The following is a 279,353-nucleotide window of genomic DNA, read 5'->3' on the forward strand; positions in this document are numbered from 1 at the left end:
AGAATTATTCCTCTACCCTCTAAGTCCTTCTGTCTGGTCTAAGAATTAAATTGACATGAGACAGAATAACAGGAGAAAATCAAACAAAGTTTAATAACATATATACATGGGAGAAACCCAGGAAATCTGAGTAACACACCAAAAGTGGCCAAAGCCACCACTTTAAAGATTTTATTTTTCCTGTTTCTCCCCAAAGCCCCCGGTACATAGTTGCATATTTTAGTTGTGGGTCCTTCTAGTTGTGGCATGTGGGATGCCCCCTCATCATGGCTTGATGAGTGGTGCCATGTCAGCGCCCAGGATCTGAACCAGTGAAATCCGGGGCCACTGAAGCAGAGTGCGCAAACTTAACCACTCGGCCCCGGGGCTGGCCCCAAGCCACCACTTTAAATACCATCTTCAGCTAAAGACAAAGGAGGATGTTGGGGGTAGGGGTTTTGGACTTCAAAGGGGAGCAAGGCAATTTACATGGAGATGGAAAAGCAAATGTTTGATGAACAAATGGACTCTGACACTTGGGTCACCATGGTAATGGGTGGGGTGCTCAAGTTTTCAGAAACTGAGAGTCAACCCCTTGTCCAGTTCAGGCCAGTTTCGAACACCAACTCATCAACTTGGCCTGTGGGGATGATCAATAAATGACCCTTTGACGTCAAGGAGCTAGAAACTTTGCCCTCAGAACATGGGAACACTCCATTTTGTGAACATGCGTCCTCTGAAGATCAATGGAGCTGGACTACGCTTGTGCAGATCGTCAATTACGTCACTTCTCCTCACCTGCAATCATCTATCCCCACACTTCAGACCACCCTACCCCCTACCCCATAAATATCCCGGAGTCCCCATTTTTAGGGAGGCAGATCTGAGATGGGTTCTCCCATCTCCTCGCTTGACTGCCTTGTGATTGAAACCCTTTCTCTGCTGCACCCTTGTCATTTCAGTGATTGGCTTTTGGTGTGATGGGCAAAAATGAACCTGGTTTGCTAAGAGTATTAACTCCTTCCTGGAACAGGCTTTCTATCTTAAATTCTTTTAGGCAGTTAAGGGGAACATCAAAGTTTCTTTCAGAGTCTTTTCTTTTTTTAAAAATAATCAAGCCAAGGAGACACATTTTAGGGTGGCAAATTCTGATCTCCCGCAGAACTGTGGAGCCTGCATGTGGCTAAGAGCTTGGGCTCTGATCTCAGAGTCCGAACCCCTATTTTTGTGTAAGATGAGTGTGATGTTGTGATTTATAATAATAACTATATATTTGATGGTCCTGTTTCTGGTACTGAGCTCCTAAAACCCTTGGAACTTCCTAAGAGCAACGGAGCATCTTTTGTTATAGTATTAGGTCTGTTGTCCTCAGTTCCTGAAATAGCTCCAGAACCTTCAAGGTTAAAGGAGTTATTATTCATAACAAGCCCCTTTCAACCACACCTGAGTTTATGTTAATTGAGGTGACTTTTGGAAAGCCCCTAAGGATGGGGGCTGGTTGCCAGGGGAACCAACCATGTGATTAGAAGGTTGGAACTTTCAACCACCCGCCCCCTCCCCGTTCTAGGGAGGAAGGAAGGACTAGAAGTTGAATCAATCACCAAAGGCCGATGATTTAATCAATCATGCCTATGTAAAGAAGCCTCCATAAAAACTTAAAAACACAGGGTTTGGAGAGCTTCAGGGTTAGTTAACACGCGGCGATCTGGGAGGCTGGTGCACCCAGAAAGAGCATGGAAGTTCTGTGCTCCTTCCCCAAAACTTGCCTACTGCATTTCTTCCATCTATCTGTTCCTGAGTTATTTTCTTTTATAATAACCTGGTAATCTAGTAAGTAAGATGTTTTCCTGAGTTCTGTGAGCTGCTCTAGCAATAAATTGAGCCCCAGGAGGGGCTCATGGAAACCTCTAATTTGTAGCCTGTAGCTCAGAAGCCCAGGTAACAACCTGGACTTGTGATTGACATCCGAGTGTGGAGGGGGAGGACTTAAGTGTGAACCCTTAATCTGTGGGATCTGAAGCTATCTCCAGGTAGATAGTGTCCGAAATAGTTAAATTGAAGGACACCCAGCTGGTGTCACTGAATGGCTTGATGTGTGGAAAATTCAGAAGTGAAGTCGTGGCCTATTGAGAGTAGAGAAGAAACACGGAAGTGAGTTTTCCTTAGACTGAGTCACGTCACTCCTTGGTAATTCAATTTCTTCACTTGTAAAATGAGGATAGCAATACAGTACTTTATCAAAAACCCATGGGGACAGATATGTCTCAGAATTCAAAAATTTCAGGATTTTAGGGGCCGGCCCTGTGGCCAAGTGGTTGGGTTCGCATGCTCCACTTTGTCGGCCCAGGGTTTCACCGGTTCAGATCCTGCGCGCGGACTTGGCACTGTTCGTCTAGCCATCCTGAGGTGGTGTCCCACATGCCACAACTAGAGGGACCCACAACTAAAAATATACAACTACGTCCCAGGGGGCTTTGGGGAGAAAAAGGAAAAATAAAATCTTTAAAAAAAATAATTTCAGGATTTTAGAAAGCTCTCATGGTGTATATGGCAGATATCATGAGACATCCCCATGGGGCTCTAGGACATAATCAAAGAGTAATATTTCTACATTGAAAGGTATTATGGTGGACACACTCTTAAGATGGCCCCACCATCCCCACCTCCTGGTATTCACTCCCTTATGTGATCCTGTCCCTCCAAGCATGGGCAGGACCTGCAACTTGCTTCTAACTGGACAAATACAGCAAAGATAGTAGGATGTAAGTGATTGTATGTACGTGATTCTGTGCTTCTCTTATATAAGATTTAGTATCCACCTTGCTGGGGTCTCAATCTCTTCCCCCTCCCCCTCTGCCCCTTGCTGGCTTTGAGGAAGCAAATGGCCATGGTAGCGGACCCCACATGGCAAGGAATGTGGGCAGCCTCTAAGAGTTGAGGGCAGCTTTGGGCTGAGAGGAGGCAAAAAATACAAAAGAACAAACAAAAAACCAACCCCCCCAAAATAAACTGAAGCCCTCAGTCCTACCCCCTCCAGAAACTGAATTCTGCCAATTACATGAGTGAGCTTGGAAGTGGATCCTTCCTTATTTGAACCCAGATGAGACCACAGCCCTAGCTGACACCTTGATTGAAGCCCTGTGAGACCCAATGTGGAGGACCCAGCTTGTACTCCTGACCAACATATATGTGAAGATATTAAATGTGTGTTGATTTAAGTCACTAAGTTTGTAGTAATGTTACATGCAGTAGAAAACTAATAAAGGCATGAATATTCACGCCTTTTTATTCCCGATTTTTAAAATTTATAAGTAAAAAATTATAAATAACTTAGCCTCACATCTGTTCAGGACAAATTTTGCCACCAAAAGAGTTTAGGCAGGAAATATAGGGAAAGTCTATTGGTTTCCAGAGTTTTTTGGGCTCTCAAATTACAGATGAGGGATTGGGGGTTTGTAGCATATAACTATAGGGTTGCCAGGGGATGGAAAAAGATACTACGTGTAAAGAGCTTGGAAGAGCATGTAGCACATAGCAACTACTCCATAAATACTGGCCATTATTCTGATTAGAGTCAGAGCTCCCCAGGCAAGTCAGCCTGTCTGCTCTGTTATTCCTTGCAAGTCACTTGTGTTTTCAGTTTCTCCATCTCTTAATAGGAGGGCCTCTCAGAGGAGCCCAGAAAGGGGGTTGGGTGAATAACTCCTATTTATAGAGCCCTTGTTCTAGAGAGGCTTGGGCTAGGTGTTCAGTGGGCTGCAATGTGAATTGCTCCTGAGCAAAAAGGCATATGGTCTGCTTGTGGCCTTACCGCTGAAGTGGTACAAAACCCTGAGGAAATGGTTTCTTCTTGATAAGCCTCAATTTCTCCACCTGTCAAATGGGGCTAGCTGGTCCCTCCCACCTAAATATGTGAGAGGAGAGGTATGACAAGGTATACTCACTCTGGACTGAGGGATTATTTTTGTTTTTAATATCATTCGAGGGGAAGAACATATGCATGGGTTTGCCTGGCCTCTCATATACCCAAAGGAAATGCTCCCAAGCCTAATACTAACCCCACCTCTACTCCTGCCCAGAGCACAGAGGAGTGGCTCCTTGTTTCTCGCCTCATCTTCTGAGCAATTGGAGTGGGGACAGCAGGTGTCCACCTGCCCAGACCACCATGCCGTATGGCCGCAAGCCCAGCTGGGCTAGGGCAGTGTGGTGTCGTGCCAAGAGCCCGAAGAAACCACCCAGAGACTGAGAACGAGATACATGGGTTTATTGGGACTGACTTACAGGGAGAGTGTCCAGTGGCAGCCGGCTGTACAGAAGTGTGCGCATGCCCACAACCGCCCCCTAGGAGAAGCTTGCTTAAGTAGGCAGAGGAACAAAGGCTGCATGCTTGCCAAAGGGCTGTCCTTGGTACGACCAGCGTTCCCAGGAACAGTAGCTGACTTGGAGGGGTCTGTGTCCCTGTAAGACGTGATGTTCTTCACATGGGATAAGGGAGGATGTGGGCTGGCCAGGCCCAGATTGTTACAAATCCCAGTAGCTGGGCGGCCTGCCCAGAAGGACACATGGTTGCAATGGGCCTGGGGGTTTCTGCTGAGCAAGCAAGGCCCAGGCCCTACACATACCCACCTCTGCGTCCCCCATTTCTTGCACAGTAATGGTCTGTGGGCGTCAGGTGACCTCCCTAGAGATGCCAATGTTTTCCTTGAGTCTTGTCAAGAAGTAGTTGTTGGTCTTTGGCAATCTGGGGACCAGCATTCCAGGTATAAAGAGGAGCAAACACACTGCTTATGGGTATGGGGTTTCTTTTCAGGCTGATGAAAATGTTCTAAAATTGATTGTGGGGGTGGTTGCACAACTCTGTGAATATACTAAAATCTATTAAATTATATACTTTAAACAGGTGAACTGTATGGCGTATGAAGGATACCTCAATGCTGTTATTTAAGAAAAGAGCAGTAAATGCAAACGCCTTGAGACTAGACGAACTCAGTACAAATCATCGGAATTGCTTTATTCACTGGGTCAGATCCAGTGGCGAATTCTCAGCAGATCTTAGCCACAGTTCATCTATTAACAACGGGGATGGGACTCAATTTCAGAATGTCCACTAAAAGATGGAGAAATACCCTATATTTTCAGATGCGATGTTCCCTGTTGGTGTTTCTTTCTCAGGAATCCCCAGTTTTCATAGGTTTCTAGCTACTCAGGACGTATGGCCTCCATCAGACCTGCAGCCAGTGGTAGGTAGGCCCTTGTCTCATGTGAACGGTTTCTTCTATGGTTTACATAATTCTCCTTACACATGACATCTGGTCTATTACTTAAACTGATATTTTTCCATTGGATACAAGCTTTAACAATAGATATTACCCAAGTTAGTTTCTGTCTTCTTCTTTTGTGGTTGAGATTATTTTGGCTGTTTCGGGTTTTTTTCTCATCTTACATAACTGCAAGAAAGCATTTTATGAGAGCTAGCCTTAAGAACTCTGCAGCTGGGCCTTCCTGACTTCCTGCAGGAGTGCTGGGGTGCAAGTGAGCATTTGCTAAGAGCTGGCACTTGTCCAAAGCTGTGCAAGAGAGGGAAGCTCAGTCTATCTCACACACATAATTGAAGAACAAAAAGAAGGCCAATGTTGCTGCAGCTTAGGGAGGAAGGAGATAAGGCCAAAGAGGTAGGCTATGGGGCCTTGAGCATCATGAAAGTTTAGATTTTACAGCTAAGTGCAAGAGGGAGCCACTAGAAGCCTTTAAACAAAGACATGACAAGATCTGACAGGCATTTTTAACAGATCAATTTGGAGCCATAAATTTGGGGGAAATGCTTGCAATACAAATAACTGAAAAAGACTAGCGTCTAGACTATAAAAAGTACTCTTACAAATCAATATGATAAGACAAAAAACACAGTCAAAAAATTAGCCAAATATTTGAGTAGGCAGTTCCCCAAAAGAAGAAATCCAGATGGTCAATAAACATATCCAAAATGTTCAGTCTCAGGGCTGGCCTCATGGTGTAGTGATCAAGTTCAGCACACTCCACTTCGGCTGCCCGGGTTTGCGGGTTTGGATCCAGGGCATGGACCTATAGCACTCATCAGCCATGCTGAGGCAGTGACCCACATATAAAGTGGAGGAAGATTGGCACAGATGTTAGCTCAGGGTTAATCTTCCTCAGCAAAAAAGAAAAAGTTCAGTCTCATTAGTCAACCAGGGAAATACATGTTAAAACCACAATAAAATACATGTGTAAGCCACCAGATTGGGAAAAGTGGGAAAAAAAATCTGACATTACCAATGAACTTTGACAATACCAATGCAAACTCATCCTCTGGTGGTCAGAGTGTTAAGTTGATATAACCGTTTTGAAAAATTGAGGATGCACACTTTCACGTTTGTTGAACAGTCCAATATCTATATTCTCCTAGATATAAATCTTAGAGAAATTCTTGTGTGTAGGTACCAAGAGGTGTGTATCAGAATGTTCATTCTACCACTAGTAATAAACTGAAAACATCCCAAAGTCCATAAATAGCATTATCTATGGTATTAATTATGGCATGTTATATTATGAAATTTTATACAGAACTACAGCTATATCCATCAGGATGGATGAAGCTCATGGACATAATATTGAACCAAAAGAAGCAAGTCATAAAAGAATATATACAGTGGGATTCCATTTATATACTTTCAAGATTGATAAAACTAAACTATACTGTTTAGGCCTGCATAGAGGTGGTAAAACTGAAGTTAAGCAAGAGAATGATTGAAAAAAAAAAAAGATTGTGGTTATCTCAACAGGAAGGGAGAAGATGTGAGCAGGAAGCAGCCCTCTGAGGTACAGGAAGTGTTCCATTTCTGTGAAACACAAAAGTTTTAGATTTTTATGAAGTTCAATTTATCCATTTTTTTTCTTTGGTTGCTCGTGCATTTGGTGTCATATTTAAGAAATGCTTGCTAGAAGACAGCCCTGTGGCATAGGGATTAACTCTACTTCAGTGGCCTGCATTCTCAGATTCAGATCCCAGGTGCGGACGTACACCACTTGTCAGCCATGCTGTGGTAGCGACCTACATACGAAAAAGAGGAAGATGGGCACAGATGTTAGCTCAGAGCTAATCTTTCTCAAGCAAAAAAAGAGGAAGACTGGCAACAGATGTTAGCTTGGGGGTGAATCTTCCTCAAGCAAAAACAGAGGAAGACTGGCAACAGATGTTAGCTCAGGGAGAATCTTCCTCAAGCCAAATAAATAAATAAATACTTGCTAAATCCATGGACACAAAGATTTATCCCTATATTTTCTTTAAATAAAATTAGTTTTAGCTCTTACATTCAGATCTTTGGTCCATTTTGAGTTAATTTTTGTATATAATGTGAGGTAGAGGGTCCAACACCATTCTTTTGCATATAGCATTCCACTTCTAAATTTGTATGTAGATACACGGATATTTACTTTATAATATATCGTCTATACTCTTCTGTATGTGAAATGTATTTCATAGATTTAGAAGTACAAATAGGAAATGATCACTTTGAACACTGTGTGGAGTACCCCGTCTGTGGAGAATGAGTTGTAGTGAAACAAGAGACAAACCAGGAGCACCAGCTGGAATGTCTCCTGGGTTTTTGGCTGAAGCATCAGGGTGAACGGTGGTGCCATTTACTGAGACGGCAGTAAATGCAGAAGGAGCAAGGTTTTGTGGGGGAGAAACGAAATTATCTTCAGGATATGTTAAATTTGAGTAGCTTTTTCAACATCCAAGTGGAGAAGTCACAAAGGCAATGGATTTATGAATCTGGAGTTTATGGAGGGAAGCAGACTAAAGGTATACATTTGGGAAGCTGTAGCATATAGTTGTTATGAAGCCATGGGACTGGTTGAGATAACAGAGAGAAAGAGTGTAGACAAAGAAGAGAAGAGTATCAAGGACCCGCTCTAGAGTATGCTAATATTTATAAGACAGGCAAAGCTGTAGGTTCTAGAAGAGAGACTGAGAAGGAGCAGCCAGTGATGAAGAAGGGAAATACGAGCGTGGTTTCAGGATAGCTTAGGGAAAAAAACGTTTCAAAGAGAAAGGAATAATCAAACACTGCTAAAAGATCAACTATGATTTGGACAGAGAACAAATTATGCGATTCGGCAAGATGAAGATGTTGGCAAATTTGTTAAGAGATGTTTTGTAGGTGAAGCAGGTAAAAGCTTTACATGACACACTGGGGAGTTGAACATTCAATGGCCACCACTTGGTTTATTCACATTTTTTTTTACAGTTGCCTTCAAATAAGATCAGGGCATATTAGTGAACACTCATTCTTCTTATAAAACAATGCATCTATTGGCTTTAAAGTACACCCTTCATTGTTACATGTATTTACTTGGTGTACCATCAGAACTGAATCCACATACCTTTTTTGTAGGGTTTCTTTTGCCCAGCAATAACCTATGTACCCTATAGCAACCAAGTGTCTCCCTGGCCTCCCTCAAGGTGTGATGCCAACCATCTGTTATTTCAATGACCCAGGGCTTGGCCAACCTGCATCTGCTTATCTCAAAGAACATCACATCCTGAAGGAACACACAGCCCTTCCACGTGAGCTACTGGTCCTGGGAATGTTGATCATGCAAGGACAGTCCCTCTTGGCAAGCACATAGCCTTTGTTCCCCTGCCTACTTAAGCAACCCTCTCTGTTCATGGTAGCGGTGCACGACTCTGTCCAGCTGGTCGCTCCTGGATTCCCTGTGTGTAAGTTCCCAATAAACGCTTGTGTCTCGTACGTCGCCTCTGGGTCTTGTCTTCCATCTCACCAGCGACTTCCCATCACAACTTGCACTGCTAGGCTTGCGGTCAGACACCTTTCCAGCCTATGTTATGACTCACAAAATAGTGATTATCTAAATAAAAAATTTCTATTTTCCAGAAGTATTGGATTTTACCAATGAGCAGAACAAAAAGTCCTGTGGTACTTCTCGTTCATATACCACATATGTCAAGACCTGATCCATTTTCTGCACATTAGTAACTAGCGGCTTCATCCACCTCTAAACAGAATAATTGCTAGCATACACACAGGACAGTAATTCCTCTTTCACATTGAATGCTGTTGACATTACATAACACCAAACAAGTTGACGATAGAATTTTGCCAGTAGCTTATCTTGCTTTCTCTCTGAGCATATTTCAATGATTTTGCAGCTGATTTTTACAAACCTCTTGACAACAATGACAACTACCTGTTTTAGCACCGAAGCAGTGCAACTTTGAATGAAGTATCCGTATTTTGGACCTGTTTCTGACTGTAGCAGAAACAATTCTTTAATTTTGTACCATTCTGTTTATTTTAGTAATGAAAAATTTAATTGGGTTACCAGAGGTCACAGGTCTTTGTTAGAAATTGAAATGAAAGTATCATTAACTTCATGCCAAAACTTGACAAAGTTTCTTAAAAGATAACACAGGGAGAAAAAACTGGCTGGATGGCTAATTTTCAGATATCCACTCTCACACTTCTATTAATATTTTTCTTTTTCATTTGTTTCTGTGAAATTATCACATATGCCTCTTCACTTATCTAAAAATGGCAATCTTGTTCACTTTTTACATTTACAACATTCTGAATGTTAATATTTACATTACTATTTTCATCAAAATGCTTTTGCTCTAGAAAAATACTTTCAAAGTCCTTGATAACTTTTTTTTTTAAACATTGGAGATATAAGACCACACAATAGAAACCACAATAAAAATTAAAGTGTTGTGAAAATATTTTAAACCAAGATGAGCTGCACCTGGTAATAGAATGTTAGTGGAGACACACTGCCAAACAGTTTTTAAAGTGCATGTGGTATCTTCAAAAACAAAATTATCACAAAGAATGCAGTGAGACTTAAGATTTGAAGAGGGTAATATAAGATTAGCATTTTTTCTTTTTTGGGGTAATCACCCAAAAATAACAAGGAGAATGAGAAGAAGAAACTATGAGAGAAATCCCTAAATTACAAAATATGTGGAAGGGTTGAGTATGGGAGGATGTTAAGAGTCCAGATTTTAGAAACATCTCATTTGATTTAGAATTTGGGGTGGATTTGGGTCAAGGTTAGGGTTAAGTAGCAAAATATACTACTTGAAGTTTAAAGACATAACTTAAATGTCTTGTGTAGAGCCTAAATCTTTTGTTTCAAAGGCAGGAATGAGATTCACAGGCTGGCTGCCAGAGCTTCCCTGGACCCCATATGGTTCCAAGAAGCAGAGAAAGTGCAGCAACATGGGTATCACATGGACAAGCTCTATTTGCAGGAAACAGTCTGTATCTGTTACAGTGTGGAAGAAGAGAGACTTGGCATTGTGAATATCCTTGTAACGGCCAATCTCCTTTGGGTGGGGAGAAGTCAAGGTCAAACTAACTCACAAACAAAATACTGGGTCATAAGCCAAATTCCTGCTGGCTCAGAAAACAGTGGAGAGCCAGAGTAACAGGAAGCTGCTTGGATGGGCAGGAAGCCAGAAAGTAGAGTGTTGGCCTGAGGAAGTATTCCTATAGCAACCCAATTGTTGTGGGTACCAAACCTTGGAAGAGCAGCCATGTGAACAAGCTGAAACTGAGACACTAAACCAAAAACCCAAGGAGGACTGAAGTGGTCTTGGTTACTGACAGAAATAGACACAAACTTGGGCAAAGAGTTCTCCAAGCTTGGTTCAGAGGACTCCCACAAATTATGATCAAGCAAGGAACTGACAAAAAAGATGATCAAACACACAAGAAGGCAATAACCATGAGTGAGAGTCAGCAGAAACAAGAAACAACAGGTTTAGATTACCCAAAGATTTCAAGTATTGGAATTATAATGACATACATACAACATAAAACAGCTATGTGTGAAGTGTTTAAATAAAGCATGCAATTAAAAAGTGAACATTCAACTAGAAACACTCAAGAATGAACAGAAACATTTTGGTTCCTTCCAAAAGAAATCAGAAATAAAAAATATAATTGTTGGCAGCAGGAAAAAATCTCGAGTGATGAACCAGATTAGACAATTCAAGTGAAAATTTGTAAACCAGTAGATATATCTGAAGAACTGATCAGACCAGAAAAGAAAAGACCAGACCAGAAAAGAAAAGAAGGAAATGCAAAAGGGTTAAAAAATATGGATATAATGAGAAGATCTAACAATTTGATAGAGTTCCAAGTAGAAAGAATAATGAGAAAGAAGGAAAGGCAATATATAAAGAGATAATGGCTGTGCGTTTGCCAGAACTAATGAAAAACATAAATCCAGATATTGAAAGCAAAGAAGAAAAAAATAATGGAACAGGAAAAAGATTAAAATATGATTCAAGAAAAAGTTGCAGAAATAAAAGGAGACTTGAGTCTGAAAATGTAAAAGGATATTATATATATTTTTTTAAATGGTCCCACATGGTCAACATCAATATGTCCTCACAAAATTATTAGATTTCAAAAATAAAGCATCCTTGGAAAGTCAAAGAAAAATTACTTTGTGAGTCTGAATAAAGGGAACCTTGGTTAAAATGGAGTCAGGAGGCCAGAAGGGGGAGCTCTCATGCACTATCAGTCACTATCAATCAATGTCAATTACAGGAAGAATTGTCAATTACAGACCCCAACAGGAAGAGATGTACATTGCATCCCCAATGAGAAATCAACTACTCCAGCAACTCAGCCAATGAGAAGCTATCACCATCCTGAACTCTCACTTTCTATCAGTGTTCAGAACAACCCCTCCCAACTTCCTCCTTTTTCTCTATAAAATAACATTCCTCTCCCTTGCTTACTGGACTTGCCTATGGATTTTGTTATTGTTTGCTTGTCCTGAATTGCAATTCCTCTCCTATTCCCAAATAAACCCATTTTGCTGGTAAAATAACTGGCTGCTTCATTTCTTTTTTTAGAATGACAATTTATAGTGAGGAAAACTGAGGCTGACTTCAGATTTCTCCACAACGTTCATTCCTAGAAGACACTGTAGACAGAGCAATACAGACAAAATCCTCAAAGAAAGAGGTGTGACCAAGGATTTTATACCCAAACTGTTGCTTAAGTATAAAGGCAAAGAGTTTCGAAAACACAAGATCTTAGACACAGTGTTTCCACTAACTCATTTGAAACATCTGCCAGTGGACAACTTTTATCAAACGAGAGAGAAAGCATAAGTTAGATAGCAGCAATAAGGCCTTAAGGATAAGTCTCAAAGAACGTGAGGATTATTGTTATTAAACAGAAAAATAAACATGAAGAAAGACAATATAATTAATTAACATTGGGAAGTTGTGGAGAGAGGGGAGGTAGAAGGACGAGGAAAGCTACTAATTTAATTATTGTTCAGAATAGGGCATTTATAATACTGTCTAAAGAAAGAGAAGATTAGACATTAAACAAAAATACAGACATTTGTAATCATCAGAAGAAATGCACATGTAACCCAGCAAAATCACACATAGGAAAGTATTTTTTAACCTTGAAAACATGAAGTACACAAAGTAACACAAAGTAACATGACATAATCATGACTAAACATATCTCTCATATCAATAACTGTAAACCATTGTAGTAATTGTAAATGAGTTAAACTCATCCAGTAAAAGGGGAAAAGTCATATTGGACACAAAACAAAAATAGTTCTACACCATAAAAAAAGAAAAATCTAAAACTAAGAGATTCAGAAGATAGAAAATGAAAAGAAAAAAATGATAAGTGAACGGGTAAACCAGACTAGGCTAATCCAAACAAGAGTAGTCACGATCTTAATTTCAAATATGACTGAATTCAGGACAAAAAGCATTAAATAAGACAAAGAAGGGCACTTGATATACTAAAGTGTGCAATTCAGAAATAACAGCTATGAATATCTATGTACAAATAACATAGCATCCATAGAAGCAGAGCCCTTAAGGCAAAAGTTAAGGTACACAGAAGTAGACAGAAGGACATTAGGGCAGAATATTTTAATTCACCCCCACAGTCCATAACAAAGTGTGTGTGCGCGCGCGCACACACACACACACACACACACACACACAGAGGATATAGTGGGCTTAAATAACTTAATTAATAAGGTAGAGCTAATTGATATATGTCAAATTCTGTGATTCTGAAAACAGAGAATATACCTCCAATTTATTTTCCCAATTAAAAAGGAAACCTTAATAATTTCCAAAAAGATAAAACATTGCAAGTTTCTCTAGTAGCAATGCAATAAAACAGGAAGGCAATAGCATAACAAGGAAGTAAAAGCCCCTACCCACTTGGCAATAAAATACCTTGGATTAAACAGCTCTTGGGCCTAAGAGAAAAACCCAGGGGGAATTGCAGACTATTTAGAAAATAACAATAACAAAACCATTATATATCAGAACCTATGTGATACTGCTAAAGCAGTGTCCAGAGGAGACAGGATGTTTTAAATACTTTATAACATGCCACGATAGCAGATATATTGACCTGGATTTATTCAGAATAGACAGGGATTGTACTAGGAGATTCCAAAAACCTACTACATATACAAATATACTGTTTAATAAGCAAAAATCACTTGCAGCAAAATCATAATCCAAAAATCAATGGAGTTCTATGAATCAAAGTGTCTTTCAAACTCATCTGGTATCAAAGCAAAAATGCAAGTCTGCACATTAGCAAGGCGTGACTTTATCACGGGCGACTATTGAAATAGAGAGACACTCAAAACCTAAGCCAGAAACTTCTCTGAGAAGGAGTGGGCAAGCAAAGCTTTTATACACAGACTCTAGGACAGGTGGCTGTGGAAAGAGGAAGGAGTGTACTAAAATTGCTAGGGGGGTCTTGAACTTAATGAACTGTGTCGAGGATTGCAAAAACAGGAAGATCAAGGCAGGAAATTTTAGTCAGTGGTTACGCACATGCGGTGGAGTCTGGTTCTGGATGGAGCAAACAAGTTATGTGCAAAAAGTTTGCATAAAGTTAAGGGCCTAGTCGTCCTTTAGCAGACTAAATTCATGTCAAGCACTAAGTTTGACCGGCCTCGTCAATGGCTATCAGTGCCTGCTGAAATGATTTTGATTTTTAAGCAGGTATAAATTGCATATATTCCAGATCATGCTGATACAAACGTATCCTAAAATCTACCGCTACAAATATTCCAAACTCAGTCTTAACCACAGGTGCGTAAATCACAAAGCAGCTATAAAATTTCACTGTATTAACTAGTAAGAAAGAATGAAAACAAATAAGCATCTAAATGAAGTTAAACAAAATCAGCAAAATAAATCTAAGAAAGCAGAGAAAAGAGATTAAAAAGATAAAAGTAGGGACCAGCACCGTGGCCGAGTGGTTAAGTTTACACGCTCCGCTTTGGTGGCCCAGGGTTTCACTGGTTCAGATCCTGGGCACGGACATGGCACTGCTCGTCAGGCCACGTTGAGGTGGCGTCCCACATGCCACAACTAGAAGGACCCACAACTAAGAATATACAACTATGTGCTGGAGGACTTGGGGGGAAAAAAGCAGAAAAAGAAATAAAAAGTAGAAAATACTTAGAGCTGGCCCCTGGGCCGAGTGGCTAAGTTTGCGCACTCCACTCAGTGGCCCAGGGTTTTGCCTGTTCAGATCCTGGGTGCAGACATGGCATTGCTCATCAAGCCGTAAAGAGGCTGCATCACACATAGCACAACCAGAAGGACCTACAACTAGAAGATACAGCTATGTACTGGGGGACTTTGGGGAGAAGAAGAAGAAGAAAAAGAAGAAGATTGGCAACAGGTGCCAATCTTTAAAAAAAAAAAAAGAAAGAAACTACTTAGAGAACAAAAAAATGATAGCATTAGATACCCCAAGAGCTGGTTGCTTGAAAAAAATAAGCTTTTAACTAAGTTAACTAAGAAAAAAAGCAAAAATAGACGATGCAATAATTTGGAAATTCTAGATGAAATGGATTCTTTTTCAAGAAACTGTAATTTACCAGAACTGATCTCAAAAGAAACAGAAAGTCTAAAGAAATCAATTACCATAAAAGAATGTACAAACAGCCATCTCCCAAAAAAGCACCAGGGGTTTCTCATAAGTGGTTATGCTGCACCTTTAAGGAACAGATAGTTTCAAAATTATTTAAGCTCTTCTGGCACATAGAGAAAGAAAGAAACCTTCCAAATTCTTTATATGAAGCAAGAATAATTTTGATACTAAATTTGACAAAGACTATGGGGAAAAACACTGCCCATTAATCTCACTTATAAATATTGAGGAAATGATACTAAATAAAATATTAGGAAAAGGAATCCTGCAATATCCTTTTTTCTTTTAAAGATTTTATTTTTCATTTTTCTCCCCAAAACCCCCTGGTACATAGTTGTATATATTTAGTTGTGGGTTCTTCTCGTTGTGGCATGTGGGATGCCACCTCAGCATGGCCCAATGAGCGGTGCCATGTCCGTGCCCAGGATCTGAACTGGTGAAACCCTGGGCCGCCAAAGCAGAGCACTCGAACTCAACCACTCAGCCACAGGGCCGGCCCCAGAATCCTGCAATATCTTAAAGGAATAACCTGACAAAATGGGGTTTATTGCTGGAATACAAGGATGATTAAATATTAGGACATATACTTTATGAATAGATCTAAGGAGATCAATTCTATAGACTTTGAAACAGAATTTGATAAAAACTTTTAACATTTACTTTTGATTCAAAAATGTTCATAATAGAATAAGACTAGAAAACACTTCCTTAACATGAATCTATTTTAATTCCCAAACCAGCTTATGTTCAATAGGAAAATATTAGAAGCACTCTCGTTAATAAAAGATTAAAAAATAATGACTACTATTTCCACTAACATTTTCCTAGATGATGTAACTATCTTTATAATTTGGGGGAAAAGTATAATTTAAAAAATTCTAAAACAAGGATGCCTGCTCTCGTCACTTCTATTGAAGCTTGTAGTAGAGGTTCCAGCCAGGACAATTAGGCAAGAAAATGAAATAAAAGGGATTTATATTGAAAAAGAAGAAGTAGAACTATCTCTATTTGCAGATGACATAATCTTATATATAGAAAATCCTGAAGAATCCACAAATTCATTAGGATTAATAAAAGAGTTCAGCAATGTTGCAGAGATATAAGATCAATATATAAAAATAGTTGTATTTCTATACACTAGTAATAACAATTCAAAAATGAAATTAAGAAAAGAATTTCCATTTACAATATTATCAAAATGAATAAAATACTTAAAATAAATTTAATAAGAGAAGTGGATGACATACTGAAAAAACAAACACCACTGAAAGAAATTAAAGAAGATTTGAAATTAAAAAGATATTTGTACTCATGGATTGGCATACCTAATGCTGTTAAGATGAAAATACTGCCCCAAATTAATCTACTGATGCAATACAATTCCTGTCAAAATTCCAATAGTCTTTTTTGCAGAAATGGAAAAGCTGGTCCTCAAATTCATTTAGAATTGCAAGGGACCCTGAATAGCCAAAAGAATCTTGAAAAAGAAGTTCAAAGTTGGAGGACTCACACTTCCCCATTTCAAAACACACCTCAAGCCTACAGTAATCAACACTGTGTGGTACTGGCATAAGGATAAACATATAGGTGAACAGAATGAATTGAGAGTCCAGAAATAACCCATACACTTGTGGTTAATCGATTTTCAACAAGAGTGTCAAGAAAATTCAATGGGGCAAAGAATAATCTTTAACAAACTGGTCTGGGACAATTGAATATCTACATACAAAAGAATGAATTTGGAACTCAACTACCACGTAACTCAAAATGGATCAAGACCTAAACATAAGAGCTAAAATTATAAAACTCTTGTAAGAAAACATAGAAATAAATCCCTGTGACCTTGCAGTAGGCAATGGTTTCTTAGATATGACACCAAAAGTACCAGCAACAAAGTAAAAAAATAGATAAATCGGACTTAAATAAAACTAAAAATTTTTGTGCTTCAAAGAATCCTACCCAGAAAGTGAAAAGATAACCTACAGAACAGGATAAAGTATTTGCAAGTCATATATCTATGTGATAAGGGATCCATATCTAAAAAATGTATAGAACTCTAACAGCTTAACAATGAAAGACAATCAAACTAAAAAAAATGTACAAAGGAATTGAATAGGCATTTCTCCAAAGAAGATATACAAATGGCCAATAAGCATATGAAAAGATGCTCAACACCACTAATCATTAGGGAAATGCAAATCAAAACTAAAATGAGATACCACATCACACCCACTATGATGGCTATATTAATGTTTTAAAAGGACAATAACATGTCGGCAAGAATGTGGAGAAATAGGAACCCTCATACATTGCTTGTGGCAATAAAAAATAGTTCAGAGGCTTTGGAAAACTGTTTGGCAGTTCCTTAAAAAGTTAAACCTAGAGTTATTGCAATGACTGAGCAATTCTCCTCCCAGGTGTACACCTCAGAGAAATGAAAACATATATCCACACAAAATCTTGTACACAAATATTCATAGCAGCATTATCCGTAATATCCAAAAATGGAAACAACCCAAATGTCCATCAACTGGTGAATGGATAAAAAGTGTGGTATATCCATAAAATGGAGGATTATTTAGCTCTAAAAAGGAATGAAGTTCTAGTACATGCTACAACATGGATGAACCTTGAAAACATTACGCTAAGTGAAAAAAACTATACACAAAAGGCCACATAGTGTTTATGAAATGTCCAGAATAGGGAAATTCATAGAGATAGTAGATTAGTGGTTACCAGAGGTTAGAGGGAGGGAAGAATGGGAAATAACTATTGATGGCTATGGGGTTTATATGGGGTGACAAAAATGTTAGGAATTAGATAGTGGTGATGGTTGTACAACCTTGTGAGTATACTAAAAATCACTAACTTACACATTTTAAAATGGTGAATTTTATCATATTTTAATTGTATCTCAAGACTATTGCCAAGTTTTGAGTTTATTATATAAAAGTAAACTTTTCAAAAAAGGAAAAAGAATAATTTTGAGGGAAAGGAAGTGGTAAATTTATAAATCATTTGCAGTTGATATGATTATATACTTGGAAAATCTGAGAGAAAACACAGAATTTTACAGATTATAAAAGAATTTATTTAGATGGATTGGTATGAAACTAATATTCAGAAATCACTCATTTTCATACACACAAACAACAAGCAGTTCAAAAAGATCTAGTTACAATAGCAAGAAGAAAGAATGAATTCCTGGGATCAATCTAACAAGAAATGTGCAAAATCTAAGCAAAGAAAACTTTTAACTCATTGCTAAGAGAAACAAAATAAGGTTTGAACAAATGGAAAGGCATAACTTAACATGGAATAGGATGGCTCAACATCATAAAACTGAAAGTTCTTTCTAAATTAATCAACACTCCCATTCTAAGAATTTTTATAAGACACTGATCCTAAAGTTTACAGAGAAAATTTTAAAAATCAGAACATGTTTGATCAAGAAGAGAAATGACAGGTAGGGGCCGACCCGGTGGTGCAGCAGTTAAGTGTGCACGTTCCACTTTGGCAGCCCGGGGTTCGCTGGTTCAGATCCTGGGTGTGGACATGGCACTGCTTGGCAAGCCATGCTGTGGTAGGCGTCCCACATGTAAAAGTAGGGGAAGATGGGCATGGAGGTTAGCTCAGGGCCAGTCTTCCTCAGCAAAAAGAGGAGGATTGGTGGCAGATGTTAGCTCAGGGCTAGTCTTCCCCCCCCCCCAAAAAAAAGAAAGAAAAAAGAAGAGAAGTGACGGAGAACTAGTCAAACCAGAGAGTAAAGCCTATTTTAAAGCTGTAATTATAACTGTGTGGAGATAGTGCCTAAAGAGACAGACATGTCAATAGGGTAATAGAGCAGGGTGAGTCTGGAAATAGACCCAACTATGTGAATGAATTAGTATACAATAAAGTGATATTTTAAAGCACTAGGGTAAAAATGAACTGTTCAATGAAAGTCTGAGGACAGCTGGGTAGCCATCTGAAGAAAAGAAAAAAAAAAAAGACAACGTTGGATCCATATCTCAACCCTAACCAAGATGGATCTCAAGTAATCAAAGATTAAAACAGAAAAAAAAAGCAATTATCAAAATAATAGAATAAATCACTAGAGAAATTTAAAAATAATTTCCTAGAAGCTCAAAAGCAGCTTAAAAAAAAGCCTGAGAAATGCAATCCCATATTTTAAAAAGTCCTGCAAGGAAAAACTACCATAAACTGAGTCAAAAGGTCGTGGCAACTTGAGGAAAATCATTTGATACTAGTATCACAAAGGACTAATTTTCCTAATATAAAGAGCACCTAAAATAACTAAAGAAAAAAACAACCCAATAGAAAAGTGGGCAAATCAGATGACCAGACAATTCATAGAAAAGCTAATGCCAGTTCCTCGAACATGTGGGAAAAATGCTAACTTCACTCACGATAGCATACAAGTTAATGGCCCACTGAGAGATCATTTTTGAACTGATTAGCAAAGAAAATATATTTAACAATGTAATGTGTGGCTGAGCCTATGGGGAATGAGGCACTCTAATTTCCATGAATGGCAATTTTGGCAGTAACTTTAAAAGTTACAAATTCACATGCGTTTTGACCCAGCAATTCTGTTTCTAGGAATTTGTCCTACACAAAGATTCAAATGTGTATGAACTAACTTTTGTACAAAGTGATTTATTAAGACCTTGTTTGTAATTTGAAAACTATCTTTGTGTCCGTTCAAGAATTCTCTGCAGCTGTAAAAAAGAATGAGGCTGCTCTTTGTGTCCTGATATGGAAAGTTGTCCTAGACATATTGTTGCATGTAACAAGTAAGGTGCAGAAGAGTGTATAGCCTAAACTTTCTACTTGTGTAAAAAGAGCGTAAGCATGTGTGTGTGTGTGTATGTGTGTGTGTATTTTCTTGTCTCTTGTAAAATATCTCTGGAAGGATGCATAACAAACTGATCAGTATCGGCTAGGGGAGATGGTTAGAGGGAGAGCCTTTACTGTTTGACCTTTTTCAATTTTGAATCCTGTGAAAAATCGTATCTATTTTTAAAATAACAAACGAAGAATATACGAGGGTTTCTGTAAAAGTAGTGATCTTCATTTCACTTTTATAAACTGTGAGTGAGCAAGTGACTTCTTTGCTTTTTCCTCTAAAATGGCCAAAATCTTTGGATTACCTGATAGACAGCCAATTGACGAGTTTTTGAGCAATATTGTCCTAGAACTTTAAACAATCAGATCCCAAAATGCCTACCACGGTTGGACCTAGTATCTGTATCTGTATTCCTTTATGAGGAAGTATTAAATTCTTATACCAGAGATTAAATGGGATCTTATTAGAGAAATTTAGATCTTATTCCATAAATATTTGTTGAAACCCTATTATGTGACATAACCTGTAATGCAGAGATAAATGCATCATGGCCCCTATATTCTCAAGAAGCTCCCAACCATGCTAAAATACTAAACTATATCCAACTATACAAAATGTGTTCCAAAGACTCCAGCAACACTATGGCGATTGGTTAAAAGAGGCTTATTGTAACACCTGTGTGGCTAAGCTTACATCTGAAAAGATACACCCAAAACTGTTATTAGTAATTACCTCTGTTGGGTGGGATTCGTAGGAAGGAGAGCCAGGAAGACTTTTACTTCTTTAAATATTTCAAAAGTGAAGATGGAGTGACCATGAGTGATTTTATTTATTTTTAGGGTTTTTGTTTTTCAAATAAAAACCTAGGAACAAATCAAGAGTTTTAAACAAACGCATAGTAATTTCTTTACGTAATTAAAACAAATTCTCATATACTGCTTTCCCACCTCCCTTGACCTGATAGTTCGTATCAAAATCTGGTACTTTGTGTTTTCCTTGATCCTCGTTAAGAAGAACAAATCTCTTTTTTCTTAAGAAGAATGTACAATATAACAAAGGATGAGGACCATGACCCCAAATCTGAAACCTACAAACTGAATTTACTACTTACTTAAGTAAGGGAAACCTATGCTGGTCAGACAAAATCTCGTTGCGCGAAGCAAATATAGGATTTATGGGAAGGGTTTGTCTTTGGAAATATTGGTTACTGAGGCAGGAGGGGTTGAAAATCGGCCTTAGAAGCATGGGTTACAGAAGCTCGTTTCCTGCTACTGAGACATGTTTACTGAAGCAAGTTGTCACTGATCAATTAAACAGGTTTAAAATGAGCAGGGGTGTTTATTTGTTACCATGGCTATAAAGATGTCAGTGTTTTTGCTAGGTTTGTGGGGACTTTTTTTTTGAGGAAGATTAGCCCTGAGCTAACTACTGCCAATCCTCCTCTTTTTTTTGAGGAAGCCTGGCCCTGAGCTCACATCCATGCCCATCTTCCTCTACTTTATATGTAGGATGCCTACCACAGCATGGCTTTTGCCAAGCAGTGCCAAGTCCGCACCTGGGATCCAAACTGGTGAACCTTGGGCTGCCAAGAATCAGAACGTGCGCACTTAACTGCTGTGCCCCCGGCCAGCCCCTGTGGGGACTTTTTTATTCTTAAAAAGTAAGGTATGTCTCTTTTCGCCTGTCCTTGATTTAAAAACTAGAGGTGACTTGCACTGAGAAGAAGCAATTTCCTTGGACTTAGAATCTTTTATTAAAATGCCTTAATATAATGTATTAGTTTTCTATTGCTGCTGTGACAGATTACAAGTTTAGTGGCTTAAACAACAAATTATTATCTCATGGTTCGTAGGCTAGAAGTCTGACACAGGGCTTACTAGACTAAAATCAGGGGGTTGGAAGGGCTGTGTTCCTCCTAGAGGCTCTGGGGAAGAATCTGTTCCTTTCTTTTTCCAGCTATTAGAGGTTGCCCACATCCCTTGGCTCATGGCCCCCTTCATCCTTCTTCAAAGCCAACAACACAGCATTCCTCTGACCCTGCTTCTGTTGTCACATCTCTTTCTCCAGTCCTCCCTTCTGCCTCCCTCTTTTACTTATAAGGACCTTCGTGATTATACTGGGTCTACCTAGATAATCCAGGATGCTCTCCCCACCTGGAGGTCCTTGACTTAATCCTGTCTGCAAAGTCCCTTTTGCCGTGTGAGGTAAGGTATTCGCAGGGTCCAGGGATTAAGACACGGGCATCTTCAGGGGGCTGTTATTCTGCCTACCACACATGGAAATGGAATTGATAAATATATTAGTTAGGATTACACTTGACTGCTTGAAGAAGTAAAAGATCTCTCTGTCTCGTGTGCCAGAAAGTCTGGGAAGTGATGGGAAACCAAACACTGGTATGGTAGCTCAACAAAGCCATCAAGGAAACTGACTCCTTCTGTCTTGCTCTCTGCCATACTCAGCAATGACTGCTAAGCCTCAGGCATCGCACATGTCTGAGCCAGAAGAATGATGCGGAAGAGGCAGAGGCAGTACCAGAAAATTCCAGTTTACATTTCATTAACCAGAATTGAGTCATGGGGCCACCCCTAACTGCAAAGAAATCTGAGAGGGTAACTTTTGGTTTTCCTGCTTCTCTAAAAAAGGAAGGAAAATTGAAATAAGCGTTGGAATGAGTGATAGATGCACTAACCTACAGATGACTGCAACAAGTAGGTGAACTTAACAAAGAACTTTAATTATCCGGTTATTGAAGAGCAGGTACCAAGTGCGGGAATTTTAGTGGACTACTTGCTGTGTGTGTTACTCACTATCTGTTGGCCGTAGGTTCAGTATTGATAAAAAGATTCATAAGTCACAGTGTGTTTCCCCACACCAGTTTACTTAGCTTTAAAAGATACACAGTCCACAATGCACACGGCCCAATAGTAAAGACCTGGCAACAGGTTAGGTGCAGCTTCCACTGTCCTCCACTCCTCAAAGCTCAGTTGCAAGGGATGAGGTTGAACCTGGTGCAGACTACTTCACCTTAAGGCAGGTGCCCTTTCTATTCCTTATCTGTGTGTTTCCTAGGCTTGTCTCACAGTCTCTCTAGGAGTAAGGGCCAAGTCGCATGCCTCCCAGCACAGCTGCAACCCATCAGTCAGAGATTTCACAATGAATGCTTCTGTAAACCAGGTGCAATCTGACCTAACTAACATTCCACACTTATCTTACTTTGCTATATTCTGGAGAGCAGAGTGGCAAGAAAGCAAATGTAAGGTCATATCCCCAGGGTCCCTGGGGTAAAAGTTCAGATCAGCTGAAAACCCTTTTCTTTCAGGTACCAGGTACCTAATAAATGTTGTCCCTCTGTCCCTCTTAATTCAGAGTCACTTGAGAGATACAGAAGTCAGACAAATGAAGGTCAAAATATCCCCTTAATAAAGCTGACTGGAAGACGTGGCCAAGTGGGCATGCTCACGCCTTCCCCAGACTTATCCACTAGTCACTGGCACAGTTGAACAGCACAGACTTCCCAGGAGAACACCCGCCCGTGGAGGAGAGCAGACTCCCTCGCTGCAAGACACCAGTCTAGAAAGGTCAGGGGAAGGGCTAAGCTGTTTATTCTCCCCAATTCACGTGTCCAACCAGTCACTCCTATTCCCCTGGGGAGGAGTCAGTGAGGGGTGGGGAGAGGCTCAGTGATTCTCAGCCCTCCTGGCAGTTGGAGGTCGCCCAGGGAACAAATGTGTAGCCAGGGTAGAGAACCAGGGGTCCAGCTGAAGTTACTGTGTGTGGAAACACAGGGATGGAGACAACTGTTCTTCCCTAGAACTAGAAAAGTTCATAGCATGTGTGCACGCGTGTGTGTGTGTTGTTTTCTTTCTTAATTAAACTTGTTATTTTGAGATAATTATAGATTCACATGGAGTTGTAAGAAATAATACAGAGATATCTCCTGTAGCCTTTATTTAGTTTTCCCCAGTGCTAACATGTTGCAAAACTCTAGTACAATATCCCAGCTAGGATATTGACATTGATACAGTCAAGATACAGAATATTTCCATCCCCACAAAGATCCTTCATGTTGCCCTTTGATAGCCACTCTCATTTGTCTCCCGCCCCTACCCTTTCTAGGAAAGTTCATTTTAACTTTGCTCTGCTCTTTTCATAAATGGCATATTTCCTCTGATATATTTTCCTTCCTTTTAATGGAAAGCAAATAAAGATGCTCGTTTTCAATTTCTTTTACCGGTAAGACTATCTTTAGGCACCTAAAACCTGTTGCCTCTAGGCTTGTGTTAACACTCTTGTTGTTTGAGATAACTATCTAGAGTCATTAAACAGTTCTTTGGGGAAGAGGATGAATGGAAAAATAAGTTCGTTCATAAAATATTCTTCAGATATTCTTCACTTAGTTTGTAAATACCATGATCAATATAGTTTCATTTTTTCTTTGCCCTGGAGCAGCTTTTTTTTAAAGATGGCTGTGGCAATTAACTGTCTCCTTCCTGATTGTTTTCAACAAACCAAATAATTAGTGTGTTTCTGACTGTATCAGAAACTAAAACACAGTTGGAACTTTTTGTCTTTGATGATCCTTCATGACATACTTCAGTGTCTCAGGACCTGTCTCTCACTTGGTTTACATCATAGCATTTCTGGCATCATGTCAGAAGAGTCTCAGAAATGTCCTCATCTCGCGTCTTACCACCTTGTCCCTCCAGTTCTGGTTTTCACGTTCCTTCTGGCCTCACTTTCTTCCCTACCTGGTAGGCTCCATCATCTACCATTATTGCCAGAATTCTCAGCTCTCTCACGTTCTTACTCTTCTGTTTCACATGTGCTACAACCCCCCAAACAACAATCTACCTTCTCCATTCCTCAAGAAGGCAACTTGGTAAAGAACATACCTCATTAGGTTTTACATCTGATAAATATAGATTCAGATCTTGATTCTGCTGTTTTGCCTGCTGTGGACATTTACTAGTTTGTGCTCACCATCATCCAACCGCTTTTCTGTTGCAATAGCATCCCAATTCTCCTTCGGTGAATCAGCTCTGCAACACTGTACTCAAGTCTTGTAGGCAGCTCCCCTAACTAAGCATATAACTCTTACTAGGGAAAAGAGTTTCCTCTCTCTGGATTTGACTTTGGAGTGGAATGATCCAAAGACATTAAGTGAGTTACACAGGCAGCTATGTCCTAAAGAATCAGTCTGTTGGTTTCTACTAGTGAGACCTGTGAAAATGCTTTGGTTTCGTCCTCTACAAATTGGTTCATTAGCCTCCCCTTTGTTTTGTCAACTTTTACATATCCTTTCAATGAAATTCCTTTTGTCTTATATTAGCCAGAGTAATTTTCTGTTGTTTGCAACCACAAAAACCTAAATAACTAACTGTGGGAGCTTATATTAGTGACAAATTGTGTATAATCAAGAAAACTATATTTACATATGTGGATATCATAAGGATTAAATGTGGAAACAAAGTTAAGGGGGCTGGCATGCAATAGCCACAGTAAATCTGTGACTCTAAACTCAGGTGAACCTCCAGCAGAAGTTAGCAATATTTTTATTTGTTCTTGGCCATCTGTTTCTCCAAAATTCCCTCAGCAGATTTTACAAACATTTACAATTTTCTTTAGGCTGCTCATTCAACCTCCCCCTCAATGTCAACAGCCTGTCTCAAGCGTAACAGGAGAATGTCAAGGAGACTGAGGTACCAAGTTTGCAGAATCTAGGAAGGTTTTATTGATCTTGTGATTCATGCCTGCACTATGGTGTCTCAAACTCAGCTTGTAAGGATAAACTTATGAAAAAACAAATATAATCAAAGCCATCCCAAATTTGCAACTTTGATCAGAGTCTCCTTACCATTATCTACATCCTATAAGAAGTGTTTGTAATACTTAGAGTGATTCAGTGGTCCCTTTGCACATGTGTACCACTCTGTGATATGCCTGTTAGACTGAGTAGATTGATGGAGTGAGGTTGTAATCTGCTCTGCTGCTAAAATTCTTCCTCCTAATTTGATGATGTTGAGCTTAAAGTTCTTATCTTTAAGTAGCTTATCTTCTCACTGTGGGCTTCTGGAATGCTGTGAAAATCAGTAGTATTCCATCTTTGAGCAACTGTCAGGATCAGAATGATCTTAGTGTGTTCTGGTCCCAGAGACACTATTTGAAATTTTTTTGTGCCTTCTTCCAAGTTGATCATCAGAACGTCAAGATTATATATGGCTACAAAAAATTTACGTAGTAAAGGATGCAAATTATGTCTTAATTACCAAAGAGTCTATAAAGCATTCTCAACATAACAAAAATACAAACATATTGGTATAAAACACCACCAGCCATAAATTTATGCAATCCCAATAATAAATAAAAAGCAGCAGTATGAGATGAAGGAACACTGAATAACTTGAAAAGGTAGTGTCAGAGTATCTAGAACAAAGCCTTGTACCTTTCTCATTGATTTCTGGATAAAGAGGCTCCCCTCGTATATTTTTTTTATCTCTCTCCCTCCCTCCCTCTCTCTCTTCCTTCCTTCCTTCCTTCCTTCTCCCCCTTTTTAAAGCTCCATAAACAACCTAGGACTAGAATTAAGTTTGTCAAACATGGCATTTTCTCAGTACACGCATTTGAAATTTTCTTTCTACTTAAAATTTCATTATATTTTGTAATTTCCCCCTGCACTACTGAAGTTTTTCAATGTTTAGATATTTTTCCTTGGATGGTACATGAATTTCTTCTTGTGGTTCCTGACCAGCTTGAGACCTTAGAAGAGCCGTAGCACTGCTGCCTGGTTCTCGGCAGTCTGTTGACCGGACGGACTTGAAGTACAGCGATGGTTTCATCAGTCTGAGAATGGAGGCTCTGGAGGGTCAAATGTGGAGAAGTTCTGAGTGCTCAGACTCAATGCCAGAGATTTCACTGGCAAAAATAAGGGTCATGGCTCAAATAAGAAGAAACACTTGTCCACCTGACATCTAGTTTTGCTCTTGAGAAAGCGCACATACTAAGATGGCAATGTTAAAATTAAAATGATCTTCTATGTATATGAACAGCAGGCTGCTGCCCGGTAGCCTGTGATTGGGCATTATGATGTTATTGAGCGTGATGACCTCTTGGTCACAGCGCATTCATGTGGTAGAAATGTGGGGACAGCAGGAGTAGCTGTAGTAGGAACAGCTGCAGAATGTGGACCCCGTGTCTCTGCTAACAACACATGTCAGACGTGACTCTTAGCACTTGGTCTCATGACAGTGGCTTAGGAGAGGTTTAGGTCTGAAACTCTGAGCATTCCAGAGAGTGAAGTTGGTCTCAGTTGAGCAATTTTGTCGAGGAGGACAGAATGTGGCTGTCTGGGAGTTCTGGAAGTCTTAGGAGAACCACCACGAAGTATCTGACGGAGGTGCTGGCAAATAGAAGTTGATTATATGGCTGGGCGCAGCTCTTACTTTTACCATTCCCTGCATAAACTGATTACTAGGGTGAGCCTTCTGCTCTTCTTTATGTTGAATTAACTATAAAAGCTTGGTGGGCATACTGGTGTCTTCTACAAAGAGAGGGAAACCCTTTGCTGGGCCGACATTCCATCGTGCCTTTGCCCCAGGGGTTGGACCAAACAGATGAAACTCTTTTTGGATGTAAGGTTCCCTTTAGAATACTTTTTTTAAAAAAAATTTCCCTTCCCCATCATAAGTTCTCAGAAGTAATTGAGCTCCTCAAATTGAGCCAACACATCTATCAGTTGAGAAACCTGTGGGGCTTTCACACTCTTAAGCAAGGAGTTGGTTATCATGGTGTGGAACTCAAGAAAGAGAACTAATCTGGGGATTTAGATTTGGCAGTTAGCAACATACAGATGGTAGCTAAAGCCACTGCTATAGAAGAAGTTATAAAGGGAGAGTGTTTAGGATAACAGGAAGAAAGAGGAGAGGGTTGAATTGTGGAGGATACCAATATTTATAGAGAGGTAAGGAAGAGGATCAGCAGTGGAGGCTGAGAAATGGTCATGAAAGGATTAGGACAAAGCCAGAGAAGAATGGTGTCACAGCAGCCAAGGGAAAAGAGATTCATGGAAAACAAATGCTACAGAGATTAAGTAAGGACTGAAAAGTGTATTGGAATTTTCAACCAAGAAGTCCTTGCCATGTCCCAGTGTCCGGGAGATCGCAGTTCCTTTAGAGAGGCTGGAGTACAGGTCACATTGCTGTAGACCAAAGAAATGGGAAATTAGGAAGTGGAGGTGTGTATGGACTTCTCTTTCAGGAGCTCAGCCTTGGAGATACAGTGGTAACCAGAGCAGAATCTATAGTCTAGGAAGGGTGTCTTTTTTCTGTTTTCCCCAAGAAGGTAGGAGAAGATAATGAAGGATACAAGAGAAGTATAGTAGCCAGACTCTAAGATGGCCCCCAATGATCCCTGCTTTCTGTTGTGTCATCCTCTCCCATTTGTACCAGGGATGGTCTGCGTGACTGATGAATATGGCAGAAGTAATGCTGGGTCACTTCTGAAATAAGGTTGTAAAAGACACTGTAGCTTCCATCTTGGTGGCGCTCTCTCTCTCACTCACCATTCACTCTGGGAGAAGCCAGCTGCCATTCCATAAGCAGCCCTCTAGAGAGGGACACATGGTGAGGAACTGAGGCTTCTGGCCAACAACCATGTGAATGAACTTGCAATGGATCCTCCAGCTCAGTTCTGTCTGCAGGTGACTGCAGCCCTGGCTGACATTCTCACTATAACCACATGAGATACCGTGAGCCAGCACCCCTCAGCTGAGCTGCTCCCAGATTCCTCACCATCTGAAAGGGTGTGAGATAATAAATGTTTATTGTTTTAAGCTGCTAAGTCTCAAGGAATTTGTTATGCGGTGTAAGGGAGGAAAAGTTTTCCTTGACCCTCTTAAGGTCCCTGGCTGGGTCTGAAAATTAAACGGACAGAGACAAATTAACAGGAGAAAAGCATACAAATTGATGCAATATGTTTTATGTGATACAGGAAACTTCATAAGGAAATGAAGACCCGGAGCAACATTTAAACCTGAGTATTTTTCTGCTAGATTTGATGAAGAGTGGACAGTTGTGGAGGAAAGTGATAGGTCAAGAAGTGCGCGGTAATTGCAGTAAACTGGGGGACACTTAGCAAGGCCTGTTTGTTAGGATTCCTCTTGGTGTTTCCTTGTCTTTGGAGATAAGGATGTTCATTTTCTCCGGGTAAAGGGAGGGCACGGGAGGGTTTTACGATCTGTTTCAAGGGAGAGCAGGGGGAAGGTCAGAGTGACCTTGTTGCTTCTGCTGTCTTCTCAGGCTCCTCCGGTATAAAATATTCAATATGCCACGGTGCCATATTTTTGCAGAGTGAGTCCTGAACCCCATCAGCAGTAATAGATAAATAATACAGGAGGGACTGCTTTGGGGCAGGAGGAGGGACTCTGCTTCCTCTGAGAAGCTATCAAATCTGGTCATTTTTACAAATTCTTGTTCTTTAAGCTTACCCTTTATTGCTTAGGCTTTGTATCTTACAATATTTCAAATTCTAACTTAAAAGAGACTTAAAACTATTTTCACTGCTTATCAAAAAATATTTAAAACATGAGAATCTCCTACTTTTTGTAACATCCCACTCAAAGTTGGCTATAATACCTCTTTTCTTAGCTGATATTCATTTTAATGATTTGCTTGATACGTATTTATTGTGTGGAATTTTATAGCCTTTAGAGAAAGCAATGTTGCTTTTAAAGTGACTAGTAGAGTGATAGGTGAGCTATTTGCTAGTAGATCCAAATTATTCGGCAATAAGGCTTTACTGAAGAAAGCATTATGGGTATTCGCCTAAAATCATAAACTAATATCCAAATAGTATCCTCGAGAAGTTAATAATCCAGGCAGAAAAAAAGATGCCTACGAAAAACCCATGCATGCCTGAAGAACAATCTGAAAATTTATCAAATCAAAATTGTGTTCAAAGCCAAAATCATGTTTGCATGACGAGCAGTTGAGTATCGGTTAAGACAAATGACTACCCTTGATCACAGAATAATGAGAAATTCTTCCAGCCAGTGGGCGTAACTGCCAAATGGGATCATATAAAAGACGTATGAAGGGAAAACTAATTTTGATGCTATAACCACGTGGAACCGAAGCTGATTCTTGAAGTTCTGCTTCAGGTTACCCAAGAGAATCATGCTCCCCTTTTAACCATTTGTGATAAATATAAGATTCACGCGTAAAAAATCATTCTGCTGGTGGATGTGACATCGCAGTAATAAACTTGTAACTTTTTCAACCATTTCCATTATTTATCTGACTGTCACTCTTGTACTCTTTTTAGGAAGGACTGATGTGCAAAGTTGGAAATGCCAAATGTGTTTTAAAGAAATTAAAGAAAGTGGGTTTTTTCCTTCATGCAAGAGTTTTTAACCACTTTCTATTCTGCCTTGTATTTTGGGTTTCGCTGCACTGGAGCAGGCTGGACCACAGGGAGAGTCTGGAGCTTGACCACATCACGGGGCTAATCAAAGGTGGCCAGATTAACAGACCCCGCTGTCAGTACGGAGAAAGGTCTAACCCCATGGGCAAGGCGTGATTTTCATGGTCTCCCATCCAGAATCTGTAGGAAAAGTGACAGTACCTGGAGAAGGAAGACCTTGATTTGAATTCTGGTTTTACTATTTAGTAGCTGTGTGATACTGAGCAAGAAATATTACCTCTCTGATTCTCAATGTCTCCTCCACAAAACAGAGTAAAAAAACCCTGCTGTTTTTACCTTCTGGTTTTTTCTTAAAGGTCAAATGGGCCTTGCATCAAATATTTGTGAAGCTATTTTTTTAAGTTTAAAGTATTATAAACATATCACTATTTTTATTGTTGATACTATCATTATTCCTTCTTATCTTGAATCTTTATGTTCTTGGCAAAAGCTGAAATAGGCTTTAAGTCTTGAACAAAACTTGAGAAAGGCTAATAGCTAACGCTGAAAAAAAAACCTGTCTTTTTTTAAAAACATCATGAACACATTTGAAATTAATTTTTGAATCAGAAAATAATGCCTAAAACAAATCTACATGGCCGGAAAACATTAATATTTATCTCCTTGAGATTGCAAGGACTTTGTATCTAGCACCCTAGAAAAGGACCTATTTTCCCAGCACCAAAAAAACGGCCAACCTATTAGCATTTGCTATTGCAAATGGTTGTCACAAAAACAAACTAATAGAGATATAATCTATGGATGATGTAAAAGGCAAGTCTCAGGATATTTGAAAATATCTTTTCTGATTATAAACATAACACATTCATTGTAGAAATTTTGGAAACTCCATATAAGTATAAAGAAGAGAATTATTATAACTCTTAATCACATTACTCATAGATAGTCACTATTAACATTTTTGCATAGTTTTTCCAATTTCCTTCTCCCTCTAGTCTGCTTTTTTGGTACATATTTTTAATTATAAGCAGTATCATACTGTTACATAATCTTTCAAAACATGATTTTTACTCACTTATTCTAAAATTGTTTTTTGCGTGTAAAATCTAACTTTTTTTTTTTTAATCTAAAAATCCTTTTAAAAAATCTGAATTTGTTTCAAAGGTAAATATTTTCCTCCAAGTATTTTCCTAAGGACCCAAGTTCAAAACCTTGTATCACTCTGGACTCTTCTCTTTTTTTCCTATGGAAAATTGTCGGAGTTGACTTGATTGTGAATCAAATCTGAGTTCTATCACTGAGTCCTATTAATTCTTTCCTTTCTATTCCTATCACCATGGCCCTGGGCCAAGACCCTTTTCCCTCAACTCTAGATTATTGAAGTAGTTTCTGACTGGTCTCCTTCTCTCTAGTCTCTTTTCCCATAATCTATTTTAGAAACTTTAATGCATCATTACCCTGCTCAAAAATATTGTCTGACTCTAATTCAATAGCAGAGGCCTATATCTGCAAATTTGTTTTATTACTACTCCACAGAGTTCTGAACATTGTTTTTTAATTAGTTGGAATCCTTTAGATGGGCCATATGCTTCACTGATTTGTGTTGTCTGCCTGGCCTCTAGGTTTCCAAGCATGGCTGAGCAGATTTCTCATTGTATAACTCCAGGGGGCACTGTGTTCATAGCACCCCCTGGAGTTGTACAGTGCACAACCTGTGCAATCAGCACAACTCTACCTGGTGGCCCTGCTGAAGCCTATGGATGTGTGAGGTTCTACAGTCTTGTCTACACAATATGAGAAAGAAAACTGATGTCTTGTCTAACCCTGTCCACCATAACAACTAATGAAGCTCATGCTGAACTGTAGCCTGGAAAAGGCTGACACTCATAAAAGCCTTGCACTCTAAGATAAACCTTAGAAAACAGGAATATTCTAAAAGCCTTGAATTCCACGATAAGCCATAAAGTTGTTTTTTATTCAAAAGACAGAAATATCTTGTTTTTCTTTTTATCAAAATGGACCCAAAAGTTACCCAGTCAGAACTGCTGACTACCGTATAGCACTCTGAGTTATCTCCTGACCTTGTGGTTTTTTACTCAAAGCTTCTTATTTTCTTGATTAGGTGAGCCAGTTCCATACTAACTGGTCTCCTTTGCAAATGCAAGTTAAAATGCTAGTCCGTTCTTGAATTTGTCTCTGAGTTTTGCTGAATGAAGTATAAAATTCCTTAAGTCCTAATTCCAGGCTCTTTGCAATGTGGATCCTATGTCCCCAGTGCTTTCTCCTTTGCATAAATATTACACGTGAGACAAACTGACTTATTTATTTCCCTCTTAACATAAATTTCACGATTCTTTGTTGCACTTCTCCCTCCTTTTCCTCTCCTCTCAACCTGCATTACTTCCATTCTTCAAGGCCCTTTTCAATCCCATCTCTTTCACGAAGCATTCTGTAGCCTCCTTAGTTTTCATCCTTTTTTCTCTGAATTCTTTCTGCCCTTGTTGTCTACCTTATCATTTATTTGACACGATGTAAATCCTGCGTATATATCTGTTTTTCTTATTTTTATCTTTTTTTCTTGTTATAAAAGTAAAACTTGTTCAGTTTAAAACACAGAAAATACAGAGGAGCAAAATGAAATGTTGAAACACTTGTAATAAAGCAATAAATACAAAAGGAAAAAAACCTAGTTGAATATTTGTATAATCGCGGGGTGGGGAAGGACCATCTATCTAGTCTGATGCCAGAAATATAAACCTTAAATTTAGAAACAATAATTTGACTTTGTAAAAGTGTTACAATTCTGTATGATATTTGTTCCATGGAGTAAAACTTGGAGGGTCTTTTTAGCTAGGTGAGTTTTTAACTTTTAAAGATGTGCCCTGAAGTCCTCTTGGTTTCATGACGCTGATTTCCTTGAACGCAGGAAAAAAAGGCCAGCCTTTCCAGACCCTGATTAATGGCAGCACATATTTCCACGAAGCTTTTTGCTGTTGTAAAGATAGTGTTAAAACGTGTAGAACATTGACACTTACAATAGAAACTGTCGGTATTACCAGAGCCTTTGGTTCTAGACAGAATCTGAACAGTTCCAGCAAGAAAATAATGGAAAACTTATGAATGCTAGGAATGAGACTACTAAACAGTAGCTGGGAGTTCATCACTATTCTTTTGGTCTTAGGGCTAAAGAAAAGCTGTTGGACTGGTCATTAATATTTTTGACGTCTGAAGAAATCTACCTTATTTTCAAGAAGCCGAAAAAGGAAGATTTTTGTTTCCGGGGAAGATATAATAAAATCTCTGAATAATGCGCAATAAACAAAGCACCTTCAAACTACCATGAGTCGCCACTCTGTGTTCCAATCTGCTGAGTGGGTGAGGTCCCAGTATGGCTCCGTAATCTCTCTGTACACGCGCTGTCCCTCATCCTAGAGGCCTTTTGGAGTTTTCATCCTTTATTATAAACAACTGATAGTTTCTCAAACTTATATAAAGTGAAAAGCAAAGCTCCTTTAGTAAATTCTGTTGTATTTATTGATCTATAGTATGTAATCTAAGGAGAATGCAAATACAAGAAAGCCTTGAGAAAGGCCCTTCGCTTTCCCTTACAGATCCAGGATGTTGGCGCTTAGGGATGGCATCTTGGTTGGGGTGAGAGAGGTGGCGAATGGTACAGCATGATAGGGATTTGTGTTGGGCTAGCTCTTTGAGAAAAAGTCATCTGCCCACATCAAAGGATGTATGTGGGAGAGTTTTAAAATTATGAAGGTCCTAATGCCAATCCAACCCCCCCTTGTGACTGTCCCCTTTCCAAACAAATTTAACCCCGAGCCCAATTACATAGAAATTCTGGAGATGGCACTGCCCTAAACCTTTCTGGCAAATAGTGTCTTCACCCTCATTTCCATTTCACCCTCCTTTAGAAGACAGAGGCAAGTGAAGAAAGAACATAATGATAACAGCATTTATTAAGCACTCAATATGTGGCAGAGACTATTAAATCTGCTTTATATTTAAGAACACATTTACTCTTCTCAACAACTTAGGAGGTATGTACTATAATTGGTCTTATTTTACAGATGAGGAAACTGAGGCACAGACAGGCTAATTATCCTGCTCAAGGTCACAAAGCTAATAAATGGTAGAGTCAGGATTCTGACCCAGGAAGCTAGGCTTCAGAATCCACACCCTTAGCTACCATGCTAGCAGCATGGAGGAGGGGTGAGTGGGTGGGGAGAGAGACTCAAAGAAATAATAATTGCTACCATTTATTGAGCACTTATATACTGAGTGCCACTTTCAGGATCTTTAGAACCGCCTTATAAACCATTATCCTCCTCATTTTACAGATGAGGAAATTGAGGCTTGGAGAGGTTATTTAATGCAAGAGACCCTGAAGTTCTAGAATTTTCCGTGTGGCCCTGGTGTGTCTACTTTGCCTGAAGTTGTTCCTCCTGTTCCTTCTTCTGTAAGATCTTCGCCCCTCACTGCTCCTCCCATCCATGTTGATAAATCCAAATAGCCCAAACAATGGCAGCTGATCTGCAACGATTCCTTCCTCTTCCAAGAAGATTTTCTGACCAACTATTCCCAAAACTAGCTGAATTTCGGCTGACAAGCCCCTCTGCTCCCCCAGCTAAAATTCTATAAAATCCTCGTCCTTTCCTTCTCCAAGATAGACAGTTCCTTACCTCCTTCAGGAGCCTTCTCAGGCTGGACATTTTTTAAATAAAGTCTTATGCGAATGGTGCTCTGATTGATTTTTTCCACATTAATTTTCCCAAAGTCACACAACTAGAACGTAGTACAGCTGGGGCGCAGACCCTGATCGCTTAACTCCTATCCCAGACTGGTAATTTTCAATTTTAAAAGTTACTGGTTGAGTTGTTTGTTTGCAAATTGAAATGCCCTTTCTCCTAGAAGTGATTTCATGGTCTGAAGACCGCCCTTTAGGCTGTTATAACCTCCCTGAGCTGCCATAAGTGGAGGAAGCCAACCAATACTGAAATAAAAGATTGGAATTGACTGAATGAAAGAAGTAGGTTTTGGTAGAGTGACCCTAAAATTTAAGGTCCAACTAGGAGATTTTGGAGAGTGGAAGAGGTGCTATTAATAATTACCCCAGGACAATAGGCATAAACTGGGACTATCCTGGACACTCCAGGAGGTATCTTCACTCTAGGTTTAGAGCACAACTGAATGACTTTGAGCCAGTCACTTGAACCTGAGTGAGCCTCAGTTTCTTCATTGTAAAATGGAGGTGTTGACACCTAGCTCATGGGGCGGTTGTGAGAATGAAATAAAAGTCTATAGTGCACTTGAATTTGTAAAATATCATAGAAAGGTAACTTTTTAATCATAATTATTACTGATATACTGACCTCAGGTCTTTGGTACATCAGAACACCGTCACACTGTACATATATATGTATATATATTTTAACTGAAGCAAATTGACATATAACATTGTATTAGTTTTAGGGCCAGCCCCATGGCTGAGTGGTTAGAGTTCTGCATGCTTTGCTCTGGCGGCCCAGAGTTCGTGGGTTCGGATCCCGGATGAGGACATACTCTACTCATCAGCCATGCTGTGGAGGCATCCCGCATACAAAGGAGAGGAAGATTGGCACAGACGTTTACTCAAGGCTAATCTTCCCCAAACCAAAAAAAAAAAAAAAAAAAGAGGAAGATTGACAATGGATCTTAGCTCAGGGCGAATCTTTCTCACCTAAAAAACCCACAAAAACCAAAACCATTATATTAGTTTCAGATAAACAACATAATGATTCGATATTTGTATATATTGCAAAATGATCACCACAATAAGCCTAGTTAACATCCTCACACTGTATATTAATCCATGATTTGTGTTGCTCTCTGCTTTGACATGCACCCTGTCTAGATAGTTATCTTCTTAACTGCAGGAAGAGGCAGAGAAAGCAAATAAGAGGCCATAGGCATTCCGTTCCCTCGCCAGGGCACACCAACTACCTAGAGAGTAAATTCTCTTTCCCTCTAGAAAAAAAAATACTTGGTTTTTATTGAAGGATAAAGTGAATCAGTGTTGGTGAATGAAACACCAAATTTATAAACACCAACCCTAATCATCAAGCCTGTTGGAGAAAGGTTCGTGGATATTCAGTCCCCACAAAGTCCCTGAGCCCCAGTCTCAGTTTACTTTTTCTTTACAATCTGAAATCTGTGCTCAGGTTATCTTCTCCTTTGTCTGCTGCTCAGATATCTCCCCCAGATCTTCCTCCAGGCTGGCACTAATTAGACCAACGTGCTTGTCAGCTCTTGTTGACTATTTACCTCATTTCTCATTGTGATATGATCTTGAGGGGGAGCCCATTTCTACAATAGCCAGTACATGCCTGGGGAGTCCCATTCTGTGGAGCCCTTTACTCACTCTCTTAGCCAGCTTCCAATGAGTTCTTGGCCTCCTTGGTAAGTAAGATCTGGAAGTCTCAAGCCTGAAACGTACTTTGGCTTCATTCTCTTATCTCATGTCTGAGAGCCAGCTGTTCAGCTTCCTTCTTCTTTATTGCTGACCAGGTAGTTTGCCTGGAGAACTCAAAATCCTCCAAATACCCACATCTACATGACCTTGTTCTCTATTTTGTCCAAGGCTTTTAACCAAATACAACTATTATTTACAATTCTATGTAAATTCTAAGGTGTTTTCTACAAAGCATTATGATTCATTTATTTATACATTTGACAAATGGTATTTTTTTTTTTTTAAGGTTGGCACCTGGGCTAACAACTGTTGCCAATCTTTTTTTTTTTTTTCTGCTTTATCTCCCCAAACCCCCCCTGTACATAGTTGTATATCTTAGTTGCAAGTGCTTCTAGTTGTGAGATGTGGCCTGACGAGTGGTGCCATGTCCGCGTCCAGGATCCGAACCCTGGGCTGCCGCAGCGGAGCACGTGAACTTAACCACTTGGTCACAGAGCCGGCCCCTTGACAAATGTTTATTGAGCATCTAGTATACGGTAGGCATTGGTCTAGGTCTAGGGATAAAATAGTGAACAAAACTAAGTTTTTGCTCTCAGGGAGTTTATATTTAATTAGAGAACACGAAAAACTACAAGTAAATAGATAATATTTCAAATGGTAATCAGTGCTATGAAGAAAAAATAAGATAGAGCAAGGGGGCATCTGCAGTCCTAGAGGCAGGGGCGAAAATACAAATAGTATATAGGGTGGTCAGGGAAAGCTTCACCGTGAAGGTGACATCTGAATCGAGATCTGAAGGAAATGAGGAAGGAAGCCATATGGTTATATGATGAAAAAGTGTTCCAAATAGAAGGAAGAGTAAGTGCAAAGGTTCTGAGGTGGAAGCCTGCTTGCATTCTGGAAACAGAGAGGAAGCCAGTGTGGCTGGAGCTGAGGGACCAAGGGGAAGAGTATAAGGAGATGTGGTCAGAGAGGTGGGCTGAGTGTCAGTTATCAAATCATGAGTGAGGTAGAATGTCACTGGAGGTTTTGAGCCAAAGTGTGACATGATCTGGTCTGCATTTTAGCAGCATAAAGAATAGATACAGAGAACTATAGAGATTAATTAGGAAGTTACTGCAATAATCTGGGCAAGAAATGAGGATGGTTTGGAACAGAGAGGTAGCAGTGAAGTGGTCAAAGGTGGTCAGATTACAGATATGTTATACTTTGAATTTAAAGCCAATAGCATTTGTTAAAGGATTCATGTAGAGTTTGAGAGAAAGAGATGTCAAAGATTACGCCAAGCTTTTTACCCTAAACATGTAAGAGAAAAGTTTTTCTTCAGTGAGATGGGTAATGCTGGGAAAGAGTAGATTTGAAAGGGAATCAGGAGGTTGTTTTTTGGTAAGTTGAGTTTTTGATGCCTATCTGACATCAAAGGGGAGATACTGAATAGGCGGGAGTTCAGAGGAGAGGCCCAAGCTGGTTACATCAATTGGGGAGTTATCAGCTTGTAGATAATCTTTAAAGCCATACAACTAGTTAAGTCCACCTAAGGAGCAAGAGTAGACAGAAAAAGGAAGAGGTGCAAGAGCGAGTTCTGTGGCACCCCAGAATTTAGAGTTTGGGGAGACAGAGAGGAATTAGCAAAGGATACCGAGAAGGAACAGCCAGGGACATGGGAGGAGAATCAAGAGAGATGTCGTATAAGCCAAGTGAAGAAAATGATCACAATCATCTCTAAAATAACATACTTTTCAATCTTTCTCTGATGAGATCAATTTGCTTGTTTATCTCCTACAGCAGACAGTTGAGTTTTTGAGGCCGGGGCGTCTATCTCATCCATGAGTCTATCTCTAGGGCTACAGTTAGCTCAGTGCCTGCCACATATTAGACTTCCTCTTGATGGGAATATCTTTCCTTTTTTTATTTTGAGAAAAACATTTTAGTCAGAGAAAAATTGCCAGAATCGTACCGTGAACTCTGTAACCCCTTCACCCACATCACTGATGTACAGCCAACATTTCGCCACATTTGCTTTTTTCTCTCTCTCCCTTTGAAACTAACTTACAGAGATCAGGACCTGTCACACCAAAATAAGTTAGCATCTATCTTCTAAGAAAAAGATTTTCTCTTACAAAACCACGGTCTAATCACCAAATTCGGGAAGTTTAACAAGGGATACCCTGTTATCAATAGATAGTCCATATGCAAATTTTGCCAGTTGTTCCCCTAACGCACTCTGTAACAATCCTTCCCCCTTCACACACTTCATTCAGTTCCTCTTGTAGACTTCTTTAATCTGGAACAGTTCCTCAGACTTTGTCTTCTATGACACTGACATTTGTGATGCACACAGACCAATAGGTTTTTCAATTGTTTGTCGATTTGGATTTTCTCAATGTTTCCTCCTGTTTCAATTTCCTTCATTTTAGGCAGGAAAACACATAAGTGATATTGTATACATATTAGAAACCTAATGTTGGTTGAATCATTATTAAAGAGAGTAATTCGCTAATTTCTTAAAGGAAGATTATGCCAAGTCAGAAACTGTGCTGGGTCTGAGATGTTACCTACTTGCATAGTGATAGATAAGTAGGTAGGTAGCTGGATTCATAGATAGATAGATAGATACTAGCAAAAACACAAGGTCTCTGGATGAGAGATCAGAGCTTTATTTACTCACAGCAGGACCACCAGGCGGAGTAACATTGCTGCGGTGTTCCTCAGGCCTGGCACCCCACACAGTGAGAGCTGGGTGGTAAACCTCCGTGTCTGGAGGGATCACACTGTAGGAAAGGGACTCTGAAATATGGATCTGGATGTTTATATAGGGAGGGATAACCATTCCTCTTTCCCCTCCTCGGAGGGAGAAAAGTCTTTGCTCCTAATGTAAACTAATCTTCCTTAGGAAAAGAAGGGGAAGAACCTTGGATTCTCATCCTTTAGAAGCTAAATTATCTTTGGAATCTAAATTGCCTCTAGGGGAAGATAACGCCAGTTTGTTTGAAATTACCAACAGGGCTTGCTCTTCTTTTGACGAGTAAACACACAGGGTGATAGTTCTCTCAATCCTTCCCGAGGTCTCTCTAGGGAGGAGGAAAAGCAATTCCCTATCCTGGCATGTTAGGCTTTGACTCCAGGTAAGATAAGAGAAGTTTTATTGCCCTTTCAATGGCAGCAAATGGCTTTGCAATCAAGGCTGTAAAGAGCAAATGTTTCTGGGGGCCATATAAGCAAACGTTCCCGTCTTTCAGAGTAGATCGATATCCACGGCGCCAGACGCTGGGATTTATAGGAAAACTGAATTACAGGGAAAATCTATTTTCCTGCAAACTACAGTGCAGAATTTCAGCATGGGTACAATTTGTCTTTGGTAACGCGTGGACATCTTTTCTGCACTCCCTCCCTCCCATTTACTGCAGCTTATCTTTGACCTTGGTGCTCCTGTGGGACTCTACCCTGTCCCTTCAACCGGGGGTGTGGGCCCCTCCCCGAAACACTCTATGCTATAGGATTCCTTCTGTCCCACGTCCCCAAATTAAAAAGTCCCCTACTTTTAGGGTAGCAGATCTTGGCTAGTTGTTAGAAGGAAAGCAAACTAACTCAAAATTAGCCATCAATGAATTATGTGCTCTTAATGTTGTAGGAGATTATTTTCTCAAGAGTACCGATGCCTATCACAAGAGGTGGAAGGATTGAAAGAGTGAAGTGAGGTAAATTTTGTGAAAGCCCACTTGTAATTTGTAAAATACCATTTAAATGAATGTCAATTTGTATAATTATTACTAATACTACTACACTGAGGCTTCAGCACGAGAGGGCACTGTATTTTAATTCTTGGCTTGTGTTGACTTCCCCGATTTTAGTGCACAGGTCTTCATTTCCAACTTTCTGTTTCATGCTCACAAGATAGCTGCTGCATCTCATCTACAGTCTCACCTTTACATACATTCCTGGTAGTAAGAAGGATGTGAAGTAAAGGGTGAAAGAGCAAAATAAGTTTTGTCTTTTTATTCAGAAAGTGACCCTATCGGAAAGTTACCAGCATATGGGTTCTTATGGTCCCCAGGATAGAAATCAAGAGAGACAATAAAGGGGAGTAGAAAAGTAAAAGTTTATTAGCTTGTGCACAGGAGAGGCACAAGGAAGGTGGTGAGGGAAGGAAAGGGGCAGGTGGCTGGCTCGTTAGGGAGCTAGATTGTGGGGCTTTCCTCAGGCAAAGGCTGGGGAGGAGGGCCTTGTCATGGCATGTAGAGGTGGGGTTGTGCTTGCGCCTGCGCTGTCACGTAGCGTGCTACTATATGCCATGCATGGATTATTAGCATGCTAGCTCTCCACCCCTGGCTGTGATTTTTACTATGATAATAGGGCTAGGGTCACCTTCAGACAACTCCTCTGTGCTAGGGCGCCCGGGTAAACCCAGGAACGTCCCACAGCTGCGGAATGTGGATCTTGGCAGTCTCTATCTGATTCTCCTAGCTTGCTGATTGGTTAGGGGCATTATCTTGTTAGGCCAGGGGCCTTGCTGACGGTCCTGTCTTAGGCTGGTTCCTGTCCCACCCAGAAACTTACCTTCATCTTATTGTGCAAAACTGTGTCACGTGACCAGCCCAGACGCCAAGGAGGATGGGGAAGTGTTTTTTAATTGGGCACACAGGTACCTCAAATAAAATCAGGGCTCTATTAGGAAGAAGGATTGGGCATGGGTGGGGGTGGATATTGTTTGAGTGGGCAACCAGCAATGTTAGCCCCCTTCAGCAATTTTACTTCTGGGAATATATCCTACAGTTATACTCACTGTCACAGAATCTGTTGGTGCTCCACCCAGATCCCTGGGGATCCCTGCTACCATTTTGGTGTGCCCATCCCCCCAGCAGCTGCAGATGCTGCTGGGAATGGCTCCCGCCTACAACCCAAGAGGATTGCTTGGATGATTACAGCCACCTGGACCTTAAGTGCCTGGAGTTGTGTGCTGATCCCCTACCCTGGAGTGGCCCATGGCCAATGACTATCTTTGTGAAGGTACAGATGTTCTGGTCCCTAGCCTAAGGGCAGACAGATTCTACTTGCAGTCTGTGCTTCAGGGCTCGCTGTAAGAACAGGCTGCATCCAGACTTCTGAAACCACATTCTTGCTTTCCTTCTTCCCCTTCCCTGTCCTGTTTCCCTCACTCGCTTAGGTTTCTCCTGAGAGTTCTAATAAATCACCTGCACAAGAACCTTCACCAGAACCTCTGCTTCTAGAAGACAGACCTAAGGCACTCACACCTATATGAAATGACACATACAAGATCATCCAACGCTTCATTATTTGTAATAGAAAAAGACTGTTAACAAGCTAAATGTCCATTAGTAGCATACTGGTTAAATAAAGTAGGGTAATACATATAATTGAATGCTTGCCATGTAGCTCTTAAGAGGATTGAGGTAGCTAAATTCATAACATTGGTTCCCCTGGGACAGAGACTGGGGGTGGAAGGGTAGGGTGGGAAGTAAACGTTTCACGTACCTTTTGTTTCTTTTGAATTTGGAACCATCTGGATGTATTGCATATTTTAAAAAATTAAATTAACATTAAAAGTTAATGTGATTAATCAAGTAAATTTGATACTTAAGTGAAAATTTCCAAATACCTATAAAATTTATTAAATAACTATAAAATAGTCATAACAAAAACTATAATTCTTTGAGAGATTACTCTGTGGCCTGTCTCCTTTTATATCTACATTTCTCAAAGTCATCTGTACTCCCTGTCATCCTGTACTTATGCCTCTGCCACTGCAATCTGGCTTTGTCTCTCCCCGAAAATGACTCTTACCAAGGTTATCAATGACCTCCTTGGTTTTAAATCTGGTTTTAAATCCTAGTTTTCCTTGTCTGTTAGCAGCATTTTGTGACATTATGCTCTCCCGGTTTTCTTTAAAAAAAATCTGTTTTTCAGGTGTACATCATTATATTTTGGCTTCTGTATAGACTGCATCATGTTTACCACCGATAGCCTAGTTTTTATCCGTCACCATCCGTCACCATACATATGTGCCCCTTTACCCCTTTCATACCCCCATCCCCTCTGGTAACCACCAATCTGTTCTCCTTATCTATGTTTATCTTCCAGATATGAGTGAAATACAGTATTTGTCTTTCTCTGTCTGATTTATTTTGCTTAGCATAACACCCTCAAGGTCCATCCATGTTATCCCAAATGGCACAATTTTGTCCTTTTTTATGGCTGAGTAGTATTCCAGTGTGTGTTTTTGTGTGTGTGTGTGTGTGTGTGTATACCACATCTCTTTATCCATTCATCTGTTGATGGGCACCTGGGTTGCTTCCAAGTCTTGGCTATTGTGAATAATGCTGCAATGAACGTAGGGGTGCATATATCTTTTTGAATTAGTGTTTTCATCTTCTTCAGATAAATGCACAGAATTGGAATAGCTGGATCATATGGTAGTTCTATTTTTAATTTTTTGAGAAATCTTCATACTGTTTTCCACAGTGGCTGCACCAGTTTACATTCCCACTAGCAGTGTATGAAGGTTGCCTTTTCTCTACATCCTCTCCAACACTGGTTATTTCTTGTCTTGTTAATAATAGCTATTCTTATGGGCGTGAGGTGGTATCTTGTAGTTTTGATTTGCATTTCCCTAATAATTAGTGATGTTGAACATCTTTTCATGTGCCTGTTGGCCATCTGCGTATCTTCTTTGGTAAAATAGTTCAGATTCTCTACTCATTTTTTGATCAGGTTATTCATTTTGTTGTTGTTGAGCTATATGACTTCTTTATATATTTTGGATATTAACCTCTTTTTGGATAAATGATTTGCAAATATTTTCATCCAGTTGGTGGATTGTCTTTTCATTTTGTTGATGGTTTCCTTTGCTGTACAGAAGCTTTTTAGTTTGATGTAGTCCCATTTGTTTATTTTTTTCTTTTGTTTCCCTTCCTCGAGGAGACACAGTGTTCAAAAACATACTGCTAAGACTGACGTCAAAGAGTGTACTGTTAATGTTTTCTTCTAGGAGTTTTATGGTTTCAGGTCTTACATTCAAGTCTCCTGGTTTTCTGCCTGTATCTATACTCATTTCTTCTTAGTCTCCTCGATCAGTGTATGTCCTTCTGCCAGTCTTTAAATGTCTGAGTTTCTCAAGACTCAGACTTAGGCTGGCTTCCCTTCTTGCTTCAAGCTTTCTTCCTGGCCGTTATTACCCACATCCACAGCTTCAGTGACCATCTATGGACAAATACATCCCCAGTTTTATGAAATCTCCTCTGAGCTTCTATTTTCAACTGCATATTTATATTTCCACTTGGATATCCCAGTGAGTGGCACCACCATTTGCTCAATTTCTCCTTTTAGGATCCTGGGGATGGTCTTATTCCTTTAATGCTCATATCTAATCAATCACCAACTCCAATCAATTTTGACTTTTAAATGTCTCTCCAATCTGTTCATTCCCTTCTGTCTATACTATTGCCACCCTCTTTTAGCTGCTTCACAGTCTCTCACCTGAATTAATGCAAAAGACTTTCAAATGTCTTTCTGCTTTCAGTCTTGTTTTCCTCTACTGCATTCATCACACTGTGCCCAGAATAACCTTTTCAACACATAAATGTAGTGTCACTGCCTGCAATAAAACTTCATAATGGATTTTCAATGCATTTCAAATAGAATCTAAATTTCCCATCGAGGACTTCAAGGCTACGTGATTGGGCCTTTGCCTCCATCTCCAATCTTGCTTCAAAGGATTCTCCCTCTGGTTCCCTCTAGGTTCCTTCCTCAATGCTGGCTCTGTATTGTCTCAGGGTATCTACTTTTATTATTTCACGGTTTGTAACATTCCTCTTCCTGCTTTCATGTGTTTAGACTTTTCTCAGTGTTCAAGTCCCAGATCAAATGTCACTTCTTCAAAAAGCCTTCTCTGACCACGCCATCTAAAATGCCCTCATGCTGCTTTATATCACAGAAGAAAATATTTATTTTCTTCTCAGCACTTAGCACAATATGTAAGCATACTCATTTACACATGCATATATATACATACAATTACCTGTCAAATATGTAACTATTTTTCTATGAGTTTGCTTATCATCCATCTCCAACACCCACCTCCACCCCAAAGGTCAGCCCCATCAGGACAGCAGCCTTGTTAGTCTTATTTATCAGTGTATTCCTTTTAGCTAGAACAGTGCCTAGCACATAGTAAGGAATCAATAAATATCTGTTAAAAGACTTTCACGTCACTTTTTATGTTTTTCCCTTCAGTCGCATTGACTTTATTTGAGCTCTTAAAAAGTGCTCTTCAAATTTCTCCCTTGGTGCCTTACCATATCCTATTTGCCCTGCTTGGAAAGCTCCTTGCCACCATATATTTAGTTAACAGCTACCTATTTTTCAGGTCTTAGTGCAAATATTACTTCTTCAGCTTTATTATCCCTGATAGTCTAGACAAGACGAGGTCACTGTTACCTAATCTCCTAATACCTAGGTTTTCCTTCATGGCACTTATGAAAACTTGTGGTTATATTTATTTGTTGGTCCATTTCCTCTAGACTAGGGCTCAGCAAATTATGGCCCCTGGGCCAAGTCTATCCCACAATCAATTCTGTAAATAAAGTTCTATTAGAATGCAGCAACACTCACTCATTTATGCATTTCTTCTATGGCTCCTAAAATATTTACCTTCTGGCCCTTTACAGAACAGTTTGCTGACATCTGCTCTCGACTAGACCATAATCTCTATTAGGACAAGGATACTATCTGTTTTGCTTATGTCTTCCTAGCACACTACTAAAAATTAAAGGATGCCAGTAAAAACTAGTTAATTAAATGAATGATAATAACTCTGCTAAAGTACTTTACTTATATTATCTTATTTTAATATTCACAACAACTTTATGAGATAAGGTAGTGTTATCTACAGTTCACAAATAGGGCAACTGAGCCTCAGAATCATCCGTGAGTTGCCCTAAGGTCACAAAGCTGATAAGTAGCAAACCGATATCTGAACCTAAGTTGTAAAAATTTTTTCTTCTAGAGGAAACTACCTCAACATAATAAAGGCCATATATGACAAACCCATAGCCAACATCATACTCAATGGGCAAAAACTGAACCCCATCCCCCTGAAAACAGGAACGAGACAAGGATGCCCTCTATCACCACTCTTATTTAACATAGTACTGGAGGTCCTGGCCAGAGCAATCAGGCAAGAAAAAGGAATAAAAGGAATCCAAATAGGGAAGGAAGAAGTGAAACTCTCGCTGTTTGCAGACGACATGATCTTATATACAGAAAGCCCCAAAGAATCCATTGGAAAACTGTTAGAAGTAATCAACAACTACAGCAAAGTTGCAGGGTATAAAATCAATTTGCATTCAAATTGCAATCAGTAGCATTTCTATACTCCAGTAATGAACCAACAGAAAAAGAACTCAAGAATACAATACCATTCACAATCGCAACAAAAAGAATAAAATACCTTGGGGTAAATTTAACTAAGGAAGTGAAGGACCTATATAATGAAAATTACAAGGCCTTTCTGAGAGAATTGGATGATGACATAAGGAGATGGAAAGACATTCCATGTACATGGTTTGGAAGAATAAACATAGTTAAAATGTCCGTTCTACCTAAAGCAATCTACAGATTCAACGCCATCCCAATCAGAATCCCAATGACATTCTTTACAGAATTAGAACAAAGAATCCTAAAATTCATATGGGGCAACAAAAGACCCCGAATTTCTAAAGCAATCCTGAGAAAAAAGAACAAAACGGGAGGCATCACAATCCCTGACTTCAAAACATACTACAAAGCTACAGTAATCAAAACAGCATGGTACTGGTACAAAAACAGGTGCACAGATCAATGGAACAGAATTGAAAGCCCAGAAATAAAACCACACATCTATGGACAGCTTATCTTTGACAAAGGAGCTGAGGGCATACAATGGAGAAAAGAAAGTCTTTTCAACAAATGGTGCTGGGAAAACTGGAAAGCCACATGTAAAAGAATGAAAATTGACCATTCTTTTTCACCATTCACCAAAATAAACTCAAAGTGGATTAAAGACCTAAAGGTGAGACCTGAAACCATAAGGCTTCTAGAAGAAAACGTAGGCAGTACACTCTTTGACATCAGTATTAAAAGGATCTTTTCGGACACCATGCCTTCTCAGAGAAGGGAAACAATAGAAAGAATAAACAAATGGGACTTCATCAGATTAAAGAGCTTCTTCAAGGCAAATGAAAACAGGATTGAAACAAAAAAACAACCCACTAACTGGGAAAAAATATTTGCAAGTCATATATCTGACAAAGGCTTAATATCGATAATATGTAAAGAACTCTCGCAACTCAACCACAAAACATCAAACAACCCAATCAAAAAATGGGCTGGAGACATGAACAGACATTTCTCCAAAGAAGATATACTGATGGCCAATAGGCACATGAAAAGATGCTCATCATCGCTGATCATTAGGGAAACGCAAATCAAAACTACACTAAGATATCACCTTACACCCTTTAGAATGACAAAAATATCTAAAACTAATAGCAGCAAATGTTGGAGAGGTTGTGGAGAAAAAGGAACCCTCATACACTGCTGGTGGGAATGCAAACTGGTGCAGCCACTATGGAAAACAGTATGGAGATTCCTCCAAAAACTAAAAATAGAACTACCATACGATCCAGCCATCCCACTACTGGGTATTTATCCAAAGAGCTTGAAGTCAGCAATCCCAAAAGTCCTGTGCACCCCAATGTTTATTGCAGCACTGTTTATAATACCCAAGACGTGGAAGCAACCTAAGTGTCCAGCAACAGACGAATGGATAAGGAAGATGTGGTACATATATACAATGGAATACTACTCAGCTGCAAAACAGAACAAAATCATTCCATTTGCAATAACATGGATGGACCTTGAGAGAATTATGTTAAGTGAAATAAGCCAGCAAGAGAAAGATAATCTGTGTATGACTCCACTCATATGAGGAATTTAAAATTATGGACCAAGAACAGTTTAGTGGATACCAGGGGAAAGGTGGGGTGGGGGGTGGGCACAAAGGGTGAAGTGGTGCACCTACAACATGACTGACAAACATTAATGTACAATTGAAACTTCACAAGATTGTAACCTATCAATAACTCAATAAAAAAAAATTTTTTTTCTTCTAGGGGCCAGCCTGGTAGGGTAGTGGTTAAGTTCATGCATTCCACTTCGGCAGCCTGGGGTTCACGGGTTCAGATCCTGGGTGCAGACCTACACAGCGCTCATCAAGCCATGCTGTGGCGGCATCCTACACACAAAAAAGTAGAGGAGGATTGACACAGGTGTTAGCTCAGTGACAATCTTCCTCAAGCAAAAAGAGGAAGATTGGCAACAGATGTTAGCTCAGGGCCAATCTTCCTCCCCTAAAAAATAAGTAAATAAAATAGAAATAAAAACTTCTTCTATAAGAAGATGAGCCTGTGAACTGAGAAGCATAAGTGGACAGCCAGCACAAGTGCCAGGTGTGTGAATGAATGAGACAATCTTGGTAATATTGCTTTTACCCTGTGTGTGATTCTAGCCAAGCCTAGCAGAGGAACCACCCAGCTGATTCCGGACCAAATTGTGATCCACAGACTTATGAAAAAGAAACGGATGCTGTTTGAGGCTACTAATTTTGGGAGTGGTTCATTATGCAACAAAAGCTAACTGAAACAGGCATATCTGAGATCAATTGGCTGCTTGGGCAAAGGCTCGAAAAATGAAATCATTAACTAGAGTCATCAATGTACACAGTCTGGTCCTCAGCCTACAGAGGTAGAAATTTAAAATTGTTAACAAATCCAGAATTGATCAGACTCCATAAATATCATGATAACCAAACTCACAAGAAACTATTTATAAACCAGGACATCTATCAGAAAAATTTATAGTGAGAATTATGTATTTTTTCATGACCCCTGTTTAGGTAACTGGGAAGCATTTATACAATTGGAAGTTTACTTAGGGGAGAATGGAATTAGAGCAATGGAAATACACAGTTTATTCAAACTAAGAAATACTTGATCTAATCTATAACGAGGTAAAGTAAACCATCCTTAACCTACAATAGTATATAAGTGTGGCACAACCAGAATAGCTGTGTCTGCCATAGTTAGTTTCTCTGGCTAGGTAATCAGTGCCAAAAATCCTGCTCTCTTGTTGTCCTTTACTTATCTCCTCTGACCTTTGTTTTTATTGAAAAATTTCTTTGGATGGTGTAAAATTGATATTTTAGCAATATTTGACAGCATTATATTATAGTCTTTTCTCTCTGATATTACACCCCAATGTCCTTAACAGATCTTGGGTGTTCCCAAATATTCTTATTTCATAGGTGTTTCCATTTGTCTTTTGACTTTATTAATAAGTTCTTGACTTATGCAATGCATAATTTTTTTTTTTGAGGAAGATTAGCCCTGAGCTAACATCTGCTGCCAATCCTCCTCTTTTTTGCTGAGGAAGCCTGGCCCTGAGCTGACATCCGTGCCCATCTTCCTCTACTTTATATGTGGAATGCCTACCACAGCCTGGCTTGCCAAGCAGTGCCATGTCCGCTCCCGGGATCCGAACCAGAGAACCCTGGGCTGCCAAGGCGGAATGTGTGCACTTAACTGCTGTGCCACCGGGCCAGCCCCCGTGATGCATAATTTTTTTAGTTGTCAAATTCATCATTTAAAAAGATCTCTTCTGGGCTTTGTATCGTACTTAGAAGGCCAATGACCTCAGAGATATACCTCTGGCTATTAGAAATAGAATTTCAAAGAGAAACTTTCATCCTGGGATCAACACTGCAGGAGTAGGCTAGTTGTACTGGTAACAAAACACACAACCTCAACATAAATAGGAAGAACCCCTGTCAATTATGTCTCAGTAAAGCTGGAAAAGAAACAAATAAATAGGAAGAACTCCTGGAGACAATAAGAGGCAAGAACTTGGAATTAAAAGAAAGCAATCTTCCTCATTCCTGATCTGTGAAATAATTTCCTGGCTCTTAACAGAGGACTGTCTCACCAGTTTTTGTTTTGTTTTACTTGGCAGAATCAGGGAGTCATTACTCTGTTTTGTGTAATAAGTTTCCAGGTACACCCCCAGTATATTTATAAGAGAAATTATTGTCTTCAGAAAGGTTTATTTTTATACATAAATCAAAAGAAAACAACATAGGAATCTTCTCAGTTTACTTATCTGCCACTTATTTTAATTTATAAGTGTTTATTTGTGTTTAGCCATGAACAAAGGCCTTTTGTGAATAGCAAATTATTTATATTTTGGACAGGATTGAGATTAACGCTATGCATTCTGGTGAACAACCTCAAATTTTCACCCTGTTGTTATAAATATACATAAATCAACCTAAGTTTATATTCCCTGGCTATGACACAAATCTTTGGCCTCGTGATCGATTATCTCTTGTCACATCAAGGTAAAATGTGTCTGACCTTAGAGAAAAGCATATACAATGTGTATAAAAGAATAAAGCAGGTTTTATCGTATATTTGTGCATATTGCTGTATATTTGTATAGAGTGACAATCTGGTGATATTTCCTTTATTATCATACTTATAAATATGTTATCATACAGTGTGGACAAGAAATGCCATATGCTCCTTGTTTTACTGTTATTACAAGATCTTATTCACTCTTTATTGCCAGTTTATGCCAGTAAAGTTGGTCTCCACAGGTCTGCTTTTTGCTTATCACGCTAACTAGTGAAAATCCAGAGCTTGGCTTTATCAATGCACGCCTTTCTAATTAACAAAAGAAGTCTCAGAAAGAGAAAGGATGTGCCCTTCTCCTCTATAGCACGGAGGAAGACATATCTTTGTGTGACACAAAATTGGTCCAAAATATCTCATTCTGTAAAACGTTAAATGGTGGCTATTCACAAATATATTGATTTTTTTCTTAGGCAATATGGAGATGGTGTGAGTATTCACAATTATTTACAGCATGTTCTGTTTCTTGTTATTATGTCTGTCCTTGGAAGTATAATTTTAAAAAAGAATTTTATAAAATTACTAAGCCTTAGAAATTTAGTTGCTATATCCTTGAAAATAACTTGGGGACATGCTTGTGCTTCGTGGTCCCAAGAATACGCTAGTTTGGAAATTTGTTAGAAGGACTCATTTGACTAATAACAGGTTATAATCATGGCTAAAGTTTATTATAGCAAAGGATTCAGTATCAGATAAGCAGAAAAAAGGCCTCGGTGAAGTCCAGAAAGATTAGGCACAGACTTCTAGACCCTCCCTCGGTGCGGGTCACATTGAAGCACCTTCAGTCTAATAGTGAATTACAGGAATGTCTATGAGATGTCTCTTCTGCCCAAGTAAGCCTGCTTAGGTCTCAGGGCCTGGAGTTCTCACTGGAATCTGGTCATGGAGGCACATTCCTTCTTTGTGACCACTCATAATGCAGACCTCAAACCAGGAGGCAGATACACATGATAAATCTTGATGTTTGATTAAACAAGACTGACAATCTGATATACCATGTCTCAACGCCTCAGAAGCACAAGACAACCTCATTAACCAGTGACTATGTTAATTCCCAGGGTTTAGCTCCTAGAGTTTAGCTAAGGGTTGGTACCACGACTCCAGATACATCCGGAAATAGGCAGATGTGCTTTGCGAACTACTATCTTGAAGCTGTGAAACTGAATAAAGGAAATTCATTTTAAAAGGAGTAGGGAGGCCAAAAAGAGGACCTCTCATGTGCTACCACTCTGCATCAATGACAGGAAGAATCTTCAATTACAGGCCCCAACAGAAAGAACCATCAACGAGAAGAATCCTCAATTATAGACCCCAACAGGAAAAGATGTACATTGCATTTAAAATGTGAAATCGACTACCCTAGCAACTCAGCCAATGAGAAATCATCACCACCCTGAGCTCTCATTTTCCACCAATGGACTTTGTACAAAACAACCCCTCCCAACTTCCTCCTTTTTCTCTATGAAATAATGTTCCTCTTCTTTGCTTGCTGGACTTGCCTATGGCTTTTGCTATAGTTTTCTTGTCCTGAATTGGAATTCCTCTGCTATTCCCAAATAAACCCATTTGCCTGGTAAAATAACTGGCCATTTTTTTTTAGGACAACAAAGCTTATAATTCTGATTGGTTGCCCTACCCAATAATGTGTTGTGATGTTAGTCATGTAGTAATTGACATCTCTGCATGTGTAAATAATATAAATTCTTCTAAGATTGCCCTGCAAACCAGAAGAAAATAATTTGTTCCTCTTCTTTTTCATGCATGATGGGGGGAAAAAAAGCCTGTGACTTTGCTAAATTTCTTATTTTAACAAAAAATCTGTGAGTCTTATTTAGTTAAGATTAACAAGTAGCAAAGGATTCTAGCAGCATATAATTTTAAAATATTTTATTATGAGAGTAATTTATGCTTTTAAGCTATTCATAATATATAGTCCAATATAATAATAACATGCTTTTTGCTAGTCTAGGAGTAATGAATTGAAGGTTCCAGTGATTGCCTTTTTAAAAATAACATCTTTATTGAGTTGTAATTCACATGCCATAGAACTCACACATTTAAAGTGTGAAATTCAGTGGTTTTTAGTATATATTCCAAAATTGTGTCAATATCGCTACAGTCAAGTTTAGAACATTTTCTTCACTCCAAAGAGATCTATTATACCCATTAGCAGTCACTCCCATTTCCCTCTAAACCCTAAGCCTTAAGCAACCACTAATCTGCTTTCTGTTTCTACGGGTTTACCTATTCTGGATGTTTCATATAAATGGAATCACATAATATATAATCTTTTGTGACTGGCCTTTTTTACTTAGCATGTTTTCAAGGTTCATCATGTCATAACATGTATCAGTATTTCACTTCTTTTTATTGCCTCATAATATTTCATTGTATAGCTATATCACATTTTATTTATCTATTCATGAATTGATGGATATTTGGGTTGTTTCTGCTTTTTAGCTATGATGACTAGTGCTGCTATGAACATTCTTGTAGTTTTTTGTTTGGACATATGTTTTCCTTTCTCTTGGGTATATACCTAGGAGTGGAATTGCAGAGTCATATGATAACTCCATGTTTAACATTTTGAGGAACACCAAACTGTTTTCCACAATGACTACACCATTTTACAGTCTTACCAGCACTGTATGAGGGCTCCTGTTTGTCCACATGCTCCTCAACACTTGTTAGTATTTGTCTTTTCATGATTGCCGTTTGAGATGGATTTTTTCTTTCATACTTCCAGATGTAGTTTGTTGAAAAATCATAATTACTGGGACTGGCCTGGTGACATAGTGGTTAAGTTTGTGCATTCCACTTCGGTGGGCTGGAGTTCATTGGTTTGGATCTGAGGTGCAGGCCTACACACTGCTCATCAACCCACGCTGTGGCGGTGTCCTATGTACAAAAGAGAGGAAGACTGGCACAGATGTTAGCTCATGGACAATCTTCCTCACAAAAAAAAAAATCTTAATTACCAACTTGAGGCTGTTCCAAATTCTAGAAAAGGATAACGCTCTGAGAGAATGTTTTCTTGCTTATCACTGAACTTCTCTGTTCAGTTGTTAGTTGGGAATATTGCGTTGTATAGTTGTTTAAGTCAAATGATTTTTAAATTCATGTGCCACCAAGAAGTCGTGATTCACCATTACCTGGATATATTTAAATAAAGATAGAATGGCTAGCTAGCAGAGACACTGCAAAGGCAATATGTATGTGGGTTGGAATAGAGGGTGTTTGGGATATCCCAAGACAACTCCAAGTTTAGTGATTTGCCAGAAGACTCACAAGACTCAATAGCAACTTAAACTCACAGCTAAAGTTTACTCCAGCATAGGCTACAGAGCAAAAGCAACAAGGAAAAGACATCCATCAGATGGTGTCTAGAGAGGTCCAGCATGTATTCTGAGTCCCACCTCATCTGAAGTCACATGGGATATGCTTTCTCTCTAGAAGAAAACTACAGGGTCATAAGTGGAATGTGATGAGGATTATTTTAGGCTGGTTACTTTTAAAAACTGCAGATGAGAAGGAGGCTCTGAGGAGTGGAATTTGCTTGCCCTTTGATGAGAGACATTTGCATTTGTGAAGGAAGTCTCCATCTGTGGGGGGTGTCTCCCTGTCTGCACCAGGAGGAAGCAGGGATGACCTTATCTCTAGAAACTCTTAATGGGGATGGCAAGGACTTAAGTCTTGTTTATTGTGCTTGTCTGGTAACCTCATGTAGCTGACTTCCCCCACAACCAACATCCTCCTTTGTCTTTAGCTGAAGATAATATTTAAGGTGGTGTCTACTGGCATTTACTTAATCAGGTTTGATTCTTATCTAAAAGTTATAAGACCACCCAATAACCAGACCCCACGGGCACTGATACCATTTTAACAACTCTTTTTACATATTCTTTTCTTTGCCTTGTAAAGAGATAATTCACATACCTATGCCTTAAATCTAGCGCTACCCTCAACCCATGTTTGCAGCAGCAGCTCTGACTGCCCGTGGGTCCTGTCCCCATGCTATTCCACACTATTCTCTAAATAAAAGAGCACTACTGCCAGACCTTGAGAGTCCAAGAAATCTTTCTTTCAACTCCTCGGCTCACCGACCCCGCATCAGAATGCCTCTGCTCAGAGAAGCCCATTCAGGATTCAGAATATAAGGCTTTTCTGGGGCACTGGTCACATACGCGTATCCTGCTATGCTACCAGTGATAGCAAGCAAAAGTCAGGACCTCAACAATGAAACCAGGTGTACATCATCAATCTGGATTTTGTGCAAAGTAAATTGACAAGCTGATATAGCACTGTACATTTCTCCGGGTGTACACAATGAAATCAATCAGTTAGTTCCATAAAGGCTATTCTGAGGACCACATTTTACAGACTGGCCAAGGGTCAGTCATAGTTCCAGGCTGCCTTGGAGATGTGAGGACTGAGCAACTAGACCTGCTGTATTGACTTACCTTACAGATGGCCTCTGAAAGAGAGTTTTCATCATTCTAGAATCTTATTTGTCAACAAGATTTATAAACTAAAATCCAAAATTCCCAAAGAATTGGGAACAAAGTTATTGAGGAGACAACTCAGATTGCAAAGAAAATAATAAGGAAGTGAATGGAATCAGTCATGGAAAGGACCACATAAATGTTAGAGGTTACAGAGCAGTTTTAACCTATTTGCTTTGGAAAAAGAGTGGTCTGCAGAACTTAGATATTAATACTGTGGCATTTATTTTTAATTTGGGATAACATAGCAAGTCTATTCTAGCTTTTAGAGCAGGAAGTCTGACTACTATCTTGGGATGCCCTGAGAGATGACCTAATAGGAGGCCAGCAGGAATAGGAAACATGAGCATATGATCAGTGTCAAAAGGGGAAACGAAGACTGTAGATATCAGAAAGTTAAGTTTGGACCAGAAGTTAAACAGCTGAGAGTGGAACTACAATCCAGATGGGGAAGTAAAAATGCTTAGTAGAGGAAAAGAGGAGAAGCAGAAAGGGAAATGGAGCCCACAAGGATTGCTTTTTATGTTTCTTCCTCTTTCTTCTTTCCTCTTCTCCCTCAACAAATACAGAATACTTACGTAATAAGACTAAGAGCATTTAACAGATGTCATGAATGAGTGATTTCCAAGTAAGCCTGAGTCACATGTGTCTAGATGTTGTCCTAATGTGTGTAAAACCCCTCAGCTGGTTGAATTTGCACCAAGGGCTCTTAAAGGCAAGGTCATTTATTGGGAATCTGTGGATGGACAATAGGTTGATTTATAGCTTTGGGGAGACCCGGAGGTTTGGGTTTTGACTCTTGGCCAACATAAGGTCAGTGGAATTTATGATGTACTGTTTAAAGTCTGAATTTCCCCTGGCAAACCCCAAGGTCATTTTTTTTACTCTTGGTTTTCAACTAGCCTAACCAGTTGGAACACCTGACTTGATTACGTGACTAGAGGGACAAAAACTCTGCTGGAAACATCTGCTTTAGCCTCTCCTGAAGCCTAGATTCCCTGCACGTATCTCGATGGTTCAATCTGGTCATGAAGCCCCATCCCACCATAAGTGAATAAGGACCCTGGGGAGTTTGTGTTTATTGTTGTTTTAAGCTACAAAGTTTTGGGGTAATTTTCTATGCAGTAATAGATAGTTAATTAGTCAAGGCATGAGTTGCTCATTTGGGTATCTTGTGAGAGAGAAAACTCCAGTAAAAACATGGAGAGAGACTTGGGGGCCTGCAACAAGGGGACTAGCAATTTCTCCCCTAATTGAACCTTTTGCTTAGAGATGTCAGTGCAAGAATGAGGGACTGCCTTGGAGTGTCACAACCTGCTGTTTGGCATGGCAGAGATACGCATGTTTTCCTGGGCCATAGCTGGCCCCAAAACACTGTTGGTCAGGTGAAAGGACCCCAGCAATAAAAACCTGGAGGACAGGCAGAGTGGGAATTGGTTGGAGTGGAAGAGGTAAATGAAAGCCCGATCTCATCTCAGTGTGGTAGAGGAAAGAATGAAGCTGACTATAGGCCCGCCTCCCCCACTGCCGACAATTTTGGTTCCTCGAGCCATAAGTCTAGCAAGAAATGAAGGATAGGGAAGTTTTGAATTAGATGTATGATTACAGCTTCAATTGGACTGGACCATTTTCATAACTGAAAGTGCGGAATCCAAATGGAAAAGCATGGAATTTGTCCATGATGTTGTCTAAGGACAGGAAAAGGAGATTCAACAGAGCATGACTGAAAGCACTGATTTAAAGAAAAAAAGTGTTTTTCATATATGCATCCCACTGAGTTGAGAACTCATATAGGCCGGTTACTGGCTGAGGACTCTAAAGTGTACATTTCTAGCTCCAGATCCATGTCTCAATGTCCTGGGCATCTCCACTGGGATGCCATGCCTGATGCTATACAAAGACCCTATGTATAGTCGTTGTGAATAGGGGCCCAGGAGCCAGACAGACTGGGTGCATTCCTGCCTCTACACTTAGCCAGCTCCATAACCTTTGGTAAGTTGTTTACCCTCTCTCTGCCTCAGTATCTTCATTTGTGAAGTGTGGATCATAATATATTCCTCATAGGGTAGTTGTAAGGACTAAATTATTTATATTGGCTGGCACTTGATAAAACATAGCAAGTGGTATAGCAAGGATTTGAACCCAGTTTTATTAGATTCTAGAGTCCATGCCGTCAGTCACTGAGTTACACTCATTTTTTTTAACTGATCGTATGTTGAAATGACAATATTTTGGACATATATAATAGTAAAATATATTATTAAAACTAATTTCAATTACTGTCATCGCTTTCTTTTTACTTTTTTTAAACGTGGCCACCAGAAGATTGAAAATTGCATATGGGCTCACATTCTATTTCTGCTGCACTGTGGTGCTCTGGGGCCCGTCATCGCCTGAAATTTCCTCACCTCCAAAATCTCAAATATCTCAGTCCCCAAACACAATTTCTTTCCTTGCATTTTGCCTAAAAAGGTCTCAATTAGCTCCTCAACTCAGGCACAAATACACATAGTCCGTCATTTAGCTTACTAAACTCCTATTGATCCTTTAGGGGCAAATCATTTGTCACTTCCTCAGAGAAGCCTTCCTTGACTTCTTTGATTGAGTTAGATGATCTGTTAGAGCATCCCTTAAATGTCGTATTCTCCATCCTTTCTGTCTTATTCCTTATTACAGTTGCAATTTTCTGTTTATTTCTGTGACTATTTGATTACTCTCTGGCTTCTCCACTAGAATATAAATTCCATAAGGGGGCGAACTGTGTCTGTTTTGACTCAACACCGATTCCCCAGTGTCTACCACAGCACCTAGCCCTTAGTAAGCACTCAAAAAGATAAATATTCAGTACATAAATGTTCTCACTCAATCTTTTTCTAACTCCCTGGCATCTAGACTCTACTGACACCCATACTCTACCTTTTGCCCCTGTTCATCAGTCCTCTTCTAACGATACTGACCCCCATCCGGATTAGGTTCCATGATTAGTCACTCCTAGGGTTTCTTGCAAGTATCAAACTCCTCATGCTTCTGTCCTCTTATTTCATCTTGCTGGTCCAACTCTAGAGGAACCCATTGCTCTTCTTTCTCTTTTCTTATACCTGGGTGGTCCTTTTATCCAAGCCCTGGTGGAGAAAATAAAACCAGCCGTGTTGGTACCACTCTAAAGTCGTAAACTCTAAACCTGACTGTTTGTTAGACTCTAAGGATCTTCATACTTCCTGGTGATTCTACTTTATTTTGGTGCAGAACTTCCGTCCCACTGTTGTTTGTTTTAATTTTTTTCTTGTGAAATAGTCATACAAAACAGTGAGAATAACATATGCATGCAGTTTACTAGCAATAAGCACTCACATATTCAGAATTCTGCTTAAGAAATAGAACATTACCGGTCCCTTTAAGGATGACCGAATACTTTTTTTCTCTAAACTGGGACACTTTTGAGAGTGAAAGGGTGTGCTAAATGGACAGGATACAATGACAAGAAGTGTAAGCCAGGACTTCCCCAGGCAAATCAGGACACATGGCCACCCTTTTTAAGGCCCTCTGTGTGTCTCACTCAGACTGTATACTCTTCTACCCTGAATTTTGTGTTTCTTTTTTTTTGTTTCTTTATAGTATGTATGTATTCCTAAATAATATGTTGTTTCATTTTGCCTGTTTTTAACCATAATATAAATCATATATATGATCACATTATATAAATCATATACAATCATATACCAGGCATAATATAAATCATTGAATCATACCACATATATTATTCTGAGATGTTTCTTTCGTGCAACAATGTTTTTGAGATTTATCCATTTACCCACGATATGAATACCTGTAGTTCATTCACAAATTTTTCTGCTTTATTCCTTTGATGAATACACCACAATTTAACAATTCTACTGTTGACTGACATAAGGCAATTTTTAGTTGGGGGCTATCACAAACAATGTTGCTAAGAATATTCTTATATTGTCTCCTGACGCTCATGTTCAGAATTTTTGGGTTATGATCTAGGTGTGGAATTACTGGGCTTTAGGTTATGCAGATGTTCAACTTTATTGTAACGTAAAACTATTTTACAAAGTGGTTGTACCGGTTTTCCGCAGCGTGGTATGAAAGTTCTCATTATTCCACATCCTCACCGACGCTTGGTATCATCAGATTAAAAAAATTTTGCAAATCCAGTGCCTAAGAAAGGCTATCTCATTGCGTTTTTAATTCACCTTTCTTTATTTCTAATGAGGTTGAACATTTTTTCGTATGTTCATGGTTTCTATTCTATGAAAGCCTTTCGCCCATTTTCCTGTGTATTTACTTTCTTTTTATGTGTAGAAATTCTTTATATATTCCAGATATTCGTCCTTTCAGTTCTATGATTTGCAGATGTTTTCTTTCTGTTTATGGATTCTTTCACTTACTTTATAGTGTCTTGCCATAAATAGATGTTCTTAATTTTAATGTGGTTCAATTTGTTAGTCTTTTCCTTTGTCAAGCGTTTTTTTATGCATGGTTTAAGGAACACTTGCCTACTTTAAAGACAAAATATTTTCATATTTTGTCTTCCAAAAGTTTTATAATTTTGTCTCTCACGTTTAAACCTTTAATTTACTTAGAACTTTTTTTTATCTCAGCACCATTTACTCAGGAGCCATCCTTTCCCCACAGATGTGTAGTATTGTTCCATCATATGTCATGTTTCTATATATGCAAGGGACTTTTTCTGGGCTTTCATTTCTGTTCCATTGATGCATTTTTTAAAAATCTCATAGCTAATAATACATTTTTTAAAAGAGTATTTGACTGAGGTTGGCTCTTGGTTCTTCAATAATAATTTTATAATCAGTTTGTCAAGTCATAAATTAATCTTAGGAAATTTTAGAGATATTGATCCTTCTTATCCAAAAACATGGTATGTCTCTACTTATTTAGGCTTTCTTTAATGTATCTCATACGTTTTTATAATTTTCTCCAAAAGGAGTTTGTATACCTTTTGTTAGATTTATTCCTAAGCACTTGAAATTTCTTATAAAATATGTCTTTTTTGGGTGTATTTCTCCCAACTTTTACTATGAAAGACTTTCAAATACACAGGAAAGTTGAAATAATGCAATGAATATCTACGTGCCCTTCATGTAGAATCAATCACTGTTAATTTTGTCGCATTTGTTTTAACGTCTGTGTGTAATTTCTTTTTGTTGTGCCATTTTCACCAACTTTGCACGTGGCACATCATCATCGAAAACTAGGAAATCTCACGTTAGGGTCCCATCAAGACATTCTAAGCTAATTTTGTATTTTCTGACCAGGTGTTCACCATTGCCCATTTCTTACCCTCTGCTCTGTCTTGACCACACTTTAGTCAGGCTTTTTCCTACAGGCCCCTGAACTCTGCCTGCCCCCAAGCCTGAGCAAGCACACCAGGAGAGTGGCATGTGCTGCCCCTCCTCCCCAGCCCTTATCAGTTTCTCCTGGGAATCAACCTTTCCTGTCAGACCCCTCTGGTCTTTCCTCCTTCTTCTCTAGCTTCCCCTTAAGATTCTGCTTATCTCTGCTTCCTTTCCTTTATCCTATCAAAGGAAAACATTTCCTGTTTGATTTTCAAATACTTGCAGATATCTGAGATCACAGCGTTCTCCCTATTGCAATAGTCTTTCCTTCTGATTAAGTCTCCCCCTATGTAAGTCCGGATTTATTTTTATTTGACATTTCCATGCCCCATACTTCCATGGAATCAGCCAATTTTCCAATTAAAAGGAAATTATTCCATTTAATGTATACTTTCTTGTTGTCTGTGTGTGTGTGTGTGTGTGTGTGTATGCTTCTTCATCTAACCATTTTAAAGTCAGTTGCAGATATTGTGACACGTCACCTCTAAATGTCTCAGCAAGCATCTCTTAGGAATAAGGAGAGTCCACCTCATAACTGCAATCTGTTATCCCACCCAAGAAAATTAACTATAATTCTATACCATCTAATATCTAGTCGATATTCAGTTTTCCCCAAGTGTTCCCAAAGCCTTTTTTTGCTGTTTTTCCTTTTTTTCTCTCCTAACTAGAATCCAATCAAGGTTCATAAACTATATTTGGTTCTCCGGTCTTTTAAGTCACTTTTATCTAGAACATTCACCCCATCATTTTGTTTGTTCTTTGTGACATTGACTTTTGAAGACTATACATAATTATTTTATTTATATAATAGGGTAAAGCAAATAAGAAAATGCATTAATAGTAAAGTTTAAGGGAACTAAGATACAAAAATAAAATGAGAAAACAGTAATGTTAAATTTGAACTGGCAATATTAATATCTACTCACGGTTTAAAACTATATCATTTCCTAATTTTGTTCACTAAAGTGGTCTAGCAGCCATGACACTCCAGTGTCATCGAGCATAACTGGTGCCTAGATCGTAGTTTCTAAACACCATTCCCCACTAAAAGGAGTCATTGCCTTTTAACTGGAAAAATGAGTGATTGCAGCTCTGAGGTGGTAAAATACAATGCAAGCATAGAATATCTTGTTATGACCCTGCAATTATATTTCCTAGTTTTAAATCACGGCTCTACTACTTGCAAATTTTGTGAAAAATGAGCAAAAAACATTAACTTTTCCATGTTTGAATGTCTTTATCTGTAAAGTAGGAGACAATAATAATACCTAGTTTCTAGAGTTTCTGCAGAGAATTAAATGACAATACTTGTAAAGTTCTTAGAATGGTAACTGGAACATAAGTGTTCGGAGGTATTAGGTATGATCGCCATTTTTATTAACACGATTTAGACTTCCTATTGTTCTTAGCATAAAAACCCCAAACCTTTAACAAGGCTGGCAAAACCCTGCCTGATCTTCCCGTTTCTACCTTGCTGTGTTCACGATAAGACCATTCTTCCCTTCCCTTTCAAAAGTTGGACCACGTTTACGAATGTGCCACATTCTCATCCACCTAGAGCCTTAGCACATAAACTTCTCTCTCCTTGAAACGTTCTTCCTTGTCTTTTTGACTGGCCCTTCAGAGCTCAGCTCAGACACAAGTTCCCCAGGGAATCTTCTCAGACCAGCCCGCTCTTTACATAAACCACACACCCTGTACTTCTTAGCAGCACTTTATTAGTTATGATCCATTAGGTTATGTTACACGGCAAACAATCCCAAAATCTCAGTGGCTTAAAACTGCAAGGGTTTTCACATTCTAATGACATGTCCCTCAAGGTGAGACTTTGTTCATCTTAGACACTCAATCATTCAGTCACCCAGGCTGATGGAGCACTCACTATCTTGAACGTTCAGTTGCCATGTTAGGGAGGAAAGCTCTTTAATTTCTCGCATTGGGCAACTAAAAGCTTATCCTGGATATGATGCATGTCACTTTTCTAAAAGATTGAGGTAAAATTCACATAAATAAAGTTAACCATTTTAAAGTGAACAATTCAATGGCATTTAGTATAATCACAATATTATCCCACCACAGGCCCTATCTAGTTCCAAAACATTTTCGTCACCTCAAAACAAAACCCTGTACCCATTAAGCAGTTGCTCTGCACTCCCTTCACCTCCCAGTCTTTGGTAACCCCCAATCTGCTTCCTGTGTCTATGGATTTACCTCTTCTGGATATTTCATAGAAATGGAATCATGCAATACATGACATTTTGTGTGTGGCTTCTTTCACTTAGCATAATGTTTTCAAGGTTCAATCATATTGTAGCATGTAATAGTAGTACTTCATTCCTTTTTATGGCTGAGTAATATTCCATTGTATGTACATACCACAATTTTTTTCTTATTTATTCATCTTATTATTCATCTTATTATTCATCATAGTGCTTCCATGAACATGAGTTTGCAAGTATTTATTTGAGTCTCTGTCTTCAATTCTGTTGGGTATATATGTGGAAATGAATTTCAGGGTCATATGGTAATTCTATGTTCAATTATTTGAAGAACTGTCAAACTGTTTTCCACAGTGGCTAAACTGTTTTACATTCCCACAAACAATGTATGAGAGAGGCAATTTCCCTACATCCTCACCAACACTTATTTTCTTATATTTTAAATTATAGCCATCCTAGTAGGTATGATGTGGCATCTCTCTGTGGTTTTGATTTGCATTTCCCTAATGACTAATGACGTTGAGCATCTTTCCCTGTGCTTGCTCGCCATTTGTATATTTTCTCAAGAGAAATGTCTGTTCAACTCCTTTGCTATTTTTAAATTGGGTTGTCTTTTTGTGCCTGAGCTATAAGAGTTCTTTATATATTTTGGGAATAAGGCCTTTGCCAGATATAGGATTTGCAAATATTTTCTCTAACTCTATAGGTTGTTTTTTCACTGTCTTGATAATGTCTTTTGATGGACAAAAGTTTTTAATTTTGATGAAGTCCAATTTATTTATTTTTTCTTTTGTTGCTTGTACGTTTTATATCATATCTAAGAATCCACTGCCAAATTTGAGGTCATGAAGCTTTACCCCTGTTTTCTTCTAAATTTTATGGTTTTAGCTCATATTTAGGTTACTAATTCATTTTAAGTTAATTTTGGAATATGGTATGAGGTAGGGGTCCAACTTCATTCTTTTGTAAATGGGTATCCAGTCATCCCAGCACCATTTGTTGAAGAGACTATTTTCCCATTGAATGGCCTTGGCACCCTTGTTGAACATCAATTGGCTATAAATGCATGGTTTGTTTCTGGATTCTCAATTCTATTCCATTGGTCTATATGTCTATCTTTATGCCAGTATCATACTGTTTTGATTACTATGGTTTTGTAGTAAGTTTTGAAATTGGGAAGCATGAGTCCTCAGCTTTGTTCTTTCTGGATACTGTAGTAAGTCTTCAGGGCCTCTTGCAATTCTGTACGAATTTTAGGATTGGCTTTTCCGTATCTGCAAAAAAGGGACATGTGTCCCTTTTTTTCATAACTCATTGGCCAGAGTTATTAACTTGGTCCAACCCAACCCCAATTCAACCCTATGTGTCAGGAAGAAGAGGAGAATCATATATTACTGAGCAGCACTAATACTTAACATGAGCGTTATTACAACTGTAAATTAACACTTAGTTTTATCATTCATTGTTTAACACCCATCACTCTTACTATAATATTTCCTAAAGGAGAGTAATTATATCTGGCTTCTTTACTACTTTATCTCCAGTATCTTGAACATAGTAGGTACTCAATCAACATTTATTGAATACATTATTCTTTCATTTAAGACATGGCATTGCCTCAAGTCCATGTGAAGATAATTTAGTCTCTGAGAATTGTTTCCTCATAGTCATTTTTCTAGGGATAATTCACAAACAAAACAGAAAATTTCTAGTCAACATTTATATACAAGCATTAACTAACATTTTTGTATAGTAGACGTACCTACCAGACATATATATCAGAGCTGGCATGGAAATCAGTCTCTTGGAGTTGGGATGATATGAAGATGATAGGGGATGTTTCCCCATAAAAAAGTTCATCTGTAGTGAGAGAGAACATCACCAAATTACAGAGGAAAGCAAGTTAGAGAAATGGAAGGAAAAAGAAATAGAACGGATGTTTGCAAGAGCAATTGCAAACTGTAATACTGGTTGAGTTCTTAGATTATGAAGTATCTGAAGCTAGATCTACTCATGGAATTTCCAGTTAATAAACCAATACATGTGCCCTCTTAATTAAACTAGCTTGACTTGTATTTCTGTCATTTTCCTGAAAGAATCCCAATAAATATAGATTCATACCACGTGTGGGAAGTTCTTTGAAATGGGCTTGAATGTATTTTAGCAACATACAAGTTAAATAAGACATTGGCATCCTGAAAAAGGTTTGTAATACTGAGCAAAACATAAGGGTTTATGTTTGTCCACAAATGTGGCTAATTACCAATGGGAACAAGGGAGATAATCTTGTAGAAGAATAAGTGTTTTACTGAGCCAGTCTTTTGGAACAAACATCCTCTTATCATACTTTCCAGATGTTCAAGGAGAAAAATTTAAATTATCTCTGGCATGCAGAAAACTTGGACAGCTTCAGAAGTTGGCCTTATCTCTTTATAAATGTTAGTGAAAATGCCTACAATATTGTTTTAAATCTCACAGTGGTTTTTACAACAATTTACAGAGCACATAGTATACTCCACAGAGGTTAATCCATGTTAAATTAAGTATTTTAAAATGTTAAAATTCATTTTTAAATATTGAAAATTAATTTTGGGTCCTACTTAAGACCTATCTTTTCATTCCCTGGATCACTGGTTAAGGATTACCCTTTATAATCCAAATTATGTAAAGCATTTAACTTTCTTTTAACAAGTACATTTCTGACTAGCAGGATCTGACCCTTTCTCAGGTGAAAATTATTGAAACACGGTATATTTCTGTCAGAAGAAAATATGATTCTGATATGAAAGCCCCTTTTTTTCTGAAATCGTCTTTTGACAATGGCTTACAGTTTTCAGTGTATAGGTCTTTCATTTCCTTGGTTAAATTTATTCCTAGATATTTCATACTTTTTTGTTGTGATAATAAATGAGATTATTTTCTTAATTTCTCTTTCTGCTAGTTTGCTGTTAGTTTATTTTCTATAACAGATTTTTGTGTATTGATTTTATACCCTGCAATTCTACTGTATTTGTTTATTATTTCTAACAGTTTTTTGGTAGTCTTTAGGGTTTTCCAGATGTAAAATCATGTTATTCACAAATAGTGACAGTTTTATTTTTTTCCTTTCCAATTTGGATGCCTTTTATTTCTTTTTCTTGCGTAATTGCTCTGGCTAGCACTTCCAGTAATATGTTGAATTAGAGTAGTGAGAGTGGGCATCCTTGTTCCTGTCCCTGTTCCTGTTCTCAGAGGGATGGCTTACAGTTTTTTACCATTGAGTATGATGTTAGCTGTGGGTTTATCAAATAAGGCCTTTATTATGTTGAGGTACGTTCCTTCTATACTCATTTTATTGAGAGTTTTTATCATAAATGGATGTTGAATCTTGTCAAATGCTTTTTTTTGCATCTATCGAGATGATTGTATGATTTTTATCCCTTATTTTGTTAATGTGGTGTATCACCTTGATTGATTTACAGTTGTTGAATCATCCTTGCATCCTTGGAATAAATCCCACTTGATCATGGTGTATGATTCTTTTAACGTATTATATTTGATTTCCTAATATTTTGTTGAGGATTTTTGCATCTGTGTTCATCAGAAACACTGGACTGTAATTTTCTTTTTTTGTGTTGTCCTTGTCTGGTTTTGGTATCAGGGTAATGTTGGCCTCATAAAATGTGTTAGGATGCATTCCCTCCTCTTCAATTTTTTGGAAGGGTTTGAGAAGGGTAGGATTAAATCTCTTTGAATGTTTGGTAGAATTTACCAGGGAAGCCATCTGGTCCTGGACTTTGGTTTTGGGGGGAGATTTTTGATTACTGTTCCAATCTCCTTATTAGTGATCTGTCTATTCAGATTATCTATTTTTTCATGGTTCCGTCTTGGAAGGTTGTATGATTCTAAAAATTATTCATTTCTTCTAGATTTTCTAATTTGTTGGCAGATAGCTGTTTGCAGTAGTCTTTTGTAATCCTTTGTATTTCTGTGGTATTCATTGTAACTTCTCTTTTGTTACTGAGTTTATTTATTTGAGCCTTCTCTCTTATTTTCTTAGTGAGTCTAGCTAAAAGTTTGTCAATTTTATCTTTTCAAAGAACCAGCTCTTAGTTTCATTGATCTTTTCTATTGTCTTTTTAGTCTCTAATACATTTATTTCTGCCCTGATTTTTATTATTTCCTTCCCTCTGCTGACTTTGAGCTCCATTTGTTCTTTTTCTGGTTCTTTTATGTGTGATGTCAGATTGTTTATTTGAGATTTTTCTTATTTCTTGAAGTAGCCCTGTATTGCTATAAACTTCCATCTTAGTACTGTTTTTGCTGCATCCCATAGATTTTGGTATGTTGAATTTTCATTTTCATTTGTCTTCAGGTATTATTTTATTCCTCTTTTGATTTGTTCCTTGACCCAATAGTTGTTAGTAGCATGTTGTTTAGTCTCCACACATTTGTGACTTTTCCAGCTTTTTTACTGTAGTTGATTTCTCCTCTTCACCCTCCTCCTCCTCATGTAAGTTTTGTTTCTCTTGCTAGCACCTCCCCCATGTTTTCTTGCTCTCTTCCACCAGCTGTTGACATCAGATTTAAGATACCCCAATGGTGTATCTAGAGGTCTTCTGAGCACCCAGAAGGAAAGGATTCTATCTTCTCCTGGATATTGCATCGTAGGATATGAAGAGGAGGAGATTAAAATAGTCCACACTGTTAAACCTATGCATATTACCTACAATGCAGATTATGAAAACTCTTGGCTACTCAGCCCTTAGTAGATACCTGGCACATGGCTGATTTCTAACCATCTGAGAATCATGAATCTCTGCCTCCCTTCCCTTAACTCTCTACACTGCTTGTCCCTTAGTTCTTATTACTACCACTGTCATCCCGGAGCAAGCCCCCTGTCTCTACAAACCTCCTAACTCTTCAGATCTCCGGTGAGTCTTTCTCAAATTAACTCATGGAGGTCCTGCCTTTCAAGCTCCCCAGGAGACCCACAATCATTTTCCAAGGGCTGCGTGTGTGCAGGACTCTTTTAGGGTTGCTTGGATGGGACAGACCACATTACATGATCATGTGGCCTTCAGTCTTCACCCCCTCCTCAACTGCCAACACCCACAGCTGCAAATTCATGTTCCAATTGAAATAAACATTAAGAGCAGCCTTGGAAATGAAAAATGCTGGTTGCAGGAAAGGTTTTGTCCGAGGGTATGTGTTCATGCTTCAGTGATTTTTAGTGGCAGCTGGCTTCATCTCATTGTTTCCTTCTCCCAGCACCAGAATGACACTCTAGTCACTACCTCTCTGGATGTTTAAAAAGGCCTATTTTCTTTTTCTTCGATAAGTGTTTACCGTTTGCATTCATGGAATAGTGCACACCCTGTGGGCAAAGACCATACTTTACATTTTTACTTCTTATGTCACCTTATAAGAACACAGCACACTATCATTCTCCCACATTTCCACCTTCAATTACATGAATCCTATTATTCTTAAACCAAAAGAGTCACTCTGTCACTTTAGGAGGGGACAGACACCTCAGTTTATTCAAATGATACTCCGATATTTACCCTTTTCTGACTCTTCTTTTTTCTAATCTCTTCTTGTTAAGTCAAAAACTGTGAAAGGTATGAGATTTTAAGCTGCTTGCAAGCTAACGAGTTACCCTTCCACAGGTTTTCATATACACACTGGCAGAAAACTGGAGACCTCTGTGTCAGAGACAAAGATGGTGTACTCACAGCAAAGGGAGCAGCCAAGGCAACATCATAGCTCTGGTTCCGAGTCCCAATCCTTGCAGGGTGACATGGGGGCCCAGATGATACCTACACACACTTTCAGAGTGCAATATAGGAGATGAAGTCCGAGTTTAGGAGACTCTGATCTTATATACTCTGCTGGTAAGTCTGCCCATCCTCCCTTCTAGAGAGAGACGTTATTTTGTTATCCTGGAATGTAAGTCAATGTTTCTGGGGAAAGATATCTGTAAATCTCTTGGAGGGAGTCACCATTTTGATCTTTACTTACCCAGGAATGCAAACACATTTGTTCCAGGGGGAGTCCTTGTCTCTATCTTTCCAGGGCCACCTGCTTGCACAAGGACAGATAGTCCAGGAGCACATGGGCTGAACACGTGGGAGAGAGCACTGCAGATTCATGGAAAATTACCTTTTTATAGTCCTTAAATTGTCTTGCCCTAAAGTTCTGTCTTTGAACATTCCACTGCACTTCCCTTTAAAAAATCTCATCCTTTCCAACGATTTTGATTGTGAAGGCTCCCCAGTCAAGTGCTGCTAATTTCCTCAATATCAAACCACTATGGGCAGCAAACTTAAAGTGTTCATCAGAATATTTTAGCAGAAAGCACAATGATAGATGGTGTTTCAGATGATAATCTCTAGCTAAATGAGGAGGTAGGAAAGTTCCAAATTTCTCACGATTTATTGTAAAGATGGCCTATTATATTGGATATTAAGAATTTGTATTAAATGTTAGCATTTGTGTAAAAACAGGAATAAAGAAAGATTATATATGTAATTTCGTGTGTATGGATATCAATGTAAGCATAACAAAAACACCAATAACAGTTATCTATGGAAAGGCTATTGAGCAATTGATGGGTTGGTACAATAGTTTGGATTATCATGCAGTTAGTATTCACTCCCTTCTTCTACTGTGGATAGATTATATTTCTTGGGCTTGGCCACATGACTTGCGTTGGCCAATGGAATACTACCAGATGGACCTTAGCAGAGTCCTTAAATATGTTTGGCTTGGCTCTTGTAGTGCTACCATTTGTCTTAAGAAGACAGCCCAAAATGATTCAGGATATAGATAAGGGTAATCTTCATAATGTTAAATGGTTTCTTTGTGTCCATATCTTTCCATTTCCTTGTCTTGGACTCAAGATAACTGTAGTGATGAAACAAGAATGAAAAGGATATTCTTAAAGTATCCTGGCAATGTCTTCAAAATTCTGAGGATATTTCTTTTCCAGCATAAAATTCTGTACCCAACTGAATGATCAATCCAGTGTGAAGGTAGAACAAAGTCATTGTCGCTAATTGCCCCAGTTAGTGCTAGAGGATGAGTTTAAGACTATTTTTTTGCATTTAAAATGACGTTCATCACTTCACACTTGCTAGGATGGCTATAATTAAAAGAAAAATGGAAAATAACAACTGTTGGTGAAAATGCAGAGAAATTGCTCAGAGTCGCGGATGGGCATGTAAAATAGTACAGCCAATACAAAAAACAGTTTGGCAGTTCCTCAAAAAGCTAAATATAGAATTACCATATGACTCAGTAATTCCGCTAATAAGCATATGCCCAAAGGAACTGAAAGCAGGGACTTAGCTAGATACTTGTAAGCAAGTATTCATTGCAGCATTATTGACAGTAACCAAACGATGAAAACAACCCAAATGTCCATCAACAGATAAACGGATAAACAAAATATGGTATATACACATACAATGGAATATTATCAAACCATAAAAAAGAATGAAGTTCTGATACATGCTACAATATGGATGAAACTTGAAAACATTATGCTAAGTGAAATAAGCCAGACACAAAGAGATAAATTTTATATGATTCCACTTACATGAAATATCTAGATGGGCAAATTCCCAGAGAAAAAAGTAGATTAGAAGTTACCAGAAGCTAGAGGGAGAGGGATGGGGAGTTATTGCTTAATGGTTACAGAGTTTCTGTTTGAGGTGATGAAATAGTTACGGAAATAGATAGTGGTAATAGTGGTGCAACATTGTGAATGTAATTAACGCCTCTGAATTGCATACTTAAAAATGGTTAAAATGGCGGCAGGCCTGGTGGCATAGTGATTAAGTTTGTGCACTCCACTTTGGCAGCCCGGGGTTCACGGGTTTGGATACCAGGCGTGGACCTACACACTGCTCATCAAGCCATGCTACGGCAGGAGTCCCACATACAAAATAGAGGAAGATTGGCACAGATGTTAGCTCAGGGACAAACTTCCTCACACACGCCAAAAAAGGTTAAAATGGCAAATTTTATGTTATAAATATTTTAACTATCATTTTTAAAAATGAATAATGTAATATTCCAAAAACCATTGAACTGTATAATTTAAATAGGTGAATTGTACAGTATATGAATTATATCTCAACAAAGCTGCTTAAAAAACAAAGGACATTCACAAACCAATATGACCGCAATAAAATAATTTTTTTACAAAAGAACATTCACAATTTCAACCTTGCTGACAAAGAGACAACTCTGCATGTGCTAGTAAGAACAGTTAGGATACAGGATAAGATCAACATAGAATTATTTAGTAAGTACATGTAAGCTAGCCCATTTTGAAATCCAAAAACCAATCAAGAAAAAACAAAAGCAGAAATTGAAGATAGAGGATATTCCTCAGGTCAACCGTCAAGTCTTGCAAAAGACTGCTCGAAAAAAACCTGTTAATCAGGCAAAACTTTACTTATTTATTATTATTTTTTTTAAGGAAGATTGGCCCTGAGCTAACATCCGTGCCCATCTCCCTCTATTTTCTATGTGGGACACCTGCCACAGCATGGCTTGATAAGCAGTGGGTAGGTCTGCACCCGGGATCCAAACTGGCAAACCCTGGGCTGCCGAAGTGGAGTGCGCAAACTTGACTGCCGTGCCACCAGGCCGGCCCCCAAAGCTTTATTTATTAGCTAAAGAATTAGGTAAGGAAGAATACCGCTTTGATAGAGTCTCAGTAATGTTTCAGAAGAGTGAAGTCAAAGGAAGATATTTACAGGGTTGTGGAGTCTTGAGTTCAAGTGTTTCAGATGGGTCTTTAAAGAAGGGAAATTGGCTGGGATCGGACATCATAGTTTAGGTTTGGTGGACACAGTGAGGTGAGGGCCTTGAAACGAGTCATGGTATGTAAATTATTACTTGATAAAATTTTTCCCAGGTGGGCCATCTGTTGTCCTAAGAGAAGAGCTGTTTGCCTAGGTGAACAAATTGCCTACCTAGATAAAATTAGCTTTGCAAAAATTTCCCAGATGAATGGTGAAGTTATTTACTGATTATCATCATATCTTTCCGGGGAAGAATTTCCTGAGACAAATATTTCAGCTCTCTGTCCCAATAGTTAAGCTATGTTGATGCAGGTGGTCTCAATTATCACTCAAGAAGAGAGGACAATCCTAACAGAGAGAGGCCTCAGCACTCAAGTTACCCTGTTATTTTCTTAGTCTAAATCAGTGATTGGCAAACTATGACCTGTGAACCAAATCTGACCCCCTGCCTGTTTTTGTACAGCCCACAAGTTAACAGTGGTTTTTAAATTTTTAAATAGCTGGAAAAAAACTCAAAGGAGACTAATACTCTGTGACACATGAAAACTATAAGAAAATCAAATTTTGATGTCCATAAATAAAGATTTATTGGGATATGGCCACACTCATTCATTTACATATTGTCTATGGCTGCAATCATGCTACAAGGATGGAGCTGAGTAGTTGCAACAGAGACTGTAATGGGCTGCCAAGCCTAAAATATTTACTGTCTGGCTCTTCATAGAAAAAGCTTGCTGACCCCTTCTCCAGATGGGAGAACAGGAAGCATATTACCGAAGAGTGGACAAGCTATTTGAGAACAAAAGGAGGAGAGAACCAGGGTGAAAAGTAGGAAGAAAAAGAGTGAAAGAAATTCTTCTATGTCTGGTTGGGTAACTAAATCAAAGGCAAGTGGACCAAAGATATTCTACTCATATATGAGCACAAAGCTGAAAGTAGACACCTTATAGAAAAAAGTTTTTTCGAATACAAGGGTTAACACAGCAAATTAAAACCAAGTCTTGAATGTCTTTAAATTCAAAACACAAGGCACCTACTTTTCAGTCATTGTCTGCATTGTCAGGCAAAAACATACAAATGGGAACATTTGTTTTAACTGGGGAAGGAGGAGAATCAATGGGAATATTCTCCAATTTACTATTTATTGCACATATGCACATACTTGCACAAACTCACATTCACCAAAAAACATACTCCCTCCCCAAATTAAAACAACAACAACAACAAAATAATCCCTCAAGCCACATGTGCACTTTGTATTTAAGCAAATAAACAAAGCTCCTGGGAGTGAGTGCAAAATGTAAAGTTAATTGAAGGAAAACTGATGACTAAACAGCATTATTAGTATACAAAATATTCCTGCTACATAAGTATTAATAGATGATGTTCTCTGCTTCTCTTCAACTTTGGAACCACGGAGCTGATTTGTTAGATCTACTCCATCTGAGCTCCAAGAACCAGAGGAGACTTTACTGTCATTCTTGGATGTCACACATCAAAAATTCCAAGGGCATCTAGACTTTTAGACAGAACATACAAACAGACAACAGCTAGACTACACATAAAAATAGAATTCCGATCCACAATCTATAGCAACCAGCCCAGGAAATTAACCCATCACCTACAATATAGCTCAGGAAGTCAACCTACTATCTACAAATCAGACTTGTAGGAAGTCAGACCACTATCTCTAGAAAACAGTCCAGGAAGTGAAACAATAACTCCTGTAATAATCAGCCCAAAATGTCTAGGACTTGATCAATATCTGATAGCTTTCCTAGGTTTTCCAACTTAGGACCAAGTAGAGGAAGCCAAATATGCACCCCTAACCAATCACGTAGCATGCTCCACTTCTAGTTAGTCCACCTACAGCTCCCCCATGCCAATATCTCCAGTCAGGACACACCCGAAGCCTTCTTTTTTTCCCACTAGAAAGCTTTCCCACTCCTCTGTCTGCCTTTGAGTTTCTACCAAACACGAGTGATGGTGGCTGAGTTGATATAGCAAGCTCAGATTAAATAGCCTTTGCTTGTTCTCATTTGGGTAGTCATTGTTTACTTCCACAAGGCCATTATTATCTTCATCACCAGTGTCTTCTATTCAAGTCTTTGCTAGTCAACACTTGCCGTGGGAATGACTGTTTGGCCAGCCTCCTAGAACGTTAACTTTGTCAGCGCCCAGCTGTCTTCATATTCCAGGGAGCATTTCTGAGACCACTTGGCCTTTGCATGATGAGTCATTACAAAGGCATCAGAGAGGAAAGCCTGGGTCCTGAGATTCTCCCTTCGCTTTTAATTAGGTTTATCTCCTCCACTCCAGTAATGTTACTTATAGCTATTTTTAAAAAGAAAACTCTGGGGCTGATAATGTGGCACAGCAGTTAAATTCATGCGCTCTGCTTCAGTGGCCCAGGGATTCGCCAGTTCAGATCCCGGGTGCAGACATGGCACTGCTCATCAGGCCATGCTCAGACAGCGTCCCACATAGCACAACCTGAGGGACCACAACTAGAATATACAACTGTGTACTGGGGGGCTTTGGGGAGAAGAAGAAGAAAAAAAAATAAAAGGAAGAGATTGGCAACAGATGTTCGCTCAGGTGCCAATCTTTAAAAAATAAAAAAAAAAGAAAAAGAAAACCTTGAAGCTTTTTGTCGTGAGTTGTTATTGTTCTACACACCACCTTGTTTCTGCAGGGTAAAGTGTGTCCTGTCTCCATTCCAGATCTGAGCTTGAAGTCTGGCTACATTTTCTTTTCTTTCTTTCTTTTCTCTTTTTTTTGAGGAAGATTAGCCCTGAGCTGACATCTGCTGCCAATCCTCCTCTTTTTGCTGAGGAAGATTGGCCCTGAGCTAACATCTTTGCCCATCTTCCTCTACTTTATATGTGGGACGCCTACCACAGCACAGCTTGCCAAGTGTTGCCATGTCTGCACCTGGGATCTGAACTGGCGAACCCTGGGCCACTGAAGCAGAACATGCGCACTTAACCACTACACCACTGCTGGCCCACCTTTTCTTGATTCATGTTGCTGGTCAATCTGAAGCGGAAACCTCTTTCAACACCAGTAGGTGACAATAGCAAAATGGTTACTCTGCTGAAGATAGAAAAAGGAGGCAGCTAGTTTTAAGAAAACGAGCTTCCAGAGACTCAATTTCTTATTTATTTATTTATTTTTATTGAGGTCACTTTGGTTGAAAGCCTCAACTTCCATATATACTTTTTCTTAAACTAGATCTGCCTGAGAACTTGGCTGGAGTCAAGGCATCATGCTGGTGCTTGGATGTTATTCAGGTCCTACCTTTCAAGCTCCCCTTTGCATCTGCTCTCCTCCCACTTTTATGAAAATACCATTGTGTATTGCTTGGGGGAGAGAAAGGCTCCAGGACCCTGGGAAGGATGCACTTCCAAACACAATGTCGACTATTGAGGAAGTTGATACCAGCCCTGATATCAGTTTCCCTACATTAAACCCATCACATATGGGGTTAAAATCAAAGCACTCATTCCCTCCTTACTCCCTGGCTTCCTGGCTCCAGAATCCACTATTCTCCATGGAGACAGACATGGCCAAGGACAAGCACCTGGATTCATTATCTCCTCCCCACAAAGAGATATAGGCGGGTGGGAAAGCTATTGACCAGCAAGGTCACGGGCTCTGTCCTCTCTGCAAGCAGTGTCAAGGCCAAAGACAGGCTGGTCGGAAAGCTCTGACCAGCAAGGCCATAAGCTCCCCCTCCCCTACCTAAAACCCCAAATAAAAGCCCTTCCTTTTAGCTTTTCAGGGAGTTTGGGATTTCAGCATTAGCTGCCCTCTCTCCTTGCTCAGTGCTGTGCAATAATAAAGTCCTACTTTCTTCCACTACCCCCGGTGTCAGACATTGGCTTGCTGTGCAATGGGTGAGCAAACTCACTTCAGGTTCGATATCAAAGTGAATGACTCAGATGATAGAGGAACACATCCTTTGCAAGTCAGATGTATCCAATTTCTTTGCTCTCAACAAAATTGAAGGAAGATCTAAAGAAGTCAACAGCCAAAATTGCATTAAAAATCAACATTTGATGATTGATAACTATGTAATTTGGGGCATGTATCTCAAAAAGAGTTCAAATAATTGAATGATATCACTATAACAAAACCTTTTCCATTCTCATCCATTTATTTATGTTACTAGGTGTCAAATAAAACCAAGTCCAGACTTAGGTAAGCAGAGACTTTTTTCTAAAAGACTGTTGTGATAGGGGAGGAAGATATTGCAAGAGAGACCATGCCACATAGTAAACAAGGTCAGAAGGAAGAGTGTCGGGGAATGGGATTGGCAGATGTCACACTGAGCAGGGGGCACAGTTGGACAGCCAACTCTGGAAGGGCCATCAAGGAAGTTGTTCCATGTTCCAGTGCTTGTTTAAGCTCAGGTACACCAAAGTTCAGGCCCCTGGGGGAAGGAGGGAAGCTAACTAAAATTTGGCAAAATCAGATTGGTGGCATTTTCTTCAGATTAGTTGTGCAAACAGTTCAGCTAAAAATTTATGAAAGGTAGAATGGGGATTGGAGGGTCTGTGTCTGGCTTTGTCATAGGTAAACAAGGGGGTCATCCATAAGTCTTATCTACTTCATTGGGGAAGAGTGGCTTTTGGCAGTAAGCCATTTCCTGGAACACAAAAGAGTGGGGGGATTTTTTTTAACTATGCCGTTTTCTAAGACAGGGCTCAGGTAAAGTTCAACATTACCAAAAGTTCACACAGAATTGACGCTGAACTCTAAGCCATTTTCTTCTTCTTCTTCTTTTTTTTTTTTTTGCTGATGAAGATTTGCCCTGAGCTGACACCTGTTGCCAATTTTCCTTTTAGAATGAAGAAGATTCACCCTGAGCTAACATCTGTGCCAACCTTCCTTTATTTTGTATGTGGGTTGCTACTACAGCATGGCTGCTGACAAGTGGTGTATGTCCACGCCCAGGAACTGAACCCAAGCCACCGAAGCAGAGCATGCTGAACTTAACCACTAGGCCATGGAGCTGGCCCCAGCCATTTTCCTAATAAGTCATAATTATTCATAGATACCTGAACTAAAAAACCAAAGAGCACCCTTCTCACTAAGATATGTATTCCCTATAAAATTTTACTTCCATTTTGGAGTGACCACCAGCTCATTTATTGGTTAGTGTTAGGTTCAGGACCAATAGAAAGACTCCCTAAATATAATTTATTCCCATGCTATAGATGCAACTGCTCCATTCTGCAGTATCCATAATTAAATTGTTGGCATCTGATGGTTTTAGCTAAGGATCCAAGATGGCAAGGATTCCTTAGGCAGCTGCTGGTATTTTCTCAATAAAACAGCCCAGTTTCTTCATACTGTAATGCTGGACTTCTGTGATAACTTGCAAACTCCCATCGGGACCTTGGATAGTTTGATTAGTGAGGGATCTCAGTGGGGTGGCAACACAAATAACTATAGTGTCCTCCCATGTCCCCAGCTGGGCATTAGGGAAGCTGTGAGGATCAGCCTTTGTTTCAAACACTGGTCTCAGAGTTCTTGGCTCTTCCTTTTCCTTCTCTCTCTGAGTGGTCTCGTCTCCAACAATGCTGTAAGCAGCAACCATGAGATGATATTTTTAGCCTGTCCTCCTCAGCTGCTTCTCTTTGTCAACACTAGGAGGTGTCATTTAATCAGTTCTTAGTGAATTAGATCAATGCTTTTTAAATGCCACTGATCAGATCCATTCTTGGATGGGACTCTAAAATGTTAGCCATATCAAACAGCACGATGAGTTGGCAACTTTTCAGTCATCCAATTTCTCTTTTTATCCTTTTATTACCCTTTGACTAATACTTCCCTGTTTTCCTCTCCTCTTAGCCCTTGGAAACCACTATTCCATTCTGTGTTTCCATGAGTTTGACTATTTAGATTCCTCACATAAGTCGGATCATGTAGTATTTGTCCTTCCGTGTCTGGCTTATTTTACTTCACATAATGTCCTCCAGGTTCATCCATGTTGTTGCAAATGGCAGAGTTTCCCTCTTTTTTAAGGCTGAATACTATTTCAGTGTATGTATATACCACATTTTCTTTATCCATCAGTCAATGGATATTTAGGTTTCTTCCATGTCTTGACTATTGTGAATAACGCTGCAGTGAACATGGAGTGTAGATATTTCTTTGATTTTGATTTGCATTTCCCTAAGGATTAATGATGAGAGCACATTTTTGTATATCTGTTGGCTATTTGTACGTCTCTTTTGGAGAATTGTCTATTCATTCCTTTGCCTATTTTTAAAAATTAGCTTATCTTTTATTTTAAATTGTAAGAGTTTATTTATATTTTGGACATTCACCCTTTATCAGATATATAGTTTGAAAATATTTTCTCCCATTCTGTAGATTTCCTTTTCATTTTGTTGATTGTTTCCTTTGCTGTGCAAAAGCCTTTTACTTTGACATAATCAAAATTCTTTATTCCCGGGCCTGGCCCCGGGGCCGAGTGGTTAAGTTCGCGTGCTCTGTTTCAGCAGCCCAGGGTTTCACTGGTTCGAATCCTGAGCACGGATATGGCACCCCTCGTCAGGCCACGCTGAGGCGGCATCCCACATGCCACAGCTAGAAGGACGCACATCTAAAAAAACACACAACTATGTTCTGGGGGACTTTGGGGGAAAAAGGAAAAACAAAATTCTTTATTCCCTTCTGTTTTCTTATTGCGTAAGTTTTTCCAAATGGAGTTAGGGATCTGCACATCAATTGCCACTTCCAGTACAAATCTGGATTGATAGAAGGGTTAACAAAATGTAACGTGTTTCCAATACCAGTTTACTTATTTTATTCAAAGCATGTAGGACAGGTAAAGTCAGCATGCAAGCAAGCATCACTTTTAGCAAAAGTGATGGCCTTGCTATATCCCAGACACAACTTCCAAGACCTCCCATTTCATGGGTCATGCTCAGTTACAAGAGATGAAGGTAAAGCAGGGTGGACCACCTTGGTTTTGGGAAGCTATTCCACTTTCTGCTCCTCAATTTTTCATACCCTACTGGTCATATTGTTCCTCAGGGTGTTTGTAACTTACTAACATTCTTTGGGCCAGCTGAATCATATCAGTGAAAGGTCATAAAACAAATAATCTGGACAACCAGATACATCTCATGCAGAAAAAGCACAATCTGCACCCCATTCCACATTTATCTTAACATTCCAGGAATTAATGTTGCAAGAAAGTAAATTCAAGGTCAGTTTCCGAGTGTCCCTTGGCCTGGAACAAGAGTTTCAATTCACTAAAAAATTTTTTCTTGCAATGTTTAATAGTTATTTCTTAAAAAGCATAATCTATTTGCTTTCTTTGATCAATGATTTACTACTCATAACTCTAGTCATAATTTAATTCAGAAGAAAATTTAACACTTAGAACTTTAAGACATAGGAAATAATAAGCTTAAAATAATTTCAATGTATATACATATTTTTGCTCAGAGAAATATGACAGAATGATGAATAAAATACTCAAACATATATTACATATATAATATATGTAAATATATCTAACATATATTATTAGAATAAAATTTTGTGGGGAAAAGGAATGGAAATATGTGTTCAAGGAGAAAAGAGAAATTATACAAAATGTATGCCTATTGAAGAAGAGTTTCTTTTTTTTGACTTTTGATCAACATGGTGTTTATCAAAATCATATATTAGTTAGATAACATAGGATACATTTTAAAAAGTGATACACATTTTCATTGAGAAAGATCAAGATTTACACTATGTCCCAAATTATGTTTTTTGAAACAGGTTAGAAGTAGATGAGGAAGCTTGTACATTTTCAACATTATTTTAGGCACATATAAGAAAAAGTAAGAAGTTTCTCAAATTAAAATTAATCCTCTTAGAGCAGTGGGGAGAAGGGAAAGGATGGGACGGCTGAATTATGCACACCCTATTTAACTATCTCAGGGGTTTTTGGTAGTCTTTCAATCTAGCGAGAGCCCTTTTGTCCAATCTTTGACTGTAGGACATGCACATTTTCTCTAATTATTTTACAGGCTAATATTGTGTGTTGAACATCGTGTCACTTTTTTTAAAGAGAAAACATACAGTCAATGAGGTAGATGAGATCGTCATTCTCAGTTCTTTGTACCCTCCCTGTATTTGAATTTTACCTTTACACCCTTTGCTATATGACTTTGCAATTCCTCCAACTAAAGATGGATTGTATTTCCCAAAAGTTACTTTGGCTAATAAAATGTGAGTTGAAGGGACAGTGTGACAGCTTTTGCTCCAAGAGACAATACTATCCCAATATGTTCCTGTGATCTCTTGCAAGAAGGACATACCCCCAGGTAGCTGCTGGTCCCAAGAGACTGAGGAAACATGTAAAACAGACCTGAACCCAAGTAGAAGCGCAGAGCCAAACCCAGACAAACTCCAGCCTAAAGCAAAGTGGCTCCAGCTCATGCGAAGACCCATGAGCTTGTGATAAGTCTTTGAGTTTTAGAGACGTGTGTCACACAGCATTAATGTGGCAATAACTGACTAATACAGTGGAGTTTAAATATCTTTTCTTTAACATGTGTCTGTATGTGTGTGTACACACAGATGCATATCTGTGTGTCTAGGTATTTTGATCCAGCACTTCTTGATTGGTGCATTAGAGTGACAGTCAAGCATCCTTTGTAATTTATGAGTTTTTGAGAATAAAAAAAGAGAGACTTGAAAACAGGATGAATTGATAGATACCACCTTAATCAAGTGATCAAAGTTAACATCACCAGTAATAAGACATACTAATTAACATAGTCCCTTATATAATGCACCAAGAAGAGCATGATATAGCTTTTGTGGTGTTCTTGCCAGAAATGCATAACCTCAATCTAATTATGAGAAGATGTCAGGCACACCAAACTGAGTGACTTTCTACAAAATAACTGATCAGTATTCCTCAAAAGTATAACAGTCATGAAAGACAAAGAAAGACTGAGGAAACATCACTGATGAGTAGACTAAGAAGACAGGACAGCTAAACGAAATGCAGGATCCTGGATTGGGTCCTGGATCAAAGAAAAGACATTAGTGGGAAAACTGGTGATATTCGAATAAGAGCTGTAGAATAGTTCATAGTATTCTATTGCAGGGGAGTAGAGTTTTCTACCCCAAATGGTATCTCTTTGGCTTCATTATTTTTAAGAACAAAAGACTCCAGAAGAAACTTTGGCCTTCTGCCCAACTGCCTAAAAGGATTTAAGATGGAAGGCCTGTTCCAGGAAGGAGCTATCATGTTAGGTAACTCTAGTATAATATGAACTAGGTGTGGTAGACAGGCAGGAACCTAGCAAGGCTCACGATCAAAGTCCTCTCCATGTTCCATTGTCTCTGCAAGGCCTGGTTTATTTACCAAACATTGGCTTTTCCATCTCCATGTGAATTGCCTTCCTCCTCTCTGAAGTCCCAAACCACTAACCCCAACATCTTCTTTTGTCTTTAGCCGAAGACGGTGATGGCTTTGGCCATTTTGGTGAGTTACTCAGTTTTCCTGGGTTTCTCTCATGTATGCATGTTTTTAAACTTGTTTGCTTTTCTCCTGTTATTCTGTCTCACATCTATTTAATTCTAAGATGAGCCAGAAGAACCTAGAAGGGTAGAGGAAAACGTCTTCCTCCTTTACAGTATCAATGTTAATTTCCTGCATTTGATAATGATGCTATAGTTATATAAGACGTTAACATTAGAGGAAGCTGGGTGAAAGATATATGGGAGCTTTGTACTATTTTTGCAACTTTAGCATGTCTAAAATTATTTCAAAATAAAAAGTTTGAAAGAAAATCACGAATGAGGCCAACTATCTTTAGAGTGACACATTTTTAGAAAAAAATTAGGATAATCTTTGCCAGATCTCATAACAATTAAATCAGAATTTCTGAGGTGAAACTAGGCATCAATATTTTTGAAAAGCTCCATTGGTGATTCCAGTGTGCAGCTGAGTTTAGGAACCAGTGATACTGAAAATAACAATCAAAGGAACACTAATACCACCCACCACCCAGTTTGAGAAATACTCAGTTTTGAGAAATAGCCAGTGGGCATCTTCTTGAAACCATCCAATCTTGCCTGAAAGTATTTCCATCCTGGTTTTGATCTTCCTCATTCTCTTGATTGTCTTCATAGTTTAACCAAATATGCATGCATCCTTAAAACATATAGTTTTATTTTTACATTTTTAACTTAAGTGGAATCATACTACACATGTTTGCTGACAGCCTGCTTTTTTCACTCAATATTGTGTCTATGAAATGTATAGATTTTTAGCTGATGTAACTGTTGTTTATTTTCTCTACTGTCAGTATTTTATTATATTCTCTCAGACTTTATTTGTCCATTCTACTTGAGGATATATGGACAATTTTCAGCATTTTGCTATTATCAACCATCCAGCTATGAATATTTTTGTATTCCTTCTCATGCCCGATACAAGTGTTTCTCCAGGTACACAGCCAGGAAGTGGAATTGCTGAGTCATAGGGCACATCCATTTCAGCTTTTCCAGATAGTGCCAAATTGGTTTCAAAATTGAACACACCACTTAGACTCCCGTCAGCCGTGTATAAGATTGCCTCTTGCTCTTCATCCTTGGCAGTACTTACTTTCTTTTTTTGGCAATATGGTAGGTATAAAATTATATCTCCTTATGGTTTTAATTTACCTTTCCCAGATTACCAGTGAGTTTGTGCTTATTTTCATTTTTTTATTGGTTGTTCATTTGTGAAATATCTGTATAAGCCTTTGAAGATGATCAGGATATGGCACCGCAAAATATGTCACTTTGGCATAAGGATTATTTTGAGCTAAAGGCAATAAAAAATCAACAAATTCAGAAACCGTTCTCTGCCTTCCCCTTTACTGCCTAAAAGTATGGCATAAATTTCCCTTGTGAAGGTGTCCCCCTTTCTCCTGTACCAGGAAGAGGAGAGTAGCTCGTCGGCGGAGATGGAGAGCCAGCACCAAAAAGGTTTTGCATAAACAAACCTTACTGAAATAACCCTTATCTTCCATTAGTTTCCCCTGTGTATTTTCTAATCACTTCCCCACAATTTATTGTCCCTTGAAATCCAAACATCCCCAATACCTTCCCCACATTTTCCTTATGAGTTGTTCGGTATTTCTTACTTACTTGTAAAAGTTATTTACATTTTCTGGATTCTGATCCTTCTAATCCTTTGTCCGGATTATATATGTGTGCCAAATCTCTTCCCATTTGAAGCTTGTGTCTTCACTTTCATGTGAACAGAGTTTTTCATTTCAGTGTAATGAAATTTATCAGTCTTTTCCTTTATATTATTTCTGTCTTTTTCTTATTTTAAATGGTGCAATATTAAAATTTGAAGCTAGATAGGGACGCCATCCATCACTATAATTTTTACTATCTTAAATCTTCTGGTAAATTCACTCAGATTAAAAAAAGTGAAATAACTGGCATATATATTAAAAAAGAAAACATAAATGATCCCTTTTGGCTGATTATTAGATTATGCCTGGAAATCCCAAAGACTTTAGTAAAAAGGAAAAAAGCTACTGGGATCAATCAAAGCAATGATACGGTAGTTGCATTCAAGATAAATATATCAGAGGTATAAAAATCAATATGTTTTCATAATTCCAGAAGTAATAATCCAAAAATTGAAATGGGAAAATAGTCTAGTCACAATAGTTGACAAAGACTGTAAAATACTTAGGAATGCATTTAGTAATAAGTAGCGTTAGTTGAGCATGTGCGTTGTGTCAGGGACTGTTCCAGATGCACAGCAGGTGCCGGAGCCCAGGATTCAAACATAGACAGTCTGGCTCCAGCATCACGCTCGCAGCTCCCTTACTTCCTCCTCATCCCGCTACCACAATCTCATTCTCCCTACTCATTTCCACCCTTTCCCATTCATTCCCTGTAACAAAGCTGTTTAGGTTCCAGCTTATCTTTCCTGTATTTATTTTGCCCATAGAGCCTGTGTATGTGTGTTTTCTTATATATCCTTCTTTCTTACATTAAGTGAAGCATACTATAGATATTCTTTTGGACTTTTTCCCACTTAACTACATGTTCTGGAAATCACTTCATATTGGTTTGTAGAGATCTTCCTTATTCTTTTGTAAAGTTGCATAGTCCTCCCTTGTGTGGATGTGCCACAGTTGATTCAACTAATCTCCTATTTATGGACATTTAGATTGCTTCAATATTTCGGGGGTTTTTTTTTTTTTTTGAGTAAGATTAACCCTGAGCTAACATCTGCCGCCAATCCTCTTTTTGCTGAGGAAGACTGGTCCTGAGCTAACATCAGTGCCCATCTTCCTCTACTTTAGATGTGGGACGCCTGCCACAGCATGGCTTGTTAAGCAGTGTGTAGGTCACACCTGGGATCTGAATGGGCAAACCCCGGGCCGCCAAAGTGGAATGTACAAACTTTACCACTGTGCCACTGGGCCTGCCCCAATATTCTGTAATTACAATCAAACCTGCAATAACCTTGTGGATATGTATTTTTATATTGCTGGAGGTGTATCTCCAGGGTAAATTCCTAGAAATGGGATTGCTGGGTTGAAAGATAAGTGCATCTGTAGTTTTGTTAGGTGTTACCAAATTGCCGTCCAGGAGGGTCCTACCAAATTGCATTCCCATCACTAATGTAGGAAACCGTGTACTTCCTATAGCCTCAGCAACAGAATGTATTGTCAGAATGTTTCTAAATTTTTGCAAGTCTAAATTTTGCCAGGTGAGAAATGGTATCTCAGTGTGATTTTAATCTGCATTTCTCCAATAATGAGTGAGTTTGATATTTTTTCCTATGTTTGAGTCCCATTTTTCTATCTTTTTTTTGATTTGTGTGACTTGTCCATGTCTTTTTCCTATTTTCCTATTGAGTTTTTGGTCTTTTTTCCTTTAATTTTTGAGGGTTCTTTGCGTGTTAAGGATATAAGCCGCTTGTCTACAGTATATGTTGTGAACATTTTCCCTCAGCTTGTCAATTGTCTTTTGACTTTGTTCATGGTGTTTTTTTGTCATCACATTTAAACATTTTCATGTAGTCAAATTTATCAGTCTTTCTTTTTTTTTAAATTAGTCTACAACATTATATAAATTTCAGGCATACATCATTATATTTTGATTTCTGTGTAGACTACCTCATGTTCACCACCCAAAGACTAATTATAACCCATCACTGCACACATGTGCACTTCAACTCCTGTGTCCCTCTTCCCACCCCACCTTTCCCTCTAGTAATCACTGATCTAATCTCTATATCTATGAGTTTGTTTGTTAATGTTGTTTTTTATCTTCCACATATGAGTGAAATCATATGGTATTTGGCTTTCTCCATCTGACTTATTTCGCTTAGCCTGCTACCTTCAAGGTCTATCCATGTTGTCACAAATGGCAAGATTTCATCTTTCTTTATAGCTGAGTAGTATTCCATTATATATGTATGCCACATCACCTTTATCCATCCATCTGTTGGTGGGCATCCTTGGGTTGTTTCCAAGTCTTGGCTATAGTGAATAATGCTGTGATGAACATAGGGGTGGAAAATATCTTTTTCAATTAGTATTTTCATATTCTTTGGAAAAATACCCAGAAGTGGAATAGCTAGATCATATGGTAGTTCTAGTCTTAATTTTTTGAGGAATCTCCACACTGTTTTCCACAGTAGCTATACCAGTTTAAGTTCCCACTAGCAGAGTATGAGAGTTCCTTTTTCTCCATGCCCTCTCCAATACTTGTTACTTCTTGTCTCATTAATTATAGCCATTCTGATGGGCGTGAGGTGATATCTCATTGTAGTTTTGATTTGCATTTCCCTAATAATTAGTGATGTTGAACATCTTTTCATACGCCTGTTGGCCATCTGTTTATCTTCTTTGGAATAGCGTCTGTTCAGATCCTCGCCCATTTTTTCATTAGGTTTTTTTTGTTGTTGAATAGTATGAGTTCTTTATATATTCTGGATATTAACCTCTTATCAGACATATGATTTGCAAAAATCTTTTCCCAATTGTTAGGCTGTGTTTTCATCTTGTTGATGGTTTCCTTTGCTGTGCAGAAGCTTTTTAGTTTGACGTGGTCCCATTTGCTTATTTTTTCTTTTGTTTCCCTTGCCGAGTAGCCATGATATACGAAAAGAGACTGCTAAGACTGATGGTAAAGAGCATGCTGCCTACGTTTTCTTTTAGGAGTTTTATGGTATCAGGTCTTACATTCAAGTCTTTAATCCATTTTGAGTTAATTTTTGTGTACAGTGTAAGATAATGGTCTACTTTCATTCTTTCACATGTGGTTGTCTGGTTTTCCCAACACTATTTATTGAAGAGACTTTCCTTTCTCCATTTTATGTTCTTGGCTCCCTTGTTGAAAATTAGCTGTCCATAGATGTGTGGGTTTATTTCTGGACTCTGGACTCTGTTCCGTTGATCTGTGTGTTTGTTTTTGTGCCAATACCATGCTGTTTTGATTACTATAGCTTTGTAATATATTTTGGAATCAGCAAGTGTGGTACCTCCAGGTTTTTCTTTTTTCTCAGGATTGCTATTCAGGGTTTTTTGTTGTGCCATATGTATTTTAGGATTCTTTGTTCTATTTCTGTGAAAAATGTTGTTGGAACTTTGATAGGGATTGCATTGAATCTATAGATTGCTTTAGGATGTTTGGACACTTTTAACTATGTTAATTCTTCCAAAACATGAGCATGGAAAATTTTCCCATTCCTTTGTGTCTTCTCAGATTTCTTTCAAAAACATTTTTTAGTTTTCAGTGTACAAATCTTTCACCTCTTTGGTTCAATTTATTCCTAGGTATTTTATTCTTTTTGTTCATTCTGGTAAATGGGATTGTATTTTTGGTTTCTCTTTCTGTTACTACATTGTTAGTGTATAGAAATGCAACTGATTTTTGTATGTGGATTTTGTACCCAGCAACTTTACTGTATTCGTTTATTATTTCTAATAGTTTTTTGGTGGATTCTTTGGGGTTTTCTATGTATAAAAATATGTCATCTGCAAATAGTGACAATTTTACTTCTTCCTTTCCAATTTTTGTCCCTTTTATTTATTTTCTTGACTAATTGCTCTGGCTAGGACTTTCAATACTATGTTAAACAAGGGTGGTGAAAGTGGGCATCCTTGTCTTGTTCCTAATCTTAGAGGGATGGCTTTCAGTTTTTGACAGTTGTGTATGATGTTGGCTGTTGGTTTGTCATAAATGGCCTTTATTGTGTCGAGGTATTTTCCTTCTATACCCATTTTATTCAGAGTTTTTATCATAAAGGGATGCTATATCTTATTGAATGCTTTCTCTGCATCTTTGGAGATGGTCATGTGATTTTAAAATCTTTTCTTTTCTTACCTCTTAATTTTGAGTTAGAGTTAGAAAGCCATTACCTACGCTGAAGTTAAAGAGGAATCTACTCACATTTGTTTCTAGTACTTGAATGGTTTCATTTTTTTTACATCTAGATCCCTAATCCATTTGAATTTATTATTTTTCCAAGTGGCTACCCAGTTGTCCCAGAACCATTTATTTAAAAGTCTTCTACTTCATTGATCTGAGATGCCACCTTTGTCAGATACCTATTGATGTTTGATGAAGAGAGTTTCTTACTTTTAATGGCTAAGCTCTTGTAGAATATTACCTTAAAATATTTTTAGAATTTAAAAACATTTCTCTCTCTTTATTTTTTCCTCAGAGTGAAGAGCCCCAAAGCAGCTTTAGGGAGGGAAAAAGTTCACAGTGGAACCCCAGACTGGTTTTAACTGTAGACATCAAGGGCTGAAGAGTGGCAGTTGCAAAGAGTTGCCTTGGGACTGTGCCAGGATGCTTTTAGTGTTATTTTTATCTCTATGAAAGCAATGCATGGGCTTAATTTTATACATCAAATGTGAAGCATGAACAGTAAAAAATATAAGTCCTTGGTCCTTCCCTTCCCCAGCCTTGATCTCCAACTAGAGTTTAAGCCTTCAGAGGGGAGACTAGAACTAATTAACTAGTTTAGCAAGGTTGCAGGATACAAGATCATCACACAAAAATTAATTGTGTTTCTGTATACTTCCAGTAACAATCCAAAAATGAAATTAAGAAAACAATTCCATTTACAATAGCATCAAAAGAATACAACGTTAGGAATAAAATTAATAAGAGAAATGTAAAACTTATACTCTGAAAACTACAAAACATTATTGAAAGAAATTGAAGAAAACCTAAAGAAATGGAAAAACATCCCATGTCCATGGATTGGAAGATATAATATTGTTGAAATGACAATACTCCCCAAGTTGATCTATAAATTTAATCAGACTCCCAGCTGATTTCTTTGAAGAAATTGACAAGCTGATTCTAAAATTGATATGGAATTGCAAAGACCTAGAATAGCTAGAACAATCTTGGAAAGAAGAATAAAGCTGGAAGACTCACATTTTCTGATTTCAAAACTTAATACAAAGCTGTAGTACTGGCTTAAGGATACACATATAGATCAACTGAATAGAATTAAAAGTCCAGAAGTAAGCCTATGTGCCTATGGTAAACCGATTTTAAACAAGAGTGCCAAAATCATTCAATTTGGAAAGAATAGTTTTTTTCAATAAATGATGCTGAAACAACTGGACAGCCACATGGAAGAGAATGAAGTTGGACCATTACCTCACATCATATACAAAGTTAACTCAAAATTTATGAAATACCTAAATGCAAGAGCTAAAACTACAAAAATCTTAGAAGAAAAAGGGGTAAATCTTACATAACCTTGTTTTGGCAATGGATTTTTGGAGATTACACCAAAAGCATGAACAACAAAGAAAAAATGGACTTCATCAAAATTAAAAACGTTTGTATATCAAAGGGCACTGTTGTGGAAATGAAAAACAACCCAGGGAATGGGAGAAAATCTTTGCAAATCACATATATGATAAGGGACTTGTGTCTAGAATATAAAGAACTCTTACAGTTCAGTAATAACAAGACAACCCAATTAAAAATGGGCAAAGGATCTGAATAGACACTTCTTCAAAGAAGATATACCAATGGCTAATAAACACATGAAAATATGCTCCATATCATTAGTCATTAGGAACATGCAAATCAAAACCACTGCACACCCACTTGGATGGATAGAATAAAAAAATCAGGTACTAACAAGTTTTGAGAATGTGGAGCCATCAGAATACTCATATACCGCTGGAGGGAATGTTAAATGGTTCCATCACTTTGGAAAACAGTCTGGCAGCTCCTCAAAAAGTTAGACATAGAATTACTATACGACCCGGCAATTCCATTGCTAGGAATAAACCCAAGAAAAGTGAAAACATATGTCTACACAAAAATTCGTACATGAATATTTATAGAAGCAATACTATAAGAGCCAAAAGGTAGAAACAACCCAAATGTCCATCAACTAATGAATGGATAACTAAAATGTGGTGTATCCATACAACACCATAGAATAGTTATTCAGCTATAAAACACAATGAACTACTGGTCCATGCTACAACGTGCATGAACCTTGAAAACATTATGCTAAGTGAAGGAAGCCAGACACAAACGACCACATATTGTATGATTCTATTTATATGAAATGTCCAGAATAGGGAAATTTATAGAGACAGAAAGTAGATTAGTTGTTGCTTAAGGCTAGGCAGTCTGAGGGGATACGGGAGTGATAGCTAAAGAGTACAGGCTTTCTTTCTGAGGTGATAAAAATGCTCTAAAATCAATTAAGATGATTGTTCCACAATTCTGTGAATATACTAAAAACCAGTGAATTATACACGTTAAATGAATGAATGGTATGGTATATGGATCATATTTTGCAAAGCTGTTAAAAGAAAAAAGAAGGAAGAAGCTTTATTGTTTCCAATCCTACATCCCCATTGCCTTAAGTAGTCCTGGCGTCCGTAGGCACTCAGAAAATAATTGTTGAATAAATGAATGGAGCACTCGACATTTTCTTTCCTTTTCAAATAGAAGTTTTGAGAGTATATTTGTATACTTCATTTAACTGTTACCAAAAAAGAAAGAAAGAAAAGAGCATGGTTTTATGTGCTTTTCATTTGTTCGTGTTCTTCTTCTGCTTTAACCAAGGAGGGTTTTGTTTCTATGCACTTGTAGATCATCTTCCACAGAGCTACCGGAATGATATTTTTTCAATGCAAATTTGAAAATGTTTGTCCCCTGCTTAATAGCTTTCAATGACCTCCTACTCCCTGCAGTATTCAGTTCAAATCCTTTCGCAGAGCACACGTCTCTTAACTTGTAGAGTACCCCACATGCTCTGTGTCTGATTGTATCGCGTTGTCATTTAAAGTTGTTTTTTCAACACATATATCTGTGTGTGCCCCAAAATATATTGTTTAATTTTCGTAATTTCTGAATTTCTGTCAAATGGATATCATGTTATATATAATATTATCAGTCTTGGCTTTTTCACTCAATGTAAGATTACATTGAGTGTAACATTTCACTCAATGTAAGATTACCAGGATTCTTCCATATTGATATACCCAATTTTATTTATTCATTTTCACTGCTATATAATATTTTCGATCTATTCACTCTCCCGTTGAAGGGCATTTAGCTGTTTTGTTTGTTTGTTTTTACTGTTATAAACAGTGGTATAGCAAACATTCCTGCATTTGGGTCCTGGTGTACATAAGCTAGAATTTCCCTTAGGTATATAGTTGGGAGTAGGGTTACTTCCCTTAAAAATGCCTAAACCAAATATATATCCTTCCCAGCAATGTTTAAGACATACTCTTGGTCCACATCCTCCCCAGTACTTGACATTATTAGATCTCTTCATTTTTGCCAATCAAATGGGTAGAAAATAGCATCTCATTATGGTCTTGATTGTGGTCCTGATTTCTGTTGAAGTTGAGTGTCTCTTTATTTTTATTGAACTTAGTGTTTCTTCTTTGGATGTAAAACCTGTTCATGATCTTTGTTCATTTTGTTTTCTGGTGGTTGGTCCTTCTCTTATTGATTTATAGTTGTTATTTTTATAGTTGATACTAATCCTTTGTCAGTTATGTGTGTTGAATACATCTTTTCTGAGTTTGTGTCTTGATTTTTTGTTTTCTTTAAGGTGTTTTTGTTGAACACATTTTCTTAATTTTAACATGGGCAGAAGTTTCACATCCTTTAGGATTAGTACTTTCTGTGTCTTAAGAACTCCTTCTCTAGCCCAAAGCCAGAAACATTTATATATTTGCTACTCAAAGTTTTAAAATTTTACTTTGACAGTCAAATCCTTAATCTCTCTGTGGTTGGTGTGAGTTAGAGATCCAATTTCATTTTTTTATATGGATAATTATTTTTCCAGCTCAATTTATTGAATAGTCTCTCTTTACCCCACTGATCTGCCATGCTTCATTTTCAAATATCAAAATTCTATCCCCCTACGCTATACATTGTTTCAATTACTTTACGTTTATAATAAATAACAGTTGAGCAAATTTCACTTTTTTCTTCTTATCGTTTTCTAAAGATTGGCCCCTGAGCTAACATTTGTTGCCAATCTTTTTTTTATCCTTCTTCTTCTCCCCTAAGCCCCCAGCACATAGTGCTATATTATAGCTGTTGGTCCTTCTGGTTGTACTATGTGGGACACCACTCAGTATGGCTTGATGAACGGTGCTAGGCCCATGCCCAGGATCTGAACCAGCAAAATCCTGGGCTGCTGAAGCAGACTGCATGAATTTAACCACTTGGCCATGGGGCCAGCCCCTTTATTGTTCTTGCACATCCATTAGTGAGAATGCAATGTGACTGTTAAAAGCAGAAGTGGTTGAGTGTGTAGACCTGAATCTACTGACTGAAAATGTTCAAACTGCTATGGATAGCAAAAATATTTTACTAAAGGAATCATGAGCATTGGTTACTCCAGTGAGTAGGTTAAAAAGAGGTCATTTAAGGAAGTTTCTGTTGTACTCATCTGTATTATAACACATATCACATCATATATCAAGAGTTTATTTGCATGTCTTTCTTCTTTACTAGACTGAGATTTATGAAAGCCCATAATGTGTTTTATTCTTTTTGTGTTTCCAGAAGTCTGGAACATGCTCAGCAAATAATAAATGCTTAATTCATATTTGTTGAATGAATACATAGACAATAAAGCACTTATTCATTGTAGACTTGGATCTACCAAAAAGAGTCCTAAGAAAGGCACTGGGAGTTTGAGAGTTCAGGGCAAGTCAGGAAAGAAGACAGACTTGGATGAAGCCACAAGCTTAAACTAAATCACAGTTTGAGGACACTTGACTGGCCAGATAAAAACATCATATTGTGAGAGCAAGTTGGTGGCCTTCTATTATACGCTCACAAAACAGTCGGATTGCCCCAGTACCTCAAACTGGAAAATGTCATGGCACAGAGATACAGAAGAAACTCACAAAATACAGGGGGCTGGAAAGTATAGCTCTAAACATTAGGGTGAACACAACAGGAGAGGGATGGAATGCTCGGCACTCTCACAAAATGGTGGTACTTCTCGCATGCCCCCAGGACATCAAGGTGCTCCTTGTTCCCATATTCTAGGGATGACAGGTGACAAGTTTGAAAGGTATTAAATGTTTTGTTCTCTACTGAATTTTCTCCTTCACACTGTAGAATAGGAAATTCAAACTTATGGGAAAAAGTCATTATTACATATGCTCTGTGCTCTTTAAAACAGGAGCCACTGACTTTGATAGTCAGAGTTCAGCAGCCTTTTTCATAGAAACTTACAGTAAAAAGATCACTGTATTTTCATACAACTTATTATTTTCTACAAAATAAATTTGAATGTGTCATCTGAAATTATATATGCAAAACCCCCCAAATTTATGGAATTTCCTTTCAAGTGCCTTTCTTTCCATTTAGATCAGAACATTGTGGAGACCTACTCAGATCCCTAGACTTGATATGAAGATTATTTTAAACTGAGGATAACAGCCGACGCAGAAAGAAGCCTTTCAAAGCTTCCCTTGTCTGACTAAAAGGCAGAGGCATCTGGGAGAGAAGCTGCCACAAATTCCCTCTGCAGGGGAGCTTCATTCCCAGGGAGAGGACTGACCACTCCCACAGCAATGAGAAATTGCATAAACGAACATCATCAAACTGTCATACCTTCTGTTTGTTTCCCCAAAAGCACACTTGCTCTTCCCATAGAAGCCTTTCTCCCCACTCCCTTTCCATTATTAAGTTGGTATATAAACCCTTATCTCCAGCAGTCAGGGAGCCTCTTTCTCTAAATGCCCCTGCAAGTGTAGGAAGAAAACCTGTTTTCCTTTCTCCTGTTAATCTGTCTATTTTCAGTTTAATTTGCAGGCCCCTGGCTGCAAGACTTAAGTCAGTGGAGAAAAAGGTTTTTCTCCAAATATGTCCAAGGTTGGATAAGCCAGTTACTGTTTTTATTTCCTGGCTTGATTCTGAAGGAAGGATTCTATTTGTGCGATACATCAGAAGACAGAGAAGTAAATGTTTGCAAAAACATAGTGTCTCTGGTAGAAACTCATTAAACTTTGCTTGATTTTCAATCTGTTCCAGAGAGGCCAAAGGGAAAGCGGAAAAGAGAAAGGAAGAGAGATAGGAAATGGACGATCAGAGTGAAGTGCCGGGTGAGGAAGTTGAGGGGTGTTGGCGAGAAAGCCTTTCTTATCTTTAGAGGAACAGGAAGCTTGGCTCCTCAGCTCCCTTTTCACAATCAGCCATCTTTCCCATTTCTGGGCCTCTGGGATTGCCATGGAACCTGGTCTTCCTGACAGCTATTTCTCCAGGGGAAAAAAAACTCTCCTCTACTCTCTTAACTGCTGTAACTGCTGCCTACAAATTAAACTGACAAAAGACAGGAAATAGGGGGAAAAGCATACAAACTTTTATTGATGTTAATATTTTAATTTTATTTGCATGGGGGCTTCACAGAAAAGAAGCAAAAACTTAAAGAGGGGGTTAAACTTGAGAGCTTATATGCCATTTTAACAAAGGGTGATAAAGTGACTAGACAAAGGAAAGGAAATTTGGGCTTGCAGGTGGTAAATTATGGAAAGATACATATATGAGGTGGGGCTGGCCCAGTGGCCCAGCAGTTAAGTTCGCATGTTCCACTTCGGCAGCGTGGGGTTCATCAGTTCGGATCCCAGGTGCAGACATGGCACTGTTGTCAAGCCATGCTGTGGCAGGTGTCCCACATACAAAGTAGAGGAGGATGGGCATGTATGTTAGCTCAAGGCCAGTCTTCCTCAGCAAAAAGAGGGTTGGTGGCAGATGTTAGCTCAGGGCTAATCTTCCTCAAAAAAAAAAAAAAAATATATATATATATATACATATATATGAGGAAACTAATGAAAGATAAGGATCATTTTAGTAAGGTTTGTTTGTGTTGACTCATCTCAGTGCCAACTTCACATCTTCTTCACAGACATAAAATTCCCCTAGAAGGAGGATTTGTGGTAGTCCTCATTTTTCAGAAGTTCTCACTTTTAGTCAGATAAGGGAATCTCCAAGAAGACTTCTTTCTGCATCTGTTGATTCTGAATTGCCTTTAGCTCTAAATAATAAATATTTTGGCATATTTTGGGGTAGCACATTCTGATCTCCTTCACTTATAATGGCCCTCCCATTACCATCCTTTATGCTTTACTGTGACATCAAAGCAAGTGACATGTCGATAAAAATTGCCTGCAAAGAAAAAAATTGGACTAAGATTACTTCCAACTCTAAAGTTCTAAGATATTATGAACTGGCTAATACAGGTCACTTTCAACTGCTCCAGTTGTGAGGGAGGAAGTGTGGGGACCTGGGTTTGGCCACCCCAAGATATGTCTCTTTGGCATGAGGATTATTTGAGGCTGACTGCTTTTGATAAACTGGGACAGGGAAGGAGGCTCTGAGGGGTGGAACTTGCTTGCCCTTTGTTAGGAGACATTTACGTTGTAAAGGAAATCTCCATCTGTAAAGGTGCCTCCCTCTCTGTACCAGGAAGAAGAAAGGAGATGACCTTGTCTCTAGAAACTCTTAACCAACGGGGAAGGCAAGGACTTAAATCTGTATTTGTTTATTGTGCTTTTCTGGTAAGCTCCTGTAACTGACTTCCCTCCTCCTCCCAATGTTGGCATTTCTTTAAGGATTAAGCCTCTTTCCTTAGGCTAGGAAACAATTGCTGCACTCACCTGTGACCACCCAGCTCCAGACAATAGACTTGCCTCCTGCTACGCCCTCCAAGGTAGCAGACCCACTACCTGCTGTGTCCATCAAGTGCTGTGCCGAAGGACGGGGCAATCTTGTGACTATTGTGGAAGGGACATTTCAATCATATGTGAAATATCCCGTTTGGGGGTTTATAACCACTCTGTGCACCCCACTTCTTTGGTACCCTTTCTTCCTTCAGGAGGAAAGGCCCCGGGCCATGGTCCTCATAAAGCTTTGTTTAATTTTCTCCTGCTATTCTGTCTCATGTGAATTTAATTCGTTCTCTGGCCAGACGAACCCACATTAGGTAGAGGAAAAGTCTTCCTCCCTACAGAAGAAAGTTTCCTCTACCCTTCTAGGTTCTTCTGGCTGGTCTAAGAATTAAATTGACATAAAACAGGTTAACTAAAGAAAACGAAATTTAATTTTGTATGTATGGGAACCTACATACCCAACAGAGTCAGAGACCCCACATACACGAGAGCTTCCAAGAAAGAAAGGTAAAATGAGGTACACATGCCATCTTGATCCAAGGAATGGGATACAGGCCCAAGGTTTCAAAGGGGAGAAGGATAATCCACAGGACAATAAGAAGAGCAGATGTTCAGTAATGAGAGGTTTACCCTGCATACAGATATGTCAGAAGAAGTAATTTTTGGTAATAACCCTTATTATGGGCAAATTCCTCAATTTAAATTCTTTAAGGGAAAGTTAAAAGATTCTCTTGAGCCTGCAGGGTCTTGATTGACTTTAGCTCAAAATATTCTACATGCCAAATTGCACATCTTGGGGGAGCCTGTTCTGAACCTCTTCACAGTCATAACTTTTCTTCCCGAGGTACTAACACATATTTGAACTTTGCATTGTCTGCAATCGAGGCCCTCTAAAGACGGTACTCAAGGAATGACTCTCATGATTTTTGGCCTCGCAGTCCCTTCTCCAGGTCTTGCCCTTCTATGTTACTTGAGTTTCATAGAAATTAATAATAATAATGTTAATAAGCAATATTATGAGTGTTTACCATGTGCCATTGTGCTAAGTGCCTTGCGTACATTTTCTCATTTAATCTTCACAATAATCCCAGGAAGGATGGTATCAATTTATTCCAGTTTGCAGCCAAAGAAGCTGACTTGGAAGTAACTTGTTCAAGGTCAAACTGCTGTAAGTGGTGAATCTGGGATTCAAACCCAGTCACTGGGTCTGCAGAGCTGTGTGCTTATCCTTTAGATTATATAGCACTCGACTCAAATCAACTTTTAAAAGTTGTTTTCTTTTTTTTAGAACAAACTTCACATGAATACGTTCTCACAAAACAGGCCAATTTTCCAGAACTGAAAGAAAACATGGAGATCTTCCCCATCTTTCTGCAGGGCAAAGATTTTTAACAGCGTTTTGTGTATCCTTCCAGAACTTTACATTGTAGTGAAAAGTTTGCTTCAGTGACAAACTGTGCATTGCCTAGAGCACACTTTTCCTGGTTATCTGATTTAACTCTAAGAGAGCTATTTGACAACTCTGTAGGTTTGTTAGCAACACAAAATAATTGGTTGACCCACGGAAGAAGTGATAACAGTGCAAAATAATTCTTGTCTATGGATGTGCAGACAGATTCTGTTCAAGTGGAGGACAACCCATTTGCCTCACCCCAAGCCAGTTTCGCTTTCATTTGCCCATTAATTTCAACATTCCTTTACTCTATGTAAATTTGTTCTTCTTTGACTTCTTTGAATAAGTTGTAACATCTGGCCTGGTTTTTCTCATTTAATTAATGAGGTAAGTAAAATCTTTAGCATTTAACAACATATTCTACATATAGAGATATGATTCAGATTTTATGGCCCTCTTGCATCACTGCCCATTAGTCCCCTCCAGCCAGTAGACCAGACTGATTATTTGTGGTCTTGTTCTCTTTATTTTTATGATTTTTTTAAGACAGCTATCTCTTAGGAATCCCAGTAGGTTAGATACACACACACATACACACAGGCAAGGTCACAGTCAGACAGGTCCCTGGCACGTTGATTTGGCCATTTGCCCAAGAGCAGCTGGTAGCAGTAATAAATCCTTGTGGTGTTTAGCACTCACATTTCTACTCTCAGATTATGGTCTCTGAATCTACTGTCAGCTTCTTCACATAAAATTATCAAGCAGCTCCAAAACGCAGAATGTGCTGTATTGACCACGCTGCCACTACCCTGACCTGTCTTCTATACGCCTATCTCTGGGAGCATTTTGCTTGAAGAGTGGTGGGGTAGCAAGTCTGTTGGAGAGAGCCATTAGCACTAGGTCTTTGTTACATGTCTCATATCACTCCACACACACTGAGGTGCGTTCTACCAGAGAACAAAAACCACTTACCAAGAACCCTCTGTTCTCCACTGTTCACTTTGCTGGGCCTGCTTCTATACATTTATTCTCTAGGGCCAATGGGATGGAGATGGAAGGGATGCCAACAGAGACAAGAAAAAACATTATAGAGGAAGAAAATAAACTTTTTCCTCTACCCTCCTAGGTTCTCTGGCAGATACCCTACAAATTAGACTGATAAAAGACAGATTAACAAGAAAGAAATAACAGAGTATATTAACACATGCAGCATGCATACACACAGGAGAAACTCAGTGATAAGCAACTCAAAGGAGTGCTTAGACCTTGGCTCATATAGCATTTTAACAAAGAATAAGAAATTTGTAGAGAAGTGACAAGGCAAAGGAAAAGGGTTTTAGGCTTCCAAGCATGGCAAACTATGGGAAGGTAAATATATAGTGGAAAATAATGGAAAACAAGGACTGTTTTAGTAAGGTTTGTTATGCAGAATCCTCTTCGCACCATCTCTGGGCTAGTAAGAGTATCTGGTGATTAAGAGTTTAGGCAAGTGGAGGGGCCGGCCAGTGGCGCAGTGGTTAAGTACGCATGTTCTGCTTTGGTGGCCAGGGGTTTGCCAGTTCAGATCCCGGGTGCGGACATGGCACTGCTTGGCAAAAGCCATGCTGTGGTAGGCGTCCCACATATAAAACAGAAGAAGGTGGGCACAGATGTTAGCTCAGGGATAGCCTTCCTCAGCAAAAAGAGGAGGATTGGCAGGAGGTAGCTCAGGGCTAATCATCCTCAAAAAAAAAAAGAGTTTAGGCAAGTGGAGATGGGGGCAGAGAGCTTTTTTGGTTTGTGCTTTTTCTCAAGTGTCTTCAGCTCAAAGTAATCCTTATGCCAAAGTGGCATATTTGGGGGTGGCATATTTTGATCCCCTACACCACCCAAGGAGATGGAGAAGCATGATTTAAAGTTTATATCTCAGAAATGAGCAGAAGGGGTAGAAGGGTAAGAACCAGGGCTTGGAGTACCAGAGAAGCCAGGAAGAGATAGTGTGTCAAGTAGGGAGTGATCAAGAGTGCCAAAAGACACAAGAGGACAAAGTAGGTAAGAAATGAGAACTAACCTTTGGATTTGTTCGTTAGAATGTCATTGAGACATTCAACTGATGAATTTCAGCAGGGCAGTGAGTGTGAAGCCTAGACTACAGGGGGTTATGGGGTAAGGTTAGGGGGTTATGGGAAGAAAGAGAACAATATTTTATGCTGCTCTTGAAGTGTTTAACAAGGAAAAAAGGAAATAGTAGATGAGCAACGGAAGGGGTAGGCACCAGAAATAAATCCTCCAAGAGAACGCTCACTGCCCTTTGTTTACACCTAGTGTAGGACTAATAGGGACTCTCTTTTTAAAACCATGGGCCCTTAGCATCTCCTTAGGGTCCCAGGGTACATTAAGAAACAGAGACCAGACTGATTCTCATAATCTTTTAAAAAATGTATTAGCACGCTAGCAGCATGGAAGCAGAAAACGCAACATCTCAATCTAAATTTAGGAAACTTTCTGTTGTGTGGGAAACTGTCTGTTGTAATTGCCAAGCATCCTACCAATAAGCTTACTCAGAGGTCATGGGACAGAAAGGCTCACAGACAAATTAAGATACACAAATCACTTGGTTTAGTAAGTAAATCTGAAACAAGCAGCAAGAAGCAAGGGGAAAGAGATGAGATAAGATTAACACAATTAAGACAGGGTGCCAGTGTACAAGGACCATGTCACCTGAATTCTGGGATGTACGACGTTCGTACATTATCCCTCTCTCTCTCAGCTGCAGCAGGCTTCTATGCTAATCGTATGGTTTCAAGGATCAGACTTAAAGATGGAGCAAAGCGGTTCAATTAGATGGAAGGTACCTGAAGCCATTGACTCATCCTTTCCATATTGGGCAGACCCAGGAGTAAGTAGACCTGGCCACACCTGTAACTTGTCAATTAGCCTGAACAACCATGCCTTTTCTCTGTGTGTGGAGGGCCCATCCATGACTTCATGAATACTGAGCACTTCTATGTCTTGTGTGTATTTAATGCATCGTGACTTTTTGTTGCTTTGCATACCTGTTGACGCAAATAATCCATAACCAATCTACAGATAAGAAAGATATTTAATGAGCTGATGCTGAGGACAAGCCCAGAAATGTTATCTTCCCCAAGAAAGAAAGCACTCCAGAGAAGCATGGTTTACAGCATGGCTATATGCTGTTTCAGAACAAAGAACATATATCAAGCATGACACGAGTACGATTTTTTGTGTGTGTGTGGTGAGGAAGATTGGCCCTGACCTAATATCTCTTGCCAATCTTCCACTTTTTGCTTGAAGAAGGTTGTCACTGAGCCAACATCTGTGCTAACCTTCCTCTATTTTATGTGGGATGCCACCATAATGTGGCTTGTTGAGTGGTGCCAGGTCCACACCCAGAATCCTAACCTGGCAACCCCAGGCCGCTGAAGCAGAGCACACAAACCTAATCACTATGCTGTCAGGCTGGCCCCAGGAATACAATTGTTTTTCCTAAAGTCACAAGGAAATGTTTTGCCGCAGTTTGGCACGTTCAGAGCAGGTCGACTTGACCTTGGTTCTCTGGGAAGAAAAGCTTATCTTCAAAGAAGTACTGGTATTGGCATCAGAGAAAGGCAGACATTCATCTCTATCTTTAAAGATGACATTCTTTGCTTTGGGAAAGTGTTTGAAGCAGATGTACAATGTGAGTTTGGTGAGCCATGTGTCAGGCTGCTGCGGGAAAAACAAGTTTTAGGCTGAATCAGATTTAAACCAGAATGGCTTCCCCATACCCCTCAATATGTGAAAATTTCTTATTATTCTTATTATTTTCATCGTACGTTATGTATATCCAGTGTTCATGAATACCAGGGGATTATGAATATTCTGTGCTGCTGGTCCTTCTCTTACTATTTCTGTTCAGGATATGTTCAACACGCCTCAGAGGGAGCTCATTTATTATTAAAACATCTTATGGATTCTACCTATGTCTCACAAGCTGCTTGCTTCTAAACAATTCAATTTATCCTCCTTGCTTATTTCTCAAATTTTCTATTGAAAAATATCACTTAAATAATTTAGCAAATACCTAGTACACTTTCAAAAAGATTTTTCAGGTGAATGTCTGCCCATTATTCTCTGGTCCCCACCGCCCCCACCAGTTCCACTTCATCCTGCCTCCATCACCGTAACAGTCTACATTCAATAATAAACAGTTTGATTCATTAACACGTGCCAGAGGTGGGACATTGATTTGCGTTTTGCCGAGTCTTGGCTTCTTCATGATACATCTGGAGAGGCTGGCAGGGCAATGGTGGGGTGGCACTTGAGGGAAGCGGCCATTTTCCATTCCTGGGGCCTCCCTGTTTCTGTCTAATGTGAAAGATTGTCCTTAGAGCAGCAGTTAGGGAAGCCCAAAACCAGGCTGTCCTTTCAAGTCCTTGAACTTCAGCTACTGTGGCAGATAGTCCTGAAAGATGACCACCGTTAATCCTCTCCTCCCTGTATGCACATGCTTCTCCAGCCACGTAAAGGTGGAGATTATTTCCTGCCCTTGAATCTGGTCTGGTGTGTGACTTGCCTTGATTAATAAATAGAATGAAGTGGAATTTGAAAGGACTCACAACCCACCAAAATGGTATAAAGATTATTTTAAAGTGTAGATATTTGAGATACAGCAGATGCAGAAAGAAACCTTTGCTGAGCGTCCCTCATCTGCAGAACATTCCAGGATGAGAAATTGCATAAAGAAACATTATGCAAACTACCATACATTCCATCTGTTCTCCCTAGAGCCCACTTCCCATAGAAGACTTATATCCCCTCCCCATTTTCCTGTTAAGTTGATATATAAATTCTTACCCCTAACTGTTCAGAGAGTCTCTTCTTTTGGATGTTCCTGCATGAATGTGCATAAAACGAGGTTTTTTTCTCCCTCCTGTTAATCTATCATCTGTTAATTTGCAGGCCCCCATGACTAGACCTAAGCTGGTAGAGGAAAATTTTCTTCCCAACAAAGCTGTGATAGTTCTAGGTTTAGCTTGTCAGGGGCCTGGAAGCTTTCATTTTTGTTTCAAGAAGCTAGATGCCACGGTGTGAAGAAACTCAGGCGAGACTATGGAATACAGAGAGATCACGTGGAGAAAGGAAGGCCACGTGGAGGAGCACTGAGGCACTAGAAATGTGAGTGACATCTTCTTGGACCTTCTAGCCTAGCTGGCCTCTAGCTGAAGTCAGCTTAAGTGAGTGACCGCGGCTGTTGCCATACGGAGCAGAAGAATCACGTAGCCAAACCCTGCCTGGAGTCCGGATGACAGAACCATGAGTAGTTTGAAGTGGTTTATTATCTAGCAATTGACAACTGAAATAGATAGCTACAGAGAAAATGCTAGCATGATTTCCAGGCAAGGCTCTCTCCCCATAATTTGTAGAATTCTTCCAAAGAGCATCTATAGAGCTGTAAGTATCTCACCCAAACAAATGGGGGAAAAGAGAGAGCCCTTGATGACCTGCTGTGGAAAACTGCTGAGTCATGTCATCTGCGCCTTCCCTTGAACTTACAAATGAACCAGTCCTCGAATGCGGCTCTGGATGTGACAAACCACCCCACAGGCACCTCTATCTGGCCCCAATAGCTTTGGATCTTTCAAAACTACTTACACTTTAAGAGTCTACACTTCAGTGTTTATCACATGCCAAAGCCCAGAGACTCCAACAGTCCTCCTTATCTTGCTGTAGAAGAACATTGACTATAAATTCTATAACCCTGACACTATCTGATGGGCAGGTTACGATTTAGACACATCACTCTCATTCAGCTCTCATCTTCCTGTGAGGCAGTTAGCGGCATCATGCCCATGATACAGCTGAGCTGTCATTTAATTCAGGGGCTGGCTAACTTTTTCTGTAAAGACCAGATTGTGAGTGTTTTAGGCTTTGTGGACCATTTGATCTCTGTTGCGAGTAGTCAACTCTGTTGCTGTAGAATGAAAGCAGTTAGAGAAGATGTGTCAGCTAATGAGTGTGACTGCGTCCCAATGGAACCTTATTTATAAAAACGGGCAACAGCCAGGTTTGCCCTGTAGGCTATCGCTTTCCAACTCCAGCGTTAACTCGTTTAATACTCACAGAAGCCGGATGAGGATTATCATCCCTGTTTTATAGGTAAGGAAAGAGAAAGCTCACGTAAATTGCCCAGGGTCACGCAGTTATCAAGTTGTGAAACTGAGATACAATCCCAGGCAGCCTGTCTTTCGAGCCTGTCATTCAGCCACCATACTAAGAAGCATGTATATATGCATATGTGTATTTTTCTTTATCTTGTACTATTAGTACATACTGTTCTGCATCCTGTTGTTATCACTTAATAATATCTTGGCTATCTTTCCACATCAACACTTATATAAATCTACCTCATACCTTGAGGTACCCATGCAGTATTCCATTGTATGAATTACCAATCAGTAAATATCCAGTTTACTTCTGTGCGTTTGCCCTTAAAAACAGTGCTTCACTGAGTATTCTTGTACTGAGGTATTTGCACACGGGTGCCCACATATCTAGGAATGTAGAGAAAACTACTACAAGGTGTGGGGGGGAGAACATCCTCTACGCCCTGGTCCTTCTGGCTGGGCTACGAATTCAATTGACATGAGACAGAATAACAGGAGAAAATTTTTAAAAACTTTATAACATGTATACATGGGAGACGCTCAGGAAAACTGAGCAACTCACCAAAATGGCAGAGCTGCCAGCTTAAATACCATCTTCAGGTAAAGACAAAGGAGGTTGTTGGGGGGGGGGGGGGCGGGTGGTATGGGACTTCATAGAGGAGGAAGGCAATTCACATGGAAATGGAAAAGCAAATGTTTGGTAAGTAGAACTTTGATAAGAGTGGGCTTAGCAGGGACCCTCACAGTCCACCGATACCCAGAGTTATCTATGGTGATGGCCTGTCCTAGGGACAGGACTTTTATCTTAAATTCTTTTAGGTAGTTAGTCGGGGAGGTCAAAGTTTCTTTCAGAGTCTTTTGTTCTATCTAGGCAAAAAGACACATTTTGGGGAGGAAAATTTTGATCCCTCACAAAGGTCAAAGAGTATATCAATTAGAGTCTAGTTTAAAAACAAAGAACAACAATCAAAAAACCCCCACCCCAGGCTATTTTCTTTGGGTTTTTTTGTGAGGAAGATTGGCTCTGGGCTAACATCTGTTGCCAATCTTCCTCTTTTTGCCTGAGGAAGATTGTCACTGGGCTAACATCTGTGCCAATCTTCCTCTACTTTGTGTGGGATGCTGCCACAGCATGGCTTGACAAGCAGTGCTAGGTCCACACCTGGGATCCAAACCTGTGAACTCTGGGCCCCTAAAGTGGAGCTTTGAACTTAATCACTAGCCACTGGGCAGCCCCCATCCCAGGCTGTTTTCAATAGAGGGAATTCAATATGGAGAGCCAGTTTCAAAAGTAGTAGAAGAAAGCCTGAAAGGGCAAAATAAGCCACTCAAAGATCAGCACCAGCATAAAGCCACTAGTGGCTAGAGGGACAGAGAAGTGATGGTGTGACCAGAGGCTGTAGCTGGGGACACTTTGTGGTCCCTGGGACCATAGAGGGAAGGATTGTCCTGCCTGGTGGGAGCTGGGTCATTTAACAGACAGATGCAGCCACTGCTGGGAATGCCCCTGGAAGCAAGAGGGAAAAGAAATATCCCAGCTTCTTCTGTTCTTTTACTTTTCAATCTCCTGCCAGTACTTCCCATTGGCTGAATCTACCTGAAAGCTAGTGGGCAAAGGAGCCTGGGAACTGTAGTGTTCAGGGATCAGCCCCGGTGAGATGAAGCAGAGTCGAAGGGTAGGGAATTAGGCAGAGAGCAAACAGGTAACGGCTGATACAAAGGGTATTGTGTTTTCAATTTTGATATATATTGCCAGATTGCCCACCGAAGAAGCTACAAAGATTTACAGTGCCAACAAGTATGTCTATTTTCCAACAAATTCTCCAGGCCATGAGTTTGTCCATCTGAGTTAAAATGCTATTCTGCTGTTTTATTTGCATTTCCTTAATTACAAATGCAGTTAAGCATCTTCTCATTTGTTTGTATGCCACTAATATTTATTTTTCTGCTAACAGTATGTTCACCTCCTTTGCCAATTCTTCTATTAAGTTGTTGGACTTCCTCTTATTACTTGTAAGAGCTCTTTATATATATATATATGTGTGCATATGTATACACTGGTCAATTGTAAGTGTTGCAAATATTTTTCCCCAGTATGCTATTTGCTTTTTAACATTTTAATCATGTTTTACTGTGCTGTTTTCAGTTTTTATGTTGTCAAACATAAATCTTTTTTTTCTTCTATGTCCTCTGGATTAGAGATTTTGTCTCTTGCATAAAATGGCTTTTTCCTGCAAGATTATCAAAATATTAGGATGGAAGAATATTTAAAATTTTTCTTCCTCCTATTTTTTTCTGCTGTAGCCAGAGACCATCATGATGACTAAGACTCTGCATCTTTTCTAGGTTACTCTTCCAGGTTAAGAGCTGTTAAAATTGAGAATATCCTCTTGTACATCCTACCTTCCCTCCTCACTAATCTCCAAAGGAATTTTTTAATTAATGGAGAAGCCCTTTTCCTCCCATCTGAGATAGAAAATCTGAGTAACTTGGAATCTCTGACAAGCCTCCCCTTCTGTCTCGAGGCCTGTGATGTGCCTTGTCTACTCTTGAGTCTAAGTCTTGATTCTGGAATGTGGGTGGTAGTGAAGAAAGCCTTGAATTAAAAGGCAGTTGGAGACGCAATTGCAATAGGAGTAGAGACTCAGCTCTACCATACGTGCAAAAGTTTTCTTCTCTGCAGAAGGCTAGAGACGGTGCCCACGCTGATCCCACGACTTTAACTGGTGCCATGAAGTTCATAAAAATATGCTCCACAAAAGCAAGAACTGTGTGAGTTTTGTGTTTAACCAGTATATCCTCATACTTAGTATGGTACCTGCCAAGGAACCCCAATAAATATTTGCTTATTTGAAGATTCTTTAAGCTGGAAGAGTCTCCTGCTTCTCCAGCACACCTGGACCCTAAGGAGTGATGGAAAACGTGTTTCTGTTCGTATCATGGGGCACGGTTAGGTCTCATAGCATTAATTTGTTCATTTTCAGTGTATATTGTCCCACCCTGCTTTCTTTTTTTTTTTAAAGGTTTTTTTTTTTTAAAGATTTTTTTTTCCTTTTTCTCCCCAAAGACCCCCAGTACATAGTTGTATATTCTTCGTTGTGGGTCCTTCTAGTTGTGGCATGTGGGACGCTGCCTCAGCATGACTTGATGAGCAGTGCCATGTCCAAGCCCAGGATTGGAACCAATGAAACACTGGGCCGCCTGCAGCGGAGCACACGAATTTAACCACTCGGCCATGGGGCCAGCCCCTCACCCTGATCTCTTAATGATAACTTAAGAGCTACTTTTACCACTTTTTCAGGCCACAATGTCACAGGAAAAAAAGGAGTCCAAAAAATTGCGAATTTAAGTAGGAGTTGAAAGGATTATGGTTAAGATGTGTGCTTATCTTGTAGAAATATAGCCCCAATCCCTGCTTTCATGTTGACGTGGTGTTCTTACTGTATGTCCCTTTTTTATAAGGACACCAGTCATATTGGACTAGAGCCTACCCTAATGACCTCATTTTGACCTGATTGCCTCTATAAAGACGCTATCTCCAAATAAGGTCACATTCTGAGGCAGTGGTTAGGACGTCAATATATGAAATTTGGGAGAGACACAGTTCAGCCTGTAATGATAACCCAGACTGGGAAATACAAGACCTTACCCAGTTGGAGATAGCCAATACATGAAAAAAACTGCAGGGTCTCAGCAATTTGTATTGGAAGGAATCTGGGGGAACCTGTATGGGATAGATTCCAAAGGCATTAGATCAGTGATGATAAATACAAGATTTGATTAGGTTGAAGTCACCAGTTTGGTACACTCCCCTGGGAATCAGAATTTAATGTGTTGACTCAAGCATCTAGAAGAAGCATGAATGTACTCCTAAGTTGACTAAGTGAATCTTGGGCCCAATTCATCGTCCATCAACTTGAGATGCCTGAACTTCCCCGGCATAGTGTAGAGGAAGGAGCCTAAGGACTCAGGGAAATATCAATGATGGCATAAATCTATTTTGATCAACTTACTCCGCCACTCTAAACCACACACCTCCCTGGGAGAGCCTGGAGGACAATCTCTACACAAATACATTACATAATGCATTAGTAAGGCAGACATCAGCATCCTTATAAAGCTATGGGTGGCTGTTGTTTGTCAGTTGGAGATGACAGTGAAGGATGTTGCCAAGAATTGAATCCCCTCATCTCAAATGGGATACTGAGATTTAGGAGCAGAAGAGGCAAGGCAATGCTTAGGCCTCAGTGACAAGATGAGGACAAATTACCGGCATAACCCACAGGGTTGAAGTAGTAATCAGAATGTGTGACCTATAAAATATGTGATAATGTACAATTGGTCACAAGACTTAGGAATTAAATACCAGGGCACCCTACCAAGGTGCTTCTTGACATATTCAGACAATGATTTTGGGTCTAGTGGGCAGAAACCTAACATAGGTCAGTGTAGTGGAGATTCACAGCCTCTTATCTAGTTTCTAGAACTAAACTAGATCACAGACGTGTAGCCCCAAAGGACCCTGCAATGTGACCACAGGTGGGTTTTGTGTATCTTCAATACAACTTTTCCTAGAGACAAGTGAGTCCACTTACCAGAGTGACTGTAAACTAGAAAGAGGTAAATATCTTTTGGGCTTATTTGATATTGGCTTTGAACTGAAGCTAAACTCAGAGACATGAAATAAAATAAGATAAAGCAAAACAAACAAAAGCAACAAACAAAGAAAAAATCCACCATAGTCCACCAGTCAGAGTTAAACCGACAGAGGTCATGCGATACACAGAATCTTGTCCAGAGTCAGCTCCACCGTGGGTCCAATGGCATGATGGAGCCATTCTTTGATTACTTCCCTCATCTCAGAAGGTATGGCAGGAAAAGGAATATTTAGTAACTGTCCTTTGATTGATGGAGTGAGCCTTATTATAGTAAGAAGTCTCAAGTGGAAGCTACTGGACCTCTTTCTCCAGTCCACCAACATAGTGTTCCAAAAGTAATTCTGCATCCCAATCAAATTCAAAAGGTTTGTGCTACCGTAATAGACATGAAAGATGCAGAGAGGTGATTCCTACCACAAACCCGCTTAATTCTCTGCCTGGTGCAAAAGCCACATGTGTTTCAGAGAATGGCTCTAGATTACCAAAAACTTAGAGATGCCAATCACAGCTGTGATTCTGGATGTGGCATATTTATGCAACAGATCAGTATAGCCTCTGGCACTTGGTATGAACTGATGACCTAGAAAATAATGCCCCCCTCTCTCTCCAATTCCTTTTAGCAAAGATAATAAAAAGCAGTTTGCCTTCATGTGTTAGTAATAAAAATAAACCATCAACATCTTACTTCTGGGCTATCTGTCTCTCTTTTTTCCCCTCCGTATGCATTCTTTATTCTTCTCCATCTTGCTCTGTCCCTGGATGGTTGACCTTTATGAACACAATCTTGCTAGAGAATGGTAGATAAACCCCACACAATTCAAGACCTCCCTCTTTGGTGGAATTCTAGGGATCCAGTGGTCTGAGGACATGTGCGTCCAGTGGTCACGAGGACATTTTAGAGGGGGATAACCCCTCTAAAATGAGAGAGGTTGCTTCATGTTGCAACGCCCCCCAGGAAGAAAGAGGCATCATGCTTGGAGGACCTCTTTGAATTGACAACCTACACTGTCTGATGTGTTGCTCCTTCTCACTTACCAGGTAACCCATAAAGCTTCTAGTTTTGAGTAAAGCCCAGAGTTAGAAGTTTCTGTAGCAAGTCTAAGGTATAGTGCAATCTACCCTGTCGCTGGTGCAGGTGATAGCAATCCCAATGATATTGGAAATGTCTGTGGGAGACAGAGATGCTGAATTCAGCCTCTAGGAAATCTCAGTAGAAGAGTCATATCAGTGACTCAGAGTTTTGGAAGAAGGCCATATCCTCTTCTTCTGACAACTATGCTCCATTTGAAAAGTAGCTCCTCACTCGCTACTGGGATCTGGTAGAGACTGAGCCCTTGACTGCAGAACATGCAATTATTTAGTTCACCCAAACCAATCATGAACTAAGTGCCACATGATGATCAAATTAGAACATTACATGAGTACAACAGCATTTTATTACTGAATGGCAGTATTATATATAAGACTGGGCCCAAGTCTATTCAAGAGGCACAACTAAACCGCCCAAGTGAGTGAGTTCCAGCTTCTTGGTAACTGCGTGTTTTGCTACCTTCTCTTCATCTCAACATTCAAGGTTTTACATGGAGTTTTTATGCCCAGAAAGCAGAGTAGAAAAAAATGCTGGCCTGACACTAGCCAGAAATGGAAGGCTACCGTACTATAGCCCCACTTGGGAGTAATTCTGAGAGTGGTTGAGGGAAACCTCCCAGGGGCAGAAATCTGGAAGATATATTTGGTTGTACACTTCATGTGGAAAGAAAGGTACCCTGAGATATGTACCTAAACTGATTGATAGATAGTGGCTAATGGTTCACTAATTATGCAGAGACTTGATAAGAGGAAGATCAGAAGATTGATAACAAGAGGACAAGGAGTAGAGGTGTAGGGGTGGACTTCTCAGAATGGGTACAGAGTGTGATGATATTATTGTCCCATGTAAGTGCACCCACTCCAGAGGAAGAGCTCAGTAATCAGGTAGACAAGATGGCCCAATCTCTGGTTATGGGTAAGCTTCTTTCCCCAGTCATCCCACTGTTTGCTTAATGGTCCCATGTACAAGTGTCCATGGTGGCAGGTATGCATGGTGTTATGGATTGAATTGGGCCCCTCCCCCACAAACTCAAATGGTGAAGCCCTAAGCCTCATACCTCAGATTGCGGCTGTACTTAGAGATAGAGCCTTGGGGGCAAGGCTACTGCCCAGGCTACAAGAGCAATGCTACCTTCCAGGGCTCCAAGGTGATGCAGCTGCCCCAGTGGACCCAGAAGGCAGGGCCACCACCCTGGCAGGACCAGAGGACAGAGCAAGGAGGATTATTCTTGAACCTTAAAATCAAATTGAATTTGCCCTGGTAGGTTGAGAACTTGCTTGGGACCTGTGACCCCTTTCTTCTTTCAGATTTTTCCCTTTTAGAGCGGGAATGTCTATCCTTTGTCTGTCCCAACATAGTATTTAGTGAGTAGATAACTTACGTGATTTCCTAGGTTCACAGCTGGAGAGGAATTTTTGCCTCAAGATGACTCATACCTTGAATGTCACCCGTACTTTAGATGAAATCTGGGACATATGGGTGATGCTAGAATGGGTTAAGACTTTTGCGTTGTTGGGATAATGGTGAGGGTATTTTGCATATGAGAAACACATGAATCTTGGAGGTCCAGAGGGCAGAGTGTTATGGACTGAATTATGTTCCACTAAAATTGATGTGTTCACGTCCTAACCCCCATAACCTCAGCATGTGACTGTATTTGGAGAAAGGGCCTTTAAAGAGGTAATTAAGTTAAAATGAAGCCATTCGGGTGGGCCCTAATCCAACCTGACTGGTGTCCTTATAAGAAGAGATTAGGACGTACAAAGAGACACTAGGGATGAGTGCACACAGAGAAAAGGCCTTGTGAGGACACAGTGAGAGTGCAGCTATACGCAAGCCAAGGAGAGGGACTTCAGGAGAAACCAAACTTGCCCACACTTTGATCTTGGACTTCTAAACTCCAGAACTGTGAGAAAGTAAATTTCTGTTGTTTAAGTCACCCAGTCATGATATTTTGTTATGGCAGTTCTAGCAAACTAATACACATGGGTTCAACAACATCATCTTCCTCTCACCAGGTTGAAGCTGTGGCTACTACCACAGACAACCGTAGAAGCCAGTGATGAGCCCGAATATGGCACCATTCCCTGGGAAATCAGCCAAGCCTGCGGCAAATTGATTACATCGAATCTCTTCCATCACAGAGATGGAATGACTTGTTCTCTTAGGGACAGACATATATTTCTGGTATAGTTTTACCTGCCCTGCCAAAACTGCTTCTGCCCGTTTGTATGTATGGTATCCGCACACAGACTTCAACTAGAGGATTCACTTTACAGCACTAGATTTGTGACAGTGTGCTCATATCCATAATATTCGTCTGTCTGAATATATGTCCCATCATCCAGAAGGTGCTTGCTGGGAGAGGACACCCTGTGAGGTTGAGACACCATCCTATGGGTACATACCTTAAACCAGTAACTAGTAAATGTTTCTGTGAAGGGAAGAGTTAACAGCAGACCTGTGATGCATTTCCTCCCTACCAGGGACGTTAACCATCTTGCCTTGTAAACATGCTAATATCATTTACAAGTGGAAATATATAGGAATTCACTATCTAAAAATGGCTTTCTAGCAGAATATACCTTGTCTGTCTAGATGTCTTATTGTAAATAAATCCGGAATTTATGTGTTGGTGGACATGACTGGTTGGGTAATGAGATTCAGTCATGCAGACCTTTCTATCTACCAAATGGCTTTCTCTGAGAACACACTGTTAGGTGCTCAGCTGTTACTCCAAAACCAAAATGCATCTCAGTGTGAGAGAAAGGGAAAATTAGGAATATGTGTCTGACAGATTTAGCTCCTCTAGAAACAAATGTTATATTTGTGTCTATATCCTGCACCTATCAATTGAATCATTGGTAAAGTTTGGTGTTGATAAGATCTGTGATTCATGCGAGTCTGTTTTGACAATCCAACTATTTATGGTAATTCAAGTCCATCTATTCTACAACTACGATGAGTAAATCTGGGAGCGAAAGGGTTAAAGTGGAGTGACCCTCTCACTATTTCACCTAAGGACCCGATGAAGAAGTTTTTGCTTCCTACCTGAAATTCTTGGGCTCAGTGGATTTGGATGTCCTAGCACCCGGGAGATGAAAGTGTCTCCCAGGGAACAGAGTCAAGGTTCTGGCAAATTGGAAGCTGAGACTTCCCCCTGACCACCTTGAGTTCCTCATGCCACTGAACCACCAGGTAGAGAAGTTGCTCACTCTACTGACCAGATCGATTGATCCTGATTACTAGGGGAAAATCAGAAGTGGAAGCAAGGAAGACTACGTCTAGAACCCAGGAGACTCAGGGGTGCCTTTCAATACTGCCATGCCCAATCATAATGGTCAATAGGAAATGTGTCAACTTGATAAAGATAGAACCACTAAAGGTTGGGTCACTCCATCAGGTAAACGACTTAGTCTTAAAACGAGGTGCTGGCAGAGGCAAAGGGATTATGGAACAGGTAGTAGAAGAAAGAAGATAGGATTATCAACTTAGCTTTGTAACTAAATAGGCACTGGAGAAATTAGTAAATATGTTTTATGTTAATGATTTCCCTCCCTTCTTTGTTCTCTCCGGACAGTTTATATAAAAAGCTCTGGGAATGGCTCATGTTTTTTGTTTCAATTTGGGAGTGTGACTGAATTGACATCATCCCACGATGATATGGTGGTTGATGGGACTGTGTATGTCTCTGGTGTTGAGAAACAAATTTCTCATTTTATCCAAGGACAGAACGCATGGTAAGGAGTAAAAGGATAGAATGTGCTGTGTAGTTTCTCTTTGCCCCATGGGTCAGCTCCCTGTCCTTTTCCACCCTATTCTGTGTCCATGAGATTTGATCATTACGGACTACACCAACAGGCTTCCTTGCCCTTAGTTTGTGTATTAGTTTTGTATTGCTGCCATAACAAACTACCAAAAGTTTAGTGGCTTAAAACAACAAAAAATTGTTATCTTATAGTCCTGAAGTTCCGAAGTCTGAAATGAGTTTCACTGGGCTAAAATCAAGGTGTTGGTTCACTTGTAAGAACTTTAAAGATTACATTGGGCCCACCCTGGTATTCCCCATCTCAAGACTCCTCGTCATACCTGCAAAGTCCCTTGCTATGTAAAGTAACATCTTCACAGGTTCCAGGGACTAGAACATGGACAACCTAGAGTGTCAATATTCTGCCTATCATAGTTTCCAATTGGATTCGGCCAATGAGGGGCAGCGATGAGATTAGAAAGCATGAAGAGAGCAAATGTGAAGTGTTTCCTCTGGCTCCCTCCCTTCTGGTTGCTGCCTCCCTTTCTGAAGGCCATGGCTCCTGTAAGGCAGCCTCTCTTCCAGCTCGAGCTGCTTATTCTCTCTGAGTTCTAGTAACTTCTCCCTCTCCTTGACCTTTCAGGCCCAAGGGTGGTGACATCTCCAGGCTCTTGCTAGCCCTGAGAAGTTTCTCCATCCTTTCTTGGTTTCTCTTCACCCTGCCCACACCATTATGAATAGTGCCTTTTTGCTCCTCAGTTACTCTGCTGTTTTAGAAGGAACTTGACAGAGAACAGAGAACATTGCCAGCATGTTGAAATGGTGAAAGAATTGTGTGAACATTATGGTGATGATGCTAGTGTTGATTATCTCCTTCTAGATAAAAAATTGTTTTCTCTTCGTGTGCATAAGCCTTAGTCTAGGTTCTGTATATCTCCCTATAAAATATCTAATTTGGCTTCCCTGTTTTTGGCACCACTTTCTGTAGTCAACTCTACTAACTGTTCAAAAGTCATCCTGTATTTAAATATTTCGATCATTCCGCTGCCTCTTTAAAAAACTGGGCATGCCACTTTCTTCTTCACCAATATGAAATGATTTTCTATCATTTGTAAAACTACCTGTCATTATTCCCTACATCCTTCCTACTGCCCGTTGGTTGAAAGCGTTTATAATGAGCAGGTTTCTTTCCCAATGCCTTATCTGCCATGAGCAGTCCTCTTCCCTCCCATCTAACTCCACCCTCTGAGTCTTCTTTCACACTAAGACCTAAAGACTGATAATTATCATTTCTCTACAGGGAGCTTATTTTAACAGGAGATTAATGCTTCAACTGAAACTGGGGTTTTGGGGAAGAATTTCAGGCATAAAACATCTATGAAGAAGGACATCTTTAATGCAGCTTCACTTTGTGTTTCAACCTATGGCCAAACTACCAATCCAGGTCCCACACCTAAATGAAATATTAGATGTTTAAAAAGATGTATTGATTTGGTGCTTAACTGTACCCATAAGAGAAAAGCAAATCAAACTTAAAATGATATAAAAATTTTCACCTGTTGGTTTGGAAAATGTGATGTGAGTATATAGAGAAACAGGCACCTTCCCACATAGGTGATGGGAGTATACGTTTATAATTTCTATAGGGAAAGAATTGGCAATAGGAGCTGGCCCTGTGGCCGAGTGGTTAAGTTCGTGCCCTCTGCTTAGGCGGCCCAGGGTTTCGCTGGTTTGAATCCTGGGTGGGGACATGGCACCGTTCATCAAGCCATGCTGAAGTGGCAACCCACATGCCACAACTAGAAGAACTCACAACTAAAAATACACAACTATGTACCAGGGGGCTTTGGGAGAAAAAGGAAAAATAAAATCTTAAAAAAAAAAAATTGGCAATAGCTCCTAAAATTCAAAATGCACATATTCTTTGACCCAGAAATTCCGCTTCTCAGAATTTACCCTAAAGATGTGCTCCCAATTGTGCTAGCTGATCTGTTAATAAGGATCTTTATTGCAGCATTATTTGTTATAGCAAAAAGAATGGAAACAGTCTAAATAGTCTTCAATAGGAGAATGGGTAAGTAAATTATGATACCTATACACAATGGAATACAATGCAGCTGTTAAAAAGAGTGAAGGACCATTATACGTATTAAGTTGGATATATCTTACATATGATGTGGCTGTGAATGAGGAAACTTTGGGTGACATCCAAAATTCACATAATGGGATAACACAAAGAATTAGATTGTCAAATCAAACTCACCAAACAGACACTTACCTAGTATCAAGCTTTACTATAATTTCAAGGTTCAAGTAATCATGAGGCACAGGTGAAGCAGGGAGAGATTTAGGACCATCAACACAGCTCTGGTCAAGATTCACATGTCAGGTTTCTAAGCAAGATGTGCAGGTCCCATGAAAAAGAGCCATTTTAGTCGTGGAACATCCATTTATACTCAGATAGTTGTACAGCTTACATGACATTTTCCAGGAAGCCTTTCCCTACCAATTCATAGATTCCAGGTTTGGTTAGCATAAGCAACCCTAAACAACCAGATACATTCTGCTAAAAGCATTCCATAGGTAAGGATTCTTCAGCTGGCAAGTGCCATTAGCTCCTTTGTCAGGAGTTCTATTTATTAGAACGGTCACAAGAAAATTGGACCAGAGTGCCTCCATTCTTTCTTTCCCAGAAGTGTTTCCCAGTAACACAAGAGAGTTAATTGCAGATTGACCGCGCAATAATCCTTTCTTTCCCGTATATCATTTTAAACATGAATAAAAATTGGTTGATTCTGAAACTATGAAAATGATGTAGGCTTAAGTTAAAAAGTCTTTAAAATTCAACAAAAAAGACATTAATATGTCTTAGGATACAATCAAATTTAGAGGTCTTTAAAATTAGAAGGAAATACATTGAATATATTTTAAAATATACATGGTAGTGTTATAACGCAATCCAAATTTAAAGGAAACTATAAACTAGTCTGCACATCCAGGAAGTCTTCTGTTCCTTCACCCTCCAAAGTCTATCAAACAACTTTTCTTTCAGTATATTTGTAGATCTCTTCTGAAATTTTGCTTTTCCCCCCCAATACATCCTTGATCAAAGGAGCATATTTCAATACTAAGTTGAACCATACAAAATTCCTGGTTCTTGATTTGTTGGCCTACAAAAACAACAATTTTGTGTAGTTAAACCTAGTACCACAGGGACACTACCTGATTTGATCTCTAAATGTAAGTCAGACAAAATATGTAAAGAGCCACATGGATAGGAAATATCAGAATGAAACAATAAGGCAAGATTGTGGAGAAGAAAAAGCCCTGGTTCAAGTTAGGAGACCTCAGACTCTAGTTTCTCCTTCACCTCTTACTAACAATAGGTATTTGAGTAAGTCTATTTATCTCTCTTAATTTCAATTCCCTTGCCTCTCAAATGAGAGTCTGAATGTAGACAATTAAACCACAGTGAACCATCACTTCACACCCACTAGGATAGCTTTTACCATAGGAAAGAAAACAGAAAATAACCAGCGTTTACAAGGTTGGGGAGAAACTGGGACCCTGCGCATTTCCGGTGGGAATGTAAAGTAATGCAGTGCTGAGGGAACGGTGGAGAGGTTCCTCAGAAAGCTAAACAGAATTACCACACGATCTGGCACTTCCGCTCCTGGTTATACACTCAAGAGAATTGAAAGCAGGGACTCAAACAGGTATTTATACACCAGTGTTCATAGAAGCATGATCGACATTGGCCAAAAGGTGAAAACAACACACATACCTATCAATAGATGAATAGATACAGAAAAGGTGGTATAATTCTCAAGGATTGACCATATTTTGGGAACCAAAGCAAACATCAATAAATACAAGAGAGTTGAAATAATATCAAGCATCTTTTCTGATCATAACGCTATTAAACTAGAAATCAACTACAAGAAAAAAGCAGAGAAAGGTGCAAAAATGTGGAGACTAAACAACACGCTTCTCAACAAACAATGGATCATTGAAGAAATTAAAGAAGAAATCAAATATTATCTGGAGACAAATGAAAATGAGAACACGACATACCAAATCATTTGGGATGCAGCAAAAGCAGTCCTAAGAGGGAAATTCATCGCAATACAGGCTCACCTCACTAAACAAGAAAAAGCTCACGTAAGCAACCTCAAACGACACCTAACAGAACTAGAAAAAGAAGAACAAACAAAGCCCAGAGTCAGTAGAAGGAGGGAAATAATAAAAATAAGAGCAGAAATAAACGATATTGAAACAAAAAAGACAATAGAAAGGATCAATGAAACAAAGAGTTGGTTCTTCAAAAGAATTAACAAAATTGACAAACCCCTAGCCAGACTCACCAAGAAAAGAAGAGAGAAATCGCAAATTAATAAAATCAGGAATGACAGAGGAGAAATCACAACAGATACCAATGAAATACAAGAGATCATAAGAGAATACTATGAAAAACTATATGCCAACAAATTGAACAACCTGGAAGAAATGGACAAATTCCTAGACTCCTACAATCTCCCCAAACTGAATCAGGAAGAAATGGAGAATCTGAATAGACCAATCACAAGTAAGGAAATAGAAACGGTAATCAAAAACCTCCCCAAAAACAAGAGTCCAGGACCAGACGGCTTCTCTGGAGAATTCTACCAAACATTCAAAGAAGACTTAATACCTATTCTCCTCAAACTGTTCCAGAAAATTGAGAAAGATGGAGAACTCCCTAACACATTCTATGAAGCCAACATCACTCTGATCCCCAAACCTGACAAGGACAACACAAAGAAGGAGAACTACAGGCCGATATCACTGATGAACATAGATGCAAAAATCCTCAACAAAATTTTGGCAAACCGATTACAGCAATACATCAAAAAGATTATACACCATGATCAAGTGGGATTTATACCAGGGACGCAGGGATGGTTCAACATCCGCAAGTCAATCAACGTGATACACTACATCAACAAAATGAAAAACAAAAACCACATGATCATCTCAATAGATGCAGAGAAAGCATTCGACAAGATCCAACACCCATTTATGATAAAAACCCTCAGTAAAATGGGTATAGAAGGAAAGTACCTCAACATAATAAAGGCCATATATGATAGACCCACAGCCAACATCATACTCAATGGACAAAAGCTGAAGGCCATCCCTCTGAGGACAGGAACAAGACAAGGGTGCCCACTTTCACCACTCCTATTCAACATAGTACTGGAGGTGCTGGCCAGAGCAATTCGGCAGGAAAAAGAAATAAAAGGAATCCAAATAGGTAACGAAGAAGTAAAACTCTCGTTGTTTGCAGACGACATGATCTTATACATAGAAAACCCCAAAGAATCCACAGAAAAACTATTAGAAATAATCAACAACTACAGCAAAGTAGCAGGGTATAAAATTAACGTGCATAAATCAGTAGCATTTCTATACACTAACAATAAACTAACAGAAAAAGAACTCAAGAACTCTATCCCATTCACAATCGCAACGAAAAGAATAAAATACCTTGGGATAAACTTAACCAAGGAAGTGAAGGATCTATACAATGAAAACTACAAGACTTTCTTGAAAGAAATAGGCGATGACATAAAGAGATGGAAAAACATTCGTTGTACATGGATTGGAAGAATAAACATAGTTAAAATGTCCATACTACCTAAAGCAATATACAGATTCAATGCTATCCCAATCAGAATCCCAAGAACATTCTTCACAGAAATTGAACAAACAATCCTAAAATGCATATGGGGGAACAAAAGACCGCGAATTGCTAAAGCAATCCTGAGCAAGAAAAACAAAGCCGGCGGAATCACAATCCCCAATTTCAAAACATACTACAAAGCAACAGTGATCAAAACAGCATGGTACTGGTACAAAAACAGGTCCACAGATCAATGGAACAGAATTGAAAGCCCAGAGATAAAACCACACATCTACGGACAGGTAATCTTCGACAAAGGAGCAGAGGGCCTACAATGGAGAAAAGAAAGTCTCTTCAACAAATGGTGCTGGGAAAACTGGACAGCCACATGCAAAAGATTGAAAATTGACCATTCTTTTTCACCACACACCAAAATAAACTCAAAATGGATCAAAGACCTAAAGATTAGGCCTGAGACAATAAGTCTTTTGGAAGAGAATATAGGCAGTACACTCTTTGACATCAGTTTCAAAAGAATCTTTTCAGACACTGTAACTCCTCAGTTGAGGGAAACAATAGAAAGAATAAACAAATGGGACTTCATCAGACTAAAGAGCTTCTTCAAGGCAAGGGAAAACAGAATTGAAACAAAAAAACAGCTCACTAATTGGGAAAAAATATTTACAAGCCACTTATCCGACAAAGGGTTAATCTCCATAATATACAAAGACCTCACACTGCTTAACAACAAAAAAACAAACAACCCGATCAAAAAATGGGCAGAGGACATGAACAGACATTTCTCAAAAGAAGATATGAATATGGCCAATAGACACATGAAAAGATGTTCATCATCGCTAATCATCAAGGAAATGCAAATCAAAACTACACTAAGATATCACCTTACCCCTGTTAGATTGGCAAAAACATCCAAAACCAAGAACGACAAATGTTGGAGAGGTTGTGGAGAAAGAGGAACCCTCATACACTGTTGGTGGGAATGCAAACTGGTACAGCCACTATGGAAAACAGTATGGAGATTTCTCAAAAAGTTAAAAATAGAAATACCCTATGACCCAGCCATCCCATTACTGGGTATCTATCCTAAGAACCTGATAACAGATATCTCAAGAGTCCGTTGCACCCCTATGTTCATCGCAGCATTATTTACAATAGCCAAGACGTGGAACCAGCCTACATGCCCAGAAACTGATGACTGGATAAAGAAGATGTGGTATATATACACAATGGAATACTACTCAGCCATAAAAAAAGACGAAATTGGCCCATTCACAACAACGTGGATGGACCTCGAGGGCATTATGTTAAGCGAAATAAGTCAGTCAGAGAAAGACGATCTCTATATGACTCCACTCATAGGTGGAAATTAGTATATTGAGAAGGAGATCTGATCGGTGGTTACCAGGGAAAAGGGGGGGTGGGGGGAGGGTACGGAGGGGGAAGTGGTGTACCCACAACATGACTAACAAAAATGTACAACTGAAATCTCACAAGCTTGTAATCTATCATAACATTAATAAAAAAAATAAATAAAAAAAAAAAAAAAGAAAGAAAAGGTGGTATATATCCAATGAAATCTTATTTGGCCTTAAAAAGGAATGAAATTCTGATCCATGCTACAACATGGATGAACCTGAAAACATTGTGCTAGGTGAAATAAGCCAGACACAGAAGGATGGATACTGTCTGATTCCACTTACATGAGGTACCCAGAACAGGCAAGTTCATAGAGACAGAAGGTAGAATAGAGATTACCAGGTGCTGGAGGAGAGGGAAATAGGGAGCCCTTGTTTAATGGATAAAGAGTTTCAATTTGAAATGCTGAAAAAGTTCTGGAAAGGGACAGTGACGCTGGTTGTGCAACATTGTGAGTATACTTTGTGCCACTGAATTTTATACTTAAAAAATAGTTAAAACAGTAAATTTTATGTTATGTATATTTTGCCACAATAAAAAAAGGAGATGATTAATATTATTAACCTTATTATTTTAACATGCATATTGTTACGTTATAAGTTTTTCTTTCATTTTTATGGTAGAAATAGTAGATAATTAAGATCAAAAGATAATTTCAAATATTCCTTACTGTCATTAAATTCAAGAAGGAGACACCAAAAAAGAAAATCCTCACAAACTTTGAAAAATGAGGAATAAAATGTACTGTGTAATATGTATTCAGGTTTTTTTCTTTTTATACTCATGAACATATATATGCAGTAAAAAATGTTTAAATATATGTGTAGGTAATTGTGGAAAATTACATCTACTGTGAATAAAAGGAAAAATTTATGACAAGAAGAAACAACAAAAAGTAACTTTTGGTGGAGATTACAAATTATCTTAAGCAATTTAGAGAATTCAGTTTCTTGAGCTTTAACAGCATTTACAGGGAACATTAAGAAGAAGGATGTGGTTTGAGGGTGTCTATTGGTTTGTCAGAAAAACATGTAACACCAAAACACTGATGTTAAAAGACAGGTAGCAGCTATCATATAATTCTTCACATTGTTGCTTCATAGATGAGTTGAAATAGTCCAAAAGGAAGATAATTGCAAATTTCTGAGCATCTTCAACAAGTGTTGAAGGATTTATGTAAAGTGATAATAAAGAGTGTTATGTGAATGCATGGCTCAGTGGCAATAAACTTCATTTTGGCCATGAATTACCAAAAAGGGGAATTCTTTGTTCAACAAACCTCCTCTGAGTGCTCACATAGCATAGTCTCTGGGCTCTGACAAACACAGATTCTTCTCTAGGGGCTCCCATTTTAAGCCGTGTAACTTAGGAAAAGTTATGTCATTTTTTGGTGCCTCAATTTCCTTGTTAGCAAAATGAGAGTTAATAATAGTATTATTGAGATAATTAAATAAGATAATGCATGTAACTTTCTTAGAACTATCCCTAACACATGATCAGCCTTCCATAAATGCTATCTACTACTATTACAAGCAATGCACTGCATAGTGTGCTAAAAATCACATATGCGGCGTGAGTTGCAATTTGAGCCTATACTCCACTCACTCTAGGATTCAGGCAAATGTCGCCTGTCAGTTGGGCTAGTGACCAGGTGTTAGAGGAAGATAAGAATCTCCTGCAGACTCCTCTCCTCCCAGAGGAAGAGAGAGTTAAGAAGGACAGGTTTAGTTCAAGGAAAAGGGGCCAGAGAAAGAAAAGAGGGTAAAAATGCCTAGTACTCAGAAAGCTCTGCTGGCCACAATCTCTGACTGTAATGCAAGTAAATTAAAAGTTAATAAAAAGATAACTTAAATTTTATTTGGTAACTTAAAAATGCACCATTTAGTAACCCATGGGACCAAGCAGAAATCATGATAGAAATGAAGAAATCTTAAACTGAGCGATTGTGAAAATACCAAATATCAGAACTTCTGGAATGCATCTAAAACAGCATGTGGACAAAATTTCTTAGTTCTAAATGTTTATATTAGGAAATAAGGAAGGCTAGAAATTAATCGGCTTAAGGAGTTAAAAAAAGAACTGAATAAATAAACAAAAGTAGAAAAAGTAAATAAGAGCAAAAAATAACAAACTAGAAAGCAAGGACAAAATAAAAAGCATCTCCAGAGCCAAAAGCTGGTTATTTGAAAAGATGAAGAAAATAGACAAATCTCTGGTAGAATGAAATAAGAAAATAGGAAAGTCACACATAATTAATATTAGGATCAGAAAAAGGGGGAATGTAATAGCAGATTTGGCAAACATTTAAACAATGCTTAAATAGTAATTATACAAATAACTTTAAAATTTCAACCAAAAGTTGAAATTTGGGGGAAAAATATAACTTACCCAAACTTAAGAAGAAATAAAAAGCCTAAATACTTCTATCGTCAGTAAAATTTTTCAATCATGAATTTAAAATATTCCCATTAGGGGCCAGCCCCGTGGCTGAGTGGTTAATTTCACGTGCAGGTTTTTGCTGGTTCAGATCATGGGTGCGGACATTAGCTCAGGGTCAATCTCCCTCACCAAAATGAAAAAAAAAAAAAAGAAAGGAAAGGATAAGCCATAAATTGAGAGAAGATATTTGCTAGACATACCCATAAAAGATTAGTGTTCAAAACATATTAAAAAATCTAGCAAATTCTTAAGAAAAAGACAGGTTTTTAAAATGAGCATAAGCTAAAAACTGACACTGAAATTGGTAAGTTCATGGAGCCGGTCCCATGGCTGAGTGGTTAGGTTCGCACACTCCACTGCAGCGGCCCAGGGTTTCACCAGTTCAGATCCTGGGTGTGGACATGGCGCCGCTCATCAGGCCATGCTGAGGCAGCATCCCACATGCCACAACTAGAAGGACCAGCAACTAAAATATACAGCTATGTACTGGGAGGCTTTGGGGAGAAAAAGGGGAAAAAAAAAAAAAAAAGAAATTGGAGTTCAGGACATACTACTCCAAAATATGATAACTTGGCATATAGAATATTTTAAGGTGGAGGAGTTTGAGAAAGCAGCAGAATCAGGAATGTCACCCTGGCCTCCTCCCTCCCTTGCCCTTCTCCCCTGAAAGAGGTCATAAAACCCTCATGTGGGAGGGACCCTCCCTATACAGGAGGAAATGAGCGTCTTTATCTCTAAAGACAAAGGGATGCCAAGAAGAATCCTGAAAAACAGGCCTTGCTCAGCGTCCCCCAGTTTACTGCAATTACCTCGTACTCCTTACCTATCGTATTTCTCCTCGACTATCCACTCTTCACTCAAACCTAGCACAAAATACTCAGGTCTAACTGTTTCTTTGCGTCTTCATTTTCTTATGAAGGCTCCTGTGTCACATAAAACTTACACTAAATAAGCTTGTGTGTTTTTCTCCTTTTAATCTATTTTTGTCAGTTTAACTGTCAGATCCAGCCAGGGACCCTAGACGGTTCAAGGAAAACTTTTTCTTCTTCTACAATATTCAGCCAATTTATATATACTTGTTAACAAATATTCAACAAAATATATATTGAATACGTAGAATGTATTAGGCATTACTCATGGTGCTGGGAATACAAATTTCTCGTGCTCATGGAACTTACATTCTTGTAGATATGCAACTCACAAAAGTGGAGAACACAAATAGCCAATAAAGTACGAAAAGATCTCATTGATTATCAGGGAGATATAAATCAAAGCAGCAATCAGATTCAATTTTAAACTCATCATTGTAGAAAAAATTTTAATGTTGGACAATACCATATTTGGGGGGTATTTTGAAGAAACGGGGAACTCTTATATACTATGAGACAGAGGGGTGATGGGGATTGCAAATTGCTAAAGCAATATTGAAGGACATATTGATAACATACAGTAAATTTGAAGATGTGCTTACCTTATGTCTGCATTTTCATCTTTAGGTATATACTGTTCATCCGACAGAAAGAGCTGCAATGGAATGAGTAGAGTATGACACCACCATATGAAGTAAAAACCACACAAAACAATTTCCTATTTTGCTTAAGGATGCATTTGCATATTGTGAAATTCTACAAATATCTGATGGAATGATAGAACATCAACTTCAAGGTAGGTAATTCTCTGTTCCAGAGTTAAAGGTGGGGAGGCACAGAAACCAGGGCTTTAAATGCATAGGCAATCATTTATCTCTGTAGATAAATAGTGGGTATTCCTGTGCCGGCTGAGCTATTCTTTACATATGTTTGCACGTCTTAAATACTGAAAAAAAAAAAAGAGATTGGGAATACCCCAACTCCTATCAAGATCAGCACTAGGTAATCTCAGAAAGGCATGATTGGAATGTCATTGTAACTAGAAAGCAGAGATCTGATGAATAGTATTTCACTCTCTCTACGGAAGGAATGTTTTTAACAGTCTTGAGCTGATTTGTAGGGCATCTATAAAAGGGAAGCTGAAGAACAAGAAATTCTCATTAAATCTGGAAAGCATGCAGGGGAGAGATTCAATACCTGTTTGACTTGATGGAGAAGCAGATGATGTGCTTTCAGATTCACATCTGGCATGCTTGTTAATAGTGATATTTATCACTGTAAAGTAAGAAATATAAAAGCAGAAATCTCTGCATATAGATCATGTGCATCATAAGGGCTAGGATCATGTCTGTTTTTTCACCTTTGTATCCTCAGCACACAGCACCAAGATTGACATATGAGAACGCTAACTCTTTAATGAAAGAATAGAAAAATGAAACTCTTGAGTTTCTGGTTCCATCAACTTTGGATATATTTACCATTTTAGTTTCCAAACTAGGGACCAGACCTTGGAATGGATGAGCCTGCCAAGATAGCGTGAGGAGCCTGCGGACAGGCCAGCTTGCCCTTGGAGGGTGGCAGAATATGCCACCCTAATATATGCCTGTGGCATAAGTGTTATTTTGCGCTGAAGGTACTCGAAAAACAGCAAATGCAGGAAAAGGCTTTCTTTGAACTTGCCTTATCTGCCTAAAGACAGAGCTTCCAAAAAGAACTCCATCGTCATAGATCCCCTCCGCCTAGTTTCATCAACCGGAGAAGATTGACTATCGCAGGAGTGGAGACAGAAGTCAGTACCACATCCAGACAAACTTTGTTACAGACTATCATATTTCCCATCTTTTCTTCTAAGGGTCTGTTCATCTTCCCTAAAAATCATTTACTCTCCTCTAAGAGGCCCAATCCTCCCTCCCTTTCCCCTGTTAGTAATAGACCGTATATAAGCTCTCAAATCTCACTCTTTATTTCCTGTGATGTCCTGGTGCATGTAATAGTAAAAATGAATAAATCGGTATGCCTTTTCTCCTGTTAAGCTGCCTGTTGGTAGTTTATTTCATAGACCCAGCTATGGAACCTAGAAGGGTAGAGGGAATGTCTTTCCCCTACACCATCTACAGGTTCAATGTCGTTCTTCTCCCTCCTTCTTTTCCTCTCTTCCTCTCCCCTCTTTTCTCCTTTCTTTTTCCCCCACCTCGTATCAGTGCATTCTTGAAACTACAACACTTTTGACTTGTGATTCTGAAAATGCAAGGAGGACAATTTTGAAAGAGGAAGCTGCTGCATCTATTTCCTGAACCTTTCATTGATCTAATTTTGCATATGAAACAGACTTCAGCATTCAGTAGTCAAACCATTTGACTACTTAATCATAAGACCTGCCTAAATGTCCCCAAAATAGTTTGGCTATTAGTGAACCAGCCCTTAGAAAACTATCGACTCTGCACATGTGTTTCTGGTGGAATGCCTATGGAGGGCCACATGGCTAATGAAAAAAGCGTTAGAGACATTCTGGGTTAAGATGGTGGATAGAACACAGCAATCTAATTTTGTTCCCTCCTTAAAACTACAATAGTGGTATTTTCTAAAAACCATGAAAGCACAAAGATGAGGAGGACAACAGCAACAACAAACGTTGGGAAGCTGGAAAACAAACTGATTGCAAACTAACAGAAGAACCGAGAAAGCTGAATTCTATGGCAACAGTGGAGAAAATTGAAAACAGATCCGATTATATTACAGAATCACCCACAGATCTGAATCCTCTCCCCACCTTCTTCCTAACTCCGTGGTACTGGCTGCCTGTTTCTCCCTGACTCCAGTAGAAATTGGAATCTCTGGGGAGGATAAAAATGAACGTCTCTGAACTGGGGGAAAGCAGGCACAGTTGAGGACATTGGTACCATGCAAAAATGGAGGTTTACATACGCATCCTGCTCCACCTCCTGCTCTATTGTGCTCATCAGTTCAGTCCCCAAAGCATGGAAGCCCTGTCTTTACTCTCTAGGCAGGAGATTGGTACACTTTTCTCTGGGAGAGTCTGTGCTGCCCAAGACAGAAGTAGAGAAACTGACATCTGGGATTACCCAACAAATAAATGGCCATACAGTAAACTCAAAATATGCAAGAGCTCTCCATGTACTCAGAACTTCCAATGAGCTCTTTAGTCCTTCACTCTTTTTCTTTTTTTTTTGAGGGAGATTAGCCCTGAGCTAACATCTGCCACTAATTCTCTTCTTTTTGCTGAGGAAGGCTGGCCCTGAGCTAACATCCATGCCCATCTTCCTCTATTTTATATGTGGGGCACCTACCACAGCATGGCTTGCTGAGCAGTGCCATGTCTGCACCCGGGATCCAAACCAGTGAACCCCGGGCCCTTGAAGCAGAATGTGTGAACTTAACCTCTGAGCCACTGAGCCAGCCCCATAGTCCTTCACTCTTAATCATGAGCAGAAAGCCAAAGATTACCAGAACTCTAAGGAGAATCTTTATCATGAGAGATAAAGACCAAACAAGCAGAAAAAGCAGTTTGAAGAAAACGGAATATACAAATTAAAGAAAACTTTACATAATTTCTGCTCAGTCAAAGCTTCCTGGAAGAGACTACCAAAAACATCTGTTAGGATTAAGATAAACACCAAGCTTGGTTTATTAGAAATGTGCCTGGCAAGGGAGATGCTGGCCAAATGAAATCGGTCAAATGGACTCTCAAGAAGCTTTGGCACTTGAGCTTTATAAAGTTTTGTTGGGGAGGAGTTTGTCAAAGGATGGTTTCAGGGCGGAAGTTAGCAAGAGTGGGGGGAGGGTCAGGCAGGAAGCTAGGGCTAGGACAGGAAAGAATTGGTCAGAATATGCAAGTGAGCTGAGTCTTTGACTACTTGATAGGCTAGGTGAGGCTGTTTGTGAAAAGGTCTGTGGTTTTATCTTTCCCGAACACATGGGCCCAAGATGAGCTGTTGCTGAAATAGTTGATCTGTTTTGCAAACTGTGGTTTCTGTGCAGTTTTTCTTTTTTTTGAGTTGTTGTTTCTGTAGTTTTCCATTTCTCCATCCTGAGAGAGGTGAGAGAAGATATTGCATCCTTAAAACAAGAATAGGACATTATTTTTAAAAAGCAAAACTTTCATAAAACAAAAAGGAACTTTTGGAAGTTAAAAATATGATAAGAAATGAAAACTTAAGGAAGAATTGAAAGATAAAATGGAGGAAATCGTGCAGAAAGAACAACAAAAAGGCAAGGAAATATGAAATAGGAGAAAAAAGATAAGAAAATTAAACCAGTCTATGATGTTCCCCAGCCAAATAATGGGATTTCCTGGAGGGAAAAAACAGAGAGGAAGAAATCAACAATGAAATAATTCAAGGAAAATTCCCAGAACTGAAGGACACAAATTTCTGAATTGAAAGATCCCTCCTAACAGATTAAATTTGTTCTACCCCGAAGCATATGATTGTGAAATTTGAAACATTTAGGACAAAAGAGGAGATTCTTGGGCTTCCCAAGAAGGGGATGGGGAGGAATGGGGGACAAAAAGGAGAAATAGGAATTGGAATTGCGTTGGACTTCTCAACAGCAATGTGGTGGAAGGGAGGAAAAAGTTTTCCTCCACCCTCTTAGGGTCTCTGGCTGGGTCTGAAAATTAAACTGACAAACATAGATTAACAGGAGAAAAGTGAATAGAACTTTTACATGTCAGTGGGAGCCTTCATAACAGAATGAAGACCCAAAGAAGCCACCAGAGCAGGAAGCCTTTATGCCTTTTAGACAAAGAAACAAATTGGTAAAGAATTGACAAGACAAAGCGGTTTGGGCTATGGGTAGTAAAAGGTAAAGAAGTAGCAGGATTGTTTATACAGTTTTTGAGGCCCTGAATTCTCAGTCGCTGGTGATACGAATGTCTCTCCTCTTCCTGGTACAGAGAGGATCCCTTAGTAGGGGAGATTTATCTCCTGCTTTTGGGGAAGAAGGACAAGGCGGGGAATGTCGGACGGACCTTCCTGCTTCTGCTGTTTTCTCAAACTCCTTCAGCTTAAGATAGTCAATATGCCAAGGCACCCTATTTTGGGGTAGTGCATCCTGAACCCCATCATTGAGAAGCTAGAAGACAGTTCAGCAACGCTTTAAAAATTCTGAAGAAAATCTATTCCAACAGAGAACTCTGTTCAACCAAATTATCAGACAAGCGCTGGTGGATACAAAGACTTGCAAAGAGTAAAAAAATATTTTCCATTTACTCTTCCTAAAGAAACTGCTGGAGGATATGTGTCACCAAAATGAGAAAACTAAGAAAGAAGAAGGTAACAAATCTAAGAAACGAGAGAGAGGCAAAGGGAATGCCCGAGATGAAAGTGAAAGAAAATCACAGGAGAAAACCAGGTGTCAAGTGTAAAAGGCAACTGGTCCAGATTGGGAGCGATGTAACTCTAGAAACAGACATGTGAGAACGTCATCTCCAGGATACCCACTGCCATGTTTAATCTGAAGTCAGAATCTTCTCTGCACTTGACTTATTTGTGTCACTTGCCCCTTCTCCCTCGCTGCCTGGATCATCTGAGAACCTTCATTTCCCCTCACAGAGGTGTTCTGATTTGATCTACTGCTGAGTCCTAGCTGTAGGCCACTGTTAACTAGAAATAGAAAATACAGAACATTCCACACTCTCTGACCGTATTCCTGCTGGATGTCCATTCCTGGACCTACACTACAAGCCTGTGCATGTTCTTCAAGACTCATGACCCTGTCTTCAAACTGCCTCAGATGAAAGTTCTTATAAACTCTTAGAAGACACTCAGTTCTGCCTTAGGAGCTTTTACCAAGCAGTGGCAATATTGCATTTTTCTTATCCAGATAGTTCTGTTCTTGCTGTACTCACTGTTTCACAATAAAAACGTAACAGTAAAGTCTTCCTTAATGCATGACAAATCGTTCCCCAAAATTGAACTGCATAAGAGTTGGCGTCTTGTTATTGCCAGAACAATGAAATGACCAGGTTCGTCTATATAGTTAGCTTGCTGGGAGTTCTGGGGTGCAGGGAACCAACTGCCAATTACTTTATATCATAATTCTCATTAAAAGGTTTTTTCCCTCTCTATTTTACAACGTACAAACGTAAATTGTAAAAATTATAAAGAAAGGCAAGGGAGTGACTAACATGAAAATCAGGAGGATGGGACCAGGAGAGTATTTCCTTTGGGAGGGAAGGAGCAAGATGCAGGCAAATTACCTGTGTAAAATCAGGACTTTCCTCCTTAATTTGTAATCTGCTTCCTAAAAGACCACCAAAAACCCCAACGATCCAGCAAAGCTAAGTCTATTAGGTTTACTGCAGTAAGGAAAGACACCGCTTTAACAGAGACTTAGTAATGTCTCAAAAGGAAAAAGTCAGGAGACCATATTTATAGGATTTTAGGCCATCACAGGGTGATTCTATGATGGGCCTCAGAAAGCAGAGAGTGAATGGGATTAGACAAAGTGTACCCATAGTAGTTTTAAATTGTTTAGAAGAACCAGATAAGGGTCTTGAGCTAAGTATTGCCCAGTAAGCTTGATGAATAAGCCATTTTAGTTGGTTCAGAGTTTTATTTTCTATGAGTAAGTATTTCTTGGAGAGAGTAGCTTAGTTCTTTTTGCTTGATCCTAGTATTGTTTAGCACAAAAGCAGGAAAGAATGATTCATTCCATAATTATTTAACACAAAGACAGGGAAAGATGTTGGTTTCAGTTTCATATTATTATCTAAGATCTAAATAAGGTAGAGACTGAAGAGTGTTGGGATATCTTTACTGAATTTCTTTTTTTTTTAAAGATTTTATTTTTCCTTTTTCTCCCAAAGCCCCCCAGTACATAGTTGTGTATTTTTAGTTGTGGGTCCTTCTAGTTGTGGCATGTGGGATGCCACCTCAGCATGGCTTGATGAGCAGTGCCATGTCCGGACCCACGATTCGAACTGGCAACACCCTGGGCCGCTGAAGCGGAGCACGAGAACTTAACCACTTGGCCACGGGGCCAGCCCCTTTACTGAATTTCTAATTCCCATTGGCATTATGGGAGGAAACTGTACCCAATCTCAAGTCTGACTCAGAGTTGGAAATATTTACAAATATTTTTCAAATGAGTCCCTGAATACATTAAGATATCTTCTACAACGGCATTGTAGGACTGGAAAAAATTTCCCTCTACTCTTCTAGGTTCTTTAGCTGGTCTAATAATTAAATTGACATAAGACAAATTAACGTGAGAAAAACAAATTTAATTTCTTATGTATGGGACCCCCATAAAAATATGAGACCCAAGGGTAAGTTGGGCAATTGAGGCTTATATGCTATCCTGAGCTAAGGAATGGGAGTAGGGGTCTGGAGTTTCAAAGGGTAAGGAAGACAATTCACAGGAAGATGGGAAGAGAAAATGTTTCATAGACAAATATTTGTCATGCCATGCAGAGACACTGGGACACAAACAGGACTTTGATCAAACAGGCTTTGCTGAGCTCCCCCCAGTTTACCATACCTAGCCCATACTCTTTGTAGTTATCTCTGGTGATAGCTCTCTTCCTGGACCAGGCTCTCTGTCTAAATTCTTTTAGGCAGGGCCTGCCCAGTGGCACAGTGGTTAAGTTCATACGTTTTGCTTAGGTGGCCCAGGGTTCACCGGTTCAGATCCCGGGTGCGGACATAGCACTGCTTGGTAAGCCATGCTGTAGCAGGCATCCCACATATAAAGTGAAAGAAGATGGGCATGGATGTTAGCTCAGGGCCAATCTTCCTCACACACACAGAAAAGATCCTATTGGATCTAAAGAATAAATAAATAAATAAGTTCTTTTAGGCAGTTAAGGGGAAGGTGAAAAGCTCTTCCTGAGTCTTTTGGGCCTTGGTTGTCTTCAGCTCAAAATAATCCACATGCCAAAGTGGCACATTCTGGGATGGCCTGCCCTGGACACCACCAGCATCAATTCCAATTCAAGCAAGCCTCTCCTTGATCTTAATAGTAACCTACAGGGGCCAGCTCAGTGGCACAGCGGTTAAGTTCACATGTTCCACTTCGGTGGTCCAGGGTTGGCTGGTTCGGATCCCAGGTGTGGACACGGCATCACTTGGCAAGCCATGCTGTGGTAGGTGTCCCACCTATAAAGTAGAGGAAGATGGACATGGATGTTAGCTCAGGGCCGGTCTTCCTCATTTCTCAAAAAGAGGAGGATTGGCAGCAGATGTTAGCTCAGGGCTAATCTTCCTCAAATAAATAAATAAATAAATTACCAAAAAAAGGTAACATATAATGATAAATACTTTTTTTTTTGAGGAGGAGGATTAGCCCTGAGATAACTGCTGCCAATCCTCCTCTTTTTGCTGAGGAAGACTGGCCCTGAGCTAACATCCACGCCCATCCTCCTCTACTTTATGTGCAGGACACCTACCACAGCATGGCGTGACAAGCGGTGCCATGTCCACACCCGGGATCCGAGCCAGTGAACCCAGGGCTGAATTGGAATGTGCGAACTTTAATTGCTGTTCCACCGGGTCGGCCCTAACAGTGCATTTCTAATGACTTTTGTCAAACCAGGAAGGTAAATCTAAAAGTTTCAAGTGTCTACTGTACTTTACATAAATACTTTCACAGACAGAATCCTAAAAGAGGAATTTATGGACTAGTAAAGGGAGTTACCCAGTCCTTTTAGATGAAAATTGATCCCGTTAAGCCACTTAAGACACTATCGTTCCCTTTCCTATCTAATTTGAAGTCTTCAAACCTTGGCTGTATTTAAGAGTAGAAGCCTTTTGGGTGGAGCTTGATGAAGAAGTAAGTGAAAGGCAAAAGATAAATGGGACATTTCCCATCTTTGAGGTTATCGTCAATCAGTGGCAGGATGGAAACAAACTTTGTGAAACATAAATTTGCCCAAACTTGGCAATTGTGTGATTCCCGTCAAGAAGATTCACATCATATGAAAAGGGCTTTTGTGCTGTTGTCAAGGCCAGGAGGGTAGAGAATAATTCTTCAAAGTCTAGCCTGGAAATCAAGGCAGAAAGAATGGGTGGCAATTGTTTGCATGAGTTTCTTTTAAAGTATATGGGCTTGCCGTTATTTCACAGGGCTTCTATTGAACAAGGCCTCTGGAGTTAGAATTCAGTTTAAATCCTTGTTCTGCCATTTAATCGCTGCCTGGTCGGGGAACAATTATTTAATCACTCTAAGCCTTAGTTTTTGCATTATATGGGCATAATAAAACTATCTATGCACTGCATCACCGAAAACATTAAATGACTTAAAGAACGTAAGACACTTAGTGCTGTGCTCAATAAATGTTAGTTAGTGGTAGTTTCAATGACTCTCCAGCACTATCCTAAAAATGTCAAAGGTAAAACTCTTTAGAATGGCGTCCAAAGACTTTCTTGATCTGGCCCATGCTCGTCTCCACAGTTTCATTAAACTGCATATAGTTTCTTGCACAAACTATAATGTTCTCTGGGTCTCTGCCTTGTTCATGCCTTCACCTCCTCCACTCCCAGTAGCGTCCTTCTTTTCCAGATTCCCTATCCATTCCTGAAGGCTCAGCCCAGGCGTTACTTCCTCTCCGAAGTCTCCATTAACTGAGTTAAGATGTTCCAGGTACTGTCCTGAGTTCGCCAAGAGTGAGTCCATCTCTTAAAAATGGATCTATCTTAAGTAGGCTATTGGTTTATCTTAAAAAGCTAGAAAGTCAACGTATTAATTTACAATTACATTGAGCTCAGAAGGCTCAGTTCTGTAAGAGGAGCACATTCTTTCCCAGCACTCAAGTTATACAGGAAGCCAATCACAATCAGAGGCTCCATCATTCATTTACAAGGTAAAAGCACAGTGAGAGGAAGGGGAAATACTACACTCAGATACCTTATGATATGAAGGTTGTCTTTGCAGACTGACCTACCTACAAAGCAAAGCACAGTTAGCATAAAGGCAGCTAGGTGATCAAATATTTAATGGTCTCAGGCTGAAATAGAAAAGGTTTGTTAAAGGGAACTGGGTGCTTGAAGTCTGTTTAAAGCATCCTTCTTATTGCAAAAGCACCAAAGAAAACTTGCAAACTTTGTCTTTTGTAATGTTTACCTGGCTGACCTAGTACCTTCTCACTGACCTATTTATGGGTGGGTTAATCTGGTCAGCAAACTTTTTCTTAAAGGGCCAGATAATAAATATTTTCAGCTTTGTGGGCCATACAGTGTCCATTGGAAGTACTCAACCGTAGCCCAAAAGCTACAATTTATACATAGCTGATAATAGGTAATACGTAAGTGAATGAGCATGACTATATTCAAATAAAACCATTTGTGGACACTGAAATTTGAGTTTCATATAATTTTCATAGATCATTAAATATTATTGTTCTTTAGATTTTTTTTTCAGCCATTTAAAAAGGTAAAGCCAGGTTAAGGTAAAAAACTAAAAATAGACTGGATAGTTTACTGACCCCCGATCTAGTCAATAAAAAAGAAACAGACCAGGAGATGTGGCCTAGTATTGTTAAGGAAACAAGGGAGTTGCTGAAGGCAGTTCCCTTAATTATACCTTAAGGAAAATTCCTGGCTAGTCCAGGAAAATGACAGGTTAATTCCACTATAGGGCTGGGTAATCTCATTATAGAGCTAATATATAAATCTAGGGTGCTAATTATCCTGTAGTCTTCCAGGGCAGATTGCTAAAGCTCTCACTGCTTTGGACTTCCCTCATTTTCGTCCCTCTCCTCAGGGTTTCTACAGTGACTGATTCATGCTCCAAGCTTTGACTCTAGCATCCTTCAGAATGCAATATTGATCATTTTCCACTACCTCAACACTGTGCTACTATAATGCTACTCCCCAAATAAGAGTTAGCTCAAGTCAATATTTATTGAATATCTGCTGGGGAAACAAAGAAGAGTAAGACAAAGCCATCCCTGTCATTAAAGAATTCCCAGTCTCAGTGTTACTGTGCAAAAGGCAAAATCTATTTGCTGCAAGACAAAAGCCAATCCATCAAGAGGCAAGATGGTGGTAGAGAAAGGACTTTTATTAAGTGATGAGCTAGCTGATCAGAAAATGGTGGACTAGGGTCTTAAAGAACCATCTTAAGGGGGATACAGAATCCTGAAGCAGTTATATAGGGCTAGTGGGCTGTAGAGGAAGGGGTTGGGAATGTTGACCATCTGGTGCTGTAGACTGGGGACGCCACACCAGACCTTTCAGCTGTCATCCATGACGGATGCCAGGACAGAATCTCTTTCCCAGGGTCATCGCATTCCTAAGGAACTCAAAAGAACAAAGTTATCATCTCACTCCAGCTGGGCGGTATAAAGCTAAGCAGGGGTCCTAAATCAAAATGCACACAGTTTTCTGTATATTTCAGTTATTTATTTTCTAGCCTGTGTGCAAGCCAGAATATGTCCAGCTGAGTTAATTATTTAGGGGTTGTATGTAGTTACAATATGGCTCACTTTCTACAAAATGGCTTCCCTTATATCAAGCTCGTGTCGAGCTGGTATCATCAGCAGAAGGCAGATTTTCTTCATATAAAAGTAAATGATTGCAAATTATCTTCATAAAGAAGCAATTTGGCAGAGCCCTAATCTCCACTAGCCTCTCCAAAATCCACCTCAAGTAAAATAGTCTTTAACATAGACAATCAATGTTAAATGTCAATAGAAACTTCCTTAGAAGATATCTTTATTGATGTACACTGTCTTGTTTATTTTTCTTTATATTATTGCCATTGCATTATATGACCTTTCAAGACAGAAATCAATTAGGTGATTAGCAGAATATTTCACATTCATGCAGAGGGGTTTTAGAATACTAACCTGACACTCATTTCACACTTTCATATTTATAGCTTAGGTCATCACTTGTACCTTATATGAACAATTATTTCACTGGTTCTATCGATAGTCTCTGTTTCATGGTGGATTTCTTTGTATTTTAGCTGTCTTAATTGAAGATCCTAAAGCAGAGTAACCAGGGTCAATTCTATTTTCTTTTTAAGCAACTATTATTGAATTACTATTTTGGAGTGAACTTTTACTAAATTGATTTTGAAATTAGGAGGGTGAAGAAATGTGTTGTGTGGGGTTGTGGGAGAGGGGAGATGGGTCTGTATCAGAGTGGTGCCTTTCAGCTGAATGGTACAGCTGGAGTGTGGGTGAAGGAGGAGGACCATGGATGCCTGGTGATGAGTTTCAGCTTTATGCTGGATAAACACATCAACATCCTATGATTTCCTTTTACATCTATTTTATTTCATTCTACATTCAGAAGCAGTATCAAATGGAAAGTGACACTTGGATGTCTTCTGTTTTCTCACAGAATTTAAATTTACTCCCCAATATCAAGATTGCTCCCATTTCAGAAACCTCACACTTACCATTCCTTCTTTTTGGAAAGTATACTATTTCTTTTAAGAAAAAAACAGTGTCCATCTTTTGCAAATGACATTTCAAAATAAATCCCTTAGGCAATCCAACTGGCCCAAACAGATTTCCACCCTAAAGCTCCCCTAGTGGAATTTCAGTCACCTCTGCCCTTGAGGGTTTGAGGAAGGCTTCCAAGAGATGATAAGCGAGAATGAGTCTTGACGGATAAGGAAAAGTGGGAAGAGTGCTCTGGAAGACTATCAGCTATCTGAGAGGTTGGAGAGCTTATGAAGAGTCTTCCTTGTATATGGTGCTATGGAGCTTCAAATCTCTTTTCCCTATTAGTGATGGAAAAGGTTTAAAGTGAAGTCTGACTGTAAAGGAAAACTCTATTTTCATTTATTTTACACACAATAATTTTTGAGTACTCAGAGCATTCTAGTACTCAGAACACCCCACTTCACAACACTTCTGACACCAGATGTGTGGGTTTTCCACACACCAAGCAATTCTGCGACGCCAGCTGGGTGTCCTACAATTTAACTCAATTCTGACACTATCTATCTGGAGACAGCGTCAGATCCCACAGGTTAAGGGCTCAGTCCCACGAGACTGTCCCCTCACCCCCTCTTCAAACTTCAACAGCAAGTCCAGGTTGTCATCTGTGCTTCTGACCAACCAGCTGTAAACTGGAGTTCCCACTATCCCTTCTGCGGATTTGATCAATTTGCTAGAGCAGTTCACAGAACTCAGGCAAACAGTTGACTTACTGCATTACCAGTTTATTACAAAGAATAGGAAAGGACACCGATGAACAGCCAGAAGAAGAGATACAGAGGGGAAGGTATATGGGGAAGGTAGAAAAGTGTGCAGAGCTTCCAGGCCCTCTCTAGAATGCCACTAACCTAGCACCTCCACGTGTCTGACCTAGAAGCTCTCCAACCGTGTAGTTCGGGCTTCATTATATAGGCACAACTGATTAATTGGTGTTTGATTGAACCTTCGGCCCCTCTCCCCTCCTCAGAGATGGGGGGTGGGGTGGCACTGAAAATTCCAAGCCTCTAATCATGTGGTTGGTTCCTCTGGCAACCTCTTAGGGGCTTTCCAAAAGGTGCCTCATTAACATGAACTCAGGTGCGATTGAAAGGAGATTGTTGTATGAATAACAAAAGACACCCATTTAACCTTCATTGCCCTGGAGCTATTTCAGGAACTGGGAAGACAACCAGGTATAATAAAAGATGCCCCTATGGCTTTTATATTGGAAATTACAAGGATTTTGCCAGAAACAGTGGACAAAGGCAAAATGTATATTTCTTATTATAAATCACAATATCACACACACAATCAGATTTGTTGTTTTGAATCTAAACTAGAAGAATCACCCTGATTATAAGAAGGAGGCTAGATTTAGTGGAGTCAGACAAAGTCAGGGAGGGCTATGGTGATGAAGGGCAAATACTCAGAAAGCCCTTAACTCACTGGTGATGATGAAATATCGTAGTTGGATGATCAGTTTTAACACTTGTTCATTCTTCATAGTTAAAAGTAACAGCTAACTGATGAATATACATCTTAAAGTACATCTTTGATTGCCTGGCACAATGCCTGTTGTCTTGACTCCTGCTTTCATTCTCAGCGGTGAGAGTTGGTTTGCATGATCTTTTGTAAAGTCTCCCTATTGTTTAGGCAACTCTTGCATAGGACACCAATAATTGCTAATGATTTTGCAGTTTAATGTTTCATCCTGACTTTCCCTCTCACTGTCTCCATGACCTTTGTTGACGCAAAACAACCGATGACCATTCTATAGACAAGAGAAATAAGATGAGTTTACTTGAGCCAGAGTGAGAATCATAACCTGGGAAGGATTTAGAAAGCATTCCAGAGAAGCGTGGTTTTCACAGTCTTTTATCTTTTTAGAACAAAGAATATACATTAAACACACCCAGGATACATTTTCATCAAAGTTTCAAAGAGGTATTTAATTGCAAATTAGCAGGTCAACAGGACCCTGATGTCTGGAAAGAGACTAATCCAGGCGGGTACTACCAATAGGGCGTAGGAGGGGAAGCATGCATTCTTATTTTAAGAGAGTGCATTCCTTACTTTAATGGTTATAGCAGATGTATATGTATGTTTCACAGGCCATAAGTCAGGCTTTTTAGATCAAGCCAAATCAGTTTTGAACCTGAATGGTCACCCCATATACCTCAGTATGTGAAAATCTCTTGTCACCTTACCTCCAGTTATAGTTTCACCTGTGAAATATACATGTGGGTCATATCCTCAGTAGAATCTTGTTCTTTTTAGGCTCTATATTGTCAAGACCCCTTCCTCCATTAACCCCTAAGTCGATGTGGGTTTATTTAGGGGGCTTTTTTAAGTTAATATTTTATAACTTTGATTGAAACCCATAGCTAAATTTCAATTTTATATCACCACCCAGTGGAGACTATTAACTTGGAAGAGAACACTAACAGTCAGAGGTTCAAGGAAAGTTGAAGTTTATCTCATCCAGTTACAGCCTGCAGGTTGGGGAAGCACCGATCCAAGGTCTTGAGTGGGTATTTCAAGGGGGAAGGGCAGGGAAAAGATTATATAGGCAGAAACCACAGGATGTTGGCCTCAGTCCAAATTCCATAGTGACCGTTGACAAAAAACAGGGTCTGCAGACATGGTCTGGTGGTCTGACCACTGGCGTCAGTTTATCTTTGCCTTTATCTTAATCAGCATAACAGGAACATTGGTAAAAGGTCAGTTGCAAAACAAAATGTCACAAGTTAGGGATTAATGGTTACATATACCTTGCTCAAACTTCCATTTCTCCTGAGAAACTGACCTAGGGTCAACAGAAAAGAATTTAGGTCTCAGTTAGCAAGAGAGAGTCCATTTTCTTTTATAATATTTAATATTCTCCCCTTTTGATCGATGCCTGCCTATAGGCAGATCAAATGATCAATTATGGGGCTTAATTAGATTAATTGTCCCATTTTGAGGCCAGAGTGGCAGCTAGCCCGCTCCCGTTCCATGATGTCCCACGGTGGGACTTACTCTCTGCCTATGTCAGAGGCATCAGAGCCAATTATGGCAAATCCTCTATACGGTTTCTCAAGGAGGAAGGGATCTCATTATACATCAGTATATATAACATTAGACGCAGCAAATCGTTGCATTAGCATAACTCTAGCAGATGTGGTACATAAGCAATGTGAGATGCACATCATTATTACTTCAATAATAATCCATAATCCCATGCATATAATTATTATTACTATGACAAGCTGACCTCCTGAGGGCAGTAGTGAACCCAAACCAGCAGGTAACCAACTGAACAGCTCAGAAAATGGAAGTTAAACCAATTAAGGGATCAAGGAATGGACTGACCTTGTAAGAATTTGGCTAATTTTAAAATTTTAGAAATTTCTAGTTCTATCTGAGTGGAGGTATCAATCCAAGTACAACAGCAGGTGTTAACCACAATACATACTCCTCCTTGAGCAGCTAGCAAATAACCTAAAGCTATTCTATTATCCATAATGACCTGTGCCTAAGAATCTAAAGATTTTTGTTGGGCATAGGTGGCTCAGGCTATACACTGGGCTATCCTACTCACAGTCCGGGAGAGGTCTCTTGTCATGTATTCATTCCAGGTTGTACTGATCTCCAGCCAGGATCACAATAGTCCTCCTAACCCAGCCCCTTCAATAGGGTTCACTCCTCCCAGGAAATTACACCGTTGAAAGTGACCACAGCTCTTTACAAGGGTACTTGACATGAAGTTGCAACAAACCAGCAGCTGTAGTTGTTGCAGTTCTGACTTCAGCTTTAAGATGTTTTCCCTGGCCAAAAACGCACTAAGTTGTCTCCTAGTTTGAAGCATTCAGGAAACAGTGGCAAGGCAGAGCCACCAGAAGCAGATGCCTGATTTCTATGACAAATATGGTAATGCTGTATTAGCTAGTGGAGCCACTTTTTGTGTTGCTGTATGGGCATACGTAGTAACACAAACTGGAATAGAATGGAGCCTTTCCCCCGTTGGCAGAGTCACCCCAAAGGAATGGAGAGATCAGTAATCATCCCAGCTGGTGTAATATTGAATTGCTTCAAAATCAACTCATAATTGATGCCAAGTGAAAACACTGTGTACCCATTAAAATACGACGTGATTGAAGAACAAAGTGCCTCTTAAACCTTCAAAAAAAAGAAAGAAAGAAAGAAAGTGACCACACCTGTTGTCTTCATAGTTGGCAGGATTGTCGTCAGAAAAATCATCTACAATAGACAGAACCTGTCTTTTCCCCCAAGAACTAGAGGCAAAATAAGGGTCAGATTGTAAAATTACAAATGGTGTGGTTAAATGGACAAAGAAACAGGTGTCTTCTATATGCCAGGAATGTAGGCAGTGGAAACCCCATGCCTGTCCTCTCTGTCCACAAAGATACATCCAGAGGGAGCACATAAAATTCCAGTATCTTCTTTAAGCTTTATAGACGCATTTACCGGTAATGAGGCCATAAGATTTTGAAACTAGGCATCAGAAAGAGGCAAAGTGAGTGTCCCTTCAGGGTAATTACAAATAGAGGTGTGGCTGACCCTTGAGAATATATTTTTTTCTTTGTCTTATCTTTGTACATACTGGAGTGTCGTGATCTTTATTAATTTGGTTGAAACACTTAGATATTAAATATGGGAGGGATATAGGCTAGGAAAAGTAGGTATGGTTTTTACAATATCCTGACCAAGTGGCACCATAACTGAAGCCTTCACAGAGGTAGATGCCAGGCTCATTTTGCTGAGGATGTCAGAAAAGGATCAAATTTAGGGTTAGTCAAGAAAAAACAGGGAGCTGCAGAAGTGAAAGGAACCAACTGAACTAGATAACTGAAAGCTGGTTTGGAACATAACCTTATACCTCGATATAGAGGAAAATTAGTAATGGGAATAACCAAGGGATCATTACACCCAGAAAACAACCCAGAGGGAAGGAAGTAGCAAATGCAACACTCAGTTAAATTTCCAGCCGAATTCAAAGACTGTGAGTATTGTAATATAGCATTGTTTTTCCATGCAAGGTGACAACTGTATAAAGAAAAGAAGATATTTTCATTGTTCCATTTGTGTGCACAAGTAAACCAATTTAGGAATGTCAAAAGAACCCCAATGAGGCCATTGTAATTTTAAATCATCCCAGGTTATCTTGGTCCAAAGATCTAGCCATTTACAGCTAACATTTCCATATTTTTTCTACGTGTATCCAGATGGAGTACCTGAAGGAGGCATTTCTGCCAAAGAAGACCAGAGTAAGGGTTCCCCACGGCACTCACCTAAGAAAGCATCGCTTCATGGTTCTGAAAATTTGTAGGCATCCTTATGACCAAAAACAAAAAGGCACTTTCTCTGGATGAAACAATCTTGAAACTTGACAAAGGCGAGAGGTTCAGGACTGTGGACTCTTTATCTGAAATCTCTCAGAGCCACCTAGAAGACAACTGAGCACAGCAGTCTTGTGCATGTGCCTTATGTTGGTGTTACGCAGCGACAGGAAAAGAGCAGAAGGGTCACAGATCCCACTTCTGACACCAAATATGTTAACTCGGAAGAGAACGCTAACAGTCAGAGGTTCAAGGAAAGTTGAAGTTTATCTGATCCAGTTCCTGTCTGCAGGTTGAGGAAGCACCAATCCAAGAAGGTCTCGAATGGGTGTTCCAAGGGGGAAGGGCAGGGAAAAGATTACACAAGTTGAAACCACAGGATGTTGGCCTCAGTCCAAATTCCATAGTGACTGGTGATGAAAAACAGAGTCTGCAGACATGGTCTGGTGGTTTGACCACTGGCGTCAGTCTGTCTTTGTCTTTATCTTAATCAGCATAACAGGTAAAAATGTCAGTTGCAAAACAAACTGTCACAAGTTAGGGATTAAGGATTACATATACATTGCTCAAGTTTCCATTTCTCCTGAGAAATTGACCTGGGGTCAACACAAAAGAATTTAGGTCTCAGTTAGCAAGAGAGAGTCCATTTTCTTTTATAATATGTGACAAAACAAAAATTTCACAAGATAATTGCAGGATAATCTTGCAATACACTCTGAGATTTCATATTCTATTCTTTTCTCTTATATTCTAGTCCATTCTATTGCACTTCATTGCACTTATGTTAAACACATTTGTATGCTTTTCTCCTGTTAATCTGTCTTTGTCAGTTTAATTTTCAAACCCTCCAGGGACCCTAGAGGGTCAAGGGAAACTTCTTCCTCCACTACACTGATTTATTGTAGATGTTTACTTGTAGATTTTTTGTTTTTTTCCCTAATATAAACTTTTAAGTTTAAGCATTTCTTTCTTTTTTTTGTTTTTTTTGGGGGGAAGATTAGCCCTGAGTTAACATCTGCTGCCAATCCTCCTCTTTTTGCTGAGGAAGACTGGCCCTGAGCTGACATCTGTGCCCATCTTCCTCTACTTTATATGTGGGACACCTGCCACAGCATGGCTTGCCAAGCAGTGCCATGTCCACACCCGGGATCCAAACCAGAGAACCCCAGGCCACCAAAGTGGAACGTGTGAACTTAACTGCTGCACCACCAGGCCAGCCCTGCATTTCTCTCTACTACTTAGCTGCATCACACATTTGCCATTTGTAATATTTTTATAATCATTTGGTTTGATACATTAAAATTTTCATTCTGAATTCTTAATTTATGTCTTTCTTAATCTCTTCTAATGGAGGAGATTTTCTAGTTATCACTTTATGGTCTATTTATAACTTAATAGTATTATAGTCAGAGAATGTCATATGTGTGATTTCAATTTTGTGAACCTTGTTGAGATTTGCCTTGTTGAGATTGCCTTATACATCTTCACTTAATAAAAGTTTCAGGTATGCTTAAACAGAATGTGTTTTTGCAGTTGTAGATAGGGTTCTAGTTTCCATTATGTCAAATTTTGTAAATCATATAGGAAAAACCCCTCTATGTTCTTGCTGAATATTTTCTGTCAATTACTAAAGAGATATGTTAAACTCCTCCACTGTGATTATAGATTTACCTGTTTCTTCTGGTGATTTGGTCAGTCCTTGCTTTGTATATGTTTTTTTCAGGCTATGATTTTATGTACATATAAAAGATTTTCATACTTAGGCCCAAAATAGTGAAATTGCAGAACAATGGGAAAGAGTCTATCATAAAATTGCAGGAGGGAGAAGAGATGTTCTTCAAAGGAGCAGAGTTAGTGGCTCCTGGTTTAGGGACACTGCAATCCACAAGACAATGAAATGTTATCGTCAATGTGCTGAGAGTATGTAACTGACAAGTTGAAATTCTAAGCTAAGTGAAAATATCTTTCAAGAATAAAGGCAAAATAAAATAATTTTCAGACAAATAAAACTGAGTCTCCAAGATAGAAAAATCTTAGCCAGAAGGAAAGTGATCCTAGCTGAAAGGTCTAAGGTAGAAGAAGAACGAAAGAGTAAAAAAGGTCGTAAATGTTTGGATAAATCTAAACAAATATCAACCATAAAACAATGATCATATTTAATGAAGTTTAAAAGAAAAACATCCAAAATAATATTAAAATATATGACAGGTCCATCTTCTGGAGGAGATAAAGATATTGATTAACTTTAGACGTTGTAATTTAAGTAATCACATCACAATTTATAGGGTAACCATCACCCAAAAACAAAAAACAAAAACCACATCCCAAAACCAAGTAGACTGTGTAACCTCCAAACTAGTAGAAAAATAATAAAATTAATCCTAAAGAAGGAAAAAAAGAAGAGGAAGTAAAAGATAGCATAAACCAGGATGGTAGATTTTTATGTAACTAATTTCATTAAATGTAAATGAACTTGATGCCTTAGTAGTTAAAAGAAAAAGATTGGATTTTAAAAATCTTTCCAGGCTGCCTGCAAGACTTTGCTAAGTTTGAAAGTAAATAGTAATGGAAAAGAATGGAACAGAAAGTAAATAGGTGGAAAAGGGATGCTAGGCAAAAAGAAAGCCAGTATAGCTACATTAAAATGAGAAAACAATAGAGTTCAATACAAATAGCATTATTAGAAATATAAGGGTCACTGGTGCTAGCTATAATCGAGGTAAGAACATAAGACTGTTCTTGGCTCACTCATCCTTGTCATTTTATAATTTGATCATCAAAACATGGTGGTATTTCTTATATCTTGCATTATCACAGCAAAGATTTGTTCATCAGCTTCTTTCTCCCTTCTTCTCCTTCAAATTTCTTCTTTTCCCTCTCCCCTCCCTCCTCCTCCTCCTTCCTTCACTTCCCGCCATCCACTTCCTCTCTTCCTCTCCTTCCCCTTCTCTCTGGGGAGGTGGGGGAGGGATAAAAATAAAACTCCTGAGACAGATATTTCAAGGCTTTAAGTTTGTTTATTTCAGTTAACCCTTAACCAGAATTAATCTTTTTTGGGGGAAAAAACCATCTCAATGTTTTAATTTGAATTTCTGTGATTGTTTGTAAGGTTGAACATTTCTTCTTTTTTTTGGCATTTGGATTTCCTTCTTTATGAATTACTGTCTCACATCCTTTGCACATTCATTTAATGGCATCTTTGCATATTTATACCTGGTTCGGTCAAAGGAGGGGACTGCCGCTTAATATCTGTAACTAAAAAGACGAATTTATGACTGATTAAGTAAGGGAGAATATACTGATCAGGCACAGTATCCTTGAGGAAATCAAACTGCTGGTCTTATGGGATGCTTGGGAAGTCTAGTGGTTGTACTGTTCATAGAGACCAAAGTGTGTTACATCAACCTTAGAAATGTGGCTTGTGTTAATTTCAGACATGAGAGTGGCGAGACTTGCTGACTAGCTGATTTTCAGGAACCTTGGGCTGTCTCTGATTAGCCGGCTCTCAAAGCCATTTTCACAAAAGCAAATTGGTTTAAGAGGGTTATTTGTCACCACGGCTATAGAACTGTCAATCTTTCTTCTAGAAGCATAAAGACTTTTCAATACTCAGCTCTTTATTAAAGATATCAGACTTTCATCATGTTAAAATTTTTGTTTTCAGTTTGTCTTTTAATTTGGAGACTCTTCATATGTAAAAATCTTCAGTTTGTTGAATTTTCGTGTCTTCTTTATGCTTTCTATCTTTTCAGTTTAAAATCTTTCAGTACTCAGGGCATATGATCAGAAACTTCCTACTTTTTTTTTTTGGAAAGATTTTATTCTTTTCCTTTTTCTCCCCAAAGCCCCCCAGTACATAGTTGTATATTCTTCGTTGTGGGTCGTTCTAGTTGTGGCATGTGGGACGCTGCCTCAGCGTGGTTTGATGAGCAGTGCCATGTCCGCGCCCAGGATTCGAACCAACGAAACACTGGACCACCTGCAGCAGAGCGCGCAAACTTAACCACTCGGCCACAGGGCCAGCCCCAGAAACTTGCTACTTTTTATCATTAACTGTCATTTTTCAAAGCAACTCTTTATATTGATTTGTAATAGCTTCATGTCTATATATCTTGCTTCCTCTAAAATTCCAAGCTCTGTGAGGTCACGGTTTACTTCAGTTTTTTCCTCCTACAGCACATGCTATGGTGTTAGGTGAGGTATGTGAGGCTGCAGTGTGAAGCCCAGACTGGAACAGGAACAATTAAGACTGAGAGATAATAGACTACCTGGCGGGGTAAGAGTTAGCAAGTGTTGATGTAAACCCAGGACAAGTCGGATGTGGGAAAAGATTCAAGAAGAGGTAACTGATGATCCAAATTTGATAGAACTTACCTTGTTGACAAAACTAATTCTCTTGGGCAAATCAGTATCAAATTTCTATCAAATTTTAAAAAATAAATCTGCCTTTATTTGGCGTTAGTTCAGTGGAGTCCTCTTGTGGGATCTTGGTAAGGTGAGAAGGTTAAGCATAAAGACTGATCTTGTAAAAAGAGTCCCTAACAACTGAACTTAATAAATCCCCAGGGAGGATTAGAAGACTGAGGACTCAGGTGGCAGCTTTATTTAAATGGCTACTTGTGAACTTAGCGAACCAAAGTAACCATAATTAGCACGCTTACTCTAGGGTGGTCCCTAAAGGTGCAGAAATCCCCAAGCCAAACCTAGGACATCCTAAGGGTAATCAAAATCACAAGGTGTTTTCGCTTCCCCAAAAGATTCTCAAAAAATTTTGTGCATGTTATATGAAGTTAAAAGGGAGAATAGGCTCCATCTGGACTTCTCGTTGTGTGAGATAATGAACTTCCTCATGATGATGAAAGAAAGGAAAGGAAAGGAGTAGAAAGGGAAGGAAGGGAGGGAGGGAGAGAGGGAGAAAGCAGGGAAGGTAAAAAGGAGGGAAAGAAGGGAAGAAAAGAGACGAAAAAAGGAAAAAGCAAGTAGCCTAGAAATGAAATCATCTTCAGTAACCTGACAGACGTCCAGGAAGGAGGTCTAGATTCTGAGTTTCCTTGAGAAAAGTCCTCTGCTGGTTCTGGGGGGCTGGTCCCATGGCATAGTGCTTAAGTTCTGTGTGCTCCACTTTGGTGGCCCGAGTTTGTGGGTTTGGATCCTGGGCATGGACCTACATCAGTCATCAGCCATGTTGTGGTGGCCACCACATACAAAATAGAGGAAGATTGGCACAGATGTTAGCTCACGGCGAATCTTCCTTACCAAGAAAAGAAAAAAAAAAGGCTAATTGTACAATGCTATAGTTTAAGAAGGCAAAGATATTTAGAAGCCACCTACTTAAACTCCTTGACCTTTTAAAGGAACATAAACCAAAGAAGCAAAGGTTAAATTATTTGCTGAAGTTAGCTGGAACTATAATTCAGATTTTCTGATTCACAAACCAAAGGTGGGTACTCTATAATATGCCTCATTACACACCCCAACCTCTGCATCTTAGTTCAACAGCCAATGGGCTAGAGAGCACAAACTTGGAGAGAGAAAAAAAGATGTTTAGCTACATCTTAATGATTCTGGATAAGACAATTTCTCTGGATGGATTCTTGAGGATATAATTAATATTTCCCAGGAGTGCTGTAGTCAATTTTCCAATTCGTTCTGTACCTAAGAGGATCGAGGTTTGCTAGGCCATAGGAAGAAGATAAATCGTTTATGGGTGACTCTGATAAATGTATCCTTTGCTTCCTAAATCTTGCAAAATAATGAATGGATATGGCAAATAAACTTTTTAAGGAAAGATGGTTTTGTCTTGGTTAAGCACGACTTTTCCTATTAGGACATATAACTCATTTGCAGTGGTCAAAAGCCAGACAAAGAATGTTGATTTTATTCAGATCAGAGTATCTTGGCAGGGTGGTCTTGCCTTAGAGTTTCATAGGCAGGGGTAAAAAAGCTATAGTTGGGGTGACTTACAGTTGAGGTTGTTTTGCAAACAGGGGAAGTCTCAGCCAATTGACGGAACAAATGTTTTTTTCTCTCATTTGCTAGTTTCAGGGGGACAAATAGTTCTAATCTCAGCCGAAAATCAGGAGATAAAGAATGGGAAATTGGCTAGGTACAAAACAAATTCAGGCAAAGGAGAAGTCTGTGTCCGGCTTTGTCACAGGCATTTCCCAACCCATAATAGTTGAATCATTCGTTATTTCTTGATTAAACTAGATTCCCCAAGTAACCAAAGCCTCCATTGCCTTGCCCTGGGCTTGATGAAATGTCTCAGTTACAAAATTAATGTATAGGAAATAGAACAGTTTGTTGTGAATGTTTTCAAACTTTTAGTTATCAATGTTTTTGCAATTGACGTCTATCACGAGCTCTCAGAATGGATAGACTTGAGTAATATAGCCAGAAATACGATAAATATAGGAATAAATCAGAAGATAGTGGTAATGGTTGTACAACATTGTGAATGTACTTAATGCCACTTAAATTGTACACTTAAAAATGGTAAATTTTATGCTATATATATTTTACCACAACTTTAAAAAGTATACAGAAAAAAAGAAGAAATCAGAAAATATACTGGAAAAATCTTTATAACAGCAAAAGAAACTAGACTATCTAGGAAGAAAATTATAAGATTTCATAAAAAGGCAAAAAAGAACACGTGGATAAATGCAGAGGCATAATATGCTCCTGGATTGGAGGACTCAACATAAAAAAAGCAAGGAAGTTCTCCTCCAATTTATCTATGCAGTCTATGTAATACAAAGAAATTCTTAATAGAATTTATATACACATAGTCTATAGATAGATAGATAGATAGACAGACACACATACACAAAAATTGATTCTACACATCAATTATCTGCAATGGATTATTCAATAAGTAGTATTGTGATAAGTGACTAGCCATCTGGAAGGTGATAGTTGAACTCCTACAACTTACCTTACACCAAAATTAGTTCTAAGTGCATCAAAAATGTAAAGTTAAAACCATAATAAGAAAGAAAAGATAGACCTCCCCTCCCTGAATGTGCTAAAGTCTTTTTTTCTTTTTTCTTTTGAGGAAAACTGGCCCTGAGCTCACATCCGTGCCCATCTTCCTCCACTTTATACGTGGGACGCCTACCACAGCATGGCTTGACAAGTGGTGCCATGTCCGCACCTGGGATCTGAACCGGTGAACCCCAGGCGGCCGAAGTGGAACATGCAAACTTAACTGCTGCACCACCAGGCTGGCCATGTGCTAAAGTCTTAAACAGACAATTCATCAAACAGGAATTCCAAATGATAAGTAGGTAAAAGTGCTAATCCCCATAACAATCAGTAAAAGCACAATAAATTATGTCTATATACCCACCAGAATGACTGAGTTTAAAAAGGCTGGTAGGGGCCGGCCCCGTGGCTGAGTGGTTAAGTTTGCACACTCCGCTGCGGCGGCCCAGGGTTCACTGGTTCCAATCCTGGGCGCTGACATGGCACCACTCGTCAGGCTATGCTGAGGTGGTGTCCCACATGCCACAACTAGAAGGACCCACAACTAAAATATACAACTATGTACTGGGGGGATTTGGGGAGAAAAAGCAGAAAGAAAGAAAAAGAAAGAAGATTGGCAACAGTTGTTAGCTCAGGTGCCAATCTTTAAAAAAAAAAGAAAAAAAGGCTGATAAAGGCGCTGTCCCGATGGCATCGTGGTTAAGTTCCCGTGCTCTGCTTCAGCAGCCTGGGGTTCACAGGTCTGGATCCCGGGCGCTCGTGGACCTAGCACTGCTCATTGAGCCACACTGCGGCAGCATCCCACATAAAATAGAGGAAGATTGGCACAGATGTTAGCTCAGGGCCAATCTTCCTCACAAAAATAAAGTAATAAATAAATAAATAAATAAAAAGACTGATTAAATTACATATTGCTGAGACGGTGGGCAACAGGAGCCTTTGGGGCCTGCTGCTGGGAGTGTTAATTGGTACAACTTCTTTGAAAAATAGTTAGACATTGAACACATCCATTGACTCCAAAATTTTCCTTCTGTCAATTCAAAAGAATAGAATTTATTAATAAAAGAGAACATCTGGAAGAGTAGATTCACATAAATAACATCTTTTGAATAGAAGAAGAAACCTAGGAGGCAGGCTCTCCCAGGTATCAAAATCACCACCTTAAAGCAGTTATAAACAACATGGCCGCTGAAAGAGAAGAAAGTTCAGAAATAGACCCAAGTCCGTATATATAGATATATCTATATCTATCTATCTATCTATCTATCTATCTATAGATAGATAGATAGATATTAACCTGAAGTTTTATTTTAAGTCAGTGGGAAAAGATGAACTATTCAGTAGGTGGTGTTTTGTCTGTTTTGAGGGGAAAAAAAAGAGCCGTACATTACATCAAATAACAAATATTTTGGGAGGGAGAGATTTAAAATCTAAAGATCAACAAATATATAAGGTTACCAAAAAAATTTTTAAGGAAATATCTTTATAATTTTGAAGTGACAAGATATTTATGTGTTTAAGGAAATACCTTTATAATTTTGAAGTGACAAGCTGTGTGTGTGTGTGTATAAAAATATATGCTTTAAGGGGCTGGCCCGGTAGAGTGGCGGTTAAGTCTGGTGCACTCCACTTTGGCAGCCTGGGTTTGCAGGTTTGGATCCCAGCACGGACCTACACACCATTCATCAAGCCATGCTGTGGCAGCAACCCACATACAAAATAGAGGAAGATGGGAAAAGATGTTAGCTCAGGGCTACTCTTCCTTAAGCAAAAAGAGGAAGATTGGCAATGGGTGTTAGCTCACGGCCAATCTTCCTCACCAAAAAAAAAAAAAATTATATATATATATATATATGTAATATATATATACCTTAAATAAATATATTATATGTATATATATATTTAAAGAAAATTTATCCCAAACTTGGAAAGAGACTAAATGATAATTGCTTGCTTTTTCATACATGTCAGAATATTTTGTAAGTCCCTTTGCCCTAATGTGACACTCTTGGGAAGTGATACTACATATTTGACAATAATTAACATCTGATGAAGGTGCAGAAAGACTACTGCTCTATAAGTGTAGAAGTTTACTTGTAAACTTGAAAAGTTAGGATGCTTACCACATGGTAGAGATGCTAACTCCAAATATGATATGCCTTTATTGCTCTGAAAAAGTTAAGTACTCTTTATAATTAATTTAGCAATCTTATTTGGCATTTCTTTCCCCTCTGACCATGTAAGTAAGACTCTGTTCTTCAAATGCTTCTCAGATCAACTCTTTTGGGGCCAGCCCAGTGGCGTAGGGGTTAAGTTTGTGCGCTCCACTTTGGCGGCCTGGGGTTCACTGGTTCGGATCCTGGGTGTGGACCTACACACCACTCATCAAGCCACGCTGTGGCAGCATCCCACATAGAAGAACTAGAAGGACTTACAACTAGGATATACAATTATGTACCGGGGCTTTAGGGAGAAAAAAAAAGAAGAGGAAGATTGGCAACAGTTGTTAGCTTAGGGTCAATCTTCCTCACCAGAAAAAGTATATCTTTAAAATAAAATTAAAAAAAATAGAATCTGCTTGAATTGTTTAAAAAAAAAATCAACTCTTTTCTCACCTGCTCGTTCCTCCATAATTCAATAAACCTTTTTTTACACATACTAACAAATTTATCTAAGAATTTTGCCTTTCAATATAATTGTATATTCACAGACAAGATTCTGGAAGGATATGCACAAAAGAAATTGGACAGTGGCTATTTCTGGGGAGGGAAGTTGGAAATTGAATTTTTATATTTCTGCATTACTTGTGGATTTTAAAAAGTCCTGATTAAAAAAAATGTGACAGTGTCTAAGTAAAGGCAAAGAAAACAGAATGATCCCTGCACTCTGTTCACCACGAGAGAAATGATTTAGGAAACGATCATGCCTCTTTTCCTTGGAAAAATCTTCAATCATTAAAATTATGTTTGTGAAGATTATATTATAACATGTAAAACTATGTTTTTAAAGGAAAACAAAAACTATGCATAGAAAAAGAAATCATAGGAGGAAAAACTAACATATTCATGATAGTTATCTTTGGGTAATAGGCTATTTGATCATATTTTTCAGTGTTTTTCTTATTGCCTAATGAGCATATATGATTTTTATAACAAGGAAAATGTTGGTACAAACAAAACGCAGCATGCTTCAGCATGCCCTGACTCTTCTTGGAGGATGGGTGGTGTAATAGATTGGCCTCTTGTGGCTTTTACAAAAACTTGTAGTGTCCCTCCCACACTGAAGCCTTTCACCCCACACAATGAGTATTTGATAGCTGGCGTTTTTTAAAGGAGGGCAAGTTAACACTTTAAATTGTGATTGAATTAGATAGAGAGTAGGTCTCTTGCAAGTTTTGACTAAGAAAACATTTCTGTACTGAATTGTTAATCAAAGGGACTTCTTCAGAGGGTTTCTCTGTTTGGGAAATATTCCTTTTTAACTGAGACTTGTAGGGAGGAAAAAACTCTACCCTCTCAGGTTTATTGCCTGGGGGGCTGCGAATTAAACTAACAAAAGACAGATTAACAGGAGAAAAGGCAGTCAATTTTTCCATGCCCAAGAGTTCACTGAAAAGAAGTGAAACTCAAAGAAGTGTAGCTTATATACCCTTTTAAGAAAAGAAAGAGCGTTTGGGCTTCAGGGGGCAATAAATTGGGGGGAAGTGAAACTAATGGGAGAGAAGGGCTATTTTAGTAAAGTCTTGTTTATGCAACTCACCTTGTTATTGGCTCCCTGTCTGATAACAAGAGTCACCTTTCTCTCCCTGGTGGTTGGGGGTGGGGTGGGGTTGAGTCTTAATGCCTTCAGCTTGAAATAAACCTTATGCCAAAGTGACATATTTTGGGGCAGCATATTCTGATCCCTTTCAAACAAAAATGAATAAAGTCAGAACACCTATGGGGTAAAAAAAAAATCACCATTCTGTGCAGAAAATTAATTGCTGCGCAGAGTTTATGCTCTTTGGGGAGGGAGGATGACACAATGGTTATGAGCAGAAACTCTTGCTTGAGGCCAGCCCCAGTGGCCCAGTGGTTAAGTTTGGCGTGCTCCACTTTGGTGGTCTGGGTTTGGTTCCCAGGTGTGGACCTACACCACTCATCTGATAGTGGCCATGCTGTGGTGCTGGCTCACATACCAAAAAAAGAGGGAGATTGGCAGCAGATGTTAGCTCAGGACAAATCTTCCTCAGGAAAAAAGAAAAGAAAAGAAACTTTTAATTGCCCAGCTTTTCATATTCTAGCAGCGTGAACTTTGGGCAAATTTAGTCATCTTTTTGTGCTCAATTTCTTCACCTGTAAAATGGTGTTGTGGTAAAAATCACATGAAATAAAGCACACAGCGAAATGTCTGGCACGTAGCAAACAATCAATGCTAGAAATATAATTTTATGTTTCCCTTTAGAAGATGATTATTTCCTAAGTGTACTGACCCCTTGTATCAGGCAGACTTTGATTAGAGATGCAGAAACACTATGAATAATAGAATAAGGTGTTTATTACAGGCATTAGAACTTAGACAATCATGGTAGCTGGTTGAGAAGTCTATCCAAGGTTGTTGCCTCTGCGTTGTGAAGGGCCTGAAGTCATCCTGACTGGCAATCAGGAAAGCTGGAGGTGAAGTAGGGAAGAGCAAGAACTGGAACCTGATGTGGGGTCGGTGAGCCAAGGAGTCGAAAGAAAGATTTCTTGGACTCTCAAGATCTGGCAGTAGTGCTCTTTTATTTAGAGAATAGTGTGGAATAGCATGGGGACAGGACCCATGGGCAGTCAGGCTGCTGCGTGGGGACAGCGCCCACAGGCAGGAGGAGGTGCTGCTGCCACCACTTCTGCTGGCCCAGCTCCTGCTGCCCATATGGCTGGAGAGTAAGGCTAAATTTAAGGCATAGGTATGTGAGCCATGTCTTTACAAGACAAAGGAAAGAACATGGAAAAAAGTTAAAATGGTATCAGTGCAGGCGGGGTCTGGCCATTGGGTGGTCCCACAACTTTTAGATAAGAATCAAATCGGATTAAGTAAAGGCCAGAAGCCACCACCCTAAATCAGTTACATGAGGTTGCCAGACAGCAACCAACTTAAGTTCTTGCCTTCCCAATTAAGAGTTTCCAGAGACAAGGCCATCCCCCTTCCCGCTGGCACAGAGAGGGAGGAATCTCCACAGATGCAGGCTCCCCCCACAAATGCAAATGCCTCCCAACAAAGGGCAAGCAAATTCCACTCCTCGGAGCCTGCTTCTCATCTGCAGTTTTAAAATTAACCAGCCTAAAATCCTCATCAGAATCCATATGGAGAATCTAGAAACCACAAGGACAAACCATTATGTTGGGTGACCTGCAGGAGAAACTGGTGCCCTTCACCATGGAACTACCCATGTACCTGGTGCAGGACTAGGAAAAGCTGAAGGAGAAGATATGGTGTGTGCTTGAGGCACTGTGCACTCGGTACCACTGTTCCCCCACAAGGTGAGCCAGCAGATCAGCGACAACATGTGCTTCCTGCGACAATGTGAGGCGCCCTATACTGACTTTCAGTGTGAAAAAAATGACAGCTGCTTCACTAAGACCTCCCAAAACTCATAATCCTCCTGCGGCCAACTGGAACTCAGAATCACGCAAGGAAAGAAATTCTGGGAAAGTGAGTTTGAGCTTAGCTAAGTTGACATAGCACAAAGCCATCATACTCCTTGCATTGCTTCCATCCTGCCTACCTTAGTCTGAAACTGAAAACCTGGAGGAAAACACACGCCATAGCATTCATATTTTTAAAGCCTAGCTCTTGTAGTTTGAAATTTGGAGCCATTAAATAGCAAAAATAATTACCTTCTCTGTTCTATTTGATGAATTTGTCATTAAGAGAATAAATATCATTTACTTCGAAACATGTAATTTTGAATGAATTGTGTGTCACACCATACAGAAATTTGTTTAGTAAAGGACTGTCAAACATCCTTGTGCAGATTTGGCCTCTAGGAGAGGGAGGGGTCGGAGCAAATCTGAGTGGGTGGTGACAGCATGTCCAGCTTGATAGCCTCCTTGTTTGGTCTTCAACCAGCACCCAACCACAGATGGCTTTAAATATGGACATTTAAAGGAATTTCAAAGAAAAGTCCAAGTGAGACAGGTGAAATTCCCAAATAAGCCCATAACACTTATGAGGTTTGCCTTCCCTTCAAGGACAAAGAACAGTGGTGGGGTCCAGAGAGTTCCTGCAATGGATAAAATATGTACAGGGGGAGAGGAGATGATTTTTTAGGAAATCAATCTAGAGGCAGAAAAATGCTAGGTATTTTCATTCAAGAATAAGGTCTGGGGCTGGCCCGGTGGCACAGCAGTTAAGTTTGCACATTCCACTTCAGCGGCCCCGGGGTTTGCCATTTCAGATCCCGGGTCTGGACATGGCACCACTTGGCAAGCCATGCTGTGGTAGGCGTCACACATATAAAGTAGAGGAAGATGGGCATGGATGTTAGCTCAGGACCAGTCTTCCTGAGCAAAAAGAGGAGGATTGGCAGCAGTTAGCTCAGGGCTAATCTTCCTCCAAAGAAGAAAAGAATAAGGTCTGAACAGCATCAGGGACTGTGAGGTTAAGTGCAGCTACTGAGGCTAAGTCATCAGACTGTGGCAGCTCTGCCACTGCACCCAAACAAGGTGGGTGGGCTTTTGCTATGGGGTCAAATGAGGGGATATAATCAATGGGTCTCTGATGTCCATTATGCTGTTGATAAGACCCCTACTGTTTGTCCTGATTTTCTATATACAAATAGAGAGAAAAGTTTATGGCAATTAGGGAGTCCAAGGGCAGTGAGTCCATTCAGGGCAAGAACTCAGGCATGTCAACTAGTTAAGATCATATAAAGGAGCAGTCAGTACAGAAAGTTAGGAATCCAATGTCTACAATATCCTGCAAGTCCAAGAATTCTTCTGAACCGTGTTTTGGTAATTAGCCAGGTAAGTCATGAAGAGCTTCCATTCTCTGAAAGGAAAGAGACTTTCCATTTTGTATGATGAGGTCATGACCAACATAATGCACTTTGGTATGACAAAATTGGAGTTTATTGGGGCCAGCCCGGTGGTGCAGTGGTTAAGTTTGCACATTCTGCTTTGGTGACCAGGGGTTCGCTGGTTTGGATCCTGGGTGCAGACCTATGCAACACTTGTCAAGCCATGCCGTGGCAGGCGTCCCACATATAAAGTTGAGGAAGATGGGCATGGATGTTAGCTCAGGGCCAGTCTTCCTCAGCAAAAAAAGAGAGGAGGATGGGTGGCAGATGTTAACTCAGGGCTAATTTTCCTCAAAAAAAAAAAATTGAGGGGCCTGCCCGGTGGTGCAGAAGTTAAGTTCACACACTCTACTTCTTGATGGCCCGGGGTTTGCTGGTTGAGATCCTGGGCGCGGACATGGCACTGCTCGGCAAAAGCTATGCTGTGGTAGGTGTCCCATGTATAAAATAGAGGAAGATGGGCATGGATGTTAGCTCAGGCCAGTCTTCCTCAGCAAAAAGAGGAAGATTGGCAGTAGTTAGCTCAGGGCTGATCTTCCTCAAAAAAAAAAAATTGGAGTTTATCAGTTTATCCTTTGAGAAGTTATGTCTCTCATTTGCTAATGCTGTCAGCAAGTGGAGGGAATAAATTCTTCAAGATTTTCTATTTGGAGAGCATAACAGAAGCTCCACACATTATATGAGTTTCCCCATCTCTGGGTTCCATGAGGAGAACTAATTGATAGAGATCAAAGAGTCCATACTACAAATTTCTAAGATGATTGCAAATTCTTCAATGAATTTTGCTCTTTCCCCAAGAGCATTTACAAAGTTCTTAACTAGATTATGCAAACCTGATCTTGACCAACGTTTAAAGCTATGAGGCCAGCAAGCTTGGTCATCATCTTTATCTACGTTGTAAGACATTACAAAGGGATTGTGTCCAGCGAGAGAGGTGAGTTTAAGGAGGAGCAATGGAGGAAAGGGAAGAGGACCTATGGAAGGTACAGGAGGAAGAGGATGAGCAGAACCAGGGGGAGGAGGAAGCTGAGATACAGGGGTCCAGGAAGAAAATCAATCCAGGATTGGATCAGGAGAGGGAGGAGAAACTTTAATGTTAGATTTTAGATCCTCCCTATTTTTATTAGCCTTTCCTAAGGAGTCCTTAATGGAAACAATTTTCGAATTTTCCATCTAGAAGTCTCTTTATGCCCATTTAAAAATGCTGACCATTGAACATTTGGAATCTTTCAACCATTTGAGTCGAAGGTGTCAAGCAAATGGATTATTTTATTCAAATTACAAGTTCCCCAGAATGGCCACTGAAGTTCTAAAGTGTCCTTGGTAAGATCCTGCCAGAGCTTCCAATGTTTAGTGCTCTTTGCCCCCACAACTTTGAGCCCATATTCAAATGACAAGAACAAACAAGAAATAATTGGCCAGGAAAGCTGTCTTGAGACTATGAGCCCAGCTCATATGTGAGAACCCTGAGTAGTGAAAACAAATCAAGAGGGTTACACAATGGACAACAAAAAGAACAAAGGTTCAGGTGGCACTTCAACACAGACATGTTGACAAAAATAATCCATAACCAATCAATAAGTCAAAATTGGGGAGAATTTATTATGAGCCAGATCTGAGGACTAGCCCAGGGCCTTCCTTCCCCAAGGAAGGGAGGGCACCAAAGAGGTGGGATGTACAGAGTGGCTATATACCATCTTGGAACAAAGAGCATACATCACATATGATAGGAATGGCCCTTTTACAAGAGTCACGAGATTGCCTAGCCGTCACAGCACAGCTGTTCACACAGCAGGTAGGAGGGCCACTGTCTCGCTGGACACACCAGTAGCCCATCTGTTGTCTCGAGCTGGGTGGTCACAGGGTGGGCCCAGCAATCAGTTCCTAGCCTAGGGAGAGATGCTTATCCTTAAGGAAATGTCAATGTGGGGGAAGTTGCATCTTTATCTTAGGGCCATTTGTTCTTATCTTTGGGACATAGCAAATGCTTAAGCAGACATACAATGCATGCTCAACAGCCATGTTAGGCCCTTTTGGAAAAACAAAGTCAGGTCGAATGAGTTGTACACTAAATGGCTTCCTCATCTACTCCAATACATCCTATTGCTCACCATTTGTTTATCAGAGAGCAGGTCAGGAGCAGGGCTCACTCAGCCAGCCAGTCACTGCAACTTGAGCGGACATGAGAAGGAGTCCTGCGCATCTTCTGTTCTCCTTGATGCTGGGGGCTGAGCAGCACAGGGTCCAGTCCTGATTTGAATGGAGGCACCACAATTTTAGAAAACAGACCAGAACATTGTTACTAGAAACCTTTATTGAGGAATGCTGGGTATGAGAAGGCTCCAAATGAGCATCTAACTTGTGAAAGGAAGGCATCTTAGCAGGAGGGGTCAGTTGAAGTTTGGCTAATTTGGGGACTAGTTGGTCAAAGGTGGGTCCTTGGAAAAGAGGAATGATTCTTGCACATTGGTAGCCATTGTTTGGTGAAGGCAGGTGGAGGGTGATAGGTAGGGGCTACGGTCGCGCGTAAGAAGGGGTGAGGAGGAACAGCTGTGGAGACAAGGACATGAGAGAACCACTGCGGAAAATTCTCAATCCTTCAGTGTCTCTCACAACATTCAATATCGTCTGGCATATCACCATTGAGAATGAACAGATGTGACACAACTGGGCTAAGGTACAGTCTTTAAAAACCAGTTCCTTATAGTGGCAGAATTTGTCCCCCTTGACTGTGAAACTGAACAGAATAGTAGTTTCAACAAAGAATGCATTGATTGGTTAGCAGCATCTTATATTCAGTCTGCAAAACTCAAAGCTCTTAGCACCTGAATGGCTGGGCTATTTTCCTTTTTGATTGCTGAGCCCTGGGGCCACCTTCTACACTTTTTGTTCTTTGTTTTCCAACTTGGCCTGGAATTTTGTTTTCCAGTTGGTAATTCAACTTACCAGATTTTTTTGACTGTTCAAATAAACACAACAATGAGATCCCTTTACATCAATAGAGAAGTTCATACACATTGTCAATGATGGTGAAAGGATAACTTTCCGGGTGTTACTGAAAATTGCTTGAGCCTTAAAAGGAAGTAATCTGGCAGCATCTGTTATGTTGAAATTACTGTTCAACCCAGCAAGCCTCCTCCTGGGAGTCCTTCCAATACTGAAGGATTGTTCATAAGTGGCAAAATTTGGAAACCAAGTGAGTTTCATAGGATAACGACGAATTTTAAGTAATTATTAAAAATGACGTAGAGCTACTACTGTGATCTGGAGGGCTTGCTGTGGCTTGTTGAATAAAGCAAGGATCAGAGATGTGTGTGCCATGTGTTACTTAATAAAATGGTGATTAAAATCTCTGTCTATTTAATATATGGTCAAATGAGCACGCAAAGTACTGAAGTACACAAGGATCAGGAGGAATTGGTGGTTTATCTTACACCAACACCACACTCGATTATTATACAGTAAGTCTGGAAAGCAGGTTGTGAAAGTCCCTCAATGGTGCTCCTTCAGGATTGTTTTGGCTCTTCTCGGTCCTTTGCAATTCCAGGCTCAGCTCTCCAATTATCCTCTTCTTGTCAAACCCAAAGGGTATTTTCCAGTTTATCCTTACTTGATCTTCAACAAGATTGAACATTTTTTACTCAGGTGAATCTTTCTTTGCTTCTGTGATACCATTCTCCTCGTTTTTCTTGTCTTTCTGGCTATGCTTGTCTCTTTAAGGCACATCCTCCTCCCTTGCCATCAAACAGGGGAGTTTTTCAAGACTCGGTCCTGGATCTCTTTTCTCATTTTACACTTCATATAAGCTAACACTCCTTTATCTCCAGAAGTTAACCGACTCGTAAAAGAGAGAAACTCACTCCTCTGTCAGTAACAGTCTAGCTGATCCAGGCTGGTGGAGAGTTCTTCTCCATAGATCTTCTAGTATCTACTTTCCTTCCATTTTGTTCCTTAAACATTCCCTGGGGCAGGGGTTATAACCTGGAGTCCATTATATTAGTTTTCTTTTTTAAGATTTTATTTTTCCTTTTTTTCCCCAAAGCCCCCCGGTACATAGTTGTGTATTTTTTTTTAGTTGTGGGTCCTTTGAGTTGTGGCATTTGGGATGCCGCCTAGCGTGGCTTGATGAGCGGTGCCATGTCCATGCCCAGGATTCAAACTGGCAAAACCCTGGGCTGCCAGAGCAGAGCCTGCAAACTTAACCACTTGGCCACGGGGCTGGGCCCTATATTAGTTTTCTTTTGGTGACATAACAGATTACCGCATACCAAGCTTCCTAAACAACACCGACTTATCTCAGAGTTCCATTTCCAAGCTCATTCAGGTTGTTGTCAGAATTTATCTCCTTCTCACGCTTTCCATGTGGCCCCGTCCATATATAAGCTGGCAACAGTGAGCTCAGCCCTTCTCGTGCTTTCAATCTCAGACTTCTATCTCTCTGGCCTCCTCTTCTATCTCCTCCTTCTGCTTTTAAAGCTCATATGATTACACTGGGCTGGGTCCATGCAGACAATCCAAGCTAATTGCCTATTTTTAGGTCAACTGATTAGTAATCTTAGTTATATTTCAAAGTCCCTTCTGCAGGTAAGTAACATAACCATGGAGTAACACCTGGAGATGAACGTCACAGGGGCCAAAATTCTGCCCACCACATCTATACATAGAATTCAGAATACCATGAATGTGGATGGCCAAACAATTCTATTTTCACTAACGTTTTACCAAAATGTACCATATCCTTCAATTATGAAAGTAGGCCAAAAAAAAAAAAAAAAAAGCCACAGTAACATAGCAGTATTAATAGTAAATTTGTCACTACAAAAATCACAGGTATTTTCATATTATTAGCGTTAATACAGATAGTCTTGAAATACAGTCATGTTGTTTAATGACAGGGATCTATTATGAGAAATACATTGTCAGGTGATGTCATCACTGTGCGAACATCACAGAGTGTACTTCAGCAAACCTAGATGGTATAGCCTACTACACACCTAGGCTGCATGGTACTAAACTTATGGGATCAGCACTGTATATGTAGTCCATTGTTGAGCAAAACATCATTATGCTGTGCATGACTGTATCATTTATGTTCATCACTTTCAAAATCACAGTTGTTCTTGGATCTGCTAATAGGTCTTATTTATAGTGTTCACAAAGACATACATATTACCATATCACACTTTTTTTGGAAATATGTTGATAACTTTAACATTGAATTAATTTCCTGTGTAATCTTATACAATTTATTTTAAGCATTCCAAAACATTACCCTAAGAATGGGTCTACGAGCACTACTGAACTGCCAAAGAAGAATACATTCCAACCCAAGCAAATGGAGAAAGACAGAGGAACTCCAGGGCAAGGAATCCCCTTAGGCAGAAGTTGCATCCAACATTGCTGCTCATATGTCACTGTGAGAACTGAACCATGGGAATCCTTAGCTGCAAGGGAGGCTTCGGGAATGTAGTCTCAGTTATGTGACCTTGCACTCAGCTAAATATTACTAACAGGAAGGGGCAACAGAATATAGGGAACAACCAAGAAAAGAAAAAGCAAACCAATGACCTCATTTACAACTGAAATGAGTAATAGGCATCTTTTGTACAGCCTCATAATTTCTTACTATAGGCATGCTAATGACGTCATGCACTTTTCTAAAACATGTTTTATAAGTTTAGGAGTTAGTGAGCCTTGAGGCTAAGTAGTATGCTCTTGAGAGATCGAGATTGCATCTATAGTCAGAGTCATTTGACCTACCTAGGAGAGACTTTATTTTTGAATGCTGGGAAACACAGGGAGAGGATCTGTAATCTTTGATACGGGACACAGCAGAGAGCAATCTAATCTTTCACGGGAATCTTTCCTCAGCCTGACAAGTCGGACAACAAGGTTCTTTGTTTGTAACTGGGCTGTAAATATCTCAAAGAGAAGACAGTGTAAAGCCCAGCCCTTGATTAAACATACTTTCAGGTCCTGGAGATCGTGTCCTCTCTTTGCAAGTCTCCTTGCTGGTGACCCTTCAGAGCTGCTGTATTGATGAACGTCAGTTGTACTTCAGGGTTGGTGGAAAGACCAAACATTTTTAGAAAATCAGACAAGCTTTACTTTTCTAAGGGAGGCAGGAGAAAATCAGCACAAGCACAGACAAGGATACACAACAAAGAGATGAGCAACTTCATCCCAAATAGAGTTGTAGCTTCCTGGGCATTAAATCTTGCTGGGCATTAAGGCTTCCTCAGGCTGTACAGGAGTGGGGTCCGTATGAGACTTTCTGGCAACAAAACTCCCTCTCCCTTGGGTTCATTCCTGCTTGCTCATTTGTGTGGCTTTAGGCACTGGAAAATCCCTTACCTGAGAGCTGCTCTAAGTTATGTGCTAATTCATGTACCCATCTCAGCAATCCTGTGAGGTAAGTATCAGTGTTATTCTCCTTTTACAGATAAGAAAACCGAGCACAGACAGGTTAAGCGATTTTCCCAAGGTTGTATGTCTAGCGAGTGGCAGAGCCAAGATCTGAACTTCAAGGGCAAAGAAATACCCTGCTTTCCACATCGCAAGGACTAACCGCTTCAGCCCTTCCTCATTCTTAATCACTCAGACAGGATTCCCTTGTTTACTTTCTCCTATAAGCTCCCATACAAAAGCTCTATTTCCTTTTCTTTGAGAAGGTTCCTCCGCATTAATGAACGCTCTCTCTACTGCAGTAGCCTGGAAAAAATCATCTCCTTACGTTCCACTTGGTGCACTTTCTTTCAAACGCTTTGCAGAAAGTTTGTCGACCCCATACTCTAGATCACCGGTTCTGAGACCAGCAGCAACAGCCTGTCCGGGAGACTTGTTAGAGATGTACATTTTCAGCCCCACTTTAGATCTAGTGAAATTGGCAGTTTCCCAGGGGGTGCTCTTCAGTCTCTTTTCATAAGCCCTCCGGGGCGATTCTGATGCAAGTTAAAGGCAGAGATTCACCGCTCGACCAGTTTCCTGCATCAGACACGTGAACGTAACTTTGCAAACCTCGGCGCGGTGCACCGGAGGGCGGGGCTGGCAGCGGCGGCGGCTGCTCCCGGCGGCACTAGGACCGCGGCGGCGCGGGGTCCCGCGCTCGGCCCGCCCCCGGAGGCGGGCCCGAGGTGACTTAAATCCTGGGGCCCGGGCGGTCGGCGCGTTTTCCCTTCCCTGCTGGCCCGCGCTGCGAGCCGCGCTCGGCGGTAAGTGCGGGGCGGCCCCGGCTGCCCCTCGCTCGCCCCGCGGGCGCCCGGGCGGGGCGGCGGGCTCGGAGCCTAGGGGCCGGCGGGCCGGGGCCGCGCGCTTTTGTTCTGCAGCGGGGAGCGGGGAGCGGGCCGCGGGCGCTCGGGCTGCGGGCGGCTCGGGCCTGGGGCCCCGCCGGCTCCCACGGCCGCCGCCCCGCTCGCTGCCCTGCCCTGCGCTGCGCTGCTCTGCCCGCCGCCGACGGCCAGCTCGAGGCGGAGGGCGGCGCCTGGCTGTTTGGCTTCCATCGCCTTCCTCCTCCCGGTGGAGGTGGCGGCGGGCGAGCGCGGGGACGCGTTTGTTAAACTCTCAGGCGGGTGGGTGTGAGACGAGCTGTGTTTTTAATTATTTCCTGTCGCTGGTGTGAAAAAAAAAAAATCTTTGTTTTTGCATTGACTGTGTCTGGAGCGTGCCCTCCCTCCTTCCCTCCCCGCCCCCGTGATGCGGAACCCCCGGAACAATCGACTCCGCTTGCATCTCCAAGTGGCCCGCGGACGCGGCCGTCCCGGAGATGCTGTCTGTTCCTGAGCAATGCTAGTGCCTCGAGGCATTTTTAAGTGCACAAATGCATACCGGTTTTAAGTGCTCTGGAGGGCCGCGGAATCCCTAAGCAACTGTCCTTAGGGCCCTGAGTTCAGTAGCAAGTTTCCGGGGAATCGTTGCAGTGAAAACAATTGATTTGTAGTACTTTCAACGCCTACCTCCAAAATAAAGAGAACGGCAGGTGTTGTGTAGGCGCTTGAGGTGCATTTTCACAGGCGCACCGCGGAGCTTGTTTGGGGATTTTTCTGCTACTGTTAGCTGTAAATCATGCTTAAGTTTTATTCAGTGTTAACATGCACGAAGTTTAAGGTTTTAGTTACGTGTTCTTTTTTTCTTGTACACTCGGATTTTCTTTTACTAATCCAATAAAGAAAATTGCTAAGATGAAGTATTTTTGTGTAGGAATGCTAGGGCAATATGGACCTGGAGGAGCGCACATGAATTCTAACTTAAGAAGTGAATGATATTTTAGACCAGATTTGGTTTCTGTTACTTTGTACATTTAATAAAAATTCAGTAAACTTAGTATGCTTTTGGTGCAATCTAAGAACACAGTTTTGCACAGCAATGTCACATCAAGTAAACGTTAGCATGGACTTTTATTATAAATTTCATGTAAATTTTATATAAGTAAATATAATAACTATTTTAAGTTATTGGTTACAAAATGTTTCTCACTGTCCCTAGGACCAAAGAAGTAAACACTGTGTAGAGAGGCACTGACATATTTGGAGGGAAATGGGAGCATATACAGTAATAGAAGAGTAACATCGTATTTAAAGGTAAGTATGTCACCGCTAAGTAACGTACTCTAATTTATCTGTTAATGGAGTAGAATTATTGATGAAATGAATCAGCACTGGTTAAAAATTAATGGAACACAATGGATTTGATAATGTAGGGGAGGAAAACTTCCTTTCTTCCTTTTAATGTTCTTTGGCTGGTGTAATAATTAGGTTGACGTAAGACAGATGAACAGGAGAAAAACAAATTTAATTTTGTATGTACGGGAGCCCATGAAAATATGAGACTCAAAAAAGTGATCAAGACAGGCAGCTTTTATATCTTGTAGACAAGGAAACAATAAATTTGTGAAGAATTGACAAGACAGGGATTTGGGCTTGGGGTAGCAAGTTAGTGAAGAAGTAGCGAGATTGTTAATACCGAGTTCTCAGCACTAAATTCCTTATCTTTGGTGATAAGGATGCCCTCTACCCTCTTAGTATTTGGAGGCTATCTTTCATAGGGAGGTTTATTTCTTGCTTTCAGGGGACAAAGGCGATCAGACTGTCCTTGCACTGGCTGTTTCTTAAGTAACTTCAATTCAAAATAATCAAAATGCCAAAGTGGCATATTTTGGGATGGCATATTCTGCTCACCTTCAGTGACAAAGCTGGAGATTGTCATAGCCTGGGAAATTCAGTTGTTCATCTTTGCAGGATGTGGAAGAGGAGACATTTATGATGAGATGACTTTCGTCCAACTTAGGCAGAGTCTACTTAAGATTATTCTCCACATGCTCTGTTTCTTATTTGGTTGTTTTTCTTTTATTATTTCTGGCACACGGGGTTGGGGGAGGGCAGCATAGAGCACAACTCTGGGAGAACCATTCCATGAGATAATCAACCTGTAAAGCCAAAGCGATTGTCTCTAGGGCTTCCATTCTGTAAACACCATGCTGTGTTAGGAAACCTGTAATGGTTAAGACCATGGTCCCTGCAATCAAGACTGCTGAGCTTCAGATCTTGGCTTTACCTGTTACTATCTGTATGACCTTGGGGAATTATGATTAACCCCTCTGCCTTGGTTTTCTCATCTGTAAAATGAGGATAACAGTAGTACCTACCTCATAGGATTGTTGTATGCTAAATTATGACTTTCCTACACATAACACACTTGGAAGAGCTGCTGGCACATGTTAAGTGCTCAATACATCCTAGCTGTTGTCACGTTAGAGGAAGTATGTTTTATGGCCCCAGACAACACCATCTTGGGGGAAATTCAGTTTGCACATTTAAGCTCTAAATCAATTTATCAGCTTTGTGTTGGTTAAACCCTTCACCGTAGATCCTGTTGTAGGTTTAGTTTTGTAAGGAAGTGCCAGACCCAGCTGAACTTTTGATCTGCAGCCTTATTTGAAACCAAGAATGCCTCTGTTACGGGCCGACCCCTGGCCGAGTGGTTAAGTTCATGTGCTCTGCTGCGGTGGCCCAGGGTTTCGCTGGTTCCGATCCTGGGCGTGGACATGGCACCACTCATGGCACCACTCATCAGGCAATGTTGAGGTGGCATCCCACATGCCACAACTAGAAGGACCTGTAACTAAGACATACAGCTGTGTAACGGGGGATTTGGGGAGATAAACCAGAAAAAAAAAGATTGGCAACAGTTGTTAGCTCAGGTGCCAATCTTTAAAAAAAAAAAAGAATGCCTCCATTAAATTCTCCAGCCAGGGAAGATTTGCCTGTAAGCCTTGTTTTCCCCTATTCTGTGATGTACAGGGATCTTTCTTCCCACTTAGACTGTCGATGTCTTGGACACAATAGAAGCGCAAATATTTAAGGAATTGATCTAACTTATTGTTTGAGAAGGTATAAAGGTGAATTGCAAGAATCTTTTTTGTCTAACCATGCTGTTGCCACCCTTCCTGCAATCCCTCTTTGGAGGCATACTCTTTGTGAAACAGACCTGGAAAGTATTCAATTTGAGATAAAGAGAACAATTTACCAATTCTGTCTATAGAAATGCAAGTTAAAAATTACTTTGTAATAAGTCTTGTGGATCTTGAAGGATTCTAAATGCTCTGTTGGGAGGCAGCTGTGTAGTGTGCTTATCCTTGAGATCCTAAGTGCTTGTAAATTGAAGGGCAGTGTTGGAGGCTGGCCTGTTGATGCAAATGTCTCAAGTGAGACATTTGTGCATAGTTGTTATGATTGCAGATTTAATGATAATCACTAAGACTCTCTTGAGATGTATTAAATTACAAGACGTCATTTATAAATAAAATCTTCAGCTTGTGGTTAAAATTGCAAAGTGTTAGAAGAAACTGTATCATTCACTTAAGTTTTAAGAAACAGAAATCATAAGCAGATTATTATTTTTTAAGCCTCAGAAGAGAATTTACTGGATTACATAAAGTTTTAAAGGATTGAGACATAGCCTTCTCTTTGAGCCCTGCTGTCTTCAGCATTGACTTCATTCTCAGGCACACCTCCCTTCGTTGGGTGGCCCCAGCACCTCCAGGTATATATCCAGTCAGCTTCATCTTGCACAGAGCAAACCGTTTGTCTGGTTGCTCTACCAAAAGACTACAGTTAAATTTCACTGGCTCTCATTGAGTCATTCCTGTGTGCGCTAATAATGCAGAAATACTGTGTTTGGTTTTTAAAACTACTGTTAAGTGATATAATTCACATACTATATTTATATAATTCAGTTCACCCTTTTATAGTGTAAAATGATTTTAAGTATATTCACATATTGTGCAGCCATCACCGCAAGTTTAGAACATTTTCCTGACCCCAAAAGATTCTCTATCCTCTTGAGCAGTCACTTCCCATTCGCTTCCAACCCACCCATCCCCAGACAACCATTATGTTAGTTCTCTGTCTCTAGATTTGCATATTCTGAACCTTTTATATAGCTGCCAATCATAACATGTGGTCTTTTGTGAGTCTTCTCTCACCTAGCATGATGTTTTAAGGTTTTCCATTTTAAGGTTTGTCCGTGTGGAAGCATGGATGTACTTTATTCCTTTTCATTGCCAAGTAATATTCCATTGTATGGATATGCCACATTTTGTTTATCCTTTCATCAGTGAATGGACATTTGGATTGTTTCCACTTTTTGGGTACTATGAATAATGCTGCTGTGGACATTCATGTACAAGTGTTTGTATGAACATACATTTTCAGTTCTTTTGGGTGTATACCTATGAGTGGAGTTGCTCCATCATGTGGTAACTATTTTTGACCTTTTGAGAAACTGCCAGACTGTTATTTGATGTGGAGGAACCATTTATATTCTCAACAGCAGTGCGTAAGAGTTTTAATTTGTCCTCATCCATACCAACACTTCTTGGTTATAGCCATCACAGTAAGAGTGAAGTGGTATCTCACTGGGGTTTTGATTCTCCTGATGATGTGTGATGTTGAATGTCTTTTTGTGTACATATTGGCTATTTGTATGTCTTCTTTGGAAAAAGTGTCTATTCAAAAGCTTTGTTGACTTTAAATTTTAACTGTCTTTGTATTGTCGGGTTGTAAGAGTTCTTTATATATTCTGGATTTTAGTTCCTTACTAGTGACTGTAAATGTGAGGGTTTATTTTTGAAATCTGTTTCTTTCATCAATGTCTATCTTATGTCAGTACCACATGGTCTTGATTACTGTAATTTTGTAATAAGTTTTGAAGTTGGAAATATGAGTCTTCCAACTTTATTCTTTTTCAAAATGAACTTTAGGATCAGGTTTTCAATTTCTGCAAAGAAGACATCTAGGGTTTTGGCAAGAGTTGCACTGAATCCTTAGACCAATTTGGGGACTATTGCCACCTTAACAGTATTAAATCTTCCAGTCCATGAATGTGGGATGTTCTTCCATTTATTTAGGTCTTTAATTTCTTTTACCAAAGTTTTATAATATTCGGAGTATGAGTGTTTCACTTTTATTAAATTTCTTCCAAAGTGTTTTATTCTTTTTGATGTTGCTGTAAGTGGAATTGTTTTCTTAATTTTCTAGATTAAATGTTGTGTATAAATATATTTGATTTTTGTATATTGGGCTTGTACTTCACACCCAGCTGAACCAGTATACTAGTTCTATGAGCATTTTAGTGGATTCCTTGCAATTTTCTATATACAAGATGATGTCTTTCTACAAGTAGAAATGGTTTTACCTCTTCATTTCCAATCTGGATGTCTCTTATTTCTTTTCGCCTAACTGCCAGGGCTGGAACCTCTAGTACAATGTTGAATAGAAATGGCAAGAGCAGACATCCTTGTCTTGTTCCTGATCTCTTAGAGGGAAAGCATGCTGTCTTCCACCATGAAGTATGATGTAAACTGTAAGAGTTTTTTAGGTGCATTTTATCAAGGTGAAGGTCCCTTCTATTTCTAGTTTGAGTGTTTTTATCATGCGAGGGTGTTGGATTTTAAAATGCATTTAATTTCCATCATATTAGATGCTTTATCTTTATGTACTGAGATTATGATGTAGTTTTTGTCCTTTGTTGATAAATTACATAACATTGATTTGTTTTTGATGACTTGAGCCAATCTTGCATTTCTGGGATACGCCACTTGGTCATGGCGTATAATTATATGCTGTTCTGTTTGGTTTGCTGGTATTTTGTTGAATTTTTGCATCTATATTCATAACAGACTGGTCTATAGTTTTATTTTGATTTCTTTTCTGGTTTTGGTGTGAGGGTAATCTTGGCCTCATGGAATTAAGGTGGGAAGTATTCCCTCCTGTTTTATTTTTTAGAAGAGTGTGTAGAATTAGGTTTTTTTTCCTGCTTTTTCTCCCCAAATCCCCCCGGTACATAGTTGTATATTTTAGTTGTGGGTCCTTCTAGTTGTGGCATGTGGGACGCCGCCTCAACATGGCCTGATGAGCGGTGCCATGTCCATGCCCAGGATGTGAACTGGCGAAACCCTGGGCCACCAAAGCTGAGTGCGTGAACTTAACCACTTGGCCACTGGGCCGGCCCCTAGAATTAGTTTTAAACCTTGCAGTTTTTTTTATATGATTCACCAGGAAAGCCATCTGGGCCTAACCATTTCTTTTTAGGTAGTTTTTTGGTTACTAATTCAATCTCTTTATAGGTCTATTTAGATTTCCTATATCTCCTAGAGTCAGTTTTAGTCACTGTGTCTTTGGGGGTCTTTTAGGGTTCTATGCCCAATTCCAGTGTGTGTTTGTGAGAGGAAGTTTCTCCCCACATCAACAACAGGCAATTCTCTGGGGACATCAGCTGGGTGTCCTACAACTGAACTCAATTCTGACACTATCTGCCCGGAGATCGCACAGATTCCACAGATTGAGGGCTCAGTCCCACAAGACTGACCTCACCCCAGATTGTCACCTGTGCTACTGATCCACCAGCTACAACCCCCTTACCTGTACTTGTGACCCACTGACTATAGGTCAGAGGTTTCTGTGACCCCCTCCTCGGGTTCTGTTAATTTGCTGGAGCACCTCACAAGATCAAACAGACAGTTTACTTACTAGGTTACTGGTTCATTGCAAAGGATATTAAAGGAAACAAAGTGACAGGCAGATAGGAGAGATGCCTCGGGTGCGATGTGGGGTGGGGCGCAGAGCTTCCATGCCCTCTCTGAGGCGTGCCACTCTCTCCGATCTCCATGTTTTCACCAGCCTGGAATCTCGCTGAACCCTCTCCTTTTGGGTTTTTATGGAGACTTCATTACATAGTCACAACTCGTTAAATCATTGGCAATTGGCAATTGACTCAACCTCCAGCTCTGCTCCCCTCCCTGTAGGTGATGGGGGGAGATGGTACTGAAAGTTCCAACCCCCTAATCACATGATTGGTCCTCCTGGCAACCAGCCCCCATCTTTCAGTGCAGTCCAAAAGTCACCTTATTAACATAACAGAAGACATCTTTAGCACTCTCCTCACTTAGGAAAATCCAAGGGTTTTAGGAACTCTGTGCCAGAGATAGGATAAGACCAAATCTGTATTCCTTATTATAAATTACAATATTGCAAGGAGTTTGTCCTTTTCGTCCAAATTATCAAATATATTGGCATACAGTTGTTCATAGTATTCTCATTTTATGCTAGGTTGGTAGTAATGTCCTTATTTCATTCCTGATTTTAGTAATTTGAGTCTTTTTTTCTTGGTCAGTCTAGTGAAAGGTTTATTAATTTTGTTGATCTTTTCAAACACCCAACTTGTGGTTTTGTTCCTTTTCTCTATTTTTGTATTCTCATGGATAAAGTTTATGACCACAAAGGTACAATATAGGACCAACAGGAAAAAAAAATATGCATAGGCGAAGACCATAGTGGTCAGGTGCATCTTCTGGGTTCTCCCTCCATGAGAACCGCATGGACATGCTTTCTCTGCACCTGTAGACTGTAGGAAGCATTTATAGCCATTAAAAAGTCTTTTTTTTTTTTTAAAGATTTTATTTTTTTCCTTTTTCTCCCCAAAGCCCCCCGGTACATAGTTGTATATGCTTCATTGTGGGTCCTTCTAGTTGTGGCATGTGGGACGCTGCCTCAGCGTGGTTTGATGAGCAGTGACATGTCTGCGCCCAGGATTCGAACCAACGAGACACTGGGCCGCCTGCAGTGGAGCGCGCGAACTTAACCACTCGGCCACGGGGCAGGCCCCTCCATTAAAAATTCTTTAGGACCCCAAAAAAACATTCATTTATATGGGTTACGTTAATATTTACTGCATAAAGAACTAGAACTGAGAAATTCTTTAAAGTATTTCATTTAAAAGTAACAATCCTTACATGTTAGTATGAATATTTTCCAAAAACAATAGTGAAAATAGTGACATTGTTTTGTATTTTTTGCAGATCTCTTATCGACACCAATAATCCATAATCAATCTATAAATCAAAATTGAGGTGAGTCTATTAGGTGAGCCAGGTCTGAGGACTGTAGCCTTGGGGCTTCCTTCCCATACATCACATATGACTGGACTATCTCTTTTACTACAGTCATGGAATGCTTTGCTAGCACAGCAGGTCAGCGGTCACAAGGTGAGCACAGCAAGTCTGGTCAGTAGGTCAGTGGTCATGAGATGAGCACGGTGGGTCAGGAATTAATCCTTAGTTTCTGGGAAGAAATGCTTATCCTTAAAGAAATGCTAATAAGAGGGGAGGCAACATCCCTATCTTTCTTTTTCTTTTAGTGAAGATTGGCACCTGAGCTAGCAACTGTTGCCAATCTTTTTTTCCTCGTTTATTTCTCCCCAAATCCCCCCAGTGCATACTTGTATATTTTAATTGTGGGTCCTTCTAGTTGTGGATGTGGGATGCCACCTCAGCATGGCCTAATGAGCGGTGCCATGTCCGTGCCCAGGATCCAAACTGGGCCGCTGAAGCAGAGCGTGCAAACTTAACTGCTCGGCCACGGGGCCGGCCCCACGTCACTGTCTTTAAGGGCATCGTTCTTGGCTTTGGGACGTTGTTAGTGTCTAAAGCAGATGTACAGTGCATGCTCAACAGGCCACGTCAGGCTTTTCTGGAAAAACAAGTTCAGGCTGAATTAGTTTTAAACCAGATGGCTTCCTCATATGCTCCAGTATATCCTATTGCTTTTCAGTTATTCATTACTCTTTGATGTCTGGCTTAATACAAAATAGATTCTTCTATCTGCTTCCTTATTCTGTTTTTGCCACATGTTTTCATTGAAGTAGTTGAAGGGTGTTTATTAGATGACAGAAATTCATCTCAGGTAGGTCAGTGCTTTATTGTGGCCCTAAAGATTCACTGCCACAATTTCTAGCAGTTGTTACATTTTCCTTCTACATGACCCTGTCACTGGACAAAGTGTTATGGCTAGGGTGGCTTGGAGCATGCAACCGATCAGTTCACAACTGAGTGCTATTCCTTCTCACCCAGCAGAAGCTGCATAACTCCCCTATGCTTGTTGGGGAAGGAAGACAATAGACCCCAGGGGTCAGGGGTGGGGGGGGGAACGATTAATCCTAATTTACCCCAGGCTTTTGCCACCATCCTCAACGTAACTGCTGGCCAGTGGAAGTTCTTAATCTAAGCTACTTAGAGACTCTCAGCAGCTGCTGACTTGGAGAGTGGATGTGCTTGAGAGTGATGTCCTTAGGTTGAAGGTCTGAATACCTCATCCTATTAGTCATGACTTCCTGATTAAGGGAAAGCACATCTGTCTTGTATGCATTTTCTAGACTATAGTTATGGTTCTGAGTTTAACTGATTGCTGGATTGGACATGCCTTACCTGACCCTGCTGACAAGAAGGTAGATTCTGTCTTATAGATCTTTTCTGGTCCTTGAGATCCCCTTGCATCATTAATTTCAACCTTCAGTTCTATCAAATCTGGATCTTAATTCCATCCCTACAAAATGCCTCTCTTGAGGTTCTTGCAACCCTCTCAACAGAACCTGGGACAACCGGCGTGAACACTGGAATGTGGCCCATCATGACAGAAGTTAACTGACGGGGTAACAGTTTTATCAGATTTCTCTTCAGAGGCATTGCAGCCTGCTTTTCTGTTCAGTTCTACTCAAAGAGTTTGTCCTCCTCAAGAGGCACAGATTGGCTCACTCCATTGTAATAAGTGATGCAATTTGTACCCCAATGGAATATCGCGCCTTGTGGAGCTTACGCTTGCCTGGCAAACACTGATCGTGTAGTTGGGGCAGTTGTCAGGGATTCCTAGATATTTGAGGCCACCATCCCTCCAGTGGATCATGTTTCCTTGAGGTGGGTACCCAGAGGGCTCTAAAATGAGTTGCGAGGCAGAACTCCAAAGAAGGATAACTGACTTCTTTGTGTGTGCTCTGTGATCTTTCCTTCCCACTTCAGGGAATAATATAACTAGACAAAGTGTTCTGAAATTCGTCTCTGACCTCTGCACTGGAGACATCACAAACTAGTGTAAACTTTCTAGCCCGAATGATAGTCAGTGGCATTTCTCTGAACTCTCTGCTGGCCAGTCGTGGTGGAATATATGTGATTGCCAATACCCCATGCTGTACCTAGATCAATAAGTCTGGAAAAGGAGAGCAGTTTATTTCCCTCTCCCCTGTTCTCTCAGGGAGAAAGCCGTGTGCCTCTCACTGGTGAACGTCGGTGGTATCTGGGATGTACCTCGCTGGCTTGGCTCCCTATGAGTAGCCTGATTGTGGCCTGACCTCCACATAAGGCCAGATTGTCCTATCGGGAGTCACAGTCTAATCACTCCTCCCCAGTGTTGCCTAGGAGAAAGTACAATTAATTGGCGTGTCTGGTTGAGTGGCCTGGGCTTCTGAATAGAATTTATAGCTGGATACATGAAAAATTGGAAGGTCGAGATGTAGATAAACAGCTTCCTGGTGCCTTGATAACCTTTCTCTTCTCATAGGCTGCAGAGGCAAAGTGTAATCTCAGTCTGACCCACACCTTGGCAGGACACCCTGCAGGTCCTCCCAGAACAAAGACTGATAAGCAGCCTTGTGAGAAATAGCCCCAAGGTTGTTTCTCCTCTGCCTCCCTAGTGTCAGTTGAGCACAGGACTCTCCCACCTCCCTTCCTCTTGGGGTGTAGCTGCAGGCTATAAAATGGCTATAGGTTAGAGTTGGCTCCTCAGCAGCCTGGTAGCCACCTTGGTGTCACCTTGGTATCAGTGGGATTAGAGACACTGAGGTTGGTTTTGCTGTTCCAGTAAGTAGTCAACTATATGTGAATTCATTTAGTGTTGTCTCCTTTCTTTCTATGGCACTGTGGAGAGCCTGCCTAACAGCTGTGTTAGTGGGACTTCTGGCCCTACTAGCCGTGACCCTACTGCTTAGGGAGGACTCCTGGACTTCATTCATTTGTTGTTACACTTAGATGTGGCAATGTATGTAAAGCATTCAGCACAGTTCTTGACGTGGTGTAAATTCTCAAATGTTAGCTGTTATTATTTGTGGAGTTGTATTATAAAATAATGTACAATTTAGAATAATCTATTCTTGAAAGCCCAATTCAAGGGCTGATAGCATAATTTCTCCTGTGAGTAAAGATACAAAAAGCCAGAGCTGGGGAGAATAGGTTGAGTCAATCAGGATGCTTTCAGAATTCCTGAAAAAAGTGGCTTTTATACTGAAGTGGTGGTGTTTGTGGTTTTGTTGGTTTTTATAGAAGTATCTGTAGCTTTTTCTAATGCAAGTCAGTTTTTCAGTGAAGACTTCTGGCTTTCCTCCATTTAACCACATCAGTGGACACTCTCCAAATAAACTTTGGTTTGTGGACCACATTAGAAAGGGAACTTACAAAACCATAAGGGAAAGTTCCAATTTAAAATACCAAAACAGATTTATGTTTTTTTCGGGTAGGAGAGGAATATGACATATATTTCTTAAGAGGGCCTATATTTTTGAGGTACTTGAAACGCTTACGGAGGAAATCATGTAATGTTTATGGTTGACATAGATGTAAAGGGAGGGATGGGAACTTTTTCCCATCTACAAGTTTAAATAGGGACTTCTCTTTAAGTTGGTGTTCAGCAATTATAGATAATGTTTATTCATTTGACATTACTGAAGCCTGCTAGACATTGTCTAGATAGGTGCATCTTTTGGATGACCCTGAGACACAATCTTTTCTTATGCCTATCATCTTGGCTATAATAGCATTATCTTTCACTCTAATAGTGTTGCAGTTTCTTTGATAAATTAATGGTCATCCTTGGATATAAGACAATTCTTGATGTGGCTCAGTTTGTCCTTTCATCTTCTACTTCTTACTATTTCATCTGACCTATAGCAGGCCTGGCTGTGGCAAACCATAATATAAGGTCTATTTCATAGAGTTCTTTCTGTTGATGAGTGTGTGTGCTTGTGCATTTGTGTTTAAGGTAGACATTAATATGATTATTCCTAAAAGGTATGATTTTTAGGTTATCTCTTTGCTTTGTAATTTTCTTTCGTAAGGCTAGCTTGCAAATAAAAGAAGCTGCTGGGTTGATGAATTTTCAGTTAAACTACATTCTGTGCATTGTGTGGACATAGAATATTTTAAAATGAAAAAAGTTCACAAATCTTTTCTTAACCTTAGTGAGGTCTTTATGAAAATTTTATGTGAAAATCCACATGGGTTCTTATGTTTATTGTCTCCTGTAGCCGTTCACTTCCCTTTTTTTCTTGCTTCACAAATTAATCTTAATTTTGCAATTCACAACTTGCTGTTCACAACTTCCTATACTTTGGATTTTTGGTGACTTGCTTCTTCCCAGTTTTCTTACAGGAAGTAATAGTAATATCATATAAGATTTAAATCAAAAACTGTCAAACTGAAAAGATAGACTTTGTCTACTTCCAGGATATAAGATGTTTTTAATTTCAAATTTAAAAATGCTGTGTTCGTGATGACACACAGGCAACCTCCACGGACTGTCTCTTGAGGAGTATGTGAATTATGGCTCTGACTTCCCCCAGTTTGGGACATAGCACTTTATCAACATGAACGCACAAGGGCTGCTTGCCTCCCAGTGAGGGCCACCACATCTTATCAGTGTCAACATATTAGTATTGCCAGTTCTTCAAACTGTAAAACCTACAGCCAAATGCATCGGATTAGTAGAACCAAACTTTGCAGTAAGTAGTGTATCTAGGATCACTGTTTAGAGTTCCCTAATTTATCTGTGCCAGCCCTGGTGGTCTAGTGGCTAAGATTCGGCACTCTCACAGCCATGGCCTGGGTTCAACTCCCAGTCAGGGAACCACACTACCCATCTGTTGGTTGTCATATTGTGGTGGCTGTGTGTTGCTGTGTTGCTGAAAGCTATGCCACTGGTATTTCAAATACCAGCGAGGTCACCCATGGTAGACAGGCTTCAGCGGAGCTTCCAGACTAAGACAGATTAGGATGGGGGACCTGGGCAGCCACTTCTGAAAAGTGTTGGCCATCAAAACCCTACGAGTAGCAGCAGAACATTGTGTGATATAGTGCCGGAAGGTGAGAGGATGGTGCACAAAACTAAGCAGGGTTCTGCTGTCCTGTACACAGGGTTGCTAGGAGTCAGAATTGACTCCACAGCACGACAAAAATAGCCAGTCATGGCAAGGATGTTCCTAGGAGAATTACCCACAACAGAATATAGGAATCTGGTGGTTTGATAGCCTGATGGCACCTGCTCCCGTTACTGGGCTGCTGACCCTTTCACACTTGACAAGAGTACTTGGCGTACTAGATCCGATCCACGGTAACTGCCAGAGAGGAGAGAACCCCAAACCTACAGAGCAACCAGTGGCTAATTATTCACTAATCTATAATTTAAGATACTCTTTTTTTTTTAATCCCACTGGAAACAAATGTGGGTGTGTATAATGTGTTCAAAACTTCTATTTCCTTGTTGATTTTTCTGCCTATTTGTTCCTATTTGTTATTGGAAGTGGGGAATTGAAGTCTTTGACTCTGAGAATTGCCTCTTTCTCCCTTGTTTTTGCTTCTTGTATTTTAATGCTCTGTTAGGTGCATATATGTTTACAATTCTTAGATCTTCTTGGTGGATTGACTCTTTTATGGTTGTGAAGTGTCTCTCTATCTCTAGTAACTTTTTTGCTTTAGTCTATTTTGTCTGATAATAGTACAATCACTCCACCTTTCTTGTGACTGCTGTTTGCATGATACCTTTTCCATCCTTTTGCTTTCAATCTGTTTGTACCTTTGGATCTAAAGTGTGTTTATTGGAGATAGCGTATAGTTAGATAGCTTTTTTTTTTCACCTGACATTCTCTGTCTTTGGGATTATTTAATCCATTCACATATAATGTTATTGAAATAGATGGAGTTACGTCTGCTGTTTTTTTCTTTTTGTTTTCTATGCCTTATGTCTTTTTGTTCTTCCTTTACTATTGTCTTTTGCATTAGGTGAATATTTTCGAATGTAACATCTTAATTTCTTTAATGATTTTTTCACTATATGGTTTTTAGTTATTTAATTACTTAAAAATTTAGATGAAAGCACAGATTACTTCCAAAAATCATTCTTATTTCTACCTTTAAAGGCGTTAAGCATTTAAAATCTGATTTATTATACTTGTGATTTTTAACCAAGTTAAAAGACTGTCACTGGTGTGGGGATGAAGAGTTGAAGAATGTGGGGCCCAGTGAAGTTAGTGGTTGTGTTCTTTGAATACTAGCGGTCCTAGAGTGTGTGTGTGTGTGGGTGTGCACATGCGTAAATGACCTAATCCAGCAGAGACAGGTTGATCCTAGGAATAAGGGGGAGGGGAGCAGGATTTAAAATGTAGAGGTTTGATGAGAGGAAGATCATTTCTGTCCCTGTAAACACAGATTACATTTACAAGGATGCATGTTTTCTAGATTTGGGGATGGGAGGATGGCAGATGGGGCTATTTTTTCCCTCTGAAATATAAGCAGCTGAGTAGGGGGTGCACATGTATGGGTTGGAGTGACTGGGGACCAGGGAGGGAGAGCAGAAGTCTTAGAGAATGGGAAAATAAAATTACTTTCAGTATTAATATAATTTCGTTAAAATGAAGTAGAATTGTTGGGCAGTGTTGAGTTTGCTGTTTGTGTTCATGAAGTAAATCTGTCTACTGGCTTGTGGATTTTTTTCCCCCAGAACACTTTGGCTGCTCCTGTGCAGAGAAGGAGATTCTTAAGTTCAGCCGTAGCTGGGGTTTGTCGGTGAGTCTCACTGCTGTCACAGGTGAAGGGTGATGAGTGGGCAGGGTAAAGATTTGGGGCAGAAGAGTCTATGTTTCTAAGAGAGATTAAAATGATAGACCCAGGGAATCCTTTCTCTGGAAGTCTCAGTTACAATATATTCTCAAAAGGTCTAGGAATACATTATATCCAAAATTAGAGACTTTGAGTCAAAAAACTTTTAACTCCCTCCCTGTCATTTAGGTTGTGCAGGGGTACTTTTCCACATTTGTTTTCTTCTGTGCCACAAAGGAGAAGGAAAGGAAGAAAGCCCCAACTTACTCATTAAGGTCATTGTCTTCCTACCCACAGGCTCTATATTAATCTGCTGGGGCTGCCCTAACAAAGTAACAGATTGAGTGCCTTAAACAACAAAATTTGTTTCTTCCAGTTCTAGAGTTCTTAGAGTTCAAGATCAAGGTGTTTGGTTTCTCCTGAGGCCTCTGTCCTTGGCTTGCAGGCAGCCACCTTCTCTGTGATCTTATGTAATGTAGTCTTTGCTCTGTGTGCGTACACCTGGTGTCTCTCTTATAAGGACACCGGACCTATTGGATTATGGACCCACGCATATGACCTCATTTAGCCTTAATTACCTCCCTAAAGGCTCTGTCTCCAAATACAGTCACACTAGGGGTTAGGGCTTCAACACAGGAAGAGTGTGTGTGTGTGGGGGGGGGGGGGTGGGGGTGGGGCGGGGGGGACACAGTTGGGTCCATAACAGCCTGCTGCCCCTAAGTTCACTTAAGAACTGGGGGGGAATTATTAGGCAGCATTAACTCATTAGCAGAAGTGCTGCTTTTGACTTTGTGCTACACTCCTACCTGATCATTCCGTTGTCTATTAAGGCGCTTTCCTGGGTGAAGGCAGGTGAGGACTGTAAGATGTTTTACCTTGGGATTTGTTTTTAATCCAAAAATGTCCCAGTCTTTTTCAGTCTGTTAGTGAGTACACTGTGACCCAGAACTTAATAGATCTGAAAGATCTTTGATGGTTTTGGATTTTCTACATAACCTCTGTGAATAGTCGATTTTATGTTTTCTTTCCCAATTCTTATGCTTTCTAGGATCTGCGGTACTGATGAATAGAAGGGGTGATAGTGGCATCTTTGTCTTGTTGCCCTAAATTTTTCATGCTACCATTTATCAAAATTAAGGAAATTTCTTTTCATTCTTGGTTTGATACAATTGTTCTTTTAATAAATGGATATTGAAATTTTTTTTTTTTTTTTGGTGAGGAAGATTCATCCTGAGTGCTAACATCCATTGCCAAGCTTCCTCTTTTTTTTTTTTTGGCTTGAGGAAGATTAGCCCTGAGCTAACATCTGTGCCAGTCTTCCTCTATTTTGTATGCTGGATGTCTCCACAGCATGGCTGATGAGTGGAGTAGGTCCATGCCTGGGATCTGAACCCGCAAACCCGGGCCACTGAAGTGGAGCATGCAGAACTTTAACCACCCGGACCCTGGATGTTGAATTTTATTAAAAGTTCTTGCATCTACTGAAATGATCAGGATTTTTAAAAGTTATCATAATGTAATTACTTTAATTTTGAAAAGACCAAACCTTGTATTCCTATAATAAACCCAATTTGTTCATGGTTATCATCTTTTTCGTTTATCACCCCATTTGGTTTGCTGACATTTTGTTTAGGATTTCTGCATTTTTGTTTCTGAGAGATTCGCTTCTTCGTTTTTGTTCTTTTCAGCTTTTGATATGAGAGCAGCAGTAAATGAGCTGCGAAATTTCTTCTCTTTTATCCTTTTAAAGAGGTTATATTGGATTATTTCTTCCATAAGTGATTGGTGGAATACTCCAGTAAAGTCTACATAGGCCTGGCATTTTCTTTGTGAAAAGATACTTAGTTGTATTTTCTTTAAAGAGATATGGTATTCTTATTATGTCAGTCCTGATTAGGTGTGCTTTTCAAGGAATTTCTCCATTCCACCTAAATTTTTAAATGTATCAGAATAAAGTTACTCAGAATAAATACTTACCATTTTAATGTCTGTAGGGTGTAGTGATAGCCTCTTTTCACAATATTGTGTTTCCTTTTTTTTTTGGAGGAAGATTAGCCCTCAGCTAACTACTGCCAGTCCTCCTCTTTTTGCTGAGGAAGCCTGGCTCTGAGCTAACATCCGTGCCCATCTTCCTCTAGTTTATACGTGGGACGCCTACCACAGCCTGGCTGCCAAGCAGTGCCATGTCCGCACCCGGGATCCGAACCAGCGAACCCCGGGCCGCCGAGAAGCGGAACGTGCGAACTTAACCGCTACGCCACCGGGCCGGCCCCTGTGTTTCCTTTTTTTAATCATCAGTTGTCAGAGGCTTATTGGTATTTATTATTCTTTTTAAAGAGCCAACTTGTGACTTGTTGAATCTCTGTTTTTGTTTATTATTTTGTTTATTGCACTCTGACTTCATTTTCCTTGGGTTAACTTGTTACTATTCTCACTTCTTGTGATAAATGAGGACATTCTTTCCCAGTTTTTTAAAACTAAATCTATTTAATGTTATAAATTGTCCTCAAGTGTTATTTGAACATGGGGATGAGAGCCTGTTATGAACTGAATTGTGTTGCCCCAAATTCTTGTTGAAGCCCTAACCTCTAAATTTGGAGGTTATATTTGGAGATGGAGCCTTTAGGGAGGTCATTAAGGTTAAATGAGGTCATAAGGTGGGGCTCTGATCTGATAGGACCTGTGCCTTTATAAGTACAAGAAGAAACACCAGGGAGCTCACTCTTGCAAAAGCTCTCTATTTCTCTCTCTCTTTGCATGAGTATAAAGTCAGTTCCTTATTTCTCAATTTTCTGCTTACCTTTCTCTATAATTTCTGTATTGATTCCCTTGTGAATTAATCTGAATTATTTTAATCCTTTGAAAATTGAGAATTGCTTATGGCCCAGCCGTGTGGTCAATATTGGTAAAAATTCTATGCGCACTTGGCAAGAATGTGTGTTCTGCAGTTGTTGGGTGTCCTCTTAATATGTTTGAGTGAAGTTTGTTTAATTTTGTTATTTAATCTGTCTTTCCCCTATCATTTACTATGGTTATGGATTTGTCTGTTTTTAGATATACTGTTGGTAGGGTGTAAATTATTTCAACCTTTTTGGAAGGCAGTTTATCACTATGAAAAGAATTTTAATGTCCTTTGACACATTGATTTCATTTCTAGGAATTTCTGGAAACATTTATCACGAATATAAAAGCATATAAACAGAAGAATGCTTACTAATGGATAGTTTATAAGTGCAGAAACTTAAGAATATCAAATATCCATCAAAATGAAGGACTGGTTAAATGGAGGTATAGCCATATAGTGGATGTTATTGCAGACAATGAAATAGATATATGTGTAGTGAAATGACAACATAATCCTAAGTATAGTAGTGAGAATCAGGCAAACTGTAGCCAGTGTGTTTGGCAGGATTCCGTTTGTTTTAAAAGATGAGGTTTTATTTATGTATTAGTGTTTTTGATGTATGGAAATTTTCTGAAAGACGAGATAGCAATAGATATCCTAGGGAGTTAGACATTGGGGGTGAACAGTAAGGACTTTTTACTAAATGTTTGAACTTGTCTTTTTTCTTCTTTTTACAGTGAGCTTGAGTTATTTAGAATAAAGACCTAGTTAAAAGCAGAAAGTGATTACCACTTAAGTGTAACAAACAAAATGCTACCTGTATTGTGTAGAATGAATTCCTGTTAAACACCCCAGAAATTTCATTGTCATTTGCCGTATTTATTGTTGCATCTTCCTTGAATTAAAGATGAGATTTTGTCTAATCTGAGGCTTCAGGAATTGCAATAGGTAGAGTCAGCATTGGTGTTAAGGTTAATTAATTTTCCCAGAAGTTCTGTCTAGGCAGAACAGCTTTTTAATAAAAGATCTTTATTTTCTACAGGTTCTGACATTCAAACAACTGACTTTAGTACACTGCTACTACATCAAATCAACAATGAATTGGAATACAAAACCAGAGAGCGTTGCCTTACCACCACAGTATCCTAAAAACCAAACATCTTTTTTGGAGCAGGCTTTGATAAACACACCATCTCAAAGTTCTTTAAACTATCCTGGAAGTAATCAAGAAGCATGCCTGTTTTTCAGTAATTCAAATCCAGTTTCACAGCCGCTGCTCAACATGAGAAATTACAAAACTCCTCAACAAATCCCTCTTTCTGATATGCATAGTGGGACGATTGTGGCCTCACAAACTTCAGTAGAAAGAATAACGTATGCAAATGTTAAAGGACCCAAACAACTAAATCACAATTTGCAAATGTCTTCAGGAGTTACACAAAATGTATGGTTGAACTCACCGATGAGGAATTCTGTGTTTTCTCATACAGGGGCAAATCTCTCTCAGCAAACTAGTTTTGGAACAAATGCGCCCAATGTACACCCACTACAGAATCAGTTTGTAACATCAGATACCTATTCTATGCAACTACAGATGATCCCTTCTAGTTCTGGAAGCGGTCCTGTAACTTATCAGGGAAACCCGAGACTTAACCCACCTTTATCAGAGCGACAGGTTGATTGGGCACAACAGTATCCATCCAATGGACTGACTTATCCAGATTATAGAACACTTCCAAAGCAATACAGTTATTCATCACGAAGCTATTTGCAAGATCCTACTCAGAAACAGCACTCTCTGCCGGCTGCATCATTACAAGTTAAAAATAGTCACCCTCCAAATTCTGCACTGACTTTACAGTCAAAGCAAGCTGCAACTATACAGTCATATCAATATGCGGTTGCTCAAACTGACAGAAGACCTCCTCCTCCTTATGACTGTAGATATGCCAGCCAGCCTTTGCAAAGTACTCAGCATATTATTAAACACTCTTCCGTGGAAGTTCCTCAGAGTCAAGAAATGCATTTACCTGAAATGAGGAAAGAATTTTATAGAGGCTTTCAACAGCAGTGGCAAAACCTTAACGAAAATGTCAGCAGGACTGGAAATTCCTGTAACTTGAAAGTAAATTCCAGTGTCAGTCAGCCTTATAGTGAACCCATTAGATCTTCGCTGGATGGCGTTCAGACTCTTCCTGAAAATAATCCAGAGAAAAGAGTGGATGCTTGCAATCTAACTTCAAATCAAGTACTAGACACAAGTGTCGCGAAAGAAAAGTTAGTGAGAGATATTAAAACATTAGTTGAAATAAAAAAGAAGTTTTCGGAACTCGCAAGGAAAATTAAAATTAATAAAAATCTTTTGATGGCAGCAGGTTGTGTTAAAACAACTAATACCTCTTATAGTGAATCGGCTCAAAATTCTGAATTGTCTCATCAAACTGCCCAAATCCAGTCTCGACCACTGGTAACCCCAGTCACTCTAGAGGCTGCAAAGGATAAACCACCACCAGCCATGGAATCTGTAGAAGAAACAAATCGAACACACCATACATTGAATTCCAACATTCAGGACACCAATTGCAGAAATTTTAACCAAGTCAATTCCATTTTACAAAATCCTGTCTGTTCAGAAAAGTTGCCAGTGCCAAACCAGTTACATGAGTTGAAAATTATGACTTCTTTAAAGACATCAGCTGTTGAGATTACCCAGGCAACATTAAATAACACTCAGTTTTCATCCGGAAATTTTGTCAGTGTTGAACAAAATGTGCCAACAAATTCTGAAACAACTTCTTTTCCTCAGTCTACGTCTTTTGAGGAATATGTTTCAAGATATCCAAATAAAAATAAACTAATTCTCAGTCTACTTACACAAGGAGATAAAACTCAGAGGAAATTATCAAAAGATGCTAATAAAACTATTCAGGATTCTAAACCACATAGTTTTGAAAGGAATCCAAATACCCAAATCACTGATAACCAGCCGAATTTGAAAACCGTGGAAACTCCAAGTACTTGTAATATAAATGCCAAGATTTCAGACGATTCATTTTGCCTTGAGGGTAAATCCTCAGCAAATGGAATGTCTTCTAAAAGTGACAGTCACTGTCCCATGGAATTGCTAGCAACATGTCTTTCTCTGTGGAAAAAACAACCTTCAGAAACTACAGAAGAAAAACAGTGTAATGGGTCAAGAACAAACACAACAGCAGTTGGAATTTCAAAGCCTGTGGAAATCTGTGACAAAAGTCCATTTTCACTTGTGGGAAATTCTCAGAATAAGAAGGTAAACAGTTCACAAGAATCAGCTTTGTCAATGGTAGTGCAGAATTCTGAGTCTTCAGGTGCAACTGTTACAAAGGGAACAGAACTTCAGATTGCTATAGTGTCACCCTTAATTCTTTCAGATGTCAAAACGTTATCTGTCAAAGAAATAACACCTGAAGCTTCACCTGAAGCAATGTATCCGGTTATTAAAGAAGGCAGTGTTTGTAGCTTACAAAATCAGTTGGCAGAAAATCCTGGAGTTACTGCTGCTTTGAAGGTTAATGAACCAGTAGCAAGTACGACAGCAAGCACCAAGATTTTCCCACTGTTTCAGAAGGAAAAGCAAAATGAGTCAACCAAGGGTCATTTAGAAGGCACACCTAATACTAATCAAGGAAAGCATACCAAATCAGAACCAGATATCCTTTATCCTGTGGGTGATTGGCAAGCCTCCTGTACCTCAAGGGACAGTGATATAGTGAATGTTGATGCATTACAGATTGATAATATCTGTTCTCTTGCTGAAGGTAATACATCTTATAATTCCCAAATAGCAAAGATATTCAACTCACCCCATTTGAAAAAGGTTGAGGCACAGAAACCTTCTCTCCCCAATCACCAAGTGATTAGTAGTGAACAACAATTAGATAACGTCACTGAAAATAGAGACCCTGGTTTTCAAAAGGATAATTTTGGACAGTGCACAGATATCTCAGATAAAATACCTGATCAGTCAAAGTCACTGCAACTTGCAGAATCATCATCTTTAAAGAATGTTGAGGCAGATAGTGGCATTGTAGAGGAAAGCAATCTGGAACACATCACTAAAACAGAGAGCATGGCCAATGATCTGTGTTCGGTGGTTGCTAGTCAGCAGGATAGTTTCCTGGAGGAAATCGATATGTCCTGCGATTACACTGCCCAAGATCCTGCAAGAAATGAGGTTCTTGATGATAAGACATCCATCTTATACCTACGTGATCAGCTATCAGAACTTTTAAAAGAATTTCCCTATGGTATTGAAGCTGTGAACAGACGTAACGGTTCTGTGGCCTCCAAATTAACAGACCAGATCTCAAAAGATCAAACTTGTGATGAGATTGGATGTGACCCCAAAGACTCAACAGACTCAACAGACCAAATACAAATTACTATATTAAGCTCAGAGGAAATGAAAGAATTATTTCCAGAACAGGATGATCAAGCCTGTGAGGCAGACAAGTTGACAGAACCTCAGAAAGAAAAGCCTGTCACAAAAGAAGGGAGCCAGTGTGACCCACAAGCACGTACAGATGGAGAAAGTTCTGATTCTGTAACGGTGGATTCAGAGAAAGACGATGTCCGTTGCTGTGCATTGGGGTGGCTCTCTATGGTTTATGAAGGAGTACCCCAATGCCAGTGTAATTCCGTCAAAAACTTGACTTCAGAGGAAGAAAAAGGGAAAGATCAGTGTCCTCCCTTGGAGACCAATAGTTGTAAACAAGGAGAGGGCGCATCTGATAGAGATGACCCTATTGGATTTAATAGTCCTCTAAATAATGATCCGAAGGTTCCTCTGTCTCCTCCAGATGGTAGAGAGCATTTTCCTTTGATGGATCAAGGCAAGAATATAACAGATATATCCCAACTAAAAGGTAACAGCTCACCAAGCTCAGAACAAGAATCTTCTAGTCAGTTTTTATCTAAAGGTGATAAAAAACTAGATTCCTTGCAAAGTTACAAACGAAAAGGAAAACTGCAGTTTCATGAGATAACTTTTCACTCCGGTCACAAAATGACAAAATTTTCACAAGAGAGCCTGCAGAAGAGGCTCATGGCACCAAACGCATGTCCACTGAAAACAAAGATGGGTTTTTTGACAAATAAGAATAAAGATCTACATATGAAGAAAGGTTCGTTGCTGTCAGTATCACCAGAAAAGAGAAAACTCAAAGCAGGAGGCTGCACACAAAAAATTTTGGAAAAAAGGAAGTTAGACGAAGGAAACCAACTTGTTTCAGAGATAAAGAAGAAGAAATGTGATAAACGAGAGCAGAATAGAAATGTGGGAGGTGGTACATTTAAGTTATGTAATTTTTTGGCAACCTCAAATGAAAGAGCCAATGTTAAAGAAAAGACAGTATCAAATGTTAAGTCTTCGGGCTCCAAGGATAGTGCATCTAAATTTAATAGAGTTCTAGCACAGAAGGAGTTTTTACAAAGGCAGAAGTATAAAGAAGCTAGGGGTAGCAAAGCATTAAAAAGATATGCGAAGAACGTACCATGTGATTCTGAATACATCAGGTCCAGTAAACTTGCTATGCGAGTAGGGAGTTGTGGGAAACCAAACGAGAGACAGATTAGCAGCATGCAGACCTCAAAAGAACCTGTAAATATTTATGTAAGCCTTGATAAAAACCTCAAAACCCACCATTCTGAGGAGTCTAAAACATACATTTCGAGGAATGTTAAAGGAACAGTGGGTGGAAAGCAGGCTGATAAAATGTGGATTGATAAAAGCAAATTAGACAAAAATTTAGCCAATGTAAGTAATGAAGTTGAATTCAGCCAAACGTCTTCCCAAGCCAAGGATCAAAGGAAACTCTACCTGAACCGAGTCGCCTTTAAATGCACTGAACGGGAGAGCATCTGTCTCACGAAATTGGACGGTTCACCCAGGAAGCTTAATAAAGAGAAGAGACCAGAAAAGAAACCTAAGAGCCTTTTGCTTGTGAAAGATACCACAGAAAAATCAAGAATGCTGGAGTTTAAATTATGTCCAGATGGACTAATAAAGAATACAAACCCTGCTGAAGACTGGAAGGATCTGCAGCTTTGTCCTAGAAAGAAGCAGGCTCCTGTGCAAGGTCCGGTATGAATTTTTGATAGTTAGTGTCCGCACCATTGTAAAGTATTGTGGGTCAGCAAGTGGCACCTCTCATGCTATCTGGGTAGCTAGGCAAGACTTGAGTGCCCTTACTTGGTATTTGTTTTTCCTCAGTAAATCAGTGGCTCGTTGGGCAATATTTAAGTTTATCTCCTCCTTATTGTAAATTGTATGTAATTTGTACTAAAGTTGAGGTATATAAAATTGTAAGGTTTGCCAAATGCGAAAATTTCATTTTGTACCAAGAAGGCCATATCGTGAAAAACATTCTTTGTGCTGAGTTAGAAAACTGTCAAGTATACATTATCTCAGGAGTCTTGTTTTTGTTGATTCTCCTTTGGGCTTGGAATTTCAAAGCCCTGTGAATTTGAAATTTTGATCTAAACGTTAGGACATATATAATTATTTTTAGTGAAATCTTTTGATACATATGGAAATGGTTTTAACCTATTGTCATCTTTGAAGCATTTGGTGCCTGTGTTATCAGTAAAGTTAAACTGGTAATGTCTAGTCTAATCTTGAAATGAGAGGACCGCTGAACCAGTACTGTCCAATGTTGAGTCACCAAACCCAGAAGAGCAGACATGATTATTGGTTAGCTGAATGACAGAATTCTCAATGTAGTGCAGGAAGGAAGAAGAAAATTTAGATGACTAATATTTGCTGCAGTAAGGAAACATTTAGGGGTTGTAGATATTATATTTAAAACATTGTGTTGAGAAACCCAGTTTGGAAAACGAAAGGATTTGAATGGAAATCTTAGTTTCTCCTGTGCTGTTCAGATGGTATCTGTTGAACGTAAATATGGTACATTTTCTTGGAAGGTGATAAGGATATGATTAAATAGAGTGTAAAATTCATTTTGTAAAGTATTGGTGATTACACTTGGTCCTTTTAACTAGATGCTTAGAATTCGAGGCATGGGTGTAACGGGAACATTGGAAATGGTTGGGGGCTGTGTGAATGACAACTGCTATCAGATGTGCCCTTAAATACCTTAAGATGTGTTGGTCTTCAGCCCAAGTGTGAGAAACATGATTATATAGTGAAAGTAAACTTTTAAAGAATTCATTTTTCAACTGTGAGATATTCAGGCATGTCAACTGGAAGAAAGCGTTTTTCCGGGCTCTTTTTAGAGTTATGTTATATGTGAATATATCTGATGCCTTCTAAAATCTATTTTAAGCTCACATGATTTTCCTTCATTATAGTACTAAAAGAGATGAATAGCAGTATCTAGAGATCTGAAAATAAATGTTTAAATAGTTTCAGGAATAAAAAGTACGAAAGAAGATTGGTTAAAATGTGTAACTGAGGAGAAAAGGATGCCGGAAGCCAGCCAAGAAATAGGTAAAATCACTGTTTAAATTTTTATTTTACTTATCTGGCACTCTGTGGTGTATAAGCTGGATTAATAGTTATGAAACTATTGTGAAGTTTGGTTTTCAACCCACATTCTTTTTTAAATGATTCCGTGTTTGTGTCTATGAGTGGTTGGAAGACATTTTCTTATTTTTTCTGTCATGCTGTGGAGAAGGAAGCAATGATCTATTTCCTTTTTACGAAAAAGTAGTTCTCAGCACAATGTATTAGCTAAGAGTTTGGCATACTTTTTCTGTGTAGAACTTACAGTAAATATTAAGTTTCACAGATCATAAGGTCTCTTTCCTACTCGGCTCTGATGTTGTCGTGAGAAAATTGCCGTAGAATAATTAATGAATGAGTATGGGCCATGTTTTAATTAAACTTTATTTACCAAAACTGGCTAAGGGCTGGGCTTGGCCTGCAGGCCATACCCTGTTTGCCAACTCCTAGATTAAATGATTTGCAAGCTAATTCATTTAATTCTCAAAACCAGGTAGGCAGGAATATTCTCATTTTATCAATGAGAGGTTAGATCATTTGACTAAAGTTACAAGGCTAGGAACTTGAACCAGGTCCCGTCTCTTCCAAGTTCATTAAGTATGGAATTTAAGTTATTTTGATGATGAGAGACTGATGCTCCTATTTAAAATTATTTTTGCAGGGGAGGGATTTGGGCTCAGGGCCAACTAGAAAAACCAGAGTTTTCAGTATCTGATTTAATTAGTGAAGTGAATGTACTTTGTTCTTAGGGTTTTTCATTGAACTAGTAGCTAAGGTTTGGCAGTTTTACCTTAGTTTTGGTTAATTGAATATACAAAGACAAGGGTTTAGAGTCACTTGAAAATGGAAAGAAGTGGAATTTCACCATGAGCAATTAATATAAAGAGAAGCACCTTTTTAAAAAGAGAGGAAGTGTGACAGAGGTTGAGAAAAGAGCTTAAAACAAATATACATAAGTAGGCATGTGGAAATTGAGTCATGCGTATAGGAGAAAACTTAAGTTGAATCAGTGACTCAAAGAAAGAAGGGAAACACTGAAAGAGGAGAAAATGAATTGGTGAGAGGTCTGGGAGTAGGGAAAAACTCTTCTAAAGTTGCAAACCAGGAAGTCAAAAATGAGAAAGATGGAAATGGGCGTGGAAATTGGGGCAAGAAAAGCCTTTGGGAATAGGAGAGAACTAAGTATTGTCTCGAGAGAAAGGGAGAAGCATAATTGGAATCTGAGTCTGAAAATACTGAGAATACAGCTGCATACGCATTGACCAAAGAAGCTCAGAGATAAACGTGAGCTAAAGGACAGATATAAAGAGCCACAAACAGGATGAGCAATAAACGATGAAGGTAGGACATCAGTACTCCGAATCATGAAAAAAGCACAAACCAGGGCACACACACAATAAGATCTGCAGCAGGGTGAGAGAAAAGCCAACTTAGAAGTCACAGAGCTCTGCGAAAAGTCTGATGGGACTCGGGAACAGTGAAAGATGAAACATACCAAGATGAAGAGGCTGGAGAACGTGGACCAGCCTGAAGTGAGACAGAAACAAATGTCGGGAGCTCCCACGCAGCTATGAAGAAATGCTTTAGATAAGGACACATCTAAATTTGGTCGCAAAGGTTGGAATGTGGATGGAGCCAGTTGTGAAACTGTCAGAAGAGGCAATAACAATCCAGTGGAAAGCAACTTGGAGACCCACCTCAGGCATCACTGTTAGTGACATGAAGGAAAGCTAATGACAGAAGAACTTGAAACAAATAAAAGAACTAAGAGGACAGAATCCTTGGCCCATCCAGGCAGAAAGAGGTGAAACAAGACTGTTATCCAGAACAGAATGACTAGAGCAGGAATGAAAAGTCAGGGAATTCTGAGTAGGGGAAACAGCTACTGAGATCAAGAGGCATATCTTGAAATGCACAGAAGTAGGAAAAGCTGGGACCATCAAAAAAAAGGGTGGTGAAGCTAATGCAACAATGAAATGGTCTAACGAAACAGAAATGTACAGGTATGTCTGAGAATACCGAATGCATAGCAGGGCCAGAACATTGAAACAGTCCTTTCCACTCACTGTTTGGAACTGGCTGGTGTTTGTGCTCTTTATATTGGTAGTTTAGATAGCTGTTAAGAAGGTCACATTTACTATAGTATGCAAAGTAAGAGATTCCATTGAGCAAGAGTAAAGGCTGAGCAGAACAGCTCTGGACAGTGAAGAGAAGGATGAGAGTAGAAAACAGCCCTCAAAGGAGAGGCAAGGTGTCCTGTTTGTATAATTCATAATTCTACAGGTAAAGCGCCATAGTTGGCACTCAGATTTCTAACTTCTGGCCCTGTTTTATCCCAGAGAAGAATGCTTGTTTTCCCTCTCAATTTTGATTGGTTGTATATTGGTCACTAACATTAATTAAGAGTAATAAATAAAATTTCTGTTTCCTTAGATGGTAATATTTTGGCTAATTCAAGAGTCTCCAAGAGAAGCTTCAGTGCAGATGGAATAGAGACACTACAAAACCCAGTAAAAGATTCAAAAGCAATGTTTCAAACCTACAAAAAGATGTACCTGGAGAAGAGAAGCAGAAGCCTTTGTAGCAGTCCTGTAAAATAATTTTGATACTTTAATTCTTCTGATGGTTCTGTAATTGCCACCAGAAAATTTCTGTCATCTTGCGTTCGGAATACTCTGCTGGAAATACGCAGCATTGCCACGCTGAAATTTCTCAGAGAGCTTGGTTACCACTTAGGTTATGTATATCATTGAAATTACTTAATAAAAATGGCTTGAGAACCTTATTTGTGGGTAGCAGACGTACAAAATAGATGGCATTTGTCAGGGAAACCATAAGGTATTGTATTTTGACATTATTGAACCAAGTTTACGATTTTAAAATGAGTTCTTACACAATTCTTATTTTGAAATGCGAACTGTCCATCCCTAGGGAGGCGTGTTCCTCAGTTAAGGACTTGTTTGTGTTAGCTGGGACTGTAAATGGATTTTTTTTCTAGAACTTATTAGCAAAACTTATTTTCAAAAATGCTCACTGTGAATGTCAAAGTATATTCGTACGTATTTTATACCTGATTGTAAACTTTTTGTCAGAAGTCTTGTTCTATACTTGTTAAACTGAACACAATTTTTGGATAACATTTAAACATTACTTTTCATACTTGAAATAAACATTTATTTTTTAACAAATATATTTGAAATAGTAATGCTTTGATTTGTGTTTGATTTCCTACCCTCACAACAGGGTGTATTTTAGAAAGGTGTTTTTAAAAGGAGAAGTGTTAATTAAGCTGTCCCAAAAATTTTAGTAGGTTCAGGAAATTGCAAGAAAGCAGTGAAGGCAAAATATAATTCTTCACATGTATCTCAGTTTTACTGTATGACCACTAGAAAAGTGTTGGTTATTTTCATAAATTCTTGTTAAAGATTTTATTTTTCCTTTTTCTCCCAAATCCCCCTGGTACATAGTTGTGTCTTTTTTAGTTGTGGGTCCTTCTAGTTTGTGGCATGAGGGACCCTGCCTCAGCGTGGCTTAATGAGCAGTGCCATGTCCGTGCCCAGGATTTGAACTGGCGAAACCCCAGGCTGCTAAAGCAGAGTGCGCGAACTCAACCACTTGGCCACAGGTCCGGCCCCCATAAATTCTTAATGCTATACATGTATAGTTCGTATTCATTTAAAAACTACATTTCTGGGAGTAGGGAGAAATGGGGCATTGTTTAATGGGTATATAGTTTGTTTTGCTCATATGAATATTCCTAACGCTACTGAACTGTACCCTCAACCCTTAAGATGGTAACTTTCGTGTGTATTTTATCACAAGTTTAGAAAATGTATTCTGAAGACTTTGGAGGACTGAGCTTCTCACAAACTTGGGAAACGTGCTTCCGTAGGAAAAGCAGCTCTGCCCATCCTGAGTATTTGATCGTTTAATGTCAATGAAAGATTCAGTTAGAAAAGCAATGATCAGTCAAACTGCTGGCACCTTAGCACCAGTCAAGACAATAGCTCCAAAGTGTATTAGTAATCATTATATTGGTCATTGTATTCGTTACTGCTGGGAACTCTCAGAACTTTCTTTGAAAGTCTCAATGTCTTTGGTAAAGCACTGAAAGTTGTTAAATCTCAGCCCTTGAGTACACATCTTTTAAGTCTCCTAAGTGATGAAATAGCAAGTACTCATGAAGAACGGTGCGCGTTGCAGAAGAATTCGAAGCAGAGATACAAGAGCAATGATGCTGTGTGGCCATTGAGGAAAAGCGTGTAATTTTTTGACTTGTAAACTGAACTAATTTCATGGAACATCATTTTTACTTGAAGCAATCGTTGACAGACATTTTTCTCAAGCCACGTCAGCCTAACATTCCAAGGAAAATAAAAATAATTTGTTGCCAATAATAAAATGTGAGCTTTCCAAGAAAAATTAGGATTTTGGAAAACTTATGTCTGAGACCCTGGGCTTCATAGCATCCCACTACCTAGACCTCTGATCAGCTCAATGAGAATATGAAGGAATGTAATTATTATCATTAGTTTTTAAGGTATGCCTTTTCTTCTTTGGTGAGGAAGATTGGCCCTGAGTTAACATCTGTTGTCAATCGCCCTCTTTTTTTTTCTCCTCAAAGTCCCAGTACATAGTGTGTATCCTAGTTTTGAGTCATTCTAGTTCTTCTATGTGGGATGCTGCCACAACGTGGCTTGATGAGCAGTGTGTAGGTCTGTGCCCAAGTTGTGAACCAACAAACCCTGGGCTGCTGAAGCGGAGCACGCAAACTTAACCACTCGGCCACAGGGCCAGGCCCAGGAATGTAATTGTTTTTTGGTGTGTGTTAAAATGTGTTACTATTTGGAGGATCTGCATGATTTAGTGAAGCAATATTTTCTGGTAACCAATGCAAGGTGATAAGAGAGGTCCGTGCTGAATACCAGGCAAACTGATGGATTTTAATAAAACAATGAAAAGTTGCTTGTGGTTTCAGCTTTCATGTTGGAGTTAATCTTTAGGAAACCAACTGATTGTTAGCTTTTGGTGCAGTATCAAAGAAGAATATGCATGATTATCTGAAAAAGCTGTAAGAGCACTTCGTTTGTCCGTGTAAAAAGCTGTGTACGTATGTGAGATTGGATTTTCTTGACACAGTTGAACCAAGACAGCATAGCTCATCAACAGACAGAATGCACAAATAGATATGAGAATTCAGCTGTCCTCTATGAAGTCAGACACTAAAGAGATTTGCCAAAAGGTACAACAATGCCAGACTTGTCAAATTTTTTTTGATAAATATTTTTCATAAAAATTTATGTAACCATGTAATGGGTTTACTTTTAAATAAAAGTACTTTAAAAATTTGTTATAATTCCTCATGGAATAAATATTGGTAAATATCTCTTGAGATTTCTCAGTTTCTAAGATTGTAAAAAAATATCTTAAGGTTACAGTGGTGATTCAGGAACAAACACAGATGGATCTGTTCAGTCTTGCGTCATTGCTGAAAAGTCAACATTAACTTTCAAATACTTAAATTGTATAAAGTATTTAGAGTTGCATATAAGTACTTAACACTGAGTTGGCTGCTATCATTTTGTTTAATAGTTAATGTTTTCACTTTTGGTGTGGCTTTTTTTCATGTGTTAAGGCTGGAACCTTAGAGGTGCCAATGAATATTTCATGATGTTGAATTTCAAAGGTTAATTTCGAGAAAGAATGAGAGGAGACTGCATTGACTGTTAAAATTAGTAAAAACAAATTCAGTCTTTTAAGTGTTTGAGGCTTAGGGCAAAAGGTGTGTAGGATATTCCTTTGTGCATAATATATTGAACAACAAACAGACCCTCAATGAAAGTAAGAACAATGAAGTTCTTTCAGGAAGAAGAGAATTGAAAATAGTAGAAAGAAATGAGGTGCAAGAGTGAAAGATCCAAGAAATCAGTTGACATCCATTCTGAAGAATTGACCACAGAAAGAAAGCCATAATAAGTGAAGACTAATTTTAGAAGAAAAATATAGAGTGGAAAATACATCTGAATGGTGACATTGATTAGCATGTTACGTATACCTTATCTCCCGGAATTAAATTTGCAAATATTAAATACCTGTAATGTATGAAGTTGTGGAAAGCGTGGTGCTACGATAGAAGCCACAAAGAGGAGTAAAACAAGTTCTTTCCTTAGAAACCTTCAATCTAGAAGATGAGAAAAAGCAAGTGTCTAAGTGTCAATTGATATGTGTTTGAGGCATAAATGTTATGGGAGATCGAAAGAGAGATGAAAAACAATTACTTTGAAAGTTTTCTTACTGACTTTGGAATGCCCAATGATTGCTTACCACAGTCAGGTTGATGCCTTCTCTTCCCTATATCTAGATGAAAGCAGTCAAGACTACAGGTCTTAACAACTAATTTTTATTTGAGGTTCTCTTCAAGAGAAGAGTCCAGAGATAGAAGCACAAATAATGTTGCTTCGTTATTACAGTCTACATGCCTAAACGAATGCATTCAAGGTTGATTTTCTTCCAACCCTAGATATTTAAAAGTGGAACTTGGAGACAAATTCAAAGCTCTTCTATATTACATTTAGACTGCAGCACAGAGATTATGAAGTGTGAGTCGGGATTGTACCTGAACTATACACTTCAGTGAAGACTATTACATCCAAAGTTCTGCAAGACCATCGTGACCCAAAAGGCCCCAGAAATAGTGAAAGAAGCTTGGGACTGAATATCAGATTCTTTTACTTCAAGATTGGGAAGGTCCCATAAAAATGAGTGAATACACATTTAAGACAGCATTGCCAGGGAAGATTAAGAATGATACAAGCTAAGAGCATTTTGATAGCCCTGTAATCATAGTAAACGTGCTATAAACACAGGTGACCAAAAGTAATCAACTAGCGCTTCACAGTCCAGTATAGTAGCCATTAGCTGTATGTGGCTATTGAGCACTTGAAATGTGAGCTGGTCCAAATTAAGATGTGCTAGAAGAGTAGAATGCACTGGATGGTTTTAGTGTGTGTTCTGGAGGGGGAGCCAGTAGGACTTGATAGCAGATTGGGTAAGAGAGAAGAGGAGGCAGGAATCTTGTTTTCTGGATTGTTTCACTGAGTCGAGAGGCCTGCCTTGCCTGTGTGATTAGGGAGTCAAGTCTTGAGGCCAACTGGAGATTGATTGCCTTAAGAATGTGGCCAGTTTCCTTGGTTCTTTGCAAGAGCCAGCTCCTTTTCCTGGAGGCCAGTGGGCACGGCAGCAGTCTTGAACAAGTTAACCCATATTTCTTAGTGGTTGAGTCAACCCAGCATAGATCTAGGGAGTAATGGAGTCATGAACTTGCACTCAGTGCACCATCTTCTCAGACACAGTGTTATTTTCATAGCTGATATTTCAGGGTAGATTTTAATGAAATAAATATCTGAGATTTAATTTGATATCTATAATTTCTCCTAACTTTAGTTTTACTTAAGTAGAATGGATTTGTCTATGACATAATATTTTTTCTTAACAGCAGGAAACCTAGACTATCAACCTAAATTGAAAGAGTCAGAAGGGGCAAGAAAAAACCTTTAGTATTTCCTTCTCTAAGTGCTATCAGTTGCTTCCTTCCTGTCTTCTATTCTCTGATCTCTCTGTAACTCCAAGTTGATAATTTGCTATTGTAATTGTGGGGACCCACTTGTCGGAATTACCACTGTCACTGTGGCAGCATTTTTGATATGTTAAATTCCATTGGTCATTGGCAATTTGCTCTGTTTGCTTTGTACTGTGAATCCCAAATGTGGCTCCTGCCTTGTGATAATTATAATTTCCTGGAGTCCAAACTCTAATTATTTTTTTTTCTGTTTTTTCTCCCCAAATCCCCCAAGTATATAGTTATATATATGTTTTAGTTGTGGGTCCTTCTACTTGTAGCATGTGAAATGCCGCCTCAACATGGGCTAGTGAGCGGTGCCATGTCCGCGCCCAGTGAACCGGTGGAACCCTGGGCCGCCGAAGCGGAGCACTCGAACTTAACCACTTGGCCATGGGGCCAGCCCCTCTAGTTATTTTGAAGACATCAAAATACCAAATATAAATCATATACTTACTCATAGCTGCATTGGCTGATCAAAATACCAAGTTGTTATGCATGGGGAGAATTAGCTTCACTCAGTTCCTTTTGGATGCTTCTGAGAGTCTTGTGGGAAACAAAATGTGCGGATAGTTAGGCTTTTATGCTCAGATTCAAGTGCATCCTTTATAAATTGAGCTTTGCTTATTGCCTCTCATTAATGACTAGTTAATATACACAATAAACCAGGAAGTTATGTTGTCCTCATTATATGGATGAGAAAACTGAGCTACAGAGAAATAACTTAAGGTCAAACAGCTTTTAAGCAATAAAGGAGCACCCAGGAATTAATATAGTCAGCAAACAACTTCTCAGTTGATCCAAAACACTAAAATCTAAAGTCAGTAATTAGAATCCATTTCTTACCAAGGAACCTTTCCATTACATGATAGATGTCAACACTTGCCCTTTCTCCGTGATTAGGAATATTGGACTAATTGGCCAGAATGTGTCAGCATAGTAATCCCAAAATAGTATTTCCAGCATAGTATTCACACAGACTGTCCTCAGCTTCCACCTGTATTTGGCTTTGCATTTATAATTTCTACTGGCCTTGTGCTTTCCTACTTTAACTTCTGCTCCCTGTGTCAGTGTGACCTTAACTTCCCTTACTGCCTCCCTTTTTTTCACTTGTGACTTATACCACATACCAACTTCATGTCTTTGGAACATACTGTCATCGTGTGCTTCTTCTTTTGCAGAATGAAGCTCATTGTTAGATGCCTGCATCAGTTATCGTCATTGTATAAGGCTAAAAACAACATTACGTCATAGTTCCTATGGGTCAGAAATCTGGGTGTGGCTTAGCTGGGTGCCTCCTCCTTAAGGTCTCTCACAAGGGTGCAGTCAAGGTGCTGGCTGGGATTGTAGTCTCATCTGAAGGCTTGCCTTGGGTAGGATCCCCTTTCGAGTTCACTCACATGATTGTTGGCAGGATTCAGGTCCTGCAGCCTGTTAGACTGAGGGCCTCAGTTCCTTACCAGCTTTGGCCTCCTTCAATTCTGTGCTATGCTGGTCTTTTCATAAAGCAGCCTACAACATGACAACTGACTTTCCTCCAAGCGATAGAACATGAGTGTGAGAAAGAGCAGGCAAGATGAAAGTCATAGTCTTTCTAACTTAATCTCAGAAGCGACATCCTATCACTTTTGCCATATTATTCTATTAGAAGTGAGTCACAAAGTTCTAGCCCACATGCAAGGTGAGGGAGTTACCCAAGGTATAAATATTAGGGGGTAGGGATCACTAGGGACCATCCTAGAGGCTGCCTACCATAGTCCTTTCCTAAATTAACCCCTAAATTGTTCCTTCTTTGTACAGGAGTAGAAGTATGACCTCTCTGTTAGATTCAAATAGCTCTATCCTTATTCCAGGGGAGCCTGAAAGTCTGGCTCCTTGACCAAGGTAAGGACACACAGTGATGCACCTGGTTAACCAGTTACCTAGCCTGGTTATACCAACCTGGTGCAGAGTATAAAGGACCCTTCAGTACACTTGTGCCTCAGCATCCCTGAGACGACCTCATGCCTGTCTCGGTTGTTCCCACTCCAAAGATTAAAGATGTCTTGTGTCACTGAGAAAGGGCCCTGGGAGCTGTGCCCAGCACCTCAAATCTCTCTCTGCTTGTGCTTTTTCTCTTACTGTGCTGTATCCTTTACTTTTGCTAAAACCTTCCCTAAGAATATCCTGTGAAGTTGCATGAGCCCTTTCAATGATCCAGTCCTTGGTATTTGCTGCACGTGGGGAGTCTCTCACCGCTCTGTGCACTTCAGATCCAGCCACTGTGTCTACATTCCAGCAGCATTCAAGTGCTTGGGAAGCTCCCCCAGCATCGATCAAAGCATCCACTGGGCTGCAAAGAGCCTCATTAAACGCCTTTCTCTAAAGTCAGTTTTCCTCCGAGGGAGAAGACCTCTTTCTGCCCTGCTCTCCATGTCACCCGCCCTCCCCCCCCCCCATCGTTTGTTTCTTTATACAGTACCAGCTGGCAGATTTTTTTATACTACTGTAAGAGTGCTTATCATGTTACAATTAATCTCGATTCCTACACAAATTAGGAGCTCCTTGAGTGCAGGGACCCTGGCTTAATTATAGTCGTGCGTCACTTAATGACTGGGTTATGTTTTGAGAAATATGTCGTTAGGTGATTTTGTTGTGCGAACATCATAAAGTGTACTTACGCAAACCTAGGTGGTACAGCCTGCTACACACCTAGGCTATATGGCACTAACCTTATGGCACCACATAGCATATATGGTCCATCATTGACCGAAATGTCATTATGTGGCACATGACTGTATTTGTATTCACAATGCCTATTGTCTAGCACAGTGCTGTCCCTTAGAAATGAAATGTGAGCCACATATGTAATTTAAGTTTTCTAGTAGTCACATTAAAAAGAGTAAAAGGAAACTGATGGAATTAATTTTAATAATACTTTTTATCTAACCCAATATATTTATAATATATTGCCAACATGTAATTAATATGAAAATTATTGAGGCCAGCCTGGTGGCACAGTGGTTAGGTTCGCATGTTCCTCTTTGGCGGCCCAGGGTTCACCGGTTCAGATCCCAGGTGCAGACATGGCACCGCTCAGCAAGCCGTGCTGTGGTAGGCATCTCACATATAAAGTAGAGGAAGACGGGCATGGATGTTAGCTCAGGACCAGTCTTCCTCAGCAAAAAGAGGAGGATTGGCAGCAGATGTTAGCTCGGGGCTAATTTTCCTCAAAAAAAGGAAAAATTATTAATGAGATATTCTACATTCCTTTTTTTGTTGTTGTTACCGGACTTGGAATTCTTTTTTTAATATATACTATATATATTATAGAATATTAGAATTATAGAATATATTCTATATTATATGATTATAATATATTATTAATAATATATTCATATATATTCATATAATATAGAATATATTAATATATTACAGAATATATTATAGAATAATTATATATATTATTCTGTATAATAATAAATATTAAGAAACATTTATGGTGTGATATGTAACCAGTACAAAATGAATTCTTATTGCAGCCAACCTGACTGTATCTTACCACCAGAAACAGATGAGAATAACTCTTTTTAAATAACCTTTGAGTTCCTTATATTGCAACACCCCAGTGCCCTTTTAGGAACAAATTCTTGGGTGTGATTAAATTAGAAGCAGAGAGAGAGAGAGTACTGCTTCATTCACCTGCAAACTGGCAGAGTCCAGACAGGCCCAAACAACTAACTAGTGAAGTCTCTGTGGGGACGCCCTGTCAGGTTGGACAGGCCTTCAGGAAGCTTGTCCATTGGCTAATGAGGAGAATATCACTGGCTACTCCCACTCTTTTTATGGCAGTTCTATCCAGTTGTTCCACAGCTGCACTAATAGTGTAGCTGCTAGCCACATGTGTCTACTGAGGGACAGAATTTTTAATTTTATGTACTTTTCATTAACTTAAATAGCTACATGTGGCTGTTGAGCTACATGTCCCTTATTGGATAATGTAGTGTTATAAGATGAGTGGAAACTTTCCACCAGTATATTTCTCAGTCATTGGGATCCCCACAGGCTGGTACCCACACGGGGACTTATTAGGACGACCCTGGTTAAGCCTATCTGAGGCCATATCTGGGTTTCTCTGTGGGCTCACTCAGCACCTGCTGCCCTCTTGCCTCCTGATCCTAATTCTTTCAACCTCTAGGACGTGGACCAATAGCAATGGGTATATCTAGTTGTAGTGATTTTGAGCTTAGACATCTGCCTGCAAGCATTTTGCTTTCTGTTATACTCTAGAGTAAAATTTGTTATCTTGATATCCCACAGAATATTGGTCCATTTCTTTGATGATATGATGCTAATTGGACCTGACAAACAGAAAATAATAAGCATCCTGCAAGACTTAGTAAAACACATGCATGCCAGAGGACAAAATAAACCTTGCAAGAATTCAAGGACCGGCCACATCAGTGGGGTTTTGGGGGTCTGGTTGTAGTCTGGCGCAAGTTGTACCACCCACCACAAAGAAGGAGGCACCCTGTTGGATGAGCCTTTGTGGAGTCTGGAGGCACTGTATACGGATGTGCTGCCCTAAGCAATTTATCAAGCAACTCACAATGACTCCACATTTATGTGAGGCCCCAAGCAGGAGAATTCTGCACAGCAGGCCCAGGCTGTTGTGCAAACTGCCCTGCCCCTCAGGCCTGGTGGCCCAGCTGGCCCAATGCTACAGGGAGTTTCTGTACTGTATGAAGCCTCTCACAGCCCTCTTTTAGGGGAATCCTAGCAAAACCTCTAGCACCGTGCCCTCTTTGGCTGCCAAGTGTTCTCCATTTGAAAAGAAGCTCTGAGATTACTTCTGGGGCCTGTTCTTAGGACACAAAATGACTAGGCAAACTGAGCTGCCCATCATGAATGGGATGTTATCTGATTCACAAAACTATGTCACTGGACTGGTGCAGAGGCATTTCATTGTTAAATGAAAATAGCATATACATTACTAGCCCAAGCAGGTCTGGAAGGCATAATTAAAACATATCGTCAAGTGGCCCAGCGTTCAATCATATCTGCTCCTTCTGCTTTCACACTTATGGCCTCATGAGGAGTGAAGAGAAGGAAAGAAAGGAGGTCCTGGTTTATGAATTGGTTTCTACAGTATGCTGACTCCAGCCAGGGGTATTTTATAGCCCTACTTAGTGGTGATACCAAAAGACAGTGATAAAGCCAACCTCATTATAGCCTGCCACCAGGAACAGGTATGAGTAATTCTTTTAAATAGCTTTTGAGTTACTTGTACTGAAATACCTCACAGCCTTTATAAGAGCAAATTCTTGGATGTGATTAAATGTGAAACAGAGACAGAAAGAATGGTTCATTCACCTTTATGGCATCTACAAACTGACTAGTCCAGAGAGGCAAAAACCCTACATTAGATAAATACCAGAACATGTACAGAATGCCCTATCTGGGTTGATAGACCTGTTCAGCAAATACCAGAGTGGCTGCAGAACCAGTGCATCTGGTCATTCACTTTGGACATGGATGGATAGATATCCCAATGTGTGAATCAACACTGATTTATGGACAGTGACTAATGGGTGGACCTGCTGGTCAAAATCTTAGAAAGAACAAGATTGGAAGGTTGGTGATCAGGAAACTGGCAAGGGGAGAGTTATGTGGAAGACCTCTCAGGATGGGCACAGTATGACAAATCTGTGTCCTATATCAAGGATCATCAGAGAGCATCCACTGCAGAGTAGGCTCTCCATAATCAGATGGACAATATATCCAGTCCTGTGGATGTCAGTCAGCTTCTTTTCCCAGCCACCCCGGTGCTTCCTTAATAGGCCCATTTATAGAGTGACAGGAGGGAGGGAGGCTCCGCATGGGCTTCTGCTCACTGAGGCTTATCTGGCTTCTGCCTCTGCCTTGGAGGTGAGTGTCCCCTTGACTCAACTGTGACTCAGACGGAGGGAGGCGTGCAGATTAGGGAAGGGTTAAGGATTAAGGGCTTGAAGGTCTGAACTCCAGTGGTTTAAAGATGGTCCTTCAAGGCAGAGACCGGGTTGGAACCGGGCAAAGTTTATGACAGCAAAGTGAGGATTAAGAGCAATTTTTGATAAGCAAACTATTATCAGAGAAGCAAGCTCTTTGTCCGGGTGAGCCAGCTGTTATCCTAATAGGAAAGCTGTTCCCACAGATGATTTGCCCAGATACACTGATTGGCAAGCAGATCCTGATGTAAACAGTGAAGCTATTTATTCTTTAAAGACTTATCTTCCTGGGCAAGAATTTTCTGGAACAAAGAATTAAGGCAAGTAGTCTCAATTTCCACTTTCCTTTCCAAAAGTCTCCTTTTAAAATCCACTAATAGTGGAGATCAGTGAAATGTAGTTCAGGAAAATAATTGCAGCAAGTATGGCAAAGAATTAATATACTTAACACATAAAGAAAAATATTAATATTAAATACGTATGCTCTATATGCTGTTCATATGCTACAAAGTCTTTAAATATGGAGGCTCAAATAGGATAAACTAAAAGCATGAAAGAAGTTATACCATGCAAACACCAGTCAGAAGAAAGCTGGACTAGCAATGTCTATCAGAGAGGTAGACTTCAGGACAAGGAATATTAGCAGAGATAGAGCTATATTTCACGATAGAAGGATCAATTCATCAAAAAGGCATAATAACCCTAAACATATATGCAATTAATAAAAGTGTTTCAAAACAGACTGTTACATGAAAACAAAAATGACGAAACCAAGAGGAGAATTTAACTTTCTCAATTATGGTTGGGTATATCTTCACTCCTCTCGTAGTAACTAATAGAACAATAGATAGAAAACAAAAAAGGATACAGCAGCCTTAAAGAAAGGACCATTAAGACCTGCTTAAGCCAGAGGCCGGAACAGGGCCAAACCCCTTGCTGTTCTCCCCGCTGCGATCCCCCTACAGGGAACTGGACTCTGCCACAAGCGAAGACCCCTCCCCCTCCTCTTCCAGGTAGTACGGCTAGATTAGGAACCAGTGACACACCTGGGATACAGCCCTTAAGACAGGTGTCCGATGTTGAGGGTGACCCTCACCTCTGTGGCAGCAAATTTAGTAAACTCACCTTTTTTTTTAATTGATTGTTGCAAATCCATTTTGGGGCAAAGGATCTTTACATTTACAGCCACATTTTAGTAAACTCAACTTTGATTGAGTAGATTTCCCCAGTGGTCTTATGGGAAGTTGATGAAATTTTGAAAGCAAAATGAGCATTTTGAAATAATTTTTAGGCAAGTAAAAGTCTCTGTCAAACACGGAATCTACAATCCAATCTTACTCTTATATCCTACTTTAATTTTTTGCTGCTCACTTATCTAAGTCAGATTAAAATTACAACATTTGTTTGGCATTGTCTCCTCCTCCTCCCCCTCCTCCCCCTCCTCCCCCTCTTCCCCCTCCTCCTTCTCCTCCCCTCCTCCTCCCCCTCCCCCTCCTTCCTCTTCTTCTTTTTCCTCTTCTTCTTTTTCCTCTTCTTCTGCCTCTTCTCCTTCTCCTTCTTCTGCTTCTTCTCCCCAAAACCCCCCAGTACATAGTTGTATATTTTAGTTGTAGGTCCTCTGGTTGTGGCATGTGGGACGCCACCTCAGCATGGCTTGATGAGCGGTGCCATGTCTGCACCCAGGATCCAAACTGGCGAACCCAGGGCTGCTGAAGCAGAGCGAGAACTTAACCACTCGGGCAAGGGGCCAGGCCCCTGTTTGGCATTTTAAGCCAACCAAGATAATAATAATTTGTTTGTTAACATTCTTAAGGTCAGATTTTTATTTTGCCTTATAATTATTAGTATGCTCTCAATAGAAAAAGTAAATGTATTTAATGACGATTAGGACTTGCATCTTTTGAATGGAGAAGCTCAACAATTCCCTCTGCTTTTGCGTCTACAATGTTCCTAGTTACTTGAACTTAATGTGGTAATTTATGGAAAACAATACGGTAAGTTTCTTACACTTTGATTCTTCATATCTTCGGAGCGGTGTCTTTAAAGTACAAATATGATTATGTTGGCCCTCTGTGTAAGATCTTTAATGCCTTTCCATTGCTCCGAAGGTACTTTGTCAACATCCTTAGTACAGGTAAAAGGCACTGCATTCTCCGGCTCTTGCTAAGCGTCAGCTTTCATGTCTCAGCACTCGCCATCTCTCTCACTGCTTCCCAACACTCAAGCTTCCCTCTGTTCTTTCAACACCCCAAATTGCTCTGACATTCAAAGCTTTCACATTTGCAGTTCCCTTTCTCGAAACATTCCCCCCCCCCCCCTTTCTACATTCCTTTCTGCCCCTTTAAACCTCATCCTTCACATTTCAGCTTAAAGAGCTCTTCCTAGAACTCATCCCCAGGCATCCCGGTCTGGGTGAAGTCTTCTTTTTATAGCTGCCGTCGCACTCTGCCTTCTCCTGCCTGACACTAACCTCAGTGGAGGATAGAATTATTTGCATGCTTGTTCCATGTTGTCTTTCCCACTGGGCTCTAAATTATTTGAGACTCTTTATTTATTGTACAGCACAGTGCCTGTCTCTGAGGAGGCACTCCGTAGATATTTGTGGAGCGGATGAATGGATTTCTAAAACTCACTTTTGACCTAGTGTTTTCTTCATAATTGTCCTCTCAATATAGGAAAGTGTTTTAAATAAAATAATTTATCCTTTTCCATGTGAGGGTCCTAATAGATAACTTTTGCATGTGTGTGTGTGTGTCTGTGTGAGGAAGACTGGACCTGAGCCAACATCTGTTGCCAGTCCTCCTCTTTTTGCTTGAGGAAGATTGTCGCTGAGCTAGTATCTGTGCCTGTCTTCCTCTATTTTATGTGGGATGCCGTCACAGTGTAGCTTGTGGAGCAGTGCTACGTCCATGCCCTGAATCAGAATCTGCGAACCCCAGGCTGCCAAAGCAGGGCACATGAACTTAACCACTACACCACCGGGCTGGCCTCCTGATAGATAAATTTTAGACAAACGAATTACAGCTACAGCTCAGCGACAACTACATTTAGGTAGAATGATGTGGAGGAATTCCACTTTCCTGGACCTTTCATACAAGATCAAATTCCCAAAGCCACTTTGGGCAAGGAGATTCTTTGGTGGCTTCTTGCTTTCTTGGCTTATCACTTTTGATGACCTGCTCTCCTAACCGATGTCCTCTAGTTCCTGCATGCCTGTTCACGATAAGAGAGTCCTGGTACTTGATCAGTTAGCACCTTCAGGAAGGGGTGAGGCTTATCAGTCTCACCATGCTGGTTCCAGGACTCCTGGAAGTAGGAGTAAACCAACCAGGACTTAAGCTCCTGCAACATCTGGAGATATAAATTCTCTTCCTTTAGTTTTTTTCAATGATTGAAAAAAAAGAAAAGAAAAACACAGAAGAATTTAACTCCATAATTTTTAAAGTTTGTTTTATCCCCTAATTCTTTTATTCTTCTTTTTTGTTTTTTTGGTGAGGAAGATTGGCCCTGAGCTAACGTTGGTTGCCAATCTTCTTCTTTTTTGCTTGAGGAAGATTATCACTGCACGCCCATCTGTGGCAATCTTCCTCTATGTTTTGTACATGGGATGCCACCACAGCATGACTTGGTGAGCGGTGCAGAGGTCCATGCCCAGGATCTGAACCCATGAACCCCGGGCTGCCAAAGTGGAGTGTACGAACCCAACCGCTACACCACCAGGCTGGCCCCTTTATTCCCTAATTCTACGGAGACCAGGTCTGTAGAAGAAGATTTGGAAAATTCAAAAGAAATTAAAAATCCCTCAAAATGCCACCAAATATGGGTAATAATTCTTAATTCCTGGGTTATTTCAAATAGCTTGTGTCTAGGGGCCCTTCTAGAGCCATAAGATCCTGATTTTGGATTCAGTGGATCCAACCCAGATACCTGGTTAAACGTTATTTCTGGGTGTACCTGTGAGGGTGTTTCGAGAAGAATTCACCAATTTCTTCTGTAAATATGGGTGGGTATTACCCAATCCATTGATGGCCTGAATAGAACAAAAAGATGGGGGAAAATTGAATTTTCCTTCTGCCTGACTCCAAGAGTCAGGACATTGATCTCCTGCTCTTGGTCCTCCTGGTTCTCTGACCTTCAGACTCAGACTGGAATCTAGAGCATCGACTCTGGTTCTCAGGCTGTCGAACTACACCACCAGGTTTCCTGGGTCTCCAGATTGCAGACAGCAGATCATGGGACTTCTCAGCCTCCAGAATCACACAAGCCAATACCTTATAATCTCTCTCTCTCTCTCAAATATATATATGTTTGCTTCCCAGTGCCTATTTTTATTTATTTAACGAAAACTTATATACCATTTCCTGTGTGCTAGGTATGGCCTTGAGTGCTTTACAATTAGGAACTCACTTTGTTCTCATAATAACACTCTGAGGTAGGTACTGTTATTATTCCCCTTTTATAGAGGAAGAAACTGAGGCACAGAGAGGTGAAGTACATTGTCCAGGGTCCAAGTAAATGACAGAGCTGGGATTTGAACTCAGGGAGACTGATTCCAGAGCCTGCACTTTTGACCATGATTCCGTGCTGTGTAGAATAGTGCCTGGCCCATAGTAGGTACTCAATGAATGCTAGTTGGAGAAAAAATATTTTCCTTTTGATCTTTCTTTGCCCAGGTTCCAGCTAGTGTTTGATTTCAAGGCAAAAACTGTATCTTTGAATTTGGAGCTCAGTGCCTAACACATCTATCTCAGACAGTCTCTACCTGACCATCAGCTGGTTGGAAGGTCAGGATGAAATCACTGCTCTCTGACTCTAACGCCTAGATTCTTTAACTCCTACTGAAGTCGGGGATCACAGGCCACTGTGAGGGATGGCAGATTTACGGTGTATGAATCAGATGGAAAGATTTGACAAAAAAGTTTAAATTGTTTTCCTGAAGGTAAATAAATTTAAAATGAGAACAAACAGGAGTGTATGTTGGAACAAAATGCAAATCTACATAAAAATTTAAGATAAAACTGGAACATATAAAAAATTTTTGCTTGCGGTTCACCCCATTAGGATCACTCCTCAGTCAAGAGAGGCACATTCACCCTTCTAGAAGTAAGGCCCTAAAGAGAAGCTACTTCATTGAGAAAATTGGAAGATGGATGACCTATAGCGTCATCCCTATAGGGTGGGGGCAGGGGGGAAGGAAGAAAGAATTAATAAACCAAGAGTTCGGGTTGTTACAGTTTCACAGAATCGGTCTTAGCTTGTTCCCAGTTCCACAATATCGGCAATGGAGATAAAAATGTAAATACTCAACTAAATGTTTGCACCTTTTTAGATGATTTCACACTTCTAGAAAATGAAAAATACTTGTCTCTTTACTTTCCCTGTTCTTTCCCTGTTCCCTTCTTTCAATTTTCTACTAACTTGTGGGATGCTCTTACTGGAGAGCTGTGTTCACTTTATAGCTTGATTTTGTTTACCTGGGACACTTCTGTCTATGTTTAAAAGAGGCAGAAGATAGAAAAGAAAATCTAAATGACTTCTTGTCCTTGAGCTGCCATGAAGTCTGGGCCTTGGAGCAGAACTCAGGGTTAAGGACCTTCGCGAGGATGGCATTAGTAATTATTCATTCAAATTCCTAAAGGTGAAAGCAAGCTCCATTTAAAAAATTGAGTTGGATGACTACCTGCTGTTCCTGTCTTTGGCATGTTTTAGAGAAGAGACAAAGAAGCAGCAGGCTGTCCAATGAAGACTTCTTGATTTGAGTCCATGAAATTGGAGAAAATTGAAAATACTTTCTCATAATATGATTTCATGCTTTCCCCTCATACTTATACCTGCATTTTGTGAAATATCCCATCACGTAAATAGGATTCTCACAGCAACCCTATATTCAACCCTCACTTTTAGATGCGGACGCTGAGATAAAAAGGGTTTGTGTAATTTGCCCAAAGACACATGATGGCAAGTAGCAGAGGTAGAATGTGAACAGAGACATCAGGACTAACACTGCCCTGCTTACTGTATTTTTGAGTTACGAGTACAGATGAAGGTCTCCTAAACTTGGTTAATTTTTCGCTCACCCTGCAGCAATCACGCACTGATGAAGGAAGCAAAAAAGAGAGGCAAGAAAGGTTCTAATTCTATATGCTCCAGCCTCAAGGCTCCTGGAAGAAATTCCTTTTCATTTGCTCTGCCTTCTGATGACTTTTTCTTCCCCTCTTTGTGAGTCAGTCGGCTCTTGATGTTAAAAATATTTTATTCATATAATTCTACAGAAGAAAGTGAAAGAGAAGCTGTATAGTCAGAACTATTTCTTCTGAAAAGTCTTCTAAACTAACTGTAAGAAACAAAACAAAATCCTTTGATTTTGTTATGGGTATTCAGAATGTAATGTTTCAGCAGGAATTACGTTCATGAGCAAACCAAGAAGTCATCTGGAGCTGTGATAAACGTGATGGAAAAATATCTCTCTTCAAAAAATGGTTGGGAATTGAAAGGCAATCTTAGATAGAGGACTAGGCCTTGGTGTGTTAAAAAGAATATGAGGAATAACTCACGTGTCCATCAACTGGTGAATATATAAACAAAATAAGCTATATTCATAGTATGGAATATTATTCAGCAATAAAAAGAAATGAATTTCTCATACAGCCTGGATGAAGCTTGAAAAAACATTGTGCTAAATGAAAGAAGCCAATCGTGAAGTACCACATATTGTATGATTCTACTAAATGTCCGAAATAGGCAAATCTATAGAGACAGAAAGTACATTAGTGGTTTCCTTAGGCTGGGTGGGGTGGCGGGGGGCGTAGTTAGTTGAGGTATTGGGGGATGACAGCTAAAAAGTACATGGTTTCTATTTGAGGTGATAAAAAGTTTCTAAAATTGATGTGATGATGGGTGCACAACTGTGAATGTACTAAAAGCCATTGAATGGTACACTTTAAATGGGTAAATTGGATGATATGTGAATTATACTTCAATAAAGCTCTTAAAAATGTTATTCACAATTTATATATTTGTTAGTAAGAATGACAATCACACTCTTGGTGTCAACTGTGGTATTTCGGTGGTATTTCAGAAGGCAGAAGCATGTCTCTACACACACACACACACATTAAAATAACTGTGACTAATTCTTTTATACACAATAATGAAAAGAAATACTTTTGTTAGTTTTATGGCTTAGTCATTTTATATTTTCAGTGGGTCAGTGTCTAATCTAACAAAAATAATCCTTAAAATTTTAAGTTTAATTTCAGGAAAAGCAGTCTATAAATTTGCCTGAGTATATCAATAAAAAGTCAGACTTGGGCTGACCCGGTGGTGTAGCGGCTAAGTTCACATGCTCCACTTCAGAGGACCAGGGTTTGGATCCCAAGCATGGACCAACACACTGCTCATCAAGCCATGCTGTGGTGGTGTTCCACATACAAAGTAGAGGAGGATTGGTATAGATGTTAGCTCAGGGACAATCTTCCTCACCAAAAATAAAAACCAAAAAAGTCACACTCATTATCCATCAGACATGGATTTATGGTTATCGTCATAAATCTTTTAATCTATGTGTCATCACTGATAATTATTTCTCCAACATCAGGGAAAAAAAACTTTAACCTTTAACTGAAGATAAAAGGGAAAGTTATTGAGCTAGAAAGAAACTGTTTACTGTTGTTTTTTAAGGACTTTTTTTTAGAGCACATTTAGGTTCACAGCAAAATTAAGAGGAAGGTACAGAGAGTTCCCATATGCCCCCTGCCACACACGTGCGTAACCTTTCCCGTTACCAGTGTCCCTGCCAGAGTGGTATATTTGTTACAATTGATGAGCCTGTAGGAACACATCGTAATCACCCAAGTCGTCAGTTTACCTTGGGGCTCACTCTTGGTGTTTTACATTCTATGTATTTGAACAAATGTATAATAATATGTATCCATCATTATAGTATCATATGTAGAATGGTCATTGCCTTTTCTAGAATGTCATGTACTTGGAATTATACAGTATGTATGTAGGCTTTTCAGATTGGCTTCTTTCACTTAGTAATATCCCTTTAAGGTTCCTCCATGTCTTTTCATGGCTTGTTAGCTCATTTTTTTTTAGTGCTGAATAACATTCCATTGTCTGGATGTACCACCATTTATTTATCCATTCACCTACTGAAGGGCATCTTTGTTGCTTCCAAGTTTTCAGAATTATGAATAAAGCTGCTAGAAACACCTGTGTGCAGGTTTTTGTGTGGACATAAATTTTCAACTCCTTTGGATAAATACCAAGGAGCACAATTGCTGGATCATATGGTAAGCCTATGTTTAGTTTTGTTAGAAACCACCAAACTGGGCCAGCCCCAGTGGCCTAGTGGTTAAGTTCATTGTGCTCCACTTTGGTAGCCTGGGTTTGGTTCCCAGGCACGGACCTATACCGCTCATCTGTCTGTGGCCATACTGTGGTGGTGGCTTACATACAAAAAGAGGAAGATTGGCAGCAGATGTTAGCATAGGGCAAATCTTCCTCAGCAAAAAAAAAAAAAAAAAAAGGAAAGAAAGAAAAAGAAGCCACCAAACTGTCTTCCAAAGTGCCTGTACCATGTTGCATTCTCACTAGCAATGTATGAGAGTCCCTGTTGTTCCACACTGTCATCATTTTGGTGGTGTCAGTGTTTTGGATTTTGGCCGCTCTAATAGGTGTATAGCGGTATCTCGTTGTTTTAACTTGCATTTCCCTGATAACATTTGATGTGGAGCATCTTGTCATATGCTTTCTTGTCTATGTATATCTTCTTTGGTGAGGTGTCTGTTAAGACCTTTGACCCATTTTTCAGTTGGCTTGTTTGTTTTATTCTTGTTGAATTTTAAGAGTTCTTTGTGTTTTTTGGATAGCAGTACTTTATCAGATGTGTCTTTTGCAAACAGTTTCTCCTAGACTGTGGCTTGTCTTCTCATTCTCTTCACATTGTTTCTCACAGAACAGAAGTTTTGAATTTTAATGCAGTCCAGCCTAGCAATTATTTCTTTCATGGATTGTGCCTTTGGTGTTGTATCTAAAAAGCCATTGCCATACCCAAGGTTATCAGGATTTTTCAAAATGCCAGAAAGGGATTTTTCTTTGGTATTTACTGTGAGAACCTGTTCGAACTCCCAGAGGCATAGCTCACAAAAGTGTAGTGTTCCCCCTAGGACTGAGTTCCCCTGGAGTTTTTAACTTTCATACTGGTCTATACTGAGCCTCCAGCAATTTGTCAATTACAGTTCAGGTTTCCTACCCCAATACTGTTTCCCGTGGCAGTTTCCACTTGTAAGTTTCTGCTCTGGTAAGCGTGGACTTCCTGTGTTTGATGGTCTGTCTCTCCAACCTTTGGGGCAGCGATTTGCGCTGTGTCCTCTCCTCTCTTACAGATCCAAGAAGAGTTGTTGATTTTTGAGTCTGTTCAGCTTTTTACTTGTTAGGACAAAGTGGTGACTTCCAAGCTCCTTACATGTGGAACTAGAAACCGGAAGTCTTCGCTATTTTTTCACTTAATAGAGTTATGGAGAGTTTGACTAACCCTAGTCAAGGAGGACAAAGGTCCTTTTATCAATGACCATTGATAGAAATGATTACACAATTTAATGTAATATATTATTTAACTCACCTGCTTTTAAGTTAGCAATTAAGAACATATAATTCTATTCAACAAATAAGTCAAAGAAAAATATACTCCGAAGGAAAAGCAGGTAGAGTGGAAGAAAAGAAGCACTGAAGAAAGGCAGTGACAGACAGACCAAGAAAGAATAAGAAATGAGGAATAAGCCCGGGGGACAGAGACGAAGGGTGAATCCCACATGCACACACCTGACCTCAAGCTGCAGAGACATGAAGAGCCTACATGCAAAGAGAACTACAAGTGTGGATTGTAGCATCATCTACTGGAGTCCTCTTTATCTTTCAAGTCATAGGTGATGCTCTAGCTTTGTTGTAAGAGTTTGCATATCTAACTTCTCATTTATTCAACTAAAAAATGATTTGACATCTTCTACATACCCATCATTGTGTTAGGAGCAGGGGGCACAGCGATAAATAAGACAAGAACCCTGATCTTAGAGAAGTTAAAATTTGGCAAGAGAGACAGGCATTGTTTTTTAAAAATTTAAATCACGCCATTCTCAACACCCACCCACCCACACACAAAAGGTGGAGATGTGAGGTGATGGATATGTTAATTAGCTTGATTGTCATAATCATTTCATAATGTATACATATATCAAAGCATGACATCATACACCTTAAATACAATTGTTATTTTTAAATTATACTTCAATAAAGCTGGAGATAAATAAATCACATCATATTTAAAAATATATTTTACAGGAAAATAAATCCTCTATGAATTCCATTGTGCATTTTAGATTTAAAACACTTCTTCTAAAGCCTCTTAGATTTTTTTTTAAATGTATTTAATACTAAGGTCTCAATGCAGTTTTCCAGACATTTAAATGCAAAAACCTCTTTCATAAATTAAGGCCAAGGGGAAAAATGGCTTAGTTGCTAAACAAAATGAAGGTTGCTTATAGGACAGAGCAGCATAGGAAAGTTGACAACATTTTTGAGAAGTTGTCCATGAATATATCTTTTTCTTCCTAATTTGAAAAAGATACAGAAAGTACAAAGAATAACATAACAAACAACTGTTGGGGAAATGTAATTAAAAACAAAATCTCCCAACCCAATAAATCTCTCCACAAAAGTAGTAGAAAAAGAAAACAGTTTTATTGTTGAGTAAGCATTAAACCAGAATGTGATGTACGTCACAGGCAGTCTGCTGAAGAGATGGCAAAGACTGCAAGAAATCTCACCTTCTTTCATAGCTAGGCAGATACAACCCATTATGTGCATGTTGTCAAGGTAAACAATAACTAGTCCTCCAGTAAGAGGACTTGAGAGCACCATCTGTCACACATAGTTCATCCTAAATTCACCTGGAAATTGGAGTGGCCATCTGTGTTGATTGACTTTATACAAAGGAAAAGTCAACTTCTCATATCTTTATGAGAGGAGGTAGTTTTTCAATTTGGAGCAAGGCGCCCACCAAAGTTAGGCTCCTAACCACCCACAGAGCCTGGGAGAGAGGGACACTATCTCCCTTGATGTTTACATTTCAAAGAGATGGCCCCCAGCTCCTTGAGAAAGACATTTCTGGGTTATGAAACTGGCAAAAGTCTTTTAAAAAGATTCGCATATATCTCGAAGGAGCAGAGAAAGAATTTACAAGGACAAGTTTTCTAAAGTAAATACTCTAAGAAAAGGGAGGGCAGAGTCTCTTCACTCATTTTTAACAAGGAGAATTAGGCCTCTTATTGTTAATTTTTATTTGCCTTTACACACCAAAATACCTACCACCCACAATTAACAAATATTAACAGTTAGACATGTTTGCTTTGAATTTTTTTTTTTTTAAAGATTTTGTTCTTTTCCTTTTTCTCCCCAAATCCCCCGGTACATAGTTGTATATTGTTCGTTGTGGGTCCTTCTAGTTGTGGCATGTGGGACGCTGCCTCAGTGTGGTTTGATGAGCAGTGCCATGTCCGCGCCCAGGATTCGAACCAACGAAACACTGGGCCGCCTGCAGCGGAGCGCGCAAACTTAACCACTTGGCCACGGGGCCAGCCCCTGCTTTGAATTTTTTTAATGAAAGAAAAAACATTGAAGTGAAAATCCCCTTTGTACTCTCTCCAGCCTCAGTCTCACTCACTCCCTCCTTTGAAGCCGCCACTGTCCTCTATTTGGTGTATTTCCTTCCAATGGTGGTGACTGTGTGTTTTGTTTACTCTCAAAATTTTGGAATTAGAAATTTCTCTCTTCTACCCTCTGCTTCTATCTGTTTGACGTGTTTATATTCCACATATAAGTGAGATCATGCGGTTTTTTTCTTTGCGTGTCTGGCTTCTTTCACTTAGCATACTGTCTCCAGGGTCATCCATGTTGTTGCAAATGGCAGGATTTTCTTCATTTTTAAGTCTAAATAATATTCCGTTGTATATACATACGACATTTTCTTTATCCATTCATCTGTTGACAGATACTTAGTTTTTTTTCCATATCTTGGCTATTGTGAATAATGCTGCAATGAACATGGGTGCACAGATGTCTCTTCAAGGTACCAATTTCATTTCCTTTGGATTTATATCCAGAAGATGGATTGCTAGAGAGTATGGTAGTTCTGTTTTTCTTTTTTAGAGGGATGGGGAGGTGGGAAAAATGGAGAGATGTTGATGAAAGGACACAAAATTGCAGTCTGTGGAATGAATAAGTCTAGACTGTGATGACTATAGTTACTAATACTTATTAAATACTGGAAATTTGCTTAGAGTAGATTTCAGGTGCTCTCATCACACGTGAAAAAGTAGTAACTATGTGGGGAGATGATATTTTAACCAGCTTGACTGTAGTAATCCATTTACTATGTATATCAAATCATCATCTGTACACCTTAAATGTATGTGCTTTTTATTAAAAAGTAAAATAAAAAGAGAGTAAATGTTTCTCTTTTGCAATGAAAAATATGGAATATAAACAGTATCTCTTCTCTGTTGTGCAGCCTGGATTAAAAAGGTAACAACAGACCAAGTGCCTCTCCCTGGATCGAATATGACTGTGCTTTGTGTATGTGCTGTGCCTGAAGTCTTGCTCTGAGCTGATAAAGAAGCTTGACTCTCCCTCAGTGATCCAAACAAAGAAATGAGGTCAACGGACTGATCAAGGTCCAGGGAAGTCCTAAGTCATGTGAAAGTTAGTTATGCTTTGAAGGCTGCACCCAGGTCAGGTCGCTGCTGGTTGCTGGCGTATCTCCCCCGCCCCCTCCCCCCAAGCCTCTGTGCTTCAGAAGCTGGAGAGTCCCTATCCTTGGGCACAAGGTGCATGTGCAGCAGCAATAAATAGCAATAGGAAGAATATGAGCAACAGGTGCTGGAGACTTGTCAATTAGCAAGAGGGTGTTACTTCCATATAGGGACATAATGACATGGCTCCCCAGGTGAGAAAGATACCAAAGGCCAAGACCAGAAAGACTGGATGCCTCACCTCCTGTGGTGTAACCGTGTTCAATGGAATGTGTTCTCTCTGCTTCCCCATTTTGTGTATCCTTTAAGGCAGCACTTCTTCCAGTACAGTCCAGAGACACTGGGGGTCCCCAGAATCCCTTCAGGGCTTCCACAAGGTCAAAACGATCTTCAAAATAATACTAAGCCATTATTTGCTTTTTTCACTTTCATTCTCTCATAAACGTAAAATGGAGTTTTCCAGAGACTACAAGGCATGTGGTATCATAGCAGATTGACTCTATAGGAGATATGAGAATCCAGCTGTCTTCTAGTTGGCTAAACATCAGAGAGGTTTGCAAAAAGGTAAAATAATGCCCCTCTCCTTAGAGAAAATTGGTTTTGGTAGGTTATTATTTTTTTCTATAAAAATGTGTTATTTGTGATTATTACTCTATTTAAAAGTGGATTAATAAACATTTTTAAGTTCTTTTAATTTGTAATATGATAAATATTAATAAATATGAATATGATACTATTTATATTGATAAATATAAATATCTGATACATAAATATATTATATATTATATATTATATGTAAATATATTGTATATAATATATAAATACAAAATACAAATATTGATAAATATAAATATCAATAAATTTATATTAATAAATATGAACATGGTAAATATTGATAAATATATTTTTAAAAGAAATATATAAATAAAAGTTCATTGGAGTCCTCAATAATTTTTAGAGTGCAAATGTGTCCTGAGGCCACAACGTTTGAGAACTTCTGCTAAAATATTTGCTTCTTTGTTTAACTAATGGTAAAACTTCCCCATCTACAGTAAATGATAGATTTCTGGTCAAGTTTTCTTCCATTCCGTGAAATGAGGTTAGACTCTTCCATCACATTATTTTACTACCGATTCTGTCTTTAACTATTTGCAGTGAAATCTTTTACATCTAGTTTTGTGTTTATTCAGAAGCCTTAAATAATTGCATAGAGTGATACAGTTATTTATTATTAGAAAATGTTTGTTAATGAACCATATGCCTTTTATCCTTTAAATTATAAATGGCATTACCAGTTTCTTCTCTTTTTTCTTTATTTTCCCAAAATTTATATATTAGTGAAACCTGTGGGGGGTGGGGAATGTCTCTTCTCTCTGCAGTTGCTAGTTATTAGAATAAAGGTGATTTGAGTTATTTCTAATTCTGACACTGTATTTGCTTGGGTTCCACAGAAGAAGATCCTGAGGAAAGGATTTGAAAACAAGTAATTTCTTTGGGAAGTGATTCTAGGAAACACTGGTGGGGAGATGGAGAAGTGAGACAAGGATGGAAAGGAAGGCAGCTAAGGAAAGGGTGAGTTATCAAGCCAGCTACCACTGTGAGCAGCTGGGGCTCAGTCCTGTTGGGGAACTCTGGGAATCAGCGTCGAAAGCATCTCTCCCAGTCATCCCACGAGAGGGTTGAGGGAGCTGGGTTATTTATACACCAACCAGTTTTAATCATTGGTTATGGACTACTGGGGGAATGTTTAAATTCAGGCCACCAGAGAAAACTCTCAGACAGTTGGAAATCAGCCAAATATACACTACAGAATTAGGAATATGAATGGGGGCACCGACAGTGGCAGCTAAAAACACAATGCAAAACTTTTCATCATAAACACTATTATTTTCTATGTTTTGGAAGATTTAGATAATTGGTGTCAACCTATTTTATTGGAGAAGGTAAGGGTTGTTGAAGAAGACTTGAGGTGGTCCAGATGGCAGCTTAGACTTGATGGTGTAGAAATAAACAAAGACCACCCAAATGAGAACAAGCAAAGGTTGGTTATTCAGAGCTTGCTATAGCAAGGGAGTCAGCCACCATCACTTGCGTTTTACTGGAGACTTTAGGCAGGCAGAGGAGTGGGAAAGCTTTATGGTGGAAAAAGGGAAGGCTTCAGATGTGTCCTGATTGGAGGTTGTTGGCTGGAGAAGCTGGTAGCGGGATAACTAGAAATGGAACATCCCATGTGATTGGTTAGAGCAGCGTATTTGCCTTTCTCTGGCTGGTTCCTAGTCAGAAGCCTGGGCAACAATTAGGAAAGCTGACAGTTGTGACCAAAGCCTGGACATCAGGGTGTACCTGAAGCCTTCCCTTTTTTCCACTGTAAAGCTTTCCCACTCCTCTGTCGACCTTTAAGTCTTTGCCAAACACAAGTGATGGTGGCTGCTTCCCTTGCTGTAGTGAGCTCCAAATGGCTTTTTCCTGTCTTCATTTGATTGGTCTTTGTTTATTTCCATGGACCAAACTATTTTTATTCTCACCTCCATTCTCCTATATTATATTTTCTTTGTGCCAGCCATATTAAACTTCTCACTTTCCGCATATAAACACACCAGCCTCTGGCATGTAGGAGCTGCCTACCTTTGCTCTGGTCTCCTCTATCTAGACAATCCTTTTACTGCTTCTCCAGCTGATGGAACAAATCCTACTCATTCTGCTCCACAGCCCAGCTCAAATATCACCTCATCTGTGAAGCATTTCCTAACCCTGCCAGGGAGAGTTAATTGAGCCCCACTTCTGAGATCCTATTACATGTTACACATGCTGTTAGCATAACTCTTCAAACTGTATTATAGCCATAGTTTTTCAGGCAGTGTCTGTATCCCCTGAGAAAGTGGGAACCCTTTTACTGTAGGGCACGTTCGTTTACCTCTTTCTATTGCTCTTAACACTTACAAAATGCTCAGTGAATGTTTGTGAAATGAAGTTGACTTAAATTCTTACTCCAAACCTCTTTTTTGCTGTATTCTGTAAAACCAAAGGTAAAGGAGAGGATTGATTGTTGTCTAATCAATTTTACTGGCTAAACAGTTACCTTGAGCCTCAAAATATATGTTTTGTTTAATTTTTAACCTATCTCATTTGAAAGCATATTCAAGCTCAACAAATCTATCCTTGCCATCTTCACCTCTTTCAAGGTCATTTTTCTTTTAAAAAGAATATTTCTGGTTTGTGAGTATTTTCTCCCATTTTGTAGGTTTCCTTTTCATTTTGTTGATTGTTTCCTTTGCTGTGCAGAAACTTTTTAGTTTGATGCAATCCTGCTTGTTTATTTTTGCTTTTATTGCCCATGCTTTTGGTGTCAAATACAAAAAACTATTGCCAAGACCAATGTCAAGGAGCTCTTCCCCCGTATTTTCTTCTAGGAGTTTTACAGATTCACGTATTATGTTTACGTCTTTAGTCCATTTTGAGTTGATTTCCATGTACACTGTGAGATAAGGGCCCAATTTCTTTCTTTTGCATGTGGATATCCAGTTTTCCCAACACCATTTATTGAAGAGACTAACTGTTCCCCGTTGTGTATTATTGGTGACTTTGTCAAAAATTAGCTGAGGTGTATGCATGTGTGGGTTTAATTCTGGGCTCTCTATTCTGTTCCATTGTTCTATGTGCCTGTTTTTTTGCCACTACCACCTGTTTTGATTACTATAGCTTTGTAATATAGTTTAAAGTTAGGAAATGTGATGTCACCAGCTTTGTTCTTCTTGCTCAAGATTGCTTTGGCTATTTGGAGTCTTTTGTAGTTCCATATAAATTTTAGAATTATTTTTTCTAATTCTGTGAAAAATACCACTGGAATTTTGATGGGGATTACATTGAATCTGTAGATTGTTTTGGGTAGAATGAACATCTGATAAGGGGTTAATTTCCAAAATGTATAAGAAACTCATGCAACTCAACAGCAAAAAACTGAATAACTCAATTAAAAAATGTGCAGATGTGGGTATCTACCCAAACAATTTGAAATCAACAATCCAAAATATCATATGCACCCCTATGTTTATTGCAGCGCTATTCACAATAGCCAATACATAGAAGCAATCCAAGTGCCCATCAACTGATGATTGGATAAAGAAGATGTGGTATATACACACACACACACACACACACACACACACACACACACACACACACACAATGGAATACTACTCAGCCAGAAAAAAGAGAAAATTGTCCCATTTGCAATAACATGGAAGGACCTAGAGGGAATTATGCTAAGTGAAATAATCCAGTCTGAGAAAGATAAACACCAGATGATTTCACTCATATGTGGAATACAGACAAATACATGGACAAAGAAAACAGTTCAGTGGTTCCCAGGATAAGGGAAGTGGGGGTGAGCACAGGGTGTGAAGGGGAGCACTTATGTAGTGACAGTCAAGAAATAATGTACAACTGAAATCTCACATTGATGTAAACTATTATGAACTCAAAAAAAAAAAAAAAAAAGAAGAGGAACAAAGATGGTAAAAAAGAAAAAAAGGGCAGATGACCTGAGTGGACATTTTTCTAGAGAAGACATACAAATGGCCAACAGGTACATGAAAAGGTGCTCAACATTACTAATAAGTTCTGGAGACCTAACGTACAGCATGGTGACTACAGTTAATAGTAATGTATTGTATACTTGACATTTGCTAAGAGAGTAGATCTTAAGTGTTCTCACCACATACAAAAAAAAAAGGTAACTATGTGAAATAATGGGTATGTTAATTACTTTGATAGTGGTGATCATTTCACAATATATATATATATATCAAAACATCATGTTGTACACCTTCAATATATACAATTTTATTTGTCAAGAATACCTCAGTAAAGCTGGGGAAAAAGAGAAGTAAGCACAGAGTAAAATATAACTAAACCATTAAGTTTAATTAAGGCATAATTAGTGAAAATACTACTGGTTAAAAAAACAAAGTGAATAATATTTTTATAGATGGGACAACCCAATATAATAAGCATATAAATTTCCTCCCCACAGACACAAAAGAATACTTCTGAAAATCAGCTACCTTCTTTTTCATGACTGAGGTATTACAGAAGAAATTGTTAGAGATGCCAAAGGGAGAGGTAAACATTTTGAGAATCACTCAGTATTAATACCAGGAATGGAGGCAGAAACAACACCCCGGTTATTTGGCTCACCATCACACCAAAATTGTTTAAATGTATGTTAAACATTTGTTTGGAGGAGATGTATTACTTAGAGAGCCCAAACTCACTCAGCCAAACAGATAGCTCATAGTTACCAAATCTTTGTACCTTAGAGACTAGTTATGGTCATTTAAGTAGGACCCTTGGGGGATCTTATCACCCTGCCACCTCAAGCGGTTCAATGAAGATCCCTTCTAACCACACGAGGATATCCATTTTCCGTTATATCACCAGGTCCTTAGACATTTGCTTTAGACAGCCACTGCTCACCCTTCTCCCTTTTTTAAAAACATATTTAAACAAAATGTTGTAATTAATAGATTAATTAAAATAAGCTGGGATGAGTTTGACAGACTCGCGCTCTGCACTTCTAGCTTCTGTTGTGGTCTCATTTGGCAGCTTGCGAGGCCCATGTGCCATGAGCAGGGCTCTCCTTTCAATGGGAAAGACAATCTGTCTTCCTTTTCCTAGTGCTTGCCAGACATTACCTAACCAATACCTCCCTCTTCAAGGACCGTGGGCTGAGGCAGAGTGCTTGCTATTAAATTAAGTGTGCTCCAACACTGGTGGCCAGGGACAGTTAACTCTGTCCAGTGGCAGTGGGAGAAGGGTTGAATGCTGCTGCTGTTGACCACTTGATACATCTGCCAGTTGTGTCATAGCCCATGGTCCCATGCTAGAGCTGCACAGAGCCTCCAGGCCACCTAATTATAGGTGAGTTGCAAGTGGAGGACATAGGCTGAGCAGTCCCGCCACACTGTGTACAGAGGATGGTCTGGCCACTCTTGCTTTAGTGATTTTACTATGTATTGTGTAATATATATATGTATTATGCATATACAGACATATGTATATATGTGATTTAAGAAAAATTTAAAATACTAAGGTGTATGAGGAAGCTATTCTGGTTTAAACTTGATTTGGCCTGAATTTTATTTTAACCGGAGCGGCCTGACTTTCGGCCTGACATACATACATTGTACAGCTGCTTTAACTCACTACCCTGAAGTAAAGAATGTACTCTTTGAAGATAAGGATAAATGCCTTCCTCCCTCTGACACCAAAACCAGGACTCCTTTGAAAGATGTTTTCCTTCCTATGACAGCAGGGTCATGTTGACCTGCTGTGTACGTGCCAATCTAAACCTAATTATTAGGAACAGTAAACTAAATAGATGTAAGAAAGATAAATGTTTTGGGGTGAACTTTTAGCAATAATTGTGTGTTATAGTATATGTACTTCAAAACCTTTTAATTACTTGAAACCTTAGAGTTTTGCTAAATTAAGTTAAATGATAAAAATTTAGTGAGTATCTAGGTCATTTCCACATAGGATAAAATATTAGAGTTAATTACTAAACATAGATTTATCTACCTTTGTCTCCTTATTTCAGAGAAACTGGAAAAATACTTGAGTTTATTAATAAACATGTTTTGTGCTATGCTGAAAAATTTTACTTGAAAAAACACATGTTTCTAGACAGTATTTGTGGATCTGCCAAGCCACAGGATACTAATGTAAAAGAATTTTTTTTTTTTTTTTTTTTTTAGATTTTATTTTTTTCCTTTTTCTCCCCAAAGCCCCCAGGTACATAGTTGCATATTCTTAGTTGTGGGTCCCTCTAGTTGTGGCATATGGGACGCTGCCTCAGCGTGGTTTGATGAGCAGTGCCATGTCCGCGCCCAGGATTCGAACTGACGAAACACTGGGCCGCCTGCAGCGGAGCGCGTGAACTTAACCACTCAGCCACGGGGCCAGCCCCTAATGTAAAAGAATTTTTAAAAAACCCTGTATACAAGAAAAGTGAGATGTTTTCAGTAAAGAAGGCATAAGGAATGGAGATTTTTTTTTGTTAAGAAAGGTGAATTTGTCCTAAAGTACCAGGAAGGAGGGAAGACAAGGGACTAATTCTGAATGTAAAAAGGAAAGTTATAGAGCATTTATGGAAGAAGTACCCTGAGGAAAGAGTTTTGTGCATAGGTAAGTTAGCTAAGATTGAAATAAATGAATTTTAATATCAAAAGTAAGCTGGTGCAAAAATGAGAATTTGGTTTTCTTTCTCTTAAAAGGATAATTTTCTTGGACTTTTAGTCTACTCTTAAAGAGCATAAAGAGATTATGAAAGGTTTTGACATTACCTGTGAGTAGCCTACCAAAAACGCAGTGATTTTATTATTTTATTTTTTTAAATTGAGGTAATAATAGTTTACAACATTGTGAAATTTCAATTGTACATTATTTTTTGTCCATCACCATATAAAGGTGGTCCCCTTCACCCTTTGTGCCCACCCCCCAACCCGCTTCCCCTTGGTAATCACCAAACTGTTCTCTTTGTCTGAGTGTTTATCTTCCACAAACGAGTGAAATCATCTGGTGTTTGTCTTTCTCTGTCTGGCTTATTTTGCTTAACATAATACCCTCAAGGTCCATCCATGTTGTTGCGAATGGGATGGTTTTGTCTTTTTTTATGGCTGAGTAGTATTCCATTGTATATATACACCACATCTTCTTTATCCAGTCATCAGTTGATGCACAGTTGAGTTGCTTCCACATCTTGGCTGTTGTGAATAACGCTGCAGTGAACACAGGAGTGCATAAGTCTCTTTGTATTGTTGATTTCAAGTTCTTTGAATAAATACCCAGTAGTGGGAAAGCTGTTTCATATGGTATTTCTATTTTTAACTTTCTGAGAAATCTCCATAATGTTTTCCATAGTGGCTGCATCGGTTTGCATTCCTGCCAGTAGTGTGTGAGCATTCCTTTTTCTCCACAACCTCTCCAACGTTTGTTATTTTTTGTCTTGGTGATTATAGCCATTCTAATGGATGTAAGGTGATATCTGAGTATAGTTTTGATTTGCATTTCCCTGATAATTAGTGATGTTGAGCATCTTTTCATATGCCTACTGGCCATCTATATATCTTCTTTGGAAAAATATCTGTTCATATCATCTGCCCACTTTTTGATTGGGTTTTATTTTTTTGGTAGTTCAACTGTGTGAGTTCTTTATATATTATGGAGATTAACCCCTTCTCAGATATATGATTTGCAAATATTCTCTTCCAGTTGGTGGGTTGTCTTTCTGTTTTGATCCTGGTTGATTTTATATTTTGTCAAAATTAATTTCCTGTATTGTTTTTATCAATTCTTTAATCACAAGAGCTAAGGTTTTTCTTACAACTATTTAACTTTTTCGTGTTTGCCTGAAAATCTTTAATTGTCACCATGGTTAAACAGATAGCTAAGCATTGTTTCACAGTGACCTATGATCCTATTCGATATTTTAGATAATCCTTTTGATATTTTTTACAAACTTTCCAAAATTCAAATCAAAATAAAGTCTTTCTTTTGTCCTAAAAGTAACTTTGAGAATTTCCAGTGGATCCCTGGAACTTCTCAAAGATTTGTTCTCTCTTGCTATAAAGAGGGAGATACTAAACTAATTATCTTTATTTGGTATGTTAATTGCATGAGGGGCATTGTCAAATAAATGATGATAAATCTTCTTAGGTTACATTGCATGAGTAAAACTTGTTAATACAAGTTTTCTAAAAATTATATAATATTCCTAAAAATCTGATATGTCCTGGTGTAATTCTAGTCATTATCTTAAAAAGTGTGTCATAGAAATAACCAAATTCCCTTGTCAATTACACTATAATGTTAAGTCTTTGTTATCTATAGATAGTTGTTGTTTTACTCTGATGCTTTTGCAAATATGTTTCATCTTCAGAAAGATTCATGGAAAGGACTCTAACACTTACTCTAGAATACAGGTTTTTGATGAACTTTCAGATCATAAAACTGAACTGAGGGGGCTGATCTTGTGGCCGAGTGGTTAAGTTTGCCTGCTCTGTTTCAGGGGCCCAGGGTTTGGACTGTTCGGATCCTGGCTGCAGACCTAGCACCACTCAACAAGCCACGCTGAGGCAGCATCCCACATAGCACAACGAGAAGGACCTACAACTAGAATATACAACTATGTACTGGGGGGCTTTGGGAAGAAGAAAAAATAATAATAGTAAAGGAAAAACTGAACTGGCTAAGAAATTACAGAACTCTACCAGAGAAACTGATGGCTTCATAAAACTGCTAACAAAAGATCAAGGTCAAATATGAATTACATAGTTCTACATGAACCAAGGAGGATACTTTGACATTTTGTTTTCCAGATTTAAAGAAATCTTTTCTTTTAAACTATCAACAATTTGGTAAGATATACCTTTATGAACAAAGATGAAACATTTGCTTCTTCTCCCTACCTGACCCCTCAGGAATTCAGAAACTCTCAGTGAATATTCTTGTTTTCACTTATATAAATAATCAGGCCCAGTTTTTAATATAAGCAAATTAGTTTTACTGTGATTACCTTTGGTAAAAAATGACGGTAATTATGTTACACCTTCATAGATGTTGGATTATAGTCTTGTTAATTGTCTTTGAGGTTTTGTTATATACCTATAGACTGGATTGCCTTGGCCTAATTACCCCCTTTGGAAAACATGAACTGACTCCACATGGGATGGTCACTGGCACATCAGCGTCTATTGGTGCCCAACCTTCTGCTGATCCCTTATTGTTTTATGCTAGTATGACCTTCTTCTGTAAGTCTCTAATGTCTTGTACTCAAGTCCATCATCAACAGGATAAAGAAGCTTTCCTAGATTCCAGTTTAAAGGATTCTGTTGGTCACAGTCTAGAGACTGGTGACTTCATATATTGGAAAAGTTATCAATTAAAGAACTCTCTCTAGTCTCTCTGGGAGAGATCATATCAGGTATTTTTAACCAACCCATGCACAGCTAAATTATGAGGCCTTGATTCATGGATACATGTTTCTCATCTAAAAAATACTTCAGATCCTACTCCTAAATCGATTGCTGAACCTGTCACCAGGATTTGATTGAAACTAACCGAAACCATCCTCGGCTTGGCTCAAATAAAACTCTACCATTGAATGGTTATTGATTATTTGCGTCAACATATGTATTGTGTAAATGTACAAGCATTTATTTATTAGGCTGTATGTTAAATTTCCCCCATAATCTTCAGCAAGAAGAAGCTTTCAAAAAGTTCTTATAAAATGAAAAAATTAAGGCCGAATTTTGGTTTCTTAAGAAAGTTAATCATGAACGTATAAATTACACAAATTATTTATCAACATTTACCATGGCCAGTGGCTGCTATAGTAATGTCACTGACTATATGAAAAGTAGAAGACTCAAATTTGCTGATGGAAAATCAGCAGCTACTTCTGATATTAGTAGTTCCTGTAAGAAGACTGTGCCCAAAGATGACTGTGTAACACGTGCAGATGCGCAGGTGTCCGTCTATGAAGCGTGACCTTTCATCTGGATCAAATGATGGCTCTTCTAAGTTAATTTTGTTCACTTTCAAGTCTGAATTTTCTTATGCATATGTGAAAAGTAAAATGACATCTGTTAATGTATTGTCTCTCTTAGCAGAAAGAGAACTTTGCAGCCAGTTCAATAATGCTCATTTTATATTGGTGTCATTGAAGATTTAAGTTAATTCCAATAATAATTTGGCTTTATTTTCATCCAATTTATGGAACTAAGTTAAGTTTTTAGAAGCTCATTCTGTCAAAGGTGAAACATCTAACTTCATTGTGAATACTATTGTAGTGTCAGTTAAAAAATTCAGCTCTGAGGGGCTGGCCCAGTGGCAAAGTGGTTAAGTTTGTGTGCTCCACGTTGGTGACCCAGGATTCACAGTTTCCAACCCTGGGCACAGACCTACACCCTGCTCATCAAGCCATGCTGTGGTGGCATCCCACATACAAAATAGAGGAAGATTGGCACAGATGTTAGCTCAGTGACAATCTTTCTCAAGAAAATGAGAGGAAGACTGGCAACAGATGTTAGCTCAGGGCCAATCTTCCTCACACACACAAAAAAATCAGCATTGAAGTAAAATGATTTGGTTTTCACTTGAAGAGGAATAAAATTTGCCACCCCAAAATGAGTCTCTTTAACATGAGACTATTTTAGCCTGATTATTTTTAGGAAACAAAAGACTCAGAAAGTTTTTCTTGTTACCTACTCTCTAACTGTCTAGAAGAATTCAGATTAAAAAACCTGTTCCAGGAAAAAAAAAATAATAATAAAGTCTATTTTAAAAAGCAAAAAAACCCAAAAACCTGTTCCAGGAAGGGAGCTAGCACCATAGCATAATATGGACTAGGTGGTAGACAGGGAGCATCTAGCAAAATCTGTTTCTTATCTTAGACTCCCGTCTGTGCCTCCGTGGTTTCTGTGAGGCCCGTGTACATTTCTTTGCTTTCTTTCATGTAGTTGTGAGTTGCCTTTTTTCCCCTGGAAGTTTGAGACTCTCCCCGCCCCCACCATCCTCTTGTGTCATTAGCTGAGGACGGTTGTTAAGGTGAGGGCCTCAGCCATTTTGGTGAGTTTTCCTGGGTCTCTTATCTTATGAAACTTCTGTTCGATTTTCTCCTGTTAATCTGTCTCACCTCAATTTAATTTTTTAGAACAGGCAGAAGAACCTAGAAGGATACCTAGGGAAGGGTAAGGGAAACTAGAGAAAATTTTTCCTCCCTGCACACTGATAATAGAAATGTAAATGTTAAGAGAGTACAGCTTAATGGTAAAACAATGTTCTTATTAAATTAAGAAACCCGTGGATCAGACATGTTCTTGGAATTGGTTGAGATGCACACATAATTCATAGTTGTTTTAAAGCTGCAATAATCTACCAAGGGCAATGGAAGCTATGACTGCAAAAATTACAAAATTTTTTATATAACAGATTAATTAAAGTACAAAATTTTGGTGAAGCTAATTTGAATTCAAATAAGAACTATTATTAATTTAAATTTTAAAATATCTGAGCCTCACAAGAGCAAGTGTCCTATAATGGCATTGAACCTTTTGGTTATGGTTAGTCCTGTTTGAGTGCATTGTGTTAAAATGAGATAGAAACAGGGGCCGGCCTGGTGGTATAGTGGTTAAATTTGTGCACTCTGCTTTGGCAGCCCGGAGTTTGCAGGTCTGGACCCCAGGTGTGGACCTAGCACCGCTCATCAAGCCAGGCTGTGGCTGCATCCCATGTACAAAGTAGACGAAGACTGGCACAGATGTTAGCTCAGGGTCAATCTTCCTCACAAGAAAGAAAAAAAGAGTGAGACAGAAACTGTTAATCAGAAAATTTAAGAAATGGAGCGCCAAAAGAAATTCAGATTCCAAAGCTTTTAGCAAATTTTCATTATTGAATACAAAATTTACAAATAGGAAGATATTGAAATTTATCCCTACAAAAGCAAGGAAAAGCTGAGAGATTTTAACAGCAAGGGCAATTAGATTTAATTTTGAAATTCTATGATTTTGACTTAAAATACTTTGACTTCTAAGATAGGCTTTTAATATAGCTCCTTTCAGTTGGATAAATGTATATTCTGCACCAAATAGAATGGAATTGAGAAGGCCTATGGTTTTGCAACATCCAAATTTGTGGAAACAATCAAAACAATTATAAACAGAGATCACTTATTTGACATGTTTAGCTCCGTAAAAATATTGGCCAGAGAAGGGTAGTCTAAATAGGGTCAAACAGACAGGACCTGTGAAAAATTTTGGGCTCAAAAACTTATACATTTCAATATGAGAAAAAAATGGAATCCAGAATACCCTCCATTCAGCGTAATTTGCTCTGAAATTATTTAGCATAATTGTTCCACGTACCTCAGCACCAGCTCTAGAAAGAAGGATAAAAAATATCAGCAATTTCAAATTCATTAACCCTGAAATATAACTTTGAAGATTTCAGGCAATTTTATTAAAAAGCTTAAAAAATAATTTTATTCCAAAAAAATGCCAATGATATGATATTGACTTGGATAAGCTTAAGAAACTGATTAAGGGCAAAGGACCTGAATAAACATTTTTCCAAAGAAGACAAACAAATGACTAACAGGTACAGGAAAAGATGCTCAACATCACCAATCCTCAGGAAGAGTGAATCAAAACCACAATGAGAGATCACCTCACCCATGTTAGAGTGGCTATTATCAAAAAGACGACAGATGACGTGTATTGACGAAGATGTGGAGAAAAGGGAACACTTGTACACTGTTGGTGAAATGTAAATTGATGCAGCCATTATGGAAAACAGTATGGAGGTTCCTCAAAAAATTAAAAATAATACTACCGTATGATCCGACAATCCCACCTCTGGGTATATATCTAAAGGAAATGAAATCAAGATCTGAAAGAAATATCTGTACTCCCATGTTCATTGCAGCATTATTCACAGTAGCCAAGATATGGAAACAACCTAAGTGCCCATTGATGGATGAAGGGATAAAGATGTAGTATGTATACATATCTACAATGGAATATTATTCAGGCATCAGCAAGAAAGAAATCCTGCCATTTGCAACAACATAGATGAATCTAGAGGACACTATGCTAAGGGAAATCAGCCAGACAAAGACAAATACTACACAATCTCACTTATATGTGGAATCTTTAAAAATAAAAAAAGTTGAACTGACAGAAACAGAGTAGAATGGTGGTTACTAGTGCCGGAGGGTAGGGTGGGGGTGGGGTGGGCTGGAAGGGGAGAGGCAGGAGGTGAGGGAGATGGGGAGAGGCTGGTCAGAGAGTATAAGCCTTCAGTTATGAGATGAACAAGCTCTGGAAATCTAATGTGCAGCCTGGTGACTAGAGTAAATAATCCTTTGTTTTGTGTTTGAAATTTGCCGAGAGTAGACCCTAAGCATTCTCACCACCACCACAACCACAACAAAAGGCAACTATGTGAGGTGATGGATATGTTAATGTGATAATAGTAATCATTTCACGAAGCATATGATTCTCAAAGCATCACATTTTACACTTTATTTCATTAATTAATTAACTTATTTTTAAAGATTGGCACCTGAGCTAACACCTGTTGCCAATCTTCTTCTTTTTTTCCTTCTTCTCCTCAAAGCCCCCCAGTACGTAGTTGTATATTCTAGTTGTAGGTCCTTCTGGCTCTGCTATGTGGGATGCCACCTCAGCATGGCCTGATGAGCGGTGCTAGGTCCACACCCAAAATCCAAACCGGCAAAAACCTGGGCCACAGAAGCAGAGAGCACGAACTTAACCACTCGGCCATGGGGCTGGCCCTTACACTTAAAACATGTCAGTTATACTTCAATAAAGCTGAAGAAAAAGAGAAGCTGATTAAGTTATGTGAATATGTACCTAAAATAATCATTTTGCTTATATTATTTTTTAATATTTGTATAAGCAACATAAAGATTTTAAATTTTGCTTTAATATATGCAGATTAATGTTTTTTTATTTTCTTAGAAAGAATATTATTTCAAAAATGGTTTGGAGTTAAATTATTTTATAGATCCGTCAAAATAATGAAATCAAATTCTTGGTCAATAAAATATTTCAAAAAATTATATAATTATGATTTTTGGCACCTCCTTTTAATCTTAAAATTGTACTGTTTGCAAGATAATGTAAATCTGTAGGAACCTCCCCTGCTCACAGATTCCTGCTCTGGGGCTCTGCCTAACTGGCCCTCTACTCTATCTGGCTCAGGATAAAACACTGCAAAGAACATGGACAAATACATTACATCACAAGTTATTAAAAGAAGGCGTCTTCCAGGGGAGGAGCAGGGAGGGTGAGAAAGGAGGGAGGACGAGCGGGAGCCGGCACTATTGCAGTATCAATTTCATAAAGGAATCCCAAGCTGCCCCCTCCCCAGGTCATTCCTAGGCCACCCACAACATGCTGCGCTAAATCAGAGTGTACCCCGCCTTCTAGTAAATGTGTGAATATTGCGTCTTTCCTCAATTTTAGTAAAAATCACTTTTCACTTTTGAAATTTTACTGTATCTTGTGACTTCTACCAAGTAGTCATCATTCAAACACGTTAGCACAAACAGTAGGGTAGCCAGGGGTCCACCAAGGGGTCTTCTCTGGCGTTCTAACCAAGAAGGCCATAATCTAGAAGGGACCACTGCAAAGCTTGAGTTCTCTTTACTTCTGAAAGCCCAGAGGCTTTACAAATGATCAAAATGAGTATTAGGAATGGGTTTTTATGAATGCATTTAGTGATATTCAGGAAATGAGGATTTGCTGAAATATTTTAGAAATGCTTCCACGCTTGCATGAACAGGTTATCAGAACTCAGGGTTCTGGAAGCATATAGCCCTAAGGATGGCATCCACATCTTGAGCCCTAAACATTTTGCATCCAGCCATTCATTCAGAGGATTTGGGCTCCCTGAGCCTGACTCATCCTGAATAACTGAATGAACTTGTTAGGCTGGGTGTGCTCCAAGCACCTAAAGGGACAGATAGCGGGTCTTTGTCGAACTTAGAGAGCAGGGCTTCTGAACTGTTTTGTATCTGTTTGCAAATAAATGTCTGGATGCTACAGACTTGCTTTCACTGCAACCTAGTAGGGAGGGTGCAGGAGAGAGGCCAACCCTCCCCGGCTTCTAACTACGCGAGACGACTAATTCTGCCAAAAAGAACCTCATCGTTGGGCACGACCTGCCCCATAATCTGTTCCCATTTCATTTTTTCCAGGTTGCCGGGATCTACACCAGTGGTTCCCACTGCGCAGTCACTAGGCTAGAGGCATCAGCTTCATCTAGGAACTTGTGAGAAGTGCAAATTCTCAAGACACACCTCAAATCTGCCACATCACAAGCTCTGGGGCTGTTTTAACAGTTTTCCAGGTGCTCCTTATGCATGAGTGTGTGAGAAGCACTGGGTCAGAGCACATTTTGCCATCTCTCTCTCTTTTCTCGGTTAGCCTCCCTTCTACTTCATTTACACCATCAATTGTGCCTTATCTGAGACTCTTCACCTTGCTCACGTCTCTTAGCATTGTTTTGTTAAAGATTCTCCAGAAATCAACACCTGTATGTAATTTTAATCAGAATTCCTCACTAATCATCTCCTCCAGAAAGACTTTGTATTAAGTTGATTTTATAAACAACATGGTTTCAGAAACTCATGTTCCTCTGTGGGGCAGCAGTGTGAGTGCAATGATTATCAGGCTCTGTTCTTTGGAACCCTGGGCATTTCTCTGAGTCCACTAAGGGGACACCTGAAGGTTGTGGAAGGAGGAATAAGGCTTCCTATCCTTGCCTTTGTCAAAGCCTGTGCTTTTTGAGCACTCACTCTGAGCCAGGCACAGTTCTGATCACTTCACATTCTAAGGTGTTCATTTAGGGGGTGTTCTGCCCACCTTTCCCATGAGAGAAGCTGTGTTCTCATCTGTTTTACTTACTGGGCTGCGGCATAAGCTTTCCTTTTAGGAAAGAGGATCAAAGCTAAAGAGAAAACAAGTTGCAGTCTTTACTCACTAAGTTCCAAATACCCAGGCCTTCTCTCCAGTCCTAGAAGGCACAGGTTCTTTCGTATCCCAAGCTTTCCCAAGTTCTTCCCTCTTTCTGAGGCTTCTTCCCCAAACAACCATAGCAGGCTCTTTCTCATCCTTTGGTTTTCTACTTAAAAGTTACCTTTTCTTTTCTTCTTTTTTTTTTTTGCTGAGGAAGACTTGCCCTGAGCTAATATCTTTGCCATCTTCCTCTATTTTATATGTGGGACACCTGACACAGCATGGCTTGATAAGCATTGCGTAGGTCCATGCCCTGGATCTGAACCTGTAAATCCTGGGACACTGAAATGGAGTGCACAAACTTAACCACTACGCCACCGGGCTGGCCCCCAAAATTAACTTTTCTAAGAGAATTTTCTTAACCACCCAACCTGTATCAGGCAGTCCTCCTTTGTTCTCTCTCAAAGTACCCTGTTATTTTTTCTTTGTGGCATTGAATGCAATTTGTTATATATTTTCCTTGTTCAATTTTTGTGGTCTGTCCCTCCACCATACTATAAGATTGGCAATGGCTAGGACCTTATCTGTGTTTTTCCTTTTGTCTGTCCAGCTCCTAATGGTGTCTGGCACAAAGTTGGTGCTTAACAAATGTCTGGTGAATCAATGACTGAAGTATAATAAGGCAATTTGAGTTCTGATAAGAAATTTTTACGTATTAAAGTATATAGGGAAGCCATTCTGGTTTATACCTGATTCTGCCTGAACTTTCTGTGAACTAAAGAAGCCTGACCTGTCAAACGCACATTGTACCCCTGCTCTAACCATTAGAGTAAAGGATGTGTTCAATCACTACCCTACAGTAAAGAATGTGCTCTTTGAAGATAAAAATTAGCGCCTCCCTTCTTGTGATGCCAGATGAATCTCCCATCCCATGGCACCAGGGTCATGTTGACCCGCTGTGTACATGCTAATCTGTAAACAAAATATCTCCTTGAAACTTTGAGGAAAAAAAATTGATGTATGTTCTTTGTTCTGAAATGGTATAAACTGTGCCTAAAACCATGCTTCTGCAGAGAGCTTTCTTCCTTGGTGAAGACTGCACTTCTGGGCTAGTCCTCAGCTTGGCTCAAATAAAAAACTCTCTTCCATTATAGGTTGATTATTGATAATTGGCATCAACAGTTCTCATTCAGCCTCTTTCATTAACTAAAAGAGTTTCATCCTTAAACGAAGGTTGGATGAGGTGCTCTGGGAGAGGATTTCTGCTTCAGCATCAGATGGTCAAAATCAACTTCTTGTTGTTGTTGTTTTTAGTTAGGAAGATTGGCCCTGAGCTAACATCTGTTGCCCCACCCTCCTTTTTTTTTTTCCCAAAAGCCCCCAAGTACATAGCTGTATATCCTAGTTGTCGGTCCTTCTAGTTCTTCTATGTGGGACGCTGCCTCATCATGGCTTGATGAGCGGTGCGTAGGTCTGCACCCAGGATTTGAACTGGCAAACCCCAGGCTGTTGAAGTGGAGTACATGAACTTAACTACTTGGCCAAGGGGCTGGCCCCCAAAATTAACTTTTAATTTAAAACCTGTCTGCTTATGCTTCTGGTGAGCAGGTGCTTAGTATCATACCTTAGTTGCTCATTGTATAAGAGAAAGTGCTTATGTTAATTTCTTGAGTGAACAAGAATAGAGGTGTTCAAATCAAATACAAAATGGAGACCAGACTTGAAAATTTCCTGAACAGACAGCACCAGTTAAGCCATGTAAGAGAAACCAATATAACTTATTCTGCAACATAAGCCAAACTTAACTTGTTTCTTGTAAATGCCTCTGAAAATCATAAACAAAACCTAAATTGTTTTCCAAAAGTGGCAGAAGAAGACCAATTTTAACCAATCCCCTTCATTTGGAAAACCCCCAGTGCTATAACCAATCATTATAAACATTAAATAGCTTCCATGTTTTCACTATATAAGCCATCCTATAACATGCTTCTGGGTTTCATGCCACTGCTGGTTTGAAGACTCTCAGTTTGCAAACTGTGCTTCTATGCACAAGAAACTCTTACTAAATACGATTTTATTGATCTGGTTTTATTTTTTATAGTTTCTGGATTTTGACAGGGACTACCTGCCAATTTTACACTGGATTGGCCATAAGTATTAGAATCTGGACTCTCTCCAGTCATGCTGCACAAAACATTCATTGAAAGAGAAATGTAAAAAAGCTTTGATTTGGGTCAAGGAAAAACAGTTTTGGAAATGATGTGTATAGCTCACTTAAAATTAGTTAAGATTTATTTATTATCTTATTAAATTATATTTTTATTAACCTGATTGAAAAATGAGCAGAGGATCTGAATAGATGTTTTTCCAAAGACATATAAATGGCCAACAGGTACATGAAAAGATGCTCAGCATCACTAATCATCAGGGAAATGCAAATCAAAACCACAATGAGGGGCCAGCCCCATGGCCGAGTGGTTAAGCTCATGCACTCTGCTTCGGTGGCCTGGGGTTTTACCAGTTCGGATCCTGGGCGCAGACCTAGCACCGCTCATCAAGCCACACTGAGGTGGTATCCCATATAGCACAACCAGATGGACCTACAACTACAGTACAACTATGTACTGGGGGGATTTGGGGAGAAGAAGAAAAGAAAAAAGATTGACAACAGATGTTAGCTAAGGTGCCATCTTTTAAAAAAAAACCACAATGAAATATCATCTCACACATGTTAGAATAGCTATCATTAAGAAGACAAGAGATGACAAGTGTTGGCAAGGAGATGGAGAAAAAGGAACCCTTGTACACTGTTGATGGGAATGTAAATTGGTGCAGCCACTATGGAGAACAATATAGAGGTTCCCCTCAAAATTAAAAACAGAGCCAGTGCTGATAGTCTAGTGGTTAGAATTCAGCACACTCCACTTCAGCATCCCGGATTCAGTTCCCAGGCACAGAACAACACCACTTGTCTGTCAGTAACCATGCTGGGGCAGTGGCTCACATAGAAGAACTGGAACTTACAACTATACACAACTAGGTACTGGGGCTCTGGGGGAAAAAAGGGAAGAAAAAGGAGGAAGATTGGCAACAGATGTTAGCTTAGGGCAAAATCTTCCCCTGCAAAAAAAATAAATTACAAAAAATAGAACTACCATGTGATCCAGCAAATCCCACTTCTGGGTCTATATCTGAAGGAAATGAAACAGGATCTTGAAGAGACATCGGCACTCCACGTTCATTGCAGCATTGTTTACAATAGCCAAGACATGAGAACAACCTAAGTGTCCATCAACGGTTGAATGGTAAAGAAGATGTGGTATGTATATATAGACAATAGAATATTATTCAGCCATGAGAAAGAAGGAAATGCTACCGTTTGCAACAATGTGGGTGAAACTTGAGGGCATTATGCTAAGTGAAATTAGCCAGATAGAGAAAGACAAAAACTGCATCATGTCACTTATATGTGGTATCTTAAAAAAAAGGAAAATTCACAGAAACAGGGAGTATAAAAGTGGTTGCCAGGGCTGGGGAGTGGGGGAAATAGGGAAAGGTTGGTAAAATGTACAAAACTTTCAGTTATAAGATTAATAAGGTCTGAGGATCTAATGTAAAATATGATGACTACAGTTGATAACACTGTACTATATAATTAAAATTTGCTAAGAGAGTATAACTTAAACGTTCTCACCAAAAAAAAAGATAAATATGTGAGGTGATGATGTATTAATTGGAAATCCTTTCACAATTAAAAATAATAATAAAATGAATTAAGATTGTATCTACTGAACAAGAAAGAATGTGTATTATCACAAAAAATGGTAAAAACTTTTCTAGACTTTCACTCTGTAGAATTTTGTCTTGGAATTCAGGACGAGAAAATTCTTTCTTCTTTTTTTTATTTTTTCATTTCCGCCTTCTTGATGTGTAATTTACAGAAAATTTTTGAGTTTCAAATCATGTGTAGCTTTGTTCTGTTTTCTCTTTGGGTGTTTTAACGTACTCTAGATAATATTTCCATCAGCTGTCAGTAAGCTACAGATGTGGACACATCCTGCTTGGAACCCTCCTGGGAGTCACCCTTGTTACTGAACCAGGTTCGTTTTTGCCTGCTGCCCAGACAGCCAAACACCAAGACGACGAGACTGCAGCAGAGAGAGAGTTTGCTCACAAGGCAGCCACGTGAGGAAGCAAGAACATGAGCCTCAAATTTGCTTCCCCGAAAATAGGGACTCAGGGATATTTATGGGATACGGGCCAAGGTAGTCTGAAATGTGGAGAGAGGTGATTGGAGGTGAGGTCATTGATGATCTGTGCAAGCGTGGTCAGACTCCATGCCTCTTCATAGGACCCATGTTCACAAAATGGTGGTGTTAGCATGATCCGAGGGTGGAGTTTTTAGCCTCTTGACGTCAAAAGGTCGCCTATCGGACATCTGCATGGGCCCAGTTGATGAGTTGGTGGTCTCAACCCTCCTGAAGTGGACAAGGAGTGGTAATTCCTGAAAAACAGCTCGCACACCCGTTACCATGGTGACCCAGGCTCCAGGGAGATGTTATCTATAGGAGCCTAGTGGGAGTCAGATAGCATATTGCCTAAGCAGCACAGTTAACCATGGGTGGGTTAAACAGCTAAAAGCTATAATCAGTAATTGCATAAAGGAAAAAACTTTAGTTCTTAGCTACTTAATCATCAATGGCTAACTCCTTTCCAGTTTCACCCTCTTCTAGGCCCACTTAGGCAACTGCTATATGATTAGTGAGTCAAACTGAACTCAGGTCTTCCCTCCACACCCTTTCACTCCAGATAAATTGAGGAAGAATGGAGAGGAATGCCAACTACACTCACCACCACCTACTGTGTTCCGGACCATCCACTGTGCAGACTCTTGAGTAAAATTTAATAAAAATATATCCACGCCTAAATACTATTCACACACTTCTCCATCAGGGGGCGTGGAGTTAGCAGGGAGAACCCTGGTCAGAAAATATGAAGACCAAGTTTCCTGCTCTAAATTTATCACTAAATTGCTATGTGACCTCAAGCAAATCACTTTATGGTAATGGCATTAACTTTTTCTTATTTGTGAAAATAGTGGAGCTTGATTTAAGACGTTTTCTACAGACCCTTGAGATGATTTTTGTTTGTCCACATTTATCTATCTACAGAAACAAGATGGACATGATTTTTCCTTATTCCCTCCTGCCAACTTACTGGCCCACTTATTCCTTACTGGCCTACCAGAAGCGAGTGAAAGAGGCTGCTTGCCAGGAGGTGAGAGGAACCAGAGGACAGTGGTAATGCAATGCGTTTTGGGTTTCAAATACCAAAATTGGGACAGTGGAAAATTCCTCAAGTGATTTGGACGACCAGTAATATCGACTGGTAGGTGAATTGAGGGGGGTGGGACTGGATCTCAAATCTTGGCCTGCTGATGTCTAAGACATTTAGTATTAACTGACTCCTTTTCCATTCCTTTCTAGTAACTACTGGGGATTTCTTAGAACAGTTCTCAAAGGAATACACCTTACATTATGACCCAGGACACAAACATACACAAATGTCTACAAACGTACATAAGTATGTTATTATTGCATTTTATTATGCAATAGAATTTTCTATTCTGTCATGTTTTGGTTTGTGTTTGTTTTTTAATGCTTGGCTTCCAACAGCCGTTTCAAAGCATTGTCTTGGGCTACAGGGAGTAGGGTCAGCAGCTGTCTCCTTTAGTCTGGGGTGTGGATTTTAGAACAGATGTTTGTTATTCGCTCCCAAGCTTCCTAGGCAATTTGCCAGTGTGGTTGTCCTGCTGTTGGTCTTTGAGTGTTTGGCCCATCTGTCCTGCCTCTTGAGGAGAGTGGGGGTAGAAGTGGGAACAAGGAGAGAAAGCTCATTAAACATGGCCTTGTTCTAGGATTCAGAATGTGGTGGGTCTGCACTGAATTTCCCTGTCAGAGAGAGGATTCTTTAAAAGAAATTAGAATCTATGATTCCAAAATTCCTAAAAAAAAAAATTAAGCAATTCAGAAATGTAGTCATCTCCTGCTATATTTTTTTAATTTTATTTTTTACTGCTTTATATCAGTAATCTGTTACTGAAAATCAGTTGTTCTGCATGAACGACTCTTAGATTATTTATCTTAGAAAACTCATAATTGTAAATTATTTCTCTGCCCCGTTGAGAGGTAAATCTTTTAAAAAGCCTCTTGTCAGTTTTACAACCCAGGAAAGTCTTTCTCAAGAACCTGGGAGCCATCTCTTTGAAATGTAATCAGCAGAGAGAGCGCCCTATCTCTCAGTGTCTGTGGGAGGCAGGAGCCGAATTCCAAATTGCCTTGCTCCGAATTCTAAGAGGACTTGCTCCAAGTTGCAAAACTCTCTCTTGTCATAAAGATATGAGAAATTTATTTTTCCTTTGGATAAAGCCAATTAGCAAACATAGATGGCCTATGACTTCCCCCTAATGTCCTCCAGTATTTTTCCGCTAGCTCATCCCAGCCCTTAGGAAGATCTATCCGCTCTGCTGATGTGCACTTGAGTTCAGGCTTAGTTCTGGCCTCTCTTCCCTATTGCAGTAGCCTTGGATAAAGTCTTCTTTGCCTGTTTAGCTTTGTCTCATGCAGTTTTTGCTTTGACACCACAATGGTTCTGTACTGCATCCCTTTTGAGGACACTCAATTCCACAATTTTCAAACATTTTAACAGGGGCTCTACGTTAATTTTCTAGAGCTGCCATAACAAAGCACCACAAACTGAATGGCTTAAAAAAAACCCCAGAAATATATTCTCTCACAAATCTGGAGGCCGGAAGACCAAAATCAAACATGTGGACAGGCCATGCTCTTTCTAAAGGTTCTAGGAAAGAATCTGTTCCGTGCCTTTTTCTTAGCTTCTTATGTTGCCAGTAATCCTTGGTGATGAATAAATGAAAAGCAATAGGATATACTGGAGTATGTGAGGAAGCCATTTAGTTTAAAACTAATTCAGCCTGACCTTGTTTTTCCAGAAAGGTCTGACGTGGCCTGTTGAGCATGCATTGTATATCTGCTTTAAACATTGACAACATCCCAAAGCCAAGAACGATGCCCTTAAAGATAGGGATGTTGCCTCCCTCATATAAGCATATCTTTAAGGATAAGCATTTCTTCCCAGAAGCTGAGGATTAATTCCTGACCTGCTTTAACTCACCTTGTGACCACTGACCTGCTGTGCTAGCAAAGCATCTCGTGACTGTTGTCAGAGAGATGCCTGTCATATGTGATGTATGCTCTTTGTTCCAAGATGGCATGTAACCACTCTGCACACCCCACTTCTTTGGAGTGCCTCCTTCCTTAGGAAGGGAAGCCTCTGGGCTACAGTCCTCAAAGCTGGCTCATGTAATAAACTCACCCCAATTTTGATTTTTGATTGATTATGGATTATTTGCATTAACATTGGTGTTCCTTGACTTGTAGATGCATCATTCCAATCACTGCCTCCGTCATCACATGGCATTCTCCCTGTGTGTGTCTGTCTTCTTCTTATAAGGATGCCAGTCATATTGGGTCAAGGGCCCACACTACTTGAGTGTGACCTCATTTTTTTTGTTTTAAGATTGGCACCTGAGCTAACAATGATGCCAATCTTTTTTTTTTCTGCTTTCTCTCCCCAAATCCCCCCAGTATATAATTGTTGTTGTTTTTGAGGAAGATTAGCCCTGAGCTAACATCTGCTGCCAATCCTCCTCTTCTTGCTGAAAAAGACTGGCCCTGAGCTAACATTGTGCCCATCTTCCTCTACTTTATATATGGGACGCCTACCACAGCATGGCTTGCCAAGCAGTGCCATGTCTGCACCCAGGATCTGAACCAGCAAACCCCAGGCCACCAAAGCGGAATGTGCACACTTAACTGCTGTGCCACTGGGCTGGCCGATACAGTTGTATATTTTATTTAGTTGTGACTCCTTCTAGTTGAGGCGTGTGGGACGCTGCCTCAACATGACCTGATGAGCGGTGCCATGTCTGCGCCCAGGATCCAAAGGTGAAAGCCTGGGCCGCCAAAGCGGAGTGTACGAACTTCACCACTCGGCCACGGGGCCGGCTCCGTCCTCATCTTAACTTACATCTTAATTATATCTGCGAAGACTCATTTTCCAAATAAGGTCACATTCACAGGTACCAGGAGCTAGGACTTCAGCATATCTTTTGGGGGGACACAATGCAACCCATAACTGACTCTGAAGACCATCAGTAGTATTTGCAATGAAAGACTTTTCCTGCATTTCATTTTGTCAAAAATATTTTATTACGTTTAAAATGTAAATAGGAGATTTTTCTATATAATTGTTGGCTGGAAATGTTATATTGAGAGAGACGTGTTTTATGAAGTTTGAGCGTTAAAAATGAAAGAAAACCTCTTTTGGGAGGTGTTCCCAGGAGACATCCTGCAGGGTAGGTAGTCATCTGTCTGCCTGGATGACAGGCTTTGATTCGCTGAGGGTGAAACTGCTTCAAAGCGTGTGTCAAAGACAAACCCCGACAAGTACAGAGATTGATTTTATTCCAGATCCAAAGATCAGAGCGCCTCCGAAGGGTGGATGGCCTTAGCCTCACATGGGGAGGGTGAACAGGCTTTAGGTGGCGTGATTTCGAGTTGGGGTTGTTTTGCAAGCAGAAGTCTCAGTCAGGTAGCTAAACAGAAAATGTTTTTCTCTGTGGTTAGCTAGTTTCAGGGGAACAACTAGTTCTAATCTTAGCTAATCCATTATAACAAAGAATGGGAAGTTGGAGGATGTATGTCTGGTCTTGTCAGCAGGTTCAGGCAAAAGGGGAAAGATCTGTGATTGGCCTTGTCACAGGTAAACAGAGGAGTCATCCTCCAGAACTATGGGAGTCATGAGAAAGAGTAGACAGAGAGTTTTATCTAAGTCCAAAGGGTAGTTCTTTGAGTAAGCGCTTTCCTAGAACACAAAAGAATGGGGAGGTTTCAGAAAACAAAAGTTTTCTGCTTTCCAGAAGCACAGGGCTCAGGTAAAGTTCAGCATTGTCCACATTCCGGACGAAGGACTGTGTGTAGCTGAGTGTGTTTTGTCATCGCCTGCCTTTAACTGTTTACAGTAACTCTCTTTAGAAGTGTTTTATTTATTCCTGCAAAATGGATACTACAGTTATGGGACGCCACTGCCACCAAGTGGTGGCACCCACTTAGTAACTGCCAAATCTCAGACTTGAAAAGAAACATCCTTTTTTCAGACGCCAGTGGGCTGTGTGTACCCCAGGAGTGTGCAAGAAAAACCACTGAGATGCAGGAAGAAAATACCAGAATTTTTACTTCATTTTATTTTTATTTAAAAAGCAAGCAAGAATTTAAACTTAGTACTGATATTTAATATACTATATTGCACTGGGTTTCCCACTCTGAATCTTTGTCACGTGTCACTTTCTTAGAGAAGAGAAGCTTCTTGTTGTGCTAACTTTCCTCTCTGAACCCCTTCAGAGTGTAGTAACATATTGTAGGTCACGAGCACCTGATTAAGTGCAGATAATATTATCCAGTCTCTACTAAACCTTACTTACACAATGGGCAAGTGGCTTTAAAAGACTCGTGCAGAGAAACTGCTCATCTAAAAATAACTCTAATGGTGCATGCACCAGCAACCAGGAATCCAGTGTGGCACTGACAAATATTCCTACAACAGTAGAAGCTCTTAGCTACTTGACAAGAAAAAGTAACAAAAATCCAGCATATTTTGCAAGAAGTTGGTCAAAACGTTGAAAATTGTCAACATAGTTTGAAATACTGATTTACTTTATTTTTGTTATGAGCCTCACCCTAATTGTTGTATATGAGGAGGTTTCATGAGATATCTGTTCTGGCAATTACAGTCACTTGCCCGCCAAGATTTGAAATAAACTGAACTTTGAACCAGTTCTTTACATCTCTATTTCATAGCGTTAACCCAGCTGATAAACAAATGGCGAGCAATAGGATATATTGGAGTATATGAGGAAGCCATTTGGTGTAAAACTAATTTGGCCTGACCTTGTTTTTCCAAAAAGGCCTGACGTGGCTGTTGAGCATGCATTGTATATCTGCTTTAAGCATTTGCTATGTCCCAAAGATAAGAACAAAGGGCCTTAAGATAAAGATGTAACTTCCCCCACATTGGCATTTCCTTAAGGATAAGCATCTCTCCCTAGGTTGGAACTGATCGCTGCACCCACCCTGTGACCACCCACCTCGAGACAACAGACGGGCTACTGGTGTGTCCAGCGAGACAGTGGCCCTCCTACCTGCTGTGTGAACAGCTGTGCTGTGCCGGCTAGGCAATCTCATGACTGTTGTAAAAGGGCCATTCCTATCATATGTGATGCATGCTCTTTGTTCCAAGACAGTATATGACCATCCTGTACACCCCACTTCTTTGGTGCCCTTCCTTCCTTGGGGAAGGAAGGCCCTGGGCTAGGCTAGTCCTCAGATCTGGCTCATAATAAACTCACCCCAATTTTGGTTTGTAGATTGACTATGGATTATTGGCATCAACACAGCCTTTTCAAAATTCGTGAAATGCAGCATGTACAATCACTGGTCCTTTCCCTATTATGCTGGAGAAGACCTGTGACTAGAGTCTATGTTTGCACACTTATGAGATATGTTAAAGTATAATTTTCAAAAAGGTAAAAGCATGACTTTCCAGCAAATATAAAATGAACACGTCAAAGATTTTACTTAATTCATTGATTAATGAAGGAACCAATAAAGACACTATGACCAATTCAAAGAGCATCTGAGAAGCAAGAATATTTATAGGATAAGATTTATAGGATATAGGGGGCTGGCCTGTGGCTGAGTGGTTAAGTTCACACACTTCGCTTTGGCGGCCCAGGGTTTCACCAGTTCAAATCCTGGGCACGGACATGGCATCGCCTTGTCCCCAGGTTATTACTTTACATTTCTTACAGTGTCACTATTATTTGGATAATCAAAACGAGTTCAGCAATAGCATTAACTTTTATCTTAATTTATATACTTAGCTCTACCAACTCCTTTTTTCTTTTTGTCTTGTGTTCTCTTCACTCATTCTTTTTTTTTTTTGTTTTGAGGAAGATTAGCCCTGAGCTCACATCCACTGCCAATCGTCCTCTCTTTGCTGAGGAAGACTGGCCCTGAGCTAACATCCGTGCCCATCTTCCTCTATTTTATATGTGGGATGCCTGCCACAGCATGGCTTGATAAGCGGTACCATACTCCACATCTGGGATCTGAACTGGCAAACCCAGGGCCACTGAAGCAGAACACGCGAGCTTAACCACTGCGCCACTGGGCCAGTCACTCTTCACTCATTCTTAATCAAACTTTAATTGTGTCCATGTATTCTTTAATTTTCTAGATCACCAATTTATTGTAAAAGGATGTAACTCAGAACAGCCAGATGGAAAAGATGCACAGGACAAGGTACATGAAAAAGGGTGCAGAACTTCCATGTTCTCTGAGCGCACCAATCTCCCTGAATCCCCACATGTTCACCAACCCAGAAACTCCAAATTCTTAAGTTTTAATTCAACCAATGTTTATTAAACACATACTATGTGCCAGATACTGTAACGAATAGAACCTAGCCCTGTCACTTTCACAGTCGAGTGAGGAATGTGTAATGGTAAAGGGCTTTTCTCTACGAGGTGAACTCTGAGTCCAGTCTGAGAAAGATGTCCTGGATATGAGAGGACTGAAGGCAGAGGGGAAAAAGGGAAATGAGACACAGTTAATGGCTGCTAGAGGGGGAAATTTAAATTGACTTTGAATCTCTTTAGTTTTAGGGTAACCAATTCAATGGGCCTTTTGATTGTAGAAAAGTAAAACCAAAGTCCTATTTTGGAATGGAGATGTCTCAGGCAATGGGAAGCTAGGCTGTTTTGCTCAGGATGGTAAAATGTCTTCTCATGTGCCTCCTTTCAGTGATAAATATGTTGTAACACCCTTTTTTGATATACACCTCCTTATATACACAATTAAAAAAATCAATATAATGCTCAAATTGAAACATACAGAAATGGTAAAAAATTCTTATAAAAATAATATATATTTACTATGTAAATGTTGGATATGGTCATGCTAGAAGGCATAATGAACAGTGAGATGCTGGGGCTTCTATGTAGATTAATGAGAGGGCGATGGATACAAATGCATACAGAGACAGTTATGATATATCACCAGCTCAAATACCATAACTGAAATTGCCTTCAGAGAAATGACTTTCCAAAATGGTGAGCATCTTCATAAAATCCTGGGCCAAGTAAAGCACAGTGTTTCCTAGACTTGCACAGTTGTTGCATTCCTGGAAGATTTGATGGCTAGTAAAACCATGCAAAAATATTTTCGTTTATATGTAAAACAAAGTTATGTTTAAGCTCAGATAATTATGAGCAGATTTTTAACCTCTAGAAAGGTGTGAAGGGCCACTACAAGTTCATGCTGGCTGAGGAACAATTTTGCATTGTGAGATTATTCTACACGTTATCGTGTCCCTGATCCCCACCTACTAAATGACAGCAGTGCCCATACAAATCCCTCTACTTCCAAATCACAGTCATCAAGACAGTCAAAAAGACTTCCAAACATTTCCAAATTGCCCTCTAGAGGGCAGTATGATTCCTGTGGATAATCCCTGAACTGGAAATATGTGTTGAGACTAAACCTACCCTCGCCTGGGGGGTTTGGGTAGGACAGCATTATTCTGTTGCCTAGGAGGCTGGCTTGGGGTAGGGGTAAGTGGTGGGGACAAAGGTATAATTTTCCCTCTTGCTAGCCCCCAGCGAGGGCTGGAATGCTGGGGCCATTACTTAAATGGCTAATAACATTTGACATTTTTCTCATGCATTTTAAGTTTTCCTTGATCAGTTTGCCTGGTATAGAAAGCTAGAGTCAAAACCCCCACCCTATAAAAAAGATGGGATAAATGCAGAGATATCTATCTATATTTGTATGTCTGTATGTATACATATAAATCATGTCTTTGTATTTTAAAAAATGTGAAGCCAATCTAAATGTCCACGAACAGGAGAGAAGATTTCAAAGAAGAAAAAACAAACAAACCTATGGCACATCCATAAAATGGAATAGCATTGTAGCCATTAAAAAAAAAAAGTAGATCGGTTCATTGGCCTTGCAGATTGTCCTCAACAGCAAGAAAACTATAAATTTGATGTGCATAGAAACAGAATTGAAAGGATATAAACTAAAATATTATTAGCGGTTATTCTGGAATCTGAAAATTGCAGGGTGTGTTAGGGGTTTTACAGCAGAATGATGTGGGGGACTGGAATTGGCCACCTGAAGATATATCTCTTTGGCATGAGGATTATTTTGGGCTGGTTACTTTTAAAAATTGCAGACAGGAAAGAAACTGAAAAGTAGAATTTACTTACCCTTTGTGAGAGACATTTACATTGTAAAGGAAATCTCATCTGTAAAGGTGCCTCCCTCTCTGTACCAGGAAGAAGGGGGATGACCTTATCTCTAGAAACTCTTAGCAATGCAGAAGGCAAGAACTTAAATCTGCACCTTACTGCACTTTTCTGGTAATCTCCCGTAATTGACTCTCCCCACCCCCAGCATCCTCCTTTGTCCTTAACTGCAGAGGATATTTAAGATGGTGGCTTCAGCCATTTTGGTGAGTTGCTCGGTTTGCCTGAGCCTCTCCCATGTATACATGTTATAAAGCTTTAATTTCCTCCTGTTATTCTGTCTCATGTGAATTTAATTCGTATTCCAACCAGAAGGACCCAGAGAGGGTAAAGGAGATGTCATCCTTCCCTACAATGACCTCCTCAGTCATGACTGCGAGCCACAGAGAGCCATGCATGATATCCAGATTTCAATCAGATAGCTTTTCTTTTTTCTTATTTCTTCTTCCAATGTTGCTCAAATTTATGTGACCATGAAACTCTATTTCCATGTGAAAGACTTTGGGGATTACTTTGCTACAACTTTCAGAGAAAGCAGTATTTAAGAAACTGATATAGAGTGAGAGAAATATGTATGTGTGAGTTATCTTGTGAAACAGTGCTAGTTAGCATATAGAGCTCTAATCATGCTCCAGGTACCATTCGAGTGCTTTGCAAGTATTCACTCATTTGATATTCATGACAAGTCCATGAGGTGAGTTACCCTTATGGTCCTAGACAGGTCCAACTTCATAAAACTATGAAGTGGGAGAGGTGCGATTTGAACCTGCAGTCTGGCTCCAGAGTCTGCGTCAGCTGACGATATTCAGCCTGTTTCTCTATCTGGTTCAGAAATGCTCAGGCAAACTCAAGATATGCTCTGTGGTTGGATTTACCCTGTTCTCTATCAATCTAGTAGCTTTAGCAAAAGTCAGAATTTTCTTAGTTTTACATTACTTCAATTCTCATCCCCTTCCTAATTGGTCTTTCTGCCTTCTGTATTGATACTCCATTTCTTAAAACTTCCAAGACTTAGGATAGAACCCAAATTCCTTACTTTTGCTTACAAGGCTGTAAATGATCTTGCCCCTCTTTATGTTCCAGGCACATCTCTTGTCTCCTCACACTGTCCCTCCCCATCCCACCACCTCCTCCCCACTTTGAAACAAATATACATTCTCTCTCTCTAATCATACTTGACCTCCTTCATTTGTTCCAGCAGGAGACCCATTGCTTATGCTGTTGCTTCTACCTGAAACTGCCTCCCCTCAAATCCCACATATTTCTGGGGAACGTCTGCGCATTCTTCAGGTGTCAGGTTAGATGAGAACTTCTGTTTTTCTTCATTTTTTTTTTTTTTTTGAGGAAGATTAGCCCTGAGCTAACATCTGCTGCCAATCCTCCTCTTTTTGCTCAGGAAGACTGGCCCTGAGCTAACATCCATGTCCATCTTCCTCCACTTTATATGTGGGACACCTGCCCCAGCATGGCTTGCCAAGTGGTGCCATGGCTGCACCCGGGATCTGAACCGATGAACCCTGGGCTGCCGAAGTGGAACATATGCACTTAATTGCTGCGCCACTGGGCCGGCCCCAGATGATAACTTCTTTAAGAAGACATTCCAACCCTCAGATCTCTGATACTCAGGAACATTTCCTGTGTCTCCCATCCTTTACATAGGTTGTCTATATGGTCACCTAGATTCTGTCGTCTCTGTGAAGCAGGACCAGTGTCACTTTTCATCACTGTATCTCCAACATCTGGCACAGTGCCTGGCCCATGGTAGATGCTCGATAGATATTTTTCTAAATCATGAATGAATTAAATAAACAAAAAATGGAGAGTGTTCCCTCCTGGAATACTCATACCCTTTTTCCTAGCAATTCCACTTCTAGAACTTTATCTAAAGGAAAGAATCAGAGAAACATACACATTTATGTTGGTGATAATAGTAAAAAAATGTAAAAGAATTTAAATGAACGGTAATAAGGCTTGCTTGAATATAACATGGCATTTCCAAAAGACAATGCTATAGAGGCACCAAAAATGTAAAGAAATATAATGAAATAGGAAACTGGATACCATATGATCTTAAATGGAAAAAGCAAAACATTATAATTCCAGTTTAATTTGAATTATATATATGTGTGTCGTGTATGTATACATGCAAATGTATCTCAATCACACACATACGTACATAGAAAAAAATGAAAGGAGAAAAATGTTAATCGTGGTTATTTTTGGCTGATGGAATTTATAGATGTTTATTATTTTATTCTTTATGTATTGTTCTGTTTTCCATGTTTACCTAGAATAAATGTGTTACTTTATAATCAGAGAAGAATTACTAGATGTATTACCACTAGATAGCTGGGTTATCATTATCTTATTTTACTTTATTTTTTATCAGAGTAGAGAAAATAATAATTTTTAAATTTTACAATTTCATAGATTTTTTTCATGCTATATATTTATTATATGGATATTTATTTTATTTTACAGGTTTTAAAAAACTTATTTGCTTTCACTTTTTCTATTTTTTATTACTTTATTTTTTTTAATTGAGATATAATTGACATATAACATTGTATTAGTTTTAGATGTACAACATAATGATTTGATATGTGTACATATTGTGAAGTGATTACAATAAGTTTAGTTAACATCCATCACTACACACAGTTACAATTTTTTTTCTTGTGACAAGAATTTTTGAGATCTACTCTCTTAGCAACTTTCAAATTCACAATACAGTATTGTGAACTATAGTCACCGTGCTGGTACATTAGATCCCGGGACTTATTTACCTTACAAGTGGAAATTTGTACCATTTCACCTACCCCCGCCCAGCCCCTGCCTCTGGCAACTACCAATCTCTGCTCTGTGTCTATAAGTTTGGGGGGTTTTTTTTGGATTCCACACATAAGTGAGATCAAACAGTCTTTGTTTTTTTCTGTCTGCCTCCTTTCACTTAGCATAATGCCCTCATGGTCCATCCATGTTGTCACAAATGGCAGAATTTCCTTCTTTTTTTTTTTTTTTTAAAGATTTTATTCTTTCCTTTTTCTCCCCGAAGCCCCCGGTACATAGTTGTATATTCTTCGTTGTGGGTCTTTCTAGTTGTGGTATGTGGGACGCTGCCTCAGCGTGGTTTGATGAGTAGTGCCATGTCCGCGCCCAGGATTCGAACTAACAAAACACTGGGCCGCCTGCAGTGGAGCGCGCGAACTTAACCACTCAGCCACGGAGCCAGCCCCCAGAATTTCCTTCTTTTTTATGGCCTAACAGGAGTCATTGTATATATATCTCAATTATATATATATGTATTTGTATCACATTTTCTTTATCCATTTATCTGTCAGTGGACACTTAGTTTGCTTCCATGTCTTGGCTATTGTAACTCATGCTGCAGTGAACGTGGGGCTGCATATACCTTTTTGAGATAGTGACCTCATTTCCTTCAGATAAATACCCAGAAGTGAAATGGCTGGATCATATGGTAGTTCTATTTTTAATTTTTTGAGGACCTTTACACTGTTTTCCATAGTGGCTATACAAATTTACATTCCCATCAACAGTGCACAAGTGTTCTTTTTTCTCCACATCTTCACCAACACTTGATATTTCTTGTCTTTTTGGTAATAGTCATTCCAACAGGTGTGAGGTGATATCTCACTATGGTTTTGATTTGCATTTCCTGGATGATTAGCGATGTTGATCACCTTTTCATGTACCTGTCGGCCATTTATATGCCTTCTTTGGAAATATGTCTTTTCAGATCCTCTGCCCATTTTTCATTGGACTTTTTGGGGTTTTTTGCTATTGAGTTGCATGAATTCTTTACATATTTTAGATATTAATCTTTTATCAGATATATGACTTGCAAATATTTTCTCCCATTCCATAGGTTGTCTTTTCATTTTGTTGATGGTTTCCTTTGCTATGTGGAAGCTTTTTAGTTTGATGTAGTCCCACTTATTTATTTTTGCTTTTGTTGCCTTTGCTTTTGGCGTTAAATCCAAAAAATCATCGCCAAGACTGATGTCAAGGAGATTATCCCCTGTGTTTTCTTCTAGAAGTTTTATAATTTCAGGTCTTACATTCAAGTCTTTAATCCATTTTGAGTTGATTTCATGCCTGGTGTAAGATAGTGGTTGAGTCTCCTTCTTTGGCCTGCAGCTGTCCAGTTCTCCCAACACCATTTATTGAAGAGATTGTCCTTCCCCCATTGTATGTTCTTGGCTCCTCTATTGTAATTATTATTTGAACATATATGTGTTGGTTTATTTCTGGGCTCTCTGTTCTGTTCCCTTGGTCTATGTGTCTGTTTTTAAGCCAATACCATACTGTTCTGATGCTGATGCTTTGTAATCTAGTTTGACATCAGGGAGTATGATGCCTCCAGCTTTGTTCTTCTTTCTCAAGATTGCTTTGGCTATTCAGGGTCCAGATAGACTTTTTTATTACTATTTACAATGAAGATAAATTCAATTTATTTCTCCGATTTCATTTGACAACTTTTTTTTTTGTTCAGAAAAATAATCTACAGCTTGGGGCTGGCCCCGTGGCCGAGTGGTTGAGTTTGCGCACTCCGCAGCAGGCGGCCCAGTGTTTCGTTAGTTCGAATCCTGGGCGTGGACATGGCACTGCTCGTCAGACCACGCTGAGGCGGCGTCCCACATGCCACAACTAGAAGGACCCACAATGAAGAATACACAACTATGTACCGGGGGGCTTTGGGGAGAAAAAGGAAAAAATAAAATCTTTAAAAAAAAAAAAATTATCTACAGCTTGAAAATAAAGCAAAATTATGACTGTATCCTTTCAAAGTCACACTGGGAGAAGCTCCACCAAGTATGATATAACTTTCTGCGGCAATATTTCTCAAACTTCTTGGCCTTAGAACAACCCCATACATCCTAAAAATTAATGAGGACCTCAAAGCGCTTAGAGCTTTTCTTTAGGTAGGTTATGTCAATCAATATTTAATGGATTAGAAATTATGGCAAAAAATTTTAAAGTGTTTATTTATTAGATCATTTAAAAATAACAATAAACTCATTACATATGAACATAATATATATATATTTTAAAGATAACTATATTTTCCAAAATAAAAAAATTGGTGAATAGAATGGCATTTTTTTAGTTTGGCAAACCTCTTTAAAGTTTGGCTTAATAGAAGACAGGTGTCTTCTCATATCTGCTTCTGTGTTCAATCTGCTGAAATATCACACGCCAGCTCTGGAAAACTCCGCTGTACACTCATGAGAGAATGAGAGGGAAAAAGGCGAAGAATGTCTTAGTATTTTTATAAAAATGATTTGACCTTGCAGACTTCTTAAAAGATTTTAGCCCACGTAAGGGTCTCCAGGCCACTCTTTGAGAGCGTCTGACCTAGCGGAATGTACAATTAATTATGACCCAGACTCTATGAAGTTAAATGTCAAATGGATGGATAATTTTAAAATGATGTTTTTTTCTGTGTGGATACAAATACTTTCTGTTCAGAAGAAAAGATAACCTCAGAGGTTACAATTTTTGTTTTAATTTAAGCAGTTTTTAAAATCTACTTTAGCAATCATGTGCTGGCATTCTTTCTCCCCCAGTGATTATGTATACCAGTCTCTCAAATTCTCCTTTAAACCACTTTTTCCATTCAGCTCATCCCCTTCATTAATGAGTTAAATAAACCTTTAACTTAAACTCACCGTTGGTACTTTCTCACTTTGTATTTATCTGAGAGTCATGGTTTTAAGTATTTGAATGTTATACCTTGATATTTCTCAACTTTTTATCTTGAAAAATTTCAAACCTTTAGAAAAATTGCAAGAATACCACAGTGAACACCCTTATGCCACTTACCTAGATTAGATCATTAAATTTTTACCACATTTGCTTTAACTCTCTCTCTCTATCCATCCATTATTCTATTGTAAGGATAAACTTTAAAAGTAAATTTTCTCAGTTGCCAAAAAGGAAAAGAACGAAACTTTTCCCTATTCCGCTTCTTAGGACATTTCTGTGAGAAAATTTAGTGATCGTGAATCCTTTCTCTAAACTTTTCTAAACAAATGAACATTTCACTTGAGATGCTATATACAAGGGCATTCTCCTATGCATCCAAATATAGTGATCTCACTCAGAAAATTTAGAGTTTATACAGTAAGCTATCCTATTCTCTAATATATAGTCCATATGCAAATTTTCCTATTAATACTAATAATGTCCTTTATAGTTTTCTTTTTTCCTTCAAGATCCAAAGAAGCATCACATGTTCCTTCTCTAGGAATTTGAACCCTCCATTGGCTAGGTAATAAGTTACATTTTTAACTTTTCTTCACCCAGAATTTCTGCTTCTTTTCTGTATGTAAGAAAGAAACAGGTGGCCAGCCCCATGGCTGAGTGGTTAAGTTTGCATGCTCCACTTCGGTGGCCCAGGGTTTGGATCCTGGGCATGGATATGGCACCTCTCATCAGCCATGCTGAGGTGGCGTCCCACATGCCACAACTAGAAGGACCTACAACTGAAATATACAACTATATGCTGGGGAGATTTGGGGAGAAAAAGCAGAAAAAAAGAAAGAAAGAAACAGGTAGATAATAGCATGATGTACTAGATTCAAATCTTTTTATTTGCAAATTATTTAATTTCACTAAGCCTCTGAATCAGTTAGGATACGTTTAGTTGCAAGTAACAGGAAATCCAAAATAAAAATGACATTTAATATCTCATGTAGAAATTAGTCTAGAATTAGAGCAGCTGCTCGGGGGTATCATCAAGAAGCCAGGTTCTTTCCATCCGTTCATTCTCAGCACTTTGGTTTGATGCCTTAGGCTGGCTCCCCTCATCGTTCCAAGATGGCTGCCACAGTTTCATGGTGACAGATGAGTGATAATGTTCAGAGGCAGAAAAAAGGATATTTCTCTGGTTGACTTTCTTTTCTTTTCTTTTTTTTTTTGAGGAAGATTAGCCCTGAGCTAACTGCTGCCAATCGTCCTCTTTTTGCTGAGGAAGACTGGCCCTGAGCTAACATCCATGCCCATCTCCCTCTACTTTATATGTGGGATGCCTGCAACAGCATGGCTTGATAAGCGGTGCCATGTCCGCACCCGGGATTCAAACCGGTGAACCCCAGGCTACCAAAGTGGAAGTTGTGCACTTAAGCGCTGTGCCACTGGGCCAGCCCTGACTTTCTTTTTAAGAGGTAAGAAAACCATCCTGAAAGTCCCCACCATCCCTCACTGACTTCATTGGCTAGAATTTTATTCCATGCCCCTGCTCAAACCAATCTCTCGGCAAGTAAGACGACAGCTCCACGATTGCTCAGGCAAGGGGCTCAGACTCCTTTAAAGGATTTGTCTGCACGATGAACAAAATCTGCTTTGGGAAAGATGACCAACAGTGCTACACTAAGTTTTCTCCTTTGTCAAAAGGAGGATAGGGGCTGACCTGGTGGCGTAGTGGTTAAGTTCATGTGCTCCACTTTGGTGGCCCAGGGATTGCAGGTTCAGATCCTTGGTGTGGACCTACACACCACTCATTAAGCCATGCTGTGGCAGTGTCCCACATATAAAATAGAGGAAGACTGGCACAGATGTTAGCTCAGAGCCAGTCTTCCTTCAGCAAAAAGAGGAAGATTGGCAACAGATGTTAGCTCAGGACCAATCTTCCTTACCACAAAAAACTTTTTTAAAAAACCCCTCAAACTTAGAGAAAAAAAAAAGGAGGATAATAATATCTATGGAAGGTTGCTATGAGTATAAGATGAAATAATACACATGAAATTCCCTAAGCTAGTGCCTAGCGTCAAATATGTGTTAAGATAAAATTTCTTCCCTTAGTTTCTTCTTAAGATTTTCTCCTGTTGTTCGGCCAAAAGATGGCAGCAGAGGGAAAAATTTTCAATTTAATATTCTCTGCTAGCAGCTGCTTAGCAGAGAATACTATTTCACTTAGTTCACCACTATAAATATGTTAGAATGATCAGAATCTTTAAGTACTCTGAATTTTAATATTGCTAGCAGAAAAATCTTTAATAGATTTTTTCAATTTTAATGTTATAACTATTCTTGTGATCACATACGGTTTCCACACATATCAATCACTTCAGATGAGGAGAATATATTGTAATTAGAATCCTTAGCTAGGAGAGCCATTAAGTAGACTGGAAACATGCTGCTGAAACCACTTGACTCTCCAAGTATTTTTATTTGAGGGGCAAATCATTTAATAATTTCACAATGCCTATATTCATACATGCTAATTAACCACCAGTTAATACTTCCATCTTCCAAAGGAATTTGCTATAATAACTTCAGTTCAGTTCAGCTGACATTTGTTGAGTGCCTGTTATATGCCAAGCTCGGTGCTCTGAGCTGTCTTGGAAGAGTCTATCAGGTTGGGCAAAGACACAAATAGAAATTCCAACACATAAGGTAAGTGCTAAGGTAAAGGCGTGTACGCGGTGCCATAGGAGCAATGAGAAGCGTGCTACACCCAGCCTGGGAGATCAGGGGCCTTTTTCTACGGCAGATGAGGCCCTGAGCTGCTGTTCAATGAATGAGCTGGCTTTAGAAGAGCAAGAGTTGGCTGAGCAAAGACAATCGGGAAGACATTCCGAGATGAGAACAATCAGAAGCCATGGCATGAATCTCAAGCTTACCAGTGGAATGTTGGGAGAGGGGAAGCCGTGAGCAGGGGACCACCAGCAATTACGTATTACCTGAGAGTAAGGTTGATTATAACGAGGAGGAGATGAAACCGGGGACCTGGGGTGTCCAGTTCATTGAAGTCTTTGCAGACCAACAGAGGAACATGAATTTTAATTAGTAAACAGTGAGTGAGTGTCTAAAGGGTTTTAGGCAAAGAAGGAATATGATAAAATTTTCCACTTTAGGTAAATCAACCTGACAGATGAGCTTAAGGAAGACAAGAGGAGAAGCAGACACATCAGACTAGGGCTATTTTCCAGGGAAGAGATCGCATGTGTTTGAACTAAGTCAGGGATGGCAGGTAGAAAAGAATGTTTTAATGATTGGAGAGAATTAAAAATTTTTAATTAAGTGGAGAGGATGAACCAACAAATATGGAGAAGTTGAAGATATGACTGAAAGGGGACGATTAATGCAGAAAAGTCCTGAAGAAGACCTTTCATGTAACAAGTTTCCTATCCATACCTGTATATAGCTACGACTACTCATTCAATTCTTTTTGCTGAATGTTTGCAAGGAGGCTCTGGGTGGTGGGTTTATCAATTTTTTGGCCACCCAGCAATGGAACTCCTTAATGATCAGGAGAAATTCTCCACTGATTTTTAGTTGGAGGCAAGGATTCACTTCCACAACAACATACCAGATACTGCATTTTCCTAGCCTATCTTATCTCCGGTGCACAGACATGTGCCCTAGGCTTTGGCAATGTTCCTGTTTGACTTTTGACTGTAGAGCCAATGACAGAAGAAACAGGTGTGATGAACTTTCTCTTTGGCACCTGCTGGCTGCTCAGACTTGAGCCTGGTTCTCCAGCCTCCAAGCAGTTATCTGAGAAATGCAATATCAGTTGAATAAACTCCTTTTTTCTGCTTAAATCAGCCAGAGTTGACTACTATGGCTTGCAAATGGAATGCCAGGTGATCAAAACCTCGCTCTGATGTCCTTGGAGCCATCACCAGTCTCTTGCTGAGTAAATCACCCTTTCTCACTTTGTTCAGCCAGGGGCTTATCTGGTAACCCTACCTCCTATGTGTTCTGTCCCCAGGCATCCAGGAAATGGAGATGATTCTCTCATGGAAAAGTCTCTGAGAACAGAGTGGACAGTAGAGAGCAGGAAAGAGTGAGTGGAGATGCCTGGCCCACGGTGTCAAATGGATGTAATGTCTGTAAACATTTACGGTGCTTTGAGCATAGGCCAACCAGTATCAAATGTGATCTTATTTAACCCTCACAACATTATGAGGCAGGGACCTAATTTATAGACCCAAATTTACAGACCGGGAAAGTAAGGTTTATAAAGTCTGAAGAGATGGGCCTGGGATTTCAACCCAGATTCTATGTTTCTGGAACCTATTGATTGTAATTTCCAACCCTACAGCCTCCAAAAGATTATGACAGAATGGTGTTTGGGGATTTTTACGAGGTTGGTGTGAAGCGAGAAATTGTGTGTAAAAGATAGGCTGTGCTGAATTGACTTTGTTGTGAACTGAGAGGGGCCAGAAGCAGAGGGACAGTAAGAATATATGTGCGTGTATTTCGCTGTGCTTCAGAGATAACCTTCCTGTACCGTGCAACACTCTGTTGTACTTAAAAGTTATGTGATCAGTGTGGAAAAAGCGCATCATGGACTTAAATGCCTGCCTATACTAGAGGGGCTGGTTGAATGCAAAATAAAAGGGTTATTTGAATGAGAAGACCTAGGGCTAAAGTTGGATATATCTCTTGGCTGCCTGTCGCCTGGCTCTTACAGGCACAGCGGGGATAAGATTTTGTCATATGCAAAGTCCTTGAATAAATCAATTTCCATGGCTTGAATTTGTTCCAACCTAAATCTTTTCTACTGATACTCATAGAACCAAGCCGATGGATGCTGAGGCACCTCATGTGTGCATCAGGTGGAAGTGAGATGCTTGTACATTTACTTCCTGCTTTATATCTTAAATCCACTTCTCTTCAGGGAGGTGTTTGGGGGATGTTACAAAGACACAAAGTGGAAGGCAGTATGGAAATGGTAGAAAGAAACCAACATAGGCATGTGAAGCAAGATTGAGTGGTAAGACTATTAGTCTGGCTCCTCTGAGATGCAGATGTCAAGATGGGATTAAACATGAAGTATTTTATGAGGAGAAATGTTAGTGAAAGGAAATAGGGAGGGAACTGAGGAAGACTGAGTGATCAGAGCCATCCACTGACGCAAGACTGACCCAGAGTGCAGGAGAGAGAAAGAGAATGTTTGATGGAAGCATCTTAGACAGCCTGCAGCAAAGGAGTCCTTGAGACAAAATTAGCAATAATCTTTTAATATCACCCAATACTCATATTTAAATTTCTAATAGGGAGTCTTTTTTGAAAATTTATTTTATTAAGATCACATTGGTTTATAACATCATATAACTTTCAGGTGTACATCATTGTATTTCGACTTCTGTACAGACTGCATCATGTTCACCACCAAAAGTCTAGTTTCCATCCATCATCATATATATGTGCCCCTTTAGCCCTTTTGCCATGGCCCCACCACCTCCGCCTCTGCTAACCACCAATCTTTTCTCTATATTTATGTATTTGTTTGTTTTTTTATCATCCACATATGAGTGAAGTCATATGGTAATTGTCTTTCTCCATTGACTTATTTTGCTCAGCAAAATACCCTCAAGCTCCAGCCATGTTGTCACAAATGGCACGATTTCATCTTTTTATGGCTGAGTTGTATTCCATTGTGTATATATACACCACATCTTCTTTATCCATTCATCCCTTAATGAGCACTTGAGTTGCTTCCAAGACGGCTATTGTGAGTAATGCTGCAATGATTATTGGGGTGCACATATCCTTTTGAATTAGTGTTGTTCTTTGGATAAATACTCAGAAGTGGAATAGCTGGATCATATGGCATTTCTATTTTTAATTTTTTGAGAAATTTCCATCCTGTTTTCCCTAGTGGCTGCACCAATATACCTTCCAACCAACAGTGTATCAGGGTTCCTTGTTCTCCACATCCTCTCCAACACTTTTACTTCTCATCTTTTTAACTATAGCCATTCTGACGAGTGTGAGGTAATGGCTCATTATAGTTTTGATTTGCATTTCCCTAATAACTAGAGATGTTGAACATCTTTTCATGTGCGTGTTGGCCATCTGCATATCTTCTTTGAAAAATGTCTGTTCATATCCTCTGCCCATTTTTTGATTGGCTTGTTCATTATTTTTGTTGTTGAGTTGTATGAGTTCCTTATATATTTTGGATATTAACCTCTTATTGGACATATGATTTGCAAGTATTTTCTCTGAGTTGGGGGTTTGTCTTTTCATTTTGTTGATGGTTTCCTTTGCCATGCAGAAGCTTTTTAGTTTGATGTAGTCCCATTTGTTTATTTTTTCTGTGTTTCCCTTCCCTGAGGAGACATGATATTAAAAAAGATACTGCTAAGACCCATGCCTAATAGTAAATCTTTATTCAAGGTTTTCCAAGTGTCTAAAATTATCTTTATATTGTTGGTTTGTTTGATTAGCGTACAAAAAAATATCCACTTACCTCATGTGTTTTTTGTCTCTTAAAAATGTTTTGAAACTTGTTGGGAAAACAAGAAATTTTAAGACCCATAGGAAGGCACCAATTCATAAATATAGAATTAACTAACTTTATTATTGATCAAAAAAAAAATGTATGCATTCAGGTAGCCTGCAAATGATTACAAACCTATGGTGGATTTCAGCTCTGTTTATCTGGAATTAAAGCTTCAGTGCTTATGCATCATCCTACTCTTAGTGAACAGTCAGTAGTTACTCAATTTACATTATGACATTAAGCTTACTTTGATGTACTCTCTTTATAATTCTTTATCAGTGGTTTCTACAATTGCTCCTAATAGTACATCTACTTGACGGTAAATATGGTCAGTCACGTTATTCAGCATTCTTCCATAAGGTTAGATTACAATCAGTTTTCCACAGACTCTTTTAATCTCTCATAGCCTACCACATTTTTTAAAATAGTATTGAGTCGATTACAAAGCCGGGTCAATTGTCCTGTAGAATGTCCTAAATTCTCATTTTTGACTAAATATTCCTCCTTAACGTTTTCCTCTATCCTCCATATTTCCTGTAGACTTCAGGCTTCATTAGATTCACATTCAAGGGTTTGTTTTTTGTTTTTAAGGCTATTTCGGAGGTGGTGGTGTGTACTTCATATTGCACTATATTCAAAAGCATGTAGTATCTGATTGTTTCACTTTTAGTGGATACTAAGATTGATCAGTGAGTTCAAATAGTGACAACTTGATCCTTTTTTAAAAATTTAAAAAATTTTTAAATTTATTTATTTTAAAACGTTGGCACCTGAGCTAACATCTGTTGCCAATCTTCTTTTTTCTTTGTTTATTTATTTTTCTTCTTCTTCTCCCCAAAGCCCCCCAGTACATTGTTGTGTATTTTTAGTTTTGGGTCCTTCTAGTTGTGGCATGTGGGACGCTGCCTCAGCATGGCCTGACAAACAGTGCCATATCGGCGCCCAGGATCCGAACCAGCGAAACCCTGGGCCACTGAAGCAGAGCACGTGAACTTAATCACTCCGCAATGGGGCTGGCCCAACCTGATCCTTTTATTGTAAAGTTTTCCATTGATCTTTTACGTAATAATTTTATCATCCATTGATAACCATTATTTGAGTCATTTCCTCCGGAGTTGCAAAATGTTGATTTTCTAAATCTAATATAAACCTCTTATCTGCTAGAGCTATTTGATCTCCAGGAAATACTGTTCATACTGGAAAAGCTATATGAATTCTCAGTTCTTTCCCTTTAATTATCAATTTTTAAAGGAATGAGTTGATGTCCGGCAACCTTTAATTGTGTCCATGAAGTCTTATTTTTTTCCTTTCTATTCCTTAAAAAAATTCTGCCTTTTTATATTTTTAATTCATTTTTATCACTTGGAATCATAATTCTTTTTGATGATCAAATTATCTCATTATTGACCAATGGGAGCCTCTTCAAGTTCTTGGGTTTTTTCTGTTTTTTGATGTGTCCTCATTATTAGCTTTTGATAGCATCTTTCCTCCAAGCTAATCTTGTACCTTTTCTGCCCCAGACACGGATCAGGTTTGCTGCCTTTTAGTGAGAAATGGTACTTAATTTTAGCTATTCTAATAAGGGTACAGTAGTATTTCACTGTGGATTTAATTTGCATTTCACTGATGACTAATGATTTTGAGCATCTTTTCATGTGCTGATTGACCATTCAGCTATCTTCTTTGGTGAAAGTGTCTGTTCAAATCTTTCATCCATTTAAAAAAGTTGGGTCATCTTGTTAATATTAAGTTGTAAGGGTTTCTTTTTTAAAATACGTATTCTGAATACAAGTCCTTTGACAGATATATGTATTGTGAATATTTCCCCCAATATTTGGCTTACCATTTAATGTCCTTAATTGTGTCTTTCAAAGAGCAGAAGTTTTATGTTTTAATGAAGTCCAATTTATCAATGATTTCTTTTATGGTAGTCCAACTTATCGATTATTTCTTTTATGGTTTCTTTTTTTTATGTCTTAAGATATCTTTCCCTATCCCAAGATTGTAAATATTTTTTCCCTATGTTTTCTTGAAATTTTATGGTTTTAGCTGTTATCTTAGGTCTATGATCCATTTTGAGTTAATTTTTGTGTATGGTGTGAGGTAAGGATTGTGGTTCATTGTTTTCCTATATGGATGTGCTGCTATTCCTGCACCATTTGTTGAAAAGATTGTTCTTCCCTCATTGAATTACCTTAGCATCATTTTTGCAAATCAATTGATCACATATGCATGGGTCTATCTCTGGACTCTCTGTTGTGTTCCATTGATCTATAGGTCTACCCTTATGCTAATATAAAATTGTCTCAATGACTCTAGCTTTATAGTAAGTCTTGAAATCAAGTAGTGTAAGTCTTTGAATTTTGTTTTTCTTTTTCAAAATTGTTAGCTTCTTTGCACTTCCATATTAGTTGTAGCTTGTCAATATCTACAAAAGAGTCTCCTGGAATTTTAATTGGAATTGCATTGAATCTATAGATCAACTTGGGGAGCATTGACATTTTAACAGTATTGACTGTTCCCATCTATTGACATAGCATACATTTCTATTTATTTAGATCTTCTTTAATTTCTCTCAGAAATGTTTTGTAGTTTTCAGTGTACAGGCCTCATACATATTTTGTTAAAATGTTTTTTAAGTATTTCATGTTTTGGATGTTACTGTAAATGATATTTTAAATTTCAGTTTCCACTTGTTTCTTGCTAAAATATAGAAATGAAATTGATTTTTGTATAATAGCCTTGTGTCCTATGACTTTGCCAAACTTACTTATTAACTTTAGTTGCCTTTTTTTACATGAGGAATGATATTTGAAGACTGCAATCTAGATTTTAGGAATGTTCATTGCTACTGGATCGTCATTGTTTCTAGGGCTTTTCATTGAGTTGTACCAGGAAGAAATCAAGATTACACACTGATATTTCCAATTTAAGTTTTAGATTACTGGGTTTTCACTTAAAACCTTTGATTTCATTTACTTGTATCTGTTTTCTCATGTTGAAAACCCTGGCTTCTAACATCATTAGCATAATTACTTGTTTTAGCCTATAATATACATATATTTGTATCAAAATATCAATATTAATATCATTACTAACATTAAGAATACTGAATGAAGTTCACGATTTTTTTGTTACAGTTCTTCTTATCCTTAGAATATATCCCACTGAGGATGTTCAGTAATAATGCTGTGTAATATAGTTAGATTCATTAATTCTCATTTATTTTCAATTTCTAGACATTGATTTTTAATTTAATTTAGTTTATTATCGTACAAAAATTTTTATTATTCCAAAGTTAAAACTAAATAACCACATTCAGACAAGTCTCATTTCCTTTACTATCCCTTCCATCCTATTCCCTCATGGGTAACTATTTCTATCAATATTTCATTAACTTTCCATTGATTCATTCTGCACATATAAGCAAATATTTTTTGTTTATTTACACTTGTATCTTTGGGATAGACTACTAGAAATGGGAATACTAGACCAAAAGATAAATGCATTTGTGAGTTTGTTGTCTATTGACAAATTCCCCCTCTAAAAGCCTGAACTATTTTGCATTCCCATCAGAAATGTATGAGACAGCCCTAGTTTTCCCACAAACTTGCTAACAGATTATAATGTCAAATTTTGGAGTTTTGCCAAAAGATAGATGAGAAATGGTATTTCAATATGATTTTAATTTATATATTGTACCATATTTTCAAAGATTATTTTTTTCTGGAAATTGCTAATGCTACACATTTTGCCTTTTAACAGGGACTACAGACCCTTGGAAAGGGAAACGGATTATATGACATGGACTTGACATTAATTATCTTCTGTGTTGAATTCTTGATCAACAATCAATTACACCTGAATTGCATATTAATTAATGTAAATTCAGAGACTGGCTATCTGTATTGTGGATTAGCTAAACCCTATTTCCTTTCTTCCTTCTTTTGATTTATGGCTATTTTACCAATAATTAATGTGTTCCTCATTAGCTGACTGCTTAGTCAGTAAACAACATAATGGAAACTTAACTAAATCCGTCGATTTCACTATTTGCTGGTCATTCAGCATTACAATTAGTTAAATAGTAAATTTCTCTCTGGATTGTTGATTTTAATAACGCATGTTAATTCCCAACCACCTTGGAAAACTGAGTGTTGTCTGAAAGTTACATGTGCCCTGATGACATATGCTTTAACAGCCTCTCTGGTGAATGGAATGAGAAAGGGGGGGTTTGCGTGAGTGAGTTTGCATTTCTGAACTGTTTTTCATGCCTCTGTTCATATTTGTCATTGAGGTTTTGGGTTAGTAAGGCAAACAGTCCTGGCAGGAAAGTGTTTTCAGGCACATGACAGATAGCTTAGACAAAGAGCAGAGCCCTGACCACCGCTGTTAGAAGTGTAGACACCTTCATGAGGGTTTGATTGTTAATGACATGTATCAGCAGCTCTCCTTTTCTTGATGTATATGGGTCATCAGTTAACCACATAATGCCCACGGTTTGCCAGAGGAATATCAGACTCTGAAAACCTGACTGGTAAGAAGCAGAGGTGGAGGGCAAGTGGTATGCACAGGGTGCCCCAGTTGACTTGCCCTGTACTCAAGTAAGGATAGCCCCTGCCCTATGTGAAAGGGTGGGAACACTCTCTGAGAGGCGGGGGCGCTGGTTTCCTGAAGCTGTCACCGTCTGAGTGTTAGTGGTTATGTCTCTTTAGAAGTCTCCTGGAAGAATCTCCTCAGTGAAACTTTCCCTTAGGCTGTCAGGTCCTTGAAGACGAGGATCAAATCTTGCACACCTTTAATCCCTATATGGGACTCATATTTCTTCCCAGTTCAGGGGAAGGGGATCAGAGATGCTGAAGCCTTGGTAAGCTGTGGCCTTGGCCAGTAGTTACCTTTTTTCTCCCACAGTTGTTCCAGGGAAACCAGTGGACTCCATGAGGGCAGAGATTGCATCTCTTTTGCCTACTATTGTATCCCCAGCACTTAGAAAGTGTTTGGCATATCACAGATGCTCAATTTGTTGAAGTCACCATCTTTCTCTCCTTCAGCGGCTGAGTGTCCCAGCCTTGCTTTGGGCCTGTACCGTCTCCAAGTCAATGAGAAAGAAATCCGACTGGTTTAGGACCCCCAACATCACACCTGCATAGGATCTAGAGTAGATCTGCTTAACTGAGCCCAGGGTAAGTTTCAGAGGTACAGCTTTCCTTCTTGTTCCTCATCCCACGTTTTATGTGTCTAATTTGATTGAATGGGATTCTTCTTAAGTGCCTACTAGGATTTGAGTCCTGCCATTAACCAGTCCCTTTGGTGATGGACCATATCCCCACATAGCTCTTGTTAGCCTTCACTCTTCTTCCCACTGGAGTTGGCCTCAGCTCCCAGAAGCCCCAGCTTTGTCCTGTGTCCGGGCTATCCCTGAATCCACAATGGAGGCATGATTTTGACAGCAAGTTTTGCTAGTACCCATTGACTCTTACACCAAGGTCCCCATCAGAACAGATTCCTTAACTACTGGTTCCAACCTGGATCATACATGAAGCAAACCCCTCTCTAACAACATACATGCACACACACACACACACACACAACTTTGGACTTTGGACACACACAACTTTTGGACTAAATTTAAGATATTGTCTCCAGGACCGGCCCTGTGGTGCAGCAGTTAAGGTCACCCTTCCGCTTTGGCAGCCCAGGGTTCGCCGGTTCGGATCCCGGGTGCGGATATGGCACCACTCATCAAGCCATGCTTTTGTAGGCATCCCATATCTAAAGTAGAGGAAGATGGGCATGGATGTTAGCTCAGGGCCAGTCTTCCTCAGCAAAAAGAGGAGGATTGGCAGCAGATGTTAGCTCAGGGCTGATCTTCCTCAAAACAAAAAAAAAGGATATTGTCTCCAATTTGGAGATTGGTTCTATTACCATTATGCCTTTTTAGTCAAAGCTCATTCATTCCTGGGGCTTACATCCATCTCTCTGCCAGCTCGCTGTTGGATTCCCAGTGGATCTCAGGGCCAGGGCTATGTATGGTTATGAGAAAGGCTCCTCTCTTTGGCACTGCACAAGAATTCCAGGGCTAAGAAGGAAAAAGAGAGCCTGACTTTATTGCTTCAATTCACCCTTATTTGTCCACTTCTTTGAAACAGGAGTGTCTTGCTGTCCTTTTCTAAACCACACAACTGACACATATTTTTAAAATTAATGTGTTCCTATGATTTTGTTCCCTGGGCTAATAATTTATCTAAAGGAGATACATGAGCCAATTCTGGCAAATGAAAGGGAAGTGGAGCTGATCTGGGAGGGATATTCTTCCTCAAAAACAAGACAAAGGCATCTAAGGAAAAAGCTCTTGCCCCCTCCCTGTTTTTATTCCCTTGAACAGGGGGAATGCCTGGAACAGCAGAAGCAGACCTCCTGCAACTTCCAGATGACAGCATGAGGACAAAAGCCAGCAGGCTAAGCACAGCAGAGTGGGAAGAGAGCTGAGTCCCTTATGGCATCATTTTGCAGCTGAACTGATGCCAGCAACAACCTGCCTCTGGACTTGTGAGAAAATTTATCTATTATTTGTTTAAGCCTAAAGTTGGGTTTTCTTTTCCTTGCAAAAGCATCAGTTCTAACTTGGAGTTAATTTCTCTTTTTAGCACACCAGTCTGGTCTCATTTCTGGGTACTGTCTCATCTGACACTTATTGGGACCTCACATTCACACATCCCTGGCCCAACGTCTCTGGGAATTTTAGTTTTCCTTTTGTTGTAGCTTTGAGCTCTATACTTTGCCCTGCCCACCACTGGATGTCCACCTGCACTTTTCTCTAAAGAGTTGATAGTTTACTCCAACATGAATATTATGTTTTTAAAATATGGGAAACGATGCAGGAAGGACCTACTACGTGTCAAGGCTCCCCCTCCCCCCCAAACACACTCACATACCAGATATATATAGACCTTACCTCACTGACTCTTCACAGAGGCCCAGTGTGGTAGGTATTAGCCTTCTCCCCCACCCCTTTTATAGCAGAGAAAACGTAAGCACAGAGAGGTTGGGGCATTTGCCCAAGGCCTCTCAGCTAGCAGTTAGTAGAGCCAGTTTTTACATCTACATCTACTGGATCTCAAATATGCCCTTGACTTTCGAGAGACAGGCTTGTATTTGTCAGGGTTCTTAGCTGCAAACAAAGTAGTGCACTCTAGTTCATTTAAGCAGAAGGGCATTTATTTCAGGGTATAAGGTAGCTTACAGAATTTTCAAGAGCGCCAGGGACCAAGTTAAATGCTGCACAGCTCAGAAATACCCAACCACACCATGGACTGTCAACACAGAAATCCCATGGCTCCTTGCGCTTGTAAGCACCGGGCGCCCACGACGCTAGGGCGCGGGGAGGCGTATCCTGCCACAGCAGCCGTGGAAGAATCAAATGCCTCCGCCACAGGAGCCAGTCGGCTGCCGTGCAGCTGCCTCCTCCTGGGACTTTTTCACTTTCCAAGTCTCCCAAGCTGGCTTGGCAAAACCTGGGTCGTGTATGTAGCTGGTCCACAAGGGAGTCTAGGAAACTGAGTTCTTAGTTTTCCAGCATCTAGAGGTCAGGATGGCAAGTAAGAAGGGTTTGGAACTGGGACTGAATGAGCCAATAGGAGGCTCTGCCACAGGCTTCCTTAAAGAAAAATCTTTCTTTATTGGGAGAGCTACTTAGTTAAGCACTGCCACAAGGCAGGGAGAGCAAATGGATTGCAATTCAGGGGCTTCTCTGAAAAGTTCATAGTGTTAGATGAGATTTTTTTAAAGATTTTATTTTTCCTTCTTCTCCCCAAAGCCCCCCAGTACGTAGTTGTATACTTTTAGTTGTGGGTCCCTCTAGTTGTGGCATGTGGGATGCCGCCTCAGCATGGCTTGATGAGCGGTGCCATGTCGAGCCCAGGATCTGAAGTGGTGAAACCCTGGGCTGCCAAAGCAGAGCGCACGAACTTAACCACTCGGCCACGGGCCGGCCCCAAGTTCACAGTGTTAGGATGATTGAGATGGAATTTCAGGAATGAGGGCCGTGATGAATGAATGATGCCTCCGCTGAGCTGAGGAGGAGGAAATAGGGGATACTCGCTACAGGTTGAAGAGTTATTCCTGAAATTTGTTTTAGGTAGCTCAGTATATAAACTTATTAAAATATTCACAGACTTCTTGTTTAAGATGGTGATCTACTTCAAAGAAATTCAACACTTAAAAATTTTGTTTTACCCTCTTTTAAATTTACTTCTGGAGGAATATGGCCAAAGAAAGCCTTTCTTTCTGCTCCTCCATGAGCATATGGAAAAGCCAACCTGTGGGACATCCTTTCTATTTGCTGTGATCGTACATGAGATGTTAAATAAAAGGCCTTTCTCTTGATGAGAAGTCTTGTTGGATTGATAGGGTGGAGGAATACTTTCTAGCTGCTCCCATACCCAACACATTAGCAATGGGCACATTTTAACAACGTAAAAAACCAAACCTTGGTAAGCTTCTTCATTGATTATTCTATGCTAAATTGTAATTTTTTTTTTCCTTTCAACGGCAATGTTCATTAATTTAATACCACCAGCTAGCTGACAGGTTGTCCTCTAGCCTGTCAAAGGCATTGACGAGTGACAAGGATATTGCTTTTCTTGAAGGATTCTGGGGGGGGGGCTTTTTACTCTCACTCAAAGGGTACTGACAGCAGAGAATGTCACTTCACTGGCAAGGAGTCTCCAACTGGCAGATTGAACATTTCCTGCTGCTGCCAGAAACCAGATACCACAGAGTGAAGCTCTTCTTTGCATTCAGCGTCCTCCCCCCCGCTTCACCCCCCTCCCCACCGCCCTGTTCATTCATTTTCAGAGCCTGTTTTTCTTTTGACAACACTTCCCAGAGAGAAGTGTGACAAGTGTACAAATGAACTGTCTATTCCTACTTTGCAGTATAACAACATGTCTACTGTCGTAAATCCTCAAACATAGCAGCTTCTAGTTCATTTTCTTGATGTATTCATTACAGTAGCTATACTGGGGGTTATCGCAGCAAATTTTCGTTAGTGAATATCTCAAAAGATAAAAGTGTGTCTCTCTGAAGGATTGCATAGCTTTCATAAAGATTACTATGAAGTTACTTCAAACCGAATCATGCTTTTCCTATTAACATCACCTTACAAAGGAGGAATTTCATGCTTATAAAAAGATTAGTCTCAACATGGATGTAAAAACACTCAAGAGAACACAGCAATTAAGAAAAAAACTTTGAAAAGAAAAAGGAACATCGGTAATAACAATTGTAGCACAGATTCAGTGTTTGTTGGACTAAAATCATGTTATTTGAATATAGATCCTCCTGTGTCATTAGGCCTAGTTAATAAGTAACCCTTTTAAAAATCTCAGATCTACTGCTTTTAGCCATTTGTTGCAAAGGGATTTAGGTTTTGCTGTTTGCTCATCAGTTTGCTTAATTTTGTTAAAGACTTCTCTTTGTACAGTAGGTCTCACTGCTTTCAAAATACCTGATAGATAAAATGCTCGATTGGCGTCTTTCGTATGAGTTTTCTGCTATCGTTGGTGAGCCCAGGACTGAATCTTATTTCCAGAACCAGGCCTACTGCCTGAGCCATAATACATTGTCAATGACTGGATAAGTTAACTTTAACTCCCACATGCTGTGAAATAATCACTGCCCTAATTTTTTTTATTTCTCTAAGTTTGTATGTCAGCATAGGAGGTTTTATTTAAATGGAATAATGTAAAGTAATTAATAGCAAAAGATGAGGTAAAAGTAAGGAAAAGGAAGAGAGCAGATCGTTGAGAAGAAAGAAACTCATAGAAGTTTGGATAACAAGAATGTCTGGTTGAACAGTTGCTAGTTGAGGGCTGGTTCAGCCTAGAGTAGGGGTTGGCAAACTGAATTTTTGGCCAAAACTGGCCCAGTGCCTGTTTCTGTACAGCTCATAAACCAAGAGTGGTTTTATATTTTTAAATGGTTGAAAAAAACGAAAGAAATCTATTTTGTGGCATGGGAAAATTTTAAGAAATTCAAATTTCAGCATCCATGAATAAAGTTTTATCAGAACACAGCTGCTCCATTGGTTTAAGTATTGTCTATGGCTGCTTTCACACTACAAGGGCCAAGTTAAGTGATTGTGAAAGAGATCATATAGTCTGCAAAACCTAAAATGTTTACTATCTGGCCATTTACAGCAAGAAGTTGTTGACCCCTGGACTGGATTTCTGAGTTTAAATTTTGATACTTCTCTCTTCCTCACTTCTCCTTTTCTACACCCCTCCTTTTCTTTTCTTTTCTTTTTTTTTTTAAAGATTTTATTTTTCTCCCCAAAGCCCCCCGGTACATAGTTGTGTATTTTCAGTTGTGGATCCTTCTAGTTGTGGTGTGTGGGACGCCGCCTCAGCATGGCTTGATGAGCGGTGCCGTGTCCCAGCCCAGGATTTGAACAGGTGAAACCCTGGGCCACTGAAGCAGAGGGCACAAACTTGACCACTCAGCCATGGGGCCGGCCCCCTCTTTTTCTATACGCATCTTCGGAAGCCACAATCTGAGCTCAGAGGTGGCATCTGGTCAAAGAGCAGGTCTTGGTTTACGCCTACGTCTGAAGTAGAAGAGGCCCAGAAAGGGCAGAGAACTTGATAGAAGGCAAACCTGGGTTTAGATTCTGGCTCTGCTGGTTGTATATCTTTACTTAATGAATGTCAGTTTTGTCCTCTGTAAAATGGGGATAATACTTCACAGATATGTAGTCGAAAAAAGTTGAATATGTGCAATGCCTGATATATACTATCTTCTCAACAAATATTAGCTTTCTTTCCAGTTATCTAAGGGACAGTGCTCTGTGCTTGTGGTTGTTTCCCTAAATTCACAGAGATGGTTTGGAGAGGAAGAATTCCTTGCATGGAAAAAACCAGGAGTATGTGTGGAGGAGGAAGACATATCCTCTACCTTCTGGCTGGCCTATGAATTAAATTGATGTGAGACAGAATAACAGGAAAAAATCAAACAAAGCTTATAACACATGTACATGGGAGACACTCAGGAAAATTGAGCAACTCACCAAAATGGCGGAGGCTCTCATCTTAAATACCATCTTCAGCTAAAGACAAAGGAGGATGTTGGGGGTGGTGGTTTGGGGCTTCAGAGGGGAGGAAGGCAATTTTCACATGGAGATGGAAAAGCAAATGTTTGGTAAACAGAACTTTGATGAGAGTGGGCTTAGCTAGGATCCTCCCAGTCTACTGATACCCAGAGTTATCTATGGTGATACCCTGTCCTGGGGACAGGCCTTTATTTTAAATTTCTTTTAGACAGTTAGGGGGAAGGTCAAAGTTTCTTTCAGAGTCTTTTGTTCTTAAAAATAATCAAGGCAGGGCTGGCCTGGTGGTGCAGCTGTTAAGTTCTCACGTTCTGCTTTGGTGGCCTGGGGTTCACCGGCTCAGATCCTGGGTGCAGACATGGCACCACTTGGCAAGCCATGCTGTGGTAGGCATCCCACATATAAAGTGGAGGAAGATGGGCACGGATGTTAGCTCAGGGTCAGTCTTCCTCAGCAAAAAGAGGAGGATTGGCAGCTGATGTTAGTTAGGTCAGGGATAATCTTCCTCAAAAAAAAAAAAAAAAATCAAGGCAAGGAAAAGAGAGACACTTTGGGGTGGCCAATTCTGGTCCCCCACGTATGTCTAGACTTACACTTATAATGACTCTCATTATCCAGTATTATTTCCTTTCTTGTGGAGATCCCTAAAATAACAACAAGATCCTGGCCAATCTCTACATGCTTTTTGACCAAAATGCTCTTAAATTCTTTGACCATATGCTCTCAAAGGTCTACTGCAAGCACTAAGCAATTTGCCATGTTTTTGAATGTTACTCTTTTTTTCTATACAAAATGTAGATATTCATTAAAATTCTCACACTTAAAATGCTTCCATGGTTATATCTCAACTTTGATTTTGTTCTCGATAGAAGCCACAGTGATGACTCAGTTCATTCCATGAACCTTAAGTCTATTTTGCTAAAATAGACAACAGCTGAGCCATATTTATGTCATAATCTAATGAACCAACAGTGTATAAAATAACATTATAAATCTGGTTCTTTTTTTGTGAAGGAAATTCACTTAAAATACAATTTCCTTTTATATTTATCTAAAGCACACACTGTATGATTTTTTTTTTTTGAGGAAGATTAGCCCTGAGTTAACCACTGCCAATCCTCCTCTTTTTGCTGAGGAAGACTGGCCCTGAGCTAATATCCGTGCCCATCTTCCTCTATTTTATATGTGGGACGCCTATCACAGCATGGCTTTTGTCAAGCAGTGCCATGTCCACACCCAGGATCCAAACCGGTGAACCCTGGGCCGCCAAGAAGTGGAACTTGTGCACTTAACCACCGGGCCAGGGGGCTGGCCCCCTGCACTGTATGATTTTTACATATTTTTTTTTTCTACTTGATCTCTAGAGGTAAATATTAAGTTTTGGAAAACCTTAGAGTTTTTGCTAAATAGACTCGGTCCTGATTTTGATAATTAAGATGAGCTTTGCTGTTTCATTATCTGTAAAGTGGGGATAACTTTAATTTCACATTCTTAATTTGAGTTTATGTTTGCATAAAAGAAGAGCTAAGAGCAGATAGAAAGAGCTCTTCAAGTCTGGAAGTAGCACAGAGTGAGAATTCCTTCACAAGCTGATGCAGAAAATAGATCTGCTTCCTAACAATACCCTGGTGGTGGCAGGGTTGCCAGTGGGGTTGGCCATGGGCAGCTGGATACTGTGCCTTGAGTGCCATGGCATGGGACTATGGGGAGGTCCCAGACTCACAGTCTCATCCTGGATATCCTTCTTCCTCTGCCCCACAGGTGTGACTGGTGGGGGACTGGCTGAGCTGGGTCAGGGAAGTTGCTGGAGAGTGGCTGATTCTTGCCTTTTGCCTGAACACTAGGTGTATCAAGATAAGTCCACTTATTCCATCCCTCAGTGTTCTCTCTGTGGATTGGGTATTTTGCCTGTGTGGTGAGCTACAGCCACGGGGTCTCATTTCTTAATTGGGTAAGGCTAAATTATCAAAGGTCCCAAGCATGGAGGTTCTGGTCTATTTTTCCCCTCCTCGTTTCCCAGCCCAATGAAGGCAGCCACTAGGTGTCTGTATCTGCTCTGTTGTCCCAAACTTACCCTCGGGTGGGCTATCTTAAGGTCTAGACTGGAGCAGAGGGAGTTAATATGATCATTTTGTCTTCCCCACAAAGCTTCATCTTCCAAACTACACTTTATCAGTACTAATAGTAATGTTTGAGTTTCCATCTGTCTTATTCCTTTGTAATATTTCTCAAATGGTCCAGAACCCAGGTGGGAAGAGAGGTACTACTTATGAATTGCCCTCAAAGACTTGATCAAGAGCGATCCCCTCGAACGGTCAATCATCACTTTTACACAAAGGAGGAGGAGTGAAATGAATATTGGACATAGTTGTTGACATACAACAATTTGGACTTACACAATTTTTAAGTTATATCTTGATAGATATGGGCAACTGCCCTTAGTTAGAGGTAGGTCAGAGTTAGCTACGCCCCCATCCCTCACTACCACGTTGTAGTGAAAGCAAGATTCAGACAAAGTTAGGTCACCCATACAGATATTTATTGAGTGCGCACTTATCAGCAAGCAGGCACACAACAGTTCATACGATCTGTTCTCTTTGGTTAGATGAAGGCCCAGTCTGTTCTCTTAGGTGCTGGAGCACACCTTCATAAAAGGTTCATTCTGAGGCAGCAGTGTCAGTATTCTGGAGGCAGGATTCGACTAACTTCATCACTGTCTTCAGGCAGCTGAATCCTCTAAATCAATGGCTGGACATAAGAGGCTTAGGGGTTAAGATATGGACGCCATGCCTTAGGGACCAAGCTCCAGAACATTCTAGATTCTTATACTCTGTTCCTGCCAAGAGTGGCTCAAAGACTTCAGCAATCTACATATCTTGACTGCCATCAATTTTACCAGTGAGAACTCTTTTCTAACATAATGATGCTAATTAACAGTCTCCATGCTTATTAAAGATAAAGCATTTATAGAGTGCACTTTCTGATTAGCATGCTGGCTGGCCCCCTGAGGGGTTGGGGGAGTTCCCAACAAGGGCACCTGACTTGGGGCCGGCCCGGTGGCACAGGCGTTGGGTTTGTGTGCTCCGCTTCCGTGGTTCTAGGTTTGCCGGTTTGGATCCCGGGCACAGACCTACGCACTGTTTATCAACCTATGCTGTGGCAGGCGTCCCACGTATAAAATAGAAGAGGATGGGGACTGATGTTAGCTCAGGGCTGATCTTCCTCAAGAAAAAAAAGGAAAGGGCATGTGACTTACCTACCTCACATGTACTGCAGAGCGCACGGCCTCTGCAAATGGCTTCTTCAATATCTTTACAGTCTCGGTTATCAAGCTGAAGGAGTTCAGGGCATACCACCCCAAAATACGCCACTTTGTTGTATTGCTTATTTTGAACAGAAGGCTCTTGAAAAACAGCAAATGCAGGGAGATTTTCTTTGAACTCCCCTTATCTGCCTAAAGACAGATCCTCCAAAAAGAATTCAATTGTCCTAGATCCCTCCCCCTAGTTTCATCAACCAGGGAAGCCTGACTCTGATCACAGGAGAGGAGACTAGAGGTCAACCCCACCCCCAGACAAACTGTGTCACAAACTGTCATATCTCCTATCTATTCTTCTAAGGCCCATTTATCTTTCCAAAAAATCGCTTACTCCCTTCTAAGTGGCAGATCCCGTTGCCCCTTGCCCTATTAAGACTGTATATAAGCTCTCAGATCTCATAGCTTTTTGGGGTATTCGCTTTTTTTTTTTTTTTACTATGATGCCCCATGGATGTAATATTAAAAATTAATAAATTTGTATACTTTTTCTCTTGTAAATCTGCCTATTGAATTTTCTTTCATAGACCCAGCTATCATATATAGAAGTATGATAGTAGGAAAGTCTTTCTTCTCCTACAAAGGTTTATAGCCTTGTACATGCCTGTATATAGAGAAGAAACAAAATACCAAGGTTCTTTTTTTTTTTTTAAGATTTTCTTTTTTTCCTTTTTCTCCCCAAAGCCCCCCAGTACATAGTTGTATATTTTCAGTTGTGGGTCCTTCTAGTTGTGCTATGTGGGATGCCACCCCAGCATGGCCCGATGAGTGGTGCCATGTCCGCGCCCAGGATTCGAACCAACAAAACCCTGGACCGCTGCAGCGGAGTTCGCGAGCTTAACCGCTTGGGCACGGGGCCGGCCCCAATACCTAGGTTCTTATTTCCTTACATATTTAAACTCTCCAGTTGAGGAGAAAATTTAAAATTTGTGAACAATTAATTTTTTCCCATTATTTTTTGATCATCAGTTATATTATTCTTTTTGGCTTCCTTCTCAATGTTTGAACACATTCCTTATTTATTTATTTATTTTTTAAAGATTGGCACCCAGGGGCTGGCCCCGTGGCCGAGTGGTTAAGTTCGCGCGCTCCGCTGCAGGCGGCCCCGTGTTTTGTTGGTTCAAATCCTGGGCGCGGACATGGCTCCTCTCATCAAACCACGCTGAGGCAGCATCCCACATGCCACAACTAGAACGACCCACAGCAAAGAATATACAACTATGTACCAAGGGGCTTTGGGGAGAAAAAGGAAAAAAATAAAATCTTTAAAAAAAAAGATTGGCACCTGAATTAACATCTGTTGCCAGTCCTTTTTTTTCTTCTTCTTCTCCCCAAAGTCCACCAGTACATAGTTGTATATTCTAGTTGTAGGTCCTTCTGGCTGTGCTATGTGTGGGATACTGCCTCAACATGGCCTGACGAGAGGTGCTAGGTCCATGCCCAGGATCCGACCTGATGAAACCCTGGGTCACAGAAGCAGAGTGTGCGAACTTAACCATTCAGTCATGGAGCCAGCCCCAACATGTTCCTTATTATATGTTGTAAGTTGAATGATTCAGAATTTACTTAACTCCCCCCTTTCTGCCCTCTACTTTTTATATTTTTCCTCAGACCAACTGGTAGTCATAGTTCAATTTTGCGCTGTAGGTTTGGTTGAATATGATCATTATCGTAACTATTATTCCATAGGGTCCCCTAACCCAAATTATTCTGCATCCCATCTCTTTCCAAAAATTACAACATTTGTGTGTGTGTATGTGTGTGTGTGAGGAAGATTATTCCAGAGCTAAAATCCATTGCTAGTCTTCCCCTTTTTTTGCTTGAGAAAGATTGTCCCTGGGCTAACATCTGTGCCACACTTCCTCTATTTTGTATATGGGACACTGTCATATCATGGCTTGATGAGCAGTGTGTAGGTCCACTCCTGGGATCTGAACCTGTGAATCCTGGGCTGCCGAAGTGGAGCACGCAAACTTAACCACTACGCCATCAGGCAGCCCCCACATCACAGCATTTTGCACAAGTTTGGAAGGTGGTAACCTGTGTCCCCCAAAATGAGTGATCCAGAGGAGCCCAAGTCAAACTGGTGAGCTCAATAAAGACATAATGGGATAATTCCCTTTGGTCTCAAATGTGTTCCTTTAGAGATTGGTTGTATCTAAATGTTTATTTTTTACTATCCATTCAGAAGAGCCAAGTAGGGCATGAGCCCAATATTATGAAGTAAATGGGCCAAATACTATGGTTTGGTGGGTTAAGAATGGAGCCCTCACTCAACGTTCTTCATTATAGCCTGTGGATATATTGGAAAAATTGCTAAGAGAGCATGCTCTTTAGGGTAAAAGGACAAAGTAGTGTGGCCTGGTACAGCAACTCTCCTGGTGACTTCTCCCCACCTCACAGTTTATCCACTAGGAGTCCTTCTTAGCCCATGCCCTTGGTCTCATAGAAGGACATGGATTTGAGTGCTCCTCTACCTGTCTGTTCCCAGCCACTTTCCAAGGGTGCCACAAGTATATTATCATGGAGAATGCTTTCTATGGAGTAAGACGGATCCTGAAAGCATCAGTCACATGTGAGATGGAGCCAACCTCACTCATTTATCTCATCAGAATTCTGCTTGTCATATCTGGTAAACAATCAAAAGGGTTTGGGATTTCTTTATTTTTGTCTTAAAGATGAATAATAGAATTTCTGGTCCTGAAGTGAAAAAATGGTTTTTAAAAATTAACTTGGTGTGTTGTGACATGAGTTATGTCCTCCAGACCCACCCCTGTTCCTGTCCACATCCCTCGACTACTTGTCCTCTCTTGGGGCCCTGCATGTTCAGATACATGACATGCTCCCATAGTCCGGAAAGCCTGCCCCTCATGCCCTTGCTGCCTCCTGTTTTGTGTATCAATTGCTTCAATGGTTCATTTCGAATTTCAGTTGTAGTAACTGCTTCAGGTATGATGTTTGGAAACATAAACAAAAATCAGCAATGATAATTCACTTGACTGATACTGCATTGCTTAAGCCTTAAAATACATTCTCTAGTTTGTTATTATATAAGTTAGGGGTCTGTTTTTTGACAACCCAGGTTACTAGTCTTTTCACTGGGACCGCTTGTTGCGCCCTTGGTCTGACTGAAGGCCCGCAAAGCTTAAACCAGAATAATTGTCAAAACTAGTTAGGAAAAGCCTCGCAAGTCTCCCAGTGCAATGGGAAAAACCTGGTCTAACTGACGTCCTAGTCATGTCCCGGGCTGTACCCTCTCAGGATGTGTCCACTGACCAAAGCGAGTTGTTTCCATCACTATGTCTCTATTGAGCTCACCAGGGCATGGCTTGGCATGGCAGGGCATGCCACCTTCAAAGCCTGTGCAGTTTGTTGTTCCAGCCACTGGTACTTCTCTCTTTGGGCTGTGACTGGTGGACACAAGCATGACCAATCCACTCTTGAATCATGGTAACAGGTATTTAGATGAGCAAGGTGAGTAGGAACTACCGGAATGTCCTCATACAGTTGAGGTAAGGATTAAATGAGATAATGCACATAGAGCTCTTACCACAGAGCCTGGAACATAGTAGTTGCTCAGTTAATGTTATCTGTGATTATATTAGGACACACATACGCCCTTCAAAACTTAGCTCTAATATGGCCTCTTCTGTGAAACCTCCCAGACAATTCCCAAGGCCATAGATATAAAAGTCATTGGAGGTGCTCAAGACTTTTCACCTTACAAAGACTTTTCACCTTACAAAGACTTTTCATCTCTATCATCTCATTTAATTTTTTTTGTGTGTGTGTGTGTGTGAGGAGGATTGGCCCTGAGCTAACGTCTGTGCCAGTCTTCCTCTATTTCATATGTGGGATGCTGCCACAGTGTGGCTTGATGAGTGGTGCTAGGTCTGTGCCCGGGACTGAACCTATGAACCCCAGACTGCCAAGATGGAGCATGCGAACTTAACTACTATGCTACCGGGCCGGCCCCTTTGATTTTTATGACTGCCCTGGGAGGCTATATAGGTATTATTATTATTATTCCCATCTGACAGATGATAAAACCAAAGTCCAATAGGATTAAGTGACTTTACCAAAGCCACATTGGACATGAATCCAAGTTGTGTGACTTATAATCTACTGTTTTGTCCACTACAGTATTTTGGTAGAGAATATGACTCATAATTTTGAGGCACTCACTGCGGATGGAGGAGGAAGTGGTAGAAAGTCCAGTGAGAGAGGAGTACCTGTGGTAGGAAAGAAGCTTATAATAACAGTTGTTGAACATCATTTCTCAGTTGTGAGGCATTGGGCAAAGTACATAACCTCTCTGTGCCTTCATCCCCTTATTGGTAAAATAGGAATATTGTTGTGATTATCATCGCTATAATTACCCTCAGTCTCCCAGGGTTATTGTAAGGGGTGAATTAGTTAATATATGTAAAACACTTAGAACAGGGCTTGGTATAGAGGGGCATTCAAGACATGTTATCTTTTTAAAAAAATTGAAAAAAAGGATAATGAGTTAGAAGAGAGTCAACCTTCACATCTATTTACCAATTGAACATCAAAAGCTTGGAACTGGGGGCCAGCCTGGTGGCACAGCAGTTAAGTGTGTACATTCCGCTTTGGTGGCCTGGGGTTCGCCAGTTTGGATCCCGGGTGCGGACATGGCACTGCTTGGCATGCCATGCTGTGGTAGGCGTCCCACATATAAAGTAGAGGGAGATGAGCATGGATATTAGCTCAGGGACAGTTTTCCTCAGCAAAGAGAGGAGGATTGGCAGCAGTTAGCTCAGGGCTAATCTTCCTCAAAATAAATAAATAAAAATAAAAGAAATTAAAAAAAAAAGCTTGGAACCGATTTTCCCTAATTATCCAAAACTGTAGTTGTGCATGAAATAAATTGTCAATGAGGTTTGTATAGCTCTGTCTAGCATGTGGCTATGGGCTGGGCATGGCATCTTTTGGTTTGTCAGTATCCTCAGGAAAATGGGCCAGTATATCCAGGGACTTTATTAGGAGAAATCAGAGAACAGATTAAAGAACTATCATGGCATGTGCTTTATACTTATTAAAATTGTTTTAAAAGAACAGAGAAAGCTAAAATGTCAAAAAAAGAGAAGCTAAGAAGTTGAGCTGGGTGTGCAACACAATGCCAAACCATCTAACTTCCCTCCACTGGCAATGAAAGAAAGCATTTCCGAAATGAAATGATTTTAGTAGATATAGTGATTTGTTTGACCTGGTTTCCTAAAAATTATCTGGCAAGCTGTTTATGTAACCATGGCATCAGCTGGGTTTCCATGGTTACAAAAATAATTACTTTTCCACAGTCTTTGCAACAGAGAAGTGTTTGATTATCAGCTTGAAATTGCTTTGTAATCCAAGGAATTTTATTTCAACTGAAAGAACGAAACTTAATGTTTAACTATTTTTCTGGAATTGGTCATGTTTTAAAAGGATAAGAAGAGACAGATTACGGAGATATTCTATTAATTGTGTGGAGTATGTTTTGTTTCTAGAACTAAGCATCCATCCTCAGTTAATAAGATGACAGTTCACTCTGCAGGACCCACGTGCTGCCCTGAGCATCCATGCATGTGTTCCTGGTCGCTCCTTTTCCATGCCCTGTGACTCTTCTCTCAAGTCCCTCTACTACCCTGCCTTCCTCTCTTTGAGAAGTTGACTGGAGACAGAAAATAGAGTCCTTCATCTTATTCAAATAGGTAAAAGGAAAAACACAAAGACCTCAGTGAGAAAATTGCAAAGATGGAGAGAGAGAAGAAATATAAATGATAAATAAATAAACATAGTGATTTTGGTCAGAAGGTTCAATCTCAATGATAGTTATCACCAAAATGTAGACTGAAATGACAATAATACTCCCTTTTTGCCTGTCTCATCAGCAAGGATTCTTAAAAGTAATAGTACTCAGCAGTGACAAACGCATGCTAAGCCTGGAGCTTCTTCCGTGATGTGAAAATTAGCACTCAGCCTTCAAAACATGCGTTTTCTTTGCCCAGTCACTCCACTGGCAATGGAGTTTTACCTTATAGGAGTAAAGGTAAAACTCCAACAATAGGAGAATGATCATGATTATTTCTTTTTAATTATTTTAAAATTTCTTTTAAGCCCTTAACTATGAGCTAAGTTCAAATCTAAGGTCTTTACACGTATTTTGTCATTTAGTCTTCATCGGAACTCTATGCGATAGATACTGTTTTTCCTCTTTTATCCCAAAGAGGAAACTGAGGTACAGAGGACATAAGGAACTTACTTGCCCAAGGACACACAGACAGGAAGTGGCTCCCATTCTGCAGCCAGGCCCTGAACCACTGTGCCCGACTGCCTAGTTCCAGAAATGGCTTAAGGCAGCAGGCAGAGCTAGATAAAACACAACACAATTTTAAGAATTCTGTGGAAGAAAGAAAAAATAATGGTGAGGACATAAAACAAGGCTAGGAATGAGACTAAACATATGTATTATTTGACCTATACACTTGCTAAAAGGAGGCCACAAATGTGCCTACAAGCTTTTTGGCAGCCCATGGATAAAGGGAGATCTGATCAGTTACGCAATTCACAGTGCTCGTGAGATAGGAGCAGACCAATCACTCAGGAGAAGACCAACTATTCTTGGTAATAAGACCAGACACAGATTTACTCCACAAGATACAGAAGGTTCTCATGAAAAGAGACACTGTGTAAGGTCATGACTGATGACCTCAATAGTATCTTTGTGTAGACAAATGACCGCTTCTACTGGCTGAGGCTTCCAGCTTTTCTCATTGGGTCTCCTGACCCAACATCAAAACATGGTACCAGGTGAGCAGGATGTAGGTCAGGCACATCATTCTGTACTGCTCTGGAGATTATAGAGTACCTGAGAGTAAGTGGGCTGATATTCTTTTTATTATTATTTTTTTTTTTAGATTGGCACTTGAGCTAACATCTATTGCCAATCTTTTTTTTCTTTTTCTTCTTCTTCTCCTTCTCCCCAAAGCCCCCCCAGAATATAGTTGTATATTCTAGTTGTAGGTGCTTCTGGTCATGCTATGTGGATGCCACCTCAGCATGGCTTGATGAGAAGTGCTAGGTCCATGCCCAGGATCCAAACCCAGGAAACCCTGGGTAACCAAACCAGAACGCATAAATTTAACACTCCACCATGGGTCCGGCCCTGCTGCCATTCTTTAAATAATCCTCCCTTTGATAAATGTCATGGGACATTAGACTGAGACTGTGCTTTTCAACAAGAACCTAGAATTCAACTTTCCTATTTTGTCAGACAGGTTCATATGTGTTAAGCACCATTGGATTGGCGATAGAAATGATTTAAAAATGTTATAATATGAAATGTCAATTATGCAGCTCTTAAAGATGATGCTTAGGAAGCATTTTGACCATATGACAAATTTCTCAGACTATAATATTAAATAAATAAAGCAGGATACAAACGTATATATCGCATACGATGCCAGCTATGTTTAAAATATATGGTAGCAAGATATGAATCTTCAGTTTTTCTTAACATAGAATCTTATTTTTTCCTTTTATTTCCTGCAATAGAAGAATGCAAGACACTTTCTGGATGGACTGGAATATCTCGGAAAGAGGCACCAGTTTTCAGTTACTAATTGCTTGGGTCCCAGGTTTGACTGGCCATCAAACCAAGTGGAAAGAAGAAGAAAACAGGTCTTGTTTTGATTTGGTTTATTTGGGGTGCAGGAGACTATGGGAGGGGACATAAAGACAATGTACGGAAAGCAGATCAGGGAGAAGGGTAGCAAGGAGCAGGGTTTCCAGAGGGGCCTTCGGAAACCTAGAAGCTCATCCCTGAGGTTGCCCACAAAGAGAGAGGGTCCAGGCTAGGAGATTTCTGTGCCCAGGAGAGGCTTGGGAGCTGAGCCCTCATACTCCATTAGATAGACCTGCAGTTGAATAACAACATGCCCATCATCAGCCTCCAGGGTCTACACCAGTTTCTTCTCACAGAGATGCAGGGAGGGCCTTGCTCCTCCCTGAACTTGCATTAAACTGGTCATTGCCCCATCACAGGACTTTGCTGGATCCCTCATTCATTACCCCGTATGATCATCATCTTAACCATACCACAGGACACCAGTACAACAAAATGGGGGGTGGGGTGGGTAGAGTTCCTAGATCTAGAAAGAAGAGGTTGAACCAGACAAGCTTGAGATTATTTTAATAGCGTGCATGTGTGTGCATGCATACACGTGCACACACATACACACATGCACACTAAGTACTGAAAGAAACTGCACCTCCTCAAGGATCCCCCCTTGTTTCCCCTACCTGCCCCTTAAATATGGGCGTTGCCCAGGGTCCATTCTCAGCCCTCCTTCTCTTCATTCTAGATAATCTCCCTGAGCCAGTTTCAACTTCCACACAAATTCTGATGCACATTAAATCTGAAATCTCCAGGGGCTGGCCCCGTGGCCGAGTGGTTAAGTTTGCACGCTCCGCTGCAGGCGGCCCAGTGTTTCGTTGGTTCGAATCCTGGGCGCGGACATGGCACTGCTCATCAAGCCACGCTGAGGCAGCGTCCCACATGCCACAACTAGAAGGACCCACAACGAAGAATATACAACTATGTACCAGGGGGCTTTGGGGAGAAAAAGGAAAAAAATAAAATCTTCAAAAAAAAAAAAAATCTGAAATCTCCAGTATGAGTCTCCTTAAATTACTGCCTAAGGACATCCAAAATGGTTTCCGCGCAAGAAACACATCTAGTTTCTCACTTACAAGCTTTTTATTTTTGTCTTTGCTTTTGTTCCTTAATCCCTAAATCCTTGACAAATATTGTTCCCCTGTAAGAAGGAGGGTCCTGGGAAGGAGAAGAACTTTTGTGCTTATAATCCTCACAAAAACTCTGTGAAGTAGGTATAGTCACTCCTATTTATCAATGAGGAAAGTGAGGCTTGGAGCCAAAGTAACTTGCACAGGAACAAACAACTTCGAAGTAGGACGAGTGTGGCTTAAAGTCAGACCTAGTGGCTGGCCCGTGGTTAAGTTTGCATGCTCCACTTCAGCGGCCCAGAGTTTCGTTGGTTAGGATCCTGGGTGCAGCCATGGCACAGCTCGTCAGACCAAGATGAGGCAGTGTCCCACATAGCGGAGCCAGAAGGACCTACAGCTAGAGTATACAACTATGTACCAGGGGGCTTTGGGGAGAAGAAGAAAAGAAAGATTGGCAACAGATGTTACTTCAGGTGCCAATCTTTAAAAAAAAAAAAACAAAGTCAGACCTATCCATTTCCCTAAGAACAGAAGGTTGATGGTTTCATGCTGGGGAATTGAACTTCTTGTTCCCAGGATATGGGATACTATGCTAACCAGGAAATAACTAATTCTTCTCCTAAGACATGTTAGTGTATGTGGTATTTTCTAAGTCACCATAATCTTTTAACCTAAGTTTTATTCTAGAATCCTGAGCAGAGGCTGTGACCTTCTAGCTTCATCTACCCTCTGATATTACTTGGGACCTCAGCCTGTCTGCAAAAAGTTGCATTATAGGACTCACACTATAAAGAGAAAACACTCCTCCTCCTGTGTCGCCTTTACTCTCACATCCCTACCACACTACTTCACTCCTGACACCAGATGTGTGGGTTTGCCACACATCAAGCAAGTCTGGGACACCAGCTGTGTCCTACAATTCAACTCAACTCTGACACTATCTGCCTGGAGATAGCCTCAGATCCACACGTTAAGGGCTCAGTCCCACAAGACTGCCCTTCCCCCACCCGTCAATTGAAAGTCAAGGGTGTTACTTGTGCTTCTGACAGACTGGCTATAAATCAGAGGTTCCCAAGCCTCAATCCTTCAGTCCAATTAATCTGCCAAAGCAACTCACAGAACTCCGGAAAACAATTTACTAACTAGATTACCGATTATAAAGGATATGATAAAGGATACGGATGAACAGCCAGATGAAGAGAGGTACACAGGGTGAGGTCTGGAAGGGTCTCAAGTCCAGAAGCTTTTGTCCCTGTGGAGTTGGAATGTACCATGAGTGTGTTCACCAACCAGGAAGCTCTCTGAGTCCGGTCCTTTTGGGTTTTTATAGAGGCTTTGTTTCAGAGGCATGATTGATTAAATCATTGGCCATTGGTGACTGATTCAACCTCCAGTGCCTCTCCTCTTCCCAGAGGTGAGGGATAGAGGGTGGGCTGAAAGTTCCTACTCTCTAGTCATGTTGTTGGTTCCCCTGGCAAGCAGCCTCCA

The 279,353-nt window shown here is 39.6% G+C and overlaps 1 protein-coding gene, 5 long non-coding RNA genes and 1 pseudogene across 14 annotated transcripts; 6 read left to right on the top strand and 1 right to left on the bottom strand.

Moving 5' to 3' along the window:
- Positions 1-56,861: 56,861 nt before the first annotated feature.
- Positions 56,862-139,832, bottom strand: LOC103563457 (uncharacterized). Its single transcript, XR_011540353.1, has 5 exons — positions 139,446-139,832; positions 122,363-122,415; positions 113,632-113,746; positions 64,098-64,191; positions 56,862-57,853 (listed from the first exon to the last, which is right to left on the bottom strand). It is a non-coding gene; the product is annotated as an uncharacterized lncRNA (long non-coding RNA).
- Positions 122,388-141,891, top strand: LOC139083543 (uncharacterized). Its single transcript, XR_011540354.1, has 2 exons — positions 122,388-122,556; positions 139,380-141,891. It is a non-coding gene; the product is annotated as an uncharacterized lncRNA (long non-coding RNA).
- Positions 137,952-138,350, top strand: LOC103540888 (cytochrome c oxidase subunit 7B, mitochondrial pseudogene; annotated as a pseudogene).
- An 18,674-nt stretch (positions 141,892-160,565) lies between the features above and the next one.
- On the top strand, positions 160,566-189,239 carry RESF1 (retroelement silencing factor 1). Of its 8 annotated transcripts, none has more exons than XR_011540356.1 (8): positions 160,634-160,730; positions 162,001-162,095; positions 168,872-168,922; positions 169,016-169,057; positions 175,608-175,672; positions 179,593-184,666; positions 185,953-188,054; positions 188,485-189,239. XR_011540356.1 is itself a non-coding variant. In XM_070621010.1 (8 exons), exons 4-8 carry the CDS (start codon positions 169,018-169,020, stop codon positions 188,649-188,651), a joined length of 5,430 nt encoding a protein of 1,809 aa, XP_070477111.1. In that variant the 5' UTR covers positions 160,634-160,730; positions 162,001-162,095; positions 168,872-168,922; positions 169,016-169,017; the 3' UTR covers positions 188,652-189,239. The 8 variants fall into 8 exon arrangements, 7 of the variants coding, with proteins under 7 accessions (XP_008505783.2, XP_008505785.2, XP_008505784.2 ...); XM_070621010.1 differs by having other exon boundaries at positions 185,953-186,036; XM_070621011.1 differs by lacking the exon at positions 185,953-188,054.
- Positions 189,240-213,883: 24,644 nt separating this feature from the next.
- On the top strand, positions 213,884-222,610 carry LOC139083545 (uncharacterized). Its single transcript, XR_011540359.1, has 2 exons — positions 213,884-214,019; positions 221,515-222,610. It is a non-coding gene; the product is annotated as an uncharacterized lncRNA (long non-coding RNA).
- Positions 222,611-228,256: 5,646 nt separating this feature from the next.
- On the top strand, positions 228,257-276,800 carry LOC103545864 (uncharacterized). Of its 2 annotated transcripts, XR_011540357.1 has the most exons (7): positions 228,257-228,380; positions 233,000-233,088; positions 234,160-234,265; positions 259,749-259,880; positions 261,083-261,246; positions 274,675-274,831; positions 276,675-276,800. It is a non-coding gene; the product is annotated as an uncharacterized lncRNA (long non-coding RNA). The 2 variants fall into 2 exon arrangements; XR_011540358.1 differs by lacking the exons at positions 228,257-228,380; positions 259,749-259,880; positions 261,083-261,246; positions 274,675-274,831; positions 276,675-276,800 and adding an exon at positions 233,798-234,050 and having other exon boundaries at positions 232,142-233,088; positions 234,160-234,376.
- LOC139083546 (uncharacterized) lies at positions 240,290-248,124 on the top strand. Its single transcript, XR_011540360.1, has 2 exons — positions 240,290-240,426; positions 246,949-248,124. It is a non-coding gene; the product is annotated as an uncharacterized lncRNA (long non-coding RNA).
- Positions 276,801-279,353: the final 2,553 nt, after the last annotated feature.

The sequence above is a fragment of the Equus przewalskii genome, chromosome 5 (genome assembly GCF_037783145.1).
Source record: "Equus przewalskii isolate Varuska chromosome 5, EquPr2, whole genome shotgun sequence".
NCBI classification, from domain to species: domain Eukaryota; kingdom Metazoa; phylum Chordata; class Mammalia; order Perissodactyla; family Equidae; genus Equus; species Equus przewalskii.

Coding starts and splice junctions, on each gene's coding strand:
- RESF1 (XM_070621010.1), top strand. CDS start 169,018: ATGGAATGCTTTGCTAGCACAGCAGGTCAGCGGTCACAAG. Junction 175,673..179,592: donor GCCGTAGCTGGGGTTTGTCG/GTGAGTCTCACT, acceptor TATTTTCTACAG/GTTCTGACATTCAAACAACT. Junction 186,037..188,484: donor GGAAGCCAGCCAAGAAATAG/GTAAAATCACTG, acceptor CTGTTTCCTTAG/ATGGTAATATTTTGGCTAAT.